Source organism: Corvus cornix, chromosome 1, assembly GCF_000738735.6.
Source record: "Corvus cornix cornix isolate S_Up_H32 chromosome 1, ASM73873v5, whole genome shotgun sequence".
In the NCBI taxonomy this organism is placed as follows: domain Eukaryota; kingdom Metazoa; phylum Chordata; class Aves; order Passeriformes; family Corvidae; genus Corvus; species Corvus cornix.
Genome location: NC_046332.1, coordinates 23,106,950 through 23,329,975, shown reverse-complemented (window position 1 = coordinate 23,329,975; position 223,026 = coordinate 23,106,950). Strand labels below are relative to the sequence as shown.

The following is a 223,026-nucleotide window of genomic DNA, read 5'->3' as shown; positions in this document are numbered from 1 at the left end:
CAGCACCAGAGAGAGGTCATGGCGTACTAACTATTGTAGCGAGTGCTTGGCATATTTCCTTGAGCTGGATTTGTAGAAGAATCGTGGCAAACAGGGCAGGAAAAGAACTGAAAAGATAATCACCTTGGGTCCATCTTCTGTGACAGAAGCTCTTTTTGTTATATAGATTTTACACTGTAGCAGCTGACACGAGTTCTGGCAATGATGCACCGTAGAACTGGACAAACAAGGTAAAGATGCACGTCAACAGAGAACAGCGTGACAAGCCAGAAGTTCCTCAGAATTTATAAGAAGATCCAAGGCCTTTATTCAGGACTTCCAAAGGAAATGCAAATTGATCAGACGTAGGCTGGCAAGAGTGGCATATAGACGAAAGAGAAACCCTGGGGCACTGTCAAAGTAAGAATGATGTTCAAAGGGCATAGGGTAGCAAACTTTGTGGAATATGAAGGAACTCCTCCTGTTGAACACTGTATCCATTTGGACCGAGGCAAAGTCAAGGGCACTGTGAGCCAAGTTGTCAGAGGAACTTGCCATCCAGCTGCACTTCAAAATAAGCAGGTAATTCTTGCAAAAATACTGACCCCTATTTAAATTTTAGCCCTAAGTAGGAGCTGCATGATACTGACTAGGCACATCTGAGGGTATGGCCTAAGCTGAAGAAGCCAAGCACTTGAAAAACCTGCAATGTGTTTGCCAAATCTCCAATTTACAGGTTGTACATAGCAAGACTTTTCTATATATTGGCACTGAAAAATATGCTAGTGCAATTTAAATGAAAGTTAGGAATGACCGTGGTGTCACATGTGTGAGACTGATACCGTAACCCTTTTTGCAATACCTGATGGCAATTAATTGCCTGTTGTTTATGAATCAAAGAGTTTTTGTGTAAGAGGAATCTCACTTTGTCCTTGCTGCCTGGGAAACACTGAAGCTGAAATAACAAAATAAGACCTCTATACATGAGACCTTATGCTCATAATGCATAAAACAGAATGGTCCAGCTGCTCTCTCCTGACTTCTAGAGCAAGATAACTTGTGACAACAGAAAACATTTTGGGAACAAGGTCCTTGTCAGCACTCTATCAGCATAATATCACAGACTTATTAGCTGGTGTAATACTGATGACTGGTTTTCCTGCCTGCCATTGCACACATGGGACAGTTTACCCTAAATAAGAGGAGTAAGAATATTCAGTCTATGCCAAAAAATGCACAACTAGCAATGGAAAGCTGTAAAGAGTCACTTCTAAATTATCCATGTTTCTTGGGGCAAAGGTAATTGCTCTAGTGATGTTAAGCCTTTCTTTCAGTGTGTGGGCATGCTGAGCATTGATGGGGGCTGCTCATGCATTGGATCCAAGTAGTAGTTCCCAAAATGTTGCTAGAAGCTCTTTAAGAGGGATTATGTGAAACTCTTCTGCAAGAGATTGGGATGAAATCAATGGCTGAAGGCCATCTTAGGTATCCTAACACTGAGCACTAGAGGTCCAACTCTGGATGTGGATAATTGGGCACATTTCTAATTATAAGGAGATGAAAACTAAGGTTCAGCAATCAATGGAAGCTACTAAGAATATGAAATCCTAGTAAATAAACTATGGGCTAAAATTAATTCTAATGCAGCTCTACTGACAAGCATCATTCAAAGTGTTACCCTCCAGCGACTGCCTGCCAGTCGGAGGTTGGGTTGTTTCTTGTACCACTCCACCTGCATAATGCAACATTGTATAGGACAAACCCAGCTGTTTCTAGTGATACAAATACTTCTGCCAGAATTAAACACCAAATGGCTTCTGCCACAAACCTGTTGAAGATCCAGTGTACTTTCTGGTTATGAGGTGTTTTTATGCCACAGGGACATTGTCCAGTAAATGGCCACGGGAAACACTCCATTGAGAATTACTAGAAACACACACAGATGCTCTAAACTACATGGATAAAGAAAAGTATTAAAACATTGTGTTACTTAGAAGATTTTAGAAGACTTCAGAAGACTTCAGTTTCTACGGCACTGGCATGATTTCAAGGAACACCCAGTTCAGAGTAACCCAAGTATGCTCAATTATTTCTTGCAAGACTTGGCTGAAGAAAACACCTTCAGCTAAGATTGGTTGAGGTCAGCTAGTTGTTCTGGTGTAGCCAGAAAGACAAAGAACTGCTGCATCAACCTGGTCATTTCTGACTGACAGCAAAGGACCTTAGCCCAGAGAATAACCGCAATTTTTCCTTACTGTTCCCTGCGCATAAAACAAGCCAGGCATGCTACAAAATCCAGCATGTGCTGGTACAAGGTGAACTTACTCTAAAGTAGTCAGAGGCTGTGTGCTATCATAAGAGGAAGAGGCCATTTCAGGCTCTTCATGACAGCTTTCTTGTTCCATGTAGGCGCATTTAATTAAACTGGAAACCAAAAGATAGGCCTGACTTTGTAGGCAGGATAGCAGCAAAGACTTCAAAGCAAAAGCATTATGTTCTCCATTGTGCAAGATACAAGGGGAGGAAAAAAAACATTCTTTCACTCTATCAAACATAATAAAAGGCTGAGTTAAGAAGCACAGAAAAAATGTCTGGTTAATTTAAGGTGAAACCAGAAAAGAAAAAATACAAGGGCCATCCTGGTTCTCAGAGTGTCATCACTCTTTCTGGTTTTAGATGGTACACGAGATACTCAGCAACTCTGAAATTGGGATCCAAAAATTGAATGGGGCCACATTGTTACTTCTCACCACATTAGAAATGCCATATTGAATCTCTAATAATCTGCAGTTACAGTGCAGTTGCTTCAAGGGGTTACACAGAACAGCAATATATTGCATAAAGTCTCATGGGCACCTGTACTAAGTGGCAAATGCATTTAGAGATTACAGAGTTATCCATGAGTCTTGCTGACTTTTTTACATTTTTCTCTTTAATCTATGTGCCAGAAAGATAGTGACATTAATAAAGAGGGCTCTGACCATTTCTTTCACTGTGGTACCTCATAGGAGAGTCAGTGCAAAGGCAAGATCAAATCGGAACCCTGCAGCACTCTGTGTGGAGGCTGGGTCAGGCTGTTATGGGCAGAGGGAACATGGATCTGGGAATACCTGGAACTGACAGGATGTTCTGAAAGCTTCTTTCGGTGTTCATCCACATTTCCCTTTCTCTACTCAATCTAGCCAATAGGTCCAGACAGATAACAGCAGTGTGTCTTCCTGGACTCAATGATATTAAAGGTCTTTTCCAGCCTAATTGATTGATTCTGTGATTCTATTCTTTCTGTGGGTGCAGATGTCTTATGTTGGTCAGTGTGAAGAATGAAAAAAAAAATTCTCTGCTCAAAGATGAAGAAGGTTTCTTGGTGAATTAGCAGTTACTGTAATCCCAAAGAGCTCATACTCTACCTTCCCAGAGCTAGATTTCTAAGCAGCCCAAACAAACATGTTTCACATGGAAGGAGTTCCCTCAACTGATAAAAACAAACCCATACACCAGTGCTCCATCCTTTTTATATCCAGCTTCAAAACAATACCACAGCCTGTTCTTTCAGGTTTTTTTTCTGATTTGTAGAGTGGTTAAATGGTCCTTCAATTACATTTTGGTCAACTTTGCATAACAATGCCCTTGTTTTGAGTATAATTTAAAGAAGAGTGGAAGGCATTTAAAAAAAAAAAAAGAGAAAAGGTAAAGAGATTCTGACAGGAGGTTTGATTGATGGTGTGTGTGCTTTATCTTTCACAGCTTATGTAATATATATATGAGAAATAGTTAGTTTGATAGTTAAAGAAACTAAATGCCTGTCGAGAATAAAATACATCAGGGACGCAGACCAATTCCTCATCTGGTTTGGCTATCATTCACTTTCCAGCCTACTGGTTGTCTCCCAGGAGAATTCCTAATAGATCAGAGGCAATGATCTTCTCTCCCCAGGCCCCCACTGTTTCCTCCCTCCTTCCCCACTTCCTCTTTCTTTCCTGCTCTCATCATCTTCTCCCTCCCATCCTGCCAGCTCCCTGCCCAGGGCTGTGAAAAAGGAGTGTGCAAAAGCAGTAAAGCTCTGGGGGAAAGCACATGGTGTGGCCACCAGGGTGGGGATGAAGGAGAAGGGGCTGGTCCATGCAGCGAGCCCGGGCACTGAGCCGTCCTCACATGCTGCTCACAGCCCCTTCCAGGCTGTGTTACAGAGAGCAGCAGGGGGCATGGGGGAGGCAGAAACAGAGTTTCTCTGGAGACTTGAGAAGAAAAGGCATGGATTCAAAGCAAGGGTGAGGCCTGAACAGTGCGAAAATCTCTGAATGAACACTTTCCACCCCGTACTCCCCGTTCCCCTAAATTTTCCCTCTCAGTATCTCACCTCCACACCACTAAAAAAAGACAATCTTCTGTTGTAAGGAAGATGAATGGCCAAGAATATCCCAAACCCTTCTAGTATCGTAGGTGTGTAACAGTCTCTTGTAAAAGCATATGCTCAAAACAAAGGCAATGTTAAAATTATTTGTTACAGGTAGACCCATATGTATAGTGTCTGATGCATCATTTCTTTAGTTCCTTAGAACCTTCCAAGACTTGATTTATAGGAGTGAAGTATTGCAGTGAACACTGGAGTTATTGCGTTGGGTTACCTCCCATTCCCTGCAATTTTGTTCCCCTCTGCAAAAGTTCAGCTACTGCTTGAGACACTGTAAAGAAACAGAAAGAAAGTTGGTACCTTGCAGCTTCGAGGGAGGCTCCATGGTCTCAAATGGGGAGCAAGAACATGACATTTGGCAGGATCATTGACCTCATGCCAGAAATTTGCCATCAATACAGCCAAGAAAAATACAGACAAATTTCCCATGACAGAAGCCTATGAAGTAAAAGCCCACATGCTGCACTTCAAGAACGATGTTAGATCTAGTGGGATTATACTTTGAAGTTTTTGTCCGTACTGGAGACTGCTCTGTTGAAACACCGCTGTTCTTCCCAAGTTCCTGAGAGACACACAGCTCTGGTTTCTTCAGTAAAGAGCAGGGACACCTGTACATGGAATAATCAGCAGCAGGAGTGTCTCAATGGATGAGACACAATGGATCAATAGGCGGCAAAAGGCACAGGTCCATTTTAAGAACCCTTACAAGGATGGTTGCAAGAAAAGTTTCTGGATCTAGAGCTGGGAAAGCAGCTCAGCTTGAATGTAGTGTGTGTTGGGATAGTGGGTCTGTGAATTGGCATGGAAGAAATGTGTGAAGGAAAACCAAGAGATTAATAATCAGTCAGAAGAGAGAAATGGAAATAGTTGGACAAGAGAATTTGTAGAAGGTAAGGAGGTGATCATAAGCAGCAGATACAACTAGATTTAGTCCTGCTCACCAAGGAGTCTAGAGCTGAGAAGGGCCTACTGCAGTATTACAGCCTCTACTCTATCAGTCTGATATCATTTTTTGCATTGCTTGCTCCACTGAAAGAGCCTCCTCTTTGTCTGCTTCTATTTCCTTCCTCTCCAGCCTTTGGGGACTCTCTACTCCATTGGAGGGGAAGGGCTCAAATATGCTCCCTTCACCAGGAAAGTGCTGGAGCAGACAGCAGATGCCACAAGATGTGTCAGCGAGGGTCTTTGCAGGTTACAGCTGAGTGAGGAGCGATGCAATGAAGTGGCATAGAGAACCACCGCCAAAGGGGTGCTGCATCCACTGAGGGATAAATTCACCCAGAAACAGGTTTCAGCCCCACAGTGAGATCACAAAGGATGGTGCAAAGTTAGTGAGGGGAGAGCAAGACAGAGAAAACTTACTCTAAGCTGCATATCCCACTGACACTAAATATCATCATCATCATCATCATGATGTTAGGATTTGGGGTGAGGTTTCAGCACCAGGAAAGAATCAAATGGCAGTGCTTAAATGGGACTGCCCAGTTCAACAAGGCAGAGGAACTGACCTGGGATTTACTTGGTCTTGTCCCGTTGTTTTCACTAGCGGGATCACATAGAAGCTTCTGTTCCACCGGACTGCAGCCTCCCAGAGCCTCCCTTCCAATACTCAGTGATGTTTCCTGTCCTTTCCTGAGGCACACAGCCTGGAAGGAAAAGTTGCAGTGAACTACTCCAATTGTCTTCACGATTCTCCGGGACATGGGGGAATCCATGCCCTCTTACCAAAACATCAAGGCTGCTGCAAGAACAGTAGTCAGGGATTGCAGCCTGGACATAAAAGTCCCTTGCCCCCCTCCAAAGCACAAACAGAACAAGAGTTAAGGTGAGGTTTTCAAGCCAGGCCATTTTTTTTTCAGGCATCTCTTTCCAACATCCGTTCATTCTCCCTCCCCTTGGCATAAAGCTGTGAGGACCACTTATTGCTAATGGTAACTGCAGGCTCCATGACAAAACCAGGCTCTCCATAGGAATGGGGAACTTCATAATTATAAATCTAAGCATAGACAGGAAAGGGAAAAACAAGAAAATCCCATGATCTCATAGCTGCAACTGACTTTGGCAAGAATTGCAACCCAAAATGCACTCAAAGCACTACATGTCTATCAAAGCCTAATTAAAGAAGCAGGAAATGGGAGGTCTCCTGATAGTTCAGCATTTGTATCTAACAGTGCCATACCCTGAAGAGATAATCTCTGTAGCTGGTCACCTGAGTTTCAGGCATCCACAGGTGAAATCCATAACACAGCCCTAACTGCATCATCTCTAAGGAGAGGTTTTCCATTAGCTCTTTTCAGGAAATGTAGCAAACAGTTTCACTGAAAGGCACCTCTTAAACACATTTACATAAGTAAGCTTTCACTTACAAAAAGCAGCCTCAGTCAATCTGCGAGGGTTTCCCATCACTCCCTAAACTTAACAGCATATGATTGAAGAGCAATGGACTAAGCAGCTTCTTCCCTAATTGCTCCTCCAAAGTGACTTTATGCACTGGGTGGTTGTAAGAGGTGGGGTTTATCCTGCTCAGGTTCAGGGAACCTGAGGCTGGCCTATGGGCCAGCTTTCCTAAGGAGGTTCATTACACCAACTCCTACTACATTATTTATCATTTGTTTGCTTGGCTCTTTTAATTGCTTTTTTACAAGCATTACACTGCCTGCACTCCTCTCAGGGAGAAACATGCTTCTGCACCTCCTGTAATGTAGTGCTGGGCTCTACCCTGCAGATGCCTGCTCTGTGTGTTCCCTCATGGAGGTGAAGGCAGCATTTTGGGGCAGAGATGAACAAATTCAGATGCAACGAGAGAATGGTACATTGCACGACAGTGTGTCTTTCAGCAGACTTGCTCTTTTTGGGTGTTCACATTTTTTGCTCCTAATTCACCCTCCCCCAACTGCCTTAGAAGCAACATCATCCTCTTTCTGAATTAAAGAAGTCCAAGGATAGATGAGAATTAGTGTCACAGTCAGTGTTTAAGACCCCGTGTTCTATGAGCCATCAACATCTAGTACTTGGCTTATCACTAAATGTCAGCTCTTAAAATTGCAATTATGAAGAAAAGCAATTTTAAGTCATTATCATAGGCTTTCTGAAATGCATTTGTTTCCTTCAACCCCCGTCCTCCTTCTCTCAACGTCTATACAATTGAATTTATTGGGACAGCCTGTCTTTGTAGGCAGGAAGAAATAACACCCATGCAATGCTCTGCCTTCTTTCTACTCATCAAATGATTGTTCCAGCATACTTCTTTTTATTCTTTTTGTCTTTTCTTTTGAACAACGAAGCAGGCAGGAGTGAGGGTGAAAATCTTTTCCTAGCATTCCTCTGGGCTGATGGGGCTCCACTGTGCCTCAGCAGCAGGGCTGTTCCTAAACCATGCTGCTGAAAAGTGCATACCACACTGTAATGCAGTCGCTATATATAGTCTGTAAAGAGCTTTTGGAAACCAGGAGGAAAAGAGCTATTTGATCTACAATAAATTATTAATTGTTATTAGTTACTATCTTGACAGGTTTCTGTTGCTCAGCTACCTTTCACCCCCAATTTGGGGGAAGGGTAGCTTCTCTCCCTTCTCGATTCTCTCCATTACCCCCTTGCTCCAGGCCCACTTTGGGGCTGAGAATCTCTGCATCTTTCTGCCCCTTACTGTCCGAGAGTGGACTGGATGTCAGTCTTCCTCCAATTTCCCCAAACACACAATATTGGAAATAACAGAGCAGCAGTGCCTCAGAGCACTCAGCACTGTAATCTGAATTCTGCCATTTAAAGAAGGATTACACACAGCTACCCCCTTGTGTTGGTCCCAGAACCTTATGTCTGAGAACAGAGTAGTAGTCTGAGCCATTTACCAACAGCATTTTATCCCTTCTTGCTTTTATTATATGCCTAGGAATGCATAGATTCCTTTTCAGGGTACGTTTGAGCTCCTGTGCCTCTCATGTTGCAAACAGCCCTGCTGTGTGCATGCCAGCTTTATCCTGTATGGAAGGGCTTTGTATGGGGAACACAGGCATGACACAGGTGAGAGGTAGCTAGGAGGCAGTGCAGCTTCTGCCAGGATGGAGCAGAGCACAGCTCAAGGTCACCCATGCTCTCTGCTTGTATAGTGGGACTCTAGAAACCCCTCATCTGTTTGTGAGGTTACAGCTCTAAAACCTACTTTTCATTGAAATTCTCTGAGATGAAGTTAAACCCAGAACACCTCCCTTTACTCATCTTTCTCTGATAGGCACATGCCCTGCAAAACACAAAGCAATATTCGGGGGAGGATGAAGCAACTGGGACGTTAAAGCTGCCACTGTGTGACTGTGGGATAGCCATAACCCAAGCTCTGTGCTGAGACATCATGTGGATGGCCTCATGAACACGTGTCCTGAGTCACTCCAGCTCCTAAGTGAAAACAGGGAAAAATGCTCACTCGCCCTTGTCCTCAAAAAAATCAAAGTCTTCAAGTCCTCCATACAAAACCAGAAGCAATGCTTTCTCCCCACCAATAAAGGAAAACTATTAATTTAATTTTACCATGAAAACCTCAAAATATCACAAAAGAGAAGCACAATATATGGCAAGGCTGTGTAAGCCAGCAGCTTGGAGTCACAAGTCTTTCAGGCAGCAAAGAGGCATGGTACAGGCTACCTTGAGCATGAACAGCTGCTCCATCTAGCACATGCCCCAGATCACTGTGTCTATTTGCTCATCTCATCATTTGAGACAGACACAGTACTCAATTTACAGGGAAGCAGGATGACTCTTGCCTTTACCATACTATGAAAAATACACCCCATTGTCAGCCATAAGTGCAGCTGCACTACTGTGAATATGATTTACCTGCCAGGGATGATGAAGATGAACAAGCTTTGGTGTGGTTTCAAAAGCCAGGATAAAAACCTGGCTGGGTGAGTCAGGAACGGGGGGACACAACCACCTACACCATCCATACTCTTATGTGCAACATAATACACACAGCAACTGTGCACCCAGGAGCACTGAAGACTGCAAGGCAAGTGGATGTGCTCATGAGGAAGCATATGAAACTTTTTCCATGTCAGTTGTTGGGTATACAGCACTTAATAGAGGTAGAGTTTAGAAAAGCTTTTCTAGACAGATGACCTGATTTGGACAGTTAATTCCAGACTTCCTCAAGCCAAGAACAAATAACTGGAAATACCTTCACTTACCACTGGAATCATGAAGATTAATTGCAAGATAGGGTGCATTCCTCTTTTGTAGAGAAAAGGATGCAAGAGAATAACAAAGGCAGAGGACCAGCATTTTTGCATCCCTATTCCAGAAAAACTGTGGGGAATATTTTTCATTTTATTCTAGAGAAAATAACCCGTCTCCCCAGAGTACATGTCTATAGTTCTTGCTTCTGCGAAGAGCGCACCAGAGTATAAAGAAGAAATTCAGAAGTAGAAACGAAATAGATTTATTCTTTTTTAAAGAAGCAAACTTAAAACATTGCAAAAGGTTACAATGATTTAGAACACCGAGTCTGAGCGGCCACGCTTGGCTGTTCCCTGAGTACGTGTGAGGTGACTCTGCACACAGGGCTCTTGCGGTGACCAGAAAAACTGTGCTGCTAGCAGCCTCCTGCATTTCCCTCCTGCCTTCATGAGAGGCGCACGAGAGAGAATGACCTGCTTGCCGTGTGGGGACACGGCACAGAGCAGCTCCTGCTGCTCTGTCACAGGACAGGCAAGTGCAGCGTGGACAGAGCGGCTGCTCCCCTGTCTCCCACGAGAGATGTCAGCCACGAAGCCCCTTCCTCTTCGTTAATTTTCTGAAAACAGTTTACGACCAAGCTAATGCTTTTAAGGTTTGCTGGTATGAATTGCTCGAGTTGACAACTTCAAAGATTGTCTAGTCCCTGGTATGCCAGGACCCTGCTATAGGGTTGTACATGTCAGCTACATTAGTGTCTCTGGGCTTTGTCGTTTCAATTATATTATTATTGCCAAGCTGTGGGCGTGCACAGTCTCCCCTTTGGACAGACTCTGTGGTACCGCTATCAGCAAAATCTAATTGGCTACCAGCATTCTGTTATCTCTATGAAGTAGCTGTCACAAAGGTGACACCAGAGTGTCAACACAACTGATTGGATGGCATTGTGAAAAGTAGTTACCTGGCATACAGTCTGCTTTAGCAGGAGATAAACTAAATTGCAGAAGATCATCTTGTTTGTACACACAGATCACAGAGATAGGAAGGAGGTACTCACTCAGTCACTCTAATATCAAAATTGCCACAGAGGAAGACAGCAAAGCCCAGAGTGCCTCAAGGCAGCCAGGAGCTAGGTTATATACCTCCACTGAGGAGATCCCTTGTCATACTTTTGCATCAGCTACAGAACTTGGAAAAACAGTGTGATTATTAAGAAGAAGGTGGGTTGTGGTAACATCATAATAAGTGGATGGAAAACCTAACGTTGTCATGACAGAAACTGGGATACAACTACCATCAACCAAATCTTTCACTGATATGTTGGCCCAGAAAATTCTACGTTAGGCAGGGAGGAAAAAAAAGTCATAAAGACATATACACAAGGGGAGAAAAGCAGCAAAGATACAGTCACATTAAATGGGTCCAGGTTGCCATTGTAGGTGGTCTACAACAGAAAATAAAGCTTTTCCAAAACATACAGAATTACTGTGAGAGCCATTTAGATGAGACAGGTGTATGGCAGTCCAGTCTCATGACTTACTCTGTAGAGCAAGGATATTTACTGAAGTATCACTGAGCTTAAGCTAGGCACAATAGTTTCAAAAGGCACAAAGCCAGGGATCAGTTAAGGAAAGCAGAACTCACACTGGGTCTCCATCTTGGAGTAACATCTTGCATATAGTACTCTTTGGTTGTTCAATCAAATAGATAATCTGATAATATTTTGATATTGTTATTCAAGTTGCGAATGACCATGAAAAAAAGAGTCTACCCAGGTACATAAAGAAAACATCAGCTGAAGCTGCGGTTGTCAGTACACTTAGGAGTACGGTGTTCAGTTCTGTTGTTATTAAGAAAAGGTGCAAGAGAACATCAAACAACTTGAATGCAACCAGAAAATAGACTCCCTTGGATGAATGCAGTCCTCACTGACTCTTCTCTAAGCCAAGAGGAGCTGATAGTGAGGAGCAAGATGGGGAATGCACAAGAGGTACACAAGAAGACTTTCCAGGAACCATAGTCACCGTTCATCATGTTGCTTTCACCATAGTCAGTCAATATCACTTGTAAGGATTATTGAAGAAACACTCTCCAGCCTCCTGATCATTAAATTCCAATTGCCATTACTATTGAAAACTGTTTCATTGCAAGCGCCTGCCCTGCCTACAAAAGAATGACAATGGTAACACGTTTTCATCATCCCCTTGTTCATGCTGTCTGAACACAAGTGCATTATGATCTGTGAATCAGAGGACTGGCAAAAATGTAGTCACTTAAACAAAGCCTGCTCTCTCTTGTCAGTCCAGGCACCAGCCACTTTCAAGCAGCTGAATATGGATCTGAATCCTGCCTGTGGAGTAATAAGATATGAAGCAGGTCAAGGAAAGAGCAACTTCTGATCTCCGACCGTAAGAGACAGCAGACCCTGGGCAAGTCCACTCTTTGGCTGATCTCCCATTTGGAAAGTAAATTCTGGGGGAGAAGCAAAGTTTAGTTTTTTAAAAATAGCATCCTCAGATCCTACTGCTTCCCATTTCTACATCCTCCCTTATGACCCCTGCAAAAGAAACAATGAAGGTCTTCTGTATACAGCAGGTAAAAGACAGATCCTACACATCTGGTGAGTCAGGACATTCAAGGTGGAGCAGTGAATTTCCTTTCACATCTCAGTTTTTAATTGTGTCTAAATGTCTCAATAAGCATCTTTGTTTTCCTGAAATTCAGCATGACTAGATCACTTGTCAGCAGAAAATGCTTCTGGCGGAAAATTATATGTCATTTAGAAAATGTTTTCTAGAGACAGAAAACTTGTGAAAGTAAAAAAAAAATTTTCAAAAAAAATTTAAAAAATCTAGTTCCTTCAACACCATCAAAGGTTTCTCCATTAAGAAGAAAACATGTTATATCTGTAAACTCTATATTTGCTTTATTCATTGTTTTCCCTTCAGAAAGATCTATATGGAGGATTCATTCCTGAAAGGACAGCAAGGCCCTTTCTACATTAGGAAAATGTGCTCTGTATTGATGTAATTGCATTGATGCCAACTTCTTTAATGTAGGCAGCACTTCAGCTGACCTTGAAAAACACTGAATCTCTCCAACAGGGTAAGTTTGCTGGAGGTCATGTGGAGTATGCAACTTCGAAACACCTGAATCTTTATGCGAGTTCTTCAGTATAGAAGGAATGTTGACTCACCTCATATTTTTCTTGTGCATGTCAGACGATATTCCAGGACCACAGAGAGAGGTGAAGAATTTGCTGCGCCATGACTAGGTGACAGCCTCCTCCAGATGGAGGGCAGTGGGAAAGGAAGAATTGAGGAATTGATGGTGGTTTCTCCAAGTTCCCCATCAATGTCAGATTCAAACCATTTGATGTCATTAGAAGTGAAGCAGTCTGTTGTCATTTTTCTCCTGTTTATACTGCCCCTGCAAGCAGACAAAATAAAAGAAGTGAAATTAAAGCTCTGGAGGTCTTCTCTTCCCTCCTTTTTTTGTGCTTCTGTCATTCTATTTGACTGTTGTTCTTCTTCTTGACTGCTCAGAAACTGTCACCTTGTATAGCATCCAGGGGGTGTCTAGCAATTCAGTGACAAAAAATAATATAGTGGGGGGAAAAAAATCACACAAGAGGCAGATGAAAGAAGTGGTGAAGCCAACATTTAAAAAAAAACAACAAAAAAATCCACAACAAGAGGGAAGTAATTGGTCTGGAATGCTGTAGTTGTTTGTGTGCTCTGGAAATATCAGTAATGATGAAGTAGAGGCAATAAATTGCTTTGAAACCCTCTATGACCCTTTCCCTATTTTCTGTCACTCTGGAGATGAACTGTGTGCATTGGAAGTTTCTTTCTCTATCCCCCTACCCCACCCTCTTCCTTTTTGCTGTGATTTAACAGATACAGTAGTGTTTGTGCTTTTTATTGTACACTCAGGAAATAAAATTCCACTCAGTTAAGCCACATTGTGAGTGGCAAGGCAGCCATCAACTCAGGTGGGCTTAGAGCACAGCAGCTCAGAAAATCCAAATCAGGCAGGTTCTACACTCCGTCAGGAGTTGAAGAACTGCTGCACTGTCCTTTTCCTACCCTCTCATCTAAGAGTAATCTGCAGCTAAGTAAAGTGATCCAAACCCAAAAAAACCCAGATCCTGTATCTCCCCCTATCAGGTTTAGGGAGAATGATTTAACTCCTCGGCTTGGAGAAATGGTCACAAGTCTCCATCTGTGAATACACAGATTTATAGGAGCACATAGATTCCCAGAGGAGAGATGGACAGAAGAGGTCAATTACATTAGAACCCTGGCACTACGTGCCAAGGCAGTTTTTGCCTTAAACGGAGTGTTGGGAATCACAGAGGAGAGTTTTCTGTGTTTTGGAAAGGCTGATATGTACAAGGACTTCTGGAGTGATCTATAAAGTGCCCGTAATTCTATCACTAACAAAAACATTGTAAAATACAGAAATATCAGTTACAGGGCATCCCTGAATTAAAGTTCTCAGCCTGAGTAGAGGTGAATTGGGGTGAAAGCATGGTGCTCACTGGACAAGAACTTTAAATTCACTGTGTAGACAACGGAAGAGCAGCTCTCATGTCTCCACCATAAATCCCTTCAGGCTACCAGTTCATCAGCACATCGGAAGGGCCAGACAGGCAAGTCCCCTCACTCCTGAGGTCTGCCATGCCGTGGCTCTTCTGTGTCAGAAGAAGGTGTGAACACCATTGCAATGCTTTGATCTGCCTTTGAGAAGCTGGTATTCCTCTTAGCCTAGAATTCCTTCAGGGAGACATTCACCAGGTCCCCTCTGTGGGCACAGGGTCTTCCTTTGAACCTTATACCTCCAGCATGGAGATAGCTGAGCTCCCTAGCCTGAGAGATGCCCACCACATGAGAATTTCTGACTTAGTGGGCATTTTTGTGTTGGGTAGGTGGAGTGCTGGTACAAAGTGAGAGAAGTGCTATTTCTGGGCACTTTCAGCCTGGCCATAAATCTTGTGCCACAGATGAAGTCAAAGAGGTAATAAATCTCTTAAGGCATGTAAGACAATGCCAGATCCAGCCCTTGGAAAAAGGAAGTACAATTCCATTGACTGCCAACACTTGTTTGCATGAGACTTTATCTCATTTCTTTTCACTATCCCCAATACCAATGCCTTGTCTGCTTTAAATGTCTCTGAAGTGAATGTTGCTCTAAGAAAAAAGAGCAGCAGGCTAGAGATGGCCAGAAAATGCTATTTCCATGCTATTTTCTCATACTGCCAAAAGTTTTCATTACACAGCACACATAATACCACTGGAGGCAGAGCAGGCTCAGGACAAAGCCACCGTGTCTGTAGGATATTCTTCTTAGTCCTTTCTGCCAACACCTCTAGGGTCAAATTCTCTGGCTGCCTAGCTTGCCTTAGAATATCCTCCAGGCATCACGAGAGTGGCCCCATCGACACACCAAAAAGAATTAATGCAGCACTCCCAGACCCTTAAGCACCTCTGGAGCTCCCCTGAAAGAATACGAATGGCCCCTGTCACAGGTTATTTCCCTCTATAGGAACCTAATTTTCTGAGAATATACACCAGAAAGCTACAGATGGTCTGCATCATCACACATCTTCCATTGCTGCTCTCTCACGTACAAACACGCTCCACCAAAACCACTTTGGGCAGCCTAAAGTATCCAGATATGCTCAGTAGGGTGCTAACAGGGTAAAGCTGATCAGATGACCTCAGTGAGGTTTATGGCTTTTACAAATCCTAGGGAACCCTTCACTTCCAGAGCTGCAAGAGCCAACCAGGGGAGATACCTGAGCAGAAATTCCCCAGCAGGCATGTGTGAGACTGCCAAGCTTCTGAGTCAGTCAGACAATGAGTCATTGCCCTCTGGAGAGAAAAAAAAAAAAAAAAAACAAGACCTGTCAAAGTTGTTTTTCGAAAACAAGTGGAAATTATTCAAGTTTAACTAATAGGTAGGCATTTGGCTGGATTGGGGAAGTTCTAGTTCTTGTTCCTGTATTTGCCACCTCCCACATCCCAGGTGAGTGCTCTAGCAGGCCTACACAACCCATCTCCTCCTCACTTGACAACTACTGGGACAGCTAATACAAAGTGTAATAACCCCCTTCCCCCCAATCCCCCTCAGGCAAGACTAAGAAAGTACTTCAACTGGTGAAAAAAAAAACAAAAAAAAAAAACCAAAAAAACCCTGAGAAAAGTCTTGGCTTCTAGGAACAGAGCCAGAGTAAGGTCTTTTATGTGACTTCCAGCTACCTTGGTTAAACCCTTGGTCACCATGCTGTTTGGTTCTCAGGTCCAGCTGGTCTCTTTCATCAAAAATTCCCTGCAGAGACCAAAAACTCCTTCCAAAAATGTTACATTAAAAAAAAAAACCCAACCCAGAACACTCTTGTGTTTTCACAAACTCAAAGTCTTCAGCACAAAACTGTTGGAAAATTCCCCATTGAGCTTCTGTGAAAGATGCTCCAAGAAACAGCAGTGGTACAAATATTATAAATACCAAGTATCCAGGCTACAGGTAAGCAAGAGTTAGATATAAGAGAGTCTGACCTTGTTTCTCAATCTCCATATGCCATACTCATTCACTGTTGAAGCATTCAAACCAGCCAACAGTTGTTCCTTTTCTTTTTGCCAAATAATAAATCTTTCAGACAGCCTCACTGAAATTCATACATGCAAACACTCAGCTACTGGAATGTGTTTCTTTGCAGGTTGTTGTTGCTCTTCTTCACATTCCCTGGGTATCAGGCATCCCCTCATAGCATCCTCTGATGAAACGGGAAGACAAAAATCATCTTTTTAACTTCACATGGGAGAATAAAGCTTTTGTTACACAAAAAGGAAAAGAGAACAGTTGACTATCCCCTGGAATTATATAGAACTAACAGCTTTTTTCTTTTAAAGGCAAGTGGTTTGGAAATCAATTATGGTGAAGACATCTGAGAGCCAAAAAGAAATTTCTGGGTTAATTGGAGAGCTGATGAGACCAAAAGAATGCTGGGGACTTGGATGGGACTGGGCAATCATGATCCAGGTAACAGGGCAAGAATCAAATATTTTCATCCAAAATATATTTGGATTGAATTTTTACTAAGAACTTCATACCACCCTTCACCATTAAAACAATAAAGAAAGATTAAGGAGTTGAGAAATCACAAGTACAAAAAAGCTTTGAAGAGAAAAAGTTTTCTTGATCTTGAAACTCATTTGACTAAGAAATTGCTTCCTTCTGTCTGGAGTCTTTCATTGCAGGTCCCAGAATATCAAAGGAGGGCAGTCAAATTATGATGACTGGCAAAGGCCATTATTTAAACTTGACATTAAAACAGGGGACACAGATTAAGGCCAGCTGAGTTTACAGATGAGTTTGTAGCAAATGAGGTTACTGTAAGCATAGTCAGTGCTGACATCCAACCATGTTCAGCTGAAGAAGCAGAGACACATCTATGCTTCTAAAAGCACCAGAAAACAAAACTGAAAAGCATTCCATAACACATAGCCCCCTTTTTTTCTTCCTTTAACTAGTTCTAACAGATATTTGTCAAACTTGGATTTTTTTTTTTTTTTTTTTCCAAAGAAGAAATTCAATAACCTTCTCGGGGAATCTAATTTACTGCATAACTATTCTTACTGCTAGAAATTTATTCCTAATGTGGAGCAACAGGATCTAGGTTACAATTTAAGCCCATCGTTTCTCATCCTTTCCGTGGTGGATGTGGACAGCAGTCTTATCTCCACAGATACTGAAGGTCTAACAGCAAATTCAGCTTTCCTTGCTGTCAGGCATAGACCTTAATTACAAGATGATTTCAACTCTTACAGCTCATATTTGTATATACACTATGCATATTTATGGCACATGCCAAAGACGACTGCTTTGAATGGATGGTTGTGAGGATTTTGTTGAGGTAGAGAAAACAAATTGTCATTGCTGGCATTACTGCACAAGAAACATTTTTCACACACCCTCATAAGTATTCCATACACACACAGGTATATATACAGTTTTCCCATTAAAAGCAGTGTTGTTTACATATCCTGACAGTTCTGAGGGCAACCTAAATGCTACCACAAGTGTACTCAGTCCATATCTGCATGCAGCCCCTCAGTGCACGCACAGGCACAAAGGATATGAATGCTCATGGATTTGTGGTACAGACTTGCAGATGGTATAAATCAGTGTCGCTCCTACTCAGCCTAATTTCTATTCAAGTTGGCCACAAGGCAAGAACAGAGAAATGCGTAGATCTCCATGTCTACCCAGCCATATGGGCTGTATGCCCAGGTGGGTGTGCATTGCATACCTTCCTGGCCTGATGGATGCTGCAGTTCAGCTGCCAGCCTGGCCACCCAAAGCACAAACTTGAGCACCATCAAGTTCCCATCCGTAGGAAACTGTCTCAGACCCTGCAAGAAAGGCTGTGAGCAGTACAGTGCGGTGCAGCAGGGCCCTGTTGAACCAATTAGGGTTAACACATTTCTGGTTAATGAGAGGTGCCGGTCATGATTGTAAATTAATATTTTCCAGTGGCTACCCATGCACTCAAGTGTCAGTATTGATCAAACTTACCTCTGCCCAGTTAATGTTGATGGATTCAACAGCAACATACGCCTGCTCATCTGTTACCCAATTAAGAAAAGCTCTCGACTCATCCTAATAGCTGTATTTATTGTCATCAGGAATATTGATGTATCTCTGTGCTAACTGCAAGCCAACAGAGGCACATGAGCACATGCAAAGGACACAACGCTGCTCTGGGAATTGTCCCAGGCTCAAACCACAGGGAGAAAAGCGCTTTGTTAACCTTCATGTCCTGTTGTCAAAGGAGGCAGTATGTTCTATGGAGAAAGGAAAAAAGAAGGATCCTCCCCTTCTCTAGACTTACTAGGCTAGATTCATGCACAGCCCACCCCACATCAGAGAATAAGCAGCACAGCAAGTTCCACAAATAAACTGCTTGGGCTTTTAAAGACTGAAGCAAATGGAGGCCTCCTGTTGCACTGGGAGTCCAGAATGTGAGAAATGCTGGGCATGTAAGGAAAATGCCTATGGGAGGAACAAAATAAGGATTAATGAGCATCTTTTTATATGGTTTTCTACATTTCTAGCCTGGCTGTCTGAATCAGAAGCTGCTGGGTAGCTAATGGGCCTTGGGTAAGGGACACAACAGCAGCTGTCTACACAAAGCAAACAAAAAAAAAATTATATGAAAATTTACCATTTTCCTTGCAGAGCAAGGAGTTCATTCCTTAAAAGCCAATATACAGTTTAGCCAACCCAAGACGCACTAGCCCATTCCTGGAAAGAGACTCCTGCCTGTAGCAAATGGGCTATTAAATAGAGCAAGAGACCAGGACCCATTTACTCATAAAAAGGTCATTCTAAGCTAAAACAGAAGCGAGAGCTCAGAGGAGTCCAGTTCATCTCTGCAGCCAAAGTGCAGCCCTGGCAATCCCAGCCAAAGTAACCATCCTGGGTGGCCAGGATTGCATGCGGTGTTCTATATAAGCTGGATTTTTTTAAAAGGGTAGTGAATTGGCTCAAAAAGTTAGAAAACTGTTAATAAGGGTCTTCTAGTGTGCAACACATTACTGATGCCTTTTCCTTGCCATGTGAGCCAAATGAGACAGCATCATCTGACTTATGCAGAGGCTGAGTTTGGTCCCAGGAAGCTGGTTGGAATCTCAAGTCATCAGTAAAAATCTATCTGGTGGTTTTCATAAGTTGAAGCCTCAATTTGCCTTCGAATTTGAGACATGCCCCCAAGGCAACTTATGGTCGTGGAAGCATCTTATTAAGCCAGAGTTAATGGCAGCTCATGCCGAGTGACAAAAGTTTGAATGGGATCTTGCAAATGGACATTTTTAACCCACCAGAGGTGGAACTTGCAAGGCTGCTGCCACAGAGTGATGGCAGAACTCACGCTGCTGCTGCTTCTGTCCAATCTGTCCTTTAGATAAGTGAAGGACACCTCTCTCCAGGGCTCTCCACTTAGTACTTTTCATCGTTCACTAAATTAAAAAGTGAGCAATTGACAGCACAACTTATTAAATGACTCTTCTCCCTTCTCCCTCCTACCACCATGGCCATGTTTTAACAGCCACAGACACTTTGCTGGTGTCTTTTTAATTTGATTTAACTAAAAAAATAACACACAAAGCCATTTGGCCTTGTGCCACTCAATGTACTGCTATAGAGTAGGCATGAGTTATAGGGTAATATTTCACACCCTGTTGTGTCTTATTACTTAACTAATAACAATATTTACCCAGGGTTTTCCCCAAGCAATTCAGACAGGTTTAAAAGAAATCTTGATTAAAGAATGACAGCCAAAGTATTGGATGTTAAGTATAAATAAGAGTAATGTGAAGAGAGTGGAAGAGTTTACTGTTGCATCCTGGTAGTTTGCAGTAAATCAGTATAATATGAAAGTTCCTCTTTACTGGGCTTCTCCAGTTGTCAACTCCCTTGCTGCAGCCCATGTGGAGATATGCCAGACCTCTGACTTGCCTAAGTGCAGCTCTTGCAGACTGCAGCAGCAACACACAGTAGCAGCATTTGCTTGCCAGAGGCTGAACCACTTATGCTAATCCCTTAGCCCCTAGACTGAGGGAATAATCAGCCACCTCTCACCTCTTCTGGGGCTAGCCACCAAGAAATAAAATTATTGCGAACTAGAGTATCCCAGGCTTCATCTTACATGAGTTCTCTGAAACTCTCAGTAGTTTGCAACTACAAAAAGGCTTTCAGCTGATTTAGAAAGCCACCTCTAAGAATATTACCTGTGGAACTCACTGCTGAGGCACACAAAGCCAAGGACCAAGTAAATTACAAGGGTATTAGATGTTACCAGTAAAAGCACTCCCATTCAGGTTGGAGAGGATATGACATTTTTACTGGTTCGCATAAGTCTTTCACCAGTCAAGCAGCAACTGTCTCTTTGGTAGATTATTCCATGTTCTCTGCACCTTGCAATTTCTGCTGAAATAGTCGACATTGCCCTCTGATCAAGGCAGGATACAGAGCTGTCAAAGTCCTTGTCTCGCTTCCTTTGGTAATTCTCCAACTGACTAAGAGACTTAAGCAACACATCCATTCACACAAGGAAGGCACTGCAGATTCCTCCCAACCTAACTGCATTGAGAAAACTCATCTAATACTGTAAATACAAGGACTCCTGTCAAAAGCAAAGAAGAAATAATACATTCAAATTTATGTCCAAGTTGCTATTTTCCTGACTGCCTCATAGATTACCTGCCCACTAAAAGGAGGGGGGGAACCATCACCATTTTCTACAGATTCTTATTTTCCCATGGAGATTTTCCCTCCACAAGTTTACCAAGCTTCAGAGCGATCCCCAGGTAAGAGTTGCTAAAATCACCATGCCGGTAAAGATGTATGCAAGCCAGGGCTGAGCACTCTAAATAATGTCATTTCTGTAGAATTACTTAAGCTGATGAATGGGCAAAATCCTGCAGTTGTTACTCAAGCAAAACATCATTCGAAGATGCCGAAAATTTTGAATGAGTAAAGGTTTCAGGATCTGGTCCAAGAGTAGTAATTTTGGAGCAGGCACCTTAAGGAATGCGAGTCTCTTCTGACATGACCTTATGACAGAGGATGCTCTTATGGTCCAGTCCCACATCATACCAGCAGCAATCTGTCACAAGCTGCATTTCTGAGAGGACTGCAGCTGAGGAGAAGCAAAATGACAAAACATTTACCTCTTTCATCAGGCTCTGCAGAGGTTGTCTTTTTATCCTTCAGTATTTCAGCATTCACCAGCCTTGCTTCCACATTGGAAAAGACAGGGTATGAAACACTTGTTCCTTTCCAAGAGCTTTATACTGCAAAAGAGCTTATCGACAGGCAGCTGAGCAGTATTTGCATTTGCAGGGTCTGTATCTGTGCTCAAATGAGATCCAGCTAGGAAAGGTCACAGTGGTACAAGGACAGGGAGAGACTGAGATCCTGCTTTGTCACCTCACCAAGAGGGAAAAGAGCCCTAAGAGCCAAGCAGAGTTATGTGGAGGTGGGACCTCTGGGTAACCAAGGAAGCAGGGAATGAAACACCATGCCTTATAGAGAATATCCAGTCCCAGCTAAGGGAACATTTTCTGGTTTTCCTGTACACTGACATCACCTGCACTTGCAGTTGAGTTTTACCCTGTCTCACCACACACTTCTTCTCCTCCACTCACCTCCCTCTAAGTACACCCAGCTGCATTCAGACCAGCTTTCAGGCCTGTACCCCATCAGGTCCTACCCTATCTCTCCCAAGGCCTCTTTTCCCCTACACAAGCACCTACCTATAGTTCTCTCACACACCAGTCTCTACTTACAGCCCTGACAGTTCGCACCAGGGAATGGTGTGAACTCATTAACTCTGCCAGCTGTTTTATCACCCTGACTCTCAGCACACCAAACCAGAAAGGCCTTTGTTCTCCAGGACGCTCCTCCCAGCTGACTGACTGGGTGGCTTATCACCCAGAAGCAGCAGCTTTTACCCTCGCAGCTTATTTCTGCATGCCAATCCTTCTGTGCTAGCAAAAGAGAGTCTTCCCTCTCCTCCTCCAGACCCCTACCGTTTGTCTTTCATTTCTTTCCTAAGGGACGGTAGGGAATCATACCATCCCTCTTGGCTCAGCTGCTTCTGCTTCTGGCCCTCTGCAGTGGATAGAGCTTTAAAGCAAAGTAGAAATACTTTGGGATAAGAGATCATATCCTTATGGGTTAAATTACAGGCCAGGGGCTAAAACCACTGCCAAAAAGGAGAAATGTAGCAGACAGTACTAGATTCTGTTAGGAAAATAGGGATTATATTTTAAAAACCAAAAATGCAGGATGATAAACATCCCCCAAACCACCATGCATATGCGTAATGGGTCCAAAGATTTAATGGACCTAATTTAAATGGGTCCAGGACTTTTCCAGTAAAGACAGACAGATCAGACTCAGCTCAAGCAAATGCTGTTCTTTGGAGTTATGGGACAGACAAATGTCCAGGCTCCTCCATTTCTCTCTGCTGCTGGATGTCTTGTTCCAAACTTACTCTTTTCCAGTTCATATCAATTTCATCATCTGTTATGAGTGGGAGAAGGAAACTAAGCACCCTCTGGAGAAGAAAAAACAAACAAAAAAAACCAACAAAAAAAACCCCAAACAAACAAACAAACCCCAAAAAAACCAAAACATAAAACCCACCAAAAAAAAAAAAAAAAAAAACAAAAAAAAAAAAACCTAAAAGGGGAGAAAGGGAGAAAGAACTTCTAGGTAAAAGCCCTTGAAGAAAGACAAATTCTTAATGACAGGGGATCACTTTACAAAACACTGCTTTCCTCTGAAGGCCCAGTGCATCAGGTGCACTGGGAAAATGTTCCTGCTGAGGTAGTGGAGACTCCTGAAACACACAGGACCCAGAGGGAGAGAAAGGAGAGACTAGTTCTGTGTAAAGAAACATGACTCCCTTAATAACACTCTTTTACATCCTCCTACTTTCCTCCACCCATTCACACAGCCTTCTGTTTCTTCATGGAAAATGTATTTCAGCGTCATTTCTCGACCGCTCAAATTCTATATCCTTTGTGGTACCCTAACGCACTTCCAATTCCACTTGCCTGACTTTGCTCACTTTGGCAGGAATATCATTTTACCCATGCTTACTTTCACACAACAGACACCATTTTCTTACCATATTTCCTCCCCACCCTCTGTGGCACTCTCTGTAGAGATGCAGCAGCCTAGAACTGCCAGAGGCCCTGCACCTCCCAGACATCAGGACTCCATTGTGTTGTGCTGCTGCCCAGTTCCCAGTGGAAGAGTTTTCAAGCCCAGACCTTATCTGTATCACCTTCTTTGTTTTAAGACATGGTTTTGAGAGTCCTTCAAGTATGAGCTTCCAGTGCCAGTAAGGATGATGTCCACCCTGCCACACAGATTTTTCTAGTGAGAAAAATACTGATGTCAGGTCCTGGAAGTGGTGGTGTGCTGGAAACAGCGCTCTAGGGATGAACGCTGGTGTGCGCAGACCCCCTGTAGCACTGAGAGCAAAACAGGTGCCAAGCTATGCAAGGAAATAGAAAACTTCCCCATTTTATAGCTACCCACATTATTCCAGAGATACCAGAGGCAGTATAAAAGAGAAATTTATATATCAAGAGCTGAAAGAAAGATATGATTTTGCCTGATTTCCTAGCCCTGACTGTTGAAATTCAACTAAAAATTTCAGTATCAAAATGCCTGTGTTTGGGCTAGAATCTCTCCTTTAAACAGCAGACCAGTCTTGATTTGAAAAACTGATTCATTTCCCCAGTTATCATTTCTCCAGGTATTTCATCCCAGTGGAAAGTTATCCTCATCATTAAAAATGCCTTACTTCCTCTCCCTGTCTTTTCTGTAATTCAGGATGCAACTACTGGGTCTTGTCAGAATTTTCTTTGCCAAAATTGCTGCAATCTTCTTCCTAAGTAGGTAAACAGGGCCTATGGTGATGCTTCTCAGTCTTCTCTAAATAGATTGAGTTTCCTAGGTAATCTGAGGCATATTTCCAAATTTTGCATCATTCCAGTGGGCTCTTCTCTGAATCCTCTCCATTTATCAACAGGCCCTTGATACATTTTTGCAACAGAGTTAAGTCAATGTTGGAAGAAAAATCACTTTTTTTTACTTTCTAGGCTTTTGTGTGCTTGATTTCTCACCCGTAACATTATGCATAACTACATACCATATGCAGTACAAAAAAAAAGAACAAACCACCAAAAAAAAACCCACAGAGGAGGCTCTTAAAGGTCAAAAACTAAACTAGCACATTTATACCAGATAAACCAATCAAAGCCTATTAATTTATTTTTTCCCTGTTTCCACCTCTGCGTGCCAGATGCTACAGAACTTAAAGAACCTTAGCCAATGACTTTTTAAGTTCAGAGAGAAATAGCCTGGTCCTATTATCATTTCTTCCTTTGGAAAACCATGCTGCAATACTTAAGGGAAATTTTTCCTAACACCTAAATTTTTCATGTGGCTAATTTAATCCTATTTCTTTTACAGCCTTAAACCATGCCATGTAAATCTTCTTTCTTCTACATCCTTAAGCAAAATAAATTACATCCTATTATTCCTACATCCCTAAGCCAATCTAACTAACATCCCTTTGTTACTCCTACACTCTAAAGCAAGCCTGCATGTCTCTCTAATATGTCCAATCCTTTAAAAGCTTGTACAGAATCCTAAAACCCTAGGTGGGCTAGTCATGTACATGTTTACTTCCAGTTTCTGTACATCCACCATCAGTGAAAATTCGCAGTTGATTCTCTGCATTTCTTTCATCTCGGGGACTCATCTCACATCAAGATATTCCAGATCCATCTGAACTGAGGTATCATTACTGCCAATCACAATAGCTCCCATCTTGCCAGTTCAGGAATTGCTACCTCTACTCATGAAGCTCACAATCTCAAGTGGTATCTATTTCTATTATACATACATGTAAATTGATTTTGTCCTGCAAATGCAATCACTGTCAAATTTCACCCAAACGAGACATGAACTACTCTTTAAAGGAACTGTGGCAAATAGGAGATGGAAAACAGAAATAACCAAAGTTCTCAATGAGGAGTGGGGAGTGTTGGCTGCAGGGGAAGCAAACACACAGCAGAACAAATGGTTTCTTCAGCAACAGAACACAAGTAGCTCATCAACTGAGTTTTTGGGTTGAGATTTTTATTTTTAATCTAGGTCACAATTGATGAACCAGCTGTACATCAAGCAGCACCATATACAAAGATACAACACCAACCTACCTGGTACTGTAGATGGCATTTTAGACATGGCAAAGCTTTGGACACATGAAAGACCCTTGCCTAGTCTAGAGATAGGATTTTCTGATCTCAGCTTTCTCTGATAGGAGAATAAAAGAGGCTATAAATTACTGTGTTATTCTGGTGTCATCCATATTACAGACAGAATTGTAGCTATTTTCAGACAACAGGAAAACGAGAAAGTATGTCCCAGCTTTGCACCCAGTCGTTTGGGCTCTTTTAACCCACCAAAGGCAGGTTTTAACCCACTGTCTCTGGAGGTGAAAAGAGTCTGTTTGAAAGATGCCAAACTGGTCACTCAGTTTGAGCTGCCATCAATAGTGTCTTAATTACAGAATCAAGGGATATTTGGAATTGGAAGAGATCTCCTGAGATTGTCTAGTATAATAAGATGCTTTCAAGAACATAAGTCATCTTTGGGGCATCAGCTGTGACTGATCTCCTGCCAAGCAAAGGAATAGCAGAGCTTGTATTTGATTTAAAAACCACCCTGCCATACACAGATCCTCTTTGGGAAAACTCAGCAGATATTTAGGTCCCACTTCCCTTAAATAAGGATCTTTGTGTTCTAGTGCTATAAAAATGCCTGATGGCCTACATAAAAAAACCACTTTAATAGCAGTTATCCTGAAAATGCAGATGACACTGAGAGGGATTAAAGAAAGCATTTTGGATTTGACCAAGATGATACCGAAGGGGAAGGCATAGATGCTTTGCTTTGGCAACACTACTACAAAAAAGTAAGTTCTGGATAAAATTCAAGTGTTTCCCCTAACCTTTTGGCCCAGTCACAACTCTAAATAATTAATTACTCTACCAGGTCTGTTTGGAGCCCAAAGTGAATCACTTGGGTTTTGGCTCAAACTTGCATCAGAAGATCTTCAGCTCAAGATAACTGGCATTTCACAATATAGAAAGGACTCCCCTTTGAGACACGAACATTTTGTTTCATTGACTGATCTTTTTCTAGATATATAGGAGACACCTTTCCTGGAGCTCAGGTCACTTTTGCATAGTTGAATAAAAGGGCCATAAATCTTCTCCTTTTCAGTGGTAGAAAGCAATGGAGAATTAATTCCTCTCAGAGCCTTCTTAAGCAACTACTTATCTCATTGCTGGACCTTTGCTCTTCCTTTTGGGGTTAGTACAGTCCTCTGACTTGCCAGGGTTGTTCACCAGTCCACACTGAAGACTCTACCTTTGAGAACAATTTGCTCCTGCAAGCCAAATCAAATCAATAAAGACTCACAATCACTTGGACATAGCATTAAACATTGCTGAGGATTTGTGCATCAGATCAGCTCCACGGATTTGGTCTTTATAGTTCTGTCAGTTCACAAAAGAATCAAGACTGAGGAAAGAGATTTGTTATTGTTATTATTATAGAGAGATGATCCAGGAAAGAGGTTTTAACTCCTGAGCTAGGTGAAAAACAGTGGGTTAAGAATGGAGACTTTAGATTAGACATCACTTTAGACTTTTATAGACAGTATTAGCATCCCATTATGGTAGACTGGAAATTGCTGTGAATACTCCTTCCAGTGGTTAGTTGGTGGACAAGACCAGTTTCCTATCTATGGTCTTAAAAGAGCAACAAAGTTTGTATTAGTTGGCTTCAAACCCTTCAACATGTTGATCTCTTAGCCCATTTGACCACCTGAGAAGTCACAGAAATGTGACAAAAGTTTTTAGCTCTTGAACAGCCCAAATGCTGATCCTCATCATACTGTACTGTCCTTATGGACTTCATCATCAGTGGTTCCATTATACAAAGAGACATTTGGACTACTGTATCAAAAAGAAAAAAGTTTCTACATGTTTGTGTGACACAATCCTGTATCCTTCCATGCTCAGATAATAATCTGAATTTTATATACTTGCTGCTATTTGAATCCAATGTCTGAGTCCTGTCTGGCTGCTGAGCAGACTTCTCCCAGACGAGTTTGAAACACACTTGGCAGCTCTTTGCCCATATGGGCTCCCTCAGACATGCCTCCTGAAAAATCCCACAACTAGACAGTTGCTCAGAAATTGACACGTGTTTCCTTTAGACATGAAAGGTACTGTTAGCCTGTGACATCAGCGACTTTAACATAGTCAGATGCCACAAACATGAGTCTAGTATAAAACAGCATTCAATTAGCTAGCAACCCTCTCCCAGTAATGAGATGGCACTTTATCACACTTGACAACAAACTAAGCAGACTATTTCCTAATGGAAAACTGTTGCCTCTGTACTGAGTAAAAGGAGAGCAGTGAAAATAATAGGGACATAGTAGCCCATGGAACTGTATTTTCGTCATGTTAAGCAAACTTCCCTGTCCAGCCATCCAGGAGCCACTCTGGCAATCACACTCACAGCACCTGAGCTGGGGACTGAGGCCTCTTCTCAGCTACACCCCCCACACTCACAATCAGACCAGATGATCCATAGCAGAGTCTCACGCATCTCGATCCTTAAAATAATTTAATCTTGGTGCAATACCTAAATAGCAAAATACCTGCTCGAGCTGGTGCATCCGAGGAGGGATCCAGAACAAAGGAAACCCTGCGCTTTTATATCTTCACAGTCTAAGGGCAGGAAAGTCCGAGTCCTCTGCTCCTGCCTGCCTGAGTGTCCCGTCCCCTTTGTTATGCAAAGGGTCGGCAGTTCATGCCTCGGGCCAACCCAGAGCGCAACCTGCGGCTCCCACTGCACCCCGACATAGCTGCCCTGAATGTATCCTTCAACAATCATTTTTTCTCCTTCTCCTGCCCCTGCCTTTCACTCTTCTCCCTCCTCCTATTCTCCTTCCGGTAGAGATGCATTTCCACAACATGCAGTCTCTTCCCTCTAATAAAATTTGTCTTCTGTCAGCAAGATTAAATGCTTGAAGGGGATGGTATCTGTGAAAAACACTCTACCCTTCACTTCATACTCCTCAGGAACTGGTGCTCTCCAGGACCAACAGGCCTTCTGAGCGAGGCCATGAGGCCACGTGCTGAAGTGTCTGCAGCAGAAGTCTGGGAGGGCTGGAGCCGCATCTTCCAGTCAACCAACCATGACTATGTCTGAATTCCCTCTCAACAACTGTAATGGTCCTAAGCCAGAGTCCTAGGGAATCAAAAAAAAAAAAGCCCCAGAAGTGAAAACAGTGCTGGTATGAAGTAAGAGAAGGAAAGGGAGCAATGCAAAGATGGGAGTAAAGGATTGAGAGAGAAGGCAAGAGATTTATTCAGCATTTCCTTGTCTGTCTCCTCCACAAACTGAATCACAGGAGCATGAAAGTAGATGTATTGAATCTCAAAGGAAATAAAAGAAGTGGAAAATTAACTACTGATGAAAAAAATAGCTGTGTCCAGGGATTCCTGCATATCAACTCTGAGCTCCTTCTTATCAGCTTAGAATAGAAAAGGCCAGGGGACTGGGGAGGAAAGGTCAAACACTGACAGAAAACACAAGCAAGGGAAAAATGAGAGCTAACATGGAAATCAAAGCAGAAGAACAGGGAGGAAAAGAGTTGATCCTGTTTCAGGCGGTTTGCATGCACTGCCCTGAGTGCCATTTCCCCATTTCAGCATCATGAATGAATGAAGTTGGTTTAAAGCTGAAGCTTAGAATAGCCACACCACTTTCTGACTTTCTTGCCCCCACCTCTATTTGGCAACAGGTAAAAACAGTGGCCTGGGATAACCTCATAGAGCAGCTGCCACAATATGCACCAGCACACAGCTCAGCCAACTGTGAGCTGCTGCATGCCAGGTCCCAGCTGACCTCAGGAGCTCTTCCTCCTGGTTGCTAACAGCTTGGACAATGTGCATGAAGTTGGCCTGCATAATTCTGTCTGGATTCTGGGCCTTGTGTTTTCCTGGATCTTATGCCATTGTTTTCCTTTACTTTTGAATTAATTTTGACCTTATTCTCTCCTGGGCCTCCCTATGCACTGTGACTTGAGTGGCCACCTTGGATTTCCAGATGATGAAGGACAAAGGGCTGCCTCCACATCTTTCTGATCATAAACAGGTCCACTGTCACAGTATAATTGGAAATCACTAAAAAAACAATTAGCATAAGTGTATATAGTTATTACTGCACACAGGTAGTCATTTACATAGAACCTTGAGGAGTTACTTCCAGTGGAAGTAAAACTGGTTGTCCAAGCATATTCCAAAGAAATGGCTCCCCACAAAAATGCCACCAGTACATGCCCTGCCAATCCACATCAGTGACCAACAATGTGCAAAGCTGTTTCCTTTTTAGAAATTTCCACTGAACCTCAAAGCGTGGCTCCCAAATAGCAAAAGTGACCCCAAAATTACCTTCATGAGGACAGCAATCCAGCTATTCAGATTGCTCCCTCAAATCAGTATAAGCATAATGTCAGCAACATTCTGTCTTTTAAAGACTGAATGTTTGCTCACAGTCAGGGCCAAAAAGGACATGCAGAAAGGTAGGACATGCCTGGGGACTCACTGGTAACATGATTCAGCAGAGTAAATTACAACCTCTTACAGAAATAGCTAATAGCTTTAAAGACAAGAACAAGACAAAAGTATGTGGGGGGTAAGCAGGACAGATGGGTTAACAAACATAATAGGATATGCATAATTCTCAGCTACTCAGGAACAGTAATCACAAATCACCACCTGCCCAGTTACTATCAGATGGCAGGTTTGCCTCTTCACAACAAATCTGTTTCCTGTGTATGCATCACAATCGTGGTGCATTCACTTACCATAGTAACTTTTCTTTTCCTACACAGACAATTCAGCTTTGTGAGAAGGAACAGGAGTTTACACCTTCCTATAAAAGACATTACTTACTATATTTGACTTAGTCACATACGAGTAACGCAGACTAAATGAGGGAGCTTCCAGCATATCAGTGCACCTTCTTTTAGCTTGCAAAAACTTACTTTGTACAAGGCTCAACTTTGCAACTATAGAGCACTGCAGACCGTGTTTTAAATTGTGTTACACTCAGGTGGAGACTACTTATAGTTCCAGGAGAAAATAAATATGGAACCCTACAAACTCATTGGAACTGCCATATCACAAAACTTAGCTCATCAAGAGATGCTGCACAGAATATTTTCGATAAAAGCAAAAATTCCACTTGTGAAGATCCAAGTGAATTTGGGTCAATTTTGACACATGCGTTTCTGGATAAGAGAAAAAAAGTGAGATGTGGGGACAGATGAGTGAAAGAAATCTCAGAATAAGTCAAATTTCTTTAACTGCTGAAATGATGGTGCTATTTTTTAAAACTGTCCAGGCTTAAAAGAAGAAGAATTTTACAAGAAATGAATTAACATCTTCCCTACAATTAAAATAAACTTTGCAGTTTTGGATTGAATGAGGCACCACTGGGCAATGGGACCCACCATTCTCTATTTCCTTCATCTTACTTTATTTTTTTGTCCAGTCATTGAATTGAAAACTCCATTATTCACACAACTCAATCTGAAATAAAGAAAAGAGCAAGCCAGCTATAGACTCCTTATATTCTGAATTAAAATGTCAGGCAATGGCAGACATGGTAGAATATTCTGTTGTCAGAGAATCACACACTATGTAATCCCCTAATTATAACCAAACCTTTAGCAGTAGTTTCATGCACTCATAATATCACTGGATTTCAGGTATTCTCATTCTGAGCTAAACTTCCCACAGAGCATTAAGGGCACATGCTGTGAGCAGTAGGCCTATGAGATGATGGTTATCTAATTCCTCTGATGAAAAAGAGGAAAACATCTGTCAGCTAGAGGGAAACTTGCAACCTTGGGAGTTTTCATCACGGGACAGTGACATTGCTGGCTTGTCTCTAAAGAAAACCTTGAGAGGGAATTCTCAGGAAATAAAAAAAGCACAATAATAGTCGGAGACTGTTTATTTGTTAAGTAAGGATAACACTATGGAGGAAATGGAACCTGGGCTTCAGAAACGCAGCCAGGTATCCAGGAATGAGCCCAGTCAAGTGAAGAATCTGCACAGCTAAGCAGAGCTGACCTAATTTGCTTCTCCCTTCTCAGGCATCCTGCATTCACAACAGCTGAGTGATGAGCAAAATAGTGGGCACCAACCTAGGGCCTGCATCCAACATGGAGGTGTAGGGTCCTCCCAGCTTTTTGACGGCTTATTGCAAGCTATCTTCCCTCCCTCCTTCCCTCAGTCTCATCAGGGTTTCTTTTGGCACAGATTTAGCCTGTCCAAGCAGCCAGGTGATCAGCACTGATTTTTAAACCTGTGCTGGCCAGAAGGATAAGGGAGACATCCTTCAGGCTTGCCCGCTCACCGCTCGGCCTTAGCAATTTCCGTTATCGTTGTCTGCGAGCCCAAGCCCACAGAAATGAAGAAAGTGGAAGTTATTTTCTGCTGTTGTTTTGAATGTGAAGTGGAGCGGAGCCTGGATTTTACTCTCAGGGCACTACAGGGTCACAGGCGGTGCATAGACAGCACAATTGCTTATCTCTCCCCAAGGCACTACACACAAGAAAGAAAAGAAACACACAGCACTGGCCAGGGTTCATTGCTCTTGACAAACTGCAGCAGCATCCCAGGGGTGATCAGCTTCCCAAGCCAGCCCAGTCAGAAATACCAACCCAGAGGTAAAGCATCGTGCCACTTTGGCACATGAGCAAGACAGCCGCAGCTCGGCAGATTCGGACTAACAGTGCTTAATTGCAAGGGTAATAACCTTCTGGAACAGGGTGCCAAGGCCTCTGGGAGGCTCCATTGCAGGAATGCTGTCATTTGTTGTAGAACTGAACACCACCATACACTGGAAACTGTTCTGCTACAGAGTAAGGGTTTGGGCCATGCTCCTGAATGCTTCAGTTGTTTTGTACTAATCTTATTCTACATCCCCAAAGCTGCTAGAGAGAGAAAGAACAGACCAAGACCTGCTAACCCCTGCAGTGCCTTCTAGCCTGGTGCTCCAGTGTTGCCCGATCATCGCCTCACAGTAGGGTAAAAAGGAAAAATGAGACTTGCAAACATTCTCATTGAATTCCACCTGCTCCCTGCCAATAGGCAGGAGAGGAAAATCTGCATGATAAAGAAGTCAAAGACAGGATGTGAAGCCTGATATGTACAAGGGCTCTGTAGCACACCGCATCATCCCCTGATGCAGGGGTAAGCATGCAATTTGGCACAATCAGACACCTTCTTTGGACAGCTTCCTTGAACTCTGAGCACCATCTTTAGGTAAGGGAGGCAGGTAAATTCTTACCTTACAAAATCCCCACAGACTGCAATTCTAACCTGTGATGACCAAACTAACCTGCCCCAGAATAGGTCATCAGAGTAGCTGGTGAGAATAAAAATGACCTGGACATTTATGTCTGCATTCCCCATGAACTGCCCACAAAAGTCACCGACTTAATAAAACACTGACCCTCTGAAAGACAATCATAGATCACTGAAAGTGACTTTACTCACTGTTTCCCCATGGATTTTGCCTTAGCCCTGCACTCAGGTGAATCTCCTCTGAAGAAGCCCTATAGAGCTGCTGCTATCACCATTGTGCTCCTCAGGCAAGGGCTCAGCTGACTCCTGTGTGCTCTCAGAAAGCAAACCTCCTTCCCTTTACCTGCAGCCAAGCACTACATCTCACCCCCACCCCCCCATCACTGCCAGTGGGCTTGACGGGAGGGCTACATCTTCCTGCCCTCAGATGGCTGCTCTTGGGAGGGAAGGAAGCTCACCCAGATGGATTTCAGCAGTTCCATGAGTATTTTATGGTCTTTTACTGATTTACAGCCAGTTCAGCATTCTTGTAAATGGCTATAAATTGGATTGAAGTCATAAATCATAACCAGAGAAAGAGAGACACAGTCTCTGAGTCCCAGCTCAGGCTAAACCAGCCTCTATGAATATATGGAAGAAACCTGCTCCCTCAATCAATACACACAGCTCAGGCTACAGCAATGGTCCACAGGGTCCAACCCTATCCCTCTTCCACAGGGCTCTAACAGGAGTTACACACTGCACGTGTGTGAGGCACTGAGAACCCCTCCCAACGCCTGCCAAAGCCAGCTGTAGCACAGGGGCTGCCCCCACCACCTCCGGCTCTGCACACTTCCTGACCTTTGCTGTGCTTGTAAGTGCACACATACACATCCCCTGTGAGCAGGGGGCAAACCAGCACCGTTCACAACAGACTCAAAATTTCTTCACACGGATCAGCAAGGGGAGATTCCCACCTCACACACTACCTTTCCAAGGTGAGTGTCTCTTCTTTCTCCACTGAGACTAGCAGAAAGTTGCAGGTTGTTATTCTTCTGAAACACCTGATTTGTTCCACATGGAATACTGAGAACTGAAACGCCTTAATTCCACTCCACAAGCCTGGTACCTAAAACCTAGGGATTTGTATCTTTCTCTTTTGTTTCCCTAGGTCATTTTTAGAATCTAGGCTGTAAGCATTTCTGAAAGCATCTGACAGAGCCATCCAGCTGCAAGCCAGACCCTTCTTATTTCTGTAGATGACTGCAACCCAGGGGCTGGCTCTTTGCCCCTCCTTAACAGCCACCTTCTACCCCTAAAGGCAGGAGGCAGCAGCTCACTCCCCTACTCACCCTTGCAGCTCACCACAACCCTTCCTACAGACACCAAAATTCAGGAAACCCAAGTGATTACCATTATCAGGCTTTTTGAAGTCCTAAGGGCTGCCAGGTGAATTTTTTTGGCCCTGACTTTCTAGGCAGAGCACCTGATAAAAATAAGCCTAAATGTCTCCCCTTTCAAGCTTAAAGGGCTCCTGCTAGCGTAGTAGGAAGAAGTTCTACCACACCTAGAATCAAAGAGGAGTTTTTCTTGCTTAAAGGAACTTGAAAAGATACAACAAAAGGTCTGCCCAGTACTACCTGCATATGTATCACAGCCTCAGCATTATTATCCTGCAAAGAGTTGTGTCATTGCCTACCTGGTGACCTAGGGTAAAAACCCTATTCATACAAGCAGTGACCCCTTCTCAAGTCTATTTGATTCAGACTTGCTTATGTTTATTTATTATTTAGACACATGGTTTGGTTTAGTCTTCTACATGTATCTGTTGAAATGAAATTTATGTGCCTTGCTCTCTCTATAGTCTGTTTTTATAAATACAAGTCACTGCTTAATTGCCAACATGAAGGGAGAACTCAGTAGAGTTCCCTAAAAAAATGTACCACTGATGATGATGTCATTTTCTAATAGCCTGAAAGAGGAGGTGAACTGCTTGCTTATTCAGCTTTTCATTAATTAATCATTTTGCTGTTACTCTGTGCTCCCCCTTGTATGTGCCTCTTTTCCCTCCTTGTCTTATTTTACTTGTTTGTGCATCATTGTGATAACACCTCAAAGCCCTAGACAGGGACCAGCTTCCTACTGCACTGAGCACAACACAAAACACAAAGATATCCATGTTTGCACATGGGCAAGGGTGACTGTTTCTGTAGTTGTCTTGAGTTTTATTCCAGGAGCTGTCAGTGGATAATCCAGGCACTACTTTTAGGGGTTCTGTCAAAAATATCTAAAAGTGAGCCCCAAACTGATAGGTCAGAGTCTCTTTAGGAGGACTTGAATCTCTTTGGGAGCAAAATTTAAAATAATTTTTTAAAAGAAAGGCTGAGAAACAAAAATCATAAACCTTTGCTTTTGAGAGAAAAAACACAATTGTTTCAGTGTACTAAATAATACCATGATTAATAGCAAAAGTAATAATAGTAATTGACCCGTAGTTGCTTGCCAAGACTTTAAAAAAGTCATAGTAAGTTGACCATTTGTATCAGCATCCTGATTCTTGGAAAAACATGTTATTTTAAGCTGCATCTAGTTGGTAATGCTAATACCAAGGTAAAATATTGCCAGCAAACTGACGGTTGAGAGCATTTCAGGAAATTATGAAAGGAACTAAATTATTCTTACCCTTCCTGATTACTATTAGTTTCCATAAGACACTTTCATGTCATGATTTTTTTTTGTTTGGGTCTTGTTTTTATTCTTTTCATTCATTTTCATTCTACACTGAAGGTCTGGCCACCTAATCACATAACTGTACGCTGCACTGTGAAGGGGGCAGATGGAAAATAAACAAGGTAACCCAGAACCGACGGCACCAGCAGAGTACAGACTCAGTGTTCCACTGGCCCTGTCATGCAGCAGGGATCTGTGACTTGCACATGCATACCATGGACACACAAAAGCAGCTTGGAATGAGTTCAGAGCCTCAATATCAAGGAGCATGGGAAACAACATGTATTCTATGGTTCAGGACCTGGGTACAATCAAAACAGCTTGCTTGACTGCCTGGAGCAGCAGTGTTCAACTTATCCTAATTTCTCCCATCACAGCCCAGATTTAGCTTTTCAGGTGTCTGTCTCCACATGGCTCTCAGCCTTTTCTTGATAGGACAATAACAAAATTGGGTTTGCCTAATGGCTGGAGACCCTTCTGGCATCGACACAGCCTGGCACAGAGCCATCAGCTTGAGCTGCCATCAGCACTGGTTCTCCTTTCAGGACTGGGGGGCAGGAGGCACATCACCAGCACACACACACACCCAAGCATGCACTGCCCACATGGTGATGTAATTTGCAGGAATGAGGCAACGGATCTCAAAGGTGCAATCCAGCTTCAGTGGCTCTGAAGGCTAAGCCATGCGTTGTTTGCCCAAATGATGAGAGAAGATAAATCCTAAACATTACAGAACAAGAAACTTGTATTTTTCTTATGTGGTTTTTTTCAGTGAAGTTCTAGTCCAGGAACTTCTAAGGGGCTGCTGTTTTAACGGCACTACTACTACTATTAATAATTATCGCTGGGGGTTCGATGCTGGTCAGCACTGGTATGCTGCAACCTTCCTAGAGAGAGCATCCTGCAAGGAACAACTCTTCCAGGGGTGGTGGCAGCAGGCCTCCCTGGACAGCAGGTGATTCCAGCAAGTGTAGCGATTTCTCAGCTACAGGTGATTCCAGCTCTTTTTGAAATCACCCAAGGCAAACTCGGGGACAGAGAGACAGGAGCCTCATTTGGCTATTCCACAGAGCAGCTTTTATTGTCCAGCAGTCCCTGTGAAGAGAAGGCCAGGGACAAAGACTCCCTGGTTAGAGGCAGAAACAGGGGACTTTTTATGGGAAAGGCAGGGGGTGGGGTAGAAACTAATTTGCCAACTGGGTACAGGCTATTACCGTACAGAAACAAGGCTTGCTGAGGGTGGTTCACTTTGTCACCATGACCCCGAGGAAGGTTGCTTATCTCTGGGGAGAGTCTTTTTGCCCTCAGGCCTCTGTCCTCCAAGGGAGTGCAGAGGGCTCTTGTGCCAAGGGCTCACAGCCCTCCACAAATAATATTAATAACAACTATAATAGCAAGAGTTAGTAGACAAAGGAACAGCAAAAGCAGAGGCAGAGGTGTTTCAGGTTCTTTTGGACTTCATTTGCTGAGCCAGAGCAGATAGGATTAGCAAAATCCACAAGGTGACACCAAATCATTAGGGTCAACCAAAGTAAAGGGACTCAAAAAATTCAGATGTGATAGTAGTTTCTCCATAAATCTCCCAGCTAGGATGTCACCCTCAGGCTGAATAGACTCTTGCAATGAAATAGTTGCCCTTCACTGGGTACTGCTGATTCTTTCCTGTCAAAGAAGATTTATTCATGGGAAATAATTAAAAAACAATTCAGAACTTTCTTCCCGTTTGAATGGATTATATTGCATTAATTAGTGGAGGGTGGGTTTTAGATTTTTTTTCTTTGTCCCCAAGGACAAGAGACATTTGTGCTTACCACAAGGTCTTCCTTTGCCCCAGACCTCTTCTTGCTACTTCAAATGATATACATTGTCCACCATGCTGTAATAGTGCTAAGCGTGGCATAATTTTTGGAAACAAAATGTCTCCCTCCCTCTTATTCTCTCGCACATATGGCATCTCAGAACGCAACGACAGACTATAAATTCCCACCAAGGTTATGGAGACTTTCATCTGAGACGAAGGAAAAGTTGGCTATTTTTTGATGGCCATTCTGTGTGAACTGTGAAGAAAACAACCACTGCCATCATCAGATTCAGTCATAAAAAGAGTGATATTAGAAAAGTGTTTTCTAGTATGACAGGTTGCTCCCAGCAAAGCACAGTCTTGCACTTTTGTGTTTGCATTGTGTGGTAGCCTTCCTTTGGCCAAGGTTTGTTTAAACCAGCAGATAATCTGACTCTGTTTTTCTTGAGATGTCCAAGGAATAATGTCTTGTGTCTTTTGGATCCAGCCACAATGTTATGTGTCAAGTTGAACTCTGGTCTTGGTTCTCTGTTTCTCGCTGCTCACTGACACCTGCAGAGCTGGCTGGAAGGAGACACTGCTGCCTGGAAAGAGACACCAGATTCCTCTGACCCCAATGCCTCAAAGGCCATGTTTCCAGCTTCTGGCCTTCAACCCCTCTGTTCCCCTCTGTTGTGGTGCCTGAAAAGGAGAGAGAAGAGCTGTAGTTATTTAACAGCATTAAAAATATCGATATAAATGGTGTACAGCAGAAAGTTAGGACCAGACACTGCGAACATGTAAAAGTGCTATTGCCCTGGCACTTGCATGATCTTTATAGCAATTTGGTAAGAGAGAGGGGTTTCAGAGCAGCATTAGTGCCTTTAAACATCCTCTTCACTGCAAAACTCAGGCAGTTGTGCAGAGCACAATGCAAGAGCAGTCAGGGTTTCCCTGGGTGGGCAGGGAGTCTGAAGAACAGCACCCATTTAGCCTTGTGGTACTGCTGGACATGAGGCAGGGTCTGGTGGGGGACCTGAGTGGGTATCTCTGCTGGCATGCAGCTCCCTGTACTCGGAAAGGGGTAGGCAATGAGGGTCGCTACCCTGCCCAGCACTTCCCAAGGAATCGGGCTCTGGTTTTCCGATGAAAAACTTCTTCATGTGGCAAGCGTAGGGAGGGAACGGAGCTGAGGAGATTCATGTCTGCTAGCCCTGTGCTTTGCAGTCCTTTTTCTAATTGGGGTAAATAGAATCAGAATGACAAGTGCAGAGTGATGGCTTCGATGTGCTATTTGTCTAGTGAGGAATTTGTGAAATATGTGTTTTTCTGTAGAGAGAGCACGGCTGTAAAGAAGGGCCAGAGTCAGCACAACCTCAGAGCGATGGAGAATAAAGCATTCTAGTTTTGTGGCCATTGATCTGATGACACTGTCGGTAATGGATGGACAAGGTTAGTCTCAGAATGTCTGATTTTTCTAAAATCGTTGCTGGAGTCAGACTTAAGGTTGCTTCACCATGCAATTCTGTATTTACTGTTATTAGAGATTCTCATATCTTCACACTAGCTTTGAATTTCCTATGCTTTTAGTGACTGATGGGTTTGGAAGTTTTTTTAGAGAAGCATATAATTCTGCATAGATATTTTTATGTGATCATTTTTTGTTTACCTGAATTCTATTAATCTTCCCCTGCAGTCTGAGATCCATGTTTTTATATGGAATTTCATTTTGCAGTTAATTTTTTGCGGGATAAATCTTCTGGTTTTTCTTTCTTTTTCTTTTTCTTTGGGAGAAGGCTTAAATTCAGGTAAGAAGAGAGTCCTGATTAATTAATCAAACCTAAATAGCACAGACATGTTGCAGACCTGTTTGGGGCTATACTACAAGAGCAGCTATTCTTGGGGAAGTGCCTCCACAGAGAGGGAATTGTGTATATTTAATGACGTGCTGCACACTTTCCTCCATTAAAGGAACTTTTGAAGAAAGAGATGCAGCAGAAGAAAGCAGGAACACGGCAACAAAACTGATGCTTGCAAAAAGAAATGAAGCACTCATGTATTCCCATAGCACTGCCTGCCACTGAGGGGCGTCAGCCCAGACTGTTAAATCCACATGTAGCTTTGAAGTCCCTCTGGATGCCCTACTGCTATGTAATTCCCAGATAACCATATTGTTAAAACACTCCCAGTTGCAACCTGCCAGAAGATGGTGTCCTATCCTATCAGACACAGGTCTCAGCACAGCAATCCAGGCATTCATGACTGATTATTGCAGCTAATATTTAGTGAAGAAGGCAGGCATCCTGGAAAAGCTCCAGTTGAGAAAACACAGTCTCTGGTCTCCCTAGCAACACCGATTACTGTGAGAACATCACCCGACTGCTCCCTCATTTGTACTGGCCACCAGTGAAGACAGAGTCACCTTCAAGGTCTCTGCCCCAATACTCCATGTCTGCCACGGGTTTTGTCTGAGCTGCAGAAGAAATTCACCTTTCTGCATAACCCCACGGTTACTTTGGCATGTAGGAACAAGTGGATGGTTGACTTCTGATTGAGGATAGAGTCTGTGCTGGAGACAGGATTTCACAGGGCTTTGGATCGTCGTATTACTTTCAGGAACAGTGAGAACCCTTGTGGTAATTCCTGCCCTCTCCACAGAGAACACTTCCCCAGGATAATCTTCCATCAATAAGCACACGCACAGAAGTCTAAACAAAAAAATCACCCTATAAACTACTGCATCTCTTGCTTTTACAGGGCAGAGGAGAGAAAAAGACATAAAACTTGTTACTTTAGTTTCTATTTTCCAATGCTTGGATCTCTCTCAGACGGTGTGTCTCTGGAACTGCCCAAACTAACAAGAAAGCTGTTGTGGTTAGAAGTGTTATGTAGTATCTGGCCCATTAACTCACCCAGGGAGATTCCTATAAGCCCTGTGAGAGATTCCCATGCAAGCAAGGATACCTTTTCACAGCACTGCCTGGGGTTGTGAAACAATACCCCCAAATCAGCTCTTTGCCTTAAATCCGTATGCAGGTCCTGAGGAATGACCCACAAATCTTCTTTCAAATTTTTAATTCATTCCTTTCTGCTGAGTTCACTCCCCTTTTTTTGCTGTGTTTCCATGAACAATCTCACAAATCAGTTTACTGGCAAGGATGTTTGTAGAAATGGCAAATTTTAAGTCAGTATTGCATACTATTTGCAGAAAGTGCATTTCAAATTTGCTATTACAGGTCTCTTCACTGTCTCCATTAGAAAGCATTTCCACTAGAATAGAACTCAAAACACAGGCTCGTGTTTGCACCCCAAATCCCTCAGTAGCTGAAAGGAGAAAACTGATAGTAAGCAAAACTGTTCCATGTTCTTTCTTAAGCATAGTTCTGGTTATAAGAGCAGCTGTACTAGTTCAGAGCACAGGTCCGTGTACCATGGAATACTGTCTCCTGCAAGGAAATGTGTGAATGGAACCACTACTCTCCCAAAGACAAATATGCCACAGTATAAACCCATTGGGGACTTTGCTGTTGCTACCAATATCACAGGGATGTGTTCAAATATTCAGGTAAGGGGGATACTACGACTGATCAGACAAACTGATTGATTGATTGGTTGATCTTATTTTAAGTCAAGCAGTATACTCATGCTTTTAACATACAGTGATTTTCATGGAGAATAATAAATATTCTTCTGTGGCTCTCAAAAATAAACTGTTTTTAACCCACACTTCAAAATATTTTTGACTGATAACTCTGAGCAAAAACAAAAATGATCACAAATTATCGGACCTTGTGGCTTGACCATGAGCAAACTTGGACCTCAGTAGCAGATAACATCTGATGGAGCCAGGCAGGTTAAAATGGAAGCTATGCTTTTTATGAAAGAGCAAAGGTGATTAGCCAGAGCAAGAAACTCCCACATGAAGGAGAGGATTAGTCACATTTGAATGTCTTGAAATCAACAGCTGACCTCATCCAAAGAGTTGCTTCTTAGCTAAACACCTATTATGCTTTAGTCAACGACAAATAATTGGGTTCAACCCAGGGGTAACTGGGTGAAAATTAATGGCTTGTGATACTTGGAAGGTCAAAACAGATGATCTAGTAGTCCCTTTAGTCTTCATCTCTGAGTCCATGAATGCACAATGGACACATGGTTCATTATAAAGAGTGGCGCACAGCCTCGGCTGATATAAATAGACATTTGCACCGATTTATACTTGATAAGCATCTGGTCAGGCTTGCTCAGCTGCACACTCTGGCATGAGAAGTTGTCGAGACTAAAACTGAAAAATGGCTGTAGCACATCAGAGCGCATGGACCAGATGGTGAGGGGGGCTTGCAGGAACCTCACCCATGCACACGGCCCTGCCGGGGAAGTCTTGGTCTCATCCACAAGCCATTCCACTTGCAAGCTGAGGAGAGCAGATTCCTGGGGAGGTATGGAGCAAGCTCTGATGTCCAAGGGGAGTTTCCCTTGGTTGTGTGGGGCTATGGATAGTGTTGCTTTGCCCACAGTTTCTCCCAAGGAGGCCTCCCCATGAGGAGGACACCATTCCCCAACCCAGTGCCATTCCTGGACATCCCACTGTGTTAGATTTACTAGTATTTTTTGTCCTAGGGTTTATAAAATTGAGAGCAATTGGGTTTCTTTCATGCTGCCATCAGGTTAGAGTAGTGACAGAGAACATTTCCTTTCCTATTGTCTGAAAGCTAATCTCAAAGGGAAAATTCAGGTTACTCTCAATTCCTGCCTGTTTTCACTTGTCTCCCCATGTATCATGCTACTAGTGTTTTCCTGTTTCTGAAATACTTTTTAAGTATGTGTAGGTTATCATGCTCGCAGTAGTTGCTGTTTAACCAATCTCTCCAGACTTTATCCTTTTAATCTTTCTTTCTAAATCAATCCCTCCACTCCCTTGATCATTTCAGTTGCTCTCCTTTGAACAGCTCCTGTTTGTCAATAACTCTTCCTAATGACTCGTGTGGAACAGCAAATATGTGAAACTTCAAGGCATAACAAAACACAGGAGCAGCACAGGTTCTGAATCCTGAAGGCTGGGGATTTGCATCATAATGGAAGAGCTGCCTACAGGGAATTCGTGAGCACTGCCCAGAGTCCTGTCCTCCTGAAAGCTTCACACAGAGCCTATGGGACAGCTGGTGCAGGAAAGCCTGGCAGCATGCTGATGGATGTGCTCAAGTACCCAAGGCTGGGAGGTCATGTTCCAGCCTCATTACATGGGCAAGAGCTCTCTGTAGGTACAACAAACTGGCCTGGTTTGGGAGTGGTCTCAGGGAGAAACACTGCAGCTGTATTCCTAAAACAAATGTACACATACACTAGGACAGGGAACAGCCAGATGATGTGAGGTCACTCACTACAGCCCTGGACTACTTCCATATGATGCATATACACCCTCCCTACAGATGGGAAATAATGTTAAGAAGTGACACCATGGATAAAGGGAATTTTCTAAATGAAGAATTTTCTAAAATACAGAAATGCAGCCCAAATTGTAGTAATATAAGAGAATGTAAAGTGCAGCAAGGGAGATGTAAAATGGAGATTAAAGAGGGTATAATGGGCTTTGCTGAACAAATCATACCATGGCAAACCCATGCTCAGACTCTGTGGGCTTTTGACTTCCCCTTGGGAGCAAAATTGTGCAGTTCTCCCAAATAAGAAGACAAGAGCTGATTACGAAGGAGAACTCAGAGCAGGAAGAAGTTCCTCCCACAGCACAGGAGTCATGCTGCAGAGGCAGCCTTCATAACAACTTGCAGGACATAAGTATGGTGAGTCACCAGCTGGCATTCAGAGTACAAAGTTTCCTCAGCCATTCAGGTAAAACAGCTTCCTCAGACTGGCAGTGCTGCAGCTCCGTAAGTGTGGGGACATGAAGAGACCTCTCACAAAAGCTCCTTGATCTCTTCTCTGACTCCAGGTTTTGCTCAGGGTATTGGTTTTGGCCTACAAAAGAGCTGAGAATTACACAGTAGGGATAGTGGGTCTGTGGGTGCAGAGCCATGTCTGACCCAAGAGGAGGACAAATGTTGCCTTCTTTCCAAAAGTATCAGTTTTTGTTTAGACTGCATCACATTTCAGTGTTGTGGAAGAAGTTTGTTAGAAACTTGCATAGAAACGAGATGAGCAAGGATAAGAACCATGAGTCAATGTGCCCCACGGGAAGTGCCAAGTCAGCAGCACAATCCAGGGAATGGAATGACAGAGGGGTCCCGGTTTGGTGAGACCCAGGCAGACTCAGGATGCTCAGCTACCTTTGCAAGTCCCGCTCTTTCATGAGCCTGGGGGACAGCTGTAACTTGCAGGCTTTTATTCAGTCCCTGCACATTGTGGAGAGCTGTGCGTGCCATTCATTGCATGAGCCAACCTGAGGGCCTAAGGCTGCAGAGCAGTATGCTAAACTGCTGCTGGGCATGTGTGCAGCAGCTGCGAGGGTCAGCACACAGACCTTCGTGTGTGTAACACCAAATGGATGTTTTGCAGGCCTGATTTTCCTCCCTCATGACAGACCCAGCTTGGCCACGCGTTGTTCTGCATGAGAGCTGGGTGAAATGATTGCACTGTGGAACTGAAAGCACCTCATTACAACAGGAGAGTTGTCTTTGAGGGAGGAAATGAAGAAAATCCCCTCCTCACCATACAAAAAGGTACTCTGGGGATGTCAACCTCTTCTCTCACACTGGTGGAAATCCCTCTGTAGGTGTGTGCTCTACAGCACTAGCAGAGCTCTGCCCATCAGTTCTTTCAAATAAGGTGGTTTAAACTTGCTGCCTTGCAAAGACAGGCAGGTGCATAATGGCCATCAATATTATCTTTAGGACTGCGTGGCTAACCAGAAGGATGAACCGTCCATAGCTAGAGTGGGACAAGGCTTGTGGAAAACAATGCATTTTTCTTCTCTGGGGTTTTTCACCTGGGTGAGAGGAGGGAATAATTTTTAGATGTTTCTCCCAGGCTGAAAAGGGTCAGCGGCATGAGAGATGTCACAGCAGATAAAATTGCAAAATTCCAAGTGGATGGTAAGCATCTTCGAATGCCCAAGGAAGGGGAGTTCAGAGCAGATGAGCTCTTAAGCAAAGCAGTCAGTGGCTTATTCAAATAGTTTTTTGTACAAACGCCTGCGGGACTGAGGGGCTGGGATGGAGTGTGATTATTGTAACTGTGTTTTACTAAGAAGCTAAAGATGATCCAATTACAAAACAGAGCACCTTACCTCAGAACAAGGAGAAAACACTGAAAAAATCGTTAAAGATAGAGTTAGAAAGCTTCCAGATGAGTCTAACGCAATAGAGATAAACCTGTCTGCCAGTTTCTCTAAGTGTGGCTTGTACTCCTCTAGCCTATTAGGATTCAGGGGAAGAGTTAATGAAATACTGGACTGAGGAGAAGGGGTGGTGGGGGGATATAATTTATTTAAACTTTTCAAAAGCCTTTTGATAAAGTCTTTCACAAGAGGCTATTAAAGAAATTTGTTGCCCGTAGGGTGGGAGGCAAAGTCCTGACATGGATTAAAACCTAGATAAGAGGTAAGAAACAAAGGAGAGGAATAAGCACCCAATTGTCTCCGTGAAAGGAGGTTAATAGCGAGATGCTCCAGGGATCAGCATCAGGACCAGGGATGTTCAATATGTTTATTAACGATCTAAGAGAAAGCAGACAACAACAGAAATACAAAATTTTGCTGATGGCACAGTTTACTTCTTGCAGTAAGTAATTGGCTGTGTTTGACTCTTTTCCTGTGTTCATGGCTTGTCTATGAATAGATCACCGGTTTTACTAATAGGTCTATAAATATAATTGGAGGTACAGCTCAGTCTTGTGAACAGTACTGAGACTGATTGCAGGAGGAGGCTTACAGGTGCTGGAACATCAGCCTGGGACAGATGCAGAGTCACAAAGCAAGAGGTTTTGCACATTCAGCCCTTCATCAGCTCTGTAAGTGCTGCTTAGAGTAATTCTGCTGCTTCTGATGTCACTGTCTGCTAGGGCTCAAGAAGAACTGTGGTATGAGCCATGTCAGGATCCCCACCATCATCACTATTTCATACTTACACTCCTGGATGGCAGAAATCTGCTATGGGTTCATTTGAGCTATGGGCCCTTTGCCAGCACCCCCCAGCCATTGCCCTGTGGGCATTCATGCATGCACCTCTATGTGTATTACTTCTGCATTCCAAGTCCTGATTTGGCAAATTCTTCCCCGTGCAGCCAAGCTTTCTGCTGCAAGTTTTAGGAATTAAATGCACAGTTCACCACATCCCCATACTGCTGCCAGAGATGCTCTCTGGTGCTCTCTCAGGGTGCTGTGTCCTGCACCCTGCTCCATCCAGACCCACTTGCTGTGCTGCCTCCATGTGCTGGCCATATTCTGGCTCCTACTCACTTTCCATCACTCTGACTCAAACACTCAGCTCCTAGCAAGGTAGTTATTGTAGGCAAGTTAAAAGTCCTCCTTCACAGTCACTGCTGCCACATAAGTTTGTTCAATTCACTGTATTAAAGTCATTAGTGCCAGGCAGCCCTGGAGAAATGCTTTATGTCATCATTTTGCTCTACGACAACCATTTTTTTACAAAGTTGAGGTTGCTACTTCAAAGTACCTCAGCACTCGCTGGAAGATGCCTGTATTTACATCTTTTGTGAGACAATAAACAAGAAACATCTTAGAGACATGATTAGAAAAAATTCCATTTTTAGGTACTTTCTTAAATTGAGGCTTTATTGAATTGATGTCTAATAATCACACACTACCAGTCCAGACTTACCAACAGAACAACAGAAACCTTTTTTTTTTCCTTGTGGTCATCAAATTTCAGTTTATGTTGGTCTCCTATAAAGAGAATATAAACTTTCTTAGCTGACCAGACCATGCAATTCCCATGCTGCTGGTTTGTCCCAGCTTTGTGTCAGTATGACAGATGACAAACAGCCACACCAGCACACTGGCTGTGAGGGTGACAGAGGAGGAGGAGGAGTGCTGGTCAGTGTATACAATTCCCTGGCACATTAAGTGTTACTGCCAAGGAAGGTACTCCCAGGTGATACCTGATTCGGCAGATCCTCTCTTGCACTCGGTGAGAAACTGCTGATTACTCAGAGGTTTATGTGCACCCTTTCTCCCGCCCCCTGCCAGGTTCTGAGGAATGAACCAAGGAACAGGGGTACTCTGGGGCATAAGCACCTTCAAGGACCAGTAGCAGCAGGGTTGATGCGGTTGTCCTCATGCTAATGAAGCCTGGTGTTTGAAGGCAGAGACTCCTCCTGCGATCTGCTGGCATTGTCACTTGACACTTCTCACCAGCTGGTGAGTAGGAAAAAAGAATGTTCTGGTGTCAGTGTAAAGTAAGTGGCTGCAGCGTGTAGTCAAGTTGCTGGAGGTTTCATAATGCTGTCTTCAGTCTTTTATATATATATGCAGCCATGTACGAGCAGAATGGCCTCCATTTCAAAGCTACTCCATTCTGTCAGAAACAAGCTGGAGCAGCCAGGCGACCGCTTGACTGATGTCACAGAGGGAAGGTGCTAAGAAGGCAAATGCAATACGAACTCAAGCTCAGCATGCTGCAAACAAATTGAGCTGCTGAGCTAAAGTTGTGAAGGAAAGAGATTTTCCGATTATTTGTACAGCGGTCTTAGACATCAGGGAAACAGGCAAGCTGGAAATGGAAATTCCCATTGATAAGAACAAATTTCCTATTATTATCATTGCTGAAACCTGCAGAGATTAGTCACATTACTTGGAATTTTAAACAGTGTAAGTTAAAAACATTTGAGGAAAAACAGAGTGAGTAAAGTCATAGGAGTGATGGTCTGTGTTAAAGAAACCACTGCATTTTTTTAGTTACTCAATTCTCCAGAGCAGAGACTGATCCTTGTGTTTACTAGTAAAACTTTCTAAAGGGTGACTACTGGGGTCTTTCAGACTCCACTAAATTAATGATTTAATAATGATTCAGCTCATCTCTGTAGCATATGGAAATTAAAAATACAGTTATTGTGGAAGGATTCCAGTTTCAAAATTTGCTAGAGGTTTTATGCAGTCAACAGGAAACACCATCAATGGTTCTGAAATGTAGAGATGATTATTTTCTACTGTGAAAACATTACATTCAGGTTGAGGTAAAAGTCTACTGTTCCTCTAATTATGAAGGGGGAAGACGAAAGTGCTGGTCTAAGCAGTTTGTTGCCTCTGAAAGGTAGGTCTCAAGTCAATGAGGGGTGAAGATTGAGACAGACAGATGTGGAAATCAGTATAAAAAAAAATCATACTTGAATGTATTCAAGAGCACATTACACTGATATGCACTGATAGGAAGCAGCCTGGGAACCATAAATAAAGAGAGTGAAACACTGAGGACAATTATAAATAACTTAGAAGAATGATAAGCTCCTGGACTGCAAATTGGCATGAGAAGCTATTCAATGATCCATGTTTAACAGGGTGATTAGTGTATGACTGGTTAATAACAGTGCAGAGAAATGTCACTGGGAAAAGCAGACGTAGGCACCTGCATAAGCCTTTGGATAATACCAACAGCATGAACAGGTACAAAAATGCTAGGAAAAAAACATTGCTTTTGCATTGTGAGTGTCCCTGCACCTGGACACACATACACACCCACAAGAGGGCTCACACATGCCTGTCCAACTGATCACCTGGATGAGAGAATTAATAAAAGGTTTCACTCACTGCATGCTCCTTCAAACCTGTTGCAGCAGGAACTGTCAATCCCTGGAAGCAGCTACAGGGACCAGTGATCATGATTTGATTACACTGAATATGAGCACAGGGAGTATCCGGGCAAGAGACAATATATATATTTATATACCTGGCCCTTTGAAAAGGCAAACTTCTCAAGTGTCAAAAGTAAACTGTATTAGGAAAGAGCATATAAAGCACATGTATATATTTGTATAAACACTCGTTTGTATGTGTGAGAATTGGGAGCTCCTCCAGCAAAATTTCTGAGATGTCTCAGAGGCCACCATAGCACAGTCACTCCAGAAGATGACCAAGGAGAAAATCTCAGTAAGACTGAGCAGTAAGAGAGATAGTGTGGAATTCAGAATGTTTATGTACCATATTCAGAGGAAAAAAAAAGGGAAAAATTGAAACAACCAGCATTAATTAGGAGATTGAAGTTCAAAACCAAGCATATAGACAAGCAGGCCCAAGATAAGGGAATCTGATGGCCAGCATAGTAGTCGGGAGAAATCAGACACCAGATCTGAGCTTTGTGACAAGAGCTCCAGCCCCAGCAGGTGAGGAGAAAGAGCCTCAGAACTTGTGGCCACTGCAGCAGCCTTGCGGACATCCTCAGGAGGAGAAGAGGAATTATAACAACAGAGCCTTGCCACAGAAGAGCACAGCAGCCTGCAGGAGTGTGGGAGTGGGGCTCAGGTAAAGAGCAAGCATTTTCCCACCTGTCAGCCAGGGAATACTAGCAGGATGGAGGGAGTGTGAGGTGGGAGAACCCCTGCTTTCTATTAGGGCTGCGTGGTGAGGACAGTGGGGAGAGGAATGGGGTGGTCAGGAGGTCCTCTGTTCTACTGAGGGAATGGGGAAAGTTTCTTCTCCCTCCCGTTGCTGAGCCGATGTGTCTGGGTGGCAGTGCCAGCCTGATGCTGGGTGTCACACTAACAGGTCCTTCGGGCTGTGGCGTTTCTAAAGTGTCTTTTCAGATCCCAGCATCACAGCTGATTCATGCCCAGGTAGCGAGTGGGGCCAGAGAGGCTGTCAAGATCACTCCCACATTCAATTACTCACAGCAGCCTGTGCACACACCTTGTCACTTGACCTCATCCCCTGCCCCTTCCCAGAGGTAGAGGTGCTTCCAGCAGCAGAGGGCTGCTGTCCTGTCTTCTCCCCTCCCTACAAAACAGCAGCTGATGAAGCCAGACTCCACAGGCAGGTTAAAGAGGGGATAAAACTGCTGCTTCCACATCCATCACCTCCCACAACTTTCATATAAAGAGCACAAGGGACTATGGTTGATGCCATGTCAGGACACTATGAGTAGCAGCAGAGAAAGAGAGAGGGGAAAAAATGGGTGCTGAACTGGGACCCACAGTACTAGCCTGGGGCTTTGCACTTGGCAGATCTTCATCACAGAAGACAACTTTGTGGCACTATTACCAGTCAGCACTTCTCCCTCACTCCCTCACTTTCCCTTTCATCTAGGTTGCTGCAGTTGCATTTAATGACACAACAGATGTATTCATTTGCATCTTTATACAGATCTCTAAGCTCTACAAATGGGTGGGTGGGCGTGACCCCATTTCCCCAAATTATTCAGCACCTTTCAGTTATGCATTTCTCTTTTCTAATGTCTTTTTGAAGTACATAGAAGCAGCAATGGAGAATTACTTTGCTGTTTTCTCTCCAGCATCTGGGACCCGATTGCTCCTCTGCCCATGTGAATCTCCTTTACAACTCAACAGGAGCCACGGAGATGTCTGTGTACAGACACACTGCCTCCTCCACCACGTACACACACTTCCTGGAGAGGGGAAAAGCCACATTTACCTGACACACCCCCATGCTACATGGAAAATTCCTAGGGGGGAGAAATAAGGGAAAAACAAATGACACCCTGTCTGTTTATCAAGGGTGATGACATTTCTCTTGCTGTCATCAAGAGATGTGTGGTCGCATTTATGGTTGTGTGGGTGAGTTAAAATACCTCCTCTACACCGACTGAAGGCGGTTTCTGTGGAGCAGCTCAAAGCACACTCCCTGCTGATGACTCAGGGTGATGCTACTGCCAGGATGGAAGATCTGTCAGCACAGTGGGGTGCTGGTGTGTGCTCCTGAGAAATTCCTCTGCCCAGCGCCCAGGTTCCTGGCCCTCAGTCAATGGGTACCCTGCTAGAGCAAGAGGTTTTAAATGGGTGGGGTACAGCTTCACACACAATGCCAGTTCCCATGGGAAAACACCTCGTGTTGCATTTCCTGTGAGTCTGGATCTCTGCCTGATAGCTGCACAGACTGAGGACAGAAGACAAGGAGAGGAGTAGAAAGAAGGGGAGAGTAAGGGCTGTTTCTCACTGGGCTGTCATACATACTTAGGCAACATAACAGGGGGCTGTCCCAAATGTTGCACTGCGAGGTCAGATGCATTGGAGAGAAAAGCTCCTGTCCTGACTCTTTTTCGACCTGCCCCTCCCTCTGATCAGGTGGCTCTGGCGCTATGTGTTGGTGAGAAGCTGTTGGTGTGACACCGTGGGAGAGCACTGAGTGAGGATGCTGGTTGCCGTAGGCAGAGATCATCGCCGGTGCAATGTATGGGTTGCACTTCGTGTATAAAGCCATGGCTACAGATATAATGTAATCCCGTCACTGTGAGTGTGCAGAGCACTGCTGTCAATCAAAGGTGCTTTGCATCGGTACATTTTCATATAAATATGTATTTGCTAACAGTATTATTATTTATTGTGTTACTGTCATGCCTCAAGGCTTCAGCAGGGACCAGGTTCCTGTTGTGCTGGGTGTCTCACACACATGGTGAGAGGCAGGCTGTGTTCTGTACAGCTTCCAGACTAAATACACCATAACAGGCACAGTCTGGGGTCCATAAGTAAAAAAAAGCATTTTGAAGTGCTGGATCCAGCTCGCCAGTGGCAGAGCTGGGAGTAGACCTGAGCTTGTGCTGACTTCCTATCCAACACTCTTTCCACTTCAGTGCTGAAAACTTGGCAGCTTTGGCTTCTTTTGGAGAAGTAAATGAATGAGACATTTCACAAGGCAGAAATTCCCTCTGAACCATCTTTCTGAATACCCCCATATACAGGAAGGCCAGGATGCACACAGAGGACAAAAGGTGCCTTGGGGAGGGAGTGGCATGTCCATCAGAAGTCTGACAGTGATTCTCTCTCACTGGCACCCCTGTGCAGAAACCAGCAGAGACCCCTTTGATGCCAGAGACATGGCATCCCACAGCCCAGTCCATGGCCACTGTCAGGAGTGTACCCTAAGGCTCACACTGTATAATGTGAGATTTCTTCTCCTCCCAAAGCCCTAGCTGCACCTGAGCACAGGATATTCTTCTCTGATCCCTATGAAGTCTCATAGGTTTTGGTAGCAGTGGAAGGGGGCACAGGCTGCCCAGTGCTGGAGGGTTCAGGGTCTGTCCTGTACTGGTCCCAATTAATCCTGTCTCTCCCCATAATGGGTGGGACACCAAGGCCATGGGCATTCAGAGGGGTCCCAGCCCTGCTGTGCCAACAGTGCTAAGGGAGAGCAGCACTGCTGGGGCAGGGGGCTCTGGCGGGGACCCAAGAGAGAATTGAAAAGCCAAGAAACAGGAGGAGATGTGAGGATGCACAAAAGGAGACACGGGAAAGGATAGAGCAGCAGATACAGGAGGAGGCGTGTTGAACAGCACAGGGCTTGGAAAAACTTTTGAAGGGAGGGGCTCCTTGCCCCCTTAACCATGGGAGGGCAATGTGCCTGTGGGGTACCCACACTGGAGCAGAGACACTTCTGAATGGACAGCAGCCTGTGGCTGAACCAGGGTGGAGAAGGGTATTAGTGAGAGGAAAGAGCAGGAGAAGAAAAAAGCAAAAACCAGGAGCAGCAGCAAGAAAATTACCTCCCTACACTGCCCATCTCCTCACCAAAGGTACTGGCAGGGACTGGGTGTAAAACACAGTGCAAATGGAGGGCAGGGGGCTGGTGGGAGAGAGGTGTTGGGCTGAAGCTGAGTCTGGGGAACAGGAAAGAAAGATGCTTCCCTCGGTGTTTAATTATCTAAGTCTTCTTTGTTTTCTATCATCCAGATAAGTAAGTAAAAGTTCATGCTAATTAGAAATTAATAAAATTCAGTAAAATTCCCTGAACTGAGACTGTTTTGCCTGCAAAAGACACATATGAAAAAATTGGACGTTTTTAGCTGACAAGGCTGTAAGGAAAAGCTTCAGAAGTCAATTCAGGATTATTGACAAAGTCCTCAAAGCAGGAGTGCAAAAGGCTCCTAGTGTTTATCTCCTTATGAATCAGTACATGGCCACTGCATGTGCAAGAACAAACACCAGCAGATGACAATGGAAGCTGTGCACTCTTGGTGGCACAGGAGTCCAAGACTCAGCATCTAGGCCACAGCTGCTGAACAGATCTGGTGTCACCAAAGGAGCACTGAATATTTTAAGACAGCCAGGTTTCCAGTCTTCACGAACCAACCAAAAAGAAGTGAAATACTGCTACACACTCTCCTTTTCTCATCTTCTCTGCAGAACCACATCACTGGCCCATCAGGGCAGCCAATGACCAGGCACGCTGGCAGATGAAATTCTGGCAGACGCAAAAGCGGTAGGTCCCATCCACTGCCCACTGGTTCCCCTGTGCAGACGTGGACCAACCTGCACATAATACTGCACTAGTTTGAAAACAAACCAGAGTGGGAGGCGGCAAGTCAGAATAACAATTTAATAGGGAAATTAAAGAAAAGGAAAAAATAAATGAAAACACTGGTTCAAACTGACAGAGTCAGGATACAACCTGACATCCTGTCAGTCAGGGTGGCGGTAGCAGTCCGATAAAATGGTGGCTGCAGTCCTCCTGAAGTGGTGGATGTGGTTCTGTTGAACCGGTGATCCTGTAGAAGGGTCTGCTTTTCCTCAGAAGGTCCAGTGGTGGCTATGGAGTTCCTGTCCTCTTGGAATCCAGTGGAAAGGTTGTCTGTGGTGTTCAGAATCTCAGATTATGTCCAGGATGGAATGCTTGGCTCCTCCCTCTGGGTGGAGCATCTCACAATGGGGTGATGAGTCATGCAGCCAGGCATTGATTAGGCTCATTAACAGAAAGATAGTCCGGGAGCAGGAGGCAAGGAAACACTGCCCCACCTGGTTTCAACAGCTCCTGAGGATGGCAATAGAATACACTGCAACCCAGGACCATCACCACGCCTGTAACAATTCTGTATCACAGTCACCACAGACACTGGTACAGAAACCCACTAGATTTCTGCTTCAAGCATAGGGCAAGCATCTGTCCCGATCAATACAGCTGGGACATCCAATGCAATTCAGGAAAGCCAGGGCACCTCTTCTGTCTCTCAGATGGCAAAATTCCACTTTATTTTGGCTGAAAATAGGTCCTTTTTTCTGCATATGCTGATAGGAGCTATGTTTTTTCTATCCTAATTACCTTTCACTCTAACATGAGCCTAAAAATGATCTGCTGAGGTGTATCTCAAAAAATCCCACGGAACTGTCCTTGTAAATTCAAGCATCAGCACCTGGGAAGAGAGAGAATCTCAAGGCTCCCCATTGAAACGGCTAGTGAAATTTAATAACACCAATGGCAGTCAGATTTATGTAACTTTTATGAAATCAATAGTACTGGACTCTGCAAAATGACTTGAAGAGCAAGACCCCATACAAATGTAATTAAGCACAGATGGCAGCATGCTTTCCATGCTCGTGAATAGCACTGCAAAGCTGTGTTCACTTTAACATTAACAGCAGTTGCCTTGAACTTGCTGTAGCTGATGTGAAAATGCCTCTGTCACAATTCAAGGCTGGTTTTAGTCCAACGGTCACTCATTTAAATAAAACTGGTGTCTGAGGTTCAATACTCTACAGCAAACAGGCAGGAGAGGAGATGGAGCTTGTGACATGAAGTTTCGCATACACATCCAAACCTCATTCAGCTGACTTCTGCCTCATGTTTTCCTCAAAGAAATCAAAAGATTTCTTCGCGGTGCAGGACCACTACCTCTTCACCCCAAAGCAATCGGGCCAACTAAGAGCTTTAGTGGGTTCATGGCACAGGGCACTGAGTGCTGTGCTGAGCACACACCCCTTTGAATAACCCCAGGTCATAGCCTCCTGCAGCTTCATGCAATGGCCTTTTGCTTCTTATGCCCCATGCCACCAGCACTCCCATCCCCTCCACCTGGCATCCTGGCTGACAGGGTCACACATGCAGCAAGGGACAAGAAAACAATCTGGGATTAAGGCCTATGTGAAGTGAGCAGAAGGTGGCAAGATTCCAGTCAGTACACGAAACATAAATGTAGGTGGTTGAGAAATGGATGGGGGGAAAATGGCGATCACACATTTTTTTTTCAGTTTTCCTTAACTGAATGTTTTATTTTCCTGTTGGATAAAAGGCACATGGAGGTAGAGAAGTAGATGTCACAAAACTGTCATCAGGCTGTTTTCCACACTTATTTTCTGAAATTTGAAATGACACTGAATGTTGAAGATTTGAAAAAATAAAAAAAAATCTTCACGGAGTTATCTGTACACCTCTGTCATAATCCTAAAAGGACAGATATTTTTAACAGCCTCAGGATAAAAAACATGTTAGGGGAGTTCAGAAAAGCTCAAGTGCTGCTACCACACAAAAATACTTTTAATCATTAAAGGCATGCCTCTTTAACCTTCTCGGCTGCCTCTGACACATTCCCCAGCTTTGACTAACATCTCGCTCTCCCAGCACGGCGGTCTGTCTGTGCACACAGACCCTGGGATGTCACCTCACGGGCAGCGTGTGCACGGCTAAAGCTGGAACTTGTCGCTCCCTTGCAGAACCAGCCTCGAAAGGCTCTATTCAAGCACAGTTATCTAATGCAGTGGTTTTCAGCTTCCTCAGCTCTGCTAATGCCTTATGTACTATGTCAAAGGGAAACACAAAAGGTAAAGAAAAGTCATTCTAAGATCTCCAAAAGTAAGTTGATGATAAAGGGATCTGTACCACTATTAGGCCTTTTTTAGAGGTACACAAATAGGATTGAAAGCAATGGTAAGGTGCTTCAGTCTGTACAGAGGCATCTGTATTATTCTGCCCTTCTCTAGCTGCTGGCTACTTCACTATAACCAAAGATAGGAGCACCTTACTAAATTAGTCAGGAGTTGTGGAAAATTTGAAGACTATAACTTTTTTTTTTTCCCTAGTCCTAGTCTTCATTCCACTTTATTATATTTGTAACCTCTCTTTTCTTTGGAGCCTTCTCATCTATTTATTGAATCTATTTTCAGTGCTGAACCTATAATTTCCTACTAGTAAAAAGTCTTCTGGAATGGTTTCTTGGTGTGAAAGTATCATTTTGCTTTTACTGTGTTCATGAAAACTGGTAAATCTAAATTGCAGAATATTATGACATCAAACACCAGAAAATCAAACTGATTTTGTATAGGTGAGTTTCTGTCAACCTCCTCACACTATAGCTCACAAAACCCCCAAATGTTCTTACTTTCAAGCTGTTTAGTTTTCGTTTAGTTGGATTTTTTCTCTTTGTTGCCATATTTTCTTTTCCACTCATCAGACCATCCATAGGGTTGGGGGTTTTTTTGTGTTTAAAAGCCTGGTCTTTTTATCATGGTGGTTGTAGTGAAACAATAAACAAACATAATTCTATTACAATTTCATCAATCATCCTACAAGACTGTACAATTCCATTAGCAGGTTAGTTGGATGCTCAGTTTCCTGAAAGTGTGCCTGGATCTCCCACTTCAGTGTAGTGTGTGTGACTGATCCATTTCACACTCTGAATGCCTTGTCTGTTTGGATGATGGGCTTATGGGGGAAGGGAACATCTGCTCTCCACATTTGCATGGAGCTTCATACACTGAAGATCTCTTCTTAGCTGGCCACTACCAGTGGCTATAATCTTCATCATTACTAATAGAAAATAACTTCTTTTAAGATTCAACTTTTGGGATTTTTTGCTTTCAAATTATTAAAGGTAATTGTTCTCTATGAAGATTAGTTTATTTTACAAACATATACATAATATACAGTCTCCAAAGTTTAAATGAAGAGCATAGATAGAGGGGCATGAGAATTAAAAACATTTCTTTAAAAAACATTTCTTTAAAAAAAAGGTATCCAACCTAAGTTATTCTTTTAGAGTTCCTCCTCTTACTATTCAATTACTTCTCTTATAGTTTTTCTGTATGGGGGGATTTATCTGCAAATTTGAGACTACTGCCCTAAATTAGTGGGGATTAGGAACCTTCACAACGGTAAAGTTAGGGCCTAATATACCTTTTACGTGGAACTGCAGTCGAAACATAAATGCACTCATCTCGTTCCTTTTCCTTCCCCTCTAAGAGCTCAGCAGAGTCAGGAGTACTTCTCTTTAAAACTTCTTTCCAGCAAGGTTGTAACAGAACTGCGGTCCCAGAAGATGAAGGATTTTTTTTCTTAGATCTTCCAAGCAACATTCTAGGTTAATAGTGCTGCCTTCACTCTTTCCTCATCATGTACCTGTTTAAAAGGAACAAACATCTTCCAGTATGCCAGCCTGACAGAGCTCAGATGGGGGAAGATCAATATCTTACAGCCTTGGTAAGTGATTGCCTTTATGGCTTCAGTTGCTTTTAGGATTTGCTCCCTCTCATGTATATACGAGAGAGAAGCAATAACAGTGTTGCCTTAGCTGGCTGCTTTTGTGTTTAAAGCAATGATTTCTTGTGCTCATGCGCTGCCATGTTTTCTTGCTGGGATCCTTTGCTAGATTTTACCACAGCACTCCAGTTATCCCAGTTCACAGGGCTGTGAAATAGCCCAAGAAGTACCATGACACGCATTTGACTCATGAATATGCACTCATTCTCACTGACTCTGTGACAATCACATTACATTCTCTGCAGTACTACTGTCAAAGCTGGAGTGTGCCAGGTAGCTCATGTGCTGTCCCCCTCCAGAGGGGCTGGCTGCCACCAGGATGCATGCAGGGGTCTCTGCCGACCCTCCCGCAGCACCTCAGCTTGGTACACCTAAGGGGTCAGCCTTGCTCTTCGAGCAGGGAGAAGGCAGGGGAAGGCTGGCAGTAACAGGTGGATCTTAATCACTGGAGCAGCTTCAAAGGACCATGTCACTCCCCGTGGCATTCCTAGAGAGGGTTCCCACTGCAGCTTCACTTCTGGTCTCTCACTGCCTATTAATACAGTTTCTGGCCCCGGTGCTCCCACCACTCCAAAGGCAAGCTGCCTTCAGTCACTGCTCTGCATCGTGTTCAAGTATGTGCTTAGCCCTTAACACATGCTTTCATCCTGCTGAAGCCAAAGGGCACTGAGCACTGGCTTATAAACCCTCCGGAAGGTGAACAGGGACCTAGCGCCCTGGCAATGCCAAGTAAAAAGCAAATGCAAAGGAAGACTTTCTCTGTCAGTAAACAAAACAAAGCAAGCTGATTTTTAAACCTTTTAGCACGTCTGGGTGTCTTTTCTGCCGCTGATGAAGGATAAACAATGCAATTATTAATTATTGATGATCGCTAATAAGAATGATGATTATCATCACCATCATCCAGCCTTGCCATTCCTGCCACCTCTCTAATCAGTGTGATCTCACTGTTATTATACATAATTGCAATCTTCCAAGTCAGGGTAGGCAAAGAAGCAACCTTGCAGTGTAAATACCAAATACTTGGTATAACAAGAGTGAGAGCTCCCTGGCTTGGAGCACAGCTAAGCGAACACACACGGGCTTCCATTCTTTTTAATTTACCATCTGTTCTGTATGACACAGCCTGTGTCTCTTTAGGGTTTAGTACCCATTTATTATCCAAAAGCCACCTCTGCCTGCTATTAAAATCACGTTGGAGTGATTTAGAGAGGGAATCCGTCCATTTGCCCAAGTGGAAAGATGTGTCATCAGCATAAACCTGAATGCTCTGCCTTTCTGGACTCCAGGGCTGGGAAATGCCTCACCAGCACACGCGCATTCTGTCATCTCCAACCCCTTCCCTCCCCCGGCAGAGTCCATTACCGTGGGCTTGGCATCACATGTCCCCTTCCCTCCTCTTCCCTTGTGTTACACGCACATGCACCACATGCACCACATGCACACACACACACTTTTCCATTGTGCCCTTTTCCTCTCTGTCTGTGTCACAAAAGGGAGAAGTGAGCACCATCCCACTGATACAGCACTTTCTTTTTCATTTTAACTCCAGCCTCCCCAGTCATTACCCTCTGTCTGTCACAGTCTAAGCCAGCACGTTCATTATTCTTCCCTCTCCATTCCCTTTAATCATTCACTCTAATATATACCTGATCACGCAAGCATGCTCCTTACCCCTTTATTTTCTAACATGCACCTTTTTCCCACGTCCTCACACTCAGCCTTACCTCCTTTCCTCATTTCCAGCTCTCATGGTTCTCACCATTATTTAATAAAACACAGCACAGATGAAGATAATTGCCATCACTTCCACAGTCCCTTGGGACATCTCAGAAATCTCCCACAGGTACCCAGGCAAGCATCTCACCCTAATAGTGAATGACTGCTAAACTAAGCAAGAGATTTCCAACACTCTCTGCAAATTGAACCCAACAATGTCCCCTCTATCTCCATAGCTGCCTTCCATGGCTTTAGCCACTTCCAATTAACTGGGCAGCTCAGAGCTGTCCTCAGGGATCCGGGACAGATGGGATCCAGGCTGAACACAAGTTCAGGACAGCAAAACAATTAAATGCAAAGTGGCTTGGCTCCAGAATCCTCGGTCAGAGCTTCTGGGGGACAGGGACCCTGTAGGAGTCTATAGCCATGTCTTGGGGTGACTTGATGTTGTATTCCCTATCGCTGCCCTATGCCCAGAAATTAGTATATATGCCTTTCTATGCCTTTAAACTGAGCCTGAGCAGAGAGAGAGAGAAGAGTGTACTTTTTCAAAGCAGTTTGTTTCCATGTTCCGAGGACACAGAGACAAAACCTCTCTGCTTCTGCAGAGCGAGGGTGGGGAAGCAGCCTACTTGCTTTCCAGCCAGCTGTCAGCCCGTTTTTCAGCTCCTTTTCCTCTGGAGAGTTGAACTTTTGTTTTCCTGGGACTTCATTTTTTCCCTTTTTCTCTGTTGGACTGTTTCAACATCAGAATACATCGGGAGGACTTTCCACCAAGGCCTTGGCCCTGGAGGGGGGCCCACCACCCCGTCCCAGCTCCAAGGAGGGAGAGAGAGAGACTACAGAAGGACTCTGAAATTTTCCTAGGTTTTTCTCTCCACAGTGAGAGGTTTTATTATTTAGCATTATTATTCTTTTCCTGTGTGTTTGTTAAATAAATAGTTTTTATCTCTCACTTTCCTTTGAGGAAAATTCAACTTTTCCCAAACCTGGTGGGGGAGGGGTGATTTGTAACCTGCCTTCTCTCAGAGGATATATGTCTAAATTTGGCCAAACCGGTACAAGCCAGGAGCTCTGTCCCTACTGAGCCGTCAGGTGGGATACAGGTGGCAAAAGTCCCTGCACAGCAGAGAGGGGATAAGGTGGTAGTAGTGCTACTGCACACATCCATCTGTTTGTGCAGATACCAAAGGGAGACTTTTTGTGCACTAGAAGAGTAGGGTCTCAGCTGGTTTGCTGAGACAACAGCCATTTTGTTCTCAGGCTCGCTACAGCAGAGGCTTGTGTGCTACGCGTTCCCATGGAGGGTGGAAGATTAATAGAGCCATTGTCCCAACTTAAAACATTTTAATGAAAACTCTGGCATCACTGATGTGTGTCCTTGCTTGCTGTTATTTTTTCTTACCTAATTTACCTGATAGACTACAGTAGGAGGGGAGAGGAAAGGGGAGAGAAGACAAGGGGATAATGGGTATGTTCTCACCAGAAATTCTGAATTGATTCAAAATTAATTCCTCCTCTCTATTTTGAATCAATACTTCAAAATTGAAATCTCAGTTTTTGTTTTACCCTCACATGCCATTTTTTTTCCCCACACCAGACTAAAATATATGTATGGACTTTAATTTTTTTTTTCCTTTTTTGAAAAATGAACAATAGCCTGAAAATGAAATTACATGTTATGACTTTCTGGTTTTTCTTTAAGAAATGGTGATTTGAAATGCTAGTTACAATCTAGTATTTTTCTGGATGGAGTGAGCACCTGATTTCTAGAGGTTTGACAGGCCATTTATCCCCATGATGTGGCAAGAGGACAGGAGGCATCCCAGACACTATGCTTACATTGGCTTCCCTCAGACAGCAGTAGAACTGCATAAGCTGAGAAAGCAGGAAACAGTGTCATGAGATGAGTAAGGGCGCGGTCTGATTTTGGTATTATGAGTTCTGGAGCTATTGGAAGAAGAGTGCAGTGGGAAAAGCATATCCCCCTTACCTGTCTTACCTCTCCCCATTGGCCCATGCCAGTTCTGTCAGGTTTATCCAGACAGAGCACACCTCAGCCTGAAAGAAAAGCAGGATGCCAGGGTGTGCTCTTCTATTTGTCCCCACAGGGCCCCTGGGCTGCAGGCAAAAGGGGCTGGAAAAGTCTGACTGACTGCTTCAGAGGAGGACCAGCTGATGCGCTGTCACTCTGGGCGGTGAAACACCTCTGCATTCACCGTGCTCTGGCCAGTCTGACAGCATCTCTCACCATCATCATCTGGGCACAGCAACCAGTCCAGCCCCATATCTCCATCCAAGCAGGAGCTGGCAGATCAGCACTGAACGGGGGAGTAGTGAGGGGCTGGTGTGGGAAGCCTGAGCTGGAGGAGATGGGTGGGCTGCAGGGCAGGAGGGGCCACTGGCAAGATGATGAGGGAAGCCTCAGGCTGAGAGGGCCAGAAGTTAATGCAAGTTGGTAATGTGGTGCATTAGTAGAGATGTGTGCATAGGGAAAGCCATAGAGAGCTAAGTTTAGCTCTAGTCAACACCATCAGTCTTTCACTTTCATGAGCACTAAAATTGACTGAAATTCAAAATATGTATTTTAAAAAATGGTAAAGGAAAAGAAAATGTCCGGTTCCTGTAAGATGATCAATAACAGCCAGTGCTAGAGATGACTTTTTCAGCCACAGAGAAACAACTGTTATTGTTGAATTGCTTGGGAACTTTGCCAGTGGACAAAGATAAACCAATAATGTCAAAGAGAGGAGGGGTGAGATTGCTGAAACCTTAGCTACAGTAAGAGGGTTGATGGAAACACTTTCAAGGGGCATGTGGCAGGCCTCACAGAAAGCAATCAGCTGCAACCAGGCACCAGGAAAAGCAAGGGCTGGGAGGCCACACACCTATGCCACCTCCACACCACTGCTGCTGCAGCTGCCGCAGAAGGCGGTGTTGGATGCTGCATCAACCTGCTTCAGGAGCTGTAACCATGGCATGTGAGTAAACAGGGGATATGGGCTCTTGAAGGACTCTCCACACAACACTTTTTTGCCCTGCACTACTACTTGACTTCTCCTGCTCCCTTAGAGGTGTGAAGCCCAGAAGTGTTGGGCAGGAGCAGGAGGCAACCATGGAGCAGTCCTGTGACCTCAGGAGCAAGCTCATTCTCTGGTACCAGAACTGCCTCAGACATGCAACACTTAACACTGTGAAGAAGCCTCTACCAAGGCTTTATTTCTGCAGCTGTGTCCCCTGTCCCCTGTGGCTCTGCAGCCATCCCTTGCAAGCCTAGGACTCACCCAGAGCCTACAGACATGGTGGACCTCCCCACCACACAACATCACACCAGGAGCACCTCTCTCTGCCTGCCCTTACAAGGGCTCTTCCAGGACAGTGGAAGCAGTTGCTAGGTTGCTGACTGTAATAGTTTTGGCTGTGAAGGTCTCCAGGGAAAACCAGAGCAGTCACAGGGTCATAGTTCCCTGAGGTTTTGCCGTTTCATCCTGGACAAATAGTAAATCTCATTCCCCAAAATAAAATCCTTTGTATGTTGCGAAGCACTGAGCCAAGGGCTGTTTCTCACAAGACCCTGTTATTCCTATGACACCAGCCACATGACACCAAGGCACAAATTTGGGCCATGGTGTCTATTGACAATAGATGGAAAGGCCCTGGGCAGACCCCAATTTGTACTTGTGAGAGATAGCCTGTTCTGACTAATCTTGACCTTTTAAAAATTTCCAAATACTCACTTCCATTACCACAGAAAAATCACTGTACATTCTGGGTTTTGTGTGTTTTGTTCAAAATTTCCCAGAATTCAAGGGCTGACAGAACAAACCCAAGCACAGCCAGTTCTTTGTGTGATACTACAGGGTGGGGTGCAGCTGAGTCAGGGTATGCCAGAGAAACTTGCTGATGGGTGCAGTACCAGCCAAAGCAAGAGCCAAATCCAAAACACAGGGGTCCTGATTTTCAGGGCTGTCTTATGACTGCAAAATGATGTTTCCTAGCAGTTCATGCTCCTGGCAGCTGTTGGGTAATCATCCCTCCCTCACTGTCATATGCTTTTGGTACATCACTGTGACATAGAATCATAGAAGGGTTTGGGTTGGAGAGGACTTTAAAGATCATCTAGTTACACCCCATTGCCATGGTCAGGGACACCTTCCACTATAACAGGTTTCTCCAGACAACCTGGCCTTGAACACTTCCAGGGATAGGGCATCCACAGCTTCTCTGGGCAACATGTGTCTCACCACCCTCACAGTAAAGAATTGCTTTCTAATATCTAATTGAAATCTACTGTCTTCCAGTGTAAAGCCATTCCCCCTTGTCCTAGCACAGGATCACTGGCTGCTTGACAAAGGCAGTTAGTGTTTTGTCCCATGTTGTGGAATGGGAAACTGAGGCACAGAGGAAAGCAAGGTGACTTACTTGAGGTTATTCAGGAGACCAGTGGGAAATCTGGATCTAAAACCATGAATTTCCAAGAGCTCAAGGTCTTTCAAGTCTTGGGGTCAGCAAACATTCAGTTCTGAATACAGACACCTGTTGCTAGGTTTATGAATGGGGAGGGAGGGATGTCCTCTGCAGTATTTTGGACTCTGCAGCCCACAGTGATTTGGGCCTTTTGGAGGTTGCAGCTTCATCACTGTCAAGAAGAAGAACTCAGATCCCACAGGGATGGATAGAGCCTCAGGTTACCACATCTGCAATGGGCATTAGAACACATCGATTCTGCAGGAGTCCCATCAAAGCCTTGCACCTCTGACCTGCCTGATGCGCTTTTTAACCAAGAAGTCATTTACGTGGCCTGCTCTGCCCTCAGCCTCTCTGCTAACAGAGATGCTTATTTGATCCCAACACTTGTGTCCACAAGGACACCTCAGTGCTGGTCTCCCTGGTTTGGAACGCACAGACCACAGAGAAGTCACCACAAGCCCCTGCTGGCTGCTCAGTCCCACCAGTTGCCACACAGGTGGGACCCCACCTCTCCAGGAGAGCCCAAGCCCTGTGTTCCCCTCCCTCTCCGTGTTTGTGCTGCTCTTTAAATGGCTTTGTTTTGCTTAAGCATCCCTTTTCAAGTAATGTTTAGCTTCCAGTTGGAATGAGCTCCAGGAAGCATGGCCGGGTCCCTGCCTGGAACAACGGCCTGTAATTTACGGTGAGTTATGTTTCAATTACCTCGGTGTTATAGCGTCTTGGTGAGGGCAGGCATTATGTCATGTCAGGGATACGGGAGAGGGAGAAAATACAGACGCTCCCATTACAGCCAGTGATGGAACAGTTTTAATAATACTGCAGGAAAAAAATAAAGAGAAGGGGAGTGCAAATGACTTTCCAGCCATACCATTACTGCACATTAGTAACCCAGCGCAGCCAGGGAGAGAGAGGGGGAGAGCGAAGTGGGGAAAGGAGAGGCACAGCTAAGCAACGGGAAAGAGGAAAAGGGAGAGGAGACAGAGGGGGCAGAGAAAGGGAAAAAATAGTGTGAGGCAGGAGAAGACAGGGAAGGAGGGAGGGAAGGAGGGAGAGAGGGACAGAGAAGGGCACCAGAGGAGCAGGGGAAGAGGCTCAGTGAGAGATGCAAGAGGAGAGGTGGCAGGAGAGGAAGGACGTGGTCCTCGTAGAGTTACAGAGGGAGGCTCACTGCCTCAGCCCCAGAGCAATCTTATGCCACAGCCAGCTCCTATGCACCCCACACCTCCACTGGCCCTGGTTCACTGGCTGTGGGGAATGGCAAGCAGGTGAGAAGCTGCAGGAAAGGGGAAGAGAAGCCATCGCTATTAGGCTTTGGTGAACGATACTGCTTTGTCGCTAGAACAAAGCACTCGACTTTCCAATAATAACAAGCTACTTTTTTTTCTTTTAATCAAATTTCCTTTGTTGTTGTGGCTTTTCCTAATTTTGCTTCAGCAGGGTAAGCCTCTCTTCCAGCTTGCTGCCTCAATCGACGCTCAGCCTCACTCTCAGTCACTCCTGCCCATGTGCGCCAGCACTCTCTCTCCTTCTTTATTTTCTTGACACAAATGGCAGTCATTGCTCAGAGAATGTGCTGGGTGAGCCTGCTTTGTAATTCAGACCTTTTATTCAGGTTACTATTATGTACTAAAGAGGAAAATATGTATTGGCTAAACGGCCTCCTTACTGATGGTCCCCAGGATGGGAGGGAAGGGCTTGGGCACAGGACCTCAGGTGAACCTGCTGTCTCCCTGCCTTGCTCATTATTTGCCTGGGAATTCAGCTCATTTTCATTGCCACCTGCCTTCCCACTGCAGGGAGTAAACCCTGTGGTTGGAGATGAATTTATGCCTTTCTGTCAGTGTTCATGCTTGACAATGGGCTCAAAGACCAAGAACTTTGGGCATATCAAATAGCCGACAGGAAGATCAGGGTTGAAAATTGGGAGTGCAATTTGAAGGGAGTGTGAATAAGTGAGATTTTGCCTCTGCCTGGGTAATTTATACCAGTATAACTACTAGAGATCAGTACCCACCTGTGTAGGCTTATTCCACCAATGCAATGCCATAAAGCCTCAGCAAACCCAAGGCAGGGATTCCCCACCATCACAAACGGCTTCATGCTGCTGTACCAGTAAAAATAAAAGCTGCCTCCCTGTCACTCAGATTTAGGTTTTCCAGAATGCTGTTAGTAGAGATAAGGGATAATACTGCAGTGTTTCAAGTTGTGCACCTGCATCCTTTCAGTACCATATCTGCACAGTAGCAGTGAACACAGTTGTGTAAATGTGAGCTGAACCAGGCACTGGCACATGGAGGCACATCTCTCGTGGTTGCAGTAAGGGATGCATCCTGCCTCAGGGCAGTTATGAGCAAACAGGACACCAAATGTTCCTTAAACCAAAAATTAAACCAAATGGTTTAATTTTAAAAGAACATGCATAGGCAATCCCTGTTCCAGCGCAAAGCCTGCAGAAATATTTTCCCCATCAACATGCCCTGATTATCAGTGTGGGTTTTTGCACTGTATCAGCAGCTTACCACTGTGTGACTGGCATATTTGCCATTCAGGTACAAAGATCCCAAATGCTTCCCAGCCCTCCTGTGCAGTGTGTGGAGGTGTCTGACTGTTGGCAGCTGGGGGCTGCAGTTTCCAGAGTGGTTCTTTTTGTGGTGCTCACACCTCACTTGCTGCATCAAAGCGATGGGGCAGGTCTGCCTCCCTCCTGAAGGCATCTGGATAACGCTGTGGTTGGGCATATGTAGTGCAGGCAGGAGGATCTCAGAGGTCAGGGGACTGCTGCCAGGATTTTCAAGTGGAGGCTGCCTGAAAACATTCTCCATCCACTGGATTAGCCCAGTTTTACAGGATGACACAGACAACAGAGGAAATTATTGGGGTGACCTGAGTTCCACATTAAGGAGTTAACCTCTTCTGCTTGTCTGCAGACAGAGTGGATGATTTTCTGGTCAAACTGATTTTTTGCCAGGACTTTTCAGGGAAGATTTCTGTTTTGTTCCTGGACCTCCATTAAAAGGAGACCATGATCTGCCTTTTATTGTCTGAGGTAAAGTCTGGAGTTTTTGTTCAGTTAGAGTCTCTTTGCCTCAGGGATTTTTTCAGAGGAACTTATATGGCAAATGTATCTAGTCTGCATTATAAACAGGACATATTTCTCTTTCCAAGTAGACATTATCTTGTTTATTTTTTTATTTATTATTATTTTATTTATTTTGTGCCATGGGAATACCTCTGCACAGGCAGGTAGTATTCAGTTGCATGTAGAAAAGGGAAACTTCATCCAAGCAGTTCTACCACAGCCCCTCATTTGTCTTGTGGCAGAGTTTAACAGTGAGAATCTCTTTTTTCCCTCCATTTCTGAGCTCACAGATGTTAAACACAGGCAATGCAGATCTGATGGTCTTGTGGTTCCAGTTTCTCTTCCTTGTTTCCAGCTGCTAAATCACATTTAAAGATGTTAACAATACACAAAATACCCACAGCATATGACTTCCTTCTGCAAGTGATCACTGGGGCTGTCACAGGGGTATTATTACATTGCCAATGAGAAGAAACACATCCCCCGTGGTTCTGAATGGAAGGGAGGCATCTGTAAGGCAGCTTCTCAAGTAGGAGGTGGCCCACGCTTTAGGAAACATGGAGTGCCCTCACACCAGAAAACTGTATTTTAGGAAGCACAGACTAAGCAATTTACCTGTGCTATGTCTGTTGTTTTCCCTCTGCTGTGGTTAGTCATTAAAGTCATATTGCAGCCCGGATCCCATCAATGGATTTTTATTAGACACAGTACAGTGACTAGTGACTTCACCTGCACACATTTCCATCTGATGTTTTTTTAACCTAACCCAAGGAGAATCTGTGGGACGTGTGTGGATATGCCTTGGGGAGGATTGTGAGTAAACATGTGGGTAGCAGTGTGTTTGCAAACACCATTAACCAATGGAAAAGCTGGTCCTGAGGCACCAGGGAAACTACAACAGAGATTTGTTGGACAGCAAGGGATATAGCCCCATTCGTCTTCACACAGGGGAGAACCGGCCACAGATGTCATGGGAGGACTCTGTCAAAGACTTAGCGGAAGAATTTGGAAGTCCCCTTTACTCCTGCTGTTAATATTCCCTCACAGCTACAGTTCATCATCCACTTCACTGCCTTCACTGCCTTCCAGGACTGCAGGATCAAAAGCTTGCACAGTAACTGGGTCAGAGAGTCTCCTAAAAGGAGACTTTGCTGTTTCTCTCCCCATCCCAGCCACTGTGTTAACTGAGATGCAGCAAACAAGTGAAAAATGTGGTGTCAGGAAAAATAACCAGGCTTACCTCTGACTTTGGGGAAAATTTGGGAAATGAGGAGTGGCACCAAATTGACTGCTTCAAGAAGTTTTGGACAGTGGATTCTAAAAGTCCTTCTGCAGCACAGCCCTGCCCTGATCACTTTGGTTTGGATAATAGGATGTATTAGGATCCAGTTACAAGCCAAAGTCCACTAGGGAGTGGAAGTGTGAAGCTTAATACAGTATCAGAGAAATGGAAAGTGTCTTTAATGGTACAGAAGGGACTTGTGCTGGAAAGCATTTAACAGAGCCTTGGTAAGTAAACTGTAGTAATTGAGCTAGTGAAGGCATTTAGCTTGAACACTTTGTTTATGTATAACAAAATCAAATAAGCACCAGGAAGAACTATTCTTTAAAGGGATAATTTGAAATGCTTCTATTCCCTCCCCAGACAAAGAGCACTTACTCATTTCAGTGTGCACATTTCATTGTGCCAAGTAGCTACAGTGACTCCTGGTTTGTGAATACAGGAGGATTTAAACCACAATGCGTTATAGTCAAGCTTCCACACCTACAGTTATTTCAAATCCACCAGGGAATACAGCCCAGATCTTCAAACTGAGAACTCAGATGATTACGGCATCCCCTGGGACTAATTCTCCCTCTGCTCTTCTCAACTCCAACTCTCCGCTTTCCCTGAGGACCACTGTTTATCTGGAAAAGAAACAAGGGTGCTGAAAGGCATTGGAGGGAAGATAAATAATGAGCATGAGCAAACTGTCAAAGAAAGCTTCACTGTGGTCAGCTTGTATGTCAGAGAAAAAGAGAGGAAGAGAAGAATAAATCCTAAAGACAATACAAGCTTTAAGGATCTGACCTCTATACCCAGTAGAATTACAGTATTGAATACAAGAGATTGTCAAAGGTCTTAATAACAGCTGGGTCAAAAAACACCCACTGAGACTGTTTGTTTTCCTTTAACTGAACCCTGGGATTTTCACTAACTAAAATTTAAGAAGGAAATGAAGTTAAAAAAAAAGCAGTTTTATGCCTTGGAAGCTGCTGCAGGGCCATGTGGGGGTTGAGCTTTACCACATTCTCCTCTGTGAGAGGGTTTTGTTTAGAAGTGAGTCCTAATATGAAGCTCTGAAGGACTGCACTTGCCACTGTAGAACCATACTAAGTTGGCAAGGTTGAAGAAAAATATTTCAAGTGTGGTGTTTAAAGTGGAAAGTAGAGATCCAGTTTAAAATTTTAAACAGAGAAGTCTCTCTTTTTTTCCTTTCTTGGCACGAAATTTTGTCTGAGGTCAGCTTTACGTGAAAAACTGTGGTGAACAGGACCTCACTAGGCAGGAGTTTGGTTTAACATTTTTGGTCTTCTTTGACATTCCTGAGAAATCCAGTTCAAGAATTTTCATCTGAACAAGATGGAATTAGAGATTAAATTACCAACTGCAAAAAACCAAACAAAACCCAACCTTTTAATCAAGTTCAGGGCATAGATTTGTACGTCCATGTTTAAAAGATGCTGATAATTGAATAGACTAGGCATGGAAAAGGATGAAAACAAGGAAGAAAGATGGAAAACAGAGAAGGCAAAGTGTTAAATATGATAGAAAGTTGGTGGAGGGTCACTTCAGAGAGCAGACTTCAGAGAAAGACTCAGTTGCAACCTGTGTTGGAAGCAGGGAAGACGACAGGGAAGACAAAGGAGTGGCTTTATCAGACCTTCAGATGCTATAGGAACACATCTTATGGCTGGGAAAGGCACATCTTCAGACCCATAGAGCAGCCCTGGCTTTTGCAACAAAGAGTGTTCCAGAACACCTGGACTATCAAGGAGTAACATCAATGAGTGGCGAGCAGAGTGTCGCAGCTGAAAGGGGAAGGCTGAGTTGAGGATCAGACACCAGCTTTGAGTTCCTTTATTTAAACAAACAAATAAGAACCCAGCTTAAGCTACAATGTACTGGATTATTCTTATACAGGCACATGCAACAAAGCAGCCTAATGGGAGAGGAAGGAACACAAGGTCATTACTGCATACAGCTCTCCCACTCCCCCAGTCAGCAAGGCAAGGAGCTACCAGCAAAAATTGGGTTCCAGCTGTCCTTTCTCTCTTCCTAGTAAATGTTCTCACCTCCACTGTCCCAACCCACCACCTACCTTCCAAGAAAAACAAAGCTTCAGTGATTTGCTTGTAGCATTTAATTCTTACTTGAAGAGCTTATGTTACCAGGTTTAAGGAAAATAAAGGATGCTAAACAACTTGAACGGCCAACAACTGACAAATAGCAAATAATGAAAGCACTCAATTCAAACATAAATGAGGCCAGGGATTACCTATTATTCTGTCTTTACACACTACCCAGAAAGCAGGCAGAGGGGGTGCATTCTTGGTCAATTCCTAGGCACTGTCATAATAAACGTGATTAAAAAGCTATAATTTACCTGCACAAATAATTCAATGAACAAATACAAACAACAAACAAATTTGGGCAGCTGCGATCAGATCCTAAGCAGAATAGAGCACATTTACTAAATAAATTGGTATCAACTAGTCCTAGTAATTGCATTCCATCTCCCAGAATGGCTCCTGGATTACTTACGGAGCCCAAAAGCCTGCCAAGCATTTTACAGGCTGTGTCCATTCTGTGCCTAGGAGAGTGGATTCACTGCCTACACCCAAATCACTGAGCATTTGCATTTGCATTGACATTTTTATGGGGCTTTCTAGCTTTGCAAGTGTTTTCTAAGGAGTGAAGTTTACAATAGCTCTGGTCCTCTTGTAATACTGCTGATTAAGTAACAGGATCAGACTAGATTTTGCATTCTTTTAGCAACAAAAATGACTTACTTGGGGCATTAAAATAACAGCCCCTAGAGAAACATGTGCACAGGTTACAGATAAGCCCTCAGCACTGCGTTAGCTCTCCTTATTTGCTCTCCCCATGTCTCTGCCGTCCTGAGTTTTGAGCTGGAGTCACGGCTCAGCACAGACCCCAGAAACCTGTTCTGACTTTATCCAGGCCTGAGAGAAGCAAGCACCTCTCCTCCACAGAGAGCTCTGGTCAATTTTGTGACTCACAAGCAGAGCTCTCACTCTTTGGAAGAAATGCTGAACTAAGCTTTCCTGGGCCATGTATCCTCCCTCCTCCCTGCCTTAGCCAGGCAGCAGTGCCAAGCGTGGTGGGTAAGTGCAGGTTCCACGACAAGATAAGATAAATGGAGAAACATATGCTGCAAGAGATGTTTATTGAGTGAGATGCTAAATGAATAACCCAATCAATGCTGTAATATTTAATTCAATACAAACTTCAGATTGAGAGTGTTCCCCATTTATTCCGCGCTGTCACTGAAATTGTTCATTAGAGCACTGCGCTATCATTAAGGAGAAGAGGTTTCCAGGGGGAAGGGGCTGGCTCTGGGCTGTGCAGAGGGTGCAGCCTTCTCAAGGTGGTGAGTGACAGAGTTTTACTACCTTCCTTCTGTGCTGGGGACTTTGGGGAAGGCAGGAGACACTGTGCTTTTCTGAAATGTTCCCACCCTCTGTAATGCCTTGTGCCGGTGTAACACTTTCTCCACATGTCCAGAAGCCCTTTGCAGCTGTGCCTCTGCCCTCAACCATTTGGACATGCCAAACATGAGTTTAAACCACCCTAGTGTTTCTGTCTTCTGGGCTCCCAGTTCTCTGCTGGGACACTGCCACTGCTCACATTGTCAGCACAGGGCTGTAGTCAGGGATGGAGGGGGAAGAGAGGACCTGTGACTGTGTCCTGGGAACTCAGGAAGTGCCATCTATGTGGCAAAAGGAGCAAGGGGAAGCAGAAAAACTCATCATGGGTCAAGTCCTGGACTGTCAACCTGCCCTTGCCATGTGTCAATGCTCACTTCTCCTCGGCACTGTGAGGTCAGTTGCAGTGTGCCAGCACACCCTGCTTGCACTTGGACCAGCTTTTGGGCAGCCCTGCCTGCTGGCAAGCCATCCTGCCTCACCACCAGGATAAAGTGCTCACCCTCTAACACATGTGCATTGAGATGGCATGGCAGAGGTTGCCAGCTGGCTGGACAGCCCTTGCTTGTGACAGGCGGCACATTGTCTCTGAATCATCCTGGCCATCCTTATTCAGTACACCTGGCACCCTGTCCCCCACATTTAGAACTGCCACTCTCCTCGATCTCAAACCATCTGGTACAGCTCTAACTTTTCCTGTGTTTGATTGGATTTCCTGAGTACAATACTTGACTGAGAGGTGCCCACAAGTCCTTCCCTATGCCGTGTTGCCTCTGACAGCTGTTGTTCCCTCTGGCCTCTGTCACCGGCCAGGTTGTACCAAGATCCAGGATGATGTCTGAAGCATGGCATGGCATCACTGAAGCCCCATTCTCTGAACTAGTCTGTCCTCTTTTCCTAAGGGTTTATATGAAAGGAACCCAAGGTAGTTCAATATTGATTTCCACATGGGTGTTAGAGTAATGCATTCGTTCCAGCAGGTCGAATACCTTCAGTGGGTGTTCTTCAAAGCTAGCTTCACTCTCTAAAGTGATCCCAATTAGCTTATTTATTCCCTTCTCAAAGTCCTTCCTTCTTTCTTCCGCCTCTCTCTTTGCTCGCTCAGGCAAGTTCTTAATTATCCCCCCCAAGTGTTCCTCAGGTGAAGCAGCTGAAAGCTGTGCTTAACTTGTCCTCTGACTAGCTGCAGAAGAACTAATGAAATATGGACAGGTGTAGTGAGCCTAGATGCACGTGTGTTTGCATGCTCATTTAATTCTTTTAGTTCCCTCCTCAAAAGGGAAACCCAATCCTGCTGGCGCTTGTGAACTCCTCCACTGCTTTTGGGGAGCTGGCATGGGCACAGTGTAGGATTCTGTCATGCCTCAAGTGCTCTGAAAGTTTCTGTTTCAAGGTAGTTTACAAGGATATCTTTGGAAAGGAGACCACAAAAGCTCCATATTATTTAGGGATCATCTTGAAGTCAAAGCATATGTAAATGCAGAGATAAGGAATGTATGAAAATAAACAACAACTAACCCCTCTCCCCTTTTCGATTTAATATATCCATACATTCATCCATTCTAACTCTACCTCCTCTTCTCACTTTTCTTATTTCTATGGCTGCAAGAATTCATGTTTCATCTACCTTTCAAAGGCTGGTGAGTAACCAGAACTTTGTCGGCATCTTCATTTCAAACAGTAAAAAAACAAACAGCCCTCCCTCAGCCCCCCCTCTCCCAGTCTGTTCCTGCCAGAAACATAGCAACCAGCACGTACAGCTTTCTGCAGGCAGCCTAGTTTGCATTTAATTAGTTCTGTGATATCCTAAACTTCTTTCAACCTCCGCCCCCAGAACATCACTGTAGAAATCCTCACTCTGGGAATGGCATGATGGAGCTGTCAAAAGCCCAGCATCTGTGCCAGAAAGCGTTTAGAGTGCTTGGATTCCTGAATCAGGACATGGTTTGCCTGGAATATAATCTGTGACCAGGAAAACAAAGAAATGTAAGGGTCTACAGAGGAGCAAAAACAGGAAATGTAAACTCCATTTTATAAACTGGGAAATATGAGGCAGAGATGTGAAGCTACTTGCTCTCAGAACATCTGTCCGGCCTATCAATAATGATGACAGGACAGGTGCCTGCCCTCCCCTGATGGGAGAAGACAGGGGTTTTCTGAGGTGAGGAGGAACGTGGTGGAACAAGTAGTTCTAATTCCTGGAATCTTCTTTTCCCAGCCATGCATCCCCAAACCAGTTGTGAGGAGGTCTTTGTGAGTCCCATTGCAACAGGGCTTGCATTCTCACAGACTGTCCGTCCAAGGGCCTTGAACAGACAAGGCAGAGTCACTGAACACCGGAGGGAAGGGGCTTATATGGACCAGGATGGTAATTCCTCCAGGCACCTCACACTGGGTCAGGTAAGAGTGTTCAGGATCAATAAACCCCCCTGCTGCACCTTGCAGAAAACACCACCTCCACCTCCACGCAATTCCTGTTAGCTCTGCCGACTCCATCCCAGACGTGGGCCCTGCCTCCAAGTCCTCTGCTTGGACACTGCACCAGCAGTTACCGAAAATGGCAATGCAATCAGCGTGTGCCTGAATCTAGTTGCCTGCTGGTGATCCTTGTCCTTTCCTCTTCAGTCCTGAAGTTCCACCCACAGATGAATCATTCCCACTCCTCCCTCCTCCAAGGCACCAGGGGTTTCCCAATACAGTGCCAACCGTAGTGACATCCTGAGGTGGTCAATGAGATAGTCACTGTTTCTCCCCTGAGCAAAACCTCCCTTTTCTGTTCCTTTATCCTTAACCCAGAAGTGGCAGCCACAGGAAAGCTCCTCACAGTTTCCTGCATTTCTGCTAGCCAAAGCAAACCCAAAAACTGGAAAGCAAGCAGAGCTAAAGCAGGCATTGATATTTTTAATCAGTCTGTCAGCCCACTAACCCTCTTTGATGCTTCAACCAGGCTTGCAGTTGGCAAGAGTGCTGCTGACAGTGGTACCAGCACATTGAGGCAGGTCCTTTATCTCTATGTGACCAGAGCAATGCAGCTTCTTGCTCTGGCCATTAGCAACCTCTCAGCAGAGGAGGCAGCTGCATTCCCTGCCAGGACTCTGTGAATTAAAGCACAGGGAGCATTCACCTCATTCAACAGTTCCTCCCTCCCACCCCCTGCCACTCTGCTGCTGTTAAACTCACTGCAGCTTCAGCTTCTTTATCATCTCATTTGCTTTCTGATCTGACACCAGCCTGCCATGCAGCTGATCAAAGGTAGAAACCAGAGTGCAGCCGGGCTGAGCAGCCCCCAAATTCACACAAACATGTCACTTCCCATCTCTGCGTGTTAGACAACTTCACTTCTTTCTGTAACTGCCTCTTTTAATCTCTCCCTCCACGCATAACACACCCCTTTGCTTTCTCTTCATCCACTACATTAATTTCCTGTGCCCACATGCTGTCACCATTTCCCTTTTCTTTTTTGATCTTTCCCATCACTTTTCCCCCTTGCTTCCAAAGTCCCTCTGTCTCCCTAACAGTTCTCATTTCTTTACCCTCTCTCTTCCTACTCTTCCCATCATTTTCACATTTTTTCATTTGATTATTTCGGTTTCTGCCTCTTCCTCTTCCTCTTCCTCACTCTTTTTGGAGGATCTACATTGTTTCACAGGAGAGAAGTCACTTTTTGCAGTGTGGAAGTAAGGTCCCAGAAGGGATATTCATCCCTTCAAAGCTGCAGATAGACTATTATTAGTATCAACATTATCTTTATATATGCTCCTTGAATCAGTAAATGACCTCTCCCATGAAGTCTTTCATGGATCAGAAGCCTCTCAGCACTTGAGATCCTGTGTGGGGAAGAAAGAAAATCAGTAGCCTGTTTCTGCAAGAAATCAAGGAAGAAAGGGAAGAAAGGAAGAAAGAGAGGAGGCATGAAAGACAGGAGTCAAAGAGAAAAGAGAAAAGAAAAAATGGAAAAAGAGAAAAGAAAAAATGGAAAAAGAGAAAAGAAAGGTCTTTGGGGGAGGGTGTGGATGATAGGCAGTAAACACAAGGATTTAGAATAGAAAACTTTTTGTACAACCCTGCTGAATTCCATTTTAACATAATCCCCAACTCTTGCACCTCATGCTAAACTAGCAATCTTTGGAATGTCTCTGGTAATTCTCCCAGTCACCTGCACAGGACTACAAACTGTCTTAATTTTGGATTTTGGATTACTTTTCAATATTTCAGTCTGCAATCAACTAACACTCCAAATGAGGAAGAAGACCAGTTCAGATCTGTTTAGGTTAAGAAATGAGTGATGATTCTGATCCCTTATGGCAAGCCCAGGCTCTTGTCTGTGATGGTAGAAAGACCATTTACAACAGAGGAAGGCATAGGAATCGCACTTGAGACAGGTGAGATAATTTTGCCTCCACTCCTCTACCCATCAGGCTTCAGCCAAAGCTTCAAAAGTTGGAAGTGAAGTTCCAAAGCTCAAACTGCAAAATTTGTATTGAGATATGAACATCTCTGAGGTCTTCAAGCAGGCATTTTGGTCTACACCCAGCTTGATTAAAGTATTCCTGGATTCAATTAACTGAAATATAATGGGATTATTTCATACCATGCAATCTGATTTTTTCTTTTTTTTTGGTTACAGTAAAGTGAGCAAGTGGTGATTACAGGGCTTAATACAGCAGGCCTTGCTGTTTCACTGAAATAAAAAAGTGACATGAAATTAGGTCAGTTTAGCCAGAATTTCTTGTGGGAAGCAAGGAGTAGGGGAAAATATCTCTGGTTTTCCTTCATGAGATTATTTTTCATTAGATAATTCTTGAAAACATATTCTCTGGCACATTATACCAGAAGAAGAAACAGTTTAAATCAAAGACACTTCATTTTCATCAAAATAAAACACATATTGAATCAAGTGTTAAATACACACACAAAATAATTTCCCCAGAATATTCTTCAATAGAAAACATTTTTCAAAAATTAAGGTTTTAATTTCAGTTCCATGTCAAGCCCATATTTCAAAAAACTGAATCCTGAGAGTGGATAGTCACAGGTTTTATTTCACTGAATAGTGCCTCTGGGAACAATGGTCAGCATAAGGCCAGGCACAGGGCTGGCAGCAGCCCCTCACCTGCAAGATGCAGCTGTATCCAAGCTGGGAGTGACTTCCAGCACATTGATGGGCCATGGACCATTTTGAAATTCCACCATGCATTTCACTTCCCCACCCTGCTGAAACAAAGGGGCCAGCAAGGAAACTTCTGCTTCACTCCGTAACTTCAGACCAGTCCTTGGTGAAGTGCCCATCCAAGGGCCTTGTTCACCACGGCAGTCCCAGCACTGAGCAACCAACCAAGTCCCCAGACATCAAGTTCTCTTGCTTAAATCCGTTAAGCAGATTTTATTTACAATATCTTTCTACGTCAGCAGCTCAGATTGTTCATTTTTGTAACCATACACCACCCCTTACACATCTGCAGATGCTCCCACATGAATATGCTCTAAAACTTATCCTTGTCCGTCATATTGGAGTACTTTAGCACATGGTGCTCTTTTTGAACCTCGTGATATTTCCAGCTGAAGGTGTCTCTTGTGCCGCAGGACACTTAAAAAACACCTAAAAGAAAAGAATTCACAATCTGTGGTCCCTAAATCCCCAGTTCTCAGCTTAATAATACATTTTCAGCTGTGCAGTTACAACATTCATAACTAGTGCTGAGAAAATAATTTGCAGCCAGTAATTTGCTGAAAGAATTTAGTCCCTTTCTCTGCTCGCAGATGGTCCCTGAGCAAAATCAAAATTTCCTCGAATGTACTCATTATTTGAAAATACTCAACACATTTTTGGCAGGGCTTTTTTTTTTTTTTCCCTTTAAAAAACCACCCTTGCAGATTGATCACAAAAGCATTGCTTGTGTATTCCATAGTTAGTATTCTAGCCATGAGCTGCTGGTTTGTTGTGATTAATCATAGGTTCATACTATGGTTTCCATTCCCCCACTGGAGGAAAAACAAAACCCCCGTAATTCTTACAGTCAGGTGTAGGCCTTGAAAAAACCCCAGGGGCTTTGATTTCCCTTGTGAAAAAGAAGCAGAGAAATTGCACTAGGGAATTTTAACCCCTTCAATCTCTGGTTCTCACAGGGTTTCTTGTATCTTTCATAGGGCCTACCGTTCCCACTTAATGTGGCTCCGTAGAAAGTCTCACAATGGTACAGCAGGACCACATATTTGGAACTGTGCATCCTAATGGCACAACACAAGGAACACTCCATCCTACTCCCCAGTCCCCTGAAGTGAATCCAGCTTATTCCAGCGAGAAAACCCATGGTGAGGTTGCAGGATGCTGTACTGGAAGCACCTGAGATACGGGACAAACTGGGGAGTGCCAAGCAATGGGCATGGACAGAGGAGTCTTCTCCAGACCTGTGAGGCCTGACAGGTCTGTTTTTTTTAAAGAATCACTGCAGAGAACAAACAGATAAGGCTTCAAAAATTGATTGATAGGCGGGGTCCATCATTTAAATTCCATTAGCTCATTGCATGCCAAGGAACTACACGCAAGGGAGGAATTTAGCATTGTGTTGAACTGTTCATACCAACACTTAGGAAAGAGAAATGCTTGCAAGCTTGTGAAGGCTCAGTAGGCCAATCAAATTCTTATGTTCTGCTCACCTGCCACTGCCAGCTTTGGGCTGTCCTGCTCTGCTCCTCTAGTTGGACACTGGAACTCATCCAGGACTGGGTGCAGACTGATGTCCTGGAGCTGAAAAGATGGGGGCACAACACAGTAAAAATCCCTGAGCCATCCCTCCCATCCATCAGTTGTGCTCTTTCTGTGCAAATATGTGCTGCTAATGCAAGCACAGACAGAATTGTGCCACTCTTTGCAGCTGCCACAGGGAAGAATCACATTTACATTACTAAATGCATCTTTCCAGCAAAACACAGAGTGAAGTCAGAAGACATCCTTTGATAAGGAAGAAAGAGACTTTAAAACAAATAACCCACATTCACTAACATATATTCAAATATAGACAAGAGGAACAGTGGTAAAAAAAACCCAGCCAAACCCCCTGACATTTCTGCTTCAAGCAGCCCTTATCACAGAGTGTGCGGGTTTCATTTTGGCTGTTACCTTTCCTTTTGATGGCGTCTTCTGAACTTCTCTGCAGTGTGGGGGATCCTGTCTCTTGCAGGTGTATTCTGTGCTAGCCTGCCCCAAGAAATGACTAGCCATACAGGTGTAAAGGCTTTTCTTCTCCTGAGAGATATTCTGTGTCCAAAGTGGAGCTCTGGGAGGAGGTCTGGGTTTTGACTTGTATCAGGAAGACGGGACAGAGATACCTCTTCTGCTGCTGCATATATAGAACCAGGACAACTATAAATGTTTTGAGAAAAAAAAAAAAGAAAGTTTTTTCAAGGGGATGACAATTGCATTCAAATAAGTTCAGTGTATGGGAGTTTCTGAATGTTAATCACATGTATAAAAACACCACACAAAACCTTTGGGACATATAAGGCGCACTAAAATAGCCTGGCTAGATAATTGATAAACGTAGTCCTTACATTTTCAATATGGCACTAGATTTATTTAATATTTCGAATTGTGTGACAGGATGGTAGGAAGCGAGGAGTTTCCATAAATGGAAATGGGCAGCTGCAGCTAGCCTCAAACAGAAGAGAAAGGATTTAATGACACTTATACCAAAAAATATCAGAAGCAAAATAGCTGTTGAAGATGACATTAGCACGTTTCAGAATTAGCCCTTTGTTAGGGTAGGTGAGGAGAGTCATGTCATTCAGAGCTGCTGTTTCTGAAGCTGTATTCTGGAAAATCCTAAAGTAGAGAGTTATTTCAACTGATATTCCAATACTTGTTTCTAGCTTTTTTTTTGATGGCAGAAAATGTATTTTAAAAAATGGAACTGAAACAAAGAACAATTCAGAGACAGGAGGTCAATTCTGTGGCAACTTCCATGGCAATGGAGACATAAAAAATAAAACACTGCAGCTTTTATAAAAGGTAGGTTTTTCATGGCTAGCACATTTTCTGTCTATTGTAAAGTTAAACAATAAGGAATTTCCTCCATCCTAAAGCAAAGGCTGAGCCATTTAAGCCTTGCCATGTTTGAAATACAAGGCAAAAACCTCAATCCAAACTTAGCAGTTCACACCACCCAGGACGTCATTCACCACAGACCTCTCTGCCCCAAGTATCAGAATGTCTCAAGTTCAGATCCAGGTGTGAATTGGGTTTGTGTGGCCAGGTTTGGGTAGCGGAGCAGGGTCTACAGGGATGGCTTCTGTGAGAAGCTGCCAGAAGCTTCCCCCTTGTCTGGCAGAGCCAATGCCAGCTGGCTCCAGGATGGACCAGAGATGCTGGTAATGCCTTTGCAACATACTTAAGGAGATAAAAAAAAACGGGTTTGTGCAGCTGTGATTTCACTCAGAGGAGACCAGAGTGAGAATATGGGAGACAATCATCCCTGCAGACACCAAGGTCAGTGCAGAAGGAGAGGAGGAGGTGCTCCAAGTGCTGGAGCTGAGATTCCCCTGCATCCTGTGGTGCAGACCATGGCGAAGCAGCCGTGCCCCTGCAGCCCATGGAGGTCAGTGGAAGCGCAGAGATCCACCTGCAGCCTGTGGAGGAGCCCCATGCTGGAGCAGGTGGATGCCTGAGAGGAGGCAGTGACCCTGTGAGATGCCCACGCTGGAGCAGGCCCCTGGCAGCGACCTGCAGAGAGGAGCCCACACTGGAGCATATTTGCTGGTAGGACTCGTGACCCTGTGGGGGACCCACACTGGAGCAGGCTGTTTCTTGAAGGACTCAACCCATGGAAAAGTGACCCATGTTGGAGCAGTTCATGAAGAACTGTTGCCTGTGGGATGAACTCACATTGAAGAAGGTCATGGAGGTATCTCCTGTGAGATCCCAAGACCCCATGCTGGAGCAGGGGAAGGACTCCTCTCCCTGGGCAGCAGCAGAAACAGCATGTGGTGAACTGTCTATAAGCCCATTCCCTGTCTTCCTGTGCCACTGAGGGGCAGGAGATGGAGCCTGGGAAGGATGGAGGGATGAAAGGAAAGGTGATTTTAATGGATTATTTTACTTCTCATTATCCTGCTCTGATTTTGTTAGCAATAAATTTAATTAATATCCTCAACTTCAGCGGTGTGTAGTTAGTGAGTGATCTCTCCTTTTCCCTATCTCAGCTCAAGGACCTTTGGTATATTTTTTTTCCCCTGCTCTTTCCAGTTGTGCAGGAGAGTAGTGGAGTAGCTTTGGTGGGTGCCTGGCATCCAGCCAGGGTCAATCCACTACAAGATGCAAATTCCCTAACTTGTTAAAAAGTCTCACCAGCTAGGGAGTCAGAAGAGGACAAATGTTACAGAGTCTGTGGTTAGACACCTCTCGAATCAAGACAATAAGAAAGCAACAAAATCTTTCCTGTTGTTTAAGCTCAAGGTTTATGCCAGACAATACATGATACTCTAACCAAGGGTAGAAGGATATAGTGAGCCCAGGCTTTATTAAGGTCTGGCTGTACATGATTTACTTTTCATTAGGTTTAGTTAGAAGATAAACACTAATTCAGGCAAGACTTCTAACCTTGCTTAATACTTTAGTCTTAAAACAGAATAATATCTCCAGCATCATTAAAAACAAACATTTAGATGGGAACAAATTAACTCATATCAATTCAGCCAGCTGCAAAGACCTCCTTTCTATTACTGCTATTTCAGAGAATTTATGTTAGCCATTCTCAAACCACCTCTTAAAGATACATGACTTTTGCATTAAGCCTGTAAGACCATAAAATTCAGGTCTTTCCACCTAAGCAAGCAAGTGACTCCCTGAGGCCCCTGTGATTTCTTGGAGAACGCCCTGTAAGTGGGGAACCATCTAGTCCATCTCTCTGCCACAGGGTGAGCAGTGGTCCAACAAGCAGCTGCCGTAGCTTTGTAAGTCATCTAAAACTGCAAAAAGCCACCTATCCTAAAATACTTATTTAGAAGTCCAGGTCTTTACCCAATAGCTTCCAGAGAAGGGAATGTACCCCTGGAAATACATCAGGGATAAAATAAAAAAGGAATGCAGTCTCTGCTTTGACACCTGTTTTGTTCATGGGTGATCAAGTCCTTTCTGATCTTTTATCCACTGTCCTGAGTCTTAAAAGCAAGAACCTCCAGCTCCAGGCAATACAAAGAAAGCTGCAGAAAGCAACGGCAAAACACTGCCTGTGACTTGCTTCTGTGCTAAAAGCTGGAGCAACCTCTCCTTTGCTTTTCCACTTACATTTTCTCTGATTCTTTCTGACTAAACAAGAACAAGCCGTATTTATTCTTAGAAAAGTTGCTGGGTCACCATAAGCCCAAATTTAAGTTCTGGTGGAAAAGGCTTTTCTGCAGACAGCATCTGAAAACTGCCCGCTCTCAGATCCCACTTCCTATCCCAAAGCACTTTGAGGAAGTCTGGATACACATCTGAACTTTTCAGCTTGATGTACTATCTCCCTGTGACTCATAGAAATGTTTCTATGAATATTTAATTCTTTTAAGTTCCAAAAGGAAAAAAAAGGCTCAAAAGGGAAAGAAAAAGACTCAAACAAATACCATAGCTGCCAACATCTTGTGACAGAAAGTCAATAGCTTTTAAATCTGCATAAAATTACATACATTTCCATGAAATTACCTGCATTTGCATATAGTGATGCTACCAGGGAGTTGCAGCTCCTCCTCAAGACTCCCAAAATTCTGTCTTCTCCCACCATCCCAAGAAAACATAAATTCAGTCATCCTTGACCTCTGAAAGCACTGGGAAAATACAGGAGGGAATTGCTGTGGCAACCCCATAGCCTACTGGAAATTCATGTCTGACCAGGGACATGGGCCAGCAGCTTCAGGAAGTGTCCTGAGACATCTCTCCCTTTCCCCATCTCTTTCTCTCCTCCTTGGCAGTGCCAGGTGGAGACTGGGGAGAACAATTTCTAGCTGGCGGGATAAAGTCTGTCCTCGTCCTTACTGCCTGTGTTCCTCACCACGTGCAATTGAGGGGACAGTGCCCACAGCATGCCCAGCCAGGTGCTCTCTCCAGTCCTTGGGGGGATCAGGGATCCCTCTCAGCCTCTCATGAGCTGGGGCAAGGCCAGCCACTGACATCCTGTGCAACACTATGGGTTGGGAAAGGAGGAAAATAGGGTCTGGTGGTAAAAATTACTAGCCTAGGGGTTTCTGGAGTGCATGGAGGGGGAAAAGCAAGAGATGGCCCAGAGATGGAGAGTGACTGCAAACTAGAGCCTGGAGCATGTTTGAAAAGGCACAGGCAATAATGGATTTTATCCACAGGCAGAAGTGGTGTCTCTAGAGAACCACAAAGAAAGGGGAACCCAGCTACAAACCATGTGACTGAATGCCATCACAAAATATTTAGGCAGAGCATCTCCCAGCTGCTGTGATGGCTGCCATACCTTCCTGGCCTCCCAGCCCTGTGCTGCTCCTCCCAGTTGTGTCAGCACAGCCACATTTGTGGGGCAAACCCAGGAACCTCAGTTCACATTGTAGCGCTCACTCTGGGGAAGCCAGCAAGATGGGGGGCACAATATATGGGGGGAAAATGTGTGTGAACCACCTACCAGCCATTTTAGAGACATTGGAAATTGTAATCCTGGAGATGAGTCTGGGGTAAGACAAGATACATTGTTTTTCACTACCTAACAAAACCCAAGAATACATTTGATGAACAATTCCTTCCCCCAGCAGTCTGTCATTTTGATTCTAGCAGATAGATATATTCTGGAGATCATCCTGCTGCCTGGAGTGATAGCTGGGGGATCACGGAGGAACCTATCCACAGAACCAGAGTATCCTGGCAGCTTCTTCCATGGTCTTCCCTCGTGTTAGGGAAAGAGCAGGATGCAAACAGTTTTGGTTTTTTCCTGCCTTCTTATTGCAGCCCCTCAGTCCAGCAGCCAAAGGTAGTTTGATGTACTTAGGTTTTCCCTGATGACATTTGCCCACCAAAAACTGAACCTGAACCCACTAGCCTGCTTTTTCAGAGGCTACAAAACAGGTTAGTAATGAGTTAGATCAAAATGGGGAGTGCTTTGTGTCCCACCCCCAGGCCCTGGCCTCCCTGTATGTAACTGCTTTTGAAATATATTTGGTAACGCACTGAATGTATTTAAAGGGATTGTGGAACTGGCCAATTTTCATGCTAATTAAAGTGCAGGAGATGGAAGTGAGCTGTTTGAAATACATTACAGCACCGAGGAAAACATATTGTGCGCTATCTCATATTTTTCAAGAGCCCATATTCAAATCCACTTTCAATCTGTGTGCACTGTGCTGCTGCTGCTGTTGCTGCTGCTGCTGCCTGCGTTACCAATCCACAGGCAGCATCTGTCCTGCCCCTGTGCTGGCCCAGCCCTTGGCACAGGATGGACCTGGATGCGTAGCCTGTCCCTGGGGACAGGGAGAACTAGGTCAGCGGCTTGGAAAGGAGCTGGAGCACCAGTCTCTCACATGGGGGGAGGCGGGGAAGGGAGAAGATTACTAATCTCCACAGACAGCATAGCCAAAGGGGACAATATTTAAATTTCCCAGAGCCCATGCTTACAGAGGAGAGAGCCCAGGCTCACAACTGTGTTTTTCTTGCAAGGGCTGGGGAAAGCGCGAGGTTCAAGTAAATGTCTGGGGGAAGGGAAATCTCATGCAGAAAGGCATTTGCAGAACATGTGAGCATCCTTTCATCACTTCCCAGGATAGCTGGTTGGTTGGGTCACACCCCAGTGTCCCAAGTAGACAAGAGTTAGACCAGCACCTCTGAGCCAGGGGCATAGGTGTGGCTTTGACCTGGATTTCATCTCCTTAGGCTGCATGAGCTGCTTATCAAATACAGGGCAATTTGCTTACCTGGCAGATCTGTTAAGACCAATGGTTTTGTCCTGCTTGCTCAGATAAGTTTAGAAATACATTTCCTTAGGAGATTTTAGATGTTGCCCCTTTGTTTACACAAAGCTGCTTACTCTACAGAACGAGACCCCTTCAGAGTGCATGTTCATGTGTATGAACCAGTTTCAGTGTCTGGCTTGGGAAAAATCTCCATGTAAATCGGTGGGAACATCTTTGAGTACTTCCCAAGGCAATGATGCATGTCCAAGGGTCCTCTGGGTTCACCTCTGCTTGTAACTTTGCCTCCCTGCAGAGGGTGGCTGGCAGAGGGGATGATCTTCTACTTGCACATATCCCCAGGAAGACTGTAGAGAGAAGGACCTGTTTCTATGAAGAGCCACCATAGCTATAGGACTCTTTTCCATGCATAATTGCTCGGATGTAGGCATTATTTGGCTATTTTCCTTGTTTTCACCTCCTTTCCCTCTCTCACTGACCTTTGGATACAGGGTCCACAAGCATATTTGTCCCCAGGGCTGGGAGCTACCAAGCTGTACTGTCAAGTGCTGAGCTGTGTTTCTTCACCCTCAGGAGGAAATCTGCTTCTTTAAATATTTGTCTGACTCCCTGACAGCTCTTTGACAGAACATTTTGACTGTAAACTTCCCTGTTTACAGTAGCATTTAGTGGCAGAAGACATCTCTATCAGGGCACCCTCCGCTTTGCAAGCAAAGCCCTGTTCCTGGCTGGCAACAGATTTTCCTTCCCTGTTTCAGCTCATATCTGAGTTCTTTCCCCTCTGTTATCTTCTGTGAGGACTTCATTTCCCAAACCAGAATTTGGAAAGACAGCTGCCCTGGGGCTGCTGTGAAGATTGCAAAGGTTAGGTAGCAGCAGGTGAGCTGATAAAAAAGAGAGATTCTTCCCACACGGATTCCACCAAAGGACAGAGGTGGTGGAACAACGGCAAAAAGAGCAAATCCCTGTTCTAGTGAAATAAAGGCAAGTGTCTCTCTTAAATGTTAATTGAGAAGTTTTCCTTCTTTCCTTCAGAGTCTGGCAAGTAATGTGCGTGTGGGTGGAGGAAGACAGGAATTACCTAGCAAATCTGGGAACACCCTGAAAACCCAGGGATCACGTGGTTTTAGAAGTGGCAGCAGCTCTTAAGAGGCAGCTGAGGTAAGCCAAGAAGACACGTAGGAGTAGGGGAATTAGGCAGCCCTGTCTGAAGCTGTTTCAGCTTTCTGGTGTCAGGCCCAGATGAAGTCCTTGCCTTTGGATAGAAGCCATCACCAGATAGAGCAAATTTCTGATTTAGCTCCATGAAGGCAAAGCAGTTGACTGGTCAGTGCACTAATGAATTTGAAAAGACATGCCTGAATTAAGTCAACCCTTAATGAAGAGCCTCAGAAAAAATAGCCTGGTTTCATAAACTTGTGGCAGACTAAGCCTTTTAATAGGGATATTATCTAGATTGCCTGTGTGACACTGGAGATCACCGAGTACTTACACCCTGCTGCCTGGCAGTTTACAGCATGAGAGGTAAATAGGTGTGTTTGCAGGAATGAAGAGACTGATTGATAAATGATTCCCATTGAAGCATGGACCAGAATAACAGAGTAGGCAGGGCCTGTGCATCAGTTTCACTGTGAAGTCAACAGCACAGTGCTGCCAAGATTTCATCTGTGGTGTCTTCTCCAGGTAAAGGAGAGCTGGACCTTTGCTGATGTTGGTGGTACTCATGTTTTTTGTCCTGCTCAAACAGAATGTTGAGGAGAACCATGCATGGTAAGCTGAGCAGGTTACAAGATCTTACTCCTTCCAAGATGATGACAAAGTTAGTATTCCCAGAGACTCAGTATCCTCAAGGTATCTATGCCCAGCTCTTCAGGCTCTTTACAATGCTCAGATTGGGACCACAAATACTTTTTCTGCCGCAAAAATCTGCGTGTCTGGCAGAATCACAGATACTCATCTTCAGAGGAGTGCACTGTCACCCGGAGGAGGGAGGGACGATCCCCTACAGGTTTTCTGAAGTGCACTGCCATTGTTCAGAGTGCAAGTGGGCTGAGGAGCTTAACAGATGGCTGCAGTGAGACACGGACTCTCTACAGATGGTGAATTCGTTCCCTCTGAGATCAGTGGTGGGCTGGATGACAGCCCAATATGGTTGCAGACTCCAAAAGCCTGTATTACCCCCACACACCCTGTTATCATGACATTTTCCTCTTTGGAAAAGGCAAAGGGATTTAGAGAGACAGAAACAGACACATACATGAGTAGGGAGAAAACAGTGAAAATGGCAGATGGCATAGAAACAGGTATGTATCCCTCTAAGAGGCTGTCAGCATGGGAAGAGAGGGCAACGCAGTTACTGCTCACTAGCTTCCCTTGTGGACATCCCTTCCATTCCAGGGACATCCACAGGATGGGCACCGTGGTTTTCAAAACATAACTTTCATAAACACCAGATCCCAGTAAGCAAAATGACTGAAGATGACATCCCTGAGAAAATCTCCCAAGAAGCCCTTGTCCTAAAGGATTTTTTCTTTGAGGCCATAGTCACATTTTTAAGCACTGTCCAATCTCTGGATGGATTTTTTTGCAACCAGCTCTTAAAAGGCTGGAAGCCTTTTACAGACTTGATCAAACCAGTAGATCACACATAACAGGAATTAGATGGAATTAGATGTCAAACGAGCTCCTGCTGTGAGCAGCCTCAGATTTGAATGGATCCCCACCTTACACCTGCCATCCCATAACAGAACACCAGATTTCACATCAAATAAGCAGTTTATCAGGTTTTATCAAGGGAAATAGTTCGGTTTCTTAGCTATTTAAAAGCCAAACCAGGAAAGTATTTCAAACCAGAAATAGCATAAATTCTTTCATAGATGTTTTTCTTTTTGTAATCAAGTCATGTTTTGAAGACAATCCTCCTCCTGCTGATATTTCAGCAATGCAACACTACAAGACATCACTAAGTCCAGGGTTTAGGAAGCCACATCTTCATTCATTTGAGGATGATCTTGGGCTGTTTAATGATTATGGTGGATAATACCAGGAGTCTTGGATGCAGTTCCAGGTTCCACAGCAAACATGTAGGTCAGAGAATTATCTCAGCAGTCAGCATCCGTTGACTCATAGAAAGCCTGACTCACAGTTATTGGTATCTACAAGAGTTCCTTTTATTTCTGTATTTCCCTATAAGTTTATGAGATGGTACCCACAGGGACTAATGCCATATTATCTCAGGAGCAAGCTTAAATTCAGCAGGCTGGTATTCAGCAAACATCCCAAGCCGGGTGAAGGTCTGTATTAGAATGAATCTCCTGATAACTCCTCTTCCCAAAGCCCCAGGGCTTGTAGGCAGAACAGCACAGTCCTTGAAATTCACTTCCCTCCAGTTTTAACAGAGCATTTGCAAGGAAGTTTCACAAGAGCAGCTATTCCAAAAGACACTGCTGCTAGTTCTAGTGGCAGAATAAATCTTGTGATTCAGCATCCAACACCTTCTCTGGAAGCTCTGAAGCAACCCTAGAAATACTCCCTTTCCAAGAGGAAAAAAAATAAAAAGAAAAAAAAAAGCCAGAAGTCATTTGAAGCATTCAAGTAGATTTGTAGACATGAAAAAACAGAGAAGCTATGTCTCGCTGAACATAAACTTGCTTCTGCAAAGATCTTACTTTAAAATTGACGGAAAGGCCCCTTGTGTTACATTGTTCCCCCATATAAAGTAGTGTTAGAACACCTTGCAGGATCAAGCACAATATGAATGGCAAACCCTAAAGCTGTATATTGAATTATGGAAATATCACACAGGTACTATTGTTCCCAGGATGCTATATGGCAGTGCAAGTTGATCCCAGTGGCTTTGCCAAGAGGTTCTGGGGTTATTGCAGAGGTATTACTTTTAGCTTGGTCTCTCGAGTCTGCTAAATACTTCTCAATACAAAAACTATGATGTTAAGGTGCTAAAACCACACGCGGAAAGAGTGGGGCAGGGAAGCCTGCAGCAGAGAGAGAAGAGTTCTCCCTAGTCATGCTCCTTTACCCCTCCCCAGCTCTTTTGTTCCAGGGTATTTCCCAACAGCTTCCAAGGTTCACCTCTGGAAACAGCCAAGGCCTGGAGCCATTGCAGCCAGGCATGCTGCAGTACAGCCACCAGCCCTTGCTCTTGTGGAGAATCCTCCTCCCAGAGGACTGCTTCATTTATTTCATTTGTCTCCTTTCCATCTCCCACCCTGTCCTCAGGGGAATACAACCCAGGCAGATAAGCTAATGAGACAATTAGCTCTCTGCTCCCTGATTGAAGGGCCCTTTATTTCCCTAACCAGCCAAGCCAATTCTCAACATCGTTGAGTGCTTGACTTTATTTCTGCAATGTGATTCATCTTCCCTCTTGCTCACGTATAAACCTACCATAAAAAAGTGTTATTAGTGTTGCCAAGTTAAGCACTCGCTTGTTAGGAAACACTTAGGCCTAAGCCTGTTTGGGGAACCTTAATTCACCCTCTTCCTCCTCCCACTCCACAATTCACCTTGCTTGTGAAGGCAAACCTTAAGGCCTTGGTGAAATACATGCCCTATCCTACAGTGGTGCACAGAAAGCCCATTCCACACTCAGCACACACATATTGGGCAGTGATCTATGAGGAATGATGAGCTAAGAGATATTTTATTTTGTGAGATATTTTAGTTGTGAGTGGCTGCCTCACAACTTGACTTGCCACCCACCTGCTCTTGCATGTCTGCAAAGGAGATTATTGCAATGCAGCAGGCAAAGCCTGGGTACAGCCACAATACAAGAATCATTGTGAAATGTAACCCAGCATGCCAAAATTACATCTTAAAAACCAGCACCTTCTGGAAGGTTTCACTGCAAACTCTGGCAGAAGGGGAAGATGGAGATCAGTGAAAAATTTAGGACCTACTCCCATTTCCCTACAGGCCAAAGATCCTACCTCCCAGGTGATCATACAGCAGCCCTTATATTTGGAGTCCACCTTCCTCTACTTTCAGGCGAGTATGGAAAGTAGATATCTGAGGCAGTTGTTCAGGAAGGACTGCTTTGTCTGCACTCTGGCTGGCAGTGCCTTGCTCCTCCTCTGACCCTGTGCCATGGAGAGAGAAGCAACCTTTCAGAGCCCAAGCTCCTCTGAGGTGAGAGACAAGGTAGTTGGCTTGCTTTTGTCTCTATATGTGGGGAAATGCAACAGTGAAGTTTAGGAGGTCTGCAGGATCTCTCAGTCGCCACACAAGGTCCCTGTTTTCCTCCCCTGCCCCTGCCACCCACTCCCACTGACCCATACAGTTGTGACCATGTCACACAATGCTATGGTGCAGCTGTCAGACTATTAGTCACTTATCAGCCTTTCCTTGGCAGCACCCTGTCCACCAGATTGGGAATAGGTTTTTTTTAGTTGCCCCCATTTCCATACCAAGTGGGAAAAAGATAAATGGCCGACTGCCTGTGCCTGAAGCGCCCCTGCTAACTGTTGGGACAATGTTCAGTGTTGGTGCCTGACCACAGCCCATGAGAGGCTTTCCAGTCCTGCAAAATGCATGCTCTATTCAACACTTCCTATTGCATTCTTGATAATTTAAGATGTAATATCTCTTACTGATTTCTTGATAGAATGTTCCCCCAATCCCAGTAAAAGCTTACAGCGTGGCTTCAAAGACACATCTGCCTAACACACCCATGTCCTCTCCCCTTTTGCATACAGTTGCTTCTAAGGAAGGTTGCAAGAGGAAGAGGAAGGATGGAAGCCAATGCTGAAGTTCTCACTAGATTCATCTTTTTCTTAGTCAAGTCTGAAAGGAAACCTGAATCCAGGATAACCTGAATACTATGAATTATTTTAGCCCCAGACTTATTTGCTGTTCCTGGTTCCTCTAGCCATTCCTGAAAACTCACAGATGTCCTATTGCATGACCAAGAAGAGGTCTCCTAAATACAAACACAGAACAAAATAACTGTCAGGTTTATGATGCATCACTCTATTCAGACATAGAAGCCTTTTTGCCCAAAAATTTCTATTCAGGCAGAACGTGAAGGCTTTTGCATTTATCCCAGAATTTACAAGTGCAGGAACAGCTATAGAGCAGGCTGAGGTCTACAGTTCATGCCCTGAGAGCCCATGGAAGAAGGCTCAGTGCAAAATAAATTCACATTGTTTCCACTTGGGATCTCGCAGACAAGTAGCTGGCAAGTTCATCTACATCACTGAACCTCTTTCCTTTAAATGTGTGTTCAAGTATATTAACTCTCTTCAGCATTGCAGGAGGCCAAGAGGTGCAGAAGGACTTCTGTTGCAAAGATTCTAAGAACTGCTAACTGGTAATCATGCAGTATTGTAAATATTTGATTTTAAAGACATAAAGGGGTGGGAAAAAAGGTATTGGATTCATAAAATTGCAGTATATGTGCAGCTAGATTCAGCGGCCTCTGCCCAGTTGGGACTATAAGGATTAAAGAGCAAAAGTTTGCAGAAACATTTGAAGACCTTAGAGGAAAGCTTTGCTTTCCTCCACTGCTTGACAGATACAGCACAGCAAACAGAGAGTTAAGGCTTTTCCCCTGCTACACTGCAGCAAAAATGAGAGATTTAAATAGACTGAAAATGTAAATCCAACATTTACTCCATAGACATAGTGAAGCAGAGCGGAGGGGAGGGGAGTGAGGGAGGATAGATGATCATTGGATGTGTGAGAAGAGAGATGCATCACATAGTATATATTTTATATGTATTAATATTCATACCAGTTCTTTCTTTTCTCCCTCCAGGCTCTGTCTGCTGCTTCAGTTCATCCATCCGGCTTCAAGAGGGAGATGGATCTTTCAGCCGTTTCCTGCAACTCTAAGATAGAATCTAATCATCAAAATAGCATGTGGTTCCTTTCTTAGCAGCATTGCAGGGAGATGTTGGGACATCTACAGTCAGAGTCATCCTAAGAGAAAAAGTGAAGTTTGCCAGAAGGGTCATCCCATGCTCCCTGTGAAGATCAGAGGTGTGCTTGGGTGGTGACATTTTGGGAAAGACGGAGAGTGATCCTATTCTCCCTGAGTCCAGAGGGAGCACCTGTGCTTTTAGAGATGCACGGAGTTTTAAATACTACTATGCCATATCTGAAGGTCTGGAACAACACATGAGACAGACTAACGCTGTGAGAGTCTTCAAATATGGAACAGAGGAATAGAGATAACCATACCTTTGGAAAAATATTGTGCTCTGTGATAGTGGAGTGGTGGTAGTCAAGCCCAGTAAAAAGGCAGTATTTTCTTCTATTTATTTGGAAACGAAGAAAGCCTTGGTGTTGAGGAAGGAGGAAGTCAATTGTCCAGGGCCCTTGGCTGGGTCTAAAAAGACGTCAGCCTAGAGGCAACAGCATCAAGATCAAGAAGTAATATACAGGTTACAGTGCATGAGAAGAGAATTTCAATTTGCTGAAAAGAAGATGAGGCTGAAGTTTATGCTTAAAGGCTGCTGCAGTATTTTCATTCCAACACTACTGAAGATTGTCATGAAAAAAATCCATTTTCTGAACTGTGTTTGGAAGAGAGACAGTAGCAGTCCTGGAAGACTGATGTTTCCCTCAAGACTCAGGTGCTTCAAACTAAGAAAACTTGATGGCTGTGCTTAAAAGCACTATGTGCCCCAAACAAGTGTCACAGCAGAGAAATAAATTGCTCTTAACCAAACCAAGGAAAGGTGAGACTTAACAGCCTTTTCTCTTGTCTTGCAAAGCTCTTCTACCTATCATGCTGGTATTCATGCCTAAGGACTCCCTTGGGAATTCTTGCTTTCTATTTGGGAATCAAAAAACCTGGACTTTGATGAGGAAAAAACTGCCAAATATTTTTCACAGAGAGCAATTTAATGCAGAGGAAGACAGGTACTGTGTGAAGCCCAGCGCATACATGTGTGGAGTCCAGCTCTGAGGAGCATTCCTTCTGGAAGCCAGCCCAATGTGGTGAGTGGAAGCAGACCCACACCATGGTCTGGAGTCTCTTCTGAGAACACCAGGCAACCAGGTTTAAAGGCATGACAAGAGCTGTACCTGTGTTTCTCCAGCTGAGTAGAAAAGGTTTGGACATGTAGCATGTATTTGCACTTTTCTAAAATGCAGTGAAGGGAAAGCTATTTTATATTTGTAAGGAGGAGGATACCCTCTCTTTTTCTCAGCAAACAGTGATTCATGTAGGTAATGCAAAGGACTGGTCTTCCACCATGGAACAGCTCTTCTCGATTTTGGAATGCGGAAGCTGGGTTTTGGTGAGCTGGACTGGGTAAAAATCACTGCCACTCTTTATCTTTGGACATTACAACCGATAGATGTGTCCTTATTTTTTTGGGAAAGTGTACAGAAGATTTACCATCTTTCTTCCCACAGAAACTGACAGTGTTCACAAAATTAGCATCCAGGAGATAAAAGTTCAGACCACAACCGGCTGCCAATTCACATAGCACAATTTAAGTCAGTGCCACTTTACAGGAAAGCTTTTACAGGAAGTGCTCAGGAAGGTTTTTGATCTATGGATGTAAAGTAAGTACCTTTTACCCTTGCCATTATTTGGTACAGAAGGAAGAGATTTTTAGCCTACCATGGAAACACGGATTTGTCAGTGTTGTTTGTATTACAGTCACATCCAGGGCCTCCTACTGTGATAGATGCTGAATAAACATGTAAGCGAGAAGTCCACACCACCTAACAAAGATATCCAAAAGGAAAGAAGTGAAACAGCTTGTCCAGCACCATGAAGCAAAGCAGATACAGAAAGCAACACAGACTGCTTAGTCACATGTACTACTTTGTGGAAGCTGTGTATTTACTGAGGTTATAACTTCTTTACAAACGCATGCCTTCAGACAAAGGCACTTTAATTCTGCTGCTATTGTCAACCAAATATATATTTCCTGATTAGTTCATTACTCCCAATGAATCTCTTCAGCCGTGTCATCCTTACCTGTAACTCCTGAAATCCATCCTAGTTCAAACACACCGAATCAGAGCTGGGTGTGAAGTCTTTCTTGCAGCCCCAGAACATTCACACGTTCGCACGTTTCATGATGGTTAGCGAAGTCTTGTTTCCTCTGGGCAGGGTTCAGCTGCAAGAAGCTTCTCTGTATTTTAGTAACAGGTGCTTCACTCAATATCTGTATCAAGAGAAAGTAGAACTTTCTTTTCTCTCCATGCTGTTTTGCAAAAAACTGGACTAGTTCAAAAGTTCTTGGCAAATGAGAGGAAGGAGACAGAGCATGCTCCTTTTGTCTTATATCTTAAGCATGCAAGATAAATGTCATGCTGATTAATATTTATTTTCCTCAGCCCAAAATGAAAAGGAATTTAATTCTCAAATTAAATTGAAGAATCTGAAAATCCAAAATATGTTTTACTGAACACATTTTATTTTAATCACTTTTAAAACCTGTATGAAAAAAACCCCAGTCCTTTGCTGTACTTGGCATGCATTTTCACTCTGACGAAAAGCTTCTAAAAGACTAGTTGAAAATGCTTTTTCCTTGAAATTTTTAAACACACCAAATGAATCCCTCAGGCAATTTTTTTTTCCAAGTTGGTATTTTCTAGTGGAAAAAGATTCCCATTTTAACCTTTCATTAATAAAATTTCTAGCCTGACTGAACACTCTTAGCTAAGTTGTGAGTGAATAACTCGCTTCAGGAATCATTAATCCAGACCTGATGGGAACTGGTGTCTTTGCAGCCTGTGGCTGTACATTGAAAGAAGGTGTCCCTGTATCTTTTCTCTGCTGCTGAACCACGTGGTGTCAGTGGGAATGTTGGTGGGGGGCCACGGGGACAGCAAAGGGCAGAGCAAGCATGTTCTGGGAAGAAGCGTGGTTGAGTACGTCACACACGTGTGGGCTGGTGGACAGGGTCACTGAAGCTAAGCTTAAAATTATGCTGATGAAATCAAGTCTAGGGGAAAATGCTTCTGAGATACAGCTTCCAGCTGTATGGTTACATTCTTATTTGAAATTCCTCACTCCCATGGTGTTTGTGAAGGAAAAATGAGTTTAACTGATATGTTGGTGCTTGTAGTTCATTTTGAGTTCACTAGTCAAGGGCTTAACTAGTTCACTAACTTCTGAAAAACACAGCTACAATAGATTCAAATATATATGAAAATAAAATCTTTTTTTAAAATCTGTGACAAGCTTGATCTTTATAATATTTCTTAAAAATATAATCAGCTTCCTTTTAAAAAATATTTCTCCCCGTGTAACTCAGAAATAGCCAGATCAATTTTGTCAAAAGCCCCCTGACAACTCCTAAACAAATCCTTTGGACTTAGAGTAAGTGTGAGCAATTTCATCCCGAAAGAAGAATCACTCTCTCCCGAAAGAGAGTTCAGTGGAAATAGAAGCAGAAACTTGGATGCTGCACTCTTTCAAGCTCTGCATTTGGTGTGAGCTGCTGGCAGAGGCACAAAGGAATCTGCAGCTGAATTGGCCTGCTGTCAGGGGATGGAATTTTGTTTCCAGAGTTTTCAGTACCACTAAAAAGAAGAAGACAGAACACCAGAAACAAGCCTGCATGGGTCCACAGAGGGATTGACTCATCCCAGAGCCAGCAGTGATGGCTGACCCTGGAGACCTGGTTCAGCAGGAGTGCTTGTCCCACTGGCAGCAGCTCCACTGCCATTAAGTCTTGTGTGTGCATGGTGAAAGGCCCAAGCCCACCACGTGGACAGTTGCCTGTCATCAGACTCATTTTCTATGGGAAGCATCTGTAAACTCTTGGTGTGAGAGGACACAGCTGCCTCAGAGTGCAATAACAGGGTTTTCCTTTCTTACTCTGCTCTCTGTACCTGCCCAGGCACGACTCATTCACAATACATGGAAACAGAACACTGCAGCACAGTTCAGTTTGGTACTACACTGAGTGATGGGTCGCCTGCAGATGGCCTGGTGATGCACCACAAGCAGTGCTAAGCAAGCGACAGAACGCAGCAAGACCGTGTTGCTGAAACCTCATACAAAGAATTACTTGAAGCCTTCATATATCAAGGAAACAAGAGCAGTCAGGGAGAGAGGGTTATCAGAGCAGGTGTTTTCAGATTAAGTTTGAAGGGAGATGGAAATGAGAGATTGCAAAGCAGTTAGCTCTCTGCAGCCACAAGATTATGTGAACAGGTCTCTGATTAGCACATGCCTCTCACTGTCCCACTATGAAAGACTTCAAGTCCATAGAGATCTCGAAGGGACAGCTGCAGCCATCCAGTGTCTCGTGTGCAGAGCCTGCTCTGTAACATCCAATTCTTATCTTAGAAGCCCAGATAAATTTCATCCCAGTTCTCCAGACTAGTGGATCTTGATTATCACAAGCCCTGTGGCTTTCCTCATAAGCTATACTCTTACCTTTAAGCATGGCAGGATTTGTGTGAGCTGCTGTGGGGCTGCTGTCAAGAGTTAGATTGTTCAAGCCTCTCCAGTATAAGCAAGTCTAGAAAGCTGCTCCCTTCACATGCAACAGGTTTGGAGACAGCCCCCACTCTAACAAAACTGGGCACCTCAGTTTCTCCTATGCCCAGATTCCTGATCTGAGCATCTGAGGTTGCAACAAACTGAGCCATTCCACCCCCGTTAAGACATTGCTCAAGAGACAAATTCAGCACTTGACTAAGGCCTTTTCAGCATTCATCGCAGGATTATTCTATACATCCATAGCTTCAGGGACTAGGATGTGGAAAAGCTGATACTTGAATGAAGTGCTGAGTTTTGAGGGAACAAAAAGCTCATTTGCCTAAAGTGGGTGTGTTTGTGCTGCAGATAGTTTGAAGCCTTTGATGTGATAACTCGGGAACAACTTGTTCTGAAGCCATTCACTTAGTGAAATGTGGAAATTCAGTATTCTTGCTCCCACTGGTTGCTCTTCTTCCCATACAGCAGTGAGCACTAGCTGGAACTGGAAATACTGTTTGGTGTCTTGCTGGAGATTTCATTCCTCCAGGCAAATGGGTATATCCCAGTTTTCCTACATGTATGCTGAGTGCAGAAGGCAAAGGTCCAGAACACCAGTGAATAGCCCCACACCACGTCCCTGGGAAATAATCATATTTCCTGTGTCAGACACAAAGTCTCTCTCCTCACACTCACTGACAGGAAAAGAGATAGGCAGAATCAGTGGGACTAGAGGAGCACCTCACTATATTTAGAGGACTTCTGCAAAGCCCTGCTTACTGGCTGGTTCTCAGAGAGCTGGAGCTTTGGTGGTGGCCCATGCAAGGATAGCACTGGGCAGACCCATATTCTTACAGTGCAGAAGAGAGGGAAAAGAGCTGAGGATGTGCCTGCATGGATTTCTTCTCTTTGCTGTGGAAACTCAGAGGCACCAGTCCTCTCTGGGCACTTACCAAAGAGCTGCAGTTCCCTTGTGGAGCAGACTCTGTGCTGCAGAAACCCTCTCCTGTGTGTTTGCAACTCCTAATCCATGGCACAGGGAGCTGTGGGTGGGAGAGCAAAAGAAGCTCTGGCAGTAGGTGAGGAGGAGTCACTGAGCTCTGCAGAACTTGTCTGACATGGGAGGAAGGACATGGCATGGAAGGTCAGAGTTGCACTATCCCTGTCTCTCCATGGGATATGCAGGCAGGTCAGGGTGAAGGGGGGAAGAGACTGCCAGCACTCTGGATCTAGTGCATCCTCCAAGAGGGGAGAGCTGTGCAAGACAGTGATTCACAGAGTTGCTCATGGTAATGAGGAGGGAGGCAGTGGCCAACTTGCTGCATTTGCCCCATTTACAACATGCTACAAATTTGTGCTGATTTAAGATCAACAGGAGACAGTGATGAGAGACCTGTGTGACCTGAAAGCACTCTCTCTCTGGCTAGACCGCTCAGGGAGTACTGCACAGAAGGCGCACAGTGAGTCACTGCAGATTACAGGCTAATGGTATGACACCTTGTGAGTTGTCAAGTATATTGCCACCTTAGGCACCTGCCCTCAGGCACAGGAGGCAGACAGGACCCTGTATGCATCTAGCAAGTACACCAACTGTCCTCAGCTCTCAAAGACAGCCAGCAGAACTAAGCAGCTCCTTTCCCCAGCTCATATAAATTGGATCAAGTCCCCTCTGCTGCTGCTTTTGCCTACAGTATTAAGCTACTTTGGACCAGAGAGCCATTCCCTCCCTCCCATATTGCTCCCACTGCTGCATCCATGGCAACATTAGGAGCTTAACAGCAGACAATTCAGCCAAGGCCACCCGCCACTTCAAAGCACACTCCCCAGCTTGAGGATTCTTGTCTGTTTTAGAGTCCCCACTGTTGCTATCATCAATGGGACATCATGAGTACGGCAACAGAGAGCACAAGGAACAAAAAAAAGCCCGATACCATTCCTGTGTCAGTTTACTGCTAGTCTCCAGCCTGAAGGCAAACCATTATTTTGTCAAGGAAGAAGAGCACAAGCAGCAGCAGACAGCATTCCCTTGCACGCTCCTCTTTTGGCAGGAAATTCGAATGAGTAGGAAAAGATGGGGTCATGAGAGAAAGTCTGGTGGAACAGATAAGAGCAAGAAGTCAAAAGCTGGAGTAATTTCATACGAATAGTCCAGGCTCGCTCCCAACCATGCAAATGAATATAAGTAGTATCTCCTTCCACTAGCAAAGCATTAACTCTTTAGCCATTAGCTACCATCTTGCCAGCCTGCACAGCTCCCAGTCACCTTCAGTGAGGGATTATGCTTATATTCATGCTCAGTCTCAGTAGAAATGGGATGCTCTTAAAAGTAGGTGACTGTCACAAACCCATATTTTTCCTACCCCTTTCCTACACCAGGGATCTTGTGTGTGTATGATATTTTGAGACACTGTCAGTGAAAAACAGTGAACAGTACAGTATCATATTCTGCAGAAGCACTCTGAGTCCTTCAAGGCCTGCAAACAAAGACAGCAAGCACCAGATACCAAACTTAAAAACATCAACAACAATTAATATTTTCTTAGTACACTCCCCTTATGCACTAATAGCCTGAAATACAACTCCCATTCCCCTCAAACATGTGTAAAGAAAACATGGAACTAAGGGTGCCAGCAGCTTGAACCTCCCTAAAAGCTACACAAATAAAGTATGGAGGTCTACTACAAACATTTTCAGTATTTGCAGTAGATGCATGACACCCGTGTAGCAAGTCTATTAGCACAGGTTTGCACTCCTCAGTAACTTTTTGCAAATGTTTCAAGCATAGTACTCTGATGTCCACAAGCAGATTTTTTTCAGCCCAAGAACTTCCCAAGGCAGTATTCTAAGAATCCATATCACCCAACATGGAAGAAAGAGACAAGTGATGAAACAAGAGACCCTACTAGGCCCTGTCATTGAGTTGGATTAAATATTTCTCTCATTCTCCAATTATTACTCTGTCTCTGAAGCAACACTGTAAGAATCAAGGATGTTTTTTAAGGAACACTTTTGTACTCCAAAAAATTATGAAGTGTGAAAGCTAACTCAAAAGCCAATGAGAAAGAAAGAAAAAATAAGCCACATCCTTTTCTTTCTCAGAAGAAACACAGATTAAATGCAGTAAGTACAGTTAAGTAAAGTCTCCCTTCAGACCCTTTCTAGAAATTAGCATATCTGACACTGCAGTCTTCACATCACTAGTTTTAACTCCAGGTTTACATCTCTGCTGTCACAATTATTTCCATGAATGTGTCAAAATCCACAGTGTAATTACTAAGGTTCCATTCCTCCTCTAATTTTAGAAGTCCAAGCCTCAGAGACATCTTTTCTGTTGATTAGAGGTTTTTCTGTTCAGTTCATTGATCGCAAGGGCCGTTTGCAAGACTGAGTTAACTAAAGCTGATTTCGGTCCACAAAGAGCTATCATGTTCTCAGGTGAGGGAGGAATAACCCCATGTACCAATAGGGGTTGACTTGATGGAAAGCAGCTCTGTAGAGAGAGACCTGGGAATCCTGGTGGACAACAACTCCTTTCCAGCTCAGGAAATTCTATGATCCTGTGTTTCATGAGGATTGGAGCATCTCTATTGTGAGGAAAGGCTGTTGAGTCTCTCTGTTTAGCCTGACGAAGACACAGAGGGAATCTTATCAATATACAGAAGTATCCTAAGGGCTGGGGTCAAAGGGATGGGCACAGGCTCTTTGCAGTGCTGCCCAGTGACAGGACAAGGGACAATGGGTACAAACTGAAACACATGAAGTTCCATCTAAACATGAGGAAAGAATTCCTTATTGTGAGGGTGACTGAGCACTGCAACAGGCTGCACAGAGCACCCATGGAGTCTCTTTCTGTGGAGATATTCAAAACCAGCCTGGACACGGTCCTGTGCAAACTGCTCCAGGGAACCTGTTCTTGTGAGGGATTGGTTACGTGAAAAGGGACATATGGATTCGGGATATACAGATTCTTTGCAGTTTACTGATCTGAGAGGCTGGCTACATGAGAACGGGCACATAGACCCTTGCAGCTAGCTGAGCAAGGTCTCATAAGACAGTGCACCACACATCCTGGGTAACAACTGAAGTTACAGAATATTACATGTATCTTGCTCAGTAACTGAACCACCATTGAGTCTTACTGCTGAATTATGGATCTATTTGCAGAGCCAGCAAGGTTAGGTTTTGGCAGTATAACAATAGACATCTGTGGTTAGAAGGCCAGGGAAAAAAGCAGAACTGCTGACCACAAGAGGGGTACTAAGGAGGAGTTTAGGATCAGCTTAGTAGACGTGAACCACTTAGAATGCGCCTTTACGAATATGCATGTAGCCTATTATTGTTAGTATATAAGGAGCTCTGGTACAATCAATAAATCGAATTCCTGCTGATCACTCATATTGAGCGTCTGGGTTTCCCCTCTATCGCGACGTTCTATCAGGGGTGTTGGACTAGATGATTACTAGAGGTCCATTCCAACTCCAACCATTTATGTGATTCTGTAATTTCACGTTGAATACAGACAAGAGGCTTTGGGAACAGACTCAAGGAGAAAAGTAGCTTTCCGAGACAGACTTGTCATCGAGTACAAACCTAACCACAGTCCTGAGCCAACCCTTGAGAACATGGCTGACTTATGGCAATGACCCCAGCAGTCACTCACAATAAATCCAAGCTGATTGTTAGAATCAGGACCTTGATTATAAACCATTTAACACCAGTAAACCCAGGTGCAGCTACAGTGACCAGAAAGCAGATTAGAGGTGACCTTGAGGAGAATGTACATGTTCTTTGGTTCTGCAAGTGCTTTCTACATCACAGAGGGAAAAAGACCATTTTGCACCCATCAGGAGGACACAGTTACACCAGTGAACTACAAAGTTTACAGCCCAGGGCATTCAGTGGCTGATGGTGCTGCCTGAATTAGTGTGGTGTGCCTGAATTACTGAAGGCCTTATTAAAATTGTGCTCAGACTGGGGACAATCTGCAAGCAGCAAGTTGGAGGCACTCACTCTGCTCTGTCTGAGAGCTGTTCGTGTCACACCAGGTGAAGTCAGAGGGCTCTCTGCTCCTCTTTTATTTTGCGTATTCACTTACAAATCATAATTTAAAATACAATGAAAACATCATCTTAATATCCCTTTAAGATATACCAAAGAGGCTTTGGGGGTTTTAAGTTATCTTTTTTTCTTTTTATTGTTATTGTCCTTTGTAAGTATTGGCAATACTTGTAGATAGAACCAAATACTCAGACTAGATCTAAGCAGATCTAAAACACAGGTGAAGCATTAAACCCCAAATACTACAGCTCCATGCTAATTCACAGGTATTGCTTATGCATAGCCTTTAAGTGAAGGCTGACGAGGTCTACTATTTTTATTATTTTTATTATTTTTAATGATAATTTAGAGGATTGCTAATGGGATAGTAGAGCCTTTCACAGCCAAGGTCAATCCACATTTGCTTTGGAAGTGCCTGAAAGTCATTGCGGTCCAGTATCTGGAAGGAAGACACAGCAGGGATAGAAAATGTTTGAGGGATGATCACCCACAAACCTCAAAGCCCTCTTGCCTTTTTTCTTCATCACATCTCCATCAGGAGACATGCCAGAATACAGAGTATAGAATCACAGCCTTGTTCATAAATAACCTTTGAAACTCACCATCAATAACTTCTGAAATTCTTGCCATTCACTTTCTCATTTATACCTTGCAGGTGAAAGACCATTTGTACAGCACTTCTGATAGAACCCCTTCCCAAACCTTAAACCTGTGCCTGAGAGGGAATTATAACCCAGAGAAATATGAGCCCAAAGCACTCCTCTTCTCTGTTAGCTGTTTTCGTCAGTCTCTACTGGAAAACAACACTACTGGGACAGCAACTCCAGACAGAAGCCCACATATATTCTTGGTGACTCTGTCTGTTAAACCAGAAAGATTATTTGACCATCAGAAAAAAAGAATGAAGCTAGAATAAACACAGCAATTTAGTGTAGAGAGAAAAGACATATCTGCTAAGCTTATTTCTCACTCTTTCATGGAAAATTCTCTCCTCTCTCTGCCCCACTGCCCCCAAAAGCAGTAGAAACTTTCCTGAAGAGGCCAGTCCCACATTAATCTCACAGCCTCATTACTCTTTTCCTGCAATAATTCAGTGGGCTCTGCCTTCCTGCAAATCCCCTAATCTATTCCTTAGAGGAAGAGGAACCCCATAGCTTCCCACGCTACACCCTCCTCTGCTGTTGGTAGCTGAATTCAGGATCCATTGGAGACAATGGCTTGGGCTCTGTTCCCTGTCTCCAGGGTGGCCATTCACAAATCAATCAGTGATGAGCTGGACTGAAAAGCCCAAGCTATCCCTGAGTAAAACCAAAATAAAGGATTGGGGGCTCAGGCTATGGAGGCTACACCTACAGTGCAGATCTCCATCCAGACCAGCTATGCTGGGAAAGTCTTTTAGAAGACTGAACTAGTGTCTTATTGCAGGATTCATGCCCAAATATTAACCTTATAAATATTTCAGATTACACAGCAAATTATACTTTCACTTTATTGATATGCCCATAGATTATTAATCTTTCATTACACTAATTAATTATCATAGTGATTTGGCAATTATCTTCTGTAAAGTTTGACTGGGACCAGGTGCAGCCTCTCTCAGTGCCTTTAAAATGCGCTCCAGATCCTTGCAGAATGCCAGATGAAAGATATGGCTTTATTAGATCAAAACTGGGCTGCTGACACCTCTCCCAGAATATGTATTGACAGCCTTGCTGTCTTAAAAGGTACAGACTGTATGGAACAGCTTATAAAAACCTTGGATGCAGAAGCAAAGAAAAATGTGCATAGATTTAACACATATCACTATGCCCTTTTCATATTCCCACGGAGGCTGGAATTAAGGCAGAAATTTCATCCCAGAATCTGGTTTATGGATGGCCTAGAGATTTCATGGAGGCATTTGTTCCAGAGACACGACTTAGTCCTTTCTTCAACTGGAGAAATCTTATGTCATGCACTGCAGAATGTGGTTTACTAATCACCGGCGCTGGTTTGAATGGCTCCATGGATCAAAACTGACTTCACACAGTGATGCCAAGCGCATTTGCCATTCTCCCGCATTGATCATTAGGACACTTTGCTTGTGAGGATCATACTGGGAGTCATTTCTTTGATGTGTGCAAATGCAGGAAAAGAGCTGAGGCTTTTAGAGGAGCTGCTTGACTACAGGTAAAGAATGCTGCAGCTTTAGGGAGGGCCATTGCAAGACAATTAGAGCCTGCTTGTTCTGTCTTCCTATTTACAGGACGAGCATAGCTCGTGTTGTTTAGGCAAGGTGTGGATTTTGTTTCTGTGCTTTGGAAAAACTCATCCAAGTGCAGCTATCACATGTCCTTTTCAGCAGGAGCTAACTTTAAGCTCTGTCCTTTTGTTCCCTATCACCACCCCTTTCTTTTCTGCTCTCTTCACCCTCTGTAAGGTAAGCTAAAGCTGTGCCATTGTGATGGTCAGTAGTCACTCTGAGCCAAACCCCTGCTTATTTTGAAATCAGTGTGAGCACTTCCACGGACTGAAATTGTAAGAGGATTAAACTTGTATGCAGTTAGCTCCGCTGAACCACAGCAGACATGTTCTCCAGCTTCTCAAAAACATGGGTGACAATTTGGCTGCCTGTGATTGCTGCATTCTCTTGCAAATGCCACAACCCTGGTGAATAGTGCACTTTCCATCCCCACCTACCTTCCTAAGAGGGCTCTTGCTCTAGTCCTTAGAAGAACAACCACTGACTTTAGAAGACTTTGGATCAACTCCTCAGCCTGAGTTTTGTTCCTGGCCATGTCCACATTGCCTGTGAGCATTGACAATGAATTCATTATGGAATGAGTGCTGCACAGCATTTGCAATCCTGCAGTCTTTAGACCTTGTGAGCAAAAGTTCAGTACACTTGGGGGATATTTATCTTCTTTCATAGCTGATCAACATAGAGAACATGGCCATTGAAGCAAGTTCATTGGTTTGTGGCCACATGAGAGGGCTGAACAAGAAATGTGTATCTCCATTTCTGGCTGATGACTGAGTTCCCCAGTCTACAGCCAAATGATTTGCTGCACGTGTGTTCTGCACCTCTGCTGTCCCTGTGCCATCCATCCTCCTCCTGACCATCCATCAGCATCATCAACCCCCAGTTTGTATGACAACACATTCTTGTAAAGCCCATGAACAAGCATGTGCTTGGCCACAGTGCATTAATGGGTTGGCCATGGATGCAGGAAGAGGACACAACAGAAATCTACGGTGGGGGTAACCCCAAACTGAGCTATCTGAGTTTCTGGCTACAGCTCTCTACTTGTGAAGTACACAGCAGCATCCTGGGGAGGAAGGGGTGCTGCTGGTAGCCAAACTCTGGCAGCAGCTTTGTGCTCTGCGAAAGAAAGGAAAATCCCTGGGAGAGAGAAGAGCCTTGGAGACACCTATCACTATATTGAGATGAGACATTGTCTTCAGGAAAACTCATTCTTGGATTTTGTTTTCTCATTTTGGTAACAAAGAAGCTCACATGTGAACAGCACTGTCTGGGACCTTCAAAAGCCAGTGTGGATTAACAATGACTGCTTTGTCTCTACAAAGTTGTTGATGGAGGTTACTGGTGTTGCTTCTGGTGAGCTGAAGTTCTCACTGTACGGATGTAACATGTAAATATTTGAGTGGCTTTGCTTTTTCAGATGAGCTCCCACTGCCCTTCTTCATTTTGGAGGCAGAGGCAGCACATCTGGCATTTGGAAAAACAACAACATCAACAGCCCCCCCACATTATTAATATTTAAAAACTATCTCCGGCACATGAACAGAGTAAGTTTATTATCATTTCTAATTGCACGGGCCTGTGTAATGCATTTATGTAACATGTCATCTTTTCTACCAAGCTCACCACTATAGGCTTTGAGAGCCTTGGAAACATTAAATAATTTAGCCTCAAAATACCCGCTGGTGGTGTGGTTCGGTGTCATTTGTCTCCATTTTACAGATGGGGAACCAATGCAAAAAACTTCCAGTGGTCTCCCTAAGGTCACTCCAGCAGCTTTTGGCAAAACTTCAAAATATTATGTCTCTACAATTTTTTTTTGTTCCTGAGAGAAAAATACTCTGGGCCAAAGCAAAGCTCGCAAGTACTGTAGCTGGGTTTTGGAGATATTATGGCCTGCAGTCAGATTTCACCTTGTTGCCTAGAGCTACAGAAGATCTACACAGAAGAAGTCTTAGGCTGGGCTAAATTGTGGCTTACATGGCAGAAATGTAAGTAGGATTTAGTGCTTTAAAAGTGAACACCAAAATGACGAACTGATAGTTCACCCTAAAAAAGGAAAATCACATCATGAAGAATGGTAAAATGGCTTTAAAATGTAGAGACTAGGGAGAGCAGAACACTCTCCTGTTTCATCCTGATGTAGCAAATAGGTTTGACTAAACCACCTTTCTTAGTATTCTACCCTGTCCTTAGGGGAAAATCCTTGCAATAAATAAACAGAAAACCTGGGTAATGGAGGAGTTCTAACGAGATATTTTCATTAAAAAGTTTTTAATACACTGAAATCTTTCACTTTGACATTTCCTAAACAAACCTTAACCTTTTCATACTCTTTTTAGAATTGATCAACCCAGCACAGAAAACAAGAAAATATATGTATATGTTTTAAAATGGAATTAAATAACTCAAAACAAAACATGACATTGACATTCAAAGGAAACACTGGACACATAAATTAAATTTCTCAAGCTACAGTGAAATAAACAGCTTATTTCCTGATCCATGCCACATTTTCTGGTTTCATCCAAAACAAGTCTTTTTTCACCTGCACTTTTGGCTAGACCAGGAAATTATTTTCTTTTCACTCAGTTGACTTTTTCCTTTTAAACTTCTTTTTAACCCTTCAAACACTGTCCAGCCGTGTCCACACATTTCATCATAAATCTCTTTTCATCATCTCTTTCTTCATGGCAGTTTAAATTACAAGCTTATATGGAACATGCTGTGCTAAGGTTATACTGACAGTTCAGATCTAGATCTGAAATCTGTGGATTGCTGCACCTCAAAGACAGTAGAGTGATATATTTCAGCCCTGAGGGATCTTCTTCTTGCAGCTTGTGTAGTGTAGCACTGTGCCAGCTCTATACCTGCACCTCAAACCCACCCTTTTCTCTTAAAATAACCACACAACAAATGCAACCACAATAATTCAAGGTCCTACAGCAGAAGTGGTAGGAGAAAAAGCACACAGCTATCAAAAATGGAGTAGCCTTAAAAAGGACAGCATGCAACCCAGCCGTCAGAAGATAAAGAAGAGTACTCAGCTTGGGAATAGCCTATTCCATTTTGTGGAATGTGTAACCTTGGTAAGTAGCCTATAGGTCTACACCAAAACTCTTGGCATGCTCCCAGCCTGCGTGGCACCACCTACAGAGACCCCTTGGAGCAGTTCTCAGTGCACTCCTATCAAATCTCTGGGGGAAGAATGTGAACCCAGATGCCTCAGTTCTAGGTCTAGAGAAATCTGCTTTAATTCCTTGCTTATGCTGAGCTCATTAGATCAGGGTGGCTCATCTCTTGGATATGATGGGCTTTGTGGATGAAGAGCAGATTGTGCAAGCTGAACTCAAGGAAGATGGCGATTACGCTGGCAGGCAAAAGAAAGCACTGTGAATAGTTCATGGACCCTCTGTGTCAGCCTTTGCATACTGTGAGCAGCCACAAACCCTCTGTTCAGGCAGTGCTCTAAGAAAAGTCTCAGAGCCCTCTGTCATGGACAGAGCACACTGAGGCAGAGATCTCTGCCATCCCCATTTGGCTAGAAGACTCCTTTCGATCCTGGCCCAAAGTGTCCTGGCCATGGATAGCCAAGCTTTCGTCACCTTCTGTTTGGATTAAAAGACTGTGATGACCCTTTGGAGAGTTCAGCTGATACAGCTCCCTGCAGCAGTATGAACAACTCTGAATGTGTCTTACTTGTCCTCTGCTGCCTATGCTGACTCCCCTCAGAGCTTACAGCAAAATTCATGGTCTTGTTCTTTACCCTCATAGACTCAAGACACTGCAGAAGGCTCCCAGTTGCAGATGCTGTTCTTTGCCATGCTCAGAGTCTGCCATTATGGGAATACTTCACTGGTCAAGAGATGGAGTTTTCTTGGTACCAAGGGATGATAATGTGGCAAATATTGATATTTCTAAGAGTGGTTCTTCCACAGATGGTCCCAAGCCTTATGAGTTTTCATTCCTGGTACCAGGTTTATTTCTTCAGTACTGCTAATCTTATATATATAAATATGGATTAAATATATGTATAAATATGGATTTCCTGTCTACATGTATTTAAAAAGAGGAGGAAAAAAAGCAAAGTGAAAATAACATTCTGTTAAAGAATATTAAAGTCCTAAAATCAGATGGAATGTGCTGCTCTGCCCATGGGAATAAGTAATGCCTTGCTAGTGCCAGTGCATACTCTTCTGGAAAGTGCCTAAATCCCGCAATAAGGATGGAAGCAGAAAACCAGCATGGAACAGATGCTTGAATATTAGCCTGATATTTGCGTAAGTGCTCAGATGCCCATCTGTGTTTCCACAGTATCTCTTCTTGACTGGAAGCTCACTGTTGCACTGAAAACACATTCTCTCAGTCCACTTTGACAGGGACTCAGAGGCTTGTCCTTCACCAGGCATGTGTTGTACCTCACAGAACACAGTTAGTTATCGTGAGTCAGTTCATAAGCACTTGTTAAGTCTTGTGATTTCCTAGGGAAGTCCACAGCCAGATGCAGCATCACAAACAGCCCCTTCTCGTAACATGGAGGGTTTGCTCAGGCTCAAAGCTACTTTTAGGATACTGTACAGAGCACGCCTTTATCCCACTTTTTCAGTAAAATCTCCTGTCCCTCTCTTAAAATTGAAAGAAGTTCTAATTGTGAGTGGGATGAGATGAACTTGGTTGAAGGAATTTGTCTTTCTGATTAGTGTGAACTGTCTTAGTCTTCTTTTACTGGTTCAACTTACTTATTCTGGTCACAGACTGTTCTGAATTTTGTCAATCTAGTACCAGGTTTCCAGGCATATCAGGTTGTTTCAAACTCAAATTCTCTGTGGTTTCAGAACTAGGTATGGAACTATGGTAGATGCAACTTAGTCCAAGCTGCTGATGTTCCCGTTTTAGGGTTTGTTGATAATAAACAACAAACCATCTTTCATTCCTTCCAGTGACAACTCATTCTCTCTTTCCACTCCTGTGTTATGAAATGTCTTTCTGCAGAGCAAAAAGATATATATTCTGTGGGTGGGAATAGGTGTTTACAGCAATGCTGGGCATTGAGAAACTCTAAGAGAGATGGATCTTTGCATGGCAGAAAAGGAATATATCCTGACACAATGACCTCAAATAAAAATGACAAGTGAGGTCCTCTTTCAGCACAAAGTGATGTCCCCAGAACAGGTATGACACAGTTAAGCAGATCCTTAAAGCTTGGATAATGCTGCAGAAAAAAATAGCTACTGATAGACACCTGATTTTTTTCCTTACAAGCTCTGTCTTTCAACATAGGTACTTTTCAAACACACTTTACAAGAATGCTGGTGTGATCAGTTTACGTTGGTATTTTTTTTTCTTTTTTTTATCTGAACACTTTGAAGTCCAAATGTATTTCAATGCCTTTCAAAGTCTTTCACATCATGAGAGACACACCAGTAGATTCGTGCAAACTGAAAATGGAGGAAATACCACATACTTCATGGGAACAACTGCAAATAGCCAGAGCTGAAATGAAACTGAAATATTCTGAATAGACCATTTTGACCAGTAGTTGTTGTTCAAAATTGCATACAAAAATAATTCTGACAATCCGTTCTGAAGAACAAAGACACTGTAGAAATGCCAAATCATTCCCCAGACACCCTTAGGTCTTTGGAAGGGATGGATTGAACAAGGCAAAGCTTGCAGGGAAAGGTAGCATCTTTCCTTAGGTAAATGGAGAAATGGTCTGAAAAGAGACATAAGAGTCCTGTTTTTTTCAGATTGGAAGCAGAAAATTTCAAGTTATAGTGTCTCTTCTAGATTAAAACCCAGTGTAATAAAATACCTGTTTCAGTCTGTCTGATAAAACTTTGTCTTGCTGATATCCTTAGGCCACCACAGCTGTGACAACATTCTTACTACACTCAAGGTAGCAAATTCTTCTGCCTTATTCAGAGGACTGGAAGGGACCATGACAGGTCATCTAGTCCATCTTCCTGACTTCAGATCGGAATCAAATACACCTATGTCATTACTGAAACTTATTTATCTAATGTGTTCTTAAAGACTTCTAATGACAGAGACTGCACAACCTCCTGAAGCAATCCTTGTGTTACCTGAACCTTTCTTACTGCAGTTTAAACCCATTACATCTTTGTCCTATCCATCAGGGCCATAGGAATCTCTTCCAGTCTTTGCCTTTTCCACAACTTTTTATGCTCTTGAAGACTTGTTAACTTCTTTGTTTTGCCTTTTTTAAGTTAAACAAAACCAGTTCTCCCACAATTGTCTCACTGGTCTTTTTCTCTAGCTGTTTCTGACTCTGACTTTTATGCATTCCTAATTCTTTCTTTTGCTGGCCTATAGGCTGTTTGTTCTGGATTTTTTTTGATATCCCACAGCATTATTTACTTACTGGTGTGGAATATGAAGCATGATCGCAAAACAGAGTGAGCTTAGAGAGTGATCTCACACTTTCAGGAACAAGTGACCTTCCCTACCTCAAATTAATATCCTTAGAGCACAACAGCCAGTTGGCACCCAAACTTTTGGTGAATATACATGCTTTTATCTTTGAAAAAGTTTTTGATCCCAAGGGAAGGTAGTAACAGCAACCTAACGCCTGCTTCCAGAAGGAGAACAGTTCTGAGGCATCTAGAAGCAAATAAATATTTTGTAGTAATAAAAATTGCCATTTTAATGTGGGCATGTTGCAGGCCCTTAGCGTTACACAGAATGTAGCAGATAATTATTAGCATCAACCCAACTTATCAGATGGCAAAAGCACAGTACAAAGAAGTAATGAGATGAAGCCCAAAGCCACATAATGAGAAATAAACGTAAAGAAGAATAGAAGATTTCTTGATTTTTGTTCCTTTGGGTTTTTCTTTTTTTTCTCCCACCACTGCAGACTGGCACAGAAGTTTTTTTCTTTCCTTAAGGGAAGGTGACTAAGGCCAGGTTCAGGCTGAAATCTAACGATGGAGTAGGACAGAGAAGTCAGCTGAGCAAAGAAAGTGAATTTTCTTTGTGTACCATGACTAGAGTAATGCAATTTACTCTGCTGGAGCTGTATCAGATCAATGTGATGTCATTCATCTTCCACCCAGTGCCCAGGTAATGCTTGTACCTCTTTGCCTTCAACAGAGAGGCAAAAGGATAAACTGAGATTAACTTTCACAGAGTTTTATTGCAAAACAAGTGTGTAAAAAATGATTTTTAAGTGACCTAGATGATATCTTTTCACATCAGTGTTTAGCAATATCTGCCTCCGTGGATGGTGTAGCTGTTAGTACTGTAAGGATCCCTTAGGACGAACTCTTGTTGTAACACATTTTCTCTGCACCAAAGCCTACATAAATGTTAAATGAAGCCACTTTAAACAAATATAGGTAACAGAGGGAGAATAATCCTGTTACCAGAATCAGCATTGCAGTCACTAAGTCATAATATTTTATTTATTTATTATGTCATAATACCTATAACAAAAGTAACTAGGTGCTATAAAATAATACTTACAGACACAAAAGTTGAAATGACTCACCATAACCAACCCTTCATAAAAGCTCCTCTCATTCACAGTATCCAGGGAAAGAAAGAAAAGAAAGTAGAGCCCCTTTCCAATCCCAAGTAACATTTAGTCACATGCCTGGCTGAGCACAGGAGCTGTAGCACATGATGCTTTCAAAAGCACAACTTCCAAAAGGGCCTTAGACCACCATGCAGCACCCAGGGTGTGGACATTTAGGCTGTTAGGGAGACAGAGGAAAGAAACATCCTTTTTCCAAATGTGGCCTACTGTCAGCTACTGGACTGATCCAAGCCAGACAAGAGAAGGGTGGTAGAGTGGGCAAAAGGAACAGGAATAAGGCTCTCAGCATGATGGACAAAGAACGTAGAAACGTAAAGGGATCCGAAGATCAGAGGCCCAGAAAGCACAAGGTTTTCTGTGAAAACCCAGAAAGATATCAAAAGTAGGGAGCAGGGGTATCTGTGCTGCATGTGGAGAGCTAAGTTAGGTATTCGTGAGAAGAAGGTTGTCTGGTCAGAAATAGAGAAAGAAAAGCTGTCCGTGCCATAACTGCTAGCTGTGAGGGAATAAAATAGGATGTCCTTGGCCAATATCAATCTATCCTGGGAAAAAAGTGACTTTGAAGAGCTCTCAGCAGAAAAACAGCAAACACAACTTCCCACTGTTATTCCCAGAAAATCACTTGATTTTGCCTCTTCTGGTAGTTGTGGTCCACCTACCCCAAACTCAGCCTCTGCAATTTCTTTAACACTCAGAAACCGAACAGATAGCAAGGGAGAGTGCAGGGACACAACAGAGTGACCAACAAAGAGAAAATCAACACGCTCTTTTAAGCACCTCTTTCCTCCATGCCACATCTTTTTTTATCTTTTCCTTCCAAAAAGGGACATGAAAACAGCATAATGCAGAGGTATTCAGATAGCACTGCCAACACAGTGCTTAGGAAAACAGTCCCTCCCTGACTCTGATAATTTAGCTTTGTTTTAGTTCCAAGCTAATGAACATTTATGCTGTAGCCAATCTTCAATTTATACCCATCTAGTCCAGAGCACAATTATATGCCGAGCAGAAAATGCAGCTTTGACTCATAATAATAAGATTGGCACTGTGTCTGGCAGCTTTTCACTCCTCCTTTTCATGCCTGCAGCCGTATCAGTTGGGCAAAGCTTTTGCCACATTTCCTAACAAAAGGTCAGGCTGGCCGACAGAAGGGGAGGACTGGGGGCTATGTAATGTTGGAGTAGGACACCTTCTGAGATGCCCAGCATTTTCCAGAAAGAGATGTAGGAGAGGCATTTTCTCAGAGAGCTGTCTATGGTAAAGAAAATAACAAGAAAGATTTTTCACTCCGTATTTGCTAATCCAGATTGTTCTCTCTTCGCTCACAGAAGACTCTGGTTCTCATGAGTCCACTGTAAATGAGTCCTTTACCAGCGCAGACCTAGTCCTAGGGTGCATTTGATGGTGCACCCTGATGGTGACAAGTGTGCTCAGGACATTTTCAACTACTTTTGAAACAGGCTTGTCTATTGAAGACTCTCTGGCAGACTTTCCTTTAGGAAAGGTGGTACTGTGCTTAATTTGAAAGTCAAGACATGTCAGTAGTGTTCTTGGCTTTGCTTTTGACTTGCATGAGATACCAAAGCCATCACTTAATCTTGCTCTCTCTGCTTCATTTTCTTCATCAGTAAAATAAAGTGAACAATAACCAATTCTCCCATGCAGCAGACTCTGGACTAGTCAATGTCAATTGCAAATGTGCTTTGAGATTGCAGAGTGGAAGTTGTTAGAGCAGAGTTGAAGAAGATAAGTGTCCCGTAGCCGCCCTTTGGAATCCTCTCACAGTTTCAGCTATACATCCATTTATTTTCAGTCTATGTCTTGTACAGAGTCACTGCTGCAAAGCAGTGCACTGAAACAGCTCCTGGTGAAGAATTTTGTTGAGCATGATGATTCTCACTCTGTCTGGAAGGTGGCTATGAACAGACTTAGTCCTGTTCAGCATCCTTTTTCTTTTGGCATAATACCAGACCCTACTGCATTTTCACCTGCTTGGTGCAGTGGGGCACCAGCTTGTCCTTTGTGTAAATTCCTTTATTTCTTTATTTTTTCAACAATGGGAAAGAGTTCTACCTGGCCTCTTTGGGGGGAATATCATTCGCAGTTGGTGGTGCCCAGAAGGGAGAAGCAGATGCTGTTGAGATAGTCATGGTGTCCAAAATAGAAAGCAATTTATATGGACAATTAAGAAGAGCCACACGGGACTTTGGTGGTTGGAAGCTACAAGTCTCTAAGCAGGCAATTTCTAGGACTTCAAAAAAATTGAATTCACCTGGGGCCATGCAAGAGAAGAAAAATTATATTGAGAGAAAAATTCCCAAGTTCATTCACTAGAGCTTTCAGCTCCTGATTTGAGGTGGAAATGCAATATGTGGTGTCGTGTCATCAACAGGATTTAGAGGACAGAGAGAGCAGTCATCAGGTATGAAACAGGTATGAAATCGTCAGAAGGAGTAGAGGCAAAGCAAGCCAGGGTCTTTAAAAAATACTAAAATAGGATCCCTGAAAGTCTCTTTGTCTTGACTCTCACCTGCCATGATGCCTACCCTTCTCTGATCCTCTGTGCCCTAGCTCCTCCAGAATGTTTTCTCTTCTCACTCTTAACATTGCACATGGAAAAGGCCCAATGAAGGGACAGAAATATGGTGGAATGGGCTGTATGTCTGACATTTGTTTTCGTGTCGTTGTTTTCGTTCCTTTGGCATCGGGCAGATGGAGAATGTCAGGATTATCTGTTGACCTGACATTTTTCCTGCTGCTTCATCAATTAAGAGAGTTTCAGTTTCAGGAAGAAAGGAGTTAAATCAATCTGCTTCAGAGCAACCCTAAGAAATCACTCAATTCTTTAAAAAGTCTCTGGAGGGGTGGTTGCTATAGCCTGAGGGATGTGCAAGCTGAAGGCTCAGCAGCCACATTGACATTCGAAGGCATAAAAGTTTAGGAGAAGGGACAGATATTACGTGGTTTTGTCCCTTCTCTAGCTGACTGCAGAGCTAAGCGCATTTTCTGCACTTGCCTGTTCCCTAGACATTGCTTGGGGCTGTCTTGTTAGGTCTGGAGTCCCACTGAGAATACGCTGCCTCTCAGCAATACAAAAAACAGGAGGGCATTTCTTTGAGCTGGCACCTGCTGAGCAGGAGTGCTGAGAAATCAGGCATTGACTCACTCCTTGCTTATTTGCACATGTAAAGTTGGGCCAGCTCAAAAAACTCCTGATGAACCACCACCCTGCAGGATGGTATGAGTTTCTTCTCCAGTTCTTTGGCTGCTGAATTGAACAGTTTTAGCTGAGCAGCTCCAAAGCTTCTGCTGCATGCAGTGTGGGATCTCACAGGGCATTTCTCCTCTGGTTGCTTAAATCAGATAAAATCTCTGGAAACAGCTTTCCTGAAGCAGCCAGTCTCTCACAAGGCTGAAACTATTGTTTGCAAAAAAGGCAGGGATGGATTGGTGAGACTAGATATAGGACCCTACTTACTTCAGATATGCTGAAGTCTGTATTTACCTGCTTGTTTCATTCAAATTTTGCCAACGAAAGGAAATATTTTCCATCCAGGAATGAAGGCTCTACTTTGCTGCAGCATCTTTTACCCATCTTCCCTAACCATCTCCAACAGCTGTGTTTCCCATCAAAACCTAATTTTGTATTTTCATGTCCTTTTACTGGATGTTATGCTGCTAAGCCTTGGCATTGCATGAGCTAAAGTGCTTTTTTTCTCTTATTTTAATTTTCCCTCTTGTCCAAATAGTATGTGTCTCACTCATGCTTTCCTCAGTACTGTTTTTGAAACAACATATACAGATCTATAGGTAAAGTAGATGTCTGTGAGGTACAACATCTTTAATTTCTTGCTATCTGATGTATTTTTTCAATCTGAATGAGAACTTAGCTCCTAACAGATAATACTGTAACTGAGGAAATTCTGTGAGATGCAGTTCACGTTGCATTTGAGTCCTTGGTCTCAATCAGGAAGAATAGGGACCTGAAGTTGTCTGTCTCTCATAAAATGAGCAGTTGGTTAATACATATTCTGCAGCAGAGCTCTTTCCTTCCCTGAGAAAATTTTCTAAACAGAAGTTTCACTGAAACCTGTTCATTACAAGAAAAATACCTGGTGTCTAAAAACTCAAAACTTCCCATGAAATGGAATAGAAAGATTTCTGTGGAATAATTCAGAATTGCTTCTACTGATAAGGTCATTAGCCAAGATAGCCAGCAGGTCCTTTGGATATATCCTCACTGCTGCTTTCCAGAGAAAGCACTACAGCACTACAGATTTATTCCCCAGAATAAAAGGATAGCATGGAAAAGCAGAGTCCACGGGCATCATCAGAAGCTTGGTATATCTAAGCCCACAGCTTCACCACCTTGGCAGGCATGTGAGGGGAATAAATATGATACCAGCCTGCTGCTAGTCAGCAGAACTTCTTGGCATAAGAACATCAAGCAGGAGATCCAGAGTCTTCTCTGTCTGATACCTGTCATTAGCCAGGACACATGCACAAAGATTCTTGCTTCCCTACTTCAGAACTGCCCAGACAGATGTGAAGGTCAAAGGAATGATGTGGCAGTGGTGTGGCATGCCCCCACTCAGTGTGCATTAAAAGGCTTATTCCACAGGGATGAGAAAAAGAGGGAAATTAAATGTATGCCTTTTTTCTTTCTACCGAGTGCCAAGAGCTGTTTTAGCTGCAACAGAGACGCTCTAGAGAAAGGGGCTGACAGGCAGAAGGAGGGAAGTAGGAACAGCAGAACAAGACAAGATTAACCAGCAGGGAATGGGTGAAGAAATCAAAAAATGGTAGATCAGCAAAGCAGGAAAAAGAAAGGGGAGAAAGTATAAAAACACATGGAAATAATTGAAATAATTCAAAGGCAGTTGCAAAAATAAGGAGGAGAGAAAACATTCACTGAGCAGACATTGAACAGAAGGCAACTGTATAGGTTATCAATTCCAGCCTCCAAATACTACAGACAACAATGGAATAGATTTTAATTGAAAAACATCCATAACTTCTGCTTCAACCCCATTCCCATTCTAAGTCATAAAACACTGAAACCTCACAACCCTTGATGCAAAAGAGAAAATGCTGCAGTGATTATAACCTGTCCAGCCAAGACAATGGGAAGGATGAAGGGCTTTGGGAAGGACTCAGACTCTTTCAGTTGCATGCAGGTTGGCACGTTCTGATATTTCTTGAGAGTGGTTCATGCTCAACATGGCTATAGAGGAAGACCAGGGGGGCAATCACTCTAAACAATCCTTGCTCTTCAGTCCAGAAGAAAATCTTTCCCAATGCCACATACAATCAATGCTTTTAATTCAGGACACATCAGTCAGGCAGTACCACTAGGAGAACCAGCATAACCCACCTACTATTCTGTCTTTAGCCTTGGATAATTTCTTGTTTGGGTAATTTAATGCTTCAAAGGAAGATCAATTTGCCCTCTCCCCACTCCTCATTCCTCCCATCATTACATACACATCTGAGAGAATAAAGAACTGGAAAATGAAGGGACTTCCTTCTTTAACCCAATAGTGGTCAGTGGGAGCTCTGAAGCATGAAATTAATTAATTAAAATATAAATGCAGTGTAATTCCTTCTATGAGCTCAGCAAGCTCTACTTTTTAATTATTTAAGTTCCTTGCCCTTGTTAGCCTGTATGGAAGACCAGAACTTCATTCCTTTGAAGTTTAGAAACCTTCTCCTGATTTCCCAGCTAATTTATACTCATCTGATCTTTTAACAGAGCTTTGCTTCAGCTGAAACAATTCTCCATCCTGGTATTTACAAAGAGTGCATTTATGAGGAAAAACTGCACTCTTTCTCATCTTTATTTTGCAAGTCTAACTGAGCCTCCCACACACAGTTTCTAAAGGTCTGTCACTTCCCCTCATCATCCTCACAACTTTTTTCTATACGTCACTTTCCCTTTTTTGATCAGAAGTGACCCAGATTGGCCGCAATATTTTAAGTGAGGCCTCCTCAGTCCCTCATATCAGTGTACTACTAAAATACTTCCCTTTCTGAAAATACCCTTGCCTGATATATCCCAGAATCACATTAATCCTTTTCAAGGCAATGTCATATTCCAGCAAAAAGGCAAAGAAAATGGGAAGCAGAAAAGGGAGATGCTGAAAAGAAAAAAATGAAAGCATCCTGAGGAACAACAGACAATTCTGGAGGGAGGAAAAAAAACCCCAACCGCCCTGCAAATGTAAAGACATAATCAGCTTTGTAGCAAAGGTAATTCAAAGGAATAATGGAAAGTCAGAAAGCTGAGGCAAGGCACATCTGTACAAAATCACAGCCTGCTAGCTTTGCACGACCTCTCAGCTTCACGCCAAGTCTCTGACACTGCTCGCTAGTGTCAGCGTTTTGGCAAAAGCAGGACTGACAGCATCACACTGGTGAGGGGGGACCTGAGTGCAAGGAAGATGGGGTTGTTGGATCTGTCTCATGAGTCCTGGACAGGCCCTCTGAAGCAGAACTTGTGGATTGTCTCTCCAGGGTGCAGTGCTTTTTGCCCAGTAATTTAAGAATTAGCACTCTCTGTGTGCTTGGGTGTGCATGTGTGTGTTGGGTATGGATGTGTTTGACATACAAAACCTACAGTGTCTTTCTTGAGCCCTAAAATTTTAAGGCTAATATTTTTTAATAAAAATATTTCACTGTCCCATAGACATGCAAATATTGTCCTTTAACCTGCTAAAGAATATAATGGAAGATCTTGGAGTGCTGTAAGAATATTAATGAGATGTTACAATAATCCCCAGGCAGTGTATGCTTACGCATTTTTTGTGTATTCCACAAGGACATGAAGTAAGTTGCACGAAGTTGTCTCACTACTTTCTGTAATGAAATATGATTATGCTTTTTCTTTTAGTTATTATTTTGAAGAAGAACTTCAACGTTGAAGCATTTTGCAGAACTTTAAAACAGAAGGTGGAGGAATAGATAAAGCTCTACATTTTGCTGCTATACAGTAAAGTTGATGGGTTTTGCCTTGTAAAAAGACAAATATATAAATAAAACCCAACAAATATTCTCATGAGTGGGTTGTAGAGCAGCACCTTTGTTTCTGCCAGTGCAGAAGGAAACTTAACTTGCAGCAGACACATGATATGTCAATTCATTCCCATTGTATTGGCAAGAAGGAACACACACAAGACAGATTTATCAAGCTATCTGATAGTCTAAAAGCCAAGAATTCTTCCAGCTCTCTTCTCTCCTCTCCTCTCTGCTTTCCTCCATACACACACATGCACAAATAAAGGCAAATCTGCCACTCTTGCAAGCATAACACTGTGAAGTTCTGCAGCTTTATTGTGGGTGTTTATCATAAAGCATCCTTATCTGTTATCTGCTTATAGAGAAGGCTTTGGCATGTTATTTCAGAGTAATAGCCGAGAGCGAGTTAAATTGCATTAACCTTTAAAGCTGGCATTAATGGGTAACCGTGTCAGGAGACTATATTACTGTACAATTTCTTTTTCCTATTCTTATGCTGACTCTGTGTCTAGAGATGGGTTGTTGGTTTTTTGTTTTTTTTTTTTTTTTTTTTTGCTGTGAGTGCCAGCCTTACATCACAGACTTTGAGCTCTGAGCACAGCATTTGTGCTCTAGGAAAGCACTCAACTGGAAGCAATGTAGGACTGGCTTTTCCTCAGCGCTGACAGACAGCAGGGAAGAAGCAGGTTCTTGTGGCAGAGGCTGTACATCTTGTCCTTTGGCACAAGCAACTGCTGATTTGGTACATGCTCCATACCGATGTCTTATTGCAAAAAGGTGAGTTCAGGGCTTAGACTTCACTCCGAGATGAAACTGATAGGTTAGGACTTGCTACTGGACACACCAGTGACAGGTAAGTCCTCTCTTATCACTCAAGAAGGTTGTCAGTCAATCACCAGGATGGAGAGATCTTAGAATAGAGATTTTTAGATGTGGGGGCTAAAATGCATGAGCTGTACTGCGTTCTCTGTTGCTCTAACATGGAAGACTTCTGCAAGGTATTCCAAGTGTGCAAGCTCAATTTAACAGCCGCTTTCCATGAACAGGGACAGCTGGAGCTACTCCAGATCTATTATGGTGTAAATGGAACTGGAACGTGGCCTACCACTTATCAGATATTCTCTTCTATGTATTAATTATACATGTAAAAGTCCTGTATTTAGGAATAATCGCAATAATTTATCACTTTCAGAGAACTGTAATTGCAAACACAACATAACCATTCATCAGCTGTTTCAGATGGAAAGGAGTAGGCTGAGAGAAGGCAGCAGCCTCTTTGATCACATTTTGATTGGAAGTCTCTTCATTACAGGTTTGGTTTGTGTACCCTCCTCCCCCTCATAACTCTTCAAGTCTTCTTCACAAGCTGTTTATTCAAAGAATACCTGAGCTTGACTCACCTCTCATCACAATCCCTCATTAGCTTTTGAAGGAGAGGTAGCAGAAGAGTGCTGTAAAAAGGACACAATGTCCCCAGCAGCCACCTTTCTGAAAATACAAAATGGACAAAAAAATGCAGTGATCTACAAATCTTTCATAAATTGGGAGCCATCGGATTTGGCATTTGGCAAGCCTATCTTACCAAAAAGACTTGTCTTTGGGAAAGGGGTAAAGGGCCAGAGACAGTTTTAATTCTGCTCAGAAAAAGTCCTGGTAAGAGCAACACTCCTACACCCGAGACATCTGCATCAGTGATGCCTGGGGTCATGCAGCAGAGGTGTGAGACTTGGCTGCCAAGGAGCTGAGTACAACAGGAGAGCCTAAATAGAAGAGAATATATTTTATTTCGGAGAGCTGTTGCAATAAAGGTTCGTGTTAAATACGGAGCCACTAGAGTTTCTTGCCAAAAGCTAACATTAATTGTTCAAATTAACACTGCAATTAACATGCAACTAAAATAAATACTTTCTTTGTTCTTTTACTTGTTTCTTAAAAGAAATCCATAACTGATTGCTTCACAAGCCTTCCCTGGGAGCACACGTGCTGTGCTGCCCTTTAAAACAGAGCTGTGCAGGCTCTTCTCCTTGGCTGATCCATGCGGCTGGGCACTGCCAGCTGGGGAGGCTTCCAGGCCTTCAGGTGCACCTCCCTTGGTGCTTTCTCATGAACATTTCTTTTTGGTCACTGGGGCTGTGCTCAGTGGCATGTTTTTAGCCATGTCCTCAGAGATGTCTGTCACAGCTCCTGTGTAGGGAATCATGTTCCCTCCTTCAAGTTGTAGGGATTTACTGTCACAGTGCAATTCTGCAAGATGGGCATCAGCAAGGTGGGAGCTTGCACATCGCTGAGAACTGGTCTGGTCCTGTGAAGTTCTGGGCAGCTTCCTAGGTGGTGAAACACACACCACCTGGTCTGGCCTGGTTTTGCCTGCATGTATCAATACATGGCCCTAAAGAAGCTGATCAAAAGCCCTTACTTTTCTATTTCAAACAGCAGAAGTTCATCCTATTAGTCTCAGAATTGCCAGCTACAAGCCCCAGGGTGTCAGGCAAAAGCATGTGCATGTGTACTTGTACATCAATAAGGCCCTGATCTGAGGGGAAATGATCCTGGGCCTGCAGCTCTGCAGAGGGTTTTGAAACAACGCCTTGCGTTTGAAACTGTAATAAGGATGTGTCTCTCTCCCTACAGAAAATAAAGGAAAAAAATGACAATCATTGGTAGAAATGGTGTTGATTTTTCTTAATGATAGATGAAATGAATATTTCTATGAGAATGATGGATGCCACCAGTCAGAGTTCTTCTTGCTACAGCAGCCAGGGCCTCTTTATGTACCCGTCTCATGAAAGTGTCAGATATATTTAAAAAAAAAAAAAAAGAAATATGCTAAAATTAAAATGGAGAAGAAAAAGTCATTTCACACATTTAACGGCATAATGAAGTCTTTTTAATGTAATTTTCTTTACTCTTCTGATTACATATTCACAAAGAGGATCTTCACTTCCATCTTTATTAGGCACTGTGTTTGTCATCATTATGGGTTAAGTATTTTCATAAACATTTGATGAATATTAACCATTTAAAATAAAAAATAACAGTTTATTCTCACTGCAATGACTACTGCACATGGAGATATTAATATTAGAGCGAGTCATATGAAATTACACACAGGGAAGCAGTGCAGAGGCAGGGAGGGGAGAGACTGTCAACCCAGCGACAGGGGTTGCAAAGCTGGATCCTAGCTAGACCTTTTGTCAGGAGCTGACAGTGACCCCAAAAGACTACTGAACTGCCCCATGAGAGACTGGGTGTTCCTGAATAATTTCTATAAATATGAAAATAACAGGCTGTTTCCTTGCTTCTTTCCTAACATGACTGCACTCTTCTCTTCCCTGTGCTTGCAAGGGGCTAATCCAGCCCAGGCTTGAGTGTAACGACCTGGTTAATTTATATGTTGTCTCTAGCTGGTGCAAATGTCCTAACAAACACAATTTTAAATGTGGTCTGTTCTCTACAGCAGGGATATGGCTTCCTAAAACAAACAGTTCCAGAGCTAAGTGCTGCAGAAAGAGAAGGAGGAATAAACACCACAAAAGAAGGTCCAGCAAAAAGAGGTTGCCTGGAGTTGAGTAAAACCATAATCTGGTTAATCTGGTTTTAAACACAGCACAAAAATGCAGACATAACATTTTGTGTCAATACAATAACCGCACTAGTTATAATGAAATTATAGCTGTTTCATTGTGATCCTTTATTTTTATTAAGAAAGTTTATTACTCAATGACTGAGTAATTTTTCAAAAGGAAAACAATTATGTGTACTGTTTAAACATCGTCTAACCTCTTTCTTCCATCCTGGTTCTCTTTCGTTTGTTCCATTTTCCTTCCCCCAATCAATAAAATAAAAACATCAGTGATGACATCCTAATTTCAAGGCATCACATGAAAGCTCATTTCTAACAGAAGGCTGCTGTAGCACAAAATACCTGACCTGTTTCATGTGACCTGTTCCTTTGCTTACTCAGAGGAAACAGGAGGCAGCTGATACCCTGGGGCTCTCCCTACCTGTAAACCAATTTTAGACAGCAGGCCCTGGCTCACTCCTCCCCAGAAGTGCCAACTTGTCCTGAGAGTAAGAAGCCATAGAGTAGTTTTTGGGGGTTTTTTAAGACAAACAAATATGCAAAAGGTGAGAGAAAAGGTCCACTTGTGCATCTTAGAGTGCCTCTTCCCACCTCCCCAAAGTGCAGAGCAATATTGCCAGTGGTGACAAACGTTAATAGAAGGGCTGATGCAGAAAGGAGCAGAGGGTTACTCTTTGTTGCCTTCCCAACCATAAACTGGGTCACTTTAATTAAATCCTGTAGGTAGGGGATCCAGAGCAGAAGAGTAAAGAGCCTGAAGGCCCAATTCAGAAGATCCCAACTCGTCGCTGACTGGAGAGAGTTAACAGAAGAATTGCTGGTGGATGTTTAATTAGGATTTGTGGGATGGGGATTGAGCATTAGACTGAGGTTTGTTTAGGGCTCATGTGTGCTCAAGCACCGAGGTAATTTCACATTGTGCATCACTGCATCCTTCTCAGAGCTCAGCCAGTGCTGTGCAGGAGCTGGAGTGAAAGCTCCACCTGGAGACAGCCGGAGCTTGCCTGCTTCCCTGCATGCTTGCAGCGGATGCTACTGGTGAGGATTTTCTGGCAGAGCAGCAGGGCTCCCCAGAATTAACTTCTTGCTTGCTACCAGGCAGCAGCTCTAGCACTTCCCTTCCTTCCAGCACTTAGCACCTCTAATTCCCCAGTCCCATGAGGAGCCAGGCACGTGCTGTGTTCGAACAGTAATTGCAGGCCTGCAGCAGGCACAGAAGGAAAGCTGGGGTCAAAGCCTCCTGCCCCTCCCTGGCCACCATTCATGGGAGAGGGCTGGTGCCTTAGAGCTACATTTGAATCTGGACCATGGGCAGCCTCACTGCTGGGATTAGGTAGCCACCCCCTTGCTCAGTGAGCCTTTCCAGCAGGCTGCAACCTGCTAGGAGGCAAAGAGATGCTGTGTCCAAGCAGAGGATCTCATCCTTCCCTGCAGTCACAGGAGAGGCTTTTCTGAGAAACCTCTTAGGTCTGAGGCCCCTTTTCAAACACTCTGTCTAATTTGCATAATCTTACAACTGACTGCTTTTCCAAGAATGCTGCTGAGGTCACTGGTACAGGATGACAAACAAGGAGGCAAGATGTAGCTCCTGGGAGCAACGCACCCCTCCTTGTCTGTGATGGGTTTTGGAATCCTGATCTGAACAGAAGTTTGCAGCTTGGTATAATGACTCGGTGCCAGGACTGAGGTGTAAACTGCTATTAAAGCTCAGGGTTCTGCGTCTTATGAACCAAATGGATCCTCTTTTTTCCTGGCTAGAGACTTATAAGGGCACAGGGATGATCCCAGTAACGGGAATTCAGCTGTCTACATTACCAAATTGCTGGTGTGGCCCCTGGCATGGTTTTGGCCTGGGCCAGCCAGCAGCATCCCAAAAGACTCCTGGGCACAGTCTGTGATTTAATAGGCCAGGGATCCTTTCCACAGGGAGTTTGTACACAGGTGTCTTGGTCTGGATGGAAGGAGAACTTTGCTGCATGGAAAGAACACTGCAGGCCTAGCAGCATCAATATCAGGGAATGTTTCTGGAAACATGTCTAATTCCCTGGTTTAAAAAAAAAAAAAAGTAGTTTTTTCATCAAAAGTCTGCTCAGAACCTCACAAAAGAGAGAAGGAAAATCCCCTTCTGAGGCAAGTTCTCCTCAGCTGTGCTGAGCCTCATAAAGGTATGGGACCCTCTCTTGGACTTGCCTTTGAAGCAGGTAGGGAATGACTAGATCTAGTTCAATTTAGAACAAAGAATCTTAGCTATGGGAGAAAAAGTCTTCTATGTTGTTAGAAAGTGGGTGTTATAGAGCCTGGGTGGCAAGAACTGAGGTGGCAAGGGAAGCATTTGGTTCTGGCTTGCATGCCCATTTCTGAGTAGTAAGGTTCAGTATCATTAAATAATCTTATACTAGACTGGCTTGTTGATCGTGGAAACCAAGCCCTTGCCTGTTATTAGTCAGCAGATGGTGTACAAATGTGATGTCAGGAACCAATCTAGTATGACCCATGGCAAGAAGGAGAATGATTAAACAGGGAAATGAAACAGAGGTGAGAAATGCCACAAAAGAGTCAACACAGAGGGACTCACATCCTTAGCAGCACTGGAGAAAAAGACCACAGGAACAAGCTTTGCCAAGAAAAAAAAATCAAGAAGTCTGTAAACAGAGCTGATCATGGGGAATAAAGATGAAATGGAAGCAGACTTTTTTACTATCTCAATCAGGGAGAAAAAAGTGACAAGAACTGACTGAGATGCTGAAAAGTGAGTGATATGCTATTGCCAAGAATAATGCTCAAAACACTGTAACAGCTGATAGAGGTACTGAGCATCGTGAACCCAGACAGAGAAAGACTTCAGAGACATCTCTTGGTTAAAGTGAAAAAACAGCCACCAAGCTCACCGAAAGCAGGAGCAGGGAAAAGGGAGCAGATGCTCGTGCTGAGAGCACCAGACTCCACAGGCGACTTCGGAGCCCGCCGTCAGTGACTCCCAGTGGAAAGGCAGGTGAGCCTCCGCCCTGGAATGCAAATGCAGGAGAGTCTGTCCCTACCCCCGCAGACTCAGAGCGAGCCCTCACCATTCTTTATTCTTACCTGGGACAAATTCTGTACCTTAAGGACTAACCCAGAAGGGTCAAAAGAATCCCTTCCTCTTCCTGACCCCTCACATCTGTGCAAGATACAGGGTGTTTTGCCATCCTCTGCCTTCCTGCTGTTTCTCTGTACCAGTATCCTCGTTTCCAACAATGTTGTTCAGACTCAACCCAACGGATTCTAGGTTTGTAATTAAAAAAACTGTATCAGACTCCTTCCAGAGAGACTAACAGGTAATTTTCTTTTTCCAAGGAACTTGAAGCTTTTTTCTTATTCTCCACTTAAGGTTCAGCTTCCACCTTTTGCCGGCTCCTATAACCTGCTTGTACAGCTGGCTTCAGCCAGAAGCCTTTTAACCTGATGTGATAAGGGCATCTTCTGCTTCAGTCCCTTCAGGCAGCTGGATAGGAGGACAAACCATCTCCATCAGACCTGCACCATGAAATTTGAAGATACTCAAGTTATGCCCAAGAAAGCTCAGGTATCTGTATTGGCGTGCAGGCATGTAGAGAGGCACTTTTGGGAAACTGGCCCTGGCTAGCTAACCACGTTTGCAACACAGTACCCAGGAGACCTGTTATCTTCCAGAACTGCCTGGCTCAGCTTTGCCTTGGGTGTCCCTTCAGGATTCATTGGTGTGTCACACAAACACGCTTGCAGTACAAGGGTCTCATATGATTTACAGTCTCCAGCAACTCAGCACAACGCTTAGCACAGACCTTGGGAGGAGGTTCCTCTGCTGATGGTGGGTGTATTTTTATTTATTCCTTTATGCATGTATACACTGTTGTGCATAATTAATGCTTCCACAGTGTATTTTGACCTTGCCCATGACTTTTATTTTTCCCACTGCTTCTCAGCATCTCTCTTGCCTTAGCATGTGTCTGTTTATTTCTTATTTTTCTCCTCACAGTCAACCATCCTCTCTCTCCATCTCTCTCCCCCTTCAGTTTAGACCACCTTCCCACCTCTCTACAATCCTCCCCTCTCTCTCTTTCCTCCCTCACTCCATATCCCTTCCTCCCCTCCTTCTTTCCTCTCTCCCTCCTTCCCTCCTTCCTCAGCATTGGCCACCCGCCCCACCTCCCTCTCCCTCTCCTGTCAGCAAAGCAGTTTATCGGCAGTTGCAGTCTCATCTATCAGTCCAATTCATCTTTCCCTGCAGCCTTTGGGGGGAGAGCGAGAGGAAAAACCACAAGCTGCCTTCCTAAAGAAACCAGTGGCAGCCACAGGCATTAATATGAGAAGCTTGGGAAGGTGTCGTTTTTCACTCAAGCTGACATTTAAGCTGTTTCATAAATATGAAATCAAACCAAGGGCCCAGATGGGCCTCCACCCCCTCCTCTTTTGACTAAGAGCGGTTGTGATACTCTCTTCACCAGCTTAAAAAAAGGGGATGACAGGAGCAAATCCCTGGGGGATGAGGGATAGAAGGAGCGACTGTTCTCAGTGATGGCACCTGCGCTGTTTACACCAGTTTTAGCAAGAAGCCACCAACCAGTGCAGGAGAGCCATCAGTCACTATTGGTAGTGGCAGGTGGGATTTCCCTCTGAGTGCACAAGGCAATGGGGTGGATATTTCTCCCGCTATTCCCACAAGGGATAGTAGTTCTCTTTCCATCAACAGCTCTCTTATCACCATAACTGTTTCACACATATGCAGAGCCTGATTTCATGAGAGAATCTCTGTTTCTGGTTAGAATCTCTTTTTTCTGTTAGAAATCTGGCCTGCTTATACCACTCCAGTACCTATGCCGCCTATTGTGCCATCAGAGGCGTGCAACACCTCGACCACAGCACATCCCAGGAAACCAGTACAGATTTTAGGATAATTTACTGGACCACCTGGAAGGGCTGAAAACTCACCCATCTTTCCACTCCTGTTAGGAAGGAATTCCTTTCACAACTGGGATGAGGAAGAGGTGTTATGGGTATGTGTGAATGATCACAGATACCAGGAGCAAGGAAAAGAATGTAAACCCCGCTGCCTCTTTCTCTTGGTATGTATGATAAGGAGGGTCTCTGAGTTTGTCTGTGGTCTCTGTTTTGTTTTTTCCACCCTGCTGGCACTGCTTCACCCCTCTGTCCCTGCAAATCTTTACTGTACTTGCAGACAAGGGGAGAGAGCCACAGCCCCAGGAGAGCAGGCATGGATTTGACACCTTTATACATGCTGGTAGATATCACCTGCAGTGATACAGCTCCTTGGGACCCAGGCATTAATTACACATACTCTGAAATTGCCTGCCAGCCTATCCAGGGTGTGATAGGAGAAAATTACCTTCTGGGGCTCTGAGCTCTGCCTCTTGGTTTTGCCATGTCATATGGACTCATCCCTCAACACAGGGTGCTCACAGCACCTCACACTTCCTGCCCCTACTGTAACCTTTGAAAAACTATGGTCAGTCTACTCTCCTGTGATGTACCAAAACCATCTAATTCCCAGGACAAGTTTAGCTGACCACTTTTGTGAGAACCACAAGCTTCAATTAAAGTGGCTTTTCTCCTTCCCTCGTGTATGACCCAATTAAATGTTTACAGAGGGTAGTTGTGCCCTCCCCCAGGTCTCCATTTGTCTGGACTGAAGAAGGTAGGCTCATTTCCTCTGGTATGGTGGGCTTGCTGTTTCCCTGATTTTCCATATTGGCAATTGCTCCAGTTTTAATTCCCTCTTGCAAACAGTTGACAAGAATAACTCTGTTCCAGGTGATACCTACACCTCCTTCATACAACCACCATGGTACTCCACTGTGTCCAGCATGTGCTCTTCCCATTGAACATATCCTCACACTCAACTTGTGAGCTCATAGTTGAGTTGTGATTGACTGCTACAAGCCAGCCTGTCTTCTGTTTTCTTGTTTCAAACTGATAAGCTTTCAGTGTGTGGGTGAAACCCTTGCTCACGGTGCCCAAATCTGTGGCCTTGCATTTCATGCTGCTGCATTTCCTCACATTCCAGTTAACCTAATCTCCACAAAACTTTCTGTGATATTTTGATGATCCTCAGCATCGTTGATTCTGCCTGTTAATCCACTCCTAATTTTAGGCCAAAATTATCATTAAAAACAATTTTCCCAAGGCCGAGGCTTAAGAACTTGGCTAGCAACCTCCTTCCAGCAGAGCTGCCTCCTTCCCCTCTTACACCAATTCCTTACTCACCTCACAACTCTTGTACTAATCCTCATCTTCTCTCATTTAACTAATAATTTCCCAGGTGGCACCAAACCAAATTTTAATGAAGTACAGATAGAGAAGATCTACTACTTTTCCCTTGTCTAGAACATCAGTTACCTTATCAAAGACAGATATCGAGTTAGTCTGGCACAATCTCTTTTTGATAATGGCATATTGCACTATATCCCATTTTCTATTCCATGTCTTCAATTATTCTTTCTGACATAATTTGCTCTGAATCTATCTATGCCCTTGAGGCCAAAATAACAAGTCCATGGCTGCTTAGATTGCTCTCCCTCACTTTCTTAAATATGGGTACCACATTTGTTATTATCCAGGCAGAGGAACCCCCAGTGATTGGACAGATTTATTAAAAATCCCATCTACCAGACCTGCAATTTCATGGGCCTATTTTTTTAGCATCTGGGGAGCGTGGTTTCCTGACCTCCCTGGTTTGCGCACAGCAAGCTCTCTGAATTGCTTCCATCTTGCATGCAATCATTGCGCTTTCAATACACTTATTCCCATTAGTCCGTCCGACTTTGCCCCCACACTCCATATCCCTGCTCTTAGGGGCAAAGTAGCCCTCTAGTTTAGAACTGTGCAAACTTTTCTCACTACATGCAGAGGTTCCAATTCTTTTTTTTTCCATTTGTAGTCTTAAGGATCCTTCTGTTGTTTCATTTTCTTTGCAGGAACTAACTCTGTTTGACTTCTAGCAATTCTCGCTTCATCCCTGCACTTTCTGACCTCCCAAGACATACCTTTCTTTGTTACTTAATCCCCTTTCCGAGGCTGCCTTGATGTGCAGGTGGCCTAGGTGGTTATCAGGTGCAGCAGACTGCTGGGGGGTAATAAAAGGTCCATAGACCTACGGCTTTCTTGGCTTATGCCAAGCTCTGCAGAGCTGGCCTTGCTCTGACTGCCAATGCTAACAGGGGCAGGATGGCTGCCACTGCTGCAGGAATATGTCCCTTCAAAACTGGGAACTGCTGCTCCTACCCTCTGCTCCTCTGGATGGCAGTCAGAGAAGAAACTTAGACCTTTCTCTCAGATCCCACTCCCAGTCTTGATTCTTTGCTTCCTCTCCCAGAGGCAGGAATCCCCCTTTCACACTTGCCAAGCAGTGGTCTGAGAGGCACAGATGGGTGTCTGCTTTGTGTTCAGAGCAGATACAGGGCACTTCTGTAGCTCCTTTGGAGGTAGAGGGAAATAGACCCAGATCAGCGTTCTTAGATGACAGTGATTGAGTGATTGACATATTTGAGGGAGAGAGGAAGGCTCCTTTCTCTAACTACAGTTGCCTTAAAATACTCACAGCTCCTTTGCAGCCTCACAGCTCCTCTTGTCCCCACTCACCTCACATCTGCTCTGCAGTGCCACCACAAACGATTTATTTGATCTTTGTATTTAGGGATGGCATCATTCAGAAATTTGTTAATACTGTAGACAACGTGCTGCTTCTGCCCTCCTCTGTTCTTTCTAGGTTCTCTGCTTGTGGCTGAGACATTTTTAAAGTTAAGGTTTTAAAAATAGTTGCTCATTCATCTCCTCCAGGTTTACTCTCTTTTCCTAGGATGCAAATTACAAATCATTTTGCAGTACTCACCTAAATATATTATGCTGCTCCTCCTCCTTTAAAGTCTCTAAGTTCCTAAGTCCAGCTGACTTATTGATTTGTTTGCTTGCAAAAAAAAAAAAAAAATGCCCTTTAGAAATAAAAGGGAACTCACCTTCATGATTCATTCTTATTTATTCAGCCACTCAGTTTGAACTAAAACATATAGCTGTAGGACTTGAAGGGACCTTGAGGTTCATACTGTCCATCTCTGCCCCAAGCAGTGATCAGCTGTTCAGACCTCCATCACTCCTGACAGGCATATGTTTAACCTACTCTTTTAAACCTCCACTGGCAGACTCCATAACCTCCCCAAGCAATCTGTTCCTTGCATTGCTTTCCCCTCACCTCAAAAGTGCTCCCCAATGTCTCATCTGAATCTCTTTTCCAGTAATTTAAGGCGATTGTTACTTGTCCTCTCTGCCATGGATGCAAAGAAAAGGTTATTGTCTTCATGGCAGCTTCCTCCTTCCTCATAAACCCTCTGAGACCTTTCTTCCCAGGCTAACCAGCTCCTAGCTCATTCAATCTTTCCTCACTATTTGTGATTTCTAAACCTCTGAGAATTCTTTGTTTTGTTTTCTGGACTAAGTCCAGGAAACCCACATCTTTCTTAAAATGTAGCATCCAAAACTTGATGCAGTTGAGTCTAAAGGATTACTTCACGTATCTACACATGATGCTCCTGTTTATATATCCCAGCATGTGTTTGCTTTCTTTGCAACAGGTGATTTACTATTATTGACTCACAGGCAGTTTGTGATCCACTGTAACCGTCTATATCCTTCTCAGCAGAATTATACCCAGTTGTTCCCATGTTGTACTGGTGCTATTGATTGCTTCTCACCACCTTGTACCCATCTTCATTGATTTGCATCTCTTTTTCTTTTTTTCAGATGATTTCTCCAATCCATCTAGGTGATTTTGAATTTGAATCCTGTCCCCTCTACATTGTATATGATTTTCAATAGAGTATTTATTCTCTCATTTATTAAGGCCATGCCTTATTCCATAACCTAGGTCATTAGAGACCATGGTGCCCACCTTGACGCATCCTTCTAGTCAGCCAGTGAGTCACTGATAACTGTTCTACAAGTGCAGTTTTCCAAACAGTTTGGAATCCATATCATAGTAATTTTATCCAGGCTGCATTGCTCTAGCCTGCTAATGGAAGTCTCACATGAGACAGTGTCAAAACCTAACAAGTCAAGGTTCTTTGTCGTTATCTACAAGGCTTGTTACCTGTCAGAGTAGGAAATCAGGTTGGCTTTATACAATTTGTTCCTGACAAAATCAAATTGCCTGTTATTTACCATGTTGCTATCCAGCTCATGATCAATCTATTGTTAGGTCCCACATAAAGCTCTCCTGTAAAATTCTCTCTGCTAACTGAAATCAAGGCTACAATAGCAGCACTTTTGATGAGGCTCAGTGATTATTTGGTGATGAAGTCTTTTAGCTATCACATTCAAGAATAACCAGGACCTACTTGTATTAATAGCACTTATTTTACAATCTACATTTTGGAAAATACAGCCTTCTAAACTGACTCAATTCCCAGTTATATTCCTCTTTTTCACGTGTTGAAGTGCTTCATGATCCCATGGGCTAGAGCACACATCCAGGGGTAACATTTTTTCAGCTCCTTCCCAGTGTGATTTTAACCCAAGCTTTTAGCTTTGCTATGACTTATCCCCCTTAATGGGCATAATCCTACCCAACTGTGTCCTTGTTTCTGTCTTTCCTGAAAACCATATACACTTCAATACCTATGTCCCAGTCATGACTGTCACTCTAACATGTTTTTGAAACAACCAGTTAATAACACAGGTGTTTCACTGTTTCTCATGTTCCTTGGATTAATGTTGATGCACCTTGGCTAATCTTGCCCATTTTTCCAGCTAAACTGTGTACAAGTGTTCCCCAAATACTATCACTAGTTTTAATACTGTTATAGTCAACATTTGTGCTCTCATTTTCTTTGCCCTTTTGTTTAATTCCTTTCTATACATCCATCTATTGTTATATACTCTTTTACCCATTGCTCTCTCTGTGTTTTAAACAAAAAACACAAGAACAAATATTGTACAAGACTTTCCTGAACTTTCACTCTCTTTCCTAGACTAAAATCTCATTATTAATTGTGCTGTCTTAACACCAGAAATCAGTCTCTCAGGCATACAGGAATCATCTCTCCCTGGAGGATGGCTCTCCTTTTGGGAATTTCTCTCAGTGGTTAGGTTTCATGAAAACTTTCCCAGTTATATCAGCCCTGCGATTCTTGCTGCCTCTGTGCACAGGAGTAATCCCACTGCAGCTCACCTGAGCTTCACTCACTGATCTGAGCACCTTCCTTAGCATTGCACAGGCATTTTTAACCCTCTCTGGTAGAATTCCGGCAGTAACACTTGTCCCACCATGAAGGACAGCCGCCAGATTTTTTCACAGGATGGTCTTTGGGTTTACAGATGTTCATTGTGGAATTCACCACTGGATGTAAAAGGGAACAATGTACTTGTTAGGACAAAACAAGGCCAACAAGTCCTGGGCTGTGGCTGTGGCAGCAGACGCAACACCATACAAAGGCCAAATTTTCAAATGTAAGCAACAACCTGTGCCACAGTCCAGGAGGATGCCTTGCAGAAGCAGCCTGGACAGGAAGGTACAGGAATTGCAGGGAAGTGGTCAGGGCAATGACTCAGCCACTGGTGATCCTCACTGTCATGCAGCAAACTCTTGCTCGGATGAAGGGGAAGGAGAGACAGGCATTCTAGAAAGTACGGAGCAAGGCAGGAGGAAGGTGAGGGCCTGAAGTGTCTTGGATGTACGAGAAGCTCTATGCTGTGGATGCTTTGCTATTCTCTCCCTGTAGCCTGCTCTGAGAGGTGCATGGACTGAGAAATTTATGCTGCTTCAGGCAGAACTTGGAAAACAATCCAAGCCTTTGGGACTCATGGCAGTGTACTGTTCTCACTTGCTGATTCGTCTGCTGTGGGTCTTCCTGTATGCTCTCATTTTCCTCTGTGAATGAGCCTTATCCTTCTTGTATCTCCAAGTATGTCCCTCTTTTTTCTCCTTTTCTTTTCTTTTCTTTTTTTTCTTTTCTTTTCTTTTCTTGTCTTGTCTTGTCTTGTCTTGTCTTGTCTTGTCTTGTCTTGTCTTTTCTCTCTTCTCTCTTCTCTTGTTTCTTTTCTTCTCTTTTCTTGTTTCTTTTCTTTCCCTTTTTTCTTCTGATTGACTGATTCTCTTGCTATTCCATCCTCCACCTCTTTCTTTGTTACAATCTCTAGCACAGAAACCTTGTTCTCCATTCCATTTCTCCTCCATCAGCCACAGCCAGTATGTTCCTCTGCACATATCCACACCAAGCCTGCACTCGAGATCCTTCCATTCAACTGGGATCATAGATCTGGAACACTGCCATATAATCACATCTAACCCTTGTGGAGAAATCTTCACTGAACAGAAGAGAAACCCAGTGGCAGCAAGGAAACTGGTCTGGAGAGGACTGCGATAATGTAGAGAGCGAAGTGTGGAGCCATCTGAAGAGTTTCTTCAAAAGTATTGAGATTTAGGACATCGAGAAGTTTTAAGTGAAGTTATGTTCTTGAGAGAAAATTAAAAGAGAACTTTTTTCCTCAAAATTCCTAGTCTTACAAATTATTAGAAAAATATTAGTACAAGTTAGAGAAAAATGACACAAGATCTCTTGAAATGTAGTTTAACCTATTGCACCTAGAATATTACATCCATTAAAAAAAAAAAAAAAAAAGAAGAAGAACAGAGAGAGCACAGGAGAAAAGCAGAGTGAGATAGGGCCCCAGAGACAAGCTATTAAAAAATTATATTTAGAATCTCTGAGTCTCCAAGGTACAGCAGACGCAGAAGTCAATTACACTACCTCAAAAGGAGATTTCCAAATACCATACCCAATGGGAAATTACACAGACTTGACTTCCTACATCCTTGTATCTCCCATGATCTTTTCCATTTCACAAGGTAATTGTGAATCTCTGCCACTTGGAGATTTTTATACTCCCACCTTGCATGGAAGGTGGGAGTATAAAAAATATTATCTGCGTGCATGTCTAACCCAATGATTTAATAGACCTGAACAAAATTTGGAATCTCTATGCCAAAGGAAGGTCTGCAATTTCATATTTGCCTTTGTTAAGGAAAAACAAAACAAAAAAAACCTAGAAAGTCTGAGTGAAAAATTGATCATTTTAGGTCAATCAGAATATTTTATATGTATCTTAACTTTAATGTTACATTATACTGTAGTTCCAAAGAGAAAATAGGAGTCCAAGCAAGACATCATGAAAAAGACTTAATGAAACTTTTCAACCTCCTGGAAGTGTTGATGTGTTTTCTGAGTGAAATTTCATCAAATGGGGCACATATATACAGACCCTGAAGTTTTCATAAAATCAGCCTTTACAAATGGAAAATCCTTATACTAAAAAAAAAAAAAAAATAAAAAGTCCAGTACATTTCCTATTGAGTTTCTAACCTTCATCGCTGGAAGTACAATCACTTGTGTCACTAAACAGCCTTCTAGGAGAAAGTGGTAACAATCTCAGCAGTTCTCTGGTCAGACTCTTGAGAGAACACACTCAAATTCATGGGGTTTCTCACCGGTGAGCTGCAGACCGCTGCAGGTCCACAGCCTGTGTAAATTACCTACAAAGCACCATGCCTTTTGCTAGGTTTGAACTTGCTATATGAGGTGAAATTTCTGCTGGAAATGTTTGGTTGTTTCTGATTTTTAAAAGCGTAGCTGTTCTCAACATTTGTCTGCCTCGCAGGGCAGCCGAAGATGAGGAGTCACTGCACCAAAACTTGGCCTGCCATGGGAGCAGAGGAGAATGTACTGGCCAGCCACTCAATAACCCCAGGGAAAGTCTCCTCTGAGGAAGAGGAAAGCTTTCTAAAGAAGGGAGATGATAACTTCATCTTCCTTTGAAAGACACTGTCTTCTGTCTCCAGGACAAGCACAGATCTGAGGCAATTCCTCTCTTTGGCTTTCCCAGGTAATCTCCACTGCACAACTGATGCTACTCTGCCCTTGTACTTCTGAAACTACTCTTTTCTGTTGTGCAATTACTCTCACCTACATTTCTGGAAAGTGATAAACATGTTAATAAATGCAGCTCTCTGCCTATCAAACCTAAAAATCAGGAAAGCTGCAAGAAGACCAAACTACAAATCCTTGCTGCTGCCACGCAGCAGATGAAGGACTTTGAAATACAGCAGTTATATTAGATAGTTATCACCTGGGTGAAACATTTGGGACGTTCATGCATCAGACCTATCCTCCCTGCTCAGCAGATCATGTACAACCTAGTAAATGTTCTCTAGGGATATAATCCACTGCTTTTGTCACAGAGACTGTTCTTGCTTCATTCAATAGCAGTGAAGTCACACCCCCTATCTTCAAAGAGAGATGTTCCACTTCAGGTCAGAAGTGGTCTAGTACCAGTGAAGAGTGAGTAGGACAAAAAATTGGTCACTATCTAGGAATTAATGAATGGACCAACAGAGAAATCACTACATCCTGCACTCCACTGACCATTTTGGACTAGCAGAAGGATTAATTACAGTATGGACAGTGGGATTTGCCCAAGTAAATACAGGGACATGAGCTGTAGAAATTTGCATCTGGGGAAGTCGTTTTAAGCTCCCCTTGTGAGTCAGTAAAGCTCTAATCAATATAACTAATGCTGTTTAGGGTGCAGTTCATCTCATCCTAAAATAAACACCTATGTTTTATCTGCTGAGGCACTCTCCTCAGTATCCATTAACAATAATGGCATGCAGATGTCTAGCGGGGGTAAATCTAGGACATAGATACCCATCTGTAAGTGAGACAAGTCCTCCCCTGCATCCCTTTCCAAGCTATAAATGGGACCCTTGTAGGCAGTGAGGAGCAGGCTTGCATTATCTGTGCACAATTTGTTGGGGAATTTGCTTCTATATCCTCTTGTAGCTAATGGTCTGTTCCATTAATTCTTAAGGTTAAGGTGACCTTGCAAAGCTAAATAAATGCATTTCTCAAATAGCACACAGCAAATATATGTATGCACACATTTAGATAGTTGTGAAAGAAATTAACCCTACCTCTCTAACTCATTTCCCAGTTTCCTTTCAGTGGCAAGATAATCCACTTAAATAGAGTTCTCAACCTTTTTACAGGCATAAAATAACATGAAAAAGATGGAAAAATCCAATTGGTTGGTTCCTTTCCTGCTCATGGAATTAAAAGTATAATTATTTCCTTATTAAAGCAAAAATTAAATATTCTCTGAGCTTTCATCCTTTTTTTCTCTTTATTATACCAACTCTTAAAATAAAAAAGAAACATGAAACTTAATAAAAATAAACCAAAATTGATGCAAACAGAATAATTGGCAAGGCATGAAAATACTGCTTGTATCCTGGAGACAGACTACATTGTCAGTCGTTTCTTAATTTTCACTCTATTAAGGTAATTTCCTGTGACTGTGGCTTTTTTCCGGCAGCCATTCTCAGACACATCTTTGCATGCTGAGTGGGGGCGTGGAGTTTTGGGCTTTCTTTTCTTGTTCAGGAAAGAAAAATACATGTGTCGGGTCCATTTCCAAGAACTCTGGAGGCAGACTTGCTGGACTCTGAATCCAGGTGCATGGAAGGCAGCAGGGAAAGTAAATTCCCAAATGCAGCTTCCATATCACTGTAATATCTGCTCAATAGCACTTTCACTGGATATCTCCTACAAGAAGACAAGGTTTAGGGCAACACTGCACACATAAAAACATTCTACCCAGAAAAATGTCTCCACCACCAACACACCCTAACTTGGGCCCAGGTCTGAACTGACAGCAGATTGAGAGCAATTCAGAACCAGTCTAAATCTGGATGTGTATGGGTTTCTTTGGCCACTGTGACTGACAGCCACATGTTGGTGTCCTTCATTGTTCAGTTTTTCCCTTGCTAGAGGCACTTCTCCCATGCTCCTCCTTATGAGCAGGAGGTGTTGGTATAAACCATAAGGCTATCAGATGTACCCACCTTAAGACATAAGTACCCTGAGGAAGTTTATAACTAAACCTAGATTTTGCAGAGAGCTGTCCCAGCTTGAAATGAACAGCCTGTCTTCAAACGTGTCAGGACTGACATAAGGCCAAATTAAACTGATTTTAGAACCACAATGAAATTCTCATCTTAAATAAGATTAAAACCTTTGTCTAAGACTCCTCCACCTGAAATAATTTTAGTAAGCTTTGGAAGCCTGGGAGTGGAAAATGTCTTACACCTTTTCCATTCTTCTCCTTGCTTCCAGCCAGAACCAAATATGGTAGTGTGGAAAAGTTTTATCTGGAAACAAGAATTATCAGATGCTCTCAAACTAAAATTGCTGCCTGTGATGAGAACTTGGCACACTTGAGCAGGCAAAGTGCTTCTTCTGTTTATCCCTCCACCTTACTATTCCTCTGTGTGCATGTTTGCATGTATGCATAACTTCCCACTGACTTTGAAAATCCAAATTAATTTTGTTATTATGTAGATATCCTGTGTGTATTTCACAAATGTATGTTGGAGGCTGTACACAAACTTCCCGGGAAATTACATATTTTTTCACAATACTTGTTTTGTGTTCACCTGTGCACAGAACTGAATCACAACCTGCTACTAAGGTGTACACCTTTGGCCATCAGGTAAAACGTACCCTCTTTCTTTACTACCTTTGTTCTTTGGGGATCTCTCTACATTGGAGTCTTGTATCAGTGACATCAGCAGCTCACATTCTTGTCTGAACCACTGGCAAGGCATAAAATAGCCAGGATGACGTTGCTGAATCTGACTTCTGTTTCAGAAGCATTTGACCATAAGAGACGGTTGTTTTACTATGTGCTGAGTGTCATTACATGCAGCTGTGGTCTGAATGATGGCCCCAGATGAGCTGCGTTCCACAAGCAGCTCTTGCCATGGGAGATGAGATCCAGCCTTGCTGAAGGTATTTCACCTCTGCCTCCTTTCTGCCCAGCATAGCAGTCCCAAGTGAAATATCACTGGTTTCTACTGCATTTTTGGATTCGTCAGATACTGAGATACTACATGAAGAGCACATCTGCTTAAAACACTGCTCAGTTCTCTCTGTTCTTAATTTTCTGAGGAGTCAAATCACTTCACACTCAGGATTACACACAAATGAGAGATTAATACCATAGCTATGTCTTCAACATACAGCAACACATACCTACACAGAGCAGCTTGAAAGGAACTGGTATTGGTTAGAGAAAAAAGTTTAACCTTGATGGTGACAGAAATAAATGAACAAGTGAGGAGGCACTTGCTAGAGGCACTTCTCCCATGCTCCTCCTTATGAGCAGGAGATGTTGGTATAATCCATAAGCTCTTTCTATTCCCCAAGACCTTAGAGGTAGCACAGAGGAGACCTCACTGGGGTCTTCTATATTCTCACCAGGGGAAACAGAGGGGCAGGTACATATCTCTTCATTCTTGTGACCAGTGAGAGGACTCAAGGAAATGGCATGAAGCTGAGTCAGGACAGGTTTAGGTCAGATATCAGGAAAAAGTTTTTCACCTAGAAGGTGATTGAGCACTGTAACAGGCTCCCCAGAGAAGTGGTCACAGCACCAAATCTGACAGAGTTCAAGAAGCGTTCTCAAGAACATGGTGTGACCCTTCGTGTGTCCTGTGTATGGCCAGGAGCTGGACTCAGTGATCCATATGGGCCCCTTCCAACTCAGTATATTTTATGATTCTATGATTCCATTATTCTGTGAGGTCTTTTACTGCAGGTCTATCACTTAATTGCAGCCATTCGTCCAGCTTCCCACTCTCTGTGACGTCTCACACTTTTACTCCTTTTTCGCAGCAAGCAGTAAAGTCATTGAAGGAACAAACAAGGCTTTAGTAGGAGGACTTGTGTTATCATCTCAATGAAGAGCAGAAGACAGAGCAAAGGCAGGAAGAAGAGGTGAAAGAAGACAAGGTAGAAGGGCAGAAAACTGGCAAGCAGAATAAAGGCTAGAAATATACCTCGAAGAGGTTGGGGCAAACTACCATACAGCACCAAGTTTTTGAAATCTCCTAGAGCAGGAAGAAGCAGAGAGGCATAGAAGAGTGAAAGGCTGGACCTAAACCACTGACAAAGCTACTACACTCGCTGCAAAGCCTGTGACAAGTGGACAGTATGGGTGGCTCCAGAGAATGTGTACTCTGGTCTCATGTTCTTCTACTGTGTTTCTGCTCCTCCAGCACCAACAGCCTCCAAACTCTCCAGAAGACTATACTGGATAGAAGATCAGCCACACCAAAGACCAAACCACACCAACTACAGACAGTTCCAGGCTGAGAGTTGAAAAGACTGAGAGCACTACCCAAGTGGTAAATCCCAAAGGAAACTCAGCACACAAGTCAGGAGACACTCAGATGGTTCTCAGACTGAGACCCTGCTTCCTCATACTATATGGGCAACCAATAAAACCTGTTTTCTTATGTTTAGGTTGCCATAGGTCCCTAACTTTCTGTATACATATTGCCTATAGTCTGTTGATGCACTGTCTATTTTTCCTTTTTATTTTCCCTCTTCCCATTTCTGTCCAGTATTTCACATTCATTCTAGCTTATTCCCAACTGCCTTTTCAACTCATTTTTTTTCAATAGCTGTTTTCTCTTTCTCACCAGTCTCTCTGCTTTTCTCTTTCCTGAGGGGAGCATGGACTGGGAAACATCTGAATTAAAATGTGTGCACATCTGATGCATGCAACAGCTTGATATGAGGCATGAGAAGTTTGCCATACCCCCAGCGATTAGCTCTTTGACTGCCATCTTCCCAGTAGCAGAATTTTCTTCAAAAGGAAGTACATGGTACAATCAGCTCAGTTAAGGGAAATTAAATGAATTTGGGATTGATAAAAAACACACAAAATCAAATTCTGAAAGAGTGAAAGGAGACGTGTCTTCGGTATCCGTCCTGACTCAAATTGCTTTTCAGCAGTGAAAGTTAAACATATCCTGTTTACAAAACACAGGGGAAAAAACTCAGAGCATGATGTATCCTGACAACCAGCATTTAAAGACACAAACATGTAACTAATGCAAATTCAAGAGAGTTCTCTTATTTCATACAAAAAGTTAATTGGCACTTTTAGGGAGTAGATGAAACAGCACAGAAGTAGAAAGAAAACAGAGTGGGAGAGAAAGAGACCAAAAAAATATATACATTTTAATTCCTGATAATGGATGGAATGCTGTAAATTAGAGACAAAGAGCCCTGTTTTGCCAAGAATTACACCAGTGTGTAACAGGATACATAGCTGGGCCCAACTCATGCTCCAGGGATTTTCATTGACCCCCTGTAAAGTAGAATCACTGCTGTCACCTTGCTCCCATTTTGTTTTCCCCTCCCTTACCCTCACCCAAGGTAAAAACATCCCTGAATCAGCTGCATGTGATCAAGGCATTTTGCCACTGTTCAAGCAAAATGGGGAGCTCTTGAACACTCTCATGGCAGACATCCCACATCCCGCTAACATATTTTAGCTGTCAGGTGGATTAAATGTCTCCCTTTAAACAAACTCATGAAAATGTAAGAGCCTCACCATTTTGTCTTTCTCAAGATGAGTTTGCTGACACAGTCTAAAGGTGGGCAAGAACAAAGTTTAAGAGCAAAATAGTCATTAAACACCCAGTGATCTAAAGGCCAGATTTCAGGAGTTCAGCATCCAGTATAAGGATCTTTCCAAAGGATACATCCCCTATTAGTTCCTGGCAGGGAATAGCCAGGTTTCCAGGTACTCCCCAAGTTCAGTGCATGAGAACTGCAAGTGCTGAGGGCTTCTGAGGACCCTGCATAGCTTAACAATTGTTTGGCTAAACAGTGGTGCCAGAAAGCTGACACTGACCAGCAATCATGTGTACTTCTTTAGCCAAAAATACATAAAACTGGATTGTTTAGTGTTGTTTTGCAGCTCCCACAGTCAGACACTGACAGTTCAAATGCAGCTGTCTCTGATTTTGGGCTCAATTTAAGTCATTTAGACATGCTGCACAGACAAGTTCCTCCATGCCTGGAGGCGCTGAGGGCTACTATAAAAATTTGCCTTGGTACTGTCTCCAACTCACCATCCGGACATGAGCCTGACATTCTCCCCTGAGCCTGCAGAAGTCCTCAAGGATATCATGTTCACCACTGCTGGAGAGCCCATGAGTGTGACAGCTTCCTGCCTCCTGCCACAGGCCTGCCTGACCAAATCAGAGTTTGATGTTAGTCTGTGGTGAAATGCGGTTTTCTGTGTCCCGAAGGAAAGCAAAACTTACGTGAAGTTACAGGCTTATGGTCTTGGAATCCTTTTTGCTTCAGCTGATATATTGTCTAAATCTAAAACTTATTTAAAAACCTGTCTGGATGCGACGGCTTTTAATTAATCTTCTCTTAGTTTTTATACTATATAGTACCTTGAAGACGCAAGATCAATCACTGCTGTATTGTAATGTAGAGTTGGGAGACAGAAAGATAAATGAGCTATCAAGTTTAGCATTTTGATAGCTAAGTTTAATTTTAACTAGCTCAGGAACATACTGAGGGTAGGTAGATAAAGTCATGAAACAGAGCTTCCATCTTTATGACCCAATCTAGAGTCCATCAGAAAGGAACAGAAAGAGTTCCTTAATGTCTGCTCAGTCTCACATGGGCTTTTCAAACAAAATAAACAATTGCTGATAATGGGAAACATCATCAAACAGCAAAAATAAGAATCACACAAATCTGATGGTATGTGACTATGCTTAGCACTTTTCATCTGCATATTCTACGGCTTCCACCCTCCAAAGACTCATTCATAAGGGCACTGGGACCATTTCCAATGCATCATACTAGACATACATAAGAGTTGTGGCAGAAACAGGTCTCAGTACTTTATAAGGAAGGGTAAAGACACTGTCATGCGCATGATGGAGAAGTGAGAGGGAAGTTTATCACTCAAGGGTACAAAATGAGTCAGCAGCAGAGCTGACGGCAGAACCAAGGAATCCTGACTCATCAGTTATTCCATCCATGAGGCTTTCCACAGCACTGCAAGTAATTGATATAACAGCCAGCCATGTCATTCATCCTTTACAAAGTGCCCATTCAGGATGAGGGACATTCAGGCCCTTATGCCTTTTATGACTCACAGTCACTCAAATTCTGATGTGTTTCACAGAATCTATCACAGAAACTTTAATTCCTGTGTTTTCTGCTTGGTCCATTGCAATGATTTTCATTTTAATGCATGCCATGCATCCATCACAGTGATGACTTCTAACGTGCTCCACCCAGTCCTACTGCAATGACTAATGCTAATGCACTGCACCAGTCTGTGAAGAATGTCCACCATGCATCATCTTAAGATCATATTGTATTCAACAGGACACTTAAATTAAGGCAGTTCTTGTACATACGGTTGCTCTGAATCTTAACTCTGGCCTTCTTCCATTAGATCAGTAAAAAGGTTAAGCAGGGGAGCTAAACAAAAAGTAGCTTTCTTTCTGCCTGCATTTGCAAGGAATTTATAAACACCGATCACTCAAGTTTTCCACAGGCTAGATGAAAGCACCTTTTTCCCAGAAGTATATTCTGATACACTGGGGTGAGAATTATATTCACTAAAGCCAAAAGAAATGTTGAAATCATTGCTTCTTGTTCCATCAACCCCAGAGTAACAGTTGGATTTGTAGTACTTTTTGATTAGGGAGAGCAGCATATCTGTACTTTCTCACATAGTAAAGAACGTAGATGCAGCTGACATGACTGATAATTAAATCTCACCCAAATAATTAAGTTTCCAGTTACTCTCTGCTATGATACTGGGGCTCTGAGCACACAGTTAATAACACAAAGCATCCATTTTTTTACCAATGGGTTGAAAATGTTGTGGCTATGTGACAAAAAGAAACAACCCAGTATTCACTCATTCAGCTGGTTGAAAATTTTACCAGAACATTTCGATGATTTAACTTTGCTCCAAAGGACTTTATTTGGTGTAAGATACCATCTGTCCTCCACTATGTGGCATAGAGCCAGCATTAAAGAAACACCCCTCTGTAGCTTCTGGTTCGCTAATTCAACCAACAGGTTCATTTTTGCCCACACCCAAGCCAGATAAAAATTGTAACAGGAGCTGACGTAGCAGGGCACGTGGCCTCAGAGTCAAGATGCTGTTTTATTCCCAGCTCACTCCATATGCTTGTCAGTGCGAGATTATGTGCTGCTATTGTGTTGGTACAGGGTTTTTAGCCAGTCTGTTCCATGCTCTGGTGTGTGATGTGGCTTTGGGACTGCAGACATCCTGGGAGGACCTGTGCCAAAAGAGGGTTCGTGTTCTGCCAGGGCAGGCTCTCGTTATTAGAGCCAAAAGCATAGCAAAGACATGCAGGTCAACCATTTTTAATAGGTTAGAAATAGAATATGACTCTGGCCATTTTTATACTCTGTTTATATATGCTTTCGACAGCCCTCACACGTGCAAAGTCCCATTGGAACAAGAGTTCACAGGGAGTAAATCTCAAGCCTGTAGCTTAGAACCACTTAATCACACAACAGACTTCATTTCTGGCAGAAGTAATTAACAAAGGTTCAGTCATCTAATCAGGGAACAAAGGCATGGCTCTGTCACCTCATTGACCAATCACACCACCCGAATATCAAATCTTGAATATTGACTACTCACAGCAGAGGGTTTGCAGGTAGCTCCCACACTAAAACACACATAAACGGAGGCTGCAGGTCAGTCAGTGCAAATCCACTGTGTAAAACAACTGCTGCTGAGCAGAGAGCTGGAGAACACAGGAGCCAGGGGTGGGGGGCTAAACAAAGCAGCAGCTAAATTTGCCATCTACTGCAGATTCTGCTCGGCTGAGTGTAAAACAGACAGCAAGAAAAAGGGAGTGGAAGGAAAGACTGGAAAAGAGGATGGTCCCTGCAGTGTCCTCTTGATAAATGCTGTCCAGAGGAAAGTTCAGAAGTGTGGGAGCACTCAGGTTTCCACAGGGCATGTCAAACAGCAGTGAACTCCTGTCTAAAAGCCTGTCTTGCAGGACTACACACCATGTACCAATCTTCCCAGACAGAGAATTCCTCATTCACTTCCCTTTTCCATATGCTTGTTTTGACCAGTGCCAAGCAAAGGCATTCTGCCAAAGCTGATTTCTTCTGCCCTGCTTGGAAGCTTGCTCCTTTGCACTGAGTTTAGGCTCCCTTCTTTGTACCAAGGTGAACTCTTCTGCAGTATGAGAAAAGTAAAGTGTGGGACAGGGAGAGGGCTGAGGCTCGGTACTAGGTTATTCTGGTAATGGCTAGGGCAGAACTGACACTGGGAGCAGCCTGAGACAAAGTTCCCATTCAGATCATAGCATCACACCATGCTCCTGCCTCTGCAGTATAATGAATTACAGCCGCATCATCCAGACCCCTTTTTATGGAGGACCCATCAAAAATGAAACCAAAGAGTTCTGGTTCATTCTAATTTACCATGTAAGCCTGACTCCCAGACCAACTGTCTTCCAAAAGGACTCACACCTTCAGGAAACAGCCCCAGCCCTGTTCAAGAACTTTAAAAACAAAACCCAATCTAAGGACACCCTGCAAGAGTTGGAGTGCAATAGCTAGTTCAATTCAAAGGAACGTCATTTAAGCAGTACCTTTCACCATAATGATGCCAAAAGAAAATTGCTGTGAAAGAGAGCAAATAGCATGTAAAGAGCTAAACAGAGAACTTAAGTTCATACATCCAAGTACACCCGGACAGGCAATGAGAATTCTAAGGTTAACCCAGTCTTGCAGTCAAAACACTATGCAGAGAAGCTGGAGAGCTGGGATTTATTTTCAGACCTGGCACCATTTTTATGAATGACTTGGGCGCCATCAGTACACCTTGTTCTAAATCTTTATTTCTTTAATCGTAAGAGAGAGCAATAATGCCAATAACCTACTTCAGAAGAAGCAGGAAGGACATGGTAGCATTTGCATAGTGTTCAGACACTAGTTTGACTGAGAAGACAAGAAAAGGCAGAAAGATAAGGTCTACCCAAGGCATCTTCTGTGAGGATGCAGTCAGGTGTGGTGGAAGGTGTCCAGCTGCCCACACAGAGAAAGAAAATATTGGGTCCAGTCTGGCTGCTGTAGATCATGCAGGGTAAAAGCTCCGGGGAAATCTAGGTGCCGGTCTTGGTTTGCCAAATTGCTTAGGTATTCAGCCTAGGTCTAGGAGTTTATCTGAGTGAGGCTGTAACATGCTGGGTTATGTTCAAGGTCAGGAAGGCTTCAGCGAGAAGAATGAACTGAATGTACAAATGAATGTGGAAAGCCAAGAGACCAGGCCAAACTGAGGGGAACCAGGGAATCAGTGCATTGCTAAAAACAAAAAAAACATCCCCTACTTCTTTTTCACCCCACCCTGAATGTTATATAGGAAGACCAAAGCAGAATCTGATGTGGAGGTGATTGTGATGGAAGTTGGTGGGCCTGTGCACCCTTCCAGCCCTTCCCAGCAATGACCAATACCATACTGTGATAGTAAAGAAATAAGTTAAGAACAAAGAGTTTCACAATAAAGATGTTTGAGAGTAAATTAACTCACACGAGTAACCCACCAGCCTCCTGTAAGATCACAGAATCATAGAATGGTTTGGATCAGAAGAAACCTTAAAGTTCATCCAGTTCCAAACCCCTGTCATGGGCAGGGACATCTTCTACTAGACCAGGTTGCTCAGAGTCCCATCCAATCTGTCCTCCAATGTTTCCAGGGAAGGGGCATCCACAACTACTCTGAGCAACCTGTTTCCATTGCTCACCACCCTCACAGTAAAGAACTTCCTCCTAATTTCTGGTCTAAATGTATTCTTTTTCAGTTTAAAGACATCCCCCTTTGATCTGTCCTTCTGGGGGAGGGTATCTGCATGAGTATGTGTATGTAGGAAAACAGTCCTCCCATGAGACTGTGAAATCAGGCAATTAAAGGGATGTAACAGAATTCACCTGTAAGGAAATAATAATGTCCTATCTTCTACCTCACAAGAATCTCTCCCCTTTTACCTCTTCCAGCATTTCTACAGACAGGAAGGAACAGCATACTTTATTTACCACTTCTCCTCCCAGGCTCATCACTTCAGCTGCTGAGGCCAGATTGATGGCAATCCAGTGTCCTGTGCAGCAATGCAGCTGGCACATGTTGGTCTCTGAATCCATGTAGAGAGATTGCCAGGAAGTCAGAATGTTTCCCAGAGTGGCTGCAACTGACCCATTGCAAAGACACAGCGAGCCATTCACAAGAGGATTTCACCATTCACTTAAAGAGTTGGGCTCATTAATCCTTGTGGGTCTGTTCCAACTCAGAATATTCTGTGATTCTGTGATTCTTTGTATACCTGAGTCCCTGAGGTCAAGACAACACAGCACCTTCCTTTCTGAGTGAGAAGTGGCAATTACTTCCCCCAAGTGATAATCAGGTAACTTCTGAGGAGCTTTAATTGCTGACAGCAGCTCAGCTTCTTCAGCACAGGGTCGTGAAGGTGACAGAGTCGTTGTAACCAGTTTGCACTCCTTGGAGCAACAGAGCTTTCTGCATTCAAGGTATCACAGGAAGAGAAATGAGGCGAATGAGAAGGGGCACCATTTGCAAAAGAAAATGAGAAAGATTGGGATAGATAAACAGTAGCAGAAAAGTTACACTGATTATCTCAAATCGCCTGGCAGAGGAGATTAGACAAAGAACAAATTTAAGCATTCAGGGAGAAGGGAAAGCAAGACAGGTACTCTGCCTTCCTTTGCCTCACTGGCCTGCATCTCCTGCTTGCTTGCTGAAGCTCGAGTGCTGCCATACAGCTGAGGACCAGAGAAATCCCAGTGCTGCATGGAGAAGACAAGCAAAGCCAGAGATGCAGCAAAGGAGCTGCAAATGGGGAGCTACACGTTCTCCTTGGGGTCAGAAAGATGGGACAGCTCTTGCAGCAGCAGGGCTGTGTAAGCCAGGCCTCTGCCAGGGCAGTTTGGTACCAGCCTGCTGCAGCCAGGATGGCAGCGGGAGCCTGGTCTCCAGCTGTGCTGGACTCTCATGTCCACAACAGGATTGTGTCAGCCTGGGGTTACCCACACATCAGAGTACCCAGAAAGCAGCAGAGAAACCCTGTCTTTTTGTCAGCTGTCTGGTGCATGCCATGGTAAGGTGGTTCAGAGGCACAGCTGGAGATGGCGAGGAAGGGAAGGAGAGAGCTGCCATGTTTTTCAAGGATATAGCAACCTTCATAGCAAATCAAACCAACTGTCCAACTCTTGTAACACCTTCTCTCAGGCAGCGGCTAGCATCAAGGATAGATGTAAAACACTTAAAATGGGAAATAACTAACTAATATGTCCATTGGGGGAGTTTCTTTATAACCCCAGGCAGTTAGCGGTTGGATTTATGCCCTGAATCTCAAGGGCTGATATTTCTTATAAATTTTTTATTTTCTCTAATGTAACTGTGAATATTCTCACTGTCCACAAGAATAGCTTTCTTTTTCTCCTTTTTTTTTTTTCCACTAAGGCCATGAGCTCAGTGGGTGACACCTTGAAGCAGGGAGCTCCACAGTTTAATAGCATACAATAAAAAAAAAAAACTCTCAACACTTCCAGATCTGCATTGCTTTTTGATTCAAAGCATACCCTTTTGTACCAGTACCGAGAACCTTTTTAAATATTATAATTTATATACTTCTGACATACCCCTTCTTATTCATCTCTTCTCTGAACTATATCTTCCTTCATCTTTTTCTTTTTCTCCTTATCTGAAAATCCTTCCAAGCCTCCAGACCATTTTCATTGCCTATCTCCCAGTTCTGCTATATCCTTTTTTTTTCTTCTATAAAAAATAAGCTGATGAAAAATTAGCTAAGTATGAAAGGTGAGGGTTTATCAGTAAGTCTACAATGGTATTATATCTTTAATGTTAATTTCTGTCCTACGCTGTAGATATTTATTCTATGCATCTAGTTATGCAATGTTCAAGGAAAGATGGGGGTTTCTAACTGCTCTGAGTAAGCATCTTTGTGCAACAGCTATCTCCTGCAGCTCCTCATGCCTGTGAACAGAGCTCCCATCTCCTGTCTTAGTGCATGTTATCAGGCTGTGTTTCTCATTGGGGATTGTCATTAGGATGGCAAGCTGGTAGGGTTATATAGCTGCCCAACTCCTATCAAAGGAGAACTTGAAACACTTTCTGTTATTTTTAAATATAGCCTTGTGTCACCTCGTTTAACTTTAATGTTCTGTTTGAATGCATCTCTCTGTAGTCATCTAAGGGAATGCTCCACAAGGAAAAAAACACTGAAAAATCTTGCTGTTTTTTTTCTCTGTTAAATTCTGCTTGGAAGTGGTGTTCAGAGAGGAAGGATTGCCTCAGCGATAGGACTAGAGTAAAGCCTGTGGCAGAAAGTCAAATCCCTGCCCTGCTCTCCCTTCTGCTCCCTCATGAGATCTTGTCACTAGCAGAGGCTATGGGTAGGCAATCACAAGTGATCGAGTTTCTGATGCTTAACCAGTTACTGTTCATCAGCTGAAACACAGAAGCAAAGATGTCCATATTTCATGTCCATAGAGACAGGAGAAAAATCTCTTCGCTTCAACTACCTTCTAGGAGCACACCAAAGGGCAATTAAAGCTGCCCAGCTGTCACTCACTCGGCTATGAAAGCACATCCGTTCTCTCAAGCTTTCCCCACCTGCAATGATTCCTTAACTCACAAGAGAGCAGGGGGGAAGCAGCAGGAAAACGGTAAGGTACATGTATAGAACAACCTGTCAGACACTGCAGCCACTTGGCTACATGGATATTGCACACCTGAGAATACAAACCAGCAACGCCACTGCGCAGAAGCGTGGCCTCTCTCATCTCGGGTCCTCTTTCTCTCTTCCCCTCACTAAACCTCACCTAAGGTCAGTAGAAGGGTGAGTCCAGCCATGTGGGCCAAAAGGAGAAGTTGGAGCAGGGGAGGTGTGGAAGCCAGGGCAATATTCCTGACACTGCCAACAGGAGGGATGGCAGCAAGCACATGTCCCAGGACAGACTGGCACCACAGCACCCACTTCTGTTGGACAATTCTAGCTGAAGCAGAGGCCACTGAGAGAAGCGAGGCCCACATCCTCCAGGAAAACTCAGGCAAAACAAGCAGTATGACTAAGGTCAGTGCTTGGTTAAGGCAGTACACCAGCTCCAGGAACAGTCTGTTTTGGCTATACTTGAAGCCAACTCTGAGCTGTCATGACACAAGTGCTGTTTGGTGTGACAAAGAAATCGAGTTGATAAACACTGCTAATAGGAGGAAGAAATAAAAAGAACCTTCTCCTTATTGAGACACATTGCTGTATTATTTTCAGGGTTGTTTTTTTGCAGGTTTGGAAATAAACTCTGAGCTGTTTTGCAAACCCTTCATATTCAGTGCAAACATCTTATTTTATTATCTGCCCTTTTGGTTTTGGTCTTCTTTCTTCTTCCTCATCCTTTTTATTCTTTAATCCATTCAACCATTTATTGGAACTTCTATTCTCCAGTGTACATTTCTCCTTTGCTACACTATCTCCTGCTTTTCACAGATAAACACCTCACACCTGGGAGACAGGCTCCTCTAATTAGTATTAAAACCTGAAGTTTTTTTTCCACCCTTCTTTGAAGCTTTCTAGGATGCCTTTCCATGAATAATAATGTTCTCAATTCAACATAAGGCAACGCTCAATCAAAAGATGCTGTAGCAATCACTTTCCAACAAGGAACATTGGCCTTTCCTCTTCTTCTGTACATATCATGGTGAGGCAATAAAAAGTCCAGCCTGGAAGATGTGCTCAGAAGTTGCAGTTTCCACTTGTGGCAGCCTGTGGCCCTCTGCATGCGCTGTGCAGAAGGTTCAGTGTCTTTTGTCATCTCTGCAGCTCCCCACTGCCATTCTCCAGCACAACAGGAGTTCTGACTGCCTGGTCCCCTGTCAAATAAATCCCTTCGAACAGCAGTTGCCTCTCAGCCAGCCAGCCCCCCTGCACAGCATGGGACACCCACAAATCTCTTCACTCTTCCCTGCAGATCACTTGTGGTTTAAGTCCCTGACTGCTGCCTGAGGGATGCAAACTGTGCTGCTGCCTGCAGAAGTCACCAAGGTGCCAGGCACTATGAATGCACATGCTGTAGACCATTTACAGTGGAGACTTCCTTCAGAAATGCACAGAATCTGCTGTCTTCCCACAGAGCATCTAGGTTTCAGTGGATGGAAACATCAGTGTTCTTCAACAAGAAGCTATTTCCTGACTGTTTTACTGATCACTTCTATTCAGAAGCTAGCAAGGGTCACCCCTCTGCTCCCTGAAGCCAGAGAAGTAACACCACACACTCCATAAATGGTACTGCCAGCAACAGAGAACCACTGTAGCCACAGCTAGATAACACCTGCCACAGGATCCATCTAGTCCTACAATCGTTAGGATTATTGTTCCTTCTATTAATATTTCATTGGTGAATTTCTTTGCTCTGTGCTTTATGCATATGCAAATATACAGAGAAATGTTTGCAGGTAAATGCTAAAATATTGAGAGTAGAACTTCAATGCTGTTGTAGCAACATCCACAACTTGGTACCCTTGCACAGGGACCAGACTACCCCTGACCTACTGTGATTTTTCAAAGGAACTTGAGTGGCTTAGGATCTTCAGCCTTCACCTTTCTGCCAAATGTCATTACAATTGCTCTTCCAGTTCCACTCAGCTGCTTCCAAAAATCCCACTTCATGAATAAGACTTTAGTCTGCTGGACATAGCACCACTGAACTCCGTGGGGCAAGCTGGAAAGTGCTACTAAGAATAATAACAGTTAACCAATAAATAGGTTTTGAAATAAAATAGCTAATTGAAGGAACTGTTCCAGTGTCAGTCCCAAGCAGGATAGAGGCACTGACAGTTTTTACGTCCACACCAGCTTTCAAAGGCTCTCTGATTTTGCTACTGCAGCTGATCTCAACCAGCCATATCAAGGTAATGCCACAAACATGAAGAACTGAAGAATAAAAATACCTTCCCAGTGTCAGATCTCAGCTCTTGCAAGTCAAGTACCTGTAGGATCCATTCTTCCTTTTTTAGTTAGTCCATAAGCACATTCCTACTGATTCCTACTGATTCCAACAGATTTTGTCTAAGAGATGAAGAAATCACTTGGGACCTCGGAGATCTCCCTGGACAAGTCGTTCAGGTCTACACAGGCAAGTGGGAATGGGCGCCTGAGCAGTGCCACCCTCATGGGTGCACTGTGACAACGAATCAGCATTCACAAGGGGACACTGTACTGAAGGAAAACTATCAGCTAGGGAGAAGGCTTGGGAAGACATGACACTTGGGAGATTTGTTCCCTGTCATCCTGATCCTAGAAAGCCTTGAGGGCCTAAATTAGTCCAAGAGTAGCTAGGAACTAAACGGGGGGGGGGGGGTGGGGGGGGGGTGGGGAGGTAGAGGGACTAGGTATTTTTCTGGACCTGGAAGAACAGTAATGAATCCTGCAAACATCAGACCATAGTACTATCTGAGGTGTCCAAAGATTGCTAAATTGTCTGTAGAGGACAGGTGGATGAGACCAAAAATATTCCACAGTAGAGTCCTGCCCTTCTGGAGAGGCAGCTGGAGTAGCTACAGGACTGCTCACCTGTCTGTGGGTGTCTTTAGGTAGTCCATAAAGAAAGTCTGAATTTAGGCAGCCTGACCTGTGCTTCTATGGGTTTCTTGTACTTCCTCAGGCATCTGATACCAGATTGTGACACAAGCCAAGACGCCAAGCTGGACACACTGCTGGTCTGATGCACAAAGACAGTGCTGGCAGACAAAGACCCCCACCCCTGGTTTAGAATGTCAGGGGAAACACGAGAATGCAGCATTGCAATTACTAGTTTGCTTTTCGTTGCATATTTCTCGCCAGAGACCCCCCTTCCCATCCCCCTCCTCCTCCCCATATGAAGAGTTAGCTAGGCTCACTGCAGTTCTGAAAATTATCTAAATGCCCACTGGGCTGAGGGGTCAGCTAGTTCAGCAGCCATAACAATTAAATTCTGGTTATTACTCTTTCATTACTATACAAACTAATCCCATACATCTCGTGAGCTGGTGTTGAGGTGACTTCACGCTCTTTAAAACTCATGCTATTAATTAGAGTGCAGTCAGCTCTCCTCTGATTTGCAGCCCCCCTTCTCCTCACCACCTTTGCAGACCTGTGTCCCTGTAGCCACAAGTGCTCCTGACACCCCTCGTTCCTGCCTCCCAGGTTCCCCTCTACCCTAGAGCTGGGGTCCCCATTAACACCCCTACCTGTTTTCCTTGCTTTTTCCTTGTTATTCTAGTCCCAAACTCCCCTCACAATTCTGCCTCTTATCTTGAATTTGAAGCCTCTCCCTCTTTTCTGAGACCCTTGCCTATTAAACCAGCTTTTGCTTAAACAGAATCAGCTAATCATATTGAATTATGCCAGATTTTAATGTGGCTTCCTACACAGACATATGCCCATAGGGATCCAGGCTGAGAACACCAAGCCCACACCATCTTTGATCTAAGCCACTACAAGATATAAACTCTTGATCATATTTCTAATGCTAATTAGTCATCACCTTCCCCTTTTCATAAGATATATGTGTCTAAGAACACTGTTGCTGATTTGGTCATGGTTGAATTAATGGTTGTATGTGCAGTATGTAGTGGCATTTCTGTAAGAAAGTTTAATACTAGTGAAGTGGTTGCATTGAATCAAAAATTATAAACTTTTTCAGCACTCCTGTAATTGCTATTCAGGGAGTCATTGTAATAGCAAGACTCCAAAAGGAAATGAGCAGCAGCATTTTTGTAACAAAAGCAAAATGCCTTCCATGAAAACCATACACCCCGTCCTTGGAAGAGCTCTGCATTATATCCTGAGAAATGCAGACTCTGATCTGAAACTGAGGCTCCAGCCCTAAAATATCTTATTACTTTTTGTAATTTCTACGCTCAAACTGTCATCATGTAAACCAACAATTACAAAAACAATAATGGTGCAGGTTTCCCCACTGCCATTATTTTCTCTGAATAGCAGCAGCAACATATCCCCCAGCCACTATTAGGAATCACACTACAGTTCATGCTCTTATGCTACTGCAAAATGATCTCACATAAAGAACCACGTACAGTGTAATTGATGGAAGCCATATAACTCATGCAAACAAACGGATGCCTAACAAATAAACATTTCCAAAATGAACAAGCACTATTTGTGTGTTCAGCTGAGATATGAGTTGCATCTGCTGCAGGTGACAGACAGAAAGTGACAGAGACTGACAAAATAAAATGAAAACCTAAATATTTGCTAATTTAATAAGTTCTTTCGTCCGTCATTATGTCTGGGGGAATGTACTTTCTAGCAGTCTTAATTTTAGTCCTAAATCTTAATTCCAGTCCTAAGGTTTTGTGGGATCTAGTATACAGGCATCAGAATTGCTCCACAGATAAGGCTATGTATGGAGATTTACACTGGCTGATGTATAATTACTGAATTCAATTTTCAAATCTGGCATCAGGAAAAATAGATTTATTAAATAATGTCTTCAGTTGAAGATTTAGAAACTCTTAGAAAGTAGACATTTAAAGATGCCCACTGAAATTCAGACCTGTTTTTCTTGTATTTCTTTGGGTTCACTATCTTAAATCACATATGCTGTGCACACATCACATTTCACCCAATATCTCATCTTTACAATCTTTCAGACATAGGGCGGGTATTGGGACTTGAAACGAAGACCTTTAAAAGTTATTTCTATCATTTTTTGCAACTGGATTTAGCCTGGCAGAGAAAACCAATAGCTGTGAGGGCTGTCATCAAGACCATGCTCTGCTATGCATCAAGGTGAGAAAGAGACCTTTGTGCACATAGTAGTTTATGGACATTGCATTTCACTTAATGAAAGGGAGTAAAATACAGATGCTGTTTCCAAGTAGCAGGGTCTCCTCTTGCTTCCCTTTCAAGTATATTGTCAGTGTAAATGGAAACAAGCAAATCCCAACCCCAAGTGGACCATGTCTTTGTTAGGAAAAAAAATAAGTTAGGCTCTTAATTCATCGTAACCTCATAGGTGTAAAAGGCTTGTAAAGACAGAGCCACTCACAGAAAGCGCGAACTACGACTGGATCTCAGGTCCTTACTCATCTCAAAACAACAGCTGCTTTGGTTCTCCTAAGATTTTCTCTCAGGTTAGCTTTGCTAGGTTAGGTTTGCTAACCATAACCTAACCTAACCTTTGTTAGGTTTGCTGCCATACACAGCAGCAGCCCAAAGCCACCCTTACCAGCAGCTTCTGTTGGTTTTTTAGGCTGTCAGCTGCAGTGGCTGGACAGCATATAGGCCATGTCTCTGTTTATTTGGTTCCAGAGTGAGATACACCCAACAGAAGAGTGGGGTAGGCACCAGGGGGTGGCTGTAGTAGCAGTGAAGCTACCAAACACTGAACACCAGAGCTGCCAGGAGCATTTTGTTAGCTGCATTGAAACAAAAGCCTGAAGTGTCATCTGAGGTCTTGCTTTCAAGGGAGAGCTCCAGCAGTCACATCAGTGGGGATTCAGATACAGAGTTTAGCAGAATGAATCCCAGCATGAACACCATTATCCCCACATGATAAAAAGGGGCTTAGGGGCAGAGGGCTGGGGTATTGCAAACATTTTCCCAAATCACATCAGCTAACCTGATTAAATAGGCTCCTCTAATAGCCAAAAAGTTGCACCCTGTACAAGGATTATCCCTGCAAACCTTATCAGTTTAAATCTACCTCTGGGGTCATATTTAGAAGGATGTTCCCACACAGGCGGAGTCTAAGGAAGGGATAAGGCACGTGCCAGGAGGACCTGCTGGTTATGTAGGGTCAAGGGGAGAAGGGCTGAAGCACAGCTTGAGAGGAAAGCTGCAGGGGCAGGTCTGACATACTAGTGTTTAGGAGTGTGAGGGAAGATAAAATGCCCTTCAGGAGGAGGTTCTTGGGGATTATAGCTCTACACCCTTGAGCACACTGCTGTACAGCAGTCATGGTAATAATTAATAACAAGGAAATGATTTTTGCCCTGTTCTGGTCACCTTATTAAAGTGAGGATATTGTGGAAATGGAAAAATCCCGGCAGGACAGCACCTGGGATGATAGATGGATGGGATGCATTTTTAACAGAGCTCACTACATTTCAGGAAACATATTTCTGAAGGGAAAGTGGCTGCAAAGCTTTTATCCTTACCTACTCTGCTGCTACCAGCTGCTTTCAGAGAAAGGACAAGACAGTGCAAGGTGGACTCTTGATCTGAACGACTAGTGGCCAATTATGTTGTGGTCTGTGGTCCTAAATTGCTTGGTTAAACCAGCAACCCTGTCCTTACATTTTTTTGTCATTCTCCTTTGCCCTCTGTGTTCTTGTCAAGATAAGTTACAGATGCTGTATTTTCTTAATGGCCAGAGTGGCACACAAAATCTAGAAAGAGATGCTGTTTGCCCGGAAGGACTACTAGGATCCAGTTTTCAAGTGTTAGGCCAAGCTGTAGTTTGTTTCTGCTTTAAGAAAGGATACTCTTAAGTAGCCCCAAAGAACAAGAAGTCAAAACAGGCTTTGGGTGGATATTCTGCTATGGCAAAGCTGACTTGAACATAAACAGTGGATTTTGACCTACACAAATGCACAGGAGGGAACAGATTTTGGCAAAGCTGTGCTAGGCTTTTAACCAAAAGCAATCCCCCCACAGGGGCCCTGCAAAGCCCAGAGGTCACCTCCCTTTTATGAAAGCAAACCAGGAACCAAGCAAAGAAAAATTTCCATAAGATCTTCCAGTGCCTTTTGCTCTGCCCCTGCAAATTCAGTCCCAGACTGCAGTTTCTCTTGCCAAGGCTTTTAGGTGACATGGTGAGCTAGCAGAATGGGACATTCACCCTACCCTCACCAAGACACAAAGCACAGACCTTTTCCAAGGATCTGTGTTACAGTTTAAAGGGTCAGGAAAAAAAGAAAGAAACAAAAGAAAACCTTAGCCCTCCAAAACAATTGAACAAATATTTCCCTGGTTAATAAATAACAGGCTCGGCTGGGGAATTGTAATTGTGTGTATAATGCATCTCAGATCTACAGTATAATTACACTCTGGAAACCATTGACTAATAAAAGACACCAGCCAAGGGAAAGGATGCCTTCTTGCCATGGGTTGACAGGCAAGCAACAAACAAGGTGCACTTTTTCACCTTCTATTCAATAAAACCAGGGTATTAAATATGCAGGCAGAGAACCTCCATTAAGCAATTCACTTCCTTCCTTTTCTTTCTCCTTTTTTTTTTCTCTCTTCTCCTCCTTTTGTTTCCATCAAGACAGGGAAGGTTAAAAAAAAAAAAAAAGCTATATATGAAACCCCTGGCTATACGTGAGCTGTACTTTAATGAGGTCCCTCTGCTATACTAAGTAAACATGTTTCTCCCCCTGCAAAGAAAGGCTTTGCTTGCCTGGGCCAAAGGGAAAAGAGCTTAGGGAATACTAGGAGGCTTTTTCCTCTGCCCACACCCCTTTCTCCATTCCCACTAAAATAAAACCCTTCCTTACATTACAGAATGAATGCTCATTCACAAACTTACAGCCATATGAGCTATATCCATATTGCTCACAATGCATTTGAACATCTATAGGAAATCAGAGACCAGACGACTCACCTGAAAATCATGTTCCAGTTTCTAAAACTTATGGAATCACACCTGGATTTAAACAAAACAGCCAGGTCCTTTTCTCCTGCCTGCTCTGAACTGAAGCTCTTAAGTCACTGCATGCTTCCAGCTACTCTGCCAGTGACTCTCTCAGCCATTTATGATTTCAACCATGGACAGAGAACTGAAAAAGAAGAGTCTTACATGACTATGTAAGAGGACTACTACAGGAGTATTGCATGACTATTTTGAGGCTCTGGGAAAACATCTGGTGTGGTACTTTGCTGTGGGACCCCCAAAACTGTACAGAAGGGTAACAGGTTCAAAACACAATTTAAGTCCCTTTTTCACCCTTCACTGCAAGACTGGAGCATGTCCCTGACTTTGCCTCCCCTGCCTGGAAGCTGAACACTCAGCTGCTGCTGCTGACGTGTCTTTGCAAGGAAGGAGGAGGCAGCATGAGCCCTCACACTTCCAGTTGCCCTGGCACTCAGGAAGGAGAGCAGTAACATGAATCCTTGCTTTCTTTGTCCCTGACCTACCCATCACAAGCCCCTGCAAAATGACCACTTGGGTCAGAGCTGAGTGAGCACCGGCTGCTTCAGCCTCCTCAAGCACTCCCTCAGCTTACACTAGGGTGAGATGTCTGTAAGTTTTTGCTTCTCAGCTCCTGAGGAAGGAAGCAGCAGAAACACGGTTCTCAAAGAGTGAGGAGTAGGGTATTAAACTAAAAAGCTGCATCCACATGCACCAAGTGGGTGAGCTGCTATTTGAGAAACCCCACCGCTGATTAGCAAGCACTGGTGGTTTCAGACGCTTCCATCCGCTGCACCTCATTTCCCACCCGTGCATGCAGGAGTGCGAGGCCAGTAATGACCGCCCTGAGTTCCCCGGGATGCGGAGCCTGGCCTTGAAACACGCAAGGGAGAGCAACAGAGCTGCGCTCGCTGTCACCGCCTCCCTGCCGGGGCGTGGGGAGGGAGCGCCGAGAGAGGAGCGGAGTTGGGAATGTTTCCTGACTCAGCAGCGGTGCGTTCATTCGCGGAGGCGCTGCCGCTGCCACTGCTAATGGGTTGTGGTAATGGAGAAGCGTCTCGCAGGCAGGACGGTGGGAGGCTGATCATCTCCAGCAGAAGAAGTGAGGTCAGTGGTAATGAGCGACAGCCATGAGGAATGCAAATTGCTGGAGGATTTATGGAGCAGTTTCTGCTCAGCGAGCAGATTCCAGATAAGTGGATTGTTAATAAGGCAGGCAAGCTCTTCGGCAGTGCCAGCTGTTGGAGGGGACTGGCTTTTCTCTCTGGCATTCTCTCCATACCAGCTGCAGGGGTGCCGACAGCGCAGACACCACTGCACACATCCTCAGCACACACGCACAGGGGTAGCACATGCGATATGCTGCAAGAAAGCAGGGATGGGTGGCAGAAGACTGCTCACCAGCACACAAGGGAAAGCCAAAAAAGAGCACAACTTAGCAGGCTCAAGCCCTGACCAAAGCCATTTTTATCTTCTCTTCTTCTTGCAGTCTCTTCCTTCTTCCTCAGAATACACTATGGTGTTAGATGAGTATCTCTCACTATTCCTGCCAGACATGAAGTGATCTGAAGGCATGCACTGAAAATCCCAGCCAAGCTGGGAAGGGCAAGCTTACCTTGCCCACCTCTTGCCTGCTCAGGCCCGAGTCTCTCAGGTTTGTTGCTGCTGTGAATTACAAATGGTAGGTGTCACAGGCTCTGCTGAAAAATGCCATTCTCAGAACAGTCTGCAGGATGTTGGTGACATACTAGAAATCCCTTTGCTTTTAGTATTATTCCTTCTAAAAGCTGTGGGATTTTGTCACAATAAGCCTCTCAGCATCACGGGAGTAGCCAGTTCCTCAGCCACAGAGGTGCCACCTTCAGCTGCTTGGTGTGGTGACACACCCAAGCCTGCAAATCTTCCATTACCAGCACTGGCCTTGAAACTTAACTCCAAGTAATGTGCCCACCAGAAAGTTGTTAGATTCTAGTCTTCAGGTTAAGGAGGCCTCGCAGACGAACTGCCATTGAGCCCTTGTTGTTGGTAACAGCATCAGAGGAGGTGAGCTGGAAAGCCCCACTCAAAGTACTTGTTGTAAATCCTGAGCTGGGGCTGCCCCAGCAGGCTGTGCTGGGAAGGTCCTGCCTCAAGAAAGGGAGGTGACTGGAAAAGGCTCTTCTGGACAGACCATCCTTAAGGCAAAGGAATGGTAATGGATCCTCTCTATCTCTGGAAAAAGCAGAGCAAGTTCCCAGGCTGAGGAGCCTCCCGTCCTATGTTCTGAGCCAGCAGACAGGTCTCTCACAAACATGAACATAGCAGGTGACATGGCAAGGGACAATGGGTGGTATGGACAGGGGATCCTTGACCCTGCAGCAGCCACTGTGCAGACTGTGTTATTTGCTGGACCCAGCAGCCGTGTGTGCTCCTTGGGTTCCTGCAGCACCAGACTTCTGGCAACATTTGGGCACGTCCTTCTGTAGCAGCAGAGGGCCAGGGCAGTGCACATCTGCATCTCAGCTACACCACAACAGGGGAGTGAGAGACAGAAACCAAATGAGCTCATTTCATCCCGAATACATGAGACTTGACAAGTCTATTAAAGAGCCGTGGCCTACTGTGTCTCATTATGAAAAATTAGCGCTGTCCTATAAAAATACTGGAGGCAGTGTGTCACTTAAGGAAAGAATGTCTTGAGGATATGGTCTTTTTTTAATAGGCCCTACATCATCAGGGACACATATATCAGGAGCAAGCCAAGGGGATTTGGACCTGGGAGCTAGTACCACTCAAGTCTGACACCTTTAGGATACTCTAGTTTGCCCATCTCGTTCTGTTTGAATGAGGAGCAGCTGCAGTAGCCAAGGGTTAAATGGATTAAAGAAGAATTTTGCCTGGTTTTTACAGCGTCTCAACAAAAAAAACAGAAAGAAAAAACAATAGGTTAGATTCAAACAGAAACAAAACTGTGTAAATGTTTTCAGCAAAATAAAAGTAAACCACAACCATTTCATCTCGGGCCAAACCCAAAGTGGGTCAATTCGAACACAATGTTTTATATCTTCTCTTGGTAATTCAAACTGCTGCCTAATCTTTTCTTTTTAATGTAGATCAGTGTTAATGCCATTTCAAAAAACAAAGATACTTCTGTGAAAAGAATGTCAAAATTAAATATTTGAGTGTTTCAAAAATTAAATACTTCAATCAAATCCAAGATGTTTTGACATTTGCAATAATTCTTAGCTCTTTTCCCCCTGCGTTTTTTTGGGGGGTTTGGTTGTTTGGATTTTTTGCCAGGCTTAGACTAAGCATATCCACAATTATGGCTTTTTCATCTTCTCCCCACCTCAGACCCTGCCGCTCCTCTTTTAGTGTTTGTTAAGGGGTTTTGTTGTCTCTGTTTGCCAGGTTGAACTTTCTCATGGCTCTGGGGACTAACCCAGTGTAAAAATAAGAATAAAAGTGTGTTTCACCCTGTCTCTTTCCCAATATTTGGGAAAGACCCAAGGAACTCAAAGAGCTCTGTGCAGCTACATGCAAGCGAATGATCAATGGAAAGGCAAAGGTGGGTCCTACTAAGCTCTGCACCTTTACTGAAGGAATGTACAAGGCACATGGGCAAAATGAAACTATCTGTCCCTGCTGAAGCACAATAAAGCCCTACCAAGAAAGCTGTGGCTATAATGGGCCAAAGAAGAGCAACATCTCGTGCAGTAAGAGACACTGGTCAGCACCCTCAGAGATCAGACCTTCACATCTCAGGGATGTTCAAACAAAGGTTACCTCAGTGCCTTTTTCTGACCTCTATTCTCACAATTTAAGTGAAAAGATTTCTCCTGCCAGTTATGTCTCTAGGAATGTTGCCTTCCAGACAGGCTCAGGAAAGAACACACATATGACAGCTGGAAGAGAAACCAAAGCGCTTTGCCTCACAAAAGAAAATACAAATGAGCAATCTGAGTGCCATCAAACCTGCTGCGACAGAGAAAGAGAGAGAGAGGTAGGATCAAATCCCTTGTTAGACCTTAAGCTCTCTGGAATTGGGCCACTTTAAGAAGTAAAAGGACTAGAGTTTAAAGGATTCTGAGAATTTCCCATTTCTTGAGATAACTATGACCTTTACAAAGAAAACTACAAAGAACCCAGAGCATAAAGGAATGAGACTTCTGTGTCTTTCCCTTTCTTTTTCTTTCTTTCTTTTCTTTACTTTTTTCCCCTCTCTCAGCTTTCTTTGTAGAAACAGGTAATTGTGCTGCCCTTTCTTGGAAGATGCTGTTCTCCCTCAGCTAGGGCTTCATAATAAAAGTGCCAGTACTGCCACCCTTGGCCTGATGGAAAATTTGCATGGAGAATACAGCCGTGTGAGACTCATCATTAAAAAACCTGCCTCCACAGTATGCTCTGGAGCAGAGGTAGAAAAGATATAACTACTGGGGTCAACCCTAGCCTAAGTCTGTTGAAGTCTTAGCCTAAATCCACTGATGTCTAAGTCAAATGCCCTAACAGAGATGGACAATTGCTAGTACAGGTCACTACCTCTGTTCAAATGCTTCACAGCTACACAGGCATGAAGTGGTCAGTGGTGTCCATTTCCGTTCCTCTGGGAGCTGGTACCTTGTGTCCGCTGATGCTCCACTAAGAGATGAACCTGGGCAAGGGAAATCCACCTGTTGACATGGACATTGGGCTCTTCTGTCAGTCTACCACAAAGGTTTACATGATTCAAAGAAAATGCTTGCAAGAAATTCCCTATAGCTATAGGGAATATAGTTATAGAGAAGTAGCTACAAGCTGCTACTATGTGAACCACAGAAAGCAGGAAGAGAAAGAGAGGGGAAAAGGAATTTAAAGAGTTTGCTTGCTATGGAGAGAAAGAATATATCTCTTCCACACATCCAGACACATTGTGTAGTCACAGGAGTACGGAACACAATACACCCATCACATGTGTACAAGAAAGGCACTCCCTGTGGCACCCCTGCACACAAAACTTTCACAAGCACAAAAGGGGCTGGAGACACTCAGAGGGACACCCTAAATGGAGGCAGTCAAAGCTCAGACTTGCACAGACAGCTGTTAACAGAAACTCAAGTGTGAATAAAAAATCCTGTGAACACGCAGTCATTTGCACAGGCCCAGACAACTCCGGACGTGCATGTCTGCAGCCAGACACACAATACAGGGCAGTTGCACTCTGAGTGACAGACTTCATACACCATCTCATGCTCTTAGGAACATGCATGTGTTCCAATTCCCAGCAAACTTATGTATAGTGACTGATTTATGCAGCAGGACAAGTGTAAACCTGTTCCAGATAGGTTTCCACACAGACTCAGTAATAAACATCCACACACATCTTTGAACAATTAATCTGCACCTGCAGGTATTCCTGGCCACAACCTATGCAGGCACAGACAAATGGGACAGTTGCCCAGCCAGAGGCAAATCAGTTGTAGGCATAGGAATACCTGCTTACCACACTGCTACCAGGAGTCACAACTTCATTAGGCAAGGTCTGCCTAGCTCTTAGGAACTCACCCCTTCTCTTTGAAGTTCAGCTGCTTCATCCACTTGGTGTCCTTTGTCTGCAAAAGCTCTTTCCATTCCTCCATCCCTCTTTCCCTCAGAAGCTGTCTTCAAAGAAGAATAACACAGCTGAACTAATAGCCTAACACACAGCTGTCTGATAGCCTCCCTTTCATGCTTGCCACTTGACCACGTGGACAAATGCATATTTAGCTGCCAGTTGCAGCACAATCAAAAAATAAAACATTAGAAGGTAAATGAAAGGGAGAAAAACTTCAGGGCTAAATCCTTCATTGGGTGCCAGGCAGCTAAAATCAACAGTATAACACCAGGGCTGAACTTGGCCCAGCATGGTGTTTTGATGAACTAAACAATTAATTAAGAAATATCTCCCCAGCAGATCTATTCTTGCAGCAGAGTATGCGAGGAACACACAGAGCCATGTAAGAGTTCTATCGCCACCATTACATGCTGGAGAATAGCATATAATTAATTATAATGATGACAAAGATTAGATCCAAATTCCTTTACACAGTGTGTACACAGCCCAAGCAGACAAAATAAATCAGAGCACCCATACCCTAATCCAGCAGCTTCAGAGGATTAAACAGGTGCATTCTAATCACATGCTCAGAGCAGCCCCACTCAGTATGCACAGACCTGCCCTGTGTGCAGCCGCATCTATGGGATCCCAGGAAAAGTATCTCACTTCAGATGAAAAACATAATTTAGGCTTTGATCATCTGCCATCATTTATGATGTCCTGGCTTGCTTTCCCTCCCTAGATGCCTACACATCCCAGGCAGATTCCACCAGTTCATGTCTCTTGAAGCCTCTCCTGCAATGTCACCTGGGGAAGACACAAGTTTTCATTACTCTGCCAACATTCTGTGTGCTGTGCTTTGTTACTTAACTGTAGGTGCACCAATCTTGAGGTGGCAGCACTGGAGACAGAAGGTGGGGAAGAGGGCAGTTTCTCCCCCTAAGACATTTTATTGAAAGTAAGATGCTTTCTTTTTCTTAATTTTGTTAATATGGACTATACAAGAAGGCTGAGGTTACGCTGCTTAGGTCTGCAAGTAGGTCTGTTCTCCATCCATCATGAATGATTTTCAAATTCCGATGAAAAAAATTATTTCTCAGAATAAGAAAAAATCTAATACCAAATAAAATTATAATGAAAAACATATTTTCATGCAATGAGGGTAAAATTCATTAATTGTGTCACTAACCATTGGGTTAACTCCAATCCTGGAGTGGCTGAGACTGAATCAATCCTCTTAACACCTGCTGTGAAACTGAACTCTTACATTAGCTAAGAATAGAGCTGGGTGGTCCAGCCCATGGAAAATATTATAATTTGTTGGAATGAAAAGCTTAATTAATACATACTTTTCCAAAGGAATAAATTTTAAAAAAATAAACAAAAAAACCAAAACCAACAAAAAATACCAACAAACCCACAACGGGAAATACAGTAATTTTTCCACTTCTCCAATCCAAAAAATGTCTTTTGGCATTCCTTGAAACCAAGCATTTCATTTGGGGATGTTGTACTGAATGTTTCACAGCCTTGTTTTTGCCTGTGCTAGAAATAATCCCTCACAGTATCTGGCTGCTCTCTGACTCTCACCCTGCACTATTCAGTCGAGTCAGTGCAGACCTGCAGTATATTATTGGAAATGTGTCTCAGACAAGCAGATAGATCCACGAGAGCACAGGTACAACGCATCCAAACTACAACTCCCATGAGGCACCGCAGCCCCACGGGCAGGCACCACCTGATTTCAAAAAAATGTACAGCAAAGTGCTTTGATTCATTTCAGCAAGTACAAATGTTTAAACCAATCCAAGTCAAAACATTCTGCTCAGAGTCTAGCATTTTGAATCTGTCAAAAGTTGCTGAATTTTCTTTACAATAGTAAAGAAAATGGTGTTTTCCCTCGGAGAATCATCTCCATGGGAAATCTCATGCCCTGGGAAGATCTGGCAGATAAAAGCTTTGGTAAAGTCTCCACTGGTCTTTCACATGGGCAACATCTTCACTGTAATCATATTGCAGGGTAAATTGTGGAAAGCATGGACACACATGAGGTAGCTTGACCTCACATGCTGCTGCTATGAGTAGCAGTAAAGTTAAAACAGGCCTGTATAAGTTCATCTGAGAAGCTATGTAAATAAAGGGTTGACCCACTTTGGTATCCATGAAGTTCGCCACAACTTTAATTCAGAAAGGGTGTTTATTTCTATTCATCCTGAAATCACATCCCTGGCTCCAGCACAGACAAATTATCCAGGAGCTGGCTCTGTATCTTATAAAAAGCAAGGCAGAGTACCTAAGAATATTCCAAATGGGTGAGAGAAGATCTTCCAGAGCACTTTTCCTAAGAAGAGTTACCTCACACATGGCCTTAAAGGAAAGGTAGCAGGATATTAACATGGGGTAAAAAGAGTATATGCATTCTTAAGGCTCCATAACGCACCTGAAGACCTCCATCCACCTCTGAATTAAAAATAATGAAAGAAAGAGAAACTAAATCCACATGTTCTTGCCTGTCTCCCCCTCTCTTTTTGTCTTTCTAAGATAAAAGGTACAATATAACCTTCCATCATTTTATCACAGCCTCACGCTGTGAGCCAGTCAATAATTTTTATTATCACTTATTATCACAAAAGCTGCATCACTCTCTGATCCATCGAGTATGGATCAAGGTCCCATTCCACCTGATGCTGAACAAGCAGAGAACACAAAGACAGTCTTTTTCTAAAGGAAAATCTAAATGTAAGGCAAGAGAGTGGCTGGCTAGACGCAGATGGGGAAGAAGGAGTTAATGAAATCATTCATAGAACTATAGAATCACACAATGGTTTGGGTTGGAAGGGACATTAGAGAGAATTTCATTCCAAACCTTGCTGCCATGGGCAGGATTTAAGGGCAGAACACAGAATTCCCTTTGCAGATACTAGCAGGGAGCAGGGAAGAAGGCAGGAAGATGCTCTTCCGCAAACCTGACAAGTGTGTGACTGTGCCCGAGAGAGGAATTGGCCAGGAGACAGAGCTGACCCACCATGGCTGAGCAGGGAGGCTGTCATGGGCCTCGAACCAAAACCAACTCATTGTTGGAGAGGGGATAAGGAAAGCTGGACAGAGGGTTGTCAAAGCAGAGCAGCAGAGGGTAGACTTTGCAACAGTGTCCTGCAAAGCCTTCATAGAGGTCCAAGTAAAATGTGCTGTAACACCCAGTGTAAGAGAAGGCTTAGGTCTGAGCTGAGGCCCTGGCTTAGAAATGCTGTTCTTGAGAAACAACCTGCAGCTGTGGAGTTTGGGGAGGATGTTAGGGGGTTGTTAAATTTTGCCCATCAACCATTATGCTGGGCCTGACTACTTACAGTTGCCGGTTGGAAGCAAGGAGAGAAAGGCTGAAAATTCAGAGGCACCCTGATCCCTGCCCAGCCCTGAGTTTTAATGATGTCGTGTGAGTCAAGCAAAAACCTGAGGCATAGAGGATTGTATTCTGAAATCTGGAATGCATTTTAAACAGCAGCTTTCTCAGGGCTTCCTCCTAAAGTGAGCAGAGAAGCATTTGGTCTGCCTCCTTTTCTGTTCATTCTCTTTTCCTCCCTAATGTTTCCTTCGTAAGAAACACTGAAGCCAGAAGGATCTCTGAGACACCAGACCTGATCAAGCGTGGGGCAGAATCTGCTCATTCCAATTATCTGCCAGCCTAATCATAAAAATATCACGGTGTACACTCCATATGTCATTTTTATTGAATTCATTCAGGAGTTTCTCGATTAATCTTTTATTATTCCTTTCCAAATCCCAGGGTTCCCGTAACAGGAGCTGATCAACTAAAGCAATTCTCACACAGAGAGGAAAGAGTGAGAATTATTTTGGCTCTTGCATCCTTCAGTCACGTCACCAGAATTCCCCATGGCCTTTTCTTTGAGTGCCTCCTGCCTGAAGAAGACCCTGTGCCCTCAGTGCCTCAGCCCCTTGGCCCTCATCCCTCCAGACAGGAGAGCCTGACCCCCACGAAGGACAGCACTCAGGTAAAACCTTAGCAACACCCCATCTGAAGGAGGAGAAATGAACATTCTCACAGTGAATAATCCCAGACATAAGAGGTCCACTCCCAACACCTCTGGAAAGATGCCTGGCCCAGACCAGCAGCATTTTGGTGCTTGTACTAAACGTAGCATCAGTGGCCTCAAGTAGATCCAATGCAAGGAAAACACAGGACCCTTTTCAGCCTGAAATCCGTGCCTTCCCTTGCCTTGTCTGACGAATGTGATCTTTCATGGCTCTAGCAATGGCATGCCTACCCACATGATTTTTCACGCCACCTCTGTTTATCTCTGCATTAGCAATTCCTGGGCTGCCACATGCAGCACAGAGGTTGTAGCAACCCTGTTCTTCCCAGCCAAAGCTTCTATTCCAGCTCAATAAAAGAGGCAATAAAGGAGCTTTCCATCCCACATCTGGGATGCATCCCACCTGTGCAATTCCCTTCAACTGAGCAGAATGAGACCTAAAGGTACTGAGAGCTTCCCCAGGCAGTTGTGTTGCCAATGAAAAAAATACTACTGGGAGAATGGTAACTAACTGTTTGCTATCTCTAGGGTAGGATATTCCTGTCCCAGTATCTTGTTTGGCATCTTCATCACCACCTCATTAAAGCTTCAGTTCATTAATTAAATATTTAATACATTAAATGAGGTTCCTTTTGTACGGAGGAGCTGAGATCTTGTTGCTGGTGAGCGTGATGCTGTGTATCCTCCTGGGAGGCTCCAATTTGCCATACTAATTGCACGGAGACTCTTCAAAAGGCATGCTGAATCTTCGGCTGCTGAGCAAATTGAAGGCTCCATCTCAGCAGAAGAGAAGCCTGAGCTGGGAAAGACACAGAGCAGCAAGTCACTCTTCTCCACAGTCCCCAGCAGTCTGGAGAGATCACCCGTGTGACAGGACACAGTGCAAGGCAGCAACCCCAAGACTGAAAACAACTCCCAGTCCTCATCTACATCGGTGTGCAGGGTGAGATGCAGCAGATCCCAGCTATGTTAAATTGAGGAGGAGCCTTGTTAATTAGCCTGTTAGATGGGAACCAGTTAAAAGCTTTCTATTAGCATTTTAAAAGGTCCCACTACTGCACCAGGGGTTTCTACTCTCTTGGTTATATATATTGCAGCTGTACTACTGGTTGACTCTGTACAGGAAAGATAGACTCTGCTAAGAGCAGAGGTGCAGAAAGGGGAAGCTGGAAGAAAGGAAAGGGGGCAAGAAACTCCCAAAGCAGATGGGCTGCTGGTGGAACAGAACCTTGGGCCAGCTGTAAAACCATATTGCTGCCTTACTCTGCCCTCATCTACACTTTTTTGTCCCCAGCCTGCTGTTTGCTTCCACCTCTGTCATTGTGGTGAGAAATCAACTATTCATGTGGCTGAGCTGTGATAGAGAAGGTTGACACCTCTGGCAAGAGAGGGCGGAAAAGCTAATTACTTTTTTAAACCTTTGTTCAGCCCCTTCCCCTGCCTTTCTCACACACACCTATCCCTGATACCTATATAGAAAAATTATTAGCCTTACTTCTATTGATATCCACATAAAGCTAAGGATCCAAGTTCCCAATGGACGCTGCAATGGCTTAAACAGGTGGTTTAACACATGGGCCCATTTCCTAGGCCAAAGGAGGGACATGCCATTAGTGTATCATTGAGAACAACATTATGTTGTAGTACTATTTGAAATCCATTAACTAAACTGAAAAGTCTGTAGACAGTAGGGATTAGGACCCCAGACTACCAGCATCAGAAATGTGGCTTTTGTAAGATAAATAAATCCTCTAGGAACAGGTGGCAGAAGGAATTGGAAGGGGCTTTGCCTCCCATGGTAAAAGATGGCGTCTACGTGCGTGAGCCTTTTAAGAGGAACATCTAACTTAGCATATTAAGTAAGGAAGCTTAAAAAGGAGTTTAAGGAGGTTATTGGGCATGAGTTTTGAGGTGGGACAGCTTTCCAGGAAGGTGAAAATGTAGGTGGATTAAGGCTTTGCTCTGGGAAGGTGAGGGGAGGAGGAGGGATGGCAGAAAGAACATAAATTACAGTAGGAGCTGAAGTACTGAACACCGATTAAGAAACAAGCAGGAGGCTTTAGGTTGTGTGTGGTTAGGATGTTCTTTGAAGAATGAAATCAGACTGCTAAACAGGGCCAGCAATGCCCTGTCTTACACAGTGATGGGAAGAGTCTTCCTTCCTGTGATGACCTGCAACCTCAAAATAGGCTCGTCAGAGTAGGTTTGCCTTGGTTACAAGGCACTTGGCCCAGGCTGCTTTTCCTGCCCTGCTCTTTTGTTGCTTTTCCAAGGCTGGTTCCCCACAGCTGGAACGTGAGAGGTCCTCATGTGCCTGGATCTTGAATAGATCCAGCAACATAAACCTCCTCTTTCCTGTTCCATTGACCAGGGAACCAAGCTAATGGAGAAGAGACACAAATCACAGGGCACAGGTCTCTGGGCAGGGCTCCATAGGTCACCCAAAGAGACTGGATGTCAAGAAATAAACTTCTTAGAGCACAGGGAAGGGAGAAGGACACACATGTTTCTGCTCTGACACAGTTTTTGTTTCTTTTTTTTATCCTTCCTTTTAATGCTGTGTTAAGAAAAGGAAGCCCTACAAAAACAGGGAAAAAAAAGCTGAGAGAAGGAAAGAATATTAAAAATTGATTAATTCGGGGGAAGACAGATACGATCATCCTTTGGGATGGGGAAATGAGCAGGTGGAATAGCAGTCCAAGACACCCTTTGTGGCAGTGGGTTGCTGTGCTCAGGGGTGAGACAGAAGGGGTTGTTGGCTTCTTTTTTCTGGACACCAGAAGAGAAGCATATTGCTCGGACACTGAGCTGCACACAGGAACCACCATGATGAACACAACGGGTGAACAAATTCATCCACAGCTAATAAAACACCTCTGTGGGGTTAGGTACCACTTGGCGGTCGATAAATAAGATTTAGTACACTGGTGGGGGGCAACACTCCAAGGGCTACTTGGCCATGGGTAAGGGCCATTAACTACAGAGGTAGGGAGTAAATAACGGAGACAACGCAGTCCTCATCCAAGATCATGCTGCAGCTCAGTGATGAAATCAGGGATCCAGCCCAAGTCTGTTGACTTTTGATCTCCTGCTCTACTCAGGAGATCTACATCACTTCTCACTAAAGCCAAGTGCCAGACATGGGGAACCCTACTGAAGTCAATGCTGATACGCTGTCCTATGTTTTGCCAGACTGAGAAGGAGTTGGAAGGACAGAAGGTCTTCCTTAGAACAAAAACTAAGATGGGGAGAAAAAAGCCTCTTGGTAGGGCTAGGTCTGGATAAAGGAAAGTTTGTTCATTTAAAACTTAGAGGGAGGTAGTAACAGACCATCAGTCTTCACAGTCCTCCATTTGGCCCTTTCACAACACTGAAGTCACCTGAAACCATGCACACCTGAAAAATCTCAGTGATGTCCAGCCAAACATCTGTCTTCCTCCAGCTAACTTCAGAGAACATGATCTCCCATGATAGTCAGAGGTAAATTTTCTTCATGGAGAACATTTTCCTCCTAATTATTCTAGAGGGAACAGTTCTGATGGTGCAGATCTTTCTCAAGTAAAATCCCTGGTGTAGTAGTGTATAAATACCCGATCACATACCCTGGCCTGATCCATATCTCATGGATATAAATTGCAAGTCCATCTCTACTAGACTTCAGAAAGAGGTCTGAATGTCCAGGATCACAGAATGAGATGAGTTTGAAAACAATGTTAATATACTCCCATTACATGGAAATGAGCATGTACCCAGATTTCTGTATGTCAAAGATTCTGTGACATGTACTGTCCAAAGCCATGGTTTACTGGGGAAAAGGGAAAGGGTTTACCAAATATATATATTTTTTCCCCTGCTAGTTCTTAAAAAGCCCACTAAAAAATAGATAAGGTTGATGGTTCTCACCACTCTGGATTGACACATTCTATTTGCCTGGATCTAATGTTTCTCATGTCCTTGCTGCCGATTCTACTGCTGTGCACTGCAGCTGTAATAAGTTAGGTAAATACCAGAATACTCTTAAACAAACACAAGCTCTGGGTTATGAATGCTTTCCTTCTCAGACTTTTCGGGGCTGAGGAGAAGAATGGTAGTCTCCTTTGTTCTAGCTCTTCTTTTCAGTAGCATTGAATTGTTTTGGATGACACCCATCTGTTTCTTATACTCAAATCACAATTCCACCTTCCCCCCCCCGACTCTTTTATGTCTATTTTCTCTTTAAGAACAGGAGGTAAAATTTTCCATTGTGCAACCCAGTCAAGGGATACTAGTAGAGAATTTGGTTGTACAGGATTTGAAGCCCATTAGATCCCCAGCACAAAATCTTGGCTGGGGTGAAAAGCTGTGAGGGTGCTGAAATGACAGCCATGATACCTTCCCATCACCAGTCCATGCTAGCAATTTATGGAGTTTGGATGCAATTGCTGGCAATGACTTAACTGCCAGCATGGACACAACAAATCATTTTCAGCATCATGTCAGCTCTCTGTGATTAAAGTGTGGATCTGAGAAGGCCCAGCCTCAAGAGATCTGCATATAAGGACAGACAAAGGCAGACATGAGTGTTGCCAGAGCCACATCCAGGTGAGAAATGGATAGGGGCACAGTTCTGCACAGCCACACAACCATTCCTGTGCCCCATGACTTGGAGCATGATGTCAGACAAAGCTAATGAGGGGGAACAGACCTGTCTGAGCCCTCTCCTTCAGCCTATGCGAGAAATTCGTGCCTGAATGTTACCTAGGGAGATGCCATCTGTTTTGTCTGGGTCAAGGATATGCTGCCCTTCAACTGGGTCAAATCTAAGGAAGGAAAACGAGGCAGGTGGAGGCTAAATCCAGAATCAGGGAGCCAGAAGAGAACTATATTTTTTGTGGGTCTAGTCCAGTTGGGATCAGGTGGGAGGGTGAGAGGAGGACCTGCCAGCTGAAGTAAGCATGGAGATGAAGGCTCACAGATCCTGCCAAGAGGACAGGAGTGAGGAGGGGTAAGAAGCTCCTGCCAACTAGGGCTATGCCACAAGAAGAAAGATTAACTAACAGCTGAAGAACTGACAGCAACAGCAACAGCCAGTTCAATCAAATAACTTCCAGCATATAGCAGCAGCATTTATCAGGTCCTTACAGGCTACGCAAAACCATAGTACCTAAATGGTTTCTACAGATGGTAGCATATCATTAAAATTATCCCTGTGTTTGCTTGCCCAATGTACTATCAGCAGCACATTAGTTACCCTACTCGGTTAGATACCTAAAGAAAAGGCAGAGCTGTATGAAACAGCTAGAAAACACTCCAAAACAGGAGGCTGGTTTAAATAAGCCTAGTCTTCCCTTTTGTGTTCATAAACATCTGCTGTGATGCTTCTGCACGTGTCCATGAAACCTCCTGCAAATTCAGAGTGGGATATGTCTTGCAAACAAACAGAAGATTTAAATTAAAGACTAAACAAAGGTAGTAGAAGTAGTCAAGAGTGATCTGTCCCTTTCCCTTACACAGATAAGATGCAGCAGGCAGACAGGGGACATTCTCATCTCAGTTACACAGGCACAACTCTGAAGACAGTCCACAATCCTTCAGAGGACATTGGTATGATTGGGACCAAAATCCGCCCAAAGATTGCTAACGGTGAAACTAAAATATCCTTAAATATCCCAAACCTCAAATAATATTTGCAGTAACAGCAGGACCATGGTCTCAGGTAGAGGGTGCAGGAATACCCAGATTCTTGTATCAAATCTACCCTTAGCAGTAGCTCAAACACTGGGTATTAAGCTAATGAGAGATGTTTTACGAATAATATGCCCAAGGTCTTTTTTGCCCCTTGAACTAAAAACAGCAAATCCCACACACTCCTCTTGAATTTGTTTTCATTGCATATAACATGAGCATTTCTCCCAAGGTCTACAAAAGACAGAGGCTGCATTCTTCATGACTCATTGAGCTATCATCTAGTGACTGGAGGTGTAAGACAGACCAGATGTCTACTGGGGCTAATGTCTGCAGGGCCTGCAGAGCCGCCTGTTAGCAAATCACAGGGGAAAGTGCCACCCTCTCAGACCTGACAGGAAAATTGCCTATGTGATCATTCCCTAACCCGCAGCAGTTAAAATAAAGCAGATTAGAGCTGAGTGGGGTCATTTTGATGGGCACTGCATTGGCAAACTGCTTCCACTAACATCTGTGTGGCATAGCTGGCTGTAAAAGGGTAGGCAACCTCTTCCATTGCTCCAGCTGGATCCAGAAAGGGATATTCACTCTGAATCAGACTAGAGCTAATCATCTTATTTCTAAAAAGAATCAGAAGCTTCCTTTTGGCATAATCCCCTAAATCTTTCTAGCTTCTTTTCTGTCTCCCAGGACGCACTGCTGGCAGTTTTCAGAAGAATGCTGATGCACTCTTGCAGTGAAGGGGGAGACTTGCAAGAGGAGACACCAGATTGTCTGCCACAGTGCTGAAAGGCACAGAAGCCTTTCCTTCAGTCTTTCTTTCCCTGGAGTTTAGGAGGCTCATTTCAGTAGCTTAAACACAGTCATCTAGAGCCATGGGACAATTCCCACATGACCTAAAGCTACCACTCTGGAAGAGCACAGGTGTCCTGCTGGTCTTTGGTAATCTGCAGCAGTTTCAGATACCCATGAGCATCTTTAGCAGGGGAAAAGGCAGCTAAACTTACACAAGTGAACTATTAGTTCAGCAGTTCAGGGGTTTGTTCTGACAATGGTTATGGCAAGGGTCAGCCACTGGCAGAAGTTTGCAGACCATATTCAATAAATGCATTTGAAAATGTGTGAAACAATGTGAGCTTGCATCTGGAAAGGTAAGAGATGCAGCTAGACACATTTGGGTATTTTCAAAAGTATTTAGATAGCCACTGTGCAGGATTCTAATTTCTACTCAAAACTGCACCAAGGAAAATTAAAGCATCCTGCCAACTCTGGTGACTTTCAAAATTCCAGTCCCTTACACCAAAGCACAACACAGAGCTCCAAGCAGGAACAGAGTTTATAACCCCAAGACAGAGGTGTGGCACAGATACAGTCAGGCATTAGGCATAGGAGCATACAACTACACCCTCTGCCTCTGGTGCTGCACAACACTCTGCTAAAGGTGGTGAAATGGGTAGATACACAAGGGCAAGGATGGAGCCACAGCTTTGCCATCAGTACTCTGCAATCAGCTCTGTCATAAACTCATAGAATAGTTTGTGTTGGATGGGACCTTAAAGGTTATCTAGTTCCAACCCCCCTTCCACCTTCCACTACACCAGGTTGCTCATGCCCCCATCCAGCTTGCCCTTGAACACTTCCAGGGATGGGGCATGAAACTTTCTGTGAGTGTGATGGGAAAAAATTATTTCAACTCTTACCCCACAGTGTAACTTAATTTTTTTCCTAATAGTGGGGCTCCAAATTTAAATCAGAAAAACTAACACTAATTTTACTCTTCCTCACTCCTCAAATTATTAATTCCCTCTTCGAAACCACAGTGGCTTCTGTGTGCTTTCTTCATTTTGTTAATTACTCACACTCAGTCAGAGGCAAGGAAGGAGGAGACCAATGCTATGTGAATGGATCTGACCCATCACCTTTTATCACAGCAATACCAAGTGACAAACACGCTCAGGAAATCCAATTAGTGGGGAATCCACAGGATGTAACTGTTCATAAGCAGCACTCATTGAATACATTGGCAAGTACACATGCAAAATGAAAGTTTGCTCAAGAGTGGATAAACATGCTGCATTGATTAGACAGGCAGCTGTTAAAAGTTTGTTTGTCTCTCTCAGATTAGTCAAACGAGAGGATAGATAGACAAGTAGACAGGCTGACAGACAAACAAATAGAATTGTTCCTGCAAAAGTGCAGGTTGCATTTTCAGGGAAGTGGTTTGGATAAGATCAATAAACCAATTTCTGGAAGCTGGAGTGCCGCCCATCATTAGGAAAAGGCCTCTGAAGCCACCCCATGCTTGGCCATGAGATCTCCCTTTGTGGGTTTCAATGAGAGTGAAATTGAGTGACTTCAATAATTTCATGCCGGGTTATGGGAGGAAGGTGAGGAAGGGTGAGTTCCCAGCCATCTAATTGGTCTCTAACAGCTCAATAATTGGCCCATCCTGTGGGTGATTAAGGATGAAAATAACTAATTTCCGCTCATCTTACAGACTAATCAGATCACCTCACCCCTATCATTTTCTCCTCTGTTTAAAGATGCAGTCTCCTTCTTTCTGGCATCAAAGGCTAGCAGGATGCAATTATTAAGTTAGTAAAGGAAGTGGTTCAGGCCAGGCTGGTGTTAGTGAGTTTAAGATACCAGTTGGTTGCTCTGTAATAAACCTTTTACTTCTGGTTTCTGCCGCAGTGCTCCAGTCTTGTGTGCAGCGCATGAATCCTGCTACCAGAACCCAGTGCTGTGGGCTGGAAATAAACAGGGTTGGGCTCAGACCTTGAACCCAAATCTGAATACTGTAACACTTGGGCATCATCCCCAGCTTTGGCTTCCTAGCCATTTTTTCAAGAGTTTGCATGGCAGGTGATTTCTTGTTAGAAAGGCCAACTTTCAGCACCATTGCTAGCCAAAAAATTCCATACGTAGCAGATTAGATACAAGGTGTACATCCTGTGTGGTTCCACTGAGGCTTCTTGTCCACCACGAACAGGCAAGAGGCTACAAAGATGAAATTAGGGCTGGACAAATCCCACCTTGGAGTGGGGATGTCATTTTACTCCTTGTCTTGAAGCTGTGTTCCAGCCCTGACTGAGTAATTTCCTGCATGGCCCAATGCAGCACTAAGCGTTTTGTCCCAGTTCAGGCAAGTCCCTGTCTAGATTCATGGCTGTGCCTTTACAGACCCCTTAGGGAGGTTCACAGACATTGGTTCTTCATGCACCACCTGTATTCATAGGTCTAAAGAAGTGTTCTGGTTTGTATGGGCAGGTATCTCCTGGTTTAGTGTTAACTGAGTGCTGGCAGACTGGCAGGAAAGGTGGGAAGATTGGTGTGACAACTCTCCTTGTCTAGTCCACAGTATAAAAGAAGCACTGAGGTCCTTCTTCAGTAGAAAGACTTGGACTTTCTTTCACCAGAGACTGCTTTGAAAAAGTCATGGAGACCTCAGAGAAACACAGGGAAAGCCCTCAAGCTCCTGTCTCTGTCACCATGTCAGAAGCTTGCAGTACACTGCTTTAAATCATAAGTTTCATTCTCCAGACTCCTCCTCAGCATGCCCTGTAGTCTCAAAAGATTACAGTATGGCATAATGCATGTCACTAAGGAATAAAAAAATCAAGGTTTTTTTCCTGAGAGAGAAGAAGAGAGAAGCCTGACAAAGAGAAAAAATGGAAGCTGTTTGGCAGAGATTTCTTCCATCATGCCTACCATTCTAGGTACCAAACACACTCTTCTGAAAGCCTGCAAAGAGCAGACAATGGTTCACACAGGAAACTCAAGCACAGCTGTTTCAATACCATGAGTCTCTGTCAGGAGACCAGAGGTCAAGATGATGGAATTGAGACTGAGACCTTAGTGGTGGCCTTGGCACTGCTGTTCCATTGCATTGAGCAATTAAGCAGTATTCACAGATGGAGAACTCCAGTCCTGGAGTTGAATTGGGTCAGTTCACTGGCATAATCCTGGTTATTTCCAAAGAAGCCCAATGTCAAGCCCTATTTCCCTTAATGTAGCAGAAACCATAACAGCAGTTTTCTCCCTCATTATTTTCAGGTCTGCTTCTCCAGTTAGTCCTGTGTCCAACACATCTTATCTACCTGCTTGCTTTCAGTTTATTATCTTATGTACCTGCTTGCTTCCCTCACTTTATTTTATCCATGCTTTTGCTGCTATTATCCTGGAAACCTCTTGGCCCTCATAATTTTTGCCTCATGCCTTAAGCAGTAGCCTTTTCATCACCTCCAGAAAGGACAGCTTCATTTTGCCTGGAAGGAAAGATCCAAATTGCAGCCACTGGCTTTCATCATATCTCTGCCAAGAAGGATGTCACTGCTGTGGTTTCTTGATAGGACTTCTTTTTCTGGCACATCCTTCATTGCTTCTGCTATGGAACTAAAAAGTCATCCTCTCCCCAGAAGAAATCCATTGACGCACTCTTAGCACTACACACGCTCATTCAAAAGATAGGAACAAAGCTGTAGGTATGACAAGCCAAAACATCCTACCACTTATCCCACTCTCATCAAAAGCACATCTTTGTTCAGGACATAATGATCCCATAGCAGAAATAGCTGCTATTATTCCCTATCATCACAACTTCCCTATTTCTCACCAAATGTACCCCATCTCCAGCCACCATATGCAGCCTGGGCAGGCTGCCAGCTCATTTTGTGTGTGCTGCTCTGCAGTGCTAGGATGTGCAATCAGGAGCAGGCCTGGTAGCTAACGGCAAGTAGGCCCATGCAAGGACATCTCCCATTGTCTAGAATTTCAGTCTGGGCTCCTGTGTGATTACTAACACCCTCAGACAGCCCATCAACAAAGATGATGGAACACCAGTCATTTGCAAGGCAGGGGTTGAAGGCTGGATACAGCTGTACCAAGGCTTCAGTGCCCATTACAGCGTGCAAGAACATTCCTGGGTGCTCTCTGGGCAGTTGTTTCAGAGGTTCAGGGAAGCATAGCTACAGGGCTGTGGAGCTGTCACTATCTGAATGAGTGAGGTTTTAAGCTTCTCAGCTGAAATGCGTGGCAAAAGTAAAGCTCAAAACTACAGCTCAGAGAACTGAACCCCCCTGCCCCTCTCATGGGCTCCCATGTCTCTCTGGCAGTAGAAAGGCCACTACCATTAACTGCTTCATTGCTGGCTTATAGAAGGAGAAAGCAAAAGCACCTTATTGAGAACTACAGTGAGGATTTCTTCTTGGTGCCTCAGCCTGGTGTTTGCTGCTTACTGATGAAGCTTGGAAAAACATTCCCATTTTCATTCATTTTGGCTCTGTCCTGCCTGAAAAATTCACATGAGGTCAAAAGGAGACCATAAACAAGATGAGGACCCACAAAATAATAAAAGGGGGACCCTTTGACAAACTAAGGCAAACAGAGCAAATTGTAATAAAAAATATTTTGCTTCATGAAATGTGAGTCTTTTTCCAGCTTGTGGAAGACCCCTCTGCAAATGGCAATTTCCTTACATCTATAAGCTATTAGAATTTATATACTATTATATGAGAAATATACTATTTTGTCACGTATTTTGGTGGTAGAGTGACTCCAGATATTCAGTTTGTGAGCTGCAGTGCTTAGTCCCAGTTGGCCACACTTGGTAACTTCCTGCTTATCCATTATCCTGCTGATAAGCATTTCCAGTGTGAAAACCTACTTGTGGGGTTTTCAGCTAAATTCCCTTGATCTCAAACTCCTTCTCAAAGTCCTCAAGTTAAGTGAGTTAGCAATTCAGTTCTATATATCAGCAATACCTAACAGCCCTTGTGTTCCCACACAGCACACTGGGAAGAAGAGGGTGTGGAGGAAGGGAAGGAAGCTACACACTCAATAAAGGCATTATGAGAAATTTACACAGTTGTGAAATTACATTTTTTCCTAATGGTTTGCCAAGCTCCAGGATGGAGTCAGCAGCAAGATAAGAAGTGCAGAGTCTTACATACTTTCAGGTTTCCTTGCAAGTATCTCATATGGCTTCGGTCATCCATTCAGTATGCATTCGAGTATGTGCTTAGAATTAATTATTCCCAATGCCCAGAAGGCTATTCCAGCTTTTCCAGAGAGACCTATTGTAACAGTTTTCAGCACATACATAAAGAAACCCAAGCTTACACACATGACTGAATAAAGGCAGGATGCTGATTAAGGTCTTCACTACTAATTATGTGTGTGTGTCGGCACAGGCGCATAAGCAGGATGCATGGCTTAACTTACCTGCTCCGCTGCACTTTCCCTCACCAGTTGTCACTGCAGCTGGGCTTGCGTCCCTTCTCCAGCACAATGCACCACATTCACTCACAGAATTGATCTGCCCTGAAAACCACTTCTCTCACATTTCTAAATCTCTTGGCGTAAAACCTGTTATTCTCTTGACATTAGGCTATTCAATACCTGTCACTTCCCCTCATTAAAAAAAATTGACTTCCGAGTGACATTATATGATAAGCAGTTATATACTGAGACTTCTAACCAGATGGAGCCCTTCCATCACTGGAAGCAGCACGGAGCACGTGGGATAAATGCTCGCCACTGCAGAGTCCCTCTGCTTGCTGCCTTACATAAGGAGCTGCTCCTTGCTCACACAGCCCTGCTGTTTGAACCTGCTCTGCAGCTCTGAGAAATAGACTCTCTACGTGAATATCTGCAGTAGACCCAGTGCCAGAAAGGCTGGTGGTCTCTAGGTTATATTTGCAAACAGATTCAAACCCTCTTTTTTCTCTGCTACCCCATTTTACCAGTTCTTACCTTCTATCCCAGGATTACTGCTTGACATAAATCTGGTCCAGCAACTTTTGGGACTGGAGCAGCACCTCACAGACTGTTCCAAACCTGGAAATGTATCCAGGGTGTACCTGACCCTGAGGAAACCCTAATCTCTTTCCAAACAAAGGGGATATAGGTCATTCAACACTACCGAAAAACACACATGCCTCCAGAATGCAAAGCAATACAGAACCATGGTACATGAGTTTGGACTGAAAGCAAAGAGCAAACTGCAGAGGGAGACTGGGTATAGCCAAGACACCAGGACTCAATACCTGTTTTTCCAGTTAGTAGGTCCAAGAGGCCTCAGGATGTCAGTCATGCTTTGCAGCTGGTTGCAGGCATTTCTGTGCCCTGTGCCCTGTCCTTTTATGCCAGTACAGACCACTTCTGGTCAGGATTCACCTGAGTCTCCCAAACTCCCTCACTGTCTTGTGTTTTCATGGGAGTTGCAGGACCCCTCAAAGGTCAATAGTAACTAATATTATAATTAATATAATAGCATTCAAAATAGGGAAAAGAAACTCATACTTTCAGCATCTTAAAGTAGAGTTTTCTCGGTTGTAAAAACATCCCACCCAGCCAGCCGTTTGTCATGGAGCTTAGTTCTGCCATAAAATGCTAATCAGCCTGAACAGTCACGTCCCCCCTGCACCATATCTTTTTATGAGCACATTAACGTGGTCGTTAGGAAGAGGGGACTCATATGGACACAAACATGCACCACAATCATTTATTTCCCCCTCAGACTCCATCCTGAGTGATTCTAATTCATTAGCAGGAAGTAGTTTTCCTTTCCTTTCTTTGAGGTGGTTTCTGGTTTCCAGAAACCCAGGCATGCCCAGACTATCAAATTGTTGTGTCCCCATAGTGCCTCATTTATTCCCTATGACAGATGTCATGGAAGCAGGTAGAGCCATCTCCTTTGCAAGGAAGAACACTCATGCTCTCTGGAATCTTCATGAGGACTCATGTTGTTGAAATAAAATACAAATTAGAAGGTTAAAAGTTAGAAATTCACTGAATCACTACAGTACAGGACAAACAAAAGAATTTATGAAGAATGAGAGAATAACAAAACCTGTAGGAACCAAAAGCCATGACCTGAGAAGTAAGAGCAGGAGGACACTATGAATCAAACTACAAAGTCAAAGAACAACTTAGCTTGGACTTTGTGATCATTAACATAGTAAATGCCCATCCATAGGCTATGATCACCCTTTACTCATATATGTCCCTTCCTCTTAGAGCATGCATAGTAAAATAAATGTGCACTGTATCTTTAAACCAAGAGGAGAGAATAAAAAGCCAATTACTATAGCTTTAGGTTGTTAGGCATACAGAAAACAGCAATTTTTTATTGTTCAAAGTGTATAAAAATGAGCACCTGGCATACTGAAGGGGTGCTAGCTTTGTGGATTTGACACCTATCACCCATCTCTGCACAGACATGAAATAAAATCAAATATCTCTACTCTGTGCGTGGATCAGCTTCTTGCACACGGGGTTAAAGTTTTAGGAACAACAGTGTCATGTGGATCACTAGATGCAGCCACCTTTTGTTTGGAGTAAGGGCCTGTCAAAGATTTGATAAAAGTCACCTCTTTCCTTCAGATACCAAAAACAATCCCTCTGTATGTGATATAAAGATAGAGCTGGGAATACAGTTTGGTGATTCAGCTAGAGAGATACAGGTCACTGGCACTCAAGCTGGGAGAGAGCTAAAGCCAATTTTAGGAGTAGATAGCCAATCTCTAGAGGGCACCTTCAAACACACAGGCATTGTGAGATGCAGACTAAAGGAGAGCAACCACCTGAGAGCAAAGAACACAATGACATTGGCCTTGTGGGTGTAACCCCCTGACAGGCAGGGAGAAGGATGACTCCCATCTCTGCATTCATGGCACCCAAAACCAAAGCCCTGCTAACAGGCCCAGGGCATCACTGCATCCTGCCCTTCTTACCAGATCCCGTCCACTTGGGCTAAACAAGAATAAGGCAGTAGAAGCTTTAGTGCAAATGATTTCTTTTTTCCCAATTCTTTCTTTTTCCCCCTATCAGTGAATTGTCCCCTCCTTCCATCTCCTATTCATTCCCTATCTCACTGTATGCAAACCACAATCCCCCTTTTCTTCTTTCTGCTTTATTTTCCTGAACACTCATTAACTACTCACAAAGGACCGTGCCTGGCAGATCGGAGCTGCAATTATCTCCTGGTTCTGACCCGTGTTCAGCGGTCAGAGATTAGCATCAGCAATAATAATGGAGTGTGAGATGCAGGCAGCTGCATGCTGGGGATTTGACAAGTGTCCAGGCTGCTGGAGCCAATGTGAGGGAAAGGAAATCTACACAGGGGACTGTGTCCTCGGGAAGGTGGATGTGGACACTTCAATTTTTCAACACATCCTTCATGCCCATTCAGGGAAGATGATCAACTGCAGTATTCCAGTTGTAAATAGCTATTCCACTCCCACTCATTCTGGTGCACCCATGAACCTAAGGGAGGCAGGAGGCCATTTCTGATACAGTTACCCTCCTGACTTCAAATTTCACTTTTTTTTTTCATTTTCAAAGGGCAAAAAACACCACAAAAATAGAACCCCAAATCATGCATATGAGCAAGGAAGTACCTCCCAGACTGCTAAAATAATCAGTCCTGCCTTTTCCCACCCCTAGTAAAGGATAGGAAAAATATTTGACTTTTCTGACTTTCTGAATGCCTCCCCAGTGAGGGCCACGATGCAACTTTCATGCTTTCTGTCCACACGCTCGTCTGTTTAAGGCATCCATCCATCTCAGTCCAGCATACTGTAATTAAGATTCCACAGCAGGTTTCAGTTGGGTCTCCTTCTCATTTCTCTTATCTTTTCAACAGCTTTGTTTTCTAAAAACTGTGGTTTTGTTTGTATATGGGTTTATGATTTCTTGTTTTCAGTTACAGCAAGCAGGCTGCGACAAACAGGTAAGTCCTGTTATAAGCTTGGGAAAATAGTTGATCTTTGGCTCAGTCTTACCTCCTCAATCCATCAATACTATTAGGGCTGTCTCTATGTCACATCCTTGGCTGAACCTTCAACACAGCAAGTCCAGGCTGTCCAAACCTCCCAGGCAATGCTGGAATTTCCTTTGTCACTTCACATCTTCTGGATACCAGCTTTATTTTTCCCTCCCTCAAAAGGGAAAAATTGTAGGCGAGATTCCTAAGTTCGGAGATGTATGAGTTCAGGATAAAACTTAGTCTCTTTATCTATTTGGCAATAACATTGTAAGCTTAGCTGATAGGCAGCAAAAAAACCCCAACCAACCAACTAAAAAGCCCCATAAATACAACAAAAAATGATAGATGCAAGTACAGCTGTTAAGAGAATGGCTATGAACTTTGCTCATACCTGTTTCCAGTTAAGGTGCCTGATCCACTCCTGGCCTGATTTGAAATACCCAGACTTTTAGAAAACAGGAAGAGAATTCTCATCAGCATGAACTTTTTCAAAAGATGACTTCAAATTCATCCTGCTTCTGGTTATCTTAGAAATAACATGAGAACAGACCTTATCAGAGCATATCACTGCTCCCTGAATCTGGTATCTGCAGACACCTGGACATTTGGAAGTGTAGTGATAATGAAAAAGAAAAAAAAAAAATGTAATTGAAACTTTCAGAGCCTCAAAAGCTGTTCAGCTTGAGATTTGGAGAAAGTTCAAATTTGATTTGCATTGTAGCTGATTAACCCTGTTCATCCTAAAAATATCCCTTAGTATATTTTCTCAGTTATAAGACGTCTTAAAAATGACAGAAAGAAAATGCTAGGAAACAAGGGCTTGATTTATTAAAATGTTTGCAGTTCAAGTGGCCTCACACCCACTTTTGTGGTTTTAATATAAATTTTTAATTTTTTTTTTTTTTACTGGCACAAAAGCCTTCAGCAATTAACTTTAGATTTCTATAGGCAAGTATTTACACCAGGAGCTGCTACCTGCTTGTTTCCCTTAAGTAGGAAGCAATATTATATGTTAGATGACCAATCACAATAACAGATTGAGTGAAGATAGAAAGAGCTATGCAGGAAAAAAAAAAGGAGAGGGGAGAGTAGTAAAGCAGCAGCATTCCACTTTTCTAAACACAGAATATGAGTTGAACAATGACAAGCTTGCAATCAATTCCAGTCGGCCCATTTCAAAGGCAAAACAGGTTCAAGAAGATTTGCAGCAACACCCACAGTTTTCACCTGGAGGACACCTGTTTCAGGCCAGCCACAGATAGAGTTTATCACACAAACCCTTTTTAGTAGCTATGGTGAAATCATTAATTGATCATTTATCACCTCCCTTGAAATGAATAAATTCCCTCATCTGCTCTCATCCTTGCTTTTCAGAAGAGGACAGGATTTTGTCGCTGAACGGACCAGGAAGATAACCCCAGACCTTCACATATATGCAGCCTTCTAGTTATATTCAGTTCAAGGCATGCTGCTCCTGCTGAGTGAAAGTCTGAACTCCCACTAATTAGTTATTCCCATTTAGTGTGTGAACAGAAGATGCTGCTTTGCAGGGCTGTTGATCCAGCATGAAACTCACTTTGGAAAACTGTTTTTAAAGAAGAGAATATCTGCATGAGGGAGGGGAGAAAGGTAGAGGAAATAAATCTCCTGGTGCTTTTGTTCATTATTTAAAGCAACTGTTATTTTCTCTTTCATTTTGCTTTCAAATTTGATATCTAAGAGACAAGATTTCTTCTACTAGGCGTCACTGGGGAAAACAGACCGTGCAATCAGTTTCAGAGAATGCTTAATTCCAGCATTTCAGGCAGGAGAAAGGTCCAGAGGAGATGAAAGAAGCAGCAACCAGGAATCTGAAGAGACTTTGAAATGCAGCTCTGATTTTTGCTGGTTAAACCTCACACGAGCCACTTCTTTGGGTGCCTATGTATGGCATAATAAGAGCACCCTGGCCTGAATCAGCAATAGTGTGGCCAGCAGGACCAGGACAGTGATTGTCCCTCTCTACTGGGCACTGGCGAGGCCGTACCTTGAGTTCTGTGTCCAGTTCTGGGCCACTCAATGCTAAAAGGACATGGAGGTGCTGGAGCATGTCCAGAGAAGGGAAACAGAGCTGGTGAAGGGTCTGGAGCACAAGTTTTATGAGGAGTTGAGGGAGCTGGGGTTGTTTAGCCTGAAGAAAAGGAGGCTCAGGGGGACCTTATTGCTCTCTGCAAGTCCCTGAAAGGAGGCTGTAGCCAGGTGGGGGCTGGCCTCTTGTCCCAGGCAACCAGTGCCACCAGATGAGAGAAAGTGCTCAAGAAGTGATTGGATGTGGCATTTAATGCCATGGTCTACTTGACAAGGTGGTGGTTGGTGAAAGACTGGACTCAATGATCTTGGAGGTCCTTTCCAACCTAAATGATTCTGGGCCTATATCTTGTCTAACACCACCAAATACAGAATGCAAGGAAGGGAAAACTGGGAAGTGGGGTCTGTTAATGGGATAAAATCTATCAGGGCTCCTCCTACCAAGCACCACTACAGAAGACCACTGTAATGAGCATCTGGCCAATGCACTCAGGTCCCCACATCTCTGAAATGGTCTTGTGGCTCATCACTAACTGTCAGGACTCACCAGGTTGCAAAACACAAACGCTAATGAAGCTGCAATGCCTGACTGTATCCATCAGCTTCTTCCAGAAGCTAACAGCCATGTTCCTCAGAGGGCTTCAGGTCATGCTGCCTATAACCATCTTTACCGAAAAAACAGTCTTGGCTCAGATCTGACCTTAAGACTCCAGAGTCAGCCCTTATGATACTTGGTGCACTGTCATAACTGAACTTTGCAATTGTTTCTGTCCCTAATGGGCCAAACAAGTACCTGGATCAACATGCTACTTGGTGCATTTCCTTTTTTAAGACCGGCAGTTAGCCTAGGGTAACTCATACACTATAGACAAGGCCATCAGATAAATACAGAGTGCATAATAACCTGGCATGCCTTTATGAGACAGGGAAAAAACAGTATATCATGGGATTTCAGGCAGAGAGCACAGCATCAGCAAGCTGGAGGGGAGAACATTATTAACAAAGCACTTTCTCTGAGCTTCTTGATAACTTTGGATGAGGTAAGCTGAGTCTGGAGGATATGTTAACTTTGTGCATACACAGAATGGGCAAGCCTTGTGACTGTTAATGGCTTTGTTAAATCATTTCTCTCAGCGAGTCTGTCTGTAATAAAGGATTGCTGCAGCTACCCTCATTTTTTAAGCTGCTTTGAGTTTTGCACATGGAAAGTATTAAGTGCTGGCATTACATCTGTAAAATTAAGGCCCTAAAAAGGTCAAAGTCATCAGCTTAATTTTTGCAAAGAGGATTGAGCAACACTGGGAACTCAGGGTATCTGATTAGTTATACCTTACAGTTCTTTCTGTTGTCTGCTCTACTGTACTTTGACTATGTTTTCTCTCCCAAAGGTTTGTGGAGGCTTTAAGTTAATTTTGTGGTAGCATAAGGTACCAGACTGCCAAAATGCAAGATTAAAAGGATCCTACGTGTTTAGATCTGCAAGCAATATCAGCACCAGCTACTCAATCCATTATCCCATCTCCCTTTCCCTCCCTCCCTTCCTACCCCAAAATAACCTCAGCAATTAAACTGAGAAAGGACTCACAGAAGGAAGAAAAACTGAAATCTCTGTATCCCGTTCTGTCCCAGCCCTCTCTGGCTGACTGCCCAACGGAAAGGCTATTTATACCAATTTTTTTTTTCAGGAGGTAGAAGAAGGGCTCTGCTATATCTCATCTGCCCACCTGATAGGCAGCTGATCAGCCACCAAATCAAAACAATTTTCAGATGTGGAGCAGGGTCAGAAGCCAGAGCTGAGAAGCCTTAAACATCCTGCCTATTTGCATACATGCAGTCACCTGATCTTGAGCTGTGGAGGGTAACAAGTAACATCCACCAAATCGAACATGAAAAATGAAAAATGGAAATTGAACAGTCTCTGTTTGGATCATCAGCTCTCTTTCTCCAAGCCACAGAATGGCTTGGACTGGAAAGGATCTCAAAGACCTCTTACTTCCAACGTCCCTACCATGGGCAGGGACATCTTCCACTAAATCAGGTTGTTCAAACTTTGTTTGAAGGAAGCAAAGATGTTGTGGTCAACAAAGAAAGGAGACAACATCCACTCCAGCGCATTGCCACTGAGCCATATCCACCCCAGCCTCAGAGGAGAAAGCAAACAGCCAGCCAAGCCCTTTCGGTGTGCTATAATTACAATACCGATAACTTTTTCAGAGCTTGTTAATCCTAAACTCTTCAAGATTTCTGTGGACTCTATCACCTTGGAAATCCCAGCTTCATTTGATCAGTACAGAGACTCCTTCTGTTATTTATCACACTGAAAAACATTGCTCTGCAGGACCATCAATCCAGCCTAAAATTCAATGTGATGAAAGAAAGGAAAATCTGCATCGTGAAAAACAAAGGCAAAACCAAAAACCTCCCAAAGACAGTAGACATCAGGGGAAGTAAAGGTGTCATTGTTCTATCTCAAGGCAAGGGAAAAGGGTTAATTATAGTGGACAGAGGAAGGGAGAAATAAACATGCTGGGGAACTGGTTCTACCAAAAGTATTCAAAGGTAAGTTTGAGAGCAAAATGAGAAAGTCAAGTAAGATGAAGAATGCCTCTACATAACCCTTCAGAGGTGTTTCGGGCTGTCTCCAAATGCAGGTGGAAACCACTCAGATCTGATTTACATGGGTTTAGATTTCCCTTCCCCTGCCAGTAGGAGGACTAGAAATGGACAGAGCCCTCTATTTCAGTACAATTTATCACAAAGCATGTTTTCAACAACTGGGGGGGCCATATAACCACTCCATCTACCTTCATACTCCTTTAGCAACATAGAACTTCTCTCCTGGGGTCCTCTGACTCTCTTTCTTCAAATCCAGTTTCAGAGTACATTTCTTCTTGAAGCTTCCCAAGAAGTTAATGTAAAAGTCTTTCCTCTTAAGCAATTGTGACAAAAATATCCTGACCTGGAAAAACCCCACCCACACATAAACATCTAAGAGCCATTCTAATGTATATCACCACATTTGTCAGGGAGAAGGAAGGGTAATAATTTGCTCCCTTCACCTACCATACTGTGGCTCCACAGGCCTCTGCAGAAAGAGTTTTCTATTCATGGCTGATGGAGTTTATATCTCTCTCAAAGAGAAGGACACAGGAACAGAAGGCCCTCTAGATCCTGCCACCTGATGGAAGACAACTGTCCTTTGGCAAGGATAGTTACAGCAACACTTCATGAGGTGGTTTAGAGTGAGGAGTTCAGGCCTCGATATCTCAAATGCAGATGTTTAAAGTCATGGTAGATGAAGGTCAACCTCTGTCTCCTATGAGGTATGTTGCCAGCTTGCAAAAAAACCCCAAGCCCCCACCACCACCACCACCAAAACAACAACAAAAAAAAAACCCAAAACACAACAACCAAAAAAAAAAAAAACCCAAAACAACCCCATGGTCTCAGGGACAAAGTTCATTTGAGGAACCCAATTGCATTGACACCCAGACTACAACTTTCTTGATCCAACAGCAGCACTGTAGCAACAAACTATCCTGAGTTACACTAAATGCTTAATTTTCCTCCTCAGGAAACTCTGGTTTCTGATGATGACAAAAAAAAAAAAAAAGAAAAAAAAAAGAAAACCCTATTTTGCAATCAGCTCTTGGAGGAAAACTGATCTGAGAGAAGTTAGTAGGCTCAAGGATTACTTTGTACATCTTTACCCAGCATGTAAAGTGTTGTACATACTACCACCTGCTACAGAGCAAACAGCAAACAACTAAAGGAAATTAAAGTAAGAAGACGGATCTTGTGGAAAGCTGGAGAATCTCAGCAATTTCTAATACATTCAGAAAGCTTCATTCAGGAGAAAAAGGAACCAGTGACCTGAAACACATCTATACTTGTCTCTTCTCTTGCTGTGACTTCAGCTTGATAATACCACAGAATTCTATTTTACCGATCTTCCCTTGGAGGGATCTCAAAAGATCAAACCTGCTTCCCCACCAAAAAATAGCTCTGTGTGGGGACAGATGTCTTTGCCCTGTTGATAAGAGAGCCATCAGCTGGATCAGATTGGAGGTAACTTATTTTAATACTTTTGAAGAAGAGGAAAGAATTTTTATATCTCACATATGTAAACTGCTAATTAAAAGAAAGCTGCTAATTAAAGCCAATTAGGACCTGACTGACCCATAATCATATTAAAATACTTACATCAGAACTAAATTGTCCCTGCAAAAAGGGGATTTTGCATTTCGGCATACAATTCATGGGGAGAACAGAGGAGAGTTGAGGGAAGTTCCCCACTGTGCAGATGTTTTCCTGAAATGATCCAGACAGGTACATCTGGATGACATAAAATCTGACAAGGGAATTCACCTGTATAGGGACTTCACCCATCTGCATATTCCACTGGATGGGGGATTTCACATGGTGAGCATCCCTCTCACCTACCACATCACAAAATGACTGTCAAATGACTACGAGCAACTAACAGAGATTTGTCTCCTAAACACCCATCTGTTGTTCATAGAATTAGCTACTTTTCAGTTCTTGAGCTAGCCTCCACAGCTTCGTACCACCCATCCTCCTAGACAAAAGTCCCTTCACAGCAGCTCTGGACATGCACTGGTCCCTGTCTTTCAGAAGCAGTAGGGCCACAAAAAGCCATGCCCTGTGTTAGTGCCATCTGTACTCTTCGACAGAAGACACCAGGCTATAGCTTCTGATTCAGTACTGGCAAGAATGGCACACATGCTTTTAACTATATGTCAAAATATGCTTAAATTGAGGCTCTGAAGAGAAAGGGCAGGGTGCCCCTTCTTTTACAAGCCAGATAAACACCAGTTTACAGGAGAAGCAGGGCATGAAATGGGCTCTCTTAAGCCCTAAGTTGACGTACTAAAGTCAGGGCTGCTTTTTTCCTCTACTGCTTACTTCAGTTTCTCCTTGTGTTGTTGCTATTCTAGTTACAGAGAAGGAAAAACAGTACAAAACAGTACCTGAAAATTTGCATCTGCATTAAGATCAACCCAGCCTCCTTCTAGGGATCCATGTGCCCATGTTCTTCATTTATCTTCATTTCACACTGTCGTTCCTGCCAGCTACATTGTCTCTGCCAAAAAGCTGCTGGAAAGAGGAAGTGTCATGAGAACCACTGCATTTATAGATCCAAACCTACACCAGCTGGGTCAGTGAAGCCACTTCAAAAACTTTTTTTGCAGCTAGGAGCACGTGTTCATACACATACATCTCTATTTTCACGTGTGTCTGGTTTTTTACTTTTCTTCATCAAGCAAAACTCACCATGCTCTGCAAATTCACAACAGTTTGTGCTGCCAAGCTCTAGATCTTTGCAGCAATATGATGTTTGCAGCACACTGAAAACAAGCTTGCGGTGTAAATGCTGACATCGTGGCACCGGTGCATTTTGGAGCAGTGAGCTCTGTGCAGGGAGATCATACAAAGCAGCCCTCAGTAAGCCTGTGAAATTGCACTGACGGGTAACACATACAAATGTACAAATGCGGTGGATAAGGTAAAGGGGATCCTGGTGAGCTGTAGGAAGAGCCAAGCTTTGACAGAGCATTGTCATGGGGATGGCTGTAAGCAGCCACTTAAACACAGGGTTTCAGCTGCTCCTTTCTAGAAGACCCAGCTTAAAAAATAAACCATCCCAAACTGCGTGTGTTTGCCTCCGTTCTCTACACAGGATGAACCGTACAGTCTGACTTTCAATCTACCACCCTGTTCCTCTCCACATGATCCCACTAACTGCTGCTCCAGGGTGGCAGAAAGGGCAGCTCAAAGGATGAGAAATGCTTAAAACCGTGACACCTTTGGCTGTCCATACACAAGGACAGCCAAACAGCCCTGGGAAGACGCAACTCTGTTTTCTCTTTTGCCTATGCCTACACGTGCCTCACTGCGATGACAAGGGGTACAACAGGAACCTGAGCAGAGACCAAATGGAGCCAGCGAGGCAGAAGCAAAGGATGCAAGCAACAGACCATGGCTACTCCAGGGTCAGCCTGCTCCCCAAACCACTCCACATCACCTAAGCAGTGAACAAACCTTGAGCTAGTTCTGGTCTGCTGACGTGGAACATTTCAGGGGCATTCTTCTGGAGATTGCTCTTGAGTTTATCCTGACTTTCTACAGCATTATGCAGGCTTGCTTTGCAAAACCCTCCTGGATTCTATCATAAAATAGAAATCCAGGGACAGAAAAAACTCCAATTCTTTCAAAAGGAGCCAGAGCCTGATTTATGGCTTTGTGTCTCACCAGTGCTAGCTCAGTGGGGAAATTCAAGATTTCTGCAAGGAGAAGGTTGTTTTGAAACCTCCTGAACTTTTCTGAGCCAGAAGGTGGTCTGAAAGTAAGGCTTATTTTACTTTCTCTTTTTTCTCTCTCTTTTATTTGGTGCTCTCTGCAACAATGCCCCAGTGAGACATTTGCTAGGCAGCAGTAGAGATTTCAGTCTCTCAGCATCAGTGCAGGATACAAACAGCAGTATGTACCTGCTTGGGGGGCCAGGTCAGGGCAGGCTGGGTGGACCTGTCACAGCAAAAGCAATTTGTCAGGCATGCAACGGCTTAAGGGTGCAGCAGCCTCACCTTTGCGACAACCTGTCCCCCCCTAAGTGTGCCCTGAGAGATGAGCTGTGCTCATTGCACGGCTGCACCCAGACCTGGCCTGTACAGACAGGACGGACACTCCAAGGCAGGTAAAGCAGGAGTAGAGCTCTGGCAGAGCACAAGACCTTCTTGGAGGCTGGTTTGCCCAGCCATGCCAACCACTGCACTCTGCTGCTACATGAAAGGCTAGATCGAGTGTCCAGAGCACCCGAAAACATCCATATCCTTCTTCCTACGCATGAAACACTATGGGTTATTTCCACAGCTGCTTCTTTTTTCCTATTAGTCCTCTGCCTGCCACATCTGCCTTCTTTGTTCCACTTCTCCAAGATCTCATGCTGTACACTTGAAGGAGAAAGGCTGCTGCACTCAGTGTTGCCTTCCCTTCCAACAGAGCTCCCTCCCTCGTATGCTGCTAACCATGAGGAACCCTCCCACACAAGAAGTTTCCTCAGGATACCCAGGTATTGCAGTAGGAGGTACCCTGCACAGAGTACATACTGAGGCAGCAATGGCTGTCCTTGTGAGCATGTTGTCCTTGCACTCACCCTTCCCAGCCCCCACCTTGGCCTCTGGGCAACATCCACACAGGTGGTCCAGTCATTCCCACCATTCTTCCAGAAACTTTGACTTACAGGAAGAATGTGACTGTGATTGTCCCCTAATTCCCACAACCCTCCCTCTCTCTGTCCCTGCCAGGCATAGGTGGTGTGGTGGTGTCACATGACTACTTTATATCCTCATGAGACAAACCTTAGTATCCCTTAATATTTGCTCCCAGCATGTAAGTGGTGCCTCATGTTGTTTTCTCCTGTGACCTCAACATTCAATTCCTGTCCCCCTTGGTTGCTTTACTTACAGGAATAATACCATCTGTGGCAAAGATAATATCCTCTAGCAGCTCCTCAGTACATGTGGTCATTCTGATTCCTTCCACGGAACCCCCCAGAATGCAGAGCAAGGTGCGGTGAGTAACACACATGTTCAGCTAACACAAAAGCCTTTAACAACAGCTCTTTTGAAACCTCAGACTAATCCTATTAACTCCTAGCTGCAGGTGCAAAGGGGTTGATAACTCCAGTCCTGTGCCTTCCACAGGTGCAGAGATGCTCGTGGGGCACTCATGCCCTCACAGGCAAGCACACAAATGTTCTCCAGCACACAGACCTGTTCACACACTCACCCCATGCAGCACTCACCCGCAGTTCTGCACAGTGTTTTGCTGGGAGAGATAAGCTACACATTCGTTGTTGTGGTGCAAAGAGAAAGCAGAGTTCTGGGTCTCCATCAGAGGCAGGCACAGGCTTTTCAGAGGAAGGCTTCAATGCGTGACTCTGATTTTATCTCCCGTGTCCGTTTGTCCTTAGCACCAATTGCCGGTTTGGTGGCATAGCGATAGCATGATGTGATCTCTCTTGTCTCTCTCCTTTCCTCTGGGGTTAGGCACAGCTTTTTCTCATTACCTTTTTGCTGAAAAGTGTTTATCGTGGCAGATAATCTGAGAGAAGGCTTCTTCTTGAAATCATTTGTCTTTTAGCCATAGGAGTAGGAAGTGTCTCACAGTTTCAGTCTCTCCTGTCATTTAAAAGAGTCATTCTTCTTTCTTATACAACTGCACTTCAGTACTGGCTGCCCAGCTCTAAATTGTGGTCTGTATTTTTCCATGGGTAGCCAAAAAAACCCAATCAGACTTGGCATAAAAATTTTGTGTTTAAGAGAATCAACAGAGCAGGGTCAAATTCCTTAATTCAGGCTCTCTAACTGCCTGCTGCACTAAATCTGCCTTCTCGTGGAAGGTTTGATGTCGGCAGCTGCAGGTGCCCCCAGTGCCAGCAGTGGGTGTCTGCTCCATCAGCAGCGTGGTTAAGGGAGCAGGCAGAGCTTTACAGAAGACAACACTGCTTTCACTCAGATTTTGGTTTTGAACCTCCAATGCTTCAAGTTCACAAAGCTGACTGGTTCAAATCAAGTGCCATGAAGTACTGCAGCTTTTTCTGTGTGTTGGTGAGAAGTGGAGAAAGAAAACAAGTCTGTTCTATAGGTAATTTTATGCGTGTCACCTTGTGATGAAGAGAAAAACAGTGAGGTTAAGATTTTTTTTTTTTAATCTGTTGTGAAACCAGATAAAGATGTGTAAGCTGGTGATGGAAAATTGAAACTTTTGCTCTTCCCCCTGGAATGGAAATTCCAATTCAGAATGTTGACATTTTTGATCAAAACAAAGCTTTTTGATGATCTCAAAACCAAAGTATTTCGTTTTACAGAAGTAGCATGAAATACTCTATTTGAAATTGTTACCAAAACCAAATGTCTCCCTAACATAGCTACTTACAGGAATTGCTTCCTGGCCTGATTATGTCTCCAATAACACAGTGAGACACAGGATTCCCAAAGGGCCTGCTTAAAGGTAACCAGACAAAACTCATTGCATTGCCATTGCTTTTTGGGTTTACAGGTCTTCTTTGGACCTAGTGCAGAGTGGAAACGGGGGTGTTGGAAAGGCAATCTGTGAAAGCAATGCGCCCTGTGGAAACACAGTTGGAAATCTGTTCAGAACAAATCTGCATTTTACCCTGGGGGAAAAAAAGGCATTTGTGAGGAACATTTTCACACAGGTCTAGTATGCATGGCACTGTGAGGAGAAGAGGAACAGGATGGGTATCTCACTCAGATACACGGTTATACCATCTTGCTGTTGCTGTAAGGACACATGTACTTTGTCACCTTTTAAAACCAGCCCCGCTCTGTGCCCATGTGTGGCAGAGGGGACCCACACGACACCTCTCGTGCAGGGATCCACAGGCAGCCCCCTGCTTCTACATGCTCACGTCAGTCAGAGCTCACACTGCGATAGCACAAACCCACACACAGGAGCCTCGAGTATTCTGATGTAGAAGTCAAGAGCAGGAGTAACACACCCTGTTAGCCTAATATTCACACACATAGTCTTACACCCATGCTAAGGTGCATGCAGGACTTGCAACACATTTTCCTGTATTTTCTCAGATTTCCCTAGGACCAGACATGCTTACTCATTGGTTTAATCCCAAACACACACAGCATTCAGTCCTGCCACTCACAAATCATCCCGTCTCCCCTGGAAGAGTGGATGTGGCAGCCCTGTCTCCATTGAGACAGGGGCTGCAGTTTGTGCCAACAAGAAGAGAAATCCCGCCAAAACCTTGAGAACAGCCCTGGGCTCATTCATATTTTCTTCTGTTCCTGAGGGAAAAGAATAATAATAATAAAAAAACCCAAAGCAGCTGTGAATTTATTGACTCTCCCTTAAGAATCTCGGGTGCAGTAAATTCCACCTTCATGGCGCTGGCTAATTATGCATTTATTTAACTCTGTTGCTGTGGTTTTTTTAATGATTCTCTGCTGTTGTTTGAAGATCACTGTCTATTATTTGCAATAAAAACCTCTGTCATATTTTTGCCTCATTATTCCTAACAAATAGCGCATTTTCTGCCCCCCTCCCCTCTCTCTTTTCCCTGCTCTGCCTTGCTCCCTGCCACCCTCACCTCTCCGACTAGCACTCCCTGAGTTTCAAAGACCAGCTGTTAGCATTTTGTCAACGGAGAGCTTTTGAGAAACTTCTGTCACGGGCTCCAGCACAGCAGGGGCTGCTGAATAAAATATCAGCCCTTCAAAAGGGAATTAAGGCAAGGAACAAAAGCAGCAGGGAGAACAAGGAGGGGAGAGGCCAGCTCTGCAGTCCCCTCCAGCCCGGCAGTTTGAAAGAGGGAGCCCTTCGGTGTCACTCCAAGACAGATGCCCAGGACAGATGTGGTGTCCAGCTACTCAAAGAGAATTGCCTTGGCATGAGAAAGAGAAGTAGTGAAATACTCTTTCTAGGGAAGAAGTAGTGCAACACTTAGTTCAGTGACATTGAACTCGAGTGCTAGTTTTATCCACTCCCAACTACAACTTGCAGGGTCTGACTCCACTCCCTGACTTCCTTACACTTGCCCAAGCTTCACTGTTGAACTGTTTCTTCCAGCCCAAAAAATGGTTTTAAGACTTGTTAATATTTTTTCCCAGGTAAAACACAAATCTTCCCAAACCAAATAAAAAACGGGAGTGGATTAATGCACGTGGTTTCCACTGATAATTTCCAAATCAACAAACAGCACTCATTTCAATCTTCGAAAAGGAGACTTGGGCAATTACAGGCCAACCAGTTTTATCTTTATTCCTGGGAAAGTGGTAGAAAAAATGCTTCTGGAAACCATTTCCAAATATATTAAGGATAAAAGAGAGAATAATTGGGAACAGTCAGCATGGATTTATGAAATAGAAATCATCCCTGGCCAACCTGTCATCCTTCAGAACAAAATTATCAGTTTAGAAAAGAAGAGAAGGGACTTGATGGTTCTGTGATTCAGGAATGACCTGGGCAATGGTGAAGGGATCACTCAGCAAACTTGGAGAAGCCACAGTACTGGAGGAACTGGAGGCTGTCCACCAAAAGGTTGTGTTGCCACTCAGAGGGACTTTGCCAGGCTAAAGAATTGACATGACAAGTATCTCAAGAAGTTCAAAGGAAAACACAAAGTCCTGTACCCGGGGAAGAAAACCTCATGCACCAGTATGTGCTGGGGTTCAGCCAGTCAGAAAGCCACTCTGCAAAAAAAGCTTTTGGAGTTCTACTGCATAAGTAATTGAGAAGGAGACACCCGTGTGTGTGGCAGTCAGCAGCCTCCTGTGAAGAAAAGCATGGACAACAGGTGAAGGCAGGTGAACTCTCTCCTCTACCCAGAACTGATGATACAGAGTTTGGGGTGCTGCGGCCTGATCTGGGCTCCCTGATGCAATAGTGACATGGACACACTGCAGGAAGTCCAGCAGTGAGTGACTGTCATGGACTTGGAGCACACGAGACATGAGAGGCTGACAGAGTTGGGATTATCTAGCCTCAGTTTAAAAAGGCCTAGGGCCAATCTCACCAGTCTAAATACCTGATAGCAGGTAGCAAAGACAGAGTCAGACTCTAGTTAGTGGTGTCAGTAAAAGAGCAAGAGGCACAGGGTGCAAAATGAAATACAGGAAATTCCCTAAGTACGTAAGGAAAACAAAGCTTTCTTTTTTACAGTGAAGGTGGTCAAACACTAGAAAAAGTTCCCCAGAGAGGCTGTGGGGTCTCAAGCCTGGCAGCTATTCAAATCCCATCCAGACACAGTTATAAGCAGTGTGCTATACTTGACCTTATGTGCTGTAGAGGACTTGGACTAAACAAGCTCATTCCAGCCTGAATAGTTCTACGACTGGAGGTTCTCTGGTCACTGAACATAATTCAGATAGATTTCAGAACAGTCTGACAGGAACCAGGAGTCAAGAGATGTTAATTTAACCTAAAAATGGGGTGTCTCAACACATTCAGAATGATTCCAAGTAGCAGAAACCATCCAAACTCACCTCTTTAATCACAGTTTGCCTTTGAACATTTTGTAACATAAATGACGCAGCTTGCTCTGCTTGTGTTCTGCCATTATGCAACATGTTTATCTGGAAGAAGAAGTGTTGGCTCACTTGGAACCCTGGACCAGTGCAGGAGAGTTTCCACAGGGAGTGATGTCTACATTTGATGCTTCTCTTTATCAGGCACATTGCAAAACCCCACACCACAGGATGCCCTCTGCCTAATGAAGGAAACCAGCTGGCAAATGAAGACATCTCATCACCGTGCAGTTTTCTGCCATCCATGTGAAATTTTAGCTTAGGTGGTTATTAAGATGACTTAACCAGGCCTGTGCTCTCCAGCTCTTCAAATATCTAGACTATTAGTGCAAATAGCCTTTCTTCATAACCAATCTATACATATTTAAATCTGTCCTTGTAAATAAAGTCACTCCAAACCTCAATTACATTCTTGCTCTGCACTCCATGCAACCTCCCAAATATTTTGGAGGTCAGGTGTCCAAACTGCAATGTTGCATTTTAAAAGTGGTTGCACTGGAGCCATGTGAAGAGGATGTTCCTCCCACCTCCATGCCATGACACTTGCCCACTTGAAGTTCCAAACTGGAGCACTCTTGGATTTATCCTTTGTTCAGCAGTTGCCATAGATGCTTACAGCATCACCTGCTGCTGCTTTTTTTTTCCCTTGGCCAAAACAATGCTTGTTTTGGGTGGGATAAGTAAACTTTATAAATACAGGCCTGCTCCATACACCTATGCATGTGTACATACACACATTCCTCCTATCTTTGAAAGCCAGTCACTTGGAGCAGGACATTTCCTGAACCTGTGTCCAGCTCACCCAAGTGTACTAGTTAAAAAGCACTTTCAAATTTCACCACATGTCACTTTGATGTATTAAAAGCAGAATAACATACTTTGAAACAACAATTTACTTAGAATGCTAAAAAAAATTTCTCAGAACTTTAAATGCAAAACAAAGAACCAATGAATGTGATCCCCCCTAAAACCACTGAAATTTTTGTCCATTTCTCTCAAAAGACCATTTTCTTTATTTTAAGGAGAAAAAGCATAGGCCTTTTTGCAGACCTGTTTCTGTATTAGGCTTGATCAATTACAATGACTTGTATTTACTCATTAAGTGTCATCTCTTTAGTTTTAGTTTTCTCTAATAATCTGGCTCCTCGTTAGTGAGTTTATACTAACTTTTCCACCATGTTCAGTGCTCTCAAATTGTTACTTGAGGTACAGCTCCTAGTTTGGTGACATCCTGTCTTAAGACAGACACACACTGATTACAACTATTCCAGTGGAGAACAGGCATGACTGGTGTACAAAGTGTATCAATTAATAAAGATCAAGGGTGGGGCTCATTCAACAAAAGAGAAATGACAGGGCTAGACAACATGTAAAACTTCATGAAACAGCTGATTTATTGAATGTTCCGTATGTCTGTGGTAAACCAAGGAAGAACCTCCAGGATATAATGGCACCTTCTCCTGGTCCTTCCCATTACTTCTTCATTTATACCAGTTTTGGCACATCTATTAGTTCTTTTTAATCCTTTCTCAGTTAGGCTACCTTTAATGCACTTTTATTTATTTATCCCATTCTAATGTAAGAAATGCACATTATTAACCTTCCTCTTTCCAATATCCCCTAGTTCTCTCCAAACACGCAGCGAAGTGCACAGTGAGGACATAAAAGGCAAGCGTCCTGTTAAGGAATAGACAGAGGATTTCCCAGAAAGCAGTGAAGAACCAGTTCCTTGGGCAGCAAAGAAACCAAAGCACCAATCCAAAGGTCTCTCTCCTGCTATTAATAATCTGCAACATATCAGGGCCCAAAGGCATTTTCACACCATTGCTTCTGATTTACTGACAAACACCAGAGCTGAAGTGCTATGCAGGGTGTTTTCCTTCAAAGAGGGCTAGCTAAAGCAAACCTGTGAATACCAAACTCTGATGTGCCATTGTCACAGGAGTAGCTGGATGGGCGTGCAGTGAATTCAGGCATGAAGTTCTGCTCCTGGTCCAAGCAGGCAGTATGGACACAGAGCATAAGCACATATGGCTCTGTAGCTAGATTTACTGACCTGCTCTCTGTGAAGAGATGTGCTAAAAAACTGGGAGGTGAAGCTGGATTTGGGACAGGTAAATAAACAAGAAGCTGCATTTCTGCCTTAAAGAGACAAGCCTGGCACTAGGGGACGTATAAACATCAAGGCAATCCACACCTCTGTGAATGGATCTTTTTGTTGCAGAGCTTTAACATCCTGATGGGAAACACAAAAGTGGAAAGACCATATATTACCTCTGCCTATGGTCTAGCAGTATGTTTCAGCTCCATCCTTGGACCTCTGGCATAAACTGTTTCAGGGGGAAATCTGGAATAGGTCACTTTGAGAATGAGGTTTATTACCAGTGGCACCCAATTCACCCCATCAGAACCTATGCCACTTCTGGAATGAACATATCCACAGTGCCTACAAAGGGAAAGAGCCTCAAAATTGCCATTCTAATGACTACACTTAAATTGCTGATCAGGTTGGGATTCAGAAAGCTAAAATTTCAATTCCAAAACGTAGCCTGAGGCCACAGCATGTCTGAAGCACAGGTTTGACAGAAGGGGCTCTCATAGTGCTTCACTGACTAATGAGATTAAAGGGTTTTCATTAAATCAGTTGTAGTTATAAGGCTCTCCCCTTATTGCACTTGCATCTTAAAAAGGTAAGTGGTACTGTACAATTTGATACATTTGACTTGGAAAAGATTAACAGCCAGTTTGAAGTTTTCCATTCAAAGTAATCCAGTATCAAAAGCCTCACTTGAGCCCCAAGAGCTCGGGAGCGATACTGTTTTGAATTTTAGTATTTGGACAGGGACAGAGATCTTTCTTTCTGGTTTCTGATCAAAGTATTTTTCAAATGGAAACAGCCCATATTTAAAGTTCTTATATATCTATCTACGAAGACATTTCATTTAGACGTGTAACTATCCCAAATTACACAAGCAGTGACAATTAAGAGTTTCAAGGCGTATCAGGTCACAGACAGGGATCTGGTAACAAAAGTAGGTAGAAGGCAGCTGATGTAAACCCCTCACTTATCAGTCAAATGTTGGTTTCCCCCCATTTCTGCTATGCTACACTTTTCATTAAGTCAGAGAGTTCATCTACTGCCTGTTGGTAGTCTACCGCTGGCAAAACTAATTCTGAAATTTCACAATGGATTTGATGATCAAATTCTAAGCAAAACACTGAGTGCAAAGAAAAAAGGTACCTTGACTAGTGGCTAACACAGGTGAAATCAGAGGATGCAAACCCAGACCTCAGAGCTCAGTCACTCAGTCCCATCTCAAATCTGTATCTTCATTTCTCCATTGTACCAGAAAGGAGTAAATTCTCTGTGCACATTAATAAAAAAGCTTCCACATGTTGAAAAACTGGGGGGAAGAACAGGAAGTAGGGGAAGCATACTATTAACATACAAGTGCACATTTTCCCAGCTGTATTTCCTCAGGTGGGAGGAGGGCTCTGTGGCATCCACATCACATGAAGTTAAGGCCCTGCAATGGGAAAGAAAGCATGGCAGCCGCAGCCTGACGAGCCATCTCACGCAGGAGCTACTCACATTAGCAGCATATGATACCCTTTCCACTGTAGTCTCTGCCCACTGGAGCATTTGTGAGACATTAGAATGCAGCAAGATGTACATGGAGAAAGCATAATGTTACATTAGAAAATGCCAAGATCTCCTCAGGCAGTCATATCAGCAGCTGTATATTACCACTATACATTCAGGGAACAACAATAGGTATCTTTGGCCACAGTCCCCCATGGTCACAGTATTAGCTGCAGCTGCCAATCAGAAATCACTCAGAGTGTAAACTACCAGCAACTGGCACCCTACCACCATCCTCCTTTAGCCCACCCACCCTCAGGCATCTACAGTCCAGATTTTCTGATCACCTAGATAGTGGGGCAATAGTCTTAAAGCACTCTGGAAGAGCACAAGTTTGAAAGAGTCAGCAGATGTTTTACTGAGCACCTCGAGAAAATGTCACAGCTCATGGCTGTTAAAATTAGCGCAGTATTAAAACAGAATATGGAAGTATTTGGAAAAAACTTAATACGTACTACAAGAGTACTTCACGCTAGGATTCTGAGTTACTGATCCAGTAAAGCAGCTCTGCTCCCTGCTCAGCACGGCAAAAAGATCCCTGTAACCTATTTAGCTCCTGGTGATTGCTGTGTGAAGGATAGCCAAAGCATGGGTCCATGAGACTTCATTTGCCATAGCAGGAGTTGGAGATCACCTCAACAAAAGCCAGAGCCAGTATCTGATGCTGCAGATGAAAGTTAGCCAAGATACTCCCAGAGACCATTTTACAAAAGAGAAGACTGAAACCTCTGTGTCCTGCAGATTTTTTTGTTGTCTCAGGAAGACCCCCTCCCTCTGTTCACAGAGAAAAGGTTTCCCACATTACCTCCATGTCCACTGGAGCAAGAGTGTATCTGTGACATGTACTATGCTCCCAGACCTCACATAACCACAGAAAAAAACAAGTTTAGCAGCCTCTATTCTCTGGGCCATGCCTTTCCTCTAACCAGGAGATTTCCGAAGCATTACTCCAAACACCTCTGTGCAGCCACTCAGTATTTCCAGTGAACTACTGTGGCCTTTTGGCTACTGCCCAGTTTCTCTGGGAAAACACACTTTGTTGCACCTCAGAGTGAAAGACTGACCAAGTTAAAGGAGAGAGGAAAAGCAGGAAAATAATCTTCAGATTCTTCTAAATGTACAACTGCTCCTTTTGGACAGATAACTGAAAGCAAGCCATTGACAGCAGAGGTTAGAGGGAAGGAAAGCATATTTCTGTTAAGAGATTTATTAAGACCTGTCTTTTCTTTAACTGCAGCTGTACACAAGATTGACATATCCTGTAAGCTACCTTTGATAAAGTCCCTAGACTTGCTGCAGGAATGCAAGGAAGGCCACTTCATCTGCAGTGCATTTACAACTGTAGTTTACAGGATTTTCTACTTTCATACCCCAGCCTCAGTTGCTAGCTGTCTCTCAGGTCAGTGTTTTACTAGCTTAGAGTTTGTCAGCTGGTACCTGCAGTGCACTACTAGTGCCACTTCCTAACAACTCTTCCAGAATAAAAACCAAAATAACAGAGGGCGGAGCTCAGAAAGTAGATGGCTCTTGATCCCTGACCCTGAATGGGAGACTTACAAGTAAGTTTGACATACACTGATCCTGGAGACAAGCAGAAAAATGGGCAGAGACTGTTAATTCTGGTCACATCTCCAGCAGTGGCACCCCAGAGGACAGTCTTGGCACCGCAGCAACTCTGCGGTCCTTACCCAGTGAACACAACTTGCACACAGAAAGGAATAAATGAGGAGCTGGTGCAGGAAGGTCCCAAAGCCACTACTCATTTTTCTTGAATGGCAGTTTTGATTTAGAAATTAAGCATATCTTCTCTTGAGGTCAAATGAAGTAGTCATAATCTGATTAATCATTGATAGATCATTTAGAAGTAGGGCCAGAAAACCCCTCCTATCCCTTCCTTAAGGAAATGGAGACAGCCCAACCTTGGCTATTTCTGAAGAGCCTTATCCAATTACTTAAAAAGTAAGAATTATTCTAATGCCTTCTTGAGGCATCTATTAAACGGTCTGCCCTTGCTTCACACTCTCCTCACCCCCACAGAGGGTAAGTTACTTAACATTCCCCCCTCCCCCAAGTCTCCAGCAAAGGAGCACTCTCCTATTTCCATTTCTCTATTTTTTAGCGAGAATAGCCTCTCAGAGGAAGCACAAAGCCCCTTTTACCTAAAGCCCTTTTCTCCAAAGCTGTTACCAATGTTCAACAAGATGCTCCCATAAAGCTTCCTTAGAAGTACTCCCCTCTTTTCCTACATACCAAGACTGTTTCTCCCCTCCCCCATTTTTTTTCCTTTGGAGATGGAATAAGACTCTTGCCTTTTGCAGATCATTTAATCCAACAGGTCTTCCTTAGAACTGCTGCTGAGATCACCATCCCCCATTTGTATTCACACATTTGATTTCTCCTTCCTAAGGGCAAATATATACGCTTGTCTCGAATTCCATCTGGTTCATTTTGGACAGTATCTCCTCTTGATCAAAATCCTTTTGATTTCCAAATCAATCTTTCCTAGCCTTTGCAGTCAGTCTCAGCTAGCCAAAGCAGTGCTAGAGCCCAAAACCAGCATGGAAGGAATAGAGAAGAGTTGTGCTGCAGTGGAAGTAAGGTCACTTGGCTGCAGGATGATCACACACACCCACTATTATTAGTCACAGGTGGCTTGACTTGTGACAAGAAAGAGTCGTGCTCAGCTGCTAGCACACAAATAGTTACACATTTTATTGTTATTATAGGCAGTGTTTCTGAATATTAGTGTTAGTTTGTTTTCAAATTGAGGTTGGCATTTTGTGAGAAACAGGACTTGGACTTTCCAAGCTGAAGTAAACACATGGCAAAGAGGCTGCAAACAATTGTAGGGGCTGTGTACACACTTACACACAGATACACGTCACCTGCTCATACAAAAGTGCTGCTCAGCTGCCTTCAAAGAAGAGATAGCCAAAAAAAAAAAAAAAAAAAAGCATTGCTCTAATTGCTCTTTTTTTCTCCCCACCCACTTCCTACTCAGGAGCTGTGAGATCTCATATTTTCCAGCTCCCTTTCAGCAGTGCTGGGACATGCCTTTTCTCCATCACATTTCTTTAAGTGTCTGTAGTATATTCCATACCTTTACGATAACACAGGGAACAGTTAAAACTCAACTGCATCTAGGAAGTACCTTGACTTATACATTAGGAAATAACACTGGCTACAAGCATAACGCTGTCCTACCACTCTGATTTCAAGTTCCACGTTAGTACTTGCAGCTTTTCCACGTTTCAGTGCTTGTTTCAAAGCTACATTTTGAGCTAATCTCCCAAGAACTAGGCTTGGACAGGTAAGGAAGGGTGAAATGAAAGAAAAGGCTTAATTCTCTCAAAAAAAAATCCCACTTCAAATAAATTGTGTCCTATCTTATAAGAAAGGGTCAATATTCAAAGTGTGCAAATAGGCTTCATGCTGAGTGTTAAATTCTTCAGACACAAGTAAATGGTATTGTGCCCTGAAGACAGTTGACTTATTATGGACTTAACTGGGCCTTAGAAGAAATACTTAATGATCACAGCAGGCAAGACTTTTCTCCTTGTCCTGACCAAAGAACAGGCTGGTGGTAAGAGACTGGAGCCCTTTCTGCTTATATTCATGAATATTAAATTAATAGACCAGCAAGGATCTTAGGCTGTCAGAGCAGATGAGGGCTAGAGTCTCTATAGAATGAAAATGCACTTAAAATATATATGAGAGAAGGAATTTTGAAATATGGGGGAAGAGAGGAAGGAGGCCAAAAAAATCTGGGTACAGGAGAGGCAGGAAGAGAAAAACACCAGATTTTCTTTTTTATATTCATACAGATCAGATGAACATACTTTGTTTACAGAATCATCGTGACCTCTAAAAATGTTCTAAGCACTTTAAAAAACTTCACATTCAACGTAGCAAGAGCAATTCAAAGATTTTCAAAGCTTTGGTAATTCAGAGAATGGAATTCAGGTCCCACAAGTATCAGAAAAAACCCTGTTGCTTCACGTAGTCCAGAAGCAAAGCTCTGCTTAAGCAATACTTACCTCTAGAACAACATAAGCCACTACAAGAGCTGGTAAGAGAAGCCTTCTGGTGAAGTCCAGAACTGCAACAGGAGACAGAGGATCATTCTTCTGCTCCTCAGGATGGCACTGCTGTTACAAACATTGGTTGTTCTCTCTCAAGGTCAACCCGTGCAAATATTCACGCTGAAGTCAGTATTAAGGCAGACACTACCATGGGAGGTGTCCTAGTTTTGGCCAGGATCCATATGTTATTCTCTATGACCTCAGATAATTGCTGGGGTTGTGGGTAAGAGATTCTCTGGTTTCCAAGAAGAAGGGCATGGCTTTCTGCTGGAAAAACATGGCAGCGTAGTCCACGTTGTTCATTGTCTTGGGGTCCCTGGTGTGCACTTTTGCATGTAAATCCCCCTCTTTTTCATATACTTTTGTTATTAATATTGTTGCTGTTACTCTTCATCTTCTTATCTCACTGCTGTTTCCAGTAAATTGTTCTTATCTCAATCCGTGATCTTCAACTTTTGTGCCTCCAATTCTCAACTCTATCCCTCTGGAACAGAAAGGACAAGGGGAAGGGGGAAACAAGCAAGCAGTGTGTGGTTTGGGAGAGTCTCAGTGGGAGCACTGAATTGGGGAGTATGATTCCTAAACCACAACAGAGGACTTCTGGTTACTTTATCCATTTGACTCTACAGGAGAGTTCGTGTAATAACAGCCCATGTGGACTTACCCAAAGTGGCTTGCAAGTTAATCCCAGCTATAATTCTTTCCAAACTCCATAGCTTCCTGCAGCTCCAGGGGGAAAACAAGAATGTGAAGACAGCATTAAGTGATCCCATGTTGAGGGTGAGGGTAGGCCAGAGTATCTCCAAGACGGACCTGGATGCTGATGCAAAATTGGAGGTAGAACACAGATGGGCTCAGCCTTTCCATCTCTTTCCACTCAGTTGGTTAGGAGCAACTATCCTCAGAAAGAACCAACTAAATCCACAGACTAGTTAAGCTCTCCTATTTACATATAGACCTTTGCAAATGCTCATGGCTTTCCATGCCATCTCTCATTCTAGACTGAATAGTCTTTAATGCCATTTCATTCTCAAATAATACAGTGTTTTCTTAAATATCAGTGCAACCCCATGTCTTGTGTTCAACCATAAAGGCTCCAGAAAGCTTAGAGGAACTTCCTGGATGGCTAGTACAAGCACACAGATACATAGATAACCTTCACCTTTTGATACTCTTTGACTTCAGAAATCCCTGCACAGTCTGAGCTGTTAGTCTAAACTTCAAGGCACAAGGCATTTGAAATCACACCTTCATGAGAGAAAACAGCCTTGGTGCTTGCTATTTTTGTAATGACTCAAAAAAAAAGAAAAACAACCCAAAAAAAAAGCAAGCTTTTACCTCTCAGAAGGTTAGTGAGGTATGCAGGATTTCATAGCATCTGCGACACAGGCTGATGCACTACAGTGAAAGTAAACCTAGGAGGAAAGAAGCAGAAGGAACTGAAGTGAATCCACATGGGCTATTAGCCCCACATTAACACTTAAATAGTGCATTATTTCATCATTTACCAAAGCTCAGATGAGCCCTAACCTTTAGCAGATAACTCAGAAGGAAATAAAATGTGGGGGTAGCTGGGGTGGTTTTAGCCCTTTCAAACACTGACTTGAAAACAGCAAAGTCTGGATCAATAAAAAGAAATTAAATGATAGCCTTGAAGAACCAATTTAAAATCAGGATCCACCTGAGGCTGTTTTCAACCCAGAGCTCCACAGAATTTCTGCAGAGGAGTTTGTGGTATCTCAGTGATACCATAAAAGTGACACAAAAGCAGAGCTTAAGCCTACAGCACTGCTACTACCCCCTCCCTCCTCAAAAAAACCCAGAAGTGTTACTACAGAAATATCAGAGGGATTCTACCAAACACCATCACTTTCTGTTTTATAACCAGAGCAGCTGGCCTGATGCAGGTGGTAGAGGAGCTTCAAACTAGATGAGGCTTACCAGTCCATTGAGAGCCTGCTGCAAGGTAGAATCCACCAAAGCAAAAGTGCTAGCAATTACACACCTTTCAGAAGAAACTTGCAGAGAAAAGGGTCTGTCAAGTCATGGATATTCTTTACATCCCCAGAAGGACAGGATCATCTATCCTTAATGCCTCTCCTCTACAAGTTTTCCAATAAGTTATCTGAAAATGCTACACCGTGCAATAGTCCCAATATTTTGGCTTCTCATGTCACTATCTGCCACCAGCTGATCCTCATATCCTGTGCTCTGCAGCCTCCTCCACAGGAGAAAAGAGAAAAAAAGCATTGCAGAAGTGTCAAAAAGGCATGACTTCAGAAGGAAATTCAAACCTCCTCATGAGCATCCATCCCTGCATGTCTAGTGACATGCGGAGGCCGTGGGAAGAAAGATGAAAGGGGACACATTCATGATAATCTCACTAGAGGAGACCAAAGCACATAAGGAAAATATTTCATTCCCATTTAAGTTAAGAAGTAGAGCTGCAAAAGATACAGCTTCAGTTGATTCTGTTGCATTCCTTTCACTCATTTGATTTCTTTTATCTTAAATAACCAAAAAAGGCATGAATCATAGTGCCTTTCTCAAGGGACACTGATCATATGTTATATGATTTACCCCAATCCTAGATTACCTTGAATATAAGAAATAAGATTTTATAGAAAAACCTCCACCAATCCCTTCCTATCTGAATATGGTTCTGCCAGGAGAGAGTGGGAATTGTTACTTAACAAAGGCATTCTTTTGGTTGGTTGATTGGTCAGCAGCTCTCACAATGCCTCCTGGTCAGATGAAACAAGTCCAGGATAGTGGTGGTACATTCATCCCTGTAGAGACCACAGAGAAGTGAGCATCACGTGTACACTGGGTTGTATAGAAGGACAGCAGGCAGTCCTTGTAAGTTGTAATTTGGGAGTTGCCATCTGTCCCCTCCTTGTACTTCCCTTTGGTTAGGAAGAAAGAGAGCAGAGCCAGCTCTGGCTTCCCTCTTTCTCAAGGACCTGTTTTAAACAAACGCCCCTTCCCTGCAGACAGCTAGGTGTTTCCTACTGCTACTGGTCAACAGGTAATCAGGCTACATTCCTACAGTAGGCTTCAAGAGAAGGAGTGTTAATGTCTGCAGCTCTTCAGGGCAGGCACTGCATTCTATCAGGATAAGTTATACAACACAGGACTAGGAGTTAAACCAGCAGCTGTAGCCAACAACACACCGAGTCTGCCAAGTCTGATAAAGCAACCTCTTGCTCATCATCCCTGAAGTCTGCAGGTGCTGCCAATGCCCCATAGTAAATCAGGACATTTGATATCCTAATATCAGGAAGTTGTCTCACTTAATGATATCCAGCATTGCCTTATGGCAAAGGAAAACTCAGAGGTCTCCTGCCTGGACTGCTTCATTACGGGGTCAACACAAAGGGGACAAATCAGCTGCTTATCTGATCTTTCTGGAAATGGCCATAGCCTGCAGGTGACTTAAGTACAGGTTTTGTTTGTTTGGGATTTTCTGAAAACCGACAGTTTATTCTATTACTTTCCCATTTTACAGACTTGAAATTACTTCACTCAATGGAGTGGGAATAGCAGAGTGCTTCCTTGCACAGTTCGAATCACTAGATATTATGCTTAATACTGCCTCCCTCCCAGGAGGATATTGAACGAGGTACTTCCTGAATCAACATGAAATTCACAGGAAAGGAGGGCTCTGTATTTCATAATCCTAGTTGCAAGCCTGCTTAGGGTAGAAGGGGAAAGAACATATGAACAGCTGTAGTTTGTTTTCAATAGAAGACATGCTTTTTAGGAATTAATTCTGAAGGCTTTGTTTGTTTGCTTATTTAAATTAGTCCCTCACAACATTTGCAATTTGTTCTCTGTTACAGATTGTTCTAGTTGACATGGCACAGGGTAAGCTCAGAAAGCCTAGGTGTCCCCACCCACCTCCATCTAAACACTAAAAAGGTACTTTTCTCCATCAGAACTTTCCCCTTGCAGGAACCATCAAATACATCTCTTCAATTTAGGAGTTGGCAGCTTTCCTCTGAGGCAGTACCTTGTCTTCACACACCAAGAATCACGCTGAAGATAGCCAGTCATGCTGCTACCATGCTGATCACCACTTCTCAGAGGAGGAAGCAGAAATTCTGTTCTTCCAGAACAGGGAGCACAGGAAAAGCTAGAATTACTCTCTACAAGTATTTGTGCTGATCAGGGAGCTGCCAAACACTTTTTATTGCTGCCATCAATTCCATTCCTCCAGGACAGGGGTACACATAGCTCTTTTGGCTCCCAGTGATCACAGCTGGTTTCTATGTCCCCATTCTGGGCTATTGAGTTCTTATCTTCAGAGAAACAGTGAGGTACTTAACAGCAGCTGAGACCACCTTTAATTTTATTTTATTTTTTGGATCCTCAGGAGTCCCAATGTCCAGGAAACATTATATAATAACATTCATCATGTTTCTAAGGGGAAAAAAAAAAGACACAGCCAAAGCCATCATTCCATGTTTTATAGGCTTTCAGTTTCAATGTAAATGAGCCTGGAGCTAAACTGTGACCAAGCAACACAGTCAGCCAAAAGGTTAAGAGCCAGACCCATAAAAGAGACCCTTACCACCTGTTTTCTCCATACCTTAAGGGGTCAGGTTTGATTTGTGTCTCTTTTAAACCAAGTGCTCTGGGAAGATGCAATGGGCACCTACAAAACTAGCCTAAGCACCTCCTGTGCCACCTCACCTTGATCACCTACCCTCTCCATCCCAATGCTCAGAGCAACACAAACCATTCCAGTCAGCATTGCCAAACACTGCCATCCAGCCATTCACAATGGATTCATAGCATTTGAGATAGCTAACAAGAGAGGAAGAGGTTATCATTTTCTCTAGCTTAAAAAGCAGGAAAGCTGAAAAACACTTTGACAGAGGCTTAAAGCTTTGCTTCAGTTCCAGAAGCTCTGGGACACCTCTCCTTTTGATCTCACAGTCTAATACCTAACAAGTAGTGTGCTGTGTCACACCAGGCAGTGGCAGAAGGTCTTTTAGCTCAAGGAAACATCTACCTTCCAGGTCAATTAATATGTAGGAAAGGGAAGAGGAACTACTGCAGTCCTGTGGCCGCTGAGATCAGACCACCAGCAGCATTAGGCAAAGGATGGGGCTTGTCTAGAGCATCAAGGCAGGGAAGTCGCAGTTAAAGTGTCTCAGACTCCCAGGTGATGACTACAGGCCAACAGCCAAGTTATCCACCCTCCCATCCTTTTCCAAGGGAAACACATTTTGTTGGTTTTGCACGGGCTGGTTTTTGGTAGTGGGGAGGGCCACAGAGGTGGCTTCCATGAGGTGCTGCTGGAAGCTTCCACCTTGTCCAGCAGAGCCAATCCCTAATGGCTCTGAAGATGGACATGCCGCGCTCCAAGCCTGGGCCAATGAGAGATGTTGGTAACGCCTCTGTGATAACATATTTAAGAAGAAAAGCAAAACAAAGTGAGGCATGCAGTTTTAATTCCAGCCAGAGAAGAGGAGAAGGTGAGAACACATGAGAGAAACAATGTGACACCCAGGTCAGTGGAGAAGGAGGGGGAGGAGGTGCTCCAGGTGCCAGGGACGAGATTCCTCTGCAGGCCGTGGTGCAGACCATGGTGAAACAGCTGTGCCCCTGCAGCCCATGGGGATCCACGGGGGATGCAGAGATCCACCCACAGCCCCTGAGGGAGGTGCCCGTGCCAGAGTGGGTGGATGCCTGGAGGAGGCTGTGATCCATGGAAGACCTGGTGGAGAGAGGGGGCCCTTGCTTCCAGGGTGGAGGAACCTGTCCTTGGGGGACTGCACCCCGTAGAAAGAGAGACCCATGCCGCAGCAGTTTTGGGAGGATTGTGTGCCCGTGGGAGGCACTCACGCTGCAGCAGTTTTGGGAGAACTGCTGCTCGTGAGATTGGAATCGTGCTGGAGAAGTTCACAGAGAACTGCCTCCTATGGGACGGACTCCAGGGCCTCACAGGGGGAGGACTCCTCTCCCTGAGCAGTGGAAGAAAACCTCAGGTGATGAACTGACCAAACCCGCCACAGCCCTGTTTCCCTGTGCTGTCGGTGGGAAGGAGGGGGGGGGGAAGAAAACACGTTTTGAGGGCTCATTTTTACTTCTCATTATCCTCCTCTGATTTTTGTTAGTGATAAACTCACTTTGCATCTCTTAAGTTGAGCCTGTTTTGCCCTTGGAGTGTTTTCTCCAGTCCTTATTTCAACTATTTAACCCTTTGTTAATTTTTTTCCCTCCTCTGCCCAGCTGTGGCAGGGGAGGGTGAGTGAACGGCTTTCGTGGGTGCCTGGTGTTTGGCCAGTGTCAAACCACGACACACATATAAAGCCACTTCTAATAATCTTTTTAGAAAGCAATTACTTTTTCTCACTGAGGTTTTTGCAATCAGCTAACTGTGCAGAGAGCAGGTTCTTTGCAATCGACTTCAGCTTTCAGTTTTAGCATTTCTGCCACGTGAGCTCAGAAGAGACAGCTGCAGGAGAATCCCAAAGCCCCCACATACAGATGCTCTGCAGACAGGAAGGATGGTTTTGGAAGCTTGTGCTTGTCCCAAACCTTTCTTCCTTTCATCTGGAGAGGTCACAAGCTGCTGCCCCCTGTCATGACAGTTTTAACAGGTCTCACAACTTGCTCGAAAACTGAATTCTTGGGTGAGAGTGAGAGTTTTCAGGAGAGCTTTCACAGACAAACTAAAGATCATATAGCAGTCCTGGATTGGAAAGAGGTCATTTTCCTGACCCCCGTGGTTAGGCTGGTTTTACTGCTGAAGCCTCTGTAACACAGAAACTTGTTAAAAAACTTCACTTACCCACAAAGGAAGCAGAGGCTTAGTTTAGTGAGCTAGCACACTACACCAGAGCCCAAAGCTCCTTGTATTTACTCCTCCCTCCAGCCACACAGCAATCACAGGCACTTTCCTTATAAGCTTTAGCTCATCCATTTCTAATGCTGGTTCAATGACCTCTAGAGTAACTGGGTGAGAGATAACCAGCTTTTATTCTTAGCTGCTAATGTGATGTGCAACCCAACAATTGTCCTTCTCTTAGGAGAAGGATCAGGCCTTCGAAGCAGGTAGGATCAGGTCTTAGAGAAGCTTACAGCAATCAGAAGATTAGCTACTTTAACCAGAGAGGGGCTATTTACTGACATGAAGCCTGAACACAGCTGTGCAGTGGGTAAAGAGAGCTCATGGACCTTGCAGAAGGAGCCAGGCATTTCAGAGCTTTCCCCATGTGCATCACAGGCTCAGCCTTCCTCTTACAGAAAGCATTATGAGCCTTGTTGCACCAGTGAAACAGAAAGAACAACAAGGGAAGAAAAAGCCTGCAGCCCCTTGGGCCACAGCTTTAGCAAGCTACAGCCGTCTCACTGGGACAGACAATTCACACTCAGAAGCGAGCCCAGCAGCCTCTCTGTTGCACTGACTTCACACCATTGTAAACTCCAGTGAATCAGGCCCCACAGGTAAGCAACACAGAGGACTAAGGGAGGGCAGTGATAGAGTGGGAAAGCAAAATTCTCTCAATTTTACACTCGGTCACCCAGCGTTATCTAGAGACAAGGGGAAATCTCATTCCGTGTAATTCACTTACCCACGGCACTCAGAAGGGAAATCATTGCAATGCTGTTTGTGAGAAGGGTGAGAGGCGTGCTTTTCTAGCAGCAGCAAAGGACACCATGGTGTCCCAGTATAATCACATCTCTAAAGCTATTAAGAGCCCCGAGGAGCAAAGGAAAGAAGCACCAGAGCATCCAAAATGTACTTCCCAAAGAAGTCCCTTTCCACTTTACCAGCTCCATCCTGATCTTAGTGTCTAACAGTTCTTAAAAACATCCCACCCACTTGCAGGACAATGCTTTTGTACTCTTACTTGAACTGGAGTTGGACAGAACTAAGGGCACAGGCCTTCAGGTAAGACTCCTACTTCCTCCATGGGGTAGGCAGAGAGAAAGTCTATTTGCACCTTGCAGACACTCCTCCCTGATTAAATTGTCAGCACCTGCTCCACATTTATCCATTTTTATTTGTTCCAAAATTAGTTCCCTAAATCCATCATTATTTCCTAAAAAAAAATAAATGTTTTTCAGAATGGAAATAGAGGAGGCAGCATCTGAAAAATACTCTCCAGTACAATTACTGGGTGAGAATAATGTTAAATGTTATGTCCCCTTCCAAAAAAAATAAATAGATGAATGAGTACAGAGGGAAGTGAAAGGCCTGAATTACACAAAAGGCAAACCTTTTTATTGCTTGCTCACACAGTGCTGAACAATAAAACATACTACTTGTCAAATAATGCAAATGCTTCCTATAATCTTATATGCATGTATGTGCAGCATTTTCAGGTTTCTGTGTAAACAGAACAATTTGTGATCACATTTCAAAAAGAGCTTACTGCAGTGTGCGTGTGAATACACAGACACACGCACGAAGCAAAATGCGTAAGGGAATCATTCACAGGACCCAGTCATCCTAAGAATTTGGGAAGTAACTCCACTATCACAGCCATACAGGCAGTCCTGCAGTCCCTCTGAGCCTCTGCAGCTCCAGGGTCAAAGGTGTGTGCAGAAAGGGAGGCAGTTACTGCGCTGGGACTCTGGATGCTTTCACTTTGAGACTCAGGCTTACCAAAACAGTGGAGCGGAGGATTAAAACTTTAGAAGCTCGTCTGAACAGAAGAACAGTCCCATGCAAAAAAAAAAGACCCAACTGAAATAGAAAAAGCCTGAGATAACACAAAAGCTTGAGGAAGGCAAACAGAGTAGAAGCAGAAAAAGATCTCAGCCTATAAATACTGCCTTCATGCCTAAAAAATTTTCTTTGCTTCTCCACCCCTCCCCACCCAATGGGTAGCTGGTCTATCTACCTGGAGGGGATTAATTCTGCAGTAGCTAATCTGTGGTGGCTGCCCAAATGCACACTCTCACCTCAGTTTCAGGACCTACCACGAGGTAAGTGCAAGCACAAAAAAGAGCTGCCACAAAGCGTTTAGAGCATGGTAAATCCGTGGTGTAGGTTACCACACTGTCATTAATTTCTGTTGAAGGATTTCATAGCTAGCTCAACTAGATGCAAGAATTAAAAATATAAGAAGATGCTTGCTTAGACAGCCAACTTAGGAAATTTTCTTGTTCATGGTAGGTTTTGGGGTTCCAAGGCATCTCTCTGCCTACAGAGCCACAGTCATTCTGTGAGGCAGAGCCATGTAGATGTCACAGACCACTCGTTTTGAGCTCTTCAAACAAGATTGTTTTAGGTGTTTTTTTTTTCTCTATCTTAACATAAAATAGAAACATTGTGTATTGAAAGGGCATGGAAAAGTCAAAAAATCACTAGTTTAGTTATATTGTTTGAAGGAGGGAAACGCAGCAAATAAACAAATGACAGATAGGGAACAGTGGGAATTAGGTTTTAAAACCCCACAACTTTCTAGATTTGGTTATCTGAGATACCTTTTGTTTATTTCAGTAGCTCTTTTTGTGTCTGAACTGCTTGTCTTGTGTGAATAAAATCTTCACCTTGGGGATCTACTACTACAGATTTTTCGCAGAGTGAGTGGTATTTTCAAAACACCTTAACATTAACTCAGTTCTGTTTCCCCCTGAAGTCAAAAAGTGGCATTTTATCATCAATGGCAATGAAAAGAAAATAAAGCTGATCTAGAGTGCTTCACCTTCCCACACATAATTTTCCTCTTCTGATGGTTTGTACCTGTGTGCATGCATGTACCAAACACACTGAGGTGCTTAGGAATTTGAGACATAAAACTAACATTGGTGGTTTAGGTCCCTATTGAAAATACACTTCAAGAAGAAAAAAATACAAGAATTTTATATAAACCAACAGGAAATTAAGAATTTTTGTTCAGAACTACAGAAAGCATCTCCATACAAAAAGCTAAAGTAACAATAGTCTGATCCAAAACAGACTACTTGAGGATAACAGGACAAAATGAAACCAGAAGATACTTAGTCTGAATCAAGGCAGACCTGCCATCACAGAAATTTCTAAGCTAGCATTTTTTCATAAGAAGGAATAAAACAAATACAGATATGTCCAGTTTGACAGTTGCAGCTAAAGGAGTGACACAACATTTATTATCTGTAGGTACAATTCTGAATCACAAAACAAGCCATCCTAGTGTACAGGAGCCTCAAAGTTGCTTTAAACTGTGCTGACTGCTTGCAGAGGAGATACAATGCTCAGCAGCACAAAATAAAGGAATATTATGAATGATGGTAAATTCTTTATTGTCTGAGCAAGCCAGTATGGAAAAGGGAAATGATGTGTCCAACAGTCTAAATGTGTCCCAAGTCCACAGTTTTTTTCTGCTTCCAGTAATGAGCAGGACATTTGGTCCTGTCAGACTTGAGTGGATGGACTGGTACTGGGGTACAAAGATTTTTAATTGCTGCATTTCTGTGCCTGGCACAGTGGGGGAGAGGTAAGGGACAGGATAAAGCAGTTTACGTGCTTGAGCCTGAGAAGAAGGAACACAGTTTGGTTGCAGTGCGTTCCTGCTCCAATCCCCCATGGCTCTGCTTGTACAGGCAGCATTCCTGAGGGGATGGTCACCTCTCACTGTAAACTCTCATTAAGCTGCCTGAGCAGCGCTGGGGGCTTTGGTGTGACTGAGAGTTGCATTTGTCATCAACATGGATGCAGGACAAGGAAAAGCCCCTGATGCTATGTCCACAGGGGTCTGAGGCAGCAGAGACCCAGCCCTACCATCCTGAGAGGCTGTTCTGTGTTAGCAGCGGCTCTGTGTCTGCAGCAGTGACCAAGCCAAGGCACAGCCCAGGCTGTTGTTTGACATGTCCTTCTGGTACAAGCTCTGCATTGGAATAGGGCACCTTTGAAGCAAAGGGAACAAGCTACACACACATCTCATCCTGCTCACTGGAGATCTAAGCCCAGGAATGAGAGTGGGCAAAAGCAGGGAGCATGTCCTGAGTTTCCAAAGGGAAAACCCAAGCACCTTGGTGTCCGGTGAGCCATGGCCAGCAGTGCAGAGCATTGGGATGTGCTGTTAGGTGGTAGGATAAAGGAGGGGGAAAGGGCCAAAGAGACATTTGCTGATGGGCATGAATATGCTGTGAGGCCACTGCCTGTGTCTCTCCCTCCCTCTGATCATGCAATATTCAGTCAGCTTCCTTTCCCCTTCTCTCTGTGGGGATGTTGGTCTATGCTTGCAGCAGCACGACCACCACTGCAGGCTGTCTTACATGGAAGTGAGATAAAAACTGGGATGACTGGGAAAAACCCAAACTTGGAGAGCATCCTTTACATGAAGAACAAAGCATCATCTTCTGCTTTGGGACTCCTGGAGCATCTTTCCTCCCTGGCCTTGTGCCAGGGTCATCCCAAGGGCTTCTTCCCTGGTGTATCACTCTGGCTGGGTGCAGACCATGGGTGTGCAATGTTGCACTGGTCATCTCTGCCAGCACCGCTGGAATTAGAGTTTTCCTTCAGCTGCCTGAGGCTGCAGGCAGCAGTTGTATGAAAGGGCATAGCTCTCACCTCGTCAGTTCCACACCTTTAGGGAAAAAGGCAGATAGAGCTTTTCCTTGGGACTGCCAATGCATATGCTTTATCCTCAGCACAGCAAAGGCAGAGGCCTCTTGTTTTGCCATGGACCAAAGCTATTGGAGCTAGACTGATGCTTTTGCCTGGGGTCACTGAGGCACAGTGAAAGTGCTGTATTTTCATTGTTTTCCTTTTTGGCATGCTCACGGGCATTATTACAATGAGGTTTTAAAAATCCTTTCACAAAGCTATTTTTGGCTCCGTATGTGTGTGTGCATGAGTGTGTAGGCACACAAACTTAAACTTGGGGCTGCTCATCCTCTCCCATTTCCTCCTCCCCATGGCATCTGTTTTCCCTCTTACCAAGGCAGGAAGATATTAATTTTTTGCTCTGCTAGTCAGAAGATTAGAAATATTAAGATGTATGCAGCATAACAGTGTTTATTCAGTTTGGTTTGTGGGTTTTTTTTTTTATCTGAAGGCCAAAGAGAACTTAATTTAATTGGTGGGAAGATAAATAGGGCTGCATTTACAAACAGGTTATCTTTCTACCGTCAACTCATCTCCCTTGCTCTGTCAATTGGTTGAATTTAATTGTTCCAGGCCTCCTAGTTTTATTAAGCTCTTCCTCTACCCTCATTTCTGATTACCCTGCTCCTGCATAATATATTCTCTTTGCAGGTGACTGCAGGACTGTAGGGAAGCCTTGAAGGAGTGCGTGATTAAAGAAAAAGACATCCTAAGCAAATCTAGGAAAGCCGAAAGCCAAACACTTGCATGTACTATAGTAATATATTACTTAGAAGGTATAGCACACTCTCCATCTACAGCTATCATGTCTTGACACTGGTTATTTTTCCAAGAGCTGCATACAATTTTAAATGTTTGAGGAGAGAGGTGACAGGACTTAAAGCTGCCTGTTACTGAACATGGCTTATAGCTAGATGTGATGGACCATGATGGTCCATTCTGGCTCTGATTAAGTGATGCTGTGGCTAGAAAAATGTGGGCAAGACATAAACAGTTGGTTTTCCAGCAAAAAACCAAACCACTCTGGCATCACTAGATGATAGCAATGCCAGAAGCTCTTGCTAGTCTTAGTTCCCTTGTGTATTTCATACTGCATGGTTTTTGCATGGCCCGGTTTTGGTAGCTGGCAGGGCTACAGGGGTGGTTTCTGTGAGAAGCTGCTGGAAGTTTCTTCCATGTCAAACAGAGCCAGTTCCTGGCAGCTCCAACGATGGATGTGCCACTGGCCAAGCCTGGGCCAATTAGAAATAGTGGTAATGCCTCTGTGATAATAGATTTAAGAAGAAAGAAAAACAAGAAGTTGTGGCGCAGTTGTAATTTCAGCCAGAGAAGAGCAGAGTGAGAACATGTGAGAAGAAGAACTCTGTAGACACCAAGGTCAGTGGAGAAGGAGGGGGAGGAGGTGCTCCAGGCTCCAGAGCTGAGATTCTCCTACATCCCATGGTGCAGACCATGGCCAAGCAGCTGTGCCTCTACAGCCCATGGAGGTCCATGGGGAAAGAAGAGATCCACCTGCAGACCATGGAGGTGCCCACCCCAGAGCAGGTGGATGCCTGGAAAAGGCATCTCCAGTGGGAGACCCGTGGAGAGAGGAGCCCAGGCTGGAGCAGCCTGTCCTTGAAGGACTGTACTCCGTGGAAGTGTGACCCATGCTGCCACAGTTTTGGGAGGACTGTTTGCCTGTGGGAGGGACTCACACTGCAGCAGTTCTCAGGGAGCTGTTGCTCATGAGATGGAGTCATGTCAGAGAAGTTCATGGAGAACTGTCTTCTGTGGGAGGGACCCCAAGGTGCAGCAGGGGAGCGACTCCTCTCCCTGAGCAGCAGGAGAAGCCATGGGTGATGAACTGACCACAGTCCCCATTCCCTGTGTCCTTGCACCACTGGGGTATGAGGTAGAGCAGGGAGAGAGGAGCAGGGCCAAGGTGCTTTTCAGGGCTCATTTTACTTCTCATTACCCTGCTCTGATTTTGTTACTAATAAATTCACTTCATATCTCTAAGTTGAGCCTGTTTTGCCTGTGATAGTATTTAATGAGTGATCTTTCCTGGTCCTTCTCTCAACCCATGAACCCTTTGTTAAATTTTCTCTCCCCCATCCAGCTGCAGAGGGGAGTAAGCAAGTGGCTTTTGTGGGTGCCTGCCATCTGGCCAGCATCAACGCACGGCAGATAAAACCTGCCAAGTGGATGGAGTTCTGTCCACTCCCTGCAGCAGAGCCATGGCAGAGCAGAGATGAGCACATGCAGTTTCACAGGAAGGTTTTGCAGCCTGGCCCGACCTCTGTGTTGCATCAGCTACAGGACAGCAGTGTGTGAGCTGGCAAATGTATGTCTAATTCAGATACAGCTGTAGGAGCTGCAGCCATATCTTGATTAAAATTAGATTAGCCTACCCTACATTAGGTAGGCTTCAGCCAACTCACATATGCTTCAGATAGCTATTTCCCCAGGCCCTCTTTAAGCCAGCACCACCACCATTATCAGGTTTGTCAGCACTTTTCAAAGATTTTTCTACATTATTAATGACTGTACCCACACTGTCCAAGGAAAGATGCAGCCTGGGCTGGCAAGAGATTACTTCAGTCTTCAGATGAAATATAATAACTCATCAAAGGACTTTCTAAGGCCTGGATGAGCTCAGACGTACTGGTAAGGCAAACTGTTACTTGGAGCTGTATTCTAAATGTACTACAGTCACAGCATAAGACAGAATAGCAGCATACGAGGACTTTTTATCTGCTCTCTTTTCTGTATTTGCACTTAAAAATAATCATATTAGTCTGCTTCTCAAATCTTGTCTGGGCACTGGAATATATCCATGATTATACAAGCAATTACAGCTTAGGCTGAGTCTAAACATTAGGGGCTGATTTCTGCACTCTGTGCTCCTGATCATTACAATCCTCATACTCAAAGCTTGAAGCTCGAGCAGTTTTTCTGCTCCTTCCCTTCTTCTATTGTTCCTTTGCTACCACAAAGACAACAGATGTTCACAAACAGGGTCTTGCTTCACAGCCAATAGTGGAGGCAATGTTGGGACTGGTGACTGAGAGACATGAAAGCTGAAAAAATCCTACGTGTTACTGAATGTCAAATGTGATAGATAGAGCTTGAACTAGTCAAAGCAATTCTTAAGAGTTCAGCAATACTCTGCTTATGAGCATGCAGTATCTTGATCTCTGTCTCTCACACTGAAATGAAGATGTATGTTCTATGCCTTTCTGATCCACTTGACTCACCTTACCTGGGACTATTTACCACAATAAATGCACCTGGAATCTGCCATGACAGTTAAATCCCTCTTTGTCTTCCTTTCATCTTTTTCCTTCTCTTCCTAATTCAAATTAGCCTAAATGGGATTAGAGGAGTCTTGCCTAGATTTCCCTGGTGATTCAGCCATGTTGTAAGAGTAACGCAGCGACCAGTGAGTCAGCAGGAAATGAGAAGGAACAATTCACTTACCATCCCTGCCCCCTAATCCTTCTTTGCCCATGAAGAGGTTACAACGCTCTCAAGAAATCTATTAAATGGCAGAGTTGTTCTTTCCATTGTCAAAAAAAAGAGATTAAATCCAGCTCAGAGGTTAAACGGGGGGTAGAGGAGGAATCGTAGAAGTAAATACATCCCTCCAAAGCATAGCTACTTTTATCATGCAACTTCAAATTTGTTCTAATAAAGTGGCAATGTAGAACTAAGAAAAAAAACCTGATTATTTATTCCTATCCTAGAGAAGTAAAAGACTTTGGAACATCATACTACAGAGGTACAGAAGCCAATCCCTTCCCACTGCATGCACCATGTTAGATAAACACCCTTTTCTCCAAAACTAACCCTAAACACAGATACAGCATTTGTCTCCACAGTAGCAGGAGGAGTCAGTCATAATGGGGTAGGGGCAGAGAGAAACAGGGAGAAGTCTCATACCCTCTTGAGAGAGAGAAGTCTAAAGCACAGTCTCAAGCTGTGGGAGTGCTCACCCATCTCTAATGGGGGGCATAGACACTGTTCATGCCTCCCTCCACCTCTGTAATTGTATGCTTCATCTATACCAGTTGTCTAGGCTGCTCTAGAGCCTGGTTCCTCTGGTGGTGAGCCACTCTCCTACAGTTTTCTGCCTATTTTTATTCATGGCCAGTTTGTACCCATTTGCTCTTGTGCCAGCATTGTCTTTTAGCTTAAATAGCTCTTCTTCCTCCTTGACGTTTATCCCCTTAAGGTGTTCATAGAGAATATTCATATCACTTCTCATCCTTTGTTTTGTTAGATAAGCAGAACATTTCATAGTCTCCTCACATATGAAAGGTTCTCAATTCTCCTGGATGGCCCCACAGCCTTCTTTAACAGCCTTCTTGCTCTGCTCCTGCTGCAGCTCAGCCAGACACGTGACCGACTGCTGCTCAAGATGATGTTCCAGATAATGCCTCAGTAAAGCCTCAAGCAGTGACATCAAAAATTCCCTGTCTGTCTCAGAAATCCTCATCCTAAGATTGCATTTGCTTGTTTCTCACCTGCATCCCAGAGGTGGCTCACACTTGTACTAGCTGATCACAGGATGAACAGCATCTTGGACCTTTCTCCCTACTGTCGTTTCCAATTTATGGAATTTATGAATTTATTTATTCTGGCGCAGAGACGAAATTCTCATGTTAATCCCAAGAATGTAACCTTTTACTCTGCACTATACAATTTCATTCTGTTTCTATTACCTTCAAGGTCACCCAATGCTTCCTTCACGATCTCACTTTTGTCTTGAGAGTCTCCCAGTTTTGTTTCATCAGATAATTACATCAGCACATTCCTTCTTTGCAATTTTATTCCTAATCTCTGTCTTCTCCAGATTTAGGCAGTAATTTCCCATGTAGGGTATCACCTTTCCATTGAGGCACCACCTTCCTAAAGCCCAAAATAGATTAGACTTGACATGGGGTGTTTTTATCTCTTGAAAGCTGGTTCTCCTCTTCAAGGAAAGTATCTCATTAGTTTGGGATGGTTCCACAATTACAAACTTGGACTGTATTTAGCCTGTTTACCTCCCTGTCTGTAATTATTTTTACCTTCAAAGCTTTATTTGGTTGTTTTTAGAATGGGTCTACACAGATATAGAAATCTGCACATTGTTAAAAGGGAGAAAAATTCAAAAAACACCAAATAACTGAAAACAGATGATAAAATAGTTTCAAGATGGATCAGGGTGTTCTTCTTCTTCTTTTTTTTTTTTTTTTTTTAATCTTTTCCCTTTTTTGGGTATCGTTTCACCCCTCCTCCCCAACCTCTCAAATCTGAGGAATTTTTATTATCATTCAACTCAGATGAGTAACTTCACATTCATCTCTAAATTATGCTACACATTGTTAGCCTGACGCTGCTGCAAAACCTTGGGAGTTTCACAAAGGGGCCCTTAAGCAGATACACATCGCTCATCAAGAGGGCTGCTGGAGAGAGCCAGGTTTGAGTGGTGGGCGTTGATGGTTCGGAACAGGCAGAGGGGGCTGGGTTATCTGCATATAGCAGGTATTTCCATCTCCTTTGAAACAGTGGGAATCCACATGCTTCATATGAGCCAAGAGCATTTTCGCACGAATAATGACTTGCATTAATAATGTTGTCAGCCCCCAAGTGCTGGTGGCCTCTTTCCAGGTGCTAGTGGCTGAATTCAAAAGGGCTGATTCACATAAGGCTTGGAAAACAAAAATAAAAATCAAGAGGCTTATCAGAAGCTTAACCAACCCTTTTCAGCAGCCTCATTAAGTTGGCCAAAGGAAAATGTTTAAAATCCTAGCCACCAGTGGAGATGTGTAAAATCAGCTGGACTACACAAGGGTGAACAGGCTCCAAACACTAAATGTATGTAACCTGGTAGGAGCAATAGGATGAAACATCTTAGCCCTAAAACTACTGCTCCCATACATGAAATAATTAAGCAAATCCTACATACCAGTTCTGCATCACCCACTGGTGAACACTCACCATTGTGAGGCTGTGCTCTCCTGGGAAATGAGGACTCTGAGGTAAACCCTCAGTATACACTCTACACTCTTGTGCATCCTACCAGCACAACCTCTGCCCTCACTTCCATCCCAAAGATCCCAAGGGATTCCACACCAGAAGAGGTGACTGACGGAAAATGATCCTGCTCACCTGGGAACAGCACCTACTTCTGTTTAATTTTATCCTGCTTTCTTTGGATTATGTGGTCATGCTCTCTGTCTGTAAGTCTCTTCTAATAGCCATTGAGTCAGTTGGCCAGTTTCAACCCAGTTCAACAGAGAAGCACAAGTCTCAAAGATATTATTAAGTTCTGAAATTGTGCAAAGAGCAAGACAAGTTAAAGTTTAGTTTTACACACCCTTAAGGTCTCATCTGTCCTGGAAAGCTGAAGAAGTAGATGATTAACATTTTTAGATGAGAAAATAAAACAAAATTCAAGGGATGGCAATATGAATTTTTGGGCAAGTGTGAACCTCTGAATGAACCCCAAGTCATTACCTCTGCTCTTTCATACCTGTCTATAGGTAAAGTTCTATGTTGGATGCCAGAGGACAGGAAAGATAGGAACTACATGACAGCCATTAAATATTCTTTCACAAACACTCATACAAAATGTGCATTGGCGTGTCCCAGATTTTGCTGTAGAGATAATGGATGGGAAAGTGCCAAAGAAATTGTCGTAAATTTAGTCTCCAGACTACAACCTTCATGACAGAGACTTCTATCTTGACCAGGTGTAAAGCCTGATCTTACTTTCCAGCTTCAGTTTCTGTACTCTACACAGGCAGGAGATGCTTGAGAGACCGTACAGTCAAAGTAATCCTACACTAATATTAAACCTAAAAGCCAAAAAACTAAATAATCTTAACCCTAAACCTAACCCTAACTCTAATCCTAACTAACCCTAACCCTAAACCTAAACTTAACCCTAACCCTAACTAACAGCCAACTAACCCTAACCCTAACCTTTACCTACTGTTGAAAGAAACATCCCTGTACCCATGCTGTGAGTTATCTGGCTAAATCCTGGAGTCAAATTAAAACAAATGGGCCTTGATTTACCTAAACAGCCCCCTGTGTTCTGCTACTTCTTCTCATCTTAATACAAACGTCTTACTATTTCTACCTGGCCTTTTTTCTACCCAAATATTGACAAAATCACATTTAATTTCAGGAGCTAGTTAACAGCTTGGTGAAAGGAAAAGCTTTCTTAAAGAATTTGCTTTCTTAAGAATTCTTAAAGAAATCTATATTCTGCAATGATTACAGTAAATATCCTTGAGGTTTTTCTCTACTGAAATAGTGCAATACTTTCCAGAACAGCTCTGACATTTCTAAATATTTGCTCATACGAGAATATACATTGCTTTAATGCTGGAAAAAAAACAGAACAGTCCCTTAAGGCACACTCATTCCTATTTGCATACAAGTAATAGTCCAGTTTGACTAAGCGACACTTTTACGTTAGTGTGACCGCATCCACACTAAGGGTGGCTGATAAAACAACATAAAATCACTTTTCTAAATGAACAATTAAAAATGGACACAAAATTTGCATAGAGATAGCAAGCTGGGGAGAGATGAAACCCTTGTCCCCTTTGGCTTATCTTTGTACAGCAAGAAAATGAGTATTGGTGCTAATGCTTCTACAATTCTATGGGCATGTGAAACGGTGTTACCAAAAAGACAGATATTAGTGTTAATATTATGGCAAAAAAGTTAAAGTATAACATTGTAGTTTCAGGTGTAGTGAATAGCAAAAGGGTCAACATGAGAGCCAAGGTAGAGAGGCACTCATTAGAGTGAAGTTGGATTCTGTCTCTACCCTGACAATTTCCTTCTTTATTCAAAGCGATTGTTTCTGCCTCTCATTTGCATAAGCACTTTGCTCATTAACAGGCTGTAAAAGGAAAAATGAGATGGGGGTGGGGAGAAGGAATGGGCCACTGATAGAATAAAAAATGTTTTAAACCAGGGAAGCAAGAAGGTCACATCAACACCAGGATGATAAGAGCTGAGGTCAGTGAAGGCCATGGCACCTCATTGTCAAAATCAGTCAGAAAAAGGAGATTGAGCTGATGCTCATTCCTCACTCTTCTATATACACAGCTATCTCCCCTCTCCAGTTCTTCTCCCCTATTCTGCCCCCTCCCACCACTTTCTCTCTATGTTGCTGGCTCTTTTAAGCCGGAGTTGTTTGGGCCAGTTCTGCTCTCATCCCAGATGGTTTCCATGCACTGAGTCCATTTTCATCTCCCCCCGGCAGGAAAAGAACCAGACTTCCACATTTATTGGTATCTGTCCTTGAGGGACAAACCCACAGCTGGTGTAGAGTGGAGCTGAGGATATACACGCCCAAATCAGCCCCTGGGGGAGACACAGAAGAGGCAGTTTGGTCTGGAACAGCCGCTCTGCTGTGGTGTGTGTTAAGATTTGCGCTGGATTTGTGACAACCATGGCAAGCACGCCCAAGGGGGTGGAAGACAACAGAAGCTTCTGCCTGATGCTGCAGGCAGGACACATGGACAGCTCACACTCAGCCAGTGGATATTGGCTCATGTCACTGGCTTGAGACAACATCTGGCTTCCTCACTCTTGCTCCTTCCCACTGGCTCTCTCCTATTACAAGGACAGTTTGCTGCTAACATGGCTTCAGCCCAGGAATTAACTCCATTTTCAGAGCTGGCCAGGCTCAGACTGAACAGCAAGGAAGCAATAGAAGGAAAGGAAAACAAAAGAATAGGAATAAAGAGACAAACACACTGAAGCACTGCATAGTGCTATGCATAATGAGGCTGAAGGGCATGTCACAAGATCATAGTCCTTTATGATGTCATAAACATTCTCACCATATTTGTCTGACCATGCTCTTATGAAAACACTGTGGTGGAGACTGCTCCCCCGCTACATGATTGGTTCCAGGGAGTCTCTGCCCTCACCAATGGAGAACTCATTCCAGTAAATCTCTCTCATAATTAAAATCTGATAATTCTTGTCCTTATAAACAGGACAACAAGACAATGGTTCCCTTTGGTTTTGCAACATCTATTACCATTTTGGAGCCTGTTTTCCCTGGTGTTCATTGGCAGGAAGGAAAGGAATTAAAGGAAAAGATTGTTAACTGTAGCACAGACAGGACTCAGTCATAATTTGACACGTAAGAGCAACTGACAGCAAATGTTTGAGACAGGAACACACACTAATGTATTATTTATATTAGACTAAGGAAAAAAGTGAGTACCTAAAATTCCTGTGCTCTCTTTCCTCTGCTTCCTACATATTTGGAGTCGATTATTCTGCTGCTGGTAACACAACTTGGGTGAAGGCTCTTGGTCTGATGCATCAGCAGTCTTTTAGTCAGTATAGGAATGAAAAAGAAACCCTCTTCAACCAACATTAGTGTCCACAGAAGCAATATCTTCTAGAGACTAGCAAAAGTGTCCAGTACAGAGTGACTTCCAAATTGCATGAATGGAGGCTTCCTGTCAAGCTCAGAAACGTACCATTTCAATGGATGAGTTTGGAAAGAATCAAGGGAACAAGGCCCCCATCTTCATGACTGACTCTCTTAGGCTAAACACAGCAGTGGCAGTTCTCACCTCTCTGAACTTTACATGCTTGACCAAAACATAGTTGGTTTAGTGATCAGTATGATCACAGAATCATTCAGTTTGCAAAAGACCCCTGATACCAAAAAGTCCAACCAGTAACCCAGCACTGCC

The 223,026-nt window shown here is 43.6% G+C and overlaps 1 long non-coding RNA gene across 1 annotated transcript; it reads right to left on the bottom strand.

Moving 5' to 3' along the window:
- Positions 1-75,634: 75,634 nt before the first annotated feature.
- LOC104687060 lies at positions 75,635-190,124 on the bottom strand. The gene is made up of 8 exons (XR_002044684.3): positions 189,780-190,124; positions 186,946-187,072; positions 92,303-92,492; positions 91,940-92,043; positions 90,098-90,194; positions 77,576-77,818; positions 77,113-77,203; positions 75,635-76,054 (listed from the first exon to the last, which is right to left on the bottom strand). It is a non-coding gene; the product is annotated as an uncharacterized LOC104687060 (long non-coding RNA).
- Between the last annotated feature and the right edge of the window lie 32,902 nt (positions 190,125-223,026).